At 40.7% G+C, this 288358-nt stretch overlaps 7 protein-coding genes across 12 annotated transcripts; 3 read left to right on the top strand and 4 right to left on the bottom strand.

Annotated features, from left to right (window-relative positions):
* Positions 1 to 4004: 4004 nt before the first annotated feature.
* Positions 4005 to 4961, bottom strand: LOC134573639 (olfactory receptor 6F1-like). The gene has a single exon (XM_063433425.1). It carries the CDS (start codon positions 4959 to 4961, stop codon positions 4005 to 4007), a length of 957 nt encoding a protein of 318 aa, XP_063289495.1.
* A 62360-nt stretch (positions 4962 to 67321) lies between these two features.
* On the bottom strand, positions 67322 to 75232 carry CETN2 (centrin 2). Its single transcript, XM_063431911.1, has 5 exons — positions 75165 to 75232; positions 73843 to 74001; positions 72833 to 72961; positions 71233 to 71370; positions 67322 to 67534 (listed from the first exon to the last, which is right to left on the bottom strand). The coding sequence occupies exons 1-5, from the start codon at positions 75165 to 75167 to the stop codon at positions 67445 to 67447; spliced, it is 519 nt and encodes a 172-aa protein (XP_063287981.1). The 5' UTR covers positions 75168 to 75232; the 3' UTR covers positions 67322 to 67444.
* A 167-nt stretch (positions 75233 to 75399) lies between these two features.
* Positions 75400 to 108723, top strand: NSDHL (NAD(P) dependent steroid dehydrogenase-like). The gene is made up of 8 exons (XM_063433350.1): positions 75400 to 75575; positions 80546 to 80592; positions 84913 to 85074; positions 86339 to 86485; positions 98143 to 98271; positions 99492 to 99634; positions 105998 to 106100; positions 107288 to 108723. The coding sequence occupies exons 2-8, from the start codon at positions 80572 to 80574 to the stop codon at positions 107618 to 107620; spliced, it is 1038 nt and encodes a 345-aa protein (XP_063289420.1). The 5' UTR covers positions 75400 to 75575; positions 80546 to 80571; the 3' UTR covers positions 107621 to 108723.
* LOC134573638 (tubulin polyglutamylase TTLL5-like) lies at positions 76354 to 78510 on the bottom strand. Its single transcript, XM_063433423.1, has one exon. It carries the CDS (start codon positions 78508 to 78510, stop codon positions 76354 to 76356), a length of 2157 nt encoding a protein of 718 aa, XP_063289493.1.
* Positions 108724 to 116093: 7370 nt separating the features above from the next.
* Positions 116094 to 224659, top strand: ZNF185 (zinc finger protein 185 with LIM domain). Of its 2 annotated transcripts, XM_063431909.1 has the most exons (40): positions 116104 to 116265; positions 138553 to 138627; positions 140528 to 140660; positions 141467 to 141538; positions 143690 to 143761; positions 144461 to 144547; positions 145995 to 146030; positions 146602 to 146667; positions 147993 to 148079; positions 149454 to 149534; positions 155655 to 155738; positions 157046 to 157093; positions 158137 to 158211; positions 159253 to 159360; positions 160491 to 160598; positions 161460 to 161537; positions 161947 to 162036; positions 162968 to 163072; positions 163709 to 163792; positions 165293 to 165361; positions 168132 to 168194; positions 168349 to 168393; positions 176924 to 177046; positions 177657 to 177737; positions 178024 to 178143; positions 178390 to 178452; positions 180054 to 180122; positions 200244 to 200345; positions 201124 to 201207; positions 201503 to 201589; positions 203559 to 203642; positions 203936 to 204022; positions 205682 to 205792; positions 206693 to 206797; positions 214554 to 214667; positions 217301 to 217369; positions 218486 to 218569; positions 221270 to 221372; positions 221580 to 221678; positions 223644 to 224659. In XM_063431909.1, exons 2-39 carry the CDS (start codon positions 138603 to 138605, stop codon positions 221676 to 221678), a joined length of 3201 nt encoding a protein of 1066 aa, XP_063287979.1. In that variant the 5' UTR covers positions 116104 to 116265; positions 138553 to 138602; the 3' UTR covers positions 223644 to 224659. The 2 variants fall into 2 exon arrangements, with proteins under 2 accessions (XP_063287980.1, XP_063287979.1); XM_063431910.1 differs by lacking the exons at positions 214554 to 214667; positions 217301 to 217369; positions 218486 to 218569; ... (1 more) ...; positions 221580 to 221678; positions 223644 to 224659 and adding an exon at positions 213863 to 214003 and having other exon boundaries at positions 116094 to 116265.
* A 2930-nt stretch (positions 224660 to 227589) lies between these two features.
* Positions 227590 to 254061, top strand: LOC134572747 (SLAIN motif-containing protein-like). 5 transcript variants are annotated; one of them, XM_063431906.1, is made up of 10 exons: positions 227630 to 227681; positions 229628 to 229874; positions 232259 to 232880; positions 236816 to 236955; positions 237269 to 237418; positions 240847 to 240987; positions 241431 to 241748; positions 242117 to 242254; positions 244058 to 244373; positions 253181 to 254061. In XM_063431906.1, exons 3-10 carry the CDS (start codon positions 232270 to 232272, stop codon positions 253248 to 253250), a joined length of 1884 nt encoding a protein of 627 aa, XP_063287976.1. In that variant the 5' UTR covers positions 227630 to 227681; positions 229628 to 229874; positions 232259 to 232269; the 3' UTR covers positions 253251 to 254061. The 5 variants fall into 5 exon arrangements, with proteins under 5 accessions (XP_063287975.1, XP_063287976.1, XP_063287978.1 ...); XM_063431904.1 differs by lacking the exon at positions 227630 to 227681 and adding an exon at positions 227776 to 227880; XM_063431905.1 differs by lacking the exon at positions 229628 to 229874 and having other exon boundaries at positions 227590 to 227681.
* A 9564-nt stretch (positions 254062 to 263625) lies between these two features.
* On the bottom strand, positions 263626 to 286923 carry VAMP7 (vesicle associated membrane protein 7). Its single transcript, XM_063433349.1, has 8 exons — positions 286784 to 286923; positions 277702 to 277855; positions 276013 to 276070; positions 273600 to 273737; positions 270246 to 270336; positions 267342 to 267409; positions 265125 to 265217; positions 263626 to 264027 (listed from the first exon to the last, which is right to left on the bottom strand). Exons 2-8 carry the CDS (start codon positions 277845 to 277847, stop codon positions 263959 to 263961), a joined length of 663 nt encoding a protein of 220 aa, XP_063289419.1. The 5' UTR covers positions 277848 to 277855; positions 286784 to 286923; the 3' UTR covers positions 263626 to 263958.
* Positions 286924 to 288358: the final 1435 nt, after the last annotated feature.

Genomic DNA, 288358 nt, shown 5'->3' with positions numbered 1-288358 from the left:
CATCAGCTATATTGTCGCAATTCTTTTTTTTTTACCTGGCAATTTATATTTCTCTCTGAAATATGTTTAAAGTAAGTTTGAGAGTGCTTAGTAGACTCATATAAGTTGTTTAATTAGCAAGTATACTTAAACTTAGAAATGAATGTGTTATGATAAAATAGGAAGTATTTTTACATGAGAAAACACGTAAGCATGTATTCAAATAGTCTGGTCAGGGTATATGGGAATTCAGGAATTGACTTTCGGTAATGTTTTTGTTTTGTTTTTCAAAAGAATTATCCAAATAATAATGCACTCAAAAATGTAAAGCAAAAGATTATTTAATGTTTGTTTGTATTAGTGAAAATCTGTATATGCTTTTGCACAGAAGAGGGTAGAAATGGGTATGACATATACATATGACAAAACATGTTTCATGTCACAATGTACATAGTCAAAAAAAGTTCCTACTGATATGTTGTATTACATATCAAGTATAGACACCTCCATCTCTTGTACATGCGTATAACATAATTCATAGGCAATATATATCAACAACATAAGATCAACAAAAAGAAAGAAAAAAAAAGGAGAAAAAGTGTATACCGCTTCATAGCAAACACAAATGAAACCATTGGTGTGTGAAAAAATAGACATGTATAAATGTTTTTTTAGAACAAAGTATCAAACTAGTTTACTAAAATATAAGGTAAAAATAAATCAAAACCAATAAATTAGGCATGAACCTTTATTGTAGCTCAGTCAAAAATGTAATGCAAGAGCGAATTAATACCTTTTTCATTTGTTAATTGTAACAGCAGCAAACTTCATAAAAATACAAACTAACGTTCTATACCACACTCAGGGGAAGAAGTCGCCATAAATACACAGCTGGAGCTCCGTCAAAGAAGCACAAGTCACCAAAGACACAAAAGTAGAGATTACTACCACAGCTAATCCAGTGTACCAGTTTTATCAAGAAGGCTAACAGTCGCCAAAATACAATGTCCACAAGTACTTAGTCATGTACTACTAACCAGTCAGCTCTGATTGTGCAAAATCACACCGACCAATAATGTAAATGTAATTTAGAATGTGTTTACACATTCTTAGCTACACAGACGAAGATGCATTTTGCCAGCCCCTCCCCCTCGCCAAAAAAATGCATCTTCACCTGTTTGTCTTGTAACTTCCCCTTTTGAATTTCTAACTCCTTTTGTTTCATATTCTCTCTTTTGAATGACTTACCCCTTTTACCCCCTTTAGTGCATTTTATTCCCCCTTTGTGTGTATTTTACAACCCCCCTTGTGTATCTCTTCCTTCTCCCAGCCCCTTTGTATGCCTCCTACTTCCCCCAGTTCCTTTGTGTCTCTCTCTTTCCCAAACCTCTTTATGTGTCTCTTTCTTACCCCCAGCCCCTTTGTAGGTCTCATTCTTACCCCATCCCCTTTCTGTGTCTCTTTCTCCGCCGCAGCCCCTTTGTATGGCTCTTTCTCCCCTCAGTCCATTTTGTGTGTTCCTCCCCTCCAGGTGCCTTTGTGTGTCTCTTTCCTCCCAAGCCATATAGACATAGCTTTGCAAGCAAATATACATACATGCACAAAGACACAAACATACAGACACACCACCATACAGGCACACAGGCATATTCATTCAGGCACAGAGTCACAAAGATATACAGACATATAAACATACATAGACATAGACGCAGTCCAGAGCCGGCTCTACCGTAAGGTAAATAATGCATTTGTCTGGGGCGCTAACCTGTTGGGGGCGCCACCAAGAGGTTTCCTGGTGGGCTGCCCTGCTGCTCTCTGTGGCCAGAGTGCTGGGTGAGTGGCTTAGCCACCCCCCAGTAAAACAAAATGATCTGCTGGGCTCACTCTGCTTCCGATTACCTGCTCAGGAAGCTGGGTTTGCTGCAACCCCTGCCCCCGAGCAGCACACACTGCATCCTGCAGGCAAGAGGAAGCCAGAACATGATCTGGTATAGTGTGGCACCTTTGTAATTCCTCAGATGTATATGCAAAAAAAGAAGACAGACAAAAAGAAGAAAAGAGCTGAAAGTGAAGTATATTTTTGTATTCTTTGAAGCGATGTAATCAGCAAGATGTACACTTACTCTTTTCTGGAGCTTCAATTCAGCTCCAACTTGAGCGCTTGGGCAGAATAGTCCCTGCCTAAGGATATGGTGTAATAGTGATACAACAAGTAGTCTTTCTGGTAGTAGATATATTCGTTGGACGTGTAAGGTAGAGCAGAGAAAATGTGTAGTATTTTAAACATAGTGTTGAAATCAATAAAAATCTAAAGTATTGCACTCACATTTTAAGGAGCCTCTTGTATTGGCTCCTATAGTAAAGCTTGAAGTGGTATAATCCCCACTATAGGATTTGTTGGCAGTGCAGGTCCTCCTCATATATATGGGGAAAATAAAACACAAAGATAATAGTGTACACAGTGACAGTAGGGCTAAAATATTATTTAAAAAATACACTCAATACACTAATTCAAAAGAATACACTTTTGATAAAGCCATATACTGGTGAAACATGTTAAGTGTTTTTTATATTACAATTTTTTATTTGTTTTCTTAGTTTTATAACTAAAGTACTTTTTATTGGACCTCTACACCCTGCTGCTGCTGCTGCTGCTTGATTCCTGCTTTACATATCCTTGGTGGGGATATATGCCAACAATGCTTTCAAGATTTAGCAAACCGGTATTTGCTCTACCCTATGTAAGTAGGTTTTTTAATAATATTTTAGCCCTACTGTCACAGTGTACACTATTATCTTTGTGTTTTATTTTTACCCCATATATATGAGGAGGACATGCACTGTCAACAAATCCTAGAGTGGGGATTATACCACTTCAAGCTGCACTAGAGGAGCCAATACAAGAGGCTCCTTAAATTGTGAGTGCAATGCTTAATATTTTTATTGATTTCAACACTACATTGATATACTATACGATAATATTTTCTCTGCTCTACCTTACATGCCCAACGATTATTAAACGAATATATATACTACAAGAAAGACTGCTTGCTGTATCACTATTACACAATAGTTTATTCTGCCCAAGCATTTAAGTTGGAGCTTACTTGAAGCTTCAGAAAAGTATAAGAGTACATCTTGCCGATTACATCTCTATAAAGAATACAAAAATATACTACACTATCAGCTCTTTTCTTCTTTTTGTCTGTCTTCTATTTTTTGCATATACATCTGAGGACTTACAAAGGTGCCACACCAACCCCTCTGCTATATTGGAAACTGAAAGCATAGCTGACTTAGAGAATGTTTACAGTTTGTCTATTTTGACCTTGTATTTGAAATTCACTTTACATTCATATAGTAGAACAATATTGAACAATATTGATATTTTAAAAAAGATTGATTAGTTCGATACTAGAACCGCCTTTATAAAAGATCATATAAGCCAAGTTCAATACAATGATCTTCAATGAGCAAATTAAATGTTAATTCTAGTATAATATGATAGTAACATTGTATATGTTTACTATGCAGTTGTTGTATAGCTATTATATTTGTATCTGTTTGTATGTTTCTTTAAATCTCCCTTTTCTGTATCTTTTATAAAAAATCTTTTATATTTTTTATTCTTGAATGAAAACTTTGATAAAGATGAAATTTAAAAAAAAAAAAGAAAGAAAATAACCTGATATTTTCATCTCTCCTCTGTTTTCTCTGTAGATCCAGGTACCAGTGATTGACAGGAAACCAAGATGGAGGCACTCAGTTTCAAAGTAAAGAGAATTTCTATATTCAATGTTTACTTTTTCATACCTCATAAATATGTATTTGTTAAATTTTGGACATAAGTAAACGTAATATTTCTAAACCTTTGAGGTGACAGTTCCACTTTAACCAATGATTTTCACACCATTTTTTTTCTTTTCCATTCAGACAGATATACTAAAAAAATAAGCAGTTTATACATTACTATCACAATTGTTAGTTTGTTTACAGTTAGAAGATGTATACTATAAAATTTCAAATTAAACACAGATGCTTGCACTCTCTAATTTCCACATATTCAACCTCTGAAATGTTTTTATTGCCGCCACTTTAACCTCTCGGTTTCGTAGCGTGTAAATGATTGGATTTAGAAGAGGAGTTACTACAGCTGGGAAGATAGAGACTATTTTATTCACGTGCAAAGAGTCACCTGCAGTCGGTCTTATAAACATGAAGATAATGGTAGTGTAAAAGATAAGAACAACAATTATATGAGATGCACAAGTGGAAAATGCTCTTCGTCTCCCAGAGCCAGTTGGAAATCTGATTATGGTTACAATAATAAATACATATGATACAATAATTGGCAAAAAACAACCCAAAATTATGAAACAACATATAGTAAAAAATACATATTCTACAGTCGATACATCCACACAGGATAACTTTAGCAATGGGGCAAAGTCACAGTAATAGTGATCAATCTCATTAACACAGAACGCAAGGTTTGAGATCTGTAAACATGGGATAACAATTATCATTAAACTAAAAATCCAGGACGACAATAATAAATGTACACAAAATGTGGGACTCATGATGACTGTGTATCTCAGTGGGTTGCAGATGGCCACATAGCGATCAAAAGCCATGATTGCCAGGAGGAAATTCTCTGTGGCTCCTAATGAAAAATGGAAATAATACTGACATAAACAGCCTGTTAAAGAAATTGTTCTTTTTGGAGCAAAAAGAACCAACAACAGTGTTGGAACTGTCACTGACGGATACCAGAGTTCTAAGAAGGAAAGTCCACCGATAAAGAAGTACATCGGCTTGTGAAGGCATCTTTGCTTGGTAAGAATGACAATAATCACAACGTTGGAAGTGATGGTGACAAAGTAAACAATGGCTATAAGAATAAATAGGCAAAACCTGATTTCACGTGAAAGTGAAAAACCCTTAAGAATAAATTCTGAAAAGATTGTTCCATTGTGCTTCATTTCCATCAAGGCAAGCTGCAAAAGAAAATAATATTTTAATCACAAAAATGAATAAAACATATTACTGTATTTCACATTTTTTTTCATCAAAACTTATATTTTTGTTATAATTTAAATACAGATATGCCTATACTATGTTGATCATTTTATCATAAATTGGTACTTAGATTTAACATTCTATATATTTGGCTATCCTCAATCTCAGTGAATCTTTAACTTGAAACATTAGTATGTCAGAAACAATGGCAAAACAAAGAATTTATAATCTATTTACCTACTTGTACTGTATTCCACAGTCACAAAGTTCCCAAGTGCTGGATATGTGATAAGTTCACTGTACCATTGTTTACATTTTGAGGCAATGCTTGTGATTACAATGATAGATACATACAATGCATTTTTTTTATGCATTCTGTGGAAAAATGTGGCTATATAATGGAAATCACTGTGTAGTCCTTACAATTCTATTTTTTTTTTCTTTTGTATTTTTGTATTTTTGCAGTGCATAAGAATGTTACAGACAGTCTTTAGGTGCCCGAATAGCAATCCTCAGGCATTCCAGCACGCATTACATGTGGGGTAAATGAAAAAAATGCACAATTTTTAAATATAAACAGGTATCTCATTATAGCATTATCATTAAGCAGGAAGGTAAACAGGTTATGCAAACTGACATTAGATTGAGATATAATAATATGAGTAAGCCTAGTAAGCCTAGTAAGCCATGTTGTATACCTACTCACATGTGGGTGTGGGTTGCAATATGTGGGAAGAACAGGAAGAAAAGCAAAGGTTAGGTTCCGGGAACATAGGAATAACATCAAAAATCATATGTTGACACATTCAGTACCAGTGCATTGTAATAAATGTCCATCTTTTAGTTTTAATGCCCTCAAATGTACCATCATTGAACAAGTAGCCTTAGATGAAAGAGGTGGAGATCTGATGCTACTACTGAGAAAAAGAGAGGGCTATTGAATACACACTTTACAAACAATGCAACCAAGGGGACTGAATGTCGATTTTGATTTAATTTGTTTTCTTTGATTGACACTTTCCTTTATGCACTTTTTGCACTTCTTTTTGTACATAGTTTCATTAATGATAAATAATTGTGGGAATCTTTCTGACAATGCTGTCTAATTAATTACATGTGATCTGTATTTTCTGGGAATGTGACACCTTATGTCACACTTTGTATAATATATCAATTAGGGGTTCTTGAGAAGAGTTATTAATTATTTATTTCTATAGACAATATTCTTATTTTTTTAAAATTATGATTGTAAACATAACTGATACTGTATACATATGTTGTCTAAATATTCTTATGTTTGTGGATGCTTTCCGCTTTTCAAATGAGCGGTGGAATGCATATTATGTTGAACGCAAAGATGTGGATTCGAAAGAGAGGCTTGAGCCACACTTCGGGATGCGTCATAGGGACGCACCCGGAAATATTACGGATGGGCGAACCCGGAAGTGAGCTGCCAATTGGAGGACAGTTTCTGCGCGACAAAACCGGACGAATTTAAAAGACATTAGAGTCGTATGGACGGTCATGCCTGCACATAGAAGGACTTTTTATGCCCCTGAGGAAGTTCAAGGACGTTTGAACGAAACGCGTAGGGCTGATATATAGTGTCTTAGAGCTTTTATTGTTTTTTATCATTTGTTGATATGGTTTTTTATTTTCTGGTTCGGTTGATCCTGTGATTGATCCTGTGATCTTGAGACCGGCTGATTTTATATGCCTGCTTGCCACTACAACATTGTAAGTGTGCTCTATCATTAAAGTGTTTATTTTACCAAGATACTCTGCACTATTATGCCTTTTTGTTCTCTTCTATGTATACCATGACGTTCCATCTATCCTGAGATATTCGCGTTTTAATGATATGCCTACATTCAATTTTGGTTTGTGAGTGTGAATAACTATTTACATTTCCAATTCCAGTTTTCATTTTAACAGTATCACGCTATGTTTTCTTCTGTTATTATTGTATTGTAGATTTATCTTTTTCATATCGTTTTGAGGACCTGGAGGAGTCCTTATCTACAATACATATAGCTCAAGGGTAATTGTTTAGATTTCTATCCATTACCCACTAAGAGTGAGTCCTATCCACCAGTGGGTGTATCTGTACCTTTCACATTTGGCTATGGGAGGAGATTAAGTTTTAGTCTAAAACAGGATTAGGGACATGAGGTGGCAGACTGGGGAAGGATTATGAGATGAGATGAGAAGGCAGTTTCTGAGAGTGTATGGGAAGGTTAGATGGCAATCTGGAAAAAGATTAGGGAAGTTGTGTGTCAGGCTTTGGGGGAATTAGGACGTTTAGATTGCAGTTTAGAGAGGGATTGGGGAGGGTAAGAGATAGTTTGGGGAGGTAGTAAGCCAAGCATACATGTCAGACTAGGGAGGAGTTACCCTTGTATCCGCGGCTCTGCTCCTCACGTCCCAACCGCTGCTGCTGACTCCTTTCTTCCGGCTCCTGTGCTTATACCTCATGCCAGCTCACAGCAACAGGCGCAGCCTTGCCGAAAAGTGAGCAGTGCACGTGCGAGCACCGGAACTTCACTGCGGAACATTTATATGACAGAATGCCGGCCGGCACAGGTCTGTCTCCATTTCCTGACATCTGATTTTAAATTTTAGATGACCTCACAGCTCGCCCCGGCAGAGTGGCTGATGGGGGGGGAGAGGGGGAAAGGCTTTCCCCTAATTGATATTATTATAGTAAATAATGACAGGGGCGTAAAAACGCATATCATTAAGGTGTGTCCAGGTGTGCATATCACCCAGTGCGCATGCCTAAGGGTAAGATCACTAAACAGGTTGCGAAGATATGCCGTCTGATCATACATTTACATTTGTTTCATCTAAAGCTTACAAAATTAATACATCTTACAGAACTAGTTTATGTAACTGACATGCGCATTTCATGCATGCGAGCATGCAGCTTCTCACGTATACAAGATGTTAGCACACTCTGGAAAGCTTGCCAGACGCCCCGAGTGCCCGAGTCCTGTAACATAAAACACATGCACTTGTCTGAAAAAGTTTTGGAATTCTGGGTAATATGCCCAGAATATTGCAACCTTATAGGATATTGTAGTTCATGACTTTAAAAAGAGATTATATATATATATATATATATATATATATATATATATATATATATATATATATAAATAAAATTATCAATATGTTGTAAAGGTGTTGGTTGTGCAAAGCATAATTGTTCTCACATACCATCCTGAATTTAATAACAATCAACATGAATATCTAATTCTAAAGTGATAAATATTTTACTTATCTTCTAAACTTCTAAACTGGTTCATGGATTGCAGGATAAAGCTTACCAGGAAAGGTTAAAGGATCTTAACATGTATAGCTTGGAGGAAAGACGAGACAGGGGGGATATGATAGAAACATTTAAATACATAAAGGGAATCAACACAGTAAAGGAGGAGACTATATTTAAAAGAAGAAAAACTACCACAACAAGAGGACATAGTCTTAAATTAGAGGGACAAAGGTTTAAAAATAATATCAGGAAGTACTACTTTACTGAGAGGGTAGTGGATGCATGGAATAGCCTTCCAGCTGAAGTGGTAGAGGTTAACACAATAAAGGAGTTTAAGCATGCGTCGGATAGGCATAAGGCTATCCTAACTATAAGATAAGGCCAGGGACTAATGAAAGTATTTAGAAAACTGGGCAGACTAGATCGGCCGAATGGTTCTTATCTGCCGTCACATTCTATGTTTCTATGTTTCTATGTGTATGGGGGCTGTGTGTTAGGGGGACAGTGTGTGTAGTGTGTGTATGGGGCAGTGTTTGTGGGGCAGTGTGTATAGTGTGTGTTTGGGGGGCAGTGTGTGTATGGGGGGCTGTGTGTGTAGTGTGTGTATGGGGGCCAGGGCCGCCATCAGGGCATGACAACCGCAACGGTTGTCATGGGCCCGACGGTCCTGGGGGGCCCGGACTGCTCAGGTCGTCCGGGCCCCACATTCAGTGGGTACATACCGGGTCGCAGGGGGCCCTGCGACCCGGTATGTTCCCACTGGGCCAGCCTCTTCTCCTGGGGGGCCCAGCAGCCGGTCACCTCAGGGCCCCCCAGAGGCTGGCCCTGCTGACACCCGGCGGGCGCGCGAGGGAGCACTCTCCTCTGAGTGCTCCCTCTTCAGCTCCCTCGCGCACCGTACTGATGCCGGAGCCGGAAGATGACGTCATCTTCCGGCTCCGGTATCAGTACGCGGCGCGCGAGGGAGCTGAAGAGGAAGCACTCAGAGGAGAGTGCTCCCTCGCGCGCCCGCCGGGTCACCAGGTGTCAGGAAATTTGAGTGGGTGGGGGGGTGGGGGAGGATTTGAATGAGTGGGGGGGAGAGGGAAGGCAGGAAATTTGAGGGGGGAGGGAGGAAATATGAATGAGTGTGGGGGGGAGAGGGAGGGAAGGGAGGAAATTTGAGGGAGTGGGGGGAGAGGGAGGAAATTTGAATGAGTGGGGGGAGGGGGAGGGAAGGGAGGAAATTTGAGGAGTGGGGGGAGAGGGAGGGAGGAAATTTGGGGGGAGAGGAAGGGAGGAAATTTGATGGGGGGAGAGGAAGGTAGGAAATTTGGGGGGGAGAGGAAGGAAATTTGAGGGAGGGGAGGGAGAGGTAGGAATTTGAGGGGGGAGAGGAAGGGAGGAAATTTGAGGGAGGGGGGAGAGGAAGGGAGGACATTTGAGGGAGGGGGGAGAGGAAGGGAGGAAATTTGAGGGAGGGGGAGGGAGGAAATATGAATGAGTGGGGGGAGAGGGAGGGAAGGGAGGAAATTTGAGGGAGTGGGGGGGAGAGGGAGGAAATTTGATTGAGTGGGGGGAGAGGGAGGAAATTTGGGGGGGAGAGGAAGGGAGGAAATTTGATGGGGGGAGAGGAAGGAAATTTGAGGGAGGGGAGGGAGAGGTAGGAATTTGAGGGGGGAGAGGAAGGGAGGAAATTTGAGGGAGGGGGGAGAGGAAGGGAGGAAATTTGAGGGAGGGGGGAGAGGAAGGGAGGAAATTTGAGGGAGGGGGGAGAGGAAGGGAGGAAATTTGAGGGAGGGGGAGGGAGGAAATATGAATGAGTGGGGGGGAGAGGGAGGGAAGGGAGGAAATTTGAGGGAGTGGGGGGAGAGGGAGGAAATTTGAATGAGTGGGGGGAGAGGGAGGGAGGAAATTTGGGGGGGAGAGGAAGGGAGGAAATTTGATGGGGGGAGAGGAAGGTAGGAAATTTGGGGGGGAGAGGAAGGAAATTTGAGGGAGGGGAGGGAGAGGTAGGAATTTGAGGGGGGAGAGGAAGGGAGGAAATTTGAGGGAGGGGGGAGAGGAAGGGAGGAAATTTGAGGGAGGGGGATAGGAAGGGGGGAAATTTGAGGGAGGGGGAGAGGAAGGGAGGAAATTTGAGGGAGGGGGAGAGGAAGGAAATTTGAGGGAGGGGGAGAGGAAGGAAATTTGAGGGAGGGGGAGAGGAAGGAAATTTGAGGGGGGAGGGAGGAAGGAAATTTGAGGGGGAGGGATGAAGGAAATTTGAGGGGGGAGGGAGGAAGGAAATTTGAGGGGGGAGGAAGGAAATTTGAGGGGGGAGGGAGGAAGGAAATTGGAGGGGGGAGAGGAAGGAAATTGGAGGGGGAGAAGGAAGGAAATTGGAGGGGGAGAAGGAAGGAAATTGGAGGGGGGAGAAGGAAGGAAATTGGAGGGGGAGAAGGCAATGAGAGGGAGGGGGAGAAGAAGGAAATTGGAGGGGGGGAGAAGAAGGAAATTGACGGGGGTAGGGGGAGAGATTGACATCCATCACACACACACACAATGCACCCCTTGCACACAGAAAAACACACAATGCATTACACACAGACACACATACACAAGCAATGCATCCCTTACACACAGCAACACACAATGCACCCCTTCCACACACTCAGTGCATCCCTTACAGACACACACACTGCATCCCATACATACACAAACTCACCTTGCAGCCCTTACACATACAAACACAGATTCACACAATGCATTCCTTACACACATCAGGACACCCCCCCCCCCCCCCCCCCCACACACACACACACACCCCTGTGAACAAACTCATTGGTGGAACATGAAGGTGGACCCTGGGACCCAGACCTTGAGCTGTGTAAAGGGCCCTCAAAAAATGGAGCTGCTTCTCGTTCTCCCAGAACATTGATTTTTGTGACCACAGTTACAAACCGCCTCCAGAGAGCCTGTTCTACACCAGACCAGTGGAGCCAGACGGCAGCTGAAGCCCATCATCATCCTCATCTGGTTGTAAGTAGGCAATCTAGTATATTATTCGTGGCACTAATCTTTAATTTACCTCACATTAAAGGGACACTATAGTCCCCAGAACCACTGCAGCTTAATGTAGTGGTTCTGGTGTCTATAGCCTGTCACTGCAGGCCTTTTATTGTAAACACGGCAGCACTGCAGCACTGTGTTAGTTAACATGGCAGATCATATGGGTGGGGCACTGTGATGTCACATGGGGGGGCGGCAAACTTTACTTTTGCCTAGGGCGGCAAAAATCCTTGCACCGGCCCTGCAGACACTGCATCCCTGTGGGCGGACTCGGGGGGGGGGGAGGGGGCTCGGGTGCAGACGCCGGGGGGCCCAGACCTTGAGCTGTGTCAGGGGCCCCAAAATTTCTGATGGCAGCCCTGATGGGGGCAGTGTTTGTGGGGCAGTGTGTGTAGTGTGTGCATGGGGGGCAGTGTTTGTATGGGGAAGTAGGGAGGCTTTTAATATTTAATTTTTTTGTTTTATTAAAATTAATAGATTTATGTCCCCCCTCCCTTCTTACCTTTACTGGGAGGAGGGGGAACATATTTTGTTTCCTGGTGGTCCGGTGGTGGTGAGGTGAACTCTAGCCCGCGCTCTTACCACGGCAACTCTCTAAATCTCGCAAGAGGAGAACCCGGAGGAGCTGCAGGCTGAGCTCCTGGGTCCTCTCTTCTCTCCCTCCCCTGCGGCTGTCAGCACAGTGCCTGTGGACCGGGGAGGGAGACTAATATATATATATATTTGTAGTCGGGGCAATATAGCCGTAATGAAAGTAACCTAGCATATTATAACCATTAAACATATTTAAATTTACACCAGTCAGTTGTGGTGTGCCAACACCGACAAAGCAGTAGGCCTGTAATAAAAGTGGGCAAAAATAAAAATACCATACAACATTATTCATGTAACAAAACTTTGTTTATTTAGACAAGTCACAAAAAGCTTGCCTTAACTTCTTTAACAGGATTTGGAATATAAAGAGTATAGGCAGAGGATTTCCAGCGTTCCATAGCCTTGATGATATGAGCGGGAATGTGATTGGCGGAAGCTGAAAATACTGCCCCTATGCGGAAAGAGTGTCCTGAGAAAAGGTTTGCATTAAGGCCGAGCCTATTTAACAGAAGGCGAACATAAAGCATGAATTTTGCTGTTGTAAGGATGGAGTCATGAAGTTCTAATAATGGTTGGTGTGGTTGTTTCTGGTCAGTAATGAGATAAGTGTCCAGGACTTTTACAGGGCACCATTTGTTTTGAGTAGAGTACAGGCTAATTTGACAGTATGTCCTATAAGGCTAGTGTTAGACTGATTTAAAGATAGAACATAATGATCTAAGGTTTTCTGGATATCAATAATTTCAGGTATTCAGTGGCAGTTATATTTCTAGCGGTAAATTCATTGGGACGTTAGAACCCATATAATGCTAGGTATATGGCAGTTTTGATTACCATATTGGTCATGTGTTCGAAAGGAGCGGATCTAATAAGTCGGCTAGCGAATGAAAATGTTGTTGTGGATGGGTAGCCTTTTAGATGGTACGTGTATATTAATCTTTTTAATTCCTTTCAGTAATGTCTTTATCTGATATGATAAAAGGAATCCTGTACTGGTGGGGTGTCGTAGAAGCCTGTGGTGTTGAAAGCCCATAAGGTACAGTTTAATTGTGTTAAATAATAATTTAAGTTAAGGTGGCAAAAAGAAGTGAACCCTAAAATAGATTCCAAAGCAAACATGTCAAGAACTTGAAACTCCGCTATAAACTTAGTGAAAATGTGAAACCCAATTGTTTGATTTCTAGTGTTGACAGAAAGTGCAAGGTGAGAAACGTGACATGCCTGGTTTAACAAAACATTTAATCCATGAGTATGTCTTGGAATGGCGGGGCAGGGGTAGCCAGTCTTTACTAGAGTGAAAATTGGACAGACTAGATGGGCCGAATGGTTCTTATCTGCCGTCACATTCTATGTTTCTATGTGTCTGGAAGAAAGCCTAAAAATTAAACCGAGACAAATGGTCAGCTGAGATGTTTGTGAAACCTGGAACGTGAATACATGTGGTCAATCTTAACCTGGGGAAGGCTAGCATGCATGTGGATAGAGTCCAATTGGCTCCCCAGAAATTGCATGCTGGTGTCAGGACCTAAGGTCTTGTGAGGGGAGACTGGGTTAGTCAGGGACTCAAAAAGAACCAGCATGTGTGTAAGGCTACTAGGTGGGAGTGCATTGTTTTCAATCGTGAGGAAATCGTCCAGGTAGTGAATAACAGATGGACATCTGCACATATTAAGCAATAACCAACACAAAGTTTCAGAAAATGTGTCAAAAATGTTGGGGCTGCTTTTGGAGCCAAAAGTGAGTCGTGAGAAAATATAAAAAAGCCCTTGCCACTTAAATGCCGAGTAGATGCCATAGTGAAGGGTGAATAGGAAGCAGTTTAAAAGCATTGACAATGTCCGTTTTACTGAGCCATGCGCCTGTACCAGCCACCAAATTGGCCCAAATGGCCTTGTCGATAGTGACATATTGTAGGGAAAATCCTTTGGAGGGGATGAGGGAATTAAGGCTGGGAATGGTGGAGGAATGCGGTGCTGATAAGTCTCTGATTAGTCTGGGTTTAAGTGAACAGTTCCCTGTGACAACCCCTGTGGGGTTGGTTTTACAAGATGTGAAAGGTGGGGAACCAAAAGGTCCCAACAAAACCCTTGATCTACTTCAGTCTTTATAAGTGTTCACATTAACTCTGGGTTTGTTAAAGCGGTTTGCAAATTATTGCATTCTAGTGTCTCAGTTGGCAAAATTGTACCAAACCCGTGTGGAACCCCCCGGATGGCCCTTCGATGATAAATTTAACCAAATGCTGTGAGGGATGGTGTTGTAAAAGTGCAGCCAAAATGTGACGTGATATAAGTTTGGTAAGGTTTAGGAAAACTTTATTCGGGCACATGGATTTTTGCATGCGGCCGGAAACAATGAGAACAAGCATGTAACAACCTACCTGAACTTAAACCACAATTGCCTCAGAAACTTGATACATAACAGAAAAAAAAAAATATATATATATATATGCTACTTAATTATTATAAGTGAGCTAAAGAGACCAGGTACTGGCAGGCTAACTAGAAGCCAAGTGGCGAAGAATTATGCTACCTTAATGTAATAGATGAGTCCCTACTAATTGCCAAGCAGTTTGAGAGGCGCTAACTATGCATTGGCCCGATAGGAGTTTGAGGCCACCGAAACCTTGTGGCAAAGTGTTGGCCTCTCGGTGGTAACTAAAGCATAAGAAAGAATGGGAGTGACATGGGAGGCCCTCTCTATGCGACAATGCGAGGCGGCTACCTATGATTTGGGCCGAGGGACGTATACCTCTGAGTATGCAGATGAATGTTGGCCATGCGGGACCACTAGCTTATGGATTAAGACCGGAAAACAGAAATCTAGTTGGATAACCTAAATCTCAAAAGCCAGTACCACTCTAAATAGAAAAGGTACAGGGTTGTGAAATCGTACCTGATAAAGTTTGAGTCAGGACGAGAGTCTATGCAGAAATATCGGAACGAGAGGGTAGTAGTAGATACGTGCTGCAACCCATGGATAAGATGTGATGAGTATATGTGCGCATAGATTTATGTGAGTGGGCCAGATCGTGGGCCCAAACAATAACAGGAAACCTACCAGAACCTATAGATGAGCAGTGAAAATATGACAGACGGAGATGACGGAATTGTAGTGCTTGTAAAGCAACCGTCCTGTATGACCAAGGCACCTAAAGGAATGCGAGATGTTAATGCCCATTATAAAATAAAACTTTCAATGAGTACAGCCTAAAACCACATTATCAACCTAATAAGGCCAGGTATTTGAGCAAAGTTGTCACAAAATCTTAAGCTTAATTTCCTGCAATGAAAACCTGTGGCAACATCATGACAAATGTCAGCTAAAAGATAATTTAATTAAACAGCAGAATTCAGTATATTTAAAATAGCCACAACAAATCCATTTAAATGTAAGCTGTAATAACCTTTCTAACCAATAGGGGCATATTAGATTTCATAGATTCATATTGTGTTCATACAGTGCAGCCCTTGCCCTTGCCAAACAGTCCTATTTTTCCACTCTCATTAGTTCATGTTCCCGCAACCCCAGGCGTCTCTTTCACACCTTTAATTCTCTTCTTCGCCCTGCTGTGGCCACCCCCAAAACTAACCTTACTGCTGATAACTTCGCATGTTACTTCACTGACAAGATTGAACAGCTAAGGAAAGAATTCTCCCCTCCTTGCCTTTCTGTTTCTCAATCACACATAGATCATGCCTTTCCTACCCTTCAGACATTCTCCCCAGCTACTGACCAAGAGGTGGCTGCTCTTCTTTGCTCCTCTCGCCCCACCACTTGCCCGCTCGATCCTGTCCCATCTCACCTTATTAGATCTCTCTCCACTTGTCTCGTGCCTTCTCTAACACACATCTTCAACTGCTCGCTCTCCTCTGGCATCGTCCCTGCTGACCTTAAACATGCCACTGTAGTACCTATACTAAAAAAACCATCCCTCGACCCATCCACCCCCTCTAACTACCGTCCCATATCCCTGCTCCCTTTTTCCTCAAAGCTTCTGGAAAGACTTGTCTTCACCCGTGTGTCTCATTTCCTCAATTCCAACTCTCTCCTTGACCCTCTTCAATCTGGCTTCCGCCCTCTCCACTCTACAGAGACTGCCCTTATCAAAGTTACTAACGACCTAATCGCAGCTAAATCCAAAGGCCACTACTCCATACTAATTCTTCTTGACCTCTCAGCGGCCTTTGACACCGTTGATCATGCTCTCCTTCTTCAAACTCTTCAATCGCTTGGTCTCTGTGACTCTGTCCTCTCATGGTTTTCCTCTTATCTCTCCCAACGCTCATTCAGTGTCTCCTTTTCTAATGATACCTCCTCCCCTTGCCCTGTCTCAGTTGGAGTTCCCCAAGGCTCCGTCCTTGGTCCCCTTCTATTTTCTCTTTATACTGCCTCTCTTGGCAAACTTATTACCTCTTTTGGATTTCACTACCACCTGTACGCTGATGACACCCAGCTATATCTCTCCTCCCCGGACCTCTCCCCTGCCGTCCTGCAACGTGTCACTGCTTGCCTTTCTTCCATCTCTGACTGGATGTCCTCCCGCTTTATGAAACTCAATCTCTCAAAAACTGAGCTCCTTGTCTTTCCTCCTCCTAATACTGATCCTCCTCTTTCGCTCTCCCTCCAAGTTTGTGGTACCAACATCAGTCCATCCTTGCAAGCGCGCTGTCTTGGCGTCATACTTGACTCTGGTCTCACCTTTGAGCCTCACATCCAGCATGTTGCCAAATCCTGTAGATTCCATCTTAAAAATATAGCCCGCATCCGCCCCTTTCTTGCACCAGATACTACCAAGGAGCTTGTCCATGCTCTAGTAATTTCCCGCATGGATTATTGTAACCCTCTCCTGATTGGTCTCCCCAATAGCCGTACTGCACCCTTACAGTCCGTAATGAATGCTGCTGCTAGATTGATTTTCCTCTCTAGTCGTTTCTCTCACACCTCACCCCTCTGCCAGTCCTTACATTGGCTTCCTGTATGCTATAGGAGTCAATTCAAGGTACTAACTCACACCTATAAAGCACTGAACAACTCTAGCCCCTCTTATATCTCCTCACAGATCCATAGGTATGTCCCTTCTCGGTCTCTCCGTTCTGCCCGTGACCACCTCCTGTCCGTTGTCCGCACTCGTACGGCCAACTCGCGCTTGCAGGACTTCTCGCGGGCGGCTCCCTTCCTATGGAATAGCCTGCCTACCGCCATCAGACTCTCCCCTAGTCTTGCATCTTTTAAGAAGTGCCTTAAAACCCATCTCTTTAGGAAAGCTTATGGCCTCCAAGACTAACCCTTACCTCACATACCTGTCTCTTGCCCTCTCCAAAAGGGCAGCCCACCTTATTTGATTGTAAATTCCTGTCCTAATGTGTTTTACACCCCACCTCCTATAGAATGTAAGCTCGTTTGAGCAGGGTCCTCTTCAACCTATTGTTCCTGTAAGTTTATTTGTAACTGTCCTATTTATAGTTAAATCCCCCTCTCATAATATTGTAAAGCGCTACGGAATCTGTTGGCGCTATATAAATGGCAATAATAAATAAATAAATAAATAAATATTACTTAAAACCAGGCCAATCGACTGAATTTGTGAACCAACATAAAATCCAGCAAATAACTGCCAAAAGGGGGGGAATCCTTTGTATAGAATAATGCTTTAACCATAATCGCTCGCCTGTTCCCTACTGATACGAATTGAAAGTTAGTATGAAAAAGGTGGCTTAATAAACATATAAATGCAATGTGAGGGGTCAGCTAAAATAAAACCAGTCTAATTCGTTATATGTGACAATGCCACAACTTAAAACCATATAATTGTAACTGTTATATCCTCTCTAACCAATAGCGGCATCTGACTTAACAATCAGGTCAATCGGCTGAATTCATGAACAATCTCATAATCAGCAATATGCTGCCCAACGGGGAGGGATCCCCTGTATCATTCATATGTTTAGCCAACTTGAAACAATTTGTATGCAAATTGGCTTAATGAAAACAAAGGAACGTACTGTGTGGTGAAAACGACAAATGGCTGCGTTCGGGTGGTTATTGTGTGGGTGAGTGTGCTTATAAGTTCAGGAAAATAATGAACCTAGTCAGAAGCAACAGAAAAGTGAAAAATACATGACCTCTTTGAAAATTTGCCGACACGGATTTAGGAGCTATTACAGACCCCTTGGGTTATATATTCCTGACTGAAGAAACCTTCAGTCAGCAATACTAGTTTAAACATAAGCACAGTATTTGACATGACATTACATAATCAGGCCACCAGGTGGTGATATAGCTTTAAACAACCTGAGATCGTTTAAACTAATGGCTGGAATTTAGCCGAACTAAGGGGAATGAAGGTGAAGCTATTAATAATGCTCTGGTAGAGCCGAACAGAAAGTGCCAAACGTGGCATGAATAGCGTGATTTATGCGAACTGCGTTTGTAAGTGACTAAGCTTGACGAACGCACCTATACAGTGTGACAAGCCGACATGTGGCAAGGTAAACAGACTTACACGTGGTGAATCTGGCGTGTATGGGGGGGCTTATGTGCGAGGGGTCTGTGCTTGCTGATTTGTGGTGCCGGGAGAGCCTGGTGAGAACGAGGGGGACTGAGCTACTGACCTGATGGATTGCTAAGAGGCACCCGTCGGGGAAACATACTGTTACCGATCTGTACTTAATATGAAAGAGGTAAATTATGGCTGAACAGAAGGATAGCGGAAATTCCAGGTTTGGTTTTGATTTTGTTTTGATCAGAATGTGTACAATTGCCTCCGTCCGTAAGGGGTTAATGTCAATAGGAATATAATATAGGTTGTTTAATTAAGTGTGAATTGTCAAAAATTTCAAACATTTGGCGAAAATAGGACAACTGCAAATATAAACTGAACAAAAGAAGAAATCCCAAGTATTAGGGTAGATGGAAGGGAGAGCAAGGGCCCTGCCTCCAAAGACCACTAATCGAGGGTGTGCCCATACAGGAGGGTACAAAATTAACTAAAGTCCCATGGCTGCATCATGCAAGTAAGCGTAAATAGGTACAAAAAAATAAAAAAGTCTTTAATAAGAAGTTAAGTTGCTAAAAACCAAAAATTGGTAAACCAAGGAGGTGCAGATAAACAGTGAAAAAAAGGGGAAAAGGGGGGGGAGGGGTAGAGGGGGTATATATGTGGAAACACGTGCAACACGCACTAGGTCTCAACCTTCTAAATAAAGTAAATTAAATTAAATTGGAGATCACGTAGGTATACCCCTGCGAAGTAATATACTATATGTGGAGTATATCGCAGGGGGACCATATAAAAGCGACAGGCTAGATAGGCCAAGTCAAACTCAGCGGTGGGTTAGTGGTAGTATAAACAGATGGAGGACTTAAAGGTACGTAAGTAAACCTCCACTGCATAAGCACAGTTTAAAGGCGTAGTGCGGTCACCTTTGTAGACCATAAAGTGAGTCAGCCCCTGGTATGAGCTGCCCACCTAGTACGACTAACAGTCAAGGTGGAGGTGTCACCTATATAATTGTCTGAGGGCAGCAAAAAAGCCAGCGGGTGACCTCTATAGTAAGTTATGTAGGTACAGGTAGAACTGAGAGTCAGTGCCACTGTGGAGACACCTCTAAACAGCCCCCAACTTACAGAACACTTAGGAAGGCAAGCTCCATATGTATAAAGTTAGAAAATAATAATATGAAACCCTCCTTGTAGTTTCGAGAAAGAGGGGTAGATAGCCTAAACTCCTAACTGCATATGGTACTACAAATGCTATTTAGCCCTATCCGAACAGGACAGAGTAATTGCGGGCTAACAGAAATAGGAGATATCAGCAGAGGAGTCCCTGAATATAACTCGAAATATAACTGCAGTGCCTGAGAGGCAAACCCTTAGGAGGTAGGTAAATAGATGCAAGCCTTCCTAAAGCCTTCCTAAAACTGTGCGGCAAAAACGCCAGGCAGGATACAACCCTAAATCTATTAACCGCTAAGAGACATATCGCTACCAGAGAGACCCAGACATGTTAAAATAAAAAAAGACCCCAACACCCCAGCGTCTAACTCGACGCGCGTTTCGGCGCTATGTGGCGCCTTTGTCAAGAGCAGTGAAAGCTACTCGTGCCCCCAGCATGGTTTAAATGAGGAAGAGCCCGCCCCTCATGCTACGTCACGCGGCCAATCGGATTCCGCCGCGTCACGGAGGGGGGGGGGGGGCCTCAGTATAGGACGGGCAGGGAGCATGATGCCGGCCGAGGGAGAAAAGGGGGCGGCTGCTCGTTACACTGCCACGTCATAGGGGGCGGAGGGACTACTGATGCCTGAAAAAATGTAACAAAAAGTTACAAAGTAAAACAGCATCAAGAGCCCAAAAGGACAAAATGTTGCCTAAAAAAAGATGCTTAATGTAATCACTAATTATGCCGATATAAACATAATCGGCAAGAGGGCAACATATGTGAACTAGAGTAGAGCAATCACGATACAGGTCCCAATAAGTAATTCTAGACACACATAAAGGAGCCCAACATATTCAAATAATAAATGGTAAAACAGGGAATGAAAGCCCCTGTATAAAGTTGGAGTCCTATAGTGTGCTAATATAAATACAGTGACAGTAAGACCTTCCTTGGAGGTAATAGTATTGAAAGCAATGGGAAAATATAAAAGTTAATAGAACATTACCAGAAAAGATGTATGATAGTACATAGTGATGATCGTAATCAGGAATAATAGGCACGTCTAAAGAGCAGGGGTTCAGAGAAAGGGGGAGAAGGAAAAACCTTCGTTCAGACCTCTAGGACTTAAGGTACTGAGCTGGTAGATCCAAAAACACTCCCTTTGTCTAAGGAATCTGTCGTAATCTCCCCGTCTTGGATTCTTTTTAACAAGTTCCAAACCGCAAAAACGTAGTTCCTTAGGATCGCTATTATGGTGTTCGCGGAGGTGTCTTGAAATGGGGTTGTCATTCAGGTTTTTACAGGATCTAATGTGTTCCTGTATCCGTTTCTTGAATGGACGGAATGTTTTGCCCACATATTTCTTATTACATCCGCAGGTCAAAAGGTACACAATGCCAGCAGTGTTACAGTTAAAAAATGAGGTTATTGCGAATTCTTTTGTCCCTGAGGTGTCTTTCACTTTTTTGGAATCCCTTTTTATGAATTTACACGAGATACATCTCCCGCACCCAAAGGTACCAACCAAGGGGGTCTGTAACCAAGTTGTAGGGGGAGGTCCTGTTTTTAGGTGGCTGGGGGCAAGTAGATCTCTGAGGTTTTTGCCCCTCCGGGCTGTGATAGTCACGTTTGGTGCTAGTACCTCTTGGAGGTGTGAGTCATTAGTCAGGAGCGGCCAGAACCGTCTGAGAGAGTTTTTGACACTCTCCCAGCCTGCATCATAAGTCGCAATGAGGCGTATAGTCCCTTTGGTGTCTTCTGAGTTTTTCCGTATATTGTCTGTAATCAGATCATTGCGGTCTGAGTTGAGGGCTCTCTTGTATGCCCTCTTGAGGCATCTATTTGGGTATCCCTTTGCTTTAAAGAAACTCCTGAGTTCACCTGCCTTGGCTCTGTATTCTGTGATAGAGCTGCAGTTACGTCTCATCCTGAGGTATTGCCCTGTTGGAATGCCTAGTTTGAGAGGCACCGGGTGAAAACTATCCCATCTAAGTAGGTTGTTAGACGCAGATGGCTTACGGTAGAGGGTAGTTTCTATTTTGTTGTTGTCTGTGATGGAGATTGTTAAATCCAAAAAATTTAATTTATGATCACCAAACTCACTTGTGAATTTTAAGTTTTCATCATTGATATTCAGGATTTGTACAAACTCCTTAAACTCCTCAGAAGTCCCTAGCCACACCATAAACACATCGTCGATGTAGCGACGCCATAAGTAGATGAGGGGGAGGTATTGTGCAACTCCTGTCTGGTTGGATAAGTTTTCCTCCCACCATCCTAGGTGGAGGTTTGCGTACGATGGGGCACAAGCTGTCCCCATCGCAGTCCCCCTAATTTGGTGGTAATACTTATTTTTAAAAATAAAATAGTTGTGTGTGAGGATGTATTCTAGGAGTTCCAAACAGAAAGTCGTATGTGCTGAGTCTATCTCCCCTCTTTGTTCTAAAAAATGGCGTATGTGTCTAATACCATTCGAATGCGGGATTGAAGAGTATAAAGCCTCGATGTCAAGGCTGCAAAGTTTTGCTGTGGGTGGTACTTCAAGGTTAGATAGAAGAGCCAAAGTCTGCTTTGTATCTTGCAGATAGGATGGAAGTTTCTCAACCAGAGGTCTTAAGATTTTATCTAGATACAAGCTCCCATTTTGAGTTAGATTCTCTATGCCCGAGACAATCGGGCGGCCCGGGGGTGATGTCAGACTTTTATGTACTTTGGGCAGGCAGTAGAAGGTTGCTATCTTAGGGTAACGGTTGAGGATGAACCCATATTCATCCTCTGATAGCAACCCTCTACTGCGGCCTTTGTCCAAGATTTCCTTATATTTGTTGAGGAAAGCATTGGTAGGGTCCGAGCCTAGGATTTTGTAAGTATTCCCATCCTCTAAGACATTGAGTACCATTTCCACATACTTTGCAAGGTCCAGGAGGACAATATTGCCGCCTTTGTCTGCGGGTTTCAAAATGATTTTGGTGTTATTTTTGAGGGACTTTAGTGCTGCTTGTTCGTTCCTCGACAAGTTCATGTTTGGATAGAAATCTAGAGATCTAGTGTCTAATTTGTCAATTTCATCTTTCATGGTTTCTAGGAATAAGTCAATGTTGCGGTAATTACCCAAGTATGGGGTGAATTTACTCTTTTGTTTCAGGTTAGTGTATTTTAGTTGCCTAGTCTCATTATTTTCTTCCCATAGATCCATGAGAGTCATAAGACATTCGTATTCCCTAGTTGACATGCCATGGGATTGGGCCTTTTTTTCTTTATTAATTACATGAAATTTGTGGAGGGCAAGTTTACGAGCGAACAAGTGGAGATCTTTGACCCACATAAATTTATTAAAAGGGGGTACTGGTACAAAAGATAAACCTTTCTCTAGTAGTGAGAGATGGTTTTTATTGAGGACCTGTGTAGATAGATTGACAACTCTCAGGTCCAGGTTTAAATCCTTACTGGGGGTCAGAATCTTCTCCTTCCATTTCCCCTTCCTCTGCTCCCTTCCCTGTTTCGTGTGGAATACCTGTTTCTGCGTGTTTGTATGCCATCTGCATGGCCCATCTCTAAAAAATTAACCCCTTTCTTAAGTATCCCTTTTGGGTTAGTGTAAGTGGGGGTGTTCTCGTTTTGTGGCTGGGAACCGGATGGGACACTACTAGTTAAATCGCTATCCGTGTCCGAGGACTCGTAATCTGATGTCAGATAGTTGTCAGAGTTAGTCCTAACCCTCCGGTTGAACTGACCATATACATTGTTGGTTTGGTAGTCTTTAGTGTCCCTAATGAATTTTTGATGTTTGCGGATTTTGATGTTGTTTTGAAACTTGTCTAGATTGTTTTTAAGTCTAGACTCGAACTGCGTAAATTCAGGATGAGATTGATATTGTCGAACCGTAGCAATCTCTTTCTCCAGATTGGAGTTAACTTCTAGTACTTTCTCTTTCTCGAATTTTATTAAGATTTCCATAAAATGTTTAGAGCATGTTCCTGCTGCCGCCTCCCACTCTTTCATCAACTCAACATTTTCTGTGTGAGATGATGGTACATTACGAACTCTCAAACCCCTGGGGATCATCTCCTTCTTGTTATAGTTCTCAAGGGAAGAGATCTCCCAGCTAGATTTGATTTGTTTTTTATAGAGATTCTGTAAGGTGTTGAAAGACTGGTTTATGTCAGGAGCAGAGGAGGAGTATTCTAGTTGTTCTACTGAAAACACATTCTCCGAATCCCTACACCATAGGTTACTGTCGGGTTTATTGGACAGGAATCCTGCCATAGTATATCTGATATGTATAGAAAGACGTGCTTGGTACAATTTAATTAACTGGTAATTTAGTTTAGTCCTGGTATTGAAACCACATGAATATAAGTAAATATAAGAAAAAGAATGACTACAGAGTTAGAAAAAAACAACTAGCTCTGGAGTCAAAGAGGACTAGATGGGCAACATACATGGGCATAACCCAGAATAATATTAACTGAACAAAAGAAGAAATCCCAAGTATTAGGGTAGATGGAAGGGAGAGCAAGGGCCCTGCCTCCAAAGACCACTAATCGAGGGTGTGCCCATACAGGAGGGTACAAAATTAACTAAAGTCCCATGGCTGCATCATGCAAGTAAGCGTAAATAGGTACAAAAAAATAAAAAAGTCTTTAATAAGAAGTTAAGTTGCTAAAAACCAAAAATTGGTAAACCAAGGAGGTGCAGATAAACAGTGAAAAAAAGGGAAAAAGGGGGGGGAGGGGTAGAGGGGGTATATATGTGGAAACACGTGCAACACGCACTAGGTCTCAACCTTCTAAATAAAGTAAATTAAATTAAATTGGAGATCACGTAGGTATACCCCTGCGAAGTAATATACTATATGTGGAGTATATCGCAGGGGGACCATATAAAAGCGACAGGCTAGATAGGCCAAGTCAAACTCAGCGGTGGGTTAGTGGTAGTATAAACAGATGGAGGACTTAAAGGTACGTAAGTAAACCTCCACTGCATAAGCACAGTTTAAAGGCGTAGTGCGGTCACCTTTGTAGACCATAAAGTGAGTCAGCCCCTGGTATGAGCTGCCCACCTAGTACGACTAACAGTCAAGGTGGAGGTGTCACCTATATAATTGTCTGAGGGCAGCAAAAAAGCCAGCGGGTGACCTCTATAGTAAGTTATGTAGGTACAGGTAGAACTGAGAGTCAGTGCCACTGTGGAGACACCTCTAAACAGCCCCCAACTTACAGAACACTTAGGAAGGCAAGCTCCATATGTATAAAGTTAGAAAATAATAATATGAAACCCTCCTTGTAGTTTCGAGAAAGAGGGGTAGATAGCCTAAACTCCTAACTGCATATGGTACTACAAATGCTATTTAGCCCTATCCGAACAGGACAGAGTAATTGCGGGCTAACAGAAATAGGAGATATCAGCAGAGGAGTCCCTGAATATAACTCGAAATATAACTGCAGTGCCTGAGAGGCAAACCCTTAGGAGGTAGGTAAATAGATGCAAGCCTTCCTAAAGCCTTCCTAAAACTGTGCGGCAAAAACGCCAGGCAGGATACAACCCTAAATCTATTAACCGCTAAGAGACATATCGCTACCAGAGAGACCCAGACATGTTAAAATAAAAAAAGACCCCAACACCCCAGCGTCTAACTCGACGCGCGTTTCGCCGCTATGTGGCGCCTTTGTCAAGAGCAGTGAAAGCTACTCGTGCCCCCAGCATGGTTTAAATGAGGAAGAGCCCGCCCCTCATGCTACGTCACGCGGCCAATCGGATTCCGCCGCGTCACGGAGGGGGGGGGGGGGGGCCTCAGTATAGGACGGGCAGGGAGCATGATGCCGGCCGAGGGAGAAAAGGGGGCGGCTGCTCGTTACACTGCCACGTCATAGGGGGCGGAGGGACTACTGATGCCTGAAAAAATGTAACAAAAAGTTACAAAGTAAAACAGCATCATCTACTTATGGCGTCGCTACATCGACGATGTGTTTATGGTGTGGCTAGGGACTTCTGAGGAGTTTAAGGAGTTTGTACAAATCCTGAATATCAATGATGAAAACTTAAAATTCACAAGTGAGTTTGGTGATCATAAATTAAATTTTTTGGATTTAACAATCTCCATCACAGACAACAACAAAATAGAAACTACCCTCTACCGTAAGCCATCTGCGTCTAACAACCTACTAAGATGGGATAGTTTTCACCCGGTGCCTCTCAAACTAGGCATTCCAACAGGGCAATACCTCAGGATGAGACGTAACTGCAGCTCTATCACAGAATACAGAGCCAAGGCAGGTGAACTCAGGAGTTTCTTTAAAGCAAAGGGATACCCAAATAGATGCCTCAAGAGGGCATACAAGAGAGCCCTCAACTCAGACCGCAATGATCTGATTACAGACAATATACGGAAAAACTCAGAACATACCAAAGGGACTATACGCCTCATTGCGACTTATGATGCAGGCTGGGAGAGTGTCAAAAACTCTCTCAGACGGTTCTGGCCGCTCCTGACTAATGACTCACACCTCCAAGAGGTACTAGCACCAAACGTGACTATCACAGCCCGGAGGGGCAAAAACCTCAGAGATCTACTTGCCCCCAGCCACCTAAAAACAGGACCTCCCCCTACAACTTGGTTACAGACCCCCTTGGTTGGTACCTTTGGGTGCGGGAGATGTATCTCGTGTAAATTCATAAAAAGGGATTCCAAAAAAGTGAAAGACACCTCAGGGACAAAAGAATTCGCAATAACCTCATTTTTTAACTGTAACACTGCTGGCATTGTGTACCTTTTGACCTGCGGATGTAATAAGAAATATGTGGGCAAAACATTCCGTCCATTCAAGAAACGGATACAGGAACACATTAGATCCTGTAAAAACCTGAATGACAACCCCATTTCAAGACACCTCCGCGAACACCATAATAGCGATCCTAAGGAACTACGTTTTTGCGGTTTGGAACTTGTTAAAAAGAATCCAAGACGGGGAGATTACGACAGATTCCTTAGACAAAGGGAGTGTTTTTGGATCTACCAGCTCAGTACCTTAAGTCCTAGAGGTCTGAACGAAGGTTTTTCCTTCTCCCCCTTTCTCTGAACCCCTGCTCTTTAGACGTGCCTATTATTCCTGATTACGATCATCACTATGTACTATCATACATCTTTTCTGGTAATGTTCTATTAACTTTTATATTTTCCCATTGCGTTCAATACTATTACCTCCAAGGAAGGTCTTACTGTCACTGTATTTATATTAGCACACTATAGGACTCCAACTTTATACAGGGGCTTTCATTCCCTGTTTTACCATTTATTATTTGAATATGTTGGGCTCCTTTATGTGTGTCTAGAATTACTTATTGGGACCTGTATCGTGATTGCTCTACTCTAGTTCACATATGTTGCCCTCTTGCCGATTATGTTTATATCGGCATAATTAGTGATTACATTAAGCATCTTTTTTTAGGCAACATTTTGTCCTTTTGGGCTCTTGATGCTGTTTTACTTTGTAACTTTTTGTTACATTTTTTCAGGCATCAGTAGTCCCTCCGCCCCCTATGACGTGGCAGTGTAACGAGCAGCCGCCCCCTTTTCTCCCTCGGCCGGCATCATGCTCCCTGCCCGTCCTATACTGAGGCCCCCCCCCCCCTCCGTGACGCGGCGGAATCCGATTGGCTGCGTGACGTAGCATGAGGGGCGGGCTCTTCCTCATTTAAACCATGCTGGGGGCACGAGTAGCTTTCACTGCTCTTGACAAAGGCGCCACATAGCGCCGAAACGCGCGTCGAGTTAGACGCTGGGGTGTTGGGGTCTTTTTTTATTTTAACATGTCTGGGTCTCTCTGGTAGCGATATGTCTCTTAGCGGTTAATAGATTTAGGGTTGTATCCTGCCTGGCGTTTTTGCCGCACAGTTTTAGGAAGGCTTTAGGAAGGCTTGCATCTATTTACCTACCTCCTAAGGGTTTGCCTCTCAGGCACTGCAGTTATATTTCGAGTTATATTCAGGGACTCCTCTGCTGATATCTCCTATTTCTGTTAGCCCGCAATTACTCTGTCCTGTTCGGATAGGGCTAAATAGCATTTGTAGTACCATATGCAGTTAGGAGTTTAGGCTATCTACCCCTCTTTCTCGAAACTACAAGGAGGGTTTCATATTATTATTTTCTAACTTTATACATATGGAGCTTGCCTTCCTAAGTGTTCTGTAAGTTGGGGGCTGTTTAGAGGTGTCTCCACAGTGGCACTGACTCTCAGTTCTACCTGTACCTACATAACTTACTATAGAGGTCACCCGCTGGCTTTTTTGCTGCCCTCAGACAATTATATAGGTGACACCTCCACCTTGACTGTTAGTCGTACTAGGTGGGCAGCTCATACCAGGGGCTGACTCACTTTATGGTCTACAAAGGTGACCGCACTACGCCTTTAAACTGTGCTTATGCAGTGGAGGTTTACTTACGTACCTTTAAGTCCTCCATCTGTTTATACTACCACTAACCCACCGCTGAGTTTGACTTGGCCTATCTAGCCTGTCGCTTTTATATGGTCCCCCTGCGATATACTCCACATATAGTATATTACTTCGCAGGGGTATACCTACGTGATCTCCAATTTAATTTAATTTACTTTATTTAGAAGGTTGAGACCTAGTGCGTGTTGCACGTGTTTCCACATATATACCCCCTCTACCCCTCCCCCCCCCTTTTTCCCTTTTTTTCACTGTTTATCTGCACCTCCTTGGTTTACCAATTTTTGGTTTTTAGCAACTTAACTTCTTATTAAAGACTTTTTTATTTTTTTGTACCTATTTACGCTTACTTGCATGATGCAGCCATGGGACTTTAGTTAATTTTGTACCCTCCTGTATGGGCACACCCTCGATTAGTGGTCTTTGGAGGCAGGGCCCTTGCTCTCCCTTCCATCTACCCTAATACTTGGGATTTCTTCTTTTGTTCAGTTAATATTATTCTGGGTTATGCCCATGTATGTTGCCCATCTAGTCCTCTTTGACTCCAGAGCTAGTTGTTTTTTTCTAACTCTGTAGTCATTCTTTTTCTTATATTTACAACTGCAAATATAGCTGACTTGGAGATATTTTATTATTCTGTAATTGTGGCCATAAATTTGAAATACACTTCAAAATCATTTTAGAATTCCCAGCAGTTTACACTTGACAGGGATATTTGCTAAAGGGAAAATTGTCAGGAATTCAAAGTGAATTCAAGTGGGTTTCACATGTAAAGATGATCTATAGTTTCAGGAATACAAACACTGTAGTTTCAGGAATACCATTTGCCCATGTGGACACCATGGAGATTCTCACATCATACGAGGTTTACTTAGGTGTAATTTTTCACCATTTTGATTCATAGTTTGCGGTATTCATTTGTAATTTATAATCCATGCGCATTGTACTTTTGCTGAATATTTTTTTAATTGCCATGTGTGCCACTGTAAAAAACTTCAATAAACATTAGCTACATCTCCTCAGTACAACAATACACCCTATGTATACCATTGCAAAGTTTATGCTAAGTTTATTCTAAGTGTTACCTGCAGATTGTAGGTTTTAAAAAAATAAAAGAAAAGTGAAGATGAGTCTATGTTGCGAACTCTGACTCTAACTTATTAGCATTGATATCATAACACTAACGTTAACGGAGTTATCCAAGAGGGATAAGCCAAATGTCAAATGTTTTAGGTAAATTATAAAAATGGTCAGATCTGTGGCTAGTGACATTTAATGTGGATAAGTGTAAGATAATGCATATTGGGCTAAAAACCCATGGGTAGAGTATAGAACGGGGATAGGCAAACTTCGGCACTCCAGGTGTTGTGGAATGTATCTCCCAGAATGCTCTTAGTGCCATAATGCTTGCAAAGCATCACGGGAGATGTAGTCCAAAACATCTGGAGTGCTGAAGGTTGCCTACGCCTGTTATAGAATATTTGATACAGTTCTCACCTTGAAACAGTCTAATCTGAGAAATGGGATTTAGAGGTTAATTATTTCAGATGACTTAAAGGTAGGCAGACAATGTAATAGAGTAGCAGGAAATGCTAGCAGAATGCTTGGTGGTATAGGGAGAGGTATTAGCAGTATAAAGAGGGAAGTGCTCATGCCATTGTATAGAACACTGGTGAGACCTCACTTGGAGTATTGTACGCAATACTGGAGACTGTATCTTCAGGAGGATATTAATACTTTAGAGAGAGTTCAGATAAGGCCTACTAAACTGAGTATGATGGGCTGAAAGGTTCTTATCTGCTGTCACATTCTATGTTTCTAAACCTGACTGTAACCCCATCCTTAAACACTAACTGAAACCTTAACTCTAAACATGAATACTAACTAACCCTAAACACTAAAACTAACCAATCCTAAGCGTAAATCCCAACTCCAACCCTTAACACTAACTGTAAACCTAACACTAAACTAAACTTGAATTCTAATTATCCCTAAATACTAAAATTAAACAACACTAACAGGAAAATCCCTACCATTGTAACACTGGCCCTAACCGTTAACAGTACACTAACTAACCCCAAATGAAAACAAAACAAGATGTAAAATGAAAAAAATAACACCTCATGTTTAATTTATTAGATTTCTACTGAATAACTACTTGAAGAGGAGCTGTTGCTTCTCTGGTATGTACACTATTGACTAAAACATTAATAATCACCTATAACTTGTCTGTTGTTTATGAGGTGTTGGTTTCTTATAACTTTACATGAAATATTTAGTAAATAATGTCATAGTTCCTATCAGACAAGACAAAGTCAGGGCAAACATTGCTAATGATGAGAAGTCGAAACATTGTTTAATCTCTCCTTTCTCTGTTTGTTTTCTCTACGCTTGCAGTTAAGATGCTGGTGCCCAGTTAAAGGATAAAGAAGTGTAGATTTTTACATTTACTTTTATTTTTCACACATACATATTTTTTTTTTAAATATAGGGATAAGTAAACAAAATGTTAGAATTCTCTCCCCGTTAATTGTTGTAACACATTGAATTCCATAAAAAAAAGTTGATGAGGAGATTAAACAAATAGATAAGCTTCATCTACGTATTGACAATTTCACATACACAAATCAAGCTATCCAGTATTACAAGTCAAGCTATGTATAAATCTACAACTTGACTGTGCTCAACAGCAGTTCTTGTGTCTTGATATTACCTGTGAACGCATGGCATGGATTTATGATGTTTGGTGTTTTATTTAAAAGTTATAATATTATTGCCGATTAAAAAATATAACATATTCTGTTAGTAAGATAAATATAGATTATAACACACACACAAACACACATATACATATATACATATATTACTATAAAATGTCGATATATTTGTCTTAGATAACAGAATGTAGAAAATGATCCTGATCTAATACTGCCCACTGACATGTGAAAAGAGGAAACACTGTTCGTACACATGTTCACAACCCAGAATTATAGGTGCTCCACCATTGGGGTTCAACCATTCACTATAGCACTCACCAACCCTACTAATACCCGCAAGGAAATCCCACACTAAGTTATCACTTAACGTAAGGATTTAGCTGCAGCGCACTTCTATATAAGGAGCCTGGGCAAAGCGTAAGGTCTAACCCTCATCACTCGCTTGCAAGGTGCAGGAGGGAGAGCCCCCTAGCTTCTCATTTTCTCTCACCTTAACCCTCTGTAATCTCCTCATACTTGCCTATTGCCGATAACAAAGCTTACATTATAACTATCTGACTAGCCTACCTTGTGGCACAGATGGCATAACACTACTAGCTGTCTCTCTTACGTGTTGCCCTTTACAATATTGCTGCGAAATACTCACTAGCACTACTCATCTCAAAATACTAAGAGGCTCACAGTCACTCAGAGATACCGTACTGTACATTGTATCTTACCTCCCTTATATGGAACTTTGTTGCCTCCCTATTCTCACTCTGTATCCCGCTTAACTTTATGCCTTAATGATTCAATATGTGATTAATCTGCTTTTTCAGATCCATAGTTTGTATTTTCGACTCAAGCTTACTGCCAAAAATTATCTTATTTCGCTCTTAAAACAAAAAATGAGGCATCGCAACTCTGGAAATGTAACCTACTCTTGTTGTTTGATGTATCACACCCATACTGTTACTCATTCGTACGTTTCCCCCCGATTTCTCTTCTGTACCCCATATTAAATGCCTTTAATAAAAGAAAGATTGACAAAAAGAAAAAGAAAAGAGGAAACACACATTTAAATGGTACCTACTGAATTGTCCAGGTTTTCGTTAGAAAGATATATAGGCTGCATCTTATGTTTTTGAATATGGTATGAAGAATGTGGATTCTTTGCTTTCCTATAAATAGGTAATGAATGAGTCCATCATTATTAGCAGTCAATTTAATTAGCTGCCACATCTCCTCCGAGTATTTCTTGAGACATTCTACAAAATGTAATGACCAGTGTTCTGATTTTCCCTAGTGTGTGCTCGTTATCACATTCGGATTAATGAGAAAACACAAATAAATATTTGCAACTTTTATTGAGAAAGATATGATATGAATTGTTGGTATTCATCCTTGTTATTTTAATTTGTAAATAAAACCTTTGGTTGATATTAAAATTATGGATTACCATATCTACTTGCTTGATGGGACAAGAGCAAATTATAATTTTTTTTAAATAGCTATTTTTTTTAGATGTTTTGATGGTTTATGTATGTTTTACATCTTTTATGATTTTTACTAATTTTTTTGTGCAGGAACATAACAGGAAGTAGGATAATAGCCATAACTGGGTCAGCAGCTCAATTCGACACTAGACCAGCCAAGCTTGAAAAAGACACTAGGGTCAAAACATTGGATACTGTAGTTCAATAAAATGCCTATCTAAGCCTTGGAGTGCCTGAACCTTTTTTTTTCTTCAATGATTTTCATGATTTTATAAAATACATGGAGGAGAGTATTGCTTTATCCTTCTTTACTGTCCACCAATAGCAGCAAAGAATACAAAAGTAGAAAAAAACATAATATACAGTGACCTCAACCAATCCCTATCTAGGCCCCAGTGTAACCATAAATATAATCAAAATCATGGCAATACCCAGAGGCTCATATTGCAAGTTCAAAGCAGTGTAATAACCACTGAAAAAGCATGCAACCAGACAAAAACAAAATTTACGAAATGTAGATTCCTGCAACTAGTTTGCAGTCCTCATCAACTCTTTATAACTCGACTTCCTTGATAATATTGAAGAGATGGACACACCCCTGGAAGAGTGAGCACCAAAGACAGACATGTCCACACTACCTGGGTGCATAACCCATTTGACCCAATGCACTAGGGTCATGCTCAAGACCAGAAAAAACAGAGGTCGAAGAGACAGGAAAAGATGCGGAACTGATACTGTACAATAGAAACCAGTGTGGTCTTTATACAAACAGGCAACCGGACACAAAGCCAGAGTGGAAAGAAACACCGGATAAGCCACAGAATGAATCACAGCTTTATTGCGTCTGGAAATGTTAAAGACCACCCCATCTGGAGTGAAAGACTGTGCATCAAAATCCAAACCATAAACGTCAGAACCCTCTTGCAAGAAATAAGGCAAAAGAGGGTGACCAGTTTGGCTGACAAATGATGCAATCTTGGTCAGGTTAGCCGACCAAGATTCAAACAGTGAAAGTACACAAGTGGGCATAAGTGGGCATTAGTGGGCATAAGAGCCAGGATCCTTTCAGCAAAAGACAAACAAGAGGGTGTTGACCGACAAAAATACATCAAAAATGATGAACCAAGGAAATGGTTGACCTGTACAAATTAATAATCCTGTACGCCCATCTGGCCTCCAAGAGGGAGATATGAAATTGAAGGACCACGGCCACAGGAGCCAAAATAGGATCCACAAAGCAAATACATAAGATTGTATAGTTCGTGCAGGCCGTGTATCTGGCAAGAGGCATTGAGTAGCCTCTTTGGACTTCCCAGGGTCCCCGGGAATCTGTCACACCAGAAGAGACAGAGACCAGTCCACAATTATCATATGACACCGACCATCCAGGTCGAAGAGGAGATTTAGAAACTAAGGCAGATGCTGGGGGCTGTCCACCACAAATTCCTATAGTTGCAGGAACCAGGACTGCATCCCCCAAAACAGTGTCAGAAGAACCAATTTGACCACCTGGTGCCCCGCCTGAAGAGGCACCCGTGAAAGCATGGTGAACGGAGGAAATACATACACCAGGAGCCAACTGATAAAATGCTGTAGTTGGGCATTGAGCCATGACGCCAATAGGTATACAGCAAATTGGCCCCACAGAGAAGAAATACCAAAGAACACCCCCTCATCCAATCACTCCAATCACTGCTGTCCGAGAGATAAAGAGAATTTAAATCTGTGTGAATGTTGTGGAGTCCTGGAAGGTATTCAGCCTGCACCATGATATTCCACTCCATATAAAACTGCCAAAATCCACCACCAAATATGCCAGGACCGTAGACTGGGTGACCCCATATGGTTGACATAACAAACCGCAGAAACATTACTTGTGCAAATACATATACATGTATTGGTAGTGCTATTTTAAAATTCCAAATCACAAATGATCCAGCCAGCAGCTTCAGAACATTGATGTGAAGATGCGCCTCGTCCATCGACTAACAACCGCCCTTCGAGACACCCTCACTTGTCCCAACCGTGAAGGCTGGCATCCGAGTCAATGTTGAAATCTGTCTGGGTACTGAAAATAGCCTTACCGTTCCAGGCAGATATGTTGTGGATCCACCAATGAAGCTCATCCTTCATCTTGTCATCCAGTGTGACGAAATTTTCATAAGGGGGGAAATATTGCAAAGTAAACACACCAGTTCTATTTTGAAACTTGAACCATGTCAATCACCCACATATCTAATGTTATGTTTGACCACGCCCAGACAAAAAATGGAGTCTGCCCATACAACATAAATGGGAAGAAACAAGAGGTAATTGGAGACTTACCAGAAGGGCGTCTTGGCGTAATTGCCTCTGAAACCTCTGGACTGCCAAGAGCTCCCTCCCCCCGTGGGAAGAAGAGGGACCTGACTCCCGTCTCCTGGTAGGAAAGATGCCAGGTGCAGGAGCTTCAGCCTGAACCATGCAAACCAGAATATCTGTAGCTGGTGAGATCCTTGGCCTCGATCTGCCAGTCGTGCTAAAGACCCAACCCTGGAAAATCCTACGCATGGAGGATTGTGCTTTATCCAGGGCAGTGAACGTTCTAATAAACCTAAACTACTCAGGTCCTTAATGAATAAGTCCCCAAACAATAGACCTTGGGCATCTCTCCCCGCCTCAGTGAGGGCAAGGTTGGCCAATTTAGGCTCAATTTTGAACAGAATCGACTTATGCTTTTACATAGAAAGGGGGGAGTTCCCGTTGCCAGCAATGCAAATTGCTCTCTGGACCCAGCCAAGGAGGTCCTTCAGATCTGGCCACCTCAACCAGCTTAAATAATTTGGCTGGCTGGCAAAAAAATATCAAGGGTTTTATCCTGGCATGATTTTAAAGCCAAATCCAGACCATACAGGGGATTCCAACCCAATTTAGCTAGAAACTTGGTCATCTTAGGATTCACCAAAAGGGTGTCACAAACCTTGTTTAAAACCGGTCTGGGGCACTCAGCCCTGAGCTTGTTCCGGGCAGCCTTACTCAGTGGACATCATACCCATGTCTCCAAATAGAGAGCGACATGGACCACCAGGAGATGGTGGACCACCGACATAGGATGATGAAGGACAAAGAGTTAATCCCCCAAAAGACACAGAAGGGTGTCCCCTGCCTCAGCAGGGAAAGTCCACCAAGTTATATCCACAGGAGCCCAGTAGAGATGGGCAAAGCCCATTTAGAGTCAGCCCCATTTAGTCACTGTCACATAGTCACTGTACAACTTGGTCCCAGCCTCTTCTCTAGACCCGATTTCTGAGTTGCTCTCAGTTTATGCGCTCATACATTTCCACTGCCGCACCCATTCTGCCTGGTGAGGAAAGGCTCTTTTGCATGATATCAGCATGCAACCTGGGGAAATGGAGACCGGAACCTCAACAGCAACCTAGCAAGAGCTGCGCGGTCAGCAAAAAAATGTCCGACTGATCAGCCGAAAATAGGCGCGAACATAGCCTCAAATGCATAAAAGGAAATTAAAGAAAAAGGCACAAGTGAGGAGGGACGGTAAACCAGGCCCAAATCACAGAACAAAATAGGGGAAACAGGAACAAAAACCCCACCACACAGTCCCAAAGGCACAGGGGACAAAGGGGGAACAGATGGAAACAAAACTAAGAAATGGCCAAGAAAAGGAAAAATAAAGTGCAAAAAATTAGCAAACCATTTCTGGGTCTGGGTACCCTTGGAGCCAAGCAAACACAGAACCAATACAATATAATATAAACACAAGAGAACCAAGGAAACAATATCAAAACAATAGAGACAATCTCAGAGGTACTTATCTGTCTGTGGAGCAGCAAAGAAAGAGGAAGGTTTGGGGGGGGGGTGCTAATTGTTATACTGGGGCCTGGATAGGAATTTTTTTTAGTTCACTCTATGTTATGTTTTTTTCTATTTTTTTTGTATTCTTTGCTTCTGTCTTGCCAAAAAAATCCATGTTCACTCCCATTAAACATGAAAAAATGACCATAAAATATCAGGTTAGAAAATCCCAAAGGTGAATTTATTTTTAAGACACATAATACTCTTAGACTTCAAATAATACTATAGAGATAATAGACACAGTACTGATACTGAATCCCAAAGTAAAGAAAAAGTGTAGTCCGCCATTAATAAAATGTGTGAATTTTATTTGATACAGGGGAAAAGGACTTTTTTTTTCATTTAGAGTTTTTATTGTGTTTTTCATCAACAATTCAGGTGGGGAGGGGTTATGGTACAAAAGGGAAGAAGGGGAGGGGGTTAGGAAGCATACAGCCTTTCGATTGCCATTTCAGTACACTACATTTCAATGCATCACAATCTTTTACATAAGTATACAGTTGTCATTTATATAGTGACCTGCTCTAGTTTGGTGTACATAATGGCCACCAAGGTGACACCTGGTTGGAATGTGGTTATTAGGTAATTGACATTGGCATTAGCACTATCCCCACTAAGTGGCGTTTTGCGAACCAGTAGTTCCCGTTCTCCAGGAGTCCCAGAGCCCCCAAGCCTCTGTTGCTGTCCTATATTTTTGTGTATCTACCTCTGCACACACCTCTGTGATCTGTGGGGGCCTCATGGATTTCCATAGGCGTGCCATCGCCCTCTGTGCTGTCAGAAGGATGTGAAAGGCTTGTAACGGATCGCCTGGCACCCCGACTGAGTACCTCCGTTAAAGGATGCTCCTAGCGTTTCCTGAGGACTCCAAGCACTCTGGCAGACACCACAATCACCGAATCTGAGAAGCATATGAATCCTCTCAAGCCTCTGAATGCTGTAGACAGTTGAATAGGAACCATACGAATAGGTTTGCACTCCTAGCAGTCAAACTGGAACAGCATACAATAAATCCTCCCCCCAATAATGAGACAACACTTCACTTTGAGGGTTAAACAGGAACTCTGGACTGGCTCATCCAGCCTGGCTTTTATTTCCATCTCACACATACAGGCCACACCCAGGGGGAGGCATAAAATGACCAATAGTATCACGGGTGCAACCCACACATCCCCTCCCCTTAGTGTGACACATAATCCCATTATGTATACGGTACTTTTTACACAATATTTATAACTTCAAAACCATACATCACATTCACATAAAAATACATAACCACAGGGGCGTGGTCTGACCGTCGATGAGACTAGACGTGTCTCACTAGAGCTCCCGGCGAAACGCGCCCAAAATAGCCAAAATCAGCGACTTTACCAGATTATTGGTTACCCCACGATACCTGTGGACATGGAGAAGAGGCCCCCCCAAAAAAGACAGCAAAGACGGGGCACGGAATCGGGCGGATCAGTCCTAGACCTCATGTCGGCACAAAAACAGAGCCGGCCGGGGCCCCAAGATGGCGCCGGAGCGACCCCTCAGGCATCACCTCGTGCGGACAGGGAGGCCTCCCCCGACGACCGGGACACTATACTGGCTACACTGGCCGAAGTAAAAACGTTCCTGGCAGGCGAAATAGCCAAATCCACAGCGGTCCTCCGGGCAGAGATCGGAGCCCTGGGAGAGCGTACCGCAAAACTGGAAGATCGCATGGAGGCCTCGACTCGGGCCCACAATGCAGTTGTCGACAGGCTCAACGGCATGGCGACCCAACTGGTGGCGATGGACCTTGCCTTTGAGGATCTAGCCAACCGGTCCAGGAGAAATAATGTCCGCCTGCGGGGCCTACCTGAGAGCGCTGGTGAGGATTTACAGGGGCTCCTGTTCACCGTCTTGCAACCGCTCCTTCCACAATTGCCAGACGATCAGTGGCACATGGAGAGGGCTCACAGGGCCTTTAGGGGCCAGAGGAACGACGCCAACTCCCCGAGGGATGTGGTCGTCCGCTTCCTGTACTACCGCACCAAGGAGGCGTTGATGAAAAAGAGCCGAGAGGGGCCCATTAGATATGCCGGTAACGAGATTACCCTCTTTCAAGATCTTGCTCCCTCCACGCTGCAACGGAGAAGAGATTGGCGGCCCATCACCGAGGCCTTACGGGCAGCCGGCATCAGGTATGCATGGGGGTTCCCCTTCAAGCTGATGGTGTTCCGGGGAGATCGAGTGCACGTACTCGCACCGGGAGGGGACCCCCGCCGCATGCTCAACGGCCTGGGCATACATCCGCCTGCTGACCTACCCGATTTGGCGATATACCCGGAGGATCTCCCTCGTTTGGAGCCGGAGTGGAAGGAGGCAGGATCGCGAGGTCGCAATTGAAGGTAGCCTGCATCGTTTTTTCCCTTCTAGCTGGTTTCCCTGGTCTCCCAGGCCTATGCTAGCCAGTGCCTTGCGGAAGGCTGGAGGTTTCTTCGTTAAGTTTAATTGGGGTGGGGTACGGGATGGAGCCCAAAGTTGTGGGTTTGTTTTTCTATTTTAAGGCCTGGACCCCCCCCCCCCCCCCCCCCTGTGGACGCTGCCCAGCTATGTCCTTTGGGCCTACGGACTTGCCTACATCGAGTTGCAGGAGTGTTGCGGACTGACCTTCTCCTCCTTTGTCACCGGGCTGTATTTTTTCTTTTTTTGCCCGATAGGGTCTGGGAGGGCTTGCCGTTGGTTTGGGAGGGGTTTCGGGCTAGGCTGCTTATACCTATAGCCCTTTCCTGCAACACGGGGTGTTACATACCTGGGGAAGAATCTTCCAACGAGAGAGGATCGGACTGGACTTCTCTGGGTTGGTGTTTGCTTGCTGGCCCTTTTCCCCTGCTCCTGTTCCCTAATAATGCTCCCTTGACCTCTCTGCTTGCTCCCCCCGGGGGGCGCCATTTTCCTGGTTGGGGCTGTAGGGGCTTCGGTCCTCTCCCCGACTATCAGGGCCTGGTCTCTGGCCTGGTCCTTTTTTCCTCTGCTGAGGCCCTGCGCCCCCGGGGGGGAGTGGAGGGGGTCGGGGTTCAGTGGGAGATGGTGGCTGCACCCTTGCTGAGTCTGAGGTGTGACGGCTATGCATTTAGCGAAATTGTTTAAAATTAAAAGGTTAATTTGTATTTGTTAAAATGGTATGGTAAACGCCAGAGCGGAGAGAATACAGAGCGGAACACTTCGATAGCCTAAGGTGCCCGGTTTACCAGGCTCTGTATTGCTCACCGTTACCTAAATCTTAAAAAAAAAAAAAAAAAAAAAAATAAGTTAAAATTTAAAAAACAGAAAAAAGGAGGAAAAAAAAAAAAAATAAAAAAAATAAAAAAATAAAAATGATGAAAAATTGATAACAAAATATGTAAAATGTATACCTGTTTAGGGCGGAATTGTTTGACGAAACTAGAGCAAAGATGACGAGGGGCACAGCGGTTTGATAGCCCGGTCTGTACGACTAGTCTAGTTACACTTCGCTTCTCCATTTAAACACCGGAGCATGGGAGACAGGGACCGGGTCAGTATTTAGAACCTGAAGTAAACTGTTAGCTTAGTGCTATATTGCTTATCCCCATAATATTAAAAACAAAACGACAAAAAAAAAAAATAAAAAATAAAAAACAACAATACATAAAAATTTATAATTGTATATATGTTAAATGTTCAATTCATACGGTAAAATTAGAGCAGAGGGGACGGAATGCTAAGTAGTCTCAATAGCGTGATGTATACCACTCGCCAAGTTACATTGCACTTTCTGTCACTACCTGTGTATACGCTTATGGTTAAATTGGGGGATGCAGCTGGGGCACAGAAGACATGGAGCTATGTAGGTTGATAGCCTGCTACGTGCTCTTGGCCTAGCTGCATTTTACTGCACTACAGAAAATATAAAAATAACGAAAAATAGCAAAATAATTAAAAACCAACAATGAATGTATATATGTTCAGGGTAAAATTGTAAGATGACGTGGGGGCAAGGGGGACAAAGAGCACCCTTTGCCCTTCCTCAGATATGGAACATCTCCAAGCTTGTGTATCTCTACTAACCTACGTTTTCTTGCGTGTTATACATGTTTAAAAATTGATTATCGCTACATATAGTTGTTTGAGGGCCTGATGCATGCTGGTAGCCGAGTCGCATTTATCCTATCGAATTCCAAAACAAACAGGGGGAGAGAATATGATCAGCCAATGTGTAAAAACCTAATGTAGATACTGTAAACGCGATATGTGTTGGAATGGTAGTGGTGGCTTAACCGGAGGCAGGGTGCAGCGGCCCCTCATTAGCTGAGGGGTATTTTCAGGGGTGAGAGACTAACTGGCGGTTGGGGACAGTTCAGTAAAGGGGTTACCGTAATTTATGCTCATCGGGTGGGATCCGGGATGGTAGGGGGCGGGATACCACTATGCTGGTAAGGTCTCTATAGCATGTTTAGGGCGCGGGTAGGCGGGGCTTTAGGGATCCTCAGTGTCCTCCACGCGTTGATCGTGCAGGGAACGAGGGCCCTCGCTACCCAAAATGTTCTGGCGAGTTGTAAGACCAGAATCTTCACCGCATCGGACTTTGTCCGGATGCCTTTCTTCTTTCTTTCTCTTTTCTTTTCCCATCCTGACCCTTCCCACCCTTTCTCGCTCCTGGGGGGGGGGCGGACGAGTGGACCGTCCCGACGCGGATCCCGGCTGCTAGGGAGATCCTCCCTAATACAAACAGTGGCAGCAGAGCGTTAGCGGTGAGTAATCTATCACAAGATGGCGATTAAGATTACCACTCTAAATGTTAAGGGTCTGAACGCTCCCAAAAAAAGACGACTAATGTTTAGGGCCCTAAAAAGGATGAACTCCGACGTTGTATACCTGCAGGAAACTCACCTACCTAAACAGGCTACTTTTCAATTACGAGACCATGTCTACACGGGCTCCTTTGAAGCCAGGTCGCATCGCAAACGGAACGGTGTCGCTATAGTTATTAAACGCTCTTGCCCCTTCCAGCTGTCTGCCCAGGATGCGGATCCGGAGGGACGATACATTATAGTCACCGGGACTCTCCACTCACACGTTGTACACCTGATCAACATTTACGCCCCGAATCAGCCTGATGCTGGGTTTTGGTCTACACTGCGTGATAAGGTTGCCGCATTGCCACACGGCATGGTCCTTATGGGGGGAGATTTTAATGCTACACCCTGTCCGGCGATGGATAGGAGCTCCAGGGCTGGAGGACCGAGATCGCAGGGACGCGGGGGACAGGACCGCCAGCTTAAGACCTTTATTGCGGAAACAGGACTAGTGGATGCTTGGAGGGCGCAACACCCTATGGACAGAGATTATACTTTTTACTCTGCTCCCCATGGCACCTATTCTAGAATAGACCTATTTTTAATAAATGCAGCTAGCCTTTCCAGGCTCTCGAGCTCAGAGGTGGGAAGTATATCCTGGTCTGACCACGCTGACGCATCTATAGTCTTAGGTAATCTTTGCACGGCGAGCCCATGGTCCTGGAGACTGAATTCATCGCTGCTGAGAGATGAGTCGATTCTAGACAGCATTCGGAAGGCTATTACGGATTACTTTCAGGTCAACACCACACCTGACGTAAGCAACAGCACGATTTGGGCTGCACACAAGGCGGTCATAAGAGGGGAATTGATTAAACTGGCCACAAGAAAGAAACGACAAAAACACCTCCATCTGGAAACTCTGCTTAAACGGCTGAGGAACCTTGAGCAGCAACACCAGGCTACCCCAGACGCTGAAATACACGGTAGACTGGAGACAGTCAGACGGGACATACGCACACTTCTGCTAGATGACACGGCTAAGGCCATGACATGGTCCAGACGGACCTATTTCGATAAAGCCAATAAAATGGATACGCTATTGGCCAGGACGCTTAGGCCCAGGCAACAACGACCCCACATCACGGCCATCAGACACCCAGACGGCACGACGAAAACAAAACCGACAGACATCGCAAAGGTATTTGAAGAATATTATAAACAATTGTATAATCACTCCCCGAACGGTCACTTGAGGGGAGGCCAAGAGGACCGAAGCATAAAACGATTTCTCGAGGGACTAGACTTGCCCAAATTGTCAGGGGACGCTGCCGAGAACCTGGCGGCGGAGATCAGTGCTGAGGAGGTAGACAAGGCCATATCGAGCCTTAAAGGGAACAAGGCACCTGGCCCTGATGGATATGATGGCTCATACTACAAGGCCTTCAGGGAGGAGCTAGCACCTCACCTGGCCACGCTGTTTAACTCCTTAAGACAGGGAGGAAGACTGGGCCCTGACATGTCATTGGCTACGATCATATTACTACCCAAACCGGATAAGGATGCACACCTACCTGAAAACTACAGGCCTATATCATTGATTAACCATGATGTGAAGATCTTGGCCAAAATACAGGCAGACAGGCTGAACCCACTTCTGACTACTCTTATACATGCCGATCAAGTGGGGTTCATACAAGGCCGACAATTGTTCGAAAATACAAGGCGAACGGTTGATCTGATCTGGAAACAGGTGGCGACGAATACGCCCTCCCTGGTAATATCTATCGATGCCGAGAAGGCCTTCGACAGGGTCAAATGGAATTTCTTATTCGCTGTATTGTCACACCTGGGATTTCCGGAAGAGTTCGTGCACATCACGAGGGCAATGTACCATGATGTAAGGGCTCAGATACAGATCTCAGGGGCCCCGCTTACTCCTTTCCACCTACATAATGGAACCAGGCAGGGGTGCCCTCTCTCTCCCCTCCTCTTTGTGCTGGCCCTCGAGCCTCTTCTACAGGCGATTCGCAGGCATCCGAACATCCATGGAGTAGAAGTCGGAGGGGTAGAATTCACCGTATCTGCCTACGCAGATGATGTTCTCCTCACCGTTACGAACCCGCTCGAGTCGATGGCCGCATTACAGAGAGTTATAGGAGAGTACGGGGACCTATCTGGATACAAAGCAAACATTCCAAAATCCAGCGCGATGCCAATCGGCATGACAGCTGAAGATGTGGCTCAGATACAGACCGCTTACCACATGCGAATGGAACCACACTCCCTCAAATACCTGGGAGTTCATTTGACGGCAGACCCGAACCGACTGTACTCTAGTAATTATGAACCCATGCTACGGGCTTTAATGAATGACATGGACAAATGGACCGATAAATCTATCTCCTGGCTGGGTCGTATTCACTCCGCCAAGATGAACATCCTCCCTCGTATTCTATTCCTGTTTCAAGCCCTCCCCGTCCGCGTCACGAAATCTCAATTACAACCGCTACAAAGGGCGATATGTAATTTCGTATGGCGGAATAAGCGGCATAGAATAGCCAGACAAGTTTTGTATAGGCGTAAAGATAGAGGGGGATTGGGGCTTCCGAACCTGTACTATTACTATTTGGCGGCCCAGCTGTCCCAGGTGATTATGTGGCATTCCCCTGTGGGTGACAGGAGATGGGTGGAACTAGAATCTTTGATGGTCGGTCTTGATGTTCCCCAATTCACTATGTGGGTCCCGAGAGAACATAGGCCCATGGTCAGGGTAACCTGCCCGGCCATCCTTAATTCTCTACGATTATGGGATGTGAACAGCACCAAATTCGGACTCACCTCATCCCCCTCCCCCATGACTCCGCTACTTAGGAATCGAGCATTTCCACCTGGTATGGCCCCGAGGAATTTTCGTAATATAGAAAAAACCGGGGTTCAACGGTATTACCAACTCTACCGAGGGGGGACCGTGATCCCTTTCCAAGACCTCCAACAAATCACCCACCTGACTCCCACAGATTATTTTCGGTACCTCCAGGTGAGGGACTTTGCTAGGAAACCAGATATTATAGCTGCGGCCAAGGGGCAGTTTACCTTCTACGAGAAACTTTGTAGAGATGCATCTGCCCCCAAGGGGATGATCACCCTCATATACGCTCACCTTAGTACAGAAACTAGAGAATGGGGTAGACTGGCGTACATTGACAAATGGGAACAGGACTTAGGGGAAGTACTCGAAGGTATCGAATGGCAGGAAATCTGGGAAGCCACCAAGAGCGCCTCCATATGCGTCACACAACAAGAACAGGCATGGAAAACCATGCTCAGATGGTATACTACCCCGGTCATTTTACACAAAATGCACAAACTAGACTCCGACGACTGTTGGAGGAGCTGCGGTTTCCAGGGTACGTATCTCCATATGTGGTGGGAATGCCCGGCGCTCCAGGGTTTCTGGAAGGCTGTTGAAAACCTATTGAGACAGACATTTGGCAGACCCCTCCCCCTAGACCCGTGGATCTATCTTTTAAATAGAACTATAGAGGGATGGTCCAGGAAAGAACAGAGATTGGTGAGAACAATCACCTTAAGTGCGCGTAGAACTATAGCAGCGGCTTGGTTAACACCTGGAGGACCGGAGTTCGGGGGGGTGATCTCTAGAATAAGGGACAGCAGGATCATGGAGGATCTTACTGCCAGGATGCGAGGGACTGTGGCGGCCTTCCAAAAAGTTTGGGAACCGTGGGACACTAGCGCCCCGGGCACTGGGGATACTTAATGGGATGGGACCACGCACACTACTTCGGGGGGTCCCTAGCTCGTCAGCTCCCCCCCCCCCCCCCCCCCCCCTCTTTATTCCTTAATCCTTGTTACTATTTCTTTCTTCTCTCTTCTTCTCTTCTTTTTATACTTCCATAAAACCCTTGCTATGATAGGGGTTTTCTCCTCTATTATTCTTTCATTTGTGTTGTCTCAGTTCAATTGGAAGTGGTTCCTTCCTAGCACAGACATGGGACAGGTTGGAGAGACGGGGATCCCTGGGGCTCATCCTACTTTGGGTGGCCTCTGGGCTATTGATTAAGGTACAAGACCTGTCTGGTAGTACAATATACTTGCAGAGAGGCGGATAGCCTGGAATGCCGGAGGTGGATTATCTGTAGAACTGGCATTTGGTACGATAAGAGCTCTGGTAGGGGTTATCTAACATTGTAAACTATTGCACAGGATTTGTCTTACCGCTATTTCTCGCTATGCCTCTCCTGTGTAACAGTAAGGAACTTAATTGATGTTACACACAAAAAAAAAAAAAATCCCTCGATAGGGGGCAGGTATTACAGACTGCATACAGTGAATTGTTGTGAGTGCCAAAGGTGTTATGTATTTGTCTTTGATTATATGTTCCTGTATAAGTTGGCTTCTGTGCAAGCCTACATGTCGTATTGCTTCTGCCTTTCCTGTCGAGTGCAAAAATAAAGAATTAAAAAAAAAAAAAATACATATCCACAATCAATCCATTAAGGGGAACAACATATTCAAAATTGGCATGAATCAGACCAGGGGTTCAAAAGTTAGTAAAGTATCTTTTGTCCCTTACTAGCCGCATGGCAAACTGGTTTAGACAGGTTTTACATAGGCCTCTATCCTGGAGACAAAGAGGAAAGTAATCCAATTATCCAGGGCTAGAAACAGACTCCATTAACCACATGGTTACAGAAAGACATAAAACACTTTAAAATACAGAAAGTCACCTTTTACACATAACACACAGACATTTCACATATCCCCAGATAGCTGGGATCTGAGCGCACAAAACTACCGAATAGCGCGCAGATCCTATTCACACAGTTCACTTGCCATGGAGCCGAAGTCTTTAACTACACAAATGGGCTCCATGGCATAGCTATCTGGGTTAACACATTCACATAAAGTCTGGTCCATAGTCCAAAGGCAAGAGGCGGGCAAGCAGCCCCCTCCAAGGACACGTGGCGAGGTCGGTTTCGCCACAAGGCTACTTTTTGTATTGCTGCTGGTATGCCAGGAGGCATGTGCAGCAGGAGGCACGTCATTGGTGTCAGGGGCATTTATGTGTGGGTAATGTCCTGTATTAGTTTAATTATTGCTTCCCAGAGTCCAGAGACGAGAGCGTAGTTCCACCACACGTAGCACTGTGCCCGACTGCTGCCCACATCTCCAAAACATCGGGGACTAGTTCGGATAGATCTTGTGGATTCGTGTGGGGACCATATACCATCTATACACTGTTTTTCTATGTTGCTCTAGCAATGTTTCTGATTTAATCACTTTTCTGGGTGCCCCTACTATGGCTTCCCATTGCTCTCTCGTTATAGTGCACTGTGTATCTTGGGCCCACTGTGCCGCCTGTCTGGAGTTCGCAAAGTGTGTGGAGGATTGGAGGATTCAATAACACCAGGATAGAGGTCTGCATCCCCTTGGTAGCGAGCCTCTAATCGCTATCTGTTCCCACTCTGTCATCCCGAGATCGGAGTCGGTTGCCTCTGGGGGGGGGGGGGGGCTGGTTGTCCCATTTAGTCATAAAGGAGCTTAACTGTATATGCGATCTCAGTTTGTGGCATATGGTCATTTGGGAGAAATGTGTGACCCCCTTACCCCTTATCTATCCACGGTTTGGCGTTGAACGTTGGTAAGCAAGTTATGACCTGGAGTGGGGTAGCCATTGATAGTGGGGTAGGGCTTTCTAGGGTACATCTCGTCGCGTCCCATACACGTAGAGCGAGTTTAATTTGCTCCGGCAGTAGGGGCATGGGTGGTCGAAACCATCTGGGGAGCCATAGCATGGTGGGTAGGTCGAATGGCTTCAGTGACTTTTTGTCTAACTTTTACCCACTGTGGTGGGTGTGAGTCAAGAAGGTGGGGCAAGATAGTCATCAACACCGCCGCCTGAAAGTAGGCTTTGATGTCTGGGAGGGCTAAGCCCCCCTGTTTTGTCGGTGCTCTTTAGCTCTTTAGCTTAGCAGGGGTATATATTGGTTTTACAATCGTTTGTCTAGTATATCAACATCTTACATATACCGCTGCCCTTCTCTCATCTCCTGCTCCGTCAGTGGGATACCCCAGTCCTTGAGCATGCATATGCCTTGTGTTGGTGTCACTATGGAGTGAAGAGAGTCTTGGTGGTACACCAACAGATTAGCCGGGTACCCCCATCTGTAGTTTAAACCATGCGCACATAGAGCTGTGGTGATTTGGGTCAGTGATTTGCGGAATTGCAGGGTCTCCGCTGACAGATCTGAGAAAATCTTGATGTCACAGAACTTTTCTGGCATCTCTGCATTCCTATAGAAGGGTGTAGGTGAAGCGCTAGTCATATATAACTTGTGATATACAGTGCGGAATATATAGCAATACCTCTACCTTGGAGTATTTTAATACAGGAGTCCTAATGGAGGTATGCTGTACCTTAAAAACAAAAGGCAAAATAACCACACATAGTGTATACTGTAATATGAATAAGTGGTATATAAAAAAATAGGGGAAATATGCCCACTCACACTTTCAGGAGCTAACAATATATAGCTCACTGTGATCGCCTGTAGGGTCCGTGAAGGCGACCCTATCCCTTCTTGGGTAGTTGTTCTTTTATCACTGGTTTTCTAGATTAAAACACAGACATCTATGGTGCAATATTGTGGGTTCCAGTGGTGATATTAAAACAAGTAAAATTTTGTACTTACAAACCCAGAGCCATCCACATCGGCTCTGGTCTGAGGGTGTATGTAGTTAAGGACTACAAGCCTTCTTTGTGAAAATAGCAGGAGATGCCACAAGTGGTATAAAAAATAATAAGCAATTTATTGTATCATATATAAAAAGTAATAATAATATAAGATATATTCTATACATAAAATACCACTAAAATGGCTAAAAAAGTCCAATGTAAGAGTCTCTTTCCTCACAAGGTCCCCAGGACGCGTTTCGCCGATCTGGCTTCTTCAACTGGTGTTTGCCTCACTATACTGAGGGGTTACAGGACCTTTACTTTGCTTGTCCCAAATGGCACTTAACCACTAGTTCCACCAACTGCTCTAGGCTGTGCCTTTTATTCACACATTTATTGCTGTAATATTGAGTAACAACAACACCTATGACTTTATACTAACACTCTGCCTTGCTCAATTTAAACTATAATTTTGGTTGCTAAATCTCTCCTATTAATATTATTATGTTATTGGCCATAATTAGTTTATCCCTGCAGAATTTTATCTGTAGCTTGACTCCTTCACAGACAATACACAATATTGGTACATTGTGTCAATCGACTGATTCTCATCAGCAGCTCTCCCCCACACAGCACACAGCATCGGGACTTGGATTTCCCTTGTGTGAAAGATTTCTGCAGATGGGGTCGGTTATATATCTTCTACAAACAGCTGGGAACGCCTGAGCCTCACAATGCTTTTTGTTGATTTTTAAGATATATTTCTATTTTTTGTTTATATATTTTTTTCTTTCTTTCCTCATGTTAAGATTATCAAGGCTTGTTAAAGTTATCCAGCCTTTCTAAATGTTCCTGATTATTACTTCCTTAGCGCCCTAATTTTAGTTCCCTTATGGGGGATACTGCGTGGTGCCACCCAGTATCTGTCGTAGTTTCTTACCTAGCATATTGTATTATACTATCGTATGCTACTATCGCTTTATCTTGTCAATGTATTCTGTCCATGTGGATTGAGCAATTGATAAATAATTTAAGGAAAAATGAAGAAAGAAGGAAGAAAAGAGAACATTTTGATTTAGTCAGACAGATTTGAATCTTAAAGGAACGCTCAAGCACCATAATCTTGAGCAATCTTGCTAGTAGGTAGGGAGTGATGCCCAGGGAATGTTCTAAAATGGTTTGGCTACTCACAATTTGGGTGGTGCCAGTAATTCCTCAAACCATAACTATTACAGCAGGCTGTAACGGTTATGGTGCCAGGTGTGGTCCTTTAAATGTTGGCTTACTCCTATACAGGCAATATTTGGGATTTTGCAAGAAGAAACACATAAAATATTTAGTAGAGAAGGAAGAGTGCTGCTTTCTAGACTGTCAGCAACTTAAATTGGCTTTTCTGCATATATAAAAGGTTCTGCTCTAATTTCATAACACCTGGGTGGAGGCTACTACAATAAGAATAAAGCTGGTCTCCCCGAATCCCACATTTATCAGGTGTCCATTTTTAAGAGCAAAAGTTCAGTTTGTTGACCCAACAGTATGTTTCTTCCAAATATAAATCCACACAAAGATATCAACAGGTTATTCTACAATTTAAAATAAGTCTATTGAGTAGAACGTAAAATAAGTTCACAATACTTTTTTTATTATATAAATTAAATATTATATTACTTTTTATTTTTACTTGGATATTAAAATTGTGAATATTACCGCTTGATAGACAAATATTTTGACAGGCTTACATATATATGAAATGATAGCGTTATTAAATGATCTCCAATACATAATGATTTCACTGTTCTGATTCCCAAAAATGAAGTCTCGTGCACGCTTTTTTCACAGCCTCTTTAAACTCTTTGTTTCTAAGAGTATAAATAACTGGATTTAGAAGAGGGGTCACTACAGATGGGAAGATAGAGATTATTTTATTTACGTGCAAAACGTTACCTGAGGTCGGTATAATAAACATGAAAATGGTGGTGCTATAAAATATAAAGACAACAATTAGATGAGACACACAAGTGGAAAAGGCTTTGTATCGTCCAGACGAAGATGAAAAACTGATTATGGTGTGAATAATTAGTGTATAAGACACAGTGACTGGCATAAAGCACCCCAAAATTACAAAACAACATATTGCAAAAAACACATTTTCTACAGATGAAACATCATAACAGGATAGCTTTAGCAATGGAGCAAAGTCACAGTAATAGTGGTCAATTTCATTAGCACAAAACACTAGGTTTGAGATCTGTAAACATGGGATAACAATTATGATGAAACTAAAAATCCAGGAGGCGAAAAATAAATTCATACAAAACTTGGGAGTCATGATGACTATGTATCTCAATGGCTTGCAGATGGCCACATAGCGATCGAAGGCCATGATGGCCAGGAGGAAATTTTCTGTGGCTCCACATGCAAAATGGAAATAATATTGAGACCAACAACCTGCAGGAGTTATAGATTTTTTGTGTGTGAAAAGAGCCCCTAACAGTCTCGGAACTGTCACTGTCGGATACCAGAGTTCCAGGAAAGAAAGTCCACCAATAAAGAAGTACATTGGTTTGTGAAGCCTTTGTTCCATAGTAACAATGACAATAATCACAACATTGGAAGTGATTGTGACAACATAAACAATAGATATAAGAATAAAAAGGCAAAAACTGGTTTCATTTGAAAGTGAAAACCCAAGGAGAATAAAGTCTGTAAAGGCAGTTTTATTGAGTTTCATTAAAAATGTTCAGCCTGTAGAAATAAAAATATGTTTAATAAACTGTTGTGATTTTATATATTTTTAATTATTGTTACATTATGTAATTTTGTTTTATTTTAAATGTAGATTGTTTTGTAAATTAAATAGACTTTGCTTTGTTTCCAGTTCAGCAATTTTGCTTCTAAATTTCAAATTACCTGGTCAGTTCCCCAAAACTGGAGGCTTGATTACTAAACTCCAAAACTGCACCAAATTAAAACCTGAAAGAGAAAATTGAGGCTAATATAAATAATCTGGAAAAATCTTCAACTCAGCTATTAGAAGAAATAAAAAAACGTTAGATACATTTTAAATTTAAAAAGAAAAAGCTGAAACTCGGATCGTCTCCATACAGAAGAATAAAAAAGCCTCAATACAAAGATTCAGATAAATGACCTTTATTATAATGAAAAAGACATGTTGATGGGACATACAGGTGGGAGCTAAAGGTCCACCACTGACGCATTTCATGCCTATCAGCACTTTAACAAATATTTTTAATTCAGTATATTTTTGTTAGTTTAATAATTAACACTGTTAGCAAATAACCATGTAAGAGATATATTCGAAGAACGGTGATTTCAAAATATTATCAGCAAATTACAAAATATTTGAACAAAGCTGTGGGAGGCTAATTAGTTTTTTTACCATTTTACACTATATTCTCACTAAATTTGCAATTAGGTTGCAAACTATCAGGATTTATTTGTACTACATTGATAATTCAAAGTGAATTTCAAATTTAAGGCCAGAGTACTTCAACTGAAAACATAGCTGACTTCGATAATTTTTCAGTTTTATCTCTTTTGACGTAATGTTGAAATTCACTTTGAATGCCCGGTGAAAATATCCCATCTGGAATAATTTTTTGTAATAATCTATATTTTCATTTTGGCTGTTGTTGTGTAAATATTACATTTTTAATTGTACACACCACTCAACACAATGATCAAAGGTTGATTGTATCAGAAATGCTTAAGTAAGCATTGCAATGTAAAATGTTACATCATGTACACCTAATATAAAAAATGTATAAAGCTCTTTAACAATTCACATGTTTCCACAGACTTATTTATCATCATATTCAGTATTTACGCTAACAAGAATAATTCATGTTTGTATGATGGTAACAGAATATGTACGCAAACAATTCCATATATTGCATTGCATACATTTAGCATGAGCTTTTTAAAATGTATTTATTTATAACATATTTTCATATTGTACATACACAACATGATCTCGGATTGTTTACACTATGGCTGTATTCAATGGCATCTCTTATTTGGGAATTGGTTATATTGTCTGTAATATACATGGATTAAATCAGAGGTAGCAGATTAATTCATTGATACATTTATTTATTTTTAAAGTAAGAGAATTATAGGAAAGTATTAAAACAAGTGATATTACCTACTCGATGTTTCAGGTTGACATTAGACATAAGTGAAAGTTCCATCTTATGGACACAGAATCTGTAGAATGTAGTACAATGTAGAACCTTCCTTTACCTGTGTCAGTTAAATAGCCTGGCTTAATTGTTTGGTATTTTAATGAACGCCCCCTCCCCCCTTGCAAAGTGTGTTCCTTGACTAGTTCTTATAGGTTAATGCCCAGAGCATTATGACTTCCCTGGGATCCTGTTATTAATACATTTATAGAATAAGAGTACAGATCAAGCTTTTTTTTTATTGATCAAAAAATGTATCAAACAGACTTATACAGACTGGAATGGACACTGTTGGTCATCATTACACATCTTGTTATTTTTAAACAAACACTTCAAATACCATAACCACTACAGCCCACTAAAGTAGTAATGTTGCCAAAAATGCCCCAACTCCATCCCATGGTAAGTAGGCAAATCATTTTAGAATGGTTTGTCAACTTTCCTGGGTCCCCTTGGTACTTGCACAGTATGCAATCCTTAACTGCCGGAGAAGTCGAACATCAGTGAAAGCACAGTGGAATATAGGGCCGCAGTTTTTGGTTGAGAGCTCTCAACTTTGCTCTGTAGCGATAACTGGATTCTCTTAAAGGAGACGTTCTTACACAAGGTCTGTGGCCGCAAGCACCCAGCATATTCCAGTGAACTTGTTGAGCCATACTAACATGGTTTGACTATTTACAAAAGGACAACATCAGGGCACCTCTGGTCACCATAACCACTACATCCTGATGTAGTGGTTATGATGCTTGGCATGTTCCTTTAAATATAAATGTGTATTAGGAACAAATAGGGGAAAATGTTGACCAAACTCAACAGTAATCTGATCAACATATTTAAAAAACTAATGATAGATAGAGAGACAGACAAATAGATAGACAGACAGAGGGACTGACAGATAGATAGACAGACAGACAGTTTACTTGTAATCCTGATTGCTTTCAGAGTCACATAGCAAAGCTAAAACTAATTTGGAGATACTCAGGGTTACTCACTAAAGTCCAACTTTTCGCAAATTAAATCAGAATAGCAAAAGTGAGACAAAAGTAGACATGTTGTGATTATGGTTGCCATTGATAATTTCTTCAGTTCAACTATTTTTGTTTCATTTTTTACATTCATAATTTATTTATGGAAATTCAGAGTTATTTTATGAAACAATGAATGTAGTTATGACTTTTAAGGAATTGGAGAAACCTCATATATGAGTAATCACAGAGTACGTCTATTTTGGGCAGTGATTACTATAGAGTGGAACCGGCTGGAAAAAGAATGGAGGTTCTTGTGTAAAGAGACTGTCCCTGCGCTCTCAAGAATGCAAACCCTACCTTTTCTGAGAAAAAGCAGTGTTTATATTGCCTTCTATAATGACCTGTAGTGACTGTCACTCAGAAAGTCACTAGAGGTGATTTTTGTTGCGGTCCTGCAATCTTTGCAAGACATTCAGCATCTTTGATCAACCGATCAGTGCGTTGCGTGTGTCGAAATGATCACTGGAGGATACCTACACTGATAGCATGGTGGATGCAGCTCACACACGGAGCACGTCTTTAAAGAGAAACAAGTCACACTGCCTCACTTCCGGTCCGCCATAATCCCGCACATTTTGTGGTCGCAGTCGTGTCATGAACCAATCAGTAAGCACCTAGTAATATTCAAAGTATTTTGGACCCAACTACTGTGCCATATTGTGGTTTCTGTTTTCAGTACCCATTCTTATATCTTGTCTGTATTTTCTAATATTGACTTTGGCTTATTTCTGGATATTAGTACTTCTGTAACCCTGACCTGGCACTGTGGTGGACTCTGTACTATTCCCTTTGGTTGCCTGTACCTGTCTCCATATTTCCCGAATTGATCTGTACCCCCTTGTTTGTGGAACGAATGGAGCATGTGTGGTCCCCCCTTTTATACCCTTCGAACACCGACTACCCCTGGCTCGTTAACCTCAAAGGAACAATTAAGTCAAGTGCTTTCCCTAGGTGGCCACCATTCGTATAACCGAACATGTGCTCTGGTGAATGGCGGCCATTTTTTCTGCCAAACGCAGGCAGCAGTACATGGTTGTCGAGTGTCTGGAACGGCTACGCAAGCCCGGGTACTCCGGGGAAAAACTTGTACCACTGCTTTAGGAACTACCGAACAGATAGGACATTGGAACTACCGAACAGGGGGAACATTCACTCCCTAAAAGCCAGGGGGAGCGTTCGTAGGTGTTCGTGCAGGAACCCCCGAAAATAGACCAGCCGCCGACCCTTTTTGTAGAACTATTCTGCGCTGTCGCCTCGTGGCCTGCCGTTCAAAACTTTACCCGAATGGTTATTTCTTTCTACCGAATGGATCTGAGCGCTATTTGGACAACTTGGGCGCTCAGATCCAGGCAAATCAGGGATGTAAGATTTGTGGATTTCCTGTAATATTTTGATATGTATTTGGGGTATTTTTGTATGTTTTGTATTAGCTCCTGTAACTGAGAGATAATTGAGTTAGCTTTGTTTTGACTCTTGACACAGGGGCATCTAGGAGGGGTTTGTGCTATTACCAATGGAGACCCCATGCTGGGGGTCTGTGCATAAAAAGTCGGTTGTGGCTCAATAAACCTAACTTGACTCCCAGAACTGTGTGTGTTGTCCAGTTACTGGGGGAATGGCCTATAAGCACTGAACAGCGCTTTCTTCCAGCTCGAGAGGACTTCAGCAGGGATATTCGGTCTTAGGATTGCAGTTCCTCTACAGGCTAGTCTATACATTTCCTGATTTTCTGTATTCCTGAACATGGCTAGTATCTATGTTTATTCTATCTCTCAATTACTCTGATCTTGCTAGTAGTTGACTACGATTTCTCTATTTTGCACATTAAACCTGTCCATTCTAAATAAATTGTCTGTATTGGTTGTCCTAAATTCTGTGTTTCAAGGCACACTAAATATGACAGCATCTTCGTTCTCTGCAAGAAGACCCGGAACGCTCCCCCTAGGAGATGATGTACCAATCAAATGTGATCGGATGTTTCCTCATCAATGAGATCATCACCACCACTGATGATCTTAGCTGGGGCAGAGTGGTTGCCACAGCGGAACCTGTGAGACAAGGGATGTAATTTCTACTTTTCGCGCATGGGTGGGGAATGATCTAAATAGGCAGGGAAAATAAATTGCATTTCTAACATTATAGTGCAGTGATTTCATTTGTGGATTTTATTTAAGCTAACTACTGCCCAGTGCTGAACTGTATGTTTTGTAAACCCTGCAGATATGTCGGAAATGTGCAAAATGTAGAGGTGCTAACTAATATGTTTTAAAATTGACTATTACTAGTAATAGTCTCATTATTTTATGAATTCCTCTATAATGCATTATATACATAAATCATTAAAAATGGAGGTCTTCTCCTACCGTCCTACATCATCACAAGCTCTCCTTCGCATCGCCCCTCAATTCTAAACGCTCTAGATCTTTGGGATAGACTTAAAACTAAATATGACTTGGCTAGTACCCTGTCTCTGATGACCACAGCTCTGTGCAATAAACAGTTCGTTCCAGGCATGAGACCGCACGATTTCAGGAATCTGGAAATTGTACGTTTTGAAAAACGTAAAGAAACGTAATTGACCGACTGACTCTTTTCGCTATCTCCAAATACAAAAGTTTGCTTAATTAACAGGCATTAAGGAGACGGCAATGTCCTAGCCCACTACATTTGAGCATCTCTGCATTGAAGGTATTTAAAAAAAAAAAGGCCTTATTTCCCTTCATTCAGGGACACCATCAGGGGGTGACAACCACAGTGTCACGGTTCCCACTGTGCCATCCAGACCGCGAGGTGTGGTCACTCCACAGGTTTCCCTTTATTCAGGGCCACCATCAGGGGGTGACAACCCACTGTGCCATCAAGACCGCGAGGCGTGGTCACCCCACAGGGGAATTGAACCTGGATTCTTCTGTGTCCAGGGCCGGTTGTCTTGCCTCTAATGTGTTCACTTTTATTTACTGAGTGTCAGGAAGCAGAGAGTACAGCTGGGTAGGGGTGTCGCTGATTGGCTAGAGTGGTCAGCTGGCACTCTAAGCCAATCAGTAGCTCCCCATTCATAAAAAAGTAAAACATTTTTATGAACCGGGAACTAGCGGTTGGCTTAGAGCGTCAACTGACCACTCTAGCCAATCAGAGGCACCCATGCCTGACGTCAATCTGCACTTCCTGACACTCTGTTTCAGAAGCCGAATACCACTGAGCGACCTGGAGACCTAGAGCTGGAGGAAGCCTTTGGGGTTAAACCATTTGAGAGTGGTTTAACATCTTAAAGGAAAGAGAGCACCCAGGGGCTTTCTGGCATCATAGCATTTTCATTTAGATGAAGTTGTTATGGTGACCAGAATGTTCCTTTAATTTGCTTAAAGGAACACTATAGTGTCAGGAATACAAACATGTATTCCTGACACCATAGTTGTGAAAACGCTATTCACCCTAGCTTTATGTGATGACTATGCTCCTCCCCTTCATGAGACTGTCAAATAGGGGCCAAGCATGGATGTCATTACAATTATGCACCCCCCCTGGAAAAATTCCTGCGGACGCCCATGCTGATGGGCCCTATATCTTCAGGGGCCCGGTCAGAGCTGCCGCCGTGTAATAGCACGACTGGGCCCCTTTGAAAAAACATGCAGCCGCAAGTACAGCTGGGAGGAAGGGACGGCTGGTCGCTTCCTCCCAGCTCCCTCCGCGAGGGAGGCGAGAGAGACAGGCCACGAGGATGGGAGAGACAGTTGACTACCATAAGCCCCAGCCACCCTCCTGCAAAGAAAAGCTATTGGGAGGCTGCATCTAAAAATTCAGTATGTGTTCGCTCCCAAGAATATGTTTAAAATCTTGTTTCGATGGCATGTTACACCAGTTTTCTTACATGGGATTGGAAAGAATCGGACAGACCTCTGTTGGTGCTTATGTGGCTATAAGGGGACTTACCTACATATGTGGTGGGACTGTCCCAATTGCATGGGTTTTGTAAGGGGATTTAGCAGCAAGGGTCTCTCAGAGGCCTGTTAAACTTTCTAATGCTCAGATGACGGAATGCCAAAACACACTCAAACTATTAAACCTGAGTTCTATAGTGGCTAGAAGGGTTTTGGCAGCAGGTTGGTTAAAAATGGAGGCCACATGCCCTGCAAGAAGTTTCACTCAAAATTGAGGAAAAGAGCATTATGGATGAGCTAACCTGCCAAAAAAAATACATCTGAGTCATGAGGCCATGGTGTAGTTTTGGGTGGGGTCACACTATCTTCCCTCTTCCTCTCTTCTCTTTCTGTTTCTATTTTTCTTTAAATAGTTCTCCCTTCATTATAAAAATTTTAGAGGTCAAATGGTAAATCTGTTCTGATTACGGAACAGCTTCCTCTTATACAATCTATGGAAAATAAATTAAACAATACATAGGGAAGTCTGTACAATAAATGGTATGAATAAGAAAATATAGAGTATCACTCACAAGCATTGAGAAGTGCCAGGCTCTATATAATCAGCATGGGGGTGTCAATATCTGGCATCGAAGGAATTCCAGGCTGGATCCACAGTAGGTTCAAAATTATTTATTAATATAAATGTATCAAATAAAAAGGACATATATATGCAGCGTGCATATATATATAAAATACTATAATAAAAAGGACATATATATATATGCACGTTCAAAATTATTTAATATAAATGTATAAAATACTATAATACAAAGGACATATATATATGCAGCGTGCAGAAAATACATACACTGCCGCAGAGTATGTATTTTCCAAATAAAACAAACAATATGCAAATGCATTTCGACTTTAAGCAAGTCTTCCTCAGCACTGTACAGACTTCCCTATGTATTGTTTAATTTATTTTCCATAGATTGTATAATAGGAAGCTGTTCCTAACTTGAAGACACATTTGTTGGGAAGTATTATTACCCTTAGAAGTGTCACATCGGGTGGTGTAGACATGTGGTAGTATTATTACTACTGGTATTGTCCTATATATTCTTATGGTGATTGGGAACACCTATTGGTATACACACCCTATTTAGAATTGTGAAGCGCCTAAGCACTTGCAAACTCTTCGAGTTTTTTTTTTCTGCCTGTTCTGATTACGACCTTGTGCACGTTTGATACTGTTTTTTGTCATACCTCACTTGATATTTCATGACTGTAATTTCTCCTCTGCATGACTAGTATGCTTACCATTGGCCTCTTTCTATAAATAAAGAATTTTAAAAAAAGGTTATCTTTAGCTGAGATGTCCCTTTAACCCCTTAAGGACACATGACATGTGTGACATGTCATGATTCCCTTTTATTCCAGAAGTTTGGTCCTTAAGGGGTTAATGTTAAGATGATACATACATTTCTTTCAGAGAATTTTACACAGATCAGATTCACAATGTAAATAATTTTCTCTGAATTAATGAGGCAGATTGTTGCATCAGAATATTAATTCCTCGGGGCACTAATATACGTATATATAATTGCAATGTGGGACTCTGCAGTGCCAAGCGTTCTAAGCCCTGGAGAGTCTTGATGCCTTTGATAAGTCCTATGCGTCGATAATTAAAAGTAATCTGACAATATCTCTAGAGCCTTCAACTTGAAAGTTGAATCTTAGTATGTTATAGATATTAGATCAGTGAATGAAATTGTGAACATGGTGACCGACCGGTGTGTGTTGTAGTGAAAGACAATGTGAATTAAAATTGGAAATTAAAAAAAAATAATAAATAGAAAAACTAGACTTGTGCATGGTGGGACATGTGGTTCAACCAAGCCAGTTTTCCCAAAAATGAAATTTAGTTTGGGACTATCTTGTTCATTTGAAGGTTTGACTTTTCCGAATATTGTCCATGGAAAATATTTGAGGAAATAATTTGGACAAACCCAAAAGGGCGTCACAATAAAATAAATATGTATACATTTTATAGTCCAATGATAGGCACATTCCCCACCATTTGGTTTACAGATCAAGTGAGAAAAAGTAACTAGTATGTATAATATATTGGTGTACATTTATTTTTCTGTTTGCTTATCATCCTTTCTTCCTTCTGTTGGTCACTTCTAGTTTTTTTTTTAAAATTCTTTATTTTCTGTTGTGCATGATATAACAGTAGGCTTACTCAGCCACGATAGCAGTCGTAAGCGGTAACAAGTATAACAATTCAACCATGGCATATGAATATACGGCACATTTTTACATTTTGTTGAGAGGAACATAGACCGTGGGTATACACAGCATTTAACATGTGAGCTTTCCTGTCTGACCTGCCCATTTTTGAGGAGTAAATATAACAAGGGTTAACTATCGCTAGAGTGTGGTTAAGTAGGTACTAGCTCGGGAATCTATACATTTTAAGCTCTGATACTGCTATATCTAGAAGTACGGTTTGCGGTAGCTTATAGAAAAGTATGTTTGCTGTTTAGTTAGACTAATGGTACTTTTAGAAAATAGGTAGACTTAGTTAGTTGTCGTTGAAGCTTTAAGAGTAGGGTACGTCTAAAAAACTTAGATTACAGTTAATCTCTCTATAGGCTTAGCGAGGCAAAGTTATTAAGCAATATAATACAATAACTGTAGCATAACCATCATATATATTAAGCAAAATAATTGGTAATATCCAGCAAGCAGGATTAGTTTGTCCATGAGCTAGGTTTATAACTAAAGAATAATACGAGAATCGCAGTTTGCTTAAAATGCTAGATACAACTCTTAGCCAATGCCTAGGTGCCTAAGATATGCTTAACAGTTTGCCTATGCAGAATAACCTGCGTAGGTAAAGTCGCTTATAGGTATGCTGGAAGCGCTTAAGGTTGTGGTTGCTTGTCTTGCTAGCGATATAGCTGAAATGCCTCGAGAGCTTAAAATCGTGATTGACGGTTTGGTATTCTGGAAGAGGCACCATTATACGATGTTCAGCTAGCTACCATGTAAGGCATATGCCTGTTTCGCATCCTAAACAAAAATAGATAAATAAACAACTAGATTGCAAAGAGCATGCAACATCTGATAGAAAGGACACAAGAACATTTCGTACATTCCCCGTCTGTTATAACTGAGCTAAGCTAGTGGCACAACATTTGCAGCGATGCCTATAGTGCGTCCTGCGCGCTTCGAGCTATGTATGCATATATACATTCATAGACCTTTGTTGATTGGTATCGTGTGGATGTCTCAGCGGAGTAGCTTATCGCTTATTAAGGTGAGCTGATGTGTGTGTCGCTTAGACATGTTCTGGATTCCTGTGGGTACTACAGGTCGTGCCACGATGTGGTCACTTCTAGTTTGATTTACAAATAAAATAAAAAAATTCAAAGGAATTTGGTTTGTTTATACCAGCTGAAAAGCATCAATGCAAGATAAATTAAATATAATGGGAATTTCTAAGCACCAGAACCATTACAGCTTAATGTAGTGGTTATGGGCCTCCATCAAACATTCTTTCAGGATTTTTCAATAAAGTGTGAAATGTTGGGAATTTTAATGCAAATTTCACGTTTTACTCCCAAACAGATGAATTGAATACACATTGTATTGAATTTTTTTCTTCTCATGTATTTTTTGCTTAAAATATTAAATTCACGAGGGGGCGGGGCCTGACAGCCAAGATGGCCGGCCGCATAATCTCGGAGCTCCTGCTACACCGGATCAAAGAGCGGAGATAATGAGCGATCCGACAGCGCTACCGACTCGCGGTGACCAGCAAAGTGCACGGGACGACATAAGCTCTATAACGATACCAACCCGGCACTGGAGCGTCGAAGAAAGGCTGAAACCGGCCATGCGGCCTGTGCCGGAGCGGGACCTGTGGTCCGGGGGGAGCGGCCAATCCCACGGCCCGGGACACGCTCACCAGCGAGAAAGAATAGTAGCCCCACCACCCCCCCCCCCTATGGACTATCAGTTAAAGAAAAAAGATTTCAAATGAGATAGATTTTTATTTTCATTTTCATTTTTATTTATTTTTATTTTCATATTTTTATTCATTTTTTTAATATATATTTTTACCTTTTTTAATTTTTTTCATTTCATTTTTTATTATTTTTTTCATTTGCTTTTATAATTTATCTCCAATTACATTTTTTAGATTATTAGAATGTAAAAAGCAAAGAGATAGAAGAAAAGTTACAGTATTGATTGGGGGTTTTCACATAGTCATGTATTTTAAAGAGGATGTTTAAGATATTTCGCTGTCTGTATATATTTTATTCTCTGTTTTGTATATATATTTTTTGTATCATTCTAAAAATATGGATTGTAAAAAATAGAAAATTTAAACTTTAAGACGGAAATTAATATTAATATATATATCCATTGTGTAAACATTTTTTATATTCTATATATATATATATTTTTTTCTTTATATATGTATTTCTTATTATTTTTATTTTTTATTTTATTTTTTATTTATTATATTCATTTTTAATTTTTTTCATTTTATTTCATTCATTATTTTTTATTTTTAACTTTTTTGTATGCATCTTATTTATTATGTATTACTTATTTTTTCATTTACATTTTTTTATCAATTTTTATTTATTTATTTTTTCATTGATTATTTTTTCATTTCATTTTATTTAGTATTTAATAATATTTTTTATATATATTTTTATATTTTTTATTTATTATTATTTTTCATTATTTATTTTTTCATTTCCTCATTGATTATTATTTAATTTATATTATCTATTTTTATTTATATCTTTGGAGTTTTTTCACTAATAGAATGAAGAGCAAGTTACCAATGGATATATTTCCATATTTTGTGATTTCTATTCTAAATACATTTATGTCGTGCCATCCAGAGTGTTTTTTCAATTGCTCCCCTATTCTTTTATTAACTCATATACCCTGGGAGTAATTGAAACTTTATGAAACGAACAATCGTTTTTCACTTCCGGGTTCCTGGAACGCAAGATGGAACGCATGCGGCGCACGTGATGTCACGTTGTTCGAACAAGCAGGAAGTGCCGCCCAGATAGAAACGGAACACCGGCCGGGAATTATTGAATAATAGACGCTACAGGGGATATAAAAGAACTGTGGGAGGGAAATTAATTTTATTTTTTTGCTGTCATTGATCTACCAAGTCCCTGAGGAAGTCCGGTTTTAGGACGAAACGCGTAGGATGCCCAGTGGTGATTTGTTTTATACTTATATGTAAGTTATTAAATTATTTTTGTACTACATTCTGGGAGTGCACTACATTTTTGTATATTTCCCCTTTTGAGCTATATATTCCAACCCTATGATGGGAGTGTGAAGATGAGAAAGTACAGTGACCATTGAAGAAAAGATTTCATTTAAGGCTGTTTTCCATCTGAAAATTTGTGAGTGGCCAATTGTAATTCACTTAGTGTCACTCACTCTCACACAGTTAAACGCTATGTTTTTCCATTTTATCTGTATTTAGCAGATTATCCCCTATTCTATCTATATACATTTGCTGAAGACAGGAGGAAGTCTTTGGGGACCTATCTGGATACTTCACCGATTATAGGGAAGTTCCGGTTTGTTTTAAATCATACACTTTTTTTTCACTGGGGTTTGTGTTCACACATTCTGTTTTGTATACCTCCCAATCCCACCCAGGCACAGCAAGAGTATATCACTCCTGATCTGTCTTCATTATTAGTGTCTGGAAGAATCCTGCTTAGACATTAGATTACTTTATTGCTCCTGCCTTTTTCCTTTCTATGGTTACTCAATCTGTGAAAAAATAAATATTTACTGGCTGTCCCCTAAAAATCAATCTTGTTTTTCCACCTCTGAATTGGACTGGAGATCGGGGGACCTATTGCTCATGGCAAACTAAGGTGATATTTTTCACTTTAAGAGCCCCCATACATGTTATATATTGTTTTTTTATAAAGGGTAGAAAGATTTATTTTAATCTATATGCATACCAAAGTAAATGTAAAAAAAAAAAAAAAAATAAGAGGGGATCGTGGGGGGATGATTTTTTCCATATATATATATATATTTTTTTTTTTACACGTTAAAAAAATGATAAAACACATAGCCCCGCTGTCACCTATGCAAATGCATGTCAGGGTGCCCGAAAAAGTACCATACCTACTTGCTGAACTTACTCTCTACTAGGGCAGCATTTCTCACATAAGCACCTGTCATGTGGCTACACCTGAGGGCCTTTTTGCAATATACACAGAATTGGTAAATGGCTTGAAAGGTTCTGAACAAGACCTTTTAGCATCATAAGGCAGGCGGCTGAGTTGCATGAGAGCTACCCACACTGTATATAGTTATTTACCTAATATCCTTCATGTTCCTTAAAAAAAAAAAAAGGAAAATAGTAGGTTTACAACACTTCACTTACCTACACAAAAACCGAATACACAGAGACCAACCTACCATAAGGTACAGTTACCGCAATCACATAGCAGGACCGGCAGGGACAGAAGACAGACCCATGGGTATACAATGTAATCACTCGACCAGAAGGGACGCCAGCCTTCGCCACACAGCAACCGTGAATCACCGCTTCTACCCTACATACCCCAAAAGTCCTCAACACAATCTAAAATACCAGATACACGTAATGCGATGGACTTCTAAAGGGTAAAAGTGAGGAAAGGAGGCCACTCCCTAGTAAGGAGGGGAGGGGGGGGGGGGAGAAGACTACAAAAAAAAAACTAAATGATGAGAAAAGACTTCTATAATATAGGAGAATGCGTAATCTTGACTGAGTTGAACAATTGCATGTGTTACTGCCTTGTTAATATTCTTTGGAATGCTGTTAATGAGTAAATATGTTGACCCTACATTTCCTGTCTTATTGACACCAAAACCTGTTGTAACCGGTGTAGTATCAGTCCTGATTGTTAAATGCCTCATATGTCCAAGTTCTAAATTAGATTTTAACACTAAGCATATACCAAACCTTCTCCTATTCATACTCTAAAACTTATCATATACCTACTCTAATCTTAATCCTACACTATCGCTGAGCATAAAACAGCATTAATGCTTATCCTACTGCTTTCTCTGAGTAATTCCCTATGCTCAAATCAGAAGAGGATTTTTTTTGCTGAGACAGAGAATCGCATGTGGGGAGACCCTGACAGTCTTTTCATAGTCTGATGTGTCCCCTTCAGACTGTGGGCAGCCAGAAATTGACACTAAGTCAGGGGCCACTAAATATACCCAACCTGACAAAAGGGAGCACCAGGAATTGATTGATACCTGGTTAACTGTGGTGTGAGCACAAATTTAATCCTGCTCTTACCAAAACGGAAGTACGTTCCACGCCATCCGAACGTTAATTCCCACTTTGCAGAGGACAACATGGAACATCCTAACGAGTTAATTGGGACAATAATCTTACGGTTTCTTTTTATTTTCCCCAATCATCATTGCACCTGTGCTGAGCCCCGCATTTTTGATACATTCTGTATGATGTCAAATACAGAAAACATAAGGGGCTTAAGAACGGATTTTTGAGCACTCACCATGTACCATAATTAGTTCGAGGATGGCCTTCGTTTGAATACACAGCACATGGCTAACAGGTGGAACTCATTGGTAGGAGGTGTGATTTCTCTAGCACGGTGTGATTATCTAACTTTGCAAACCATAAACATTGCTATGGCAATCTAGGAAAAAAGTTATCAACATAGTTTTGATCACTGGGGTGAGGGAAGTGTAGAAATACCTTTACCTACAGTGGCCAACAGTGAGTTTTTAAATAGAACCTAGGATGGAAAATATAGCATTCCCAACTCGGTCTAAGATCTGCATCAACAGACCAGTGTTCAAGTACACCCTCTGCATTTTTGTAAACTGAGAGAACAAACATCTCTGTTATACACACAAAATAAAAGAAACTACGAGTAAGTACTAATGAAAGGAAAACAGATATATTTAACAGAAAACAGCAAATTTAAGTACACATTTTGGCATTTTCTCAGCTTTCATAAAACAAATATAGTTTGTTTCTTAATGCAACATTTTCGAATATGTAAAAAACAAAAGGTAATCTGTGAACACAAAACATCCATAAAGATTGTGGTGCAAAATTAACACAAATAAGGCAAAAATACATTAATATATACATATATCTACTTCTTTAAAGACTTTAAGACACCGGTATGAATTCTATAGAGATGTCAAAAATAATATTTTATGCATATTTTACAAAAGCATCAAAATGTAATACAAATATAGGATAATGCAATAGCAGTTTGTATCTACAATGTAGATCTACAATGTGGCTTATGTAACCAAACATATCACTTGCAGATACTGACAGACTCACAGCAACATGTGCACAGAGCAATCCCACAGCGCCCACCAGCAAAAGAAAATACTTTAAACACTTTATATAAATATATGGAAAGATGAGAAATACTAGATCAACAACAGATAACATATTTTTTAATGTAATAGATATATCCGTTTCTTTAAATCTGCCGCTCAGCAACCTTCCAAATATGGTCAAAAAGTATGCGGAAGGAGAGCGTGGCTGACTGAGCAGCAGCACAGACGTGTCTCAGAGGAGCTCCGACTGAGTACAGGCATACCCCGCTTTACATACACTCGCGATAACAGACATTGCCGCGCCTCTTCTGTTTGCGAGTGAACAGGAAATGGAAGGTTCTATTCTCGCCCGGAGCAGCTCAGTTCAGGGTCTTTGGGGCAAGAACTTTTCACACCTTCTGACATGGCACAGGTTAATCATCTCAAATGTATAATGTCTACTCCTAGCTGAACATATCTATATATTTTTTCTGTCCATACATTGTCCATATTCTGCAATCGGCGCCATCCAGTGAAAGGGTTTACCCTGCCATTTTCTATAACTATGACTTAGCAGCTTAGCTGCATTAGCCACAATTCTGAGGTTTCAAAGTTAAACCATAAATGCTTAAAGTGTGCAACTAAGCTGCTAATAAATACAAATTGGCAGTGTATTGGCAGAAAATGGCCCAGTGGGCAGGTTTATTTTACTTTTTCTCCCAGTTTAAGGTTGTCAGATGAGTACAACTTTAAAGATAAATGGTACAATCTGGAATGAGATTATTATTTTTTTTAAAAGTGGGGTATGCCTGTACAGGCTTTTTAATCTAAAATAGACCTAAAAGCTCAGCAGACACCCCGACCAAAACTACCAGATATTAGGCTGTCCTTTGAGCGGCCTGCTCCAAACAGCGTAACCAAGATATCACCCACAGCGCGAGCGCAGGTGGAGGATGATGACTCTTCCCCGGCAACGAAAGGGGACATAAAGAGCCTCCTACAAGAGGTGAGGAGAGTGTGGAAGGCTGACCTCTTAGAGGCACAAACCGAAAATTATTAAACAGCGACTGGAAGCAGTGGAGTCTAAAGAAAAGGTCAGAGTGCACAGATCAGCACACCCAACACCAAGTGGACAGTCTCCACCAACAGGTCCAGATGCTAACCAGGTCAGTCACCTCGCTGGAAACCAGGCACAGGAGATGTAATTTACGTCTAAGAGGCATCCCGGAACAGATCGGAGGGGAGGCACTGCTCCCATTCACCCAGAGATTATCCAAAGACATCTGCTTTCAGGGTTCGGAGGCAGCGTCCGCCCCTCCTAGAGACACTATCGCCGTACCAACTGATATCGCAGCTCACACTGCCATCATGAGCAGCTCCAGAGAGCTCAGCACCATTTCCTTTGAAGGCTGCACGGTGGCGATATATGGGGACCTCCCATTCCCAGTCCTATCAGAACTAGCACCGATAGCAGCATAACTGCGGTACGCCGCGATCAAGTACCGATGGGGAGCGGATGGTTCCCTGGCAGTGACCCAAGGAGACACAGCACTCACCTTGACATCGCAGGGGGACTCTAACGCATTCCCGCAGAGACTGCATTTAGTCGAGACCCAAACTGGGGGAACCCCTATTTCAGGAGCCCCGACCTGAAACGCATACAACACTATTGACCGCGGAGTGCAGTCCCAAATGCACAAAACAACTGTTTTATGTTGGTTTATTTGTTTTAGTTATATTACCTTGTAGCATACAACTTTGGCTTTCTACTACAGAAATGATGTCGCTTGACTTACTCAATGACACCTTCCCGGGCATGCCCACGAGCTGTAACCTGTGACACAAGATACAGATGTTTGTCCGCACAGCTTGCAACTGACTACAAAACAGACACACCACAAGCCACCTTAGAGACAACACCTTCAGAGGCATACTACCAACCACCAGCTAACGACAGAGACCATTAGGCATCGACTATGCCACACTAGGTACAAACCACAACATAGGCAAACTATAGCTATCTTTTACTTAAAACCATGATGTTATAAAATGTGGTCAGATGTTATCTACCTGTAAATGTAACCTTATATAATGATACAGTCTCTTTTTTTGGAGTATGTGAAATGTTTGAATTTAAAAAAATCTAAATAAACATAAAAAATTAAAACATTTAAATAAAAAACCTCTGGGCTGTTGCAAAAATGTATCATAGAAGGAGGAGACCTACAATAGCTGGAAAGCGGTCTGATGGGTGAAATACACATCGGTTTACAAGGAGATTCCTAAAAGAATGGAAGTTGATAAAATACACGTAAAATAAGTTCTGAATCTGTATTTTAATATGAAATGAACAATAGAATCCTGAGGCACTCCGTTCTAGAAAAACGAATAAGAGAGGTAAATGCTCCCAGAGATAAACACACGTCGAACCCATTGGAGATCAGTATAAGCTGGTTTTCTTCATTATTCGAAGAAATTCTTGTTCGTTCACTTCCCCATCACCATCCCGGTCAGCTTCATCAATCATCTCCTATTTTTGTTTAGAAGGTGGGGATAAAAAAAATAAATAAATAATATTCATTAATAAATAAATTACATTTACAAGTCACTTACAAAATGTCATTGTCAAAAATGTGCACATGATATGATTCTTTGCTTTCTTACAAGTCTTATAAATTAAAAAATTAATGAAAACATTTGAGAAAATATAATTTTCAGATTTCTTTTATATCTTTTCTTTACAACTCTCACTAAAGTAAGAGTGAATTCCCTTTCAAATTTAAGACAGTAATGGCAAAACGGTAAAAATTCTCCAAGTTAGAAATACTTACAATTTGGCTCTCGTGGCCTTCACTTTCAACTCACTTTGAAATTCTGACAATGCTCATTTTAGCGAATAACCATTTATAAAAAAATGTTAACAATAAATATGCAAATATTGTTAGCAGAATGAAAACAAAATAAGCAAGTTCCTCAGCTCTGAAGAAAAAAAAGAAAAAAAAAGTGAATTTAAATTTTTTTTAATTTAAATTCTAAACATTAACCCCTTAAGGACACATGACGGAAATTTTCCATAATGCTGGCCTTTTACTACTGAAGGGAAACTATAATGCTAGGAAAACAGAGTTGTTTTCCTAGCACTATAGTGGTATGTAATGCCCCCCTGCATGACGCAAGATGTCCTCACGCACATCTAGCGTCATTTAGCAGACCAAAAGTATGTTAAAGTGTGGGGTTTGGGAAAAGTAGAGACTTTTATTGTTTAGTTGAATATACTTATTATTTAAAAATTAGCACCTTTTAATTCACAGAGAATAATTTTTGTATTATATGTATTATTAATATTATAGTGCTGGAGTACCATTTTAGGTACCCGGCTCCCCTCAGTAATAAGTTAAAAAGCGATTTTATTTACCATAGGAAAGCATTGGGGGATTTATGCTCATGCACGGCAGAACACTGCCCCAATCAGAATTTAATCAATGCATCTCTATGGGGAGAATTCAGCGTCTCCATGCAGAGCTCCCTTTTAGGTGGTTAGTGGTGCAGCTCACAAGCCCTTGACTTGTATCCGAGCTCCTGTCCTGCACTCGGTTTACTTTTTTTCTCCATTTTAAGTAATTTTATTGTGTATTCACTATCTGGTGCAATAATTATAGTTTTAATGCGGTATAGCAATGTGAACAATGCCTTTTTTCTAAAAAGGCAGAATATCCATTGCCGAGCCTGCAGTGACATGCTATACACACCAGAACCACTACATTAAAGGGATTCTTTAGTGCCAGGAAAACAAAGCAGTTTCCCTGGCACTATAGGCTCTTACAGTGCTCCCCTCCCTCGTGCCCCCCCTCCAGCAGAGCTGAAGGGGCAAAAACAAAAAACAAACCTTAAAGTAAGTAAGTCACTTACCTGAATCCAGCGCTGATGTCCCTCGGCGCTGGGTCAGGCTTCGCCCACGCTCCAAGGGCTGCACTCGCAGTATGATTTCCCCATAGGAAAGCATTAATCAATGCTTTCCTTTGCGGAAAAATCTTACGATGGAGGTCCTCATGCAGAGCGTGACGACGTCCAGCGTTAGATACCGGACCAAAGGTCCATTTTAAACCAGGAAGCCCTCTAGTGTTCTCAGAAACTGCAATAATTACCACTGTAAGGTTAAGGGACATGGGACAGTGCACCCAGACCACTTCAATAAGCTGAAGTGGTCTGGGTGCCTATAGTGTCCCTTTAAAGGACCACCCTAGGCACCCAGACCACTTCAGCTTAATGAAGTGGTATGGGTGCTAGGTCCAGCTAGGGTTAACTATTTTTTTTATAAACATAGCAGCTTCAGAGAAACTGCTATGTTTATCAATTAGTTAAGCCTTCCCCTTTTTCCTCTAGTGGCTGTCTCACTGACAGCCGCTAGAGGCGCTTGCGTGATTCTCACTGTGAAAATCACAGTGAAAGCACGCAAGCGTCCATAGGAAAGCATTATGAATGCTTTCCTATGCGACCGGCTGAATGCGCGCGCAGCTCTTGCCGCGCGTGCGCATTCAGCCGACGGGGAGGAACGGAGGCGGAGAGGAGGAGGAGAGCTCCCCGCCCAGCGCTGGAAAAAGGTAAGTTTTAACCCTTTTCCCCTTTCCAGAGCCGGGCGGGAGGGGGTCCCTGAGGGTGGGGGCACCCTCAGGGCACTCTAGTGCCAGGAAAACGAGTATGCTTTCCTGGCACTAGAGTGGTCCTTTAAGCTGTAGTGGTTCTGGCAACTATATTGTCCTTTTAATTTTAAAATCCCTTCCTAAGACGCATGAATGATACATTTTTCAATGCTGCCAAACGTTATTTAATTTACGACATTTATTACGAGAACAAGTGGATTTATCAAGATCATCTTCTGTGATAAACTTATACAAATCACTCAAACCAGATGGACAGGTCCATAGATTTTGTTCCTCATTCTGTATAAAATAATTTAATTCCACCACATTAAAAAAAAAAATTGCTATTGATTGGTGTTTCTGGTTATTACTTGTTACTATAGGGGTCTTTCAGAATGACAAGGTATACAAAAGTTGGAGAAGGGGAGGTTCTTAACAAATTTTAAATCAAAGCGGTCTGTCCCCATCTGAGATTATTTGGTAGTTTTTGTCTTGGTCTTTGTTCCAAGCACGTAATATTTCCCGTTACAATAGCCTTAGTCTGAGTTTTCCTCCCTGTACTTCAAAGTTGCCTGTCCATCCCGCTTGCAGGACAAGTAAGAACTAGGATCTTACAGGATGACAATGTATGACAATGTATTTAAAATGTGTTGATGGGGAGGTTCTTAACAAATCTATATATTTTAGATCAAAGTGACCTGTCAACATGAGGAAAAACATGCCTAATGTACTGCTGCAATATGTCTGAGGAAAAAATGCTCTCTGAACATAACAAATGTTCTATCTTTACCTCAACAAAATACTATTGCATGGTATACTAGGGTGATCAGTGCAACAAAAAGCAAATTTAAAATACACTCCAGACCTCTAAAGCAGTTTAGCTTGCTGAAACTATTCATGTGCAGAGAATGTGTTCGATAATTTTCATTTAAAATAAAAGTGCAGGTTTCAAAAGAATAATAAAATATTATTATTTATAAAGCACCAACAAGTTCCATAGTGCTGTACAACAGGTGGACTAACAGACAAGTATTTATAACCAAACGAGTTGGACACACAGGAACAGAGGGGTTGAGGGCCCTGCTCAATGAGCTTGCATGCTAGTGGGAGTGGGGTATAGTGACACAAAAGGTAATGGTAGGGTAGAAAGGTAGGTTGCTAGGAAGGTGTTCATTGAGGGCTCAGTGTTTTGTTTTGATGACAGTTTCAGGAGAGGATTAACCTGGTTCCACACGTATTCTTTCAAGCAGACAGCAGGTCCTGTTACTCTCTGTTTAGCTCAGTGAAGCTGAACTCAATAGGCAGCAATTGCACAGAGCACCTGCCTTGCAAAGACTTCTCATCAAACTGCATTGGGAAGTATGTGATTGGGCAGACACAGAAAGTCTGGGCTGGCAAATGCCAAAGACAAGAGGACTGCATGTTTTTGATATGCCTCCAATGGTAAAATGCATAACTAAAAAGTTTTCATTTGGGGTGTATCTACAAAACTGTAAATTTTAATTTTGCATTTTTCCAGTGGAGTGTTTTCATAAAAACAATAAATAAAAAATACAAGTTATAAATTATTCAAAAGCATATCCCAAACCTGGAGTTCTTCATCAGTGAGATTTTCACCAAGTTCTTTGGCAACACGTTTTAGATTTTTAAAAGATATCTTTCCTGTTTCATCATCATCAAAAAGTCTAAAAGCTTTCATTATTTCCTCTTTGGAGTCTTTCTCTGCCTGAGGAGGAAAAAACAAGACACAAACAAACACAATTTAAGAAAACAAATAGAGTTTCAAAACACAAGACAATAGTGGGAAAAAATCTCACATCTAAATCTTTTCTAATTTTGTGCTACAGTGTCTTTTATTTTGACTGTTAAGTCACACTATATGCTAACCAATTGAAAAAGCCTTTTAGCAATGGTTTCATTACAGGTTTATAGCAGGTATATAGCTCAATGTTATTTTCTGGGACTCCCACATCCAGTTAGGCAAGTCAGGTAGATTGTAATTATAATAATAAAATTAAAAATGAAAAATTAGATTTTAGACTTTTTTTTTTTAGACTCTTATTTTCATTTTTCTAATATTATATTTTGGGTACCCTTCATTTGGTGGATCTGAAACCACCATTCTTACCTTTGTGTGTTCCATTCTCACATCCCGTGAGATTTGGACACATATCTATCTTTTTGTATTTAAGTCAGGTAGATTCAGTGTTATTGAAACATGCTTTACACACCATAACACAGAAGACTGGAATCTGTTGCAGAACCCTTTGTGAATAACAGGAGAAAAGTCTCACTGCATGTATCAACAAGAGACTGCATGCTTCCCGCAGAGGGTATTTGTGTTTTATGTGCTTGAGATACACATGAGACACAGAATCTTTCGTAGACTATCTTTGCCTCCAGGAGAGCTTATCATTGTTGTGCCATGGATCAGAAGATATATTCATTATTACATACATTACATGTATTCGTATTATGTGCTCTTCCCCCTTAGCACAGCTTGAAAAGGATATACAGATAATAAGAAAGTGATAGGTTATGGGGTATTATCAGATCAGCAGCTCAGCTCACCTCACACTACTCTCTCAATGGCTGTATTACATACATACTTTACCTTCCAATCAGGAGGACACTTTGTGAAAAAGGTAGGCGTGGCTAAAAGAATGGCATCATGCAGCAAAAAGCTGTAAAAAACACTTTTAAATGTACTTAAGTTGTGCGATACTCTTCTAAGTTACTCAGAAAGTGTATGGAGGCTGTGAAGCTCTGGTATCTACAGGATTCGTAACACATGCATTAAAAGGTGAGAGGACCAAGATTAGGATTGCTTTTAAGAAAATGCAGTTACTTCGGGCTACACAGCAAACAATAGGCATTCAAGGTATTTCTGTGCAGGATGTTTTTCTACATCATCTCTGTACAGTAAAATAATAGATCAACAACTGTCTGGCAATTTTCTTTTCTCTTTACTGTACACAGTGTTCAGTATGTGGTATTTTCTTATGTCAAAGTAAGTTTACAAATACATGAGATTATATTTGATAAATGCCTACTATAGCAGTTGGAGGATGCCAGGCCATCTAGTGGTATAAACTGATATTACCATGCGCTTGGTTTTACTAACAGCCCTAGAAGCTGACATGAAAGTGATCAAACAGAAATAACAAAGCAAATAAATCCATTCTTACCATCTTCTGTGTCATGGCAGACATAAAATCACTAAAAGTGATTTTTCCAGTGCCCTCTTTATCAATATCAGCAATCATCTTCTTGATTTCTTCTTTCTTGGGTTCAAACCCCAGAGCACGCATGGCAACCTGCACACAATAAAGAAGAGATACACCATGCATATACACACGTAAAGCCTAAAATGAATATATTAATGCTATACAGATACAAGTAAAGCAATCTTTTGAAAACAAACTGTTTCCAAAGAAGTAGTAAAAGATACAGAATGGTAAATTATATTACGTTTACAGAATTTGAACATGTTTCAACACAGAAATCTACATATACAAATTTTACACTCAGAGTCTTGTCTCTGAATTGCAAGATGTCACATATTGAGCACTATTTATCACAACAGCAATATGGCTTCATTGTAAACAGGATTAATTTGGAAAAGATTAATACAGAGTTCGTGTTATCTAATTTCTACCATTTAATGTTCCTTCAAATGCAAGAAAATTAGCAAAAGGTTGGAAGTGACAGAGAAGACGATTTGGTGGCCATCTAGATAGAATTAGAAGAGAAGATGACTTGGTTGCCATCTGGAAACAAATGTTGACTGATTTTATGAGAGATCATGTTGCCCAAAGGGCAGGTATAGAAGGGTACACCAACAGGAAGAGGAATGAGGTGGCGTGAATAAAAAGTTAAAAGAAACTGTAGTTAAAAAAAGAAAGGAGTGACAGTAAACATTAACTTAAATAACAGATAAAAGGTGTCCATGGTTCTCTATTATTAGACAACTCAATATGATACAATGTGGATTGAGAAAGACAATAACCTAAAACCAAAGTCAAGTATACATGCAACATACAAGTACACTCATAGGCAGGGGGAAAAATGCTTTTCACAGAACATCATCAAGCAAGGAGGTTTACAGTAATTTGTGATATGTTACAAGTTTCTGATTACAATTTCTACTTTTGTGAATGTATAACTTTTTTTTTTTTTTAAATTGGTTTTATTTTACCTTCAGCTCTTTTACATCTATATTCCCAGTACCATCAGTATCAAAGAGGTCAAAAGCCTCTCTGATCTCCTGTCTCTGTTCCTCTGTGAGTTCAGGCTTTGGGCCAGTTTTTTTTCTCTGAACAGACACTCCCAGTGCTGGTTTCTTGTAGTTAGTTGCCTAAAATAGTGTGAGAATAATATATATATATATATGTCATTGATTTTAGATATGTAATGAGCATCACAGAAGATTGACATTCAGAAGGTTTGATAGAATCTGTGAACAATGGAGGAGGACATAGGAAAAATATACGCCTACAATTTCCTAGAGAAACAAACTCCAGAACTGAATATTCACATCAAACAAAGAAATCACTGTCACGATCATTTACTTCAACTTGAAAGTTTCATTTTAATATGTTATAGAGGTAATATCATTTTAATATATTGTGGATATGATGCCTCGTGTGTAATACAGTGATAGACTGTGTGAATTAAAGAGAGTAATTAAAACAAAACAAAAAACACACACAGGGTTATTTGCTAAAGTGAGATTGTGCGTGCACCATGTGTAAGGCGATGCATGGGTTAATCTAATTTAAATGCGGTTATTGGTGCACCTTGCGTGACCTGCTGAGTAAATAAACAGTGACCCATAGGTAACTTTTAGTTAGCTATTCAGTTGTGCACACTCTATATGATGCACATTTGATGTTTCTGCTTTAAGCACTACACTTTTAAAGTGCTGTCAATTAACATGAATATGCTATGTGTCCATTTGTTAGGTTTGTGGATCTGGCAAACCTAACTGACGATCCTGTTCTTTGCATTGCACTTGGCACTGCAAATGGTTAGAACATTTAACTGCTAACTGCCACTGACTATGCTTCCCATGATGCTCTGCCAGGGCAATCTGCACTTATTATTATTTTATTATTTATATAGCGCCATCAGATTCTGTAGCGCGGCACAATGGGTACAGTAGTGTGAAATGGGCAGCCTAACCCAGTGTGAGTGCCTGGCCTAGTGCAGGCTGTAGATCCACCCAGGGGGTCTCCATACTGTTGGGCAGTGCAGGAAAGGTGCTCCCCCTGTAACATGTACAATTCCCATGCTGCAGGAGAGAGAGCAATTCATGAATCAGGGTGAAATCCCAATAGAACTGCCTGGTTAATTAGGGGATTTTGCTGCTGCAGTATATGAATGCTACATACCCCCCAGGGCAGCACTATTCCTGTATACCATGGTGAATGTGGCCACCCTGCCCTCATTAATGAATGATAAGATAAGGCTGTCCCAGTCCATGCACAGCACACACAGCCCCAGTCACAGGGCACTCACCATACTGGAAACACTCAGCTCTCTCTGGCACACACACTGAAACACTACACACTTCAGTAGGCCTCTGCCTCTCGTCCAATCAGATCACACCAGAAAAAAAACCTCTCCAGCCTATTGGCGAGCTGTCAGAGAGCTCAGCCAATCATGGGTTAGGCCTGGAAGGAGGCTTGGAACGCACACAATTTCCTGTTGATAGTGGCGCAACGCAGTGACGCTCCCGCCCGGTTACTACGGACAACAGCCTCCTCTGCTCTGATTGGCCAGCGTAGGATAATGGCAACCAATGGGGTGCGGTCGAACGGGCTCTGCTGATTCTCAGCTCATGCTGGTGATACGATGTGAGTGACTGATAAGGGCTGCATAGCACTGTGTGAGGAGTGTCACTCGGGGCCGCAGGACACACCGTGACAGGTAGGTGCTGAGCTGAGCTCGGGCATGTCTGGGGGCAAGTTAAACGGGCATGTCTATGGGGCCGGGGTTATCACAGCTCATAACAAAGGACTAAAACGTAATATTGCAACCTGTGCCCCCAGACTACAACTCCCAGCAGTCTTTGCATGCAATAGATGACAGGAGACTCATGGGAGTTGTAGTTCTGTTGAGCATTCTCCACCCCAGAGCCCCTGCTTGGCAGCTAGTTATGGGCTATGCTGTGCTCCCTCTCCAGAGAGTATGAAAACCCAGCATTGCTCCAGCAGAGCAATGTGTTGTAGTGGTTATGGTGCTTGGGGGGGTCCCATGGAGTGTTTTCACTTTAGTAGAATTCTGTGTTTAGTGAATAACCCCCCCTCCCCATGAGTGTTTCCCAATGAGGAAATTCATTCCCCAGAGATCACATTATGGGTGCACATACACATAAAGGGTTATTCACTAGAGCAGAGAATCATGGGAGTTGTAGTTCAGCAACATTTGAGGAGTTTGAGGACCCCTGCACTAGAGTGAGAATTGTCTGCAATTCAAAATTGAAGGCCAAACTATCAGAGCTGGATAAATTCCACGCTCCACTATGCTAGCCGTTCAGCTACTTTTGCCTTCAATTTTAATTTTCACTTTGAATTCCCACTTTCACAACTTTAGTGAACAACTCTGCAAATTGTAGGGGAAAACATAACTTATACACACACATACCGTGATGGTGTACTTATCTGCTTCTGAAGCGCAAGTAAAAGTTCCTGCATCCCATGGTCCTCTATATACATTTTAGTTCTGTGAAGGTGTGTGTGGGATTCGATGAGAGGCCTGCAAGTTTGTCAACCTCTCTGGAACGTCTTCTTATTAGCAGCGCGTTCTGTTGCCTCGGAGGTTCTCTCCCAACATTCTCCATCTTTGCTAGGTCTTGCACAACTGAGACAAGGCTTGGCTCCAAAACATTCGTCCTCCAGCCAACTTTTGTTCTGCTCTTTAGGAGCCGGCCGGCTTCCCTTGTTTTGTGGTGACCATTTTCGGCAAGATATTCAGGTTTAATGCTTCCTACTTTAGGGTTTCTACACACCACCTCTAGGACAGTTTTCCCAGTACTCTTGTCAGCTTGCCTTCCACTGAAGTGACATTTGGAAGCCACACATTCAGGTTTCCTGCTCCCCAATTCAGGGAGAGCTATTCCAACACTCTTGCCAGCTTCCCTTTGTCTGAGGTGACATTTTTCAACAATACTTTTAGGTTTCCTGCTCGTCACTTCAGGGAGAGCTTTTACAGCACTCTGGACAGCTTCCCTTCTGATGTGGTGACATTTTGCAGCAATACTTTCAGGTTTTCTGCTCCCCACTTCAGGGAGAGCTTGTCCAGCACCCTGGTGGCTTGTCTTTAAGTTATCCGCAAACATGCATATCTGGTCCTGGCATTGTTTCAATGAAGTTTGCTTCTGCTCATACGACTCTCTGCTCGGTTGGAGTCCACATCTGCTGTTTGCATGCACTGCTGGCTTCTGTGCATAAAGATGAAATGCCATGGCTTTATTTGTGACTTTAAATTTCAGTAAATGTCCGTATTTTTTCCAAGTGTTACGCCTGGGGAAGATTCGTGTAAATCCTCCTCTCCTTTCTGCATCTTCCTCCTTGACCCACTGAAAGATCTCCGCCTCCTCTTCGAGCAGGTTGGTTCTGGTCTTACTTGCTATATTTTGAGATGTTGTGCTTCCTGCTTTCCTCATCTGCTGGGGATCCTTGCATTCTATTCCAACTAAGGTAAGCGTGTCAGATATTAAATTAGCCTTGATTTTTAAGTTAAGTGGATCCTCACAAGCGAGAGAGGGAGACACATTAACCTCCAGCAGCCAGGGATTGAGGTGCTCGTCAATGAGGACGTCAAAACCATAGACCCCAAAGCAGGTTCTTTTATGAACAAAGTTCAATCTACACGCAGAGGCAATCGAGTCTTCGGCTGATATTATTGCCTTGATGACAAGGTCCTCTATTTTAGACATGAGTGTCACTGTGTCTTTACCTTTGTTCTTTAAATAGCGGAACAGAGCACTCATGCTCCACTGGCTACCAAAGTCGTCCACATCCGGAATTTGGCACCTCACAAAATTCGGACTCTCTTTGTTTATGCTGTAATTTGTCAAGTGCATGAACCTGTTGCCCAGGGTGTTATCTGACAGTTCATATTTTGCAGTTGCAAACCTGGTGATTCCTTCATCGTATAGATATATGATTAAGGGATTGTAACAAGTGACCAGCACATAGAGGCGAAGGTCAACCTTAAAGCCATCAATGAGTAGGGGGTTGCTGATATATCTTGAGACCAGAACATTCGATTTTCTATTTATCTGAGATGGTGAGTTAATGAGCTTTATTCCTTGGCCTTTAGTGGAAGACACTGGTTTCATTATCCAAGGACCTTGATCTTTCAAACTTGCTCTGCAGAAGTCCTTGTACTGGTTGGGAAGCACATAGCTTTTCGGAAGGAAGTCAAAACTCTGCTCCTTGTGTTTCTGCTGCAGATTTATAATATTTTGGTACAGTAAATCTTTTCGGGCCAGCGCTGCAGATTTGGGGAAGTGGTTTATTCGCTGAAACCTTGAAATGTTCGGCAAGATCTCTTGACTTTGAAGGAAACCTGTCCACGCCACGTTGAAATCTGTACTGGAGGATTGAACTTCCTGGAACCCATGGGCATAGAGTATATTGCGAACCACGTTACTTCCTGCACCACCCATTTTAAAGGAAAGGTGGTATTGTTCCCCCACCGAGCACAGAGATGGCTCTCCAGTAATAGCTTCTGCTTTAAATCGAACGATTGGTGTTTCGTTAGATATCCCAGTCCATAGGATGCAGGACTGATCCTTCTTGTGCTTCATATCTTGGCACTTAGAAGGCTTTCTGTTTTTATTCTGCTGCCTATCCATCTTATGTTCGGCAGGTATCAGAATCCACGTAATGTGGTATAAGGAAATTAGATGCTGCTCTACAAGACTACTGCTATACAGTGCAATCACCAAGTGACGGTACAATTTACCAGTATCAACACTTTAACTGAGATGCTGATTGTGATGTCAGTGCTCCATCGCTGAAGTGGGAGGAGCTTATGCAGAGATATTTGCCCAGTTTTCCCAACTGATTTTTTTTTTTTTTTCAACTCATTTTAATGAACAGACAATGCTAACTAAAGTATCTGCTGACTACTGCTACACAGCACATTACATCATATACCAGGGAAAAAGTCCAGAGCCATTGTAACCTTTTTTGGAGATAGTAAATTGTTATATAATTAGTACGGGGATAGCTGGAAATCACATTTCCGTTTGTAAGAGTGCTTGTTTGTTATTTTTCTCAATACACATATACTTTTATTTTTAGCATTGTCTTATTTATCCTACAGTAGTTATGCAATGCACTTTGGGTCTCTGGACATTGAATTATTTTACAGATAATTAAAGGTCATTGGCTATAGAAATTAAAAGAAAAGACTGGTAATAAAAAAGAAAGCCAAAACAAAAAACACAACTACGAAAGACAATGTTGATATCTAAAAGCCCATAAAGGATCAAAGAGGCTTATAAGTAAGAAGTAAACGGAAGCACTGCTTAATGGTTAGGTAGCATTTTAGCATTTGAATGTGAAAGAAACCATTAGGGTAGGGAAGACTTTGAAATACTGTAATAACACATGATCTCAACATTAAAAAAAAGTGTGAATTTAAAAAGCATAGAAACTTATTCCTAGGTAAGTATGTCACCACATTTCATTGACTCTGTAATCCAGGATATCCCAAGCATGAAGAGTTCAGAGACCCAACCACCAGAATATTTGTTGAAAAAGGTCACCACAACACAAGGGAGGCTGACCAGTTCCTAAAAAGCAGAAGACTAGTTATTATTGCTGGTTTCTCGTCTTATCACATGCAGTCCTTCACAGAACTGAAACGTTTAAAGTAGACCTGGGGCGCAGGCAGTTCTATGCCAGCATAAGACGAGGTTATACACTATGTCAAAGTTGTGTTTGAACAGAAAAATTACCGTATAAGAAAAAAAAAACTAAAAATAAAATAGTATGTAAACAATATGTATTTCTTTATTTAATGGTAAAAACGGATCACTTGAGTTAATTTACTGCAATGTAAAGATTTGCATAGGTTTTTCTCCTATGAATTGCAAAGCTATTGACTAAAGTGCTTGGAATTTCAAAGTGAAATTCAAATTTAAGGGCAAAGAAACATGGTTAACGTGGATAATTTTTCAGTTGGGCTATTTAGGCCTTCAATTTAAAATTTGAGTTTCATTTTGTGAATAATCCAGGGGTTGCCCACCTACGTATCTGGGGCCTCACCAGTTCCACCCCTTCAAAATGCTGTCCCCAGGGAAAATAATACCTAAAATGGAATAGAACTCTGAGGGAGCATTGCAGAGTCGGTTTCTGATAATGCTCCTTCGCTTTGCAGCACATAATACATTCAATCAGAGAGGTCTGGCGGCCTCCATCAATCTTTGTTTTACACACACAACCTCCACCCCCCCTTGTGGTCCAGTGTGTGTCCTAGCACAATAGACAGTCAGTCTGTTCCTCTTTCTCCCAGGTCCAGTGAGTGATGTTGTTTTACCATCACTACCCCCCTCCCCACTGTAATGCTGAAGGGGTCCTCCTCGGACAATGTCAGTGGCGGGGGGGGGGGGCTAATGCACGTGCACGCATTTTTGTACTTTTGATGTTTTTTAGATATGCCTAATAAAATAATTCTTAATGTAGTGTGATCTGTTCACATAGTGCTGTATATCATACTTGAATGCAGGATAGTAATATCTGATAATAGTGCTACCTTTGTAAACTTTGTTCAGAGACCTCTCTGTACCCTTGAATGTATGAACTTTACATTTCATCCTGTGGAAAGCAATGCCTCTGGGTGTCACTGTAATTCTTAATGATTATCTTTTGTTTTTTTGACAGATCGTTTTATCTCAGACCTTATCATCATGACCACAAGATTACGACCTGTGAGTTCTTTTTTAATGCATAACTTAAATTGTTTCATAAATGTAGCCAATCATTAATTTATATGTCGGTGCTTTTAAATTTCACAAGCCATTCTGGCATTACATAGTACACAAATCACTATATCTATTCAAACATCTCCTGGAGGTTCAGACCAGATAGCGGCCCACTGGACCACCAAGGTTAGCAAGAAGGAGGGGGAGATAAACATTTTTTTTCTTTAATATATATATTTATCCATTACAAACATACAAAATGAAGCCCTGTGCTCAGACTCGTACTACTCCTGGGCTGCAGCAATGACTCTAGTACTCAACCTCAATATATACAATAAAAAAACAAAGAAAAGGTTACTTACACACTATCCCAAATCTCTCTGCACATTTAAATAACTGGAGGTTTTCTTGTGTCACTCCAATGGCCATTTAGGTATAAGCTCACCTGCTATGCTACCTCAAGGCAAAACCTCTTAGGTGAGTCCTACACTAATAGTTCACATATTTTTTTTTCAATGCCTAGCCTAAAGTCTTTATCTGCCCAGCGAACTTCCCTGCCCCCCCCCCCGCCACACACGCCACAGCACCTATCCCTGCTCCACACCACTACCCCTCTTTCCGCTTCACATACTACAGTCCATTAATCCTACCTCCCACACACTATAGCCCATATTCCCCACACACAATACAGGCCCTGTCCTCCACACAAACATTACAGGCCCTATCTACCATACACACACACACTACAGCCCATCTCCACACACAAAAACATATATACTGTCTCACATGCAACCTTCCCACAAACACAACACCTCCTTCTCCACAAGTGGTATCTCTACAAACATCAGGTACACTGGAAGGGTAGATGAAGAGCCTTAGATGTCTTTAGTAATATTATGAAACATGCAATACCACAAGCAATCTCCACCCACGCAACACTCAGACAGCCTACCCCCACACACAGCACTATATGTGTATACATCCACACAGCCTCCACATACACAACACCATCTCCACTGCTGTCTCTCATTTGTAATCCACAGAAATACACCCCCATGTTGACACACTGCCTCCACATAAATATGCCGCCATGTTTGCACACTGATACTATATAGACATATATTCTTACGTTCACACAGTGATGCTCTACAGAAACACACACCCATGTACACAGTAATTTCACAGTCATACACCACTGTTGAGAGCTCTTAGAGACACGGGTATTGTGGGTGATAAGAGAGGGTGGCCATCAGGGGGTGATGGTCAGTGCTGTCTGGTCGTGCAGTGGGGCCCATATAGACCGGACTGCATTATGGATCCCTGGTGGACTTTTTTTTTTTTTCATTCTTTATTTTGGTTCACGCTACATGGAGAATGTACATATTATCTCGATAAAGGCAATATCAACATTTAACAATACCCCTTAGGGTCGCCTATAATCAAAGTGTCATGAACATGCAGCGTGAGTGTTTTGTATGGAAGAAAGGTTGGCATAACATACATGTTGCGAAAATAATATACAATAAACAATAAAAAGTTAGGTAGTAGGTAAATCCAGAGTAACTTGGTGAGCTAGGTAGGTCCGCCATGCGGTCTTGTGTGTAGTCATCTGGTTAGGTGTCACTGGGTCCTCATGTCGTGTTTTGGTATCTTAAGGTTTTGTGTGGTCGTATCATAGTTGGTAGTCAGCGTGGGCATGATGTGCTATTTGCTGGCGGCTTACTGTAAGTCGGTTACTGAGCAGGTACGCCGTGTATGTGTCTGGGGTGACGAATTAGTCTAGGCTGGGAGAGATTGTCCGGCCTTTCTCCGGAGTAATATATATTGTGCTGCGTGGGTCGTGTGTGGGTGTGGTGTTACAGCATTCCTTGTTTGGGCATCGTAGTGACCCGCCTTGGATGATGTGGGATGTGTTGTCAAGGTAAGGGACATCTGCAGCTGGGGTATAGCTGGTCCGAAGTAACCAGGGGAAGTGCATTGGGTAATAGACTGTGGTCCCGTTGCTAGCTATGTGAGTAAGGTTTATTGGGGTTGTCTCTTGGAGGCGTTGGCGTCTAGCCGCCTTTGTGTCCCCCCTGCTGGCCAGAGTAAGATATTTGGTGTTTGGGCAGCTAGGGTTTATTTATCCTGCTAGGGTCAGCGTCAGTAGGGTGATGTACGGAATGTTGCAAGTTTTCTGCAATTAGGTCAGTGGGTGGGTAGTGCCCTCGTCTGGGGTAATAAGTCTGTCTGGGCAGTGGTGTGGTTGTAGGCCTAAGCCTGGTACTGGGCAGTGGGGTATGCTCTTTGGAGGTTGTCACTATGTTACAGCACTATGCGTCTCTTGTCCCCCCCGTTGTCCAGGGCCGGAAGCATGCTTACAAATTAAAAACAAAAAAAGGTAGAATGATAAACAAACAGTTGCATTGTAATAAGACTTTTTTAAGGCCTAGATGGGGTGCCTCTATGGCTAGATTGTCTCGTTTGTAGGCATACATTACTCATAGCAGATAATTCAGCCTGAGATGGGAACTGAGGCTGCACGAGTCCCATTCAAACAGATAGCAGGGCAGAGTCCATAATTCCCCCACAGTCCATGCAGTAGCTTGTTGGTGTGCAGGGCTACACATGTGTCATCGTGGGCTGTTCGACTCTCGGGTATACCAGTCTATGGAGGGTCTCGGGCCAGCTCTCCCGGTCCCAGGGACCTGTCATGCTCTGCCTCAGTTGTTCTTCGTGCTTGCGGTGTTGCGTGAGGTAGCCGCAGCGCGCTGAGGAGTTTCGTTGGATCTTCTCCCGCGGACAGGATCAGCACCGACTCGCCGTGGGGTACTACCAAGGTTCCGGATGCTCCCCATTTGTATTTGATGCTGTGGTCTCGCAGTATCCTGGTAACCAGGTGGAACCGTCTCCGCTCCGCTAACACTGCAAATGGTAGGGCTTCAAAGATTTTTATTTGGCAGTTTTCCACCATCACTGAGGTCAGGTTTCTGGAGCGGGTTAGGATAGTTGTCTTGACCGCGATGTCCCGTGTCACCAAAATGGTATCTCGCGGTGCATCCACAGGGGCAGTGGGGGCTTTCCGAACCCTGAATGCCGATATCAGTGGCGGTGCTCCGTTGTCTCCCCGTACTCCCAGAGTCCCGGCCACCTTGGTGGCAAAGTCCATCAGGGCTTCTGGGGTCACAGTCTCTGGCACCCCCCGCAGCCGCACGTTTCTCTTGCGGTGCCTGGTTTCTAGTGTTGTGACCGTTCTAGTCAGGCTCTGGATCTGCAGGGACATGGTTTGTATCTGGGCTTGGGTCTCTGTTAGCTGGTTGTCTCGCTCCCCCTCTCGGGTTTCCGTCAAAGGACCTGCGGATGTCGGGCTGGTAAAGGTCCTCGATTTTTGCATCCCATCTCATTAATGGAGGTATTGAGTGTAAGCTTCTCCTTTTTGGGCCGTTTTCTTGGATTTTTCGTCTATGTATATTGTCTAGGTAGCAGGAGCTCTGCTTAAACGTGCCTGGTCGGTTGCTCTGCTGGCCACGCCCCCCAGGAACCCTGGTGAACTTTGAAGGATTGTACTAGCTGCGCCCTAATAATTCTGCTGCGGCAGCACTGGTAGGAGGTGATGGCAAATAATTTCCTGCCAGCACTCACAGAAGCCTTACATGAGGAGAGGAGCCTGCAGCCCACAGCTCTGTCCCAGCTTGATCCCCATGCTCTAGCTGCAAAATTGTAACTAAAATGAGTGGCTAAATAAAAGTAGATGTCGAGGCAACCTCCTCTATTTTAATTAATTTTTTCGAGTCATAAAAATAATTGTTTAATTATATATTATAAAAACAATTCAGTTGCAGCCCTACTAGTTTTTATATTTAATATTACTAAAGTTACTAACGTTCCATAAAGGAACTCATTTTAAAATGGAATTGTTACATCTCAAGAAGTGACAGTACCTCTGTTGCATGTGTGTGTGTTCTGAGTAACCATGCCTCTCCATGATTTCACTTTCAAACAGAAATCACTTATTTGGACTTTGCTTTTTCTTCAAAAGTGTCATAGGCACGCATGCATAACTGCACTAATTTGCATGTTTTGCCCAGCGAACTAACATAAAAAGAATTACAAAGATCTGTCTTGTTGCAAGCTATCGGGTTATGCTAAAATTGCAGAACTGATAGTTCCTCTTTAACATTAAAGAGGTGAGCCATGCCAGTTTATGTTGGCTGACGAAATTATACTTGGCCAGTACAAATAGTTTGGCATCCAGACACATTCTCTTGTTAAGTGTATTCTTTAGATATCCTTCCCATCTTTCATTCACTTCTGCTAATATCATTGTGTTATTTTGTTGTGTTGCAGGCGAGCAAGAAATGTACAGTAATTGGAGGCAGTGGCTTCCTTGGACACTACATGGTAGAGCGTCTATTAGACAGAGGATACTCTGTCAATGTTTTTGATATCCGGCAAGGGTTTGAAAATGACCGGGTGCAGTTTTTTATTGGAGATCTATGTAGCAAAAAGGTAAGAAGAAGAGCCAAGCTCTTGTCAATTGGTTAAATATTTTATTATAACCTCCATATATTTGATTTGCCGATCATAGTTGCATACCTTGTATTTCTGAAATGTTTCATAAGGGTTTTATAAATCCTTTAAAAAAAAAATCTGCATCATCTTAAGCTGAAAAAATAAACCATCCAATTCAAACACTGTTGAAAGTTGTTATAACCTGGGACAGGGGTGTGTACAAGGGATTAAAGTGGTAGCCCAATGTACTTGTCCTGACACAAAATAATTTCAGTTGAAATGATTGGGGTCCCTGCCAAGAGCTGTGAGCATTGACAGGGATATTTGCTGAACTCTACATTATTATTATTTTTTACAGAATAATTCTGAAAGGAATAATGGAGGCAAAAAAAGCTGATGTGGGTAAATTCTGTACCTCTGCTTCAGTTACAACATAGCTATTTTGCCTCCGTTTTGCCATTTGAATTTATTTTGCAAAAATTATTGTGAATTACCCTGAGTGTCTCACCCTCTGCCCTCCCATAGTTTCCCCTTTTTAATAGTGTGTGCTTTTGATTTATGTCATCTATGTGCGTTGTGCTCGCTGTGTGTCACGTGCTGGCTGTGTCATGTGCATATGGTTAGGACTGACTGTGCTTGGTGCAAATATGGCTGCTGGCTGCATGTGATGTGTGGTGTGTGCTGACTGCGTGATGTGTGTGTGTGTGTGATGGCTGCATGTGGCTGTGATACACTGTAACACAAAGCACACAGATGTGCGAACAAACACACACAAACTACACGCACCACTGAATACCAGCAGGAGCCTGTCCCATGCTCTCTCTGCTCAGTAATAGTGTGTTGGACGCCTGTGTGTGTCACACTGAATTTGTGTGTATTGTTGCTGCCACACTTTCTCTTTAGTGGCCAAATTAGAAATTCCGCTCAAAATTAGAAGGAAGTTTTGTTTTCTAAGTGTAATAGAGATAAGGTTAATGGCTGCTTTAAATCACAGCTGAAAGCATTGACTTAGGACAGGGGTAGGCAACCTTTGGCACTCCAGAGGTTGTGAACTAAACCTCCCCTGGTGCTTTGCCCGTATTATAGCTTCAAGAACATTATTGGAAATGTAAATATCCAAAAGCCAAGGGCAGGCTTTATATATCCAATTAGTGCGGTCCAGACATGTCTGGTGGGTTGTGAGGTATTATTCTGTTATTTGTAAATTCAAAATGTTATTCTGGTGAGGATTTCATGCTGCTTTGTTTGTTCTGTGTGCTAGGATTTATTGCCAGCGTTACAGGGAGTGAATGTTGTGTTCCACTGTGCATCACCCGCACCTTCCAGCGACAACAGGGAACTATTTTACCGAGTCAATTATATGGGAACAAAGACCATTATTGAAGCCTGCAAAGAAGTTGGGGTTCAGGTAATAACAAATATATATGCTAATCTGTGTCCATAAGAAAAAATAAAACCAAAGCTGTAACATACAAATGCATAAACCTCATCTATATGTAAACACTGTAAAAACGTGTGTGTGTGTGTGTGTGTTCAAGAAAAGTTGAATAGTTAAACGAATATATATAAATATAAAAAAATATTTTGTGTTTCTATTTCTTTTTGCCTCAACTCCATCTGTTGTTGTTTTAGTGTGTTACTGTAATCTTAGAACTGAGCATCCTTCACATCTTCATCTTCCTTCTACTCCACACGAGTTGCCCCACCATGACTTGCATATTCTTTCAATGGCTTCCTTTGGGCTAAAAAATAAAGTTTTTTTTTTTTTTTTTTTTTTTTTTTTTTTGGTTTGTTATTTTTGCAGTGCAAATGAATATTACAAACATGCTTGAGGTGCCACAAAATCAGTCCTCAGGCTTTTGTTCCCGTTTAACATGTAGGGCATTAAATTCACTAGCACAATTTTATAATGTGTTCAGGCTTGGTTCAGTAAAGCATCAGCAGTAAGAGTAAAATAAGTATGCAAACAAGCGGAATCATATATGATAGTAACTTCCAACATTGCTAGTGAATTTCTAGTTTACACAGGCTTATGTGGTTGTGTCATGATATTGTTACTGAGGACATTAGGAGTTAGCTCTGTCATGTCAGGTAAGTGATGAGTGAGGTTTGGGGTTAGAGCTGTAGCCTATGTCAGGATGTTATAACCACTGGGTGTGTTGAAAGAGTGTTGGCAGAGGTTAGTGTGGGTTGTCAGGGTGGTCACAGCGACCTAATGTGTAGGAGAGTTATTTGATAACATTCTAGGAACCATGGAGACAGAACGAAAGTCACATTGATTTTTGTGCGCTATTGGTTCTGCCGTGTTACTGTGGAAGTTCGTGGGTCCCTCAGCCAATTCCCGTTATGGGATAGTTCTGTGCGTGGGCTTTCTCCCGCGCTAAGCCTATGTTTCTCCCAGCTCCCCTTCAGGGCTTCAAGTTGCGCCTTGGTCTGGATTTAGCTCCGACGCTTAACTGTGGGGTGGACCTCCATGTTATGCCACTGTTTGTCGCAGGGGCTGTAGAGTGTGGAGGTACGCTTGCCGGTCCCAGGTTCTGGTGTCATGTGAGGTACATGTTTGTTGGGCTAGTCTGACGCTCCAGCTCCTGTAATTGTGGGAGCGAGTGTCGGCACCCATGCCATGCGGCTCCCCCGCCCGCCTCGTTGGTCGCTGGCGTCTGCATTGCTGGGAGGCAGTTTTGGGGGTTCGAGGTAGGGGCCCATTGTAGTGGCGCCGGGTTACCGGGCAGCTCCATGGGGCCACCACTTTCATCGCTTGTCTGCGGGTCAGGCCCTGGTTGCAGAGTATCGTCCAGAAGCTCTTGCAGTGCTGATCAAAAGCCTCCGTTGCTGTGGTTTGCTGCTGGGCCGCCATCTTGGACACGGCTCCTCCGCGTGCGGCGACTCTGTTCCCAGAGAGACTCCGGGTTGCCGGCCAGCGGGAACCGGGATGACCCCCACAAGTCCGGGGAGAGGTAGGAGCAGAGTGGGTCTGCTGGACGTACCAGTCGGCAGGGAAGTCGGCCGCCTTTCCCCCTCCTAGCTGCCTGCAGGCCTCAACGTGCAGCCGCGGTTTACGGTACCGTGTGCCTTTGGGAAAGGTATCTGCCGTGTCGTCGCTGTATCCCCGGTTGATTTAGCCTAGTGTGGTGTCAGTCGCTGTGAGATTTCCGGGGTTTTTCCCCAAAAGGCCAGTCCATCGAGCGGGAGCTCATACAGCACACGTCCGCTCAGCTCAGAGTTAAAACTCCGCCCACAAGCTTTTTGTTTTTTAACGCCATACCCTTAATAGATTATCCCTTAAAATGTATCAGCATCTAATACATCCCTACATGGCATTTTCATTTTGTTGGGCATTAATTCCTTTAAACTATTTCTCAGACCTATAACCAAAACTTTTCTTACAACTTCTAATCTATACAATTCCTAATCTCAATACATGATTAAATATAAATGTACTACTTATCTTGCAAAGCTGAAGAAATTGCATGTTTTTTTTTTTTTTTCAATGTTAGTGTAGAGTACAAAAATAGCATGTATTCTTCGCTCAGTTAACATCATTAACACCTGGGATACACTATTTTCTGATAATACCCAAGAATGTTGTCAGTCAGAAAGCAGTTTTTGTTGAAGTATGCTGTACTTGTTTTTTTCCAATTACCACAAAAAGGCATACTATTTCAAATGGCAAATTTTGAACCTTAGCGTGGGATAATTTTGCCGTTAGCTTGTATCAAGTGCAGTGGTAAAAAGCATTTTTTTTCTGCCTTTTTGAAAAACAGTGAGTTTGTACTGTATATTTTGCAAACCTTATGTGTGCTACGGCTTTATAATACTTTATATGTTGCTCAGCTATGTTGTCTGAGTACAGCAATACCCCCGTATGTACCTTTGCCAGTTATATGGGGACGTTGAAGGGGCACATTTCAGACACAGTCATTGCAGGTTTTGTCAAACTTTGAATTTTTACGCTGTGTTGTTACCCCACTTTGAAGTTTTTTAGCAGGCTATATATTCCAACTATCCCATAAAAGCATACTATTTCTTAAAGAAGACATCCCAGGGTATTTCAAAAGGCATATTTTGAACCTTAGTGGGGGATAATTTTTCAGCTAGCTTGTACCAAGAGTAGTGGTAATAAGCATTTTTTTACTGCCTTTTTTACACACACAATGAGTTTGTACTGTATATTTTGCAAACCTTATGTGTGCTATGGCTATATAATACTTCCTATCTTGCTCAGCTATGTCGTCTGAGCACAGCAATACCCCCATACGTACCTTTGCCAGGTATATGCGGACATTGAAGGGGCACATTTGAGACACAGCCATTTAAGTTTTTTCAAACTTTACATTTTTACGCTGTGTCCATACCCCACTTTGGAGGTTTGTTTGTAGGTTAATTATTCCAGCTACCCCATAAATGCATACCATTTCTTAAAGAAGACACCCTAGGGTATTTCAAAAGATGTATTTTAACCCTTAGCGTGAAATAATTTTTCCGCTAGCTTATACCAAGTGTAGTGGTAATACGCTTTTTATATGCCTTTTTGACATACTCAATGAGTTTGTAAAATATATTTTGCAAACCTTATATGTGTTACAGCAGTATAATACATCATATGTTGCTCCGCTATGTCATCTGAGTACAGCAATACCCCCGTATGTACCTTTACCAGGTATATGACAACGTTGAAGGGGCACATTTGAGACACAGCCATTCAAGGTAGAATTTTTACGCTGGGTCCATGCCCCACTTTGGAATTTTTTTAATAGGTTGTGTTTTCCATTTACTTCACAAAGGCATACCATTTCCTAAAGAAGACACCCCAGGGCGTTTTCAAAAGGCATATTTGAAACCTTACCGTGGTATAATTTTTTCACTAGCCTGTACAAAGTGTAGCAGTAATACGCATTTTCCCCCTTTTTTTTTAAACATTTTTTTTTTACTTTTTTAAAAAGTTTTATTTAGCTTTTAACAACTTATTTTACGATTTTAAAACTTTGTTTAAACTTTTGTTTTGTTTTTTTTTACTTTTAACCCCTAACTAGCCTAACCGTAAATCCCCCAATTTCCCCACTAACTTCTACCCACCTTAGCTAAATAAATAAATATTTTAAAATATTTAAATGAATTAATTAAATACATTTAACCCCTGAGGATTAAAAAAAATAAAAGTTAACCCTCAGGGGTTAAAAGAAAAAAATCAGATCACAGTGAAATACTGTGATCTGTATTTTGATCACTGCAGGCAGTGATCAAAGGGCAGGGAAGGGGTTAAATTTTATTTGAAAGAGGTGAGGGGGGGGGATTTTATTGCCAACACTTTTTTTTTCTTGCAGAGAGAAAGATCAGCACCGATCTGTCTCTCTGCTGTTCACAGCTCACACGGAGCTGCAGGGATACAGATCAGGTTTTACTGCAGCACGTATGATCACTCTGACTCCCGGTCAGAGCGATCACATGGGCTGATTCAGTGAAACTGCCTGTGGTAGTGTGCCTCCGATAGGGAGACACACTACAGGAAGATTAACCCCACGATTGCCGCGATTGTGGCAATCAGGGGTTCATTTTCATTTATGACGGAAATTTTCCGTCATGCGTCCTTAAGGGGAGTGCTGCAATGACGGAAAATTTCCGTCATGCGTCCTTAAGGGGTTAACAGACTGGCCGAACTGTGACTGTAAACCACAAGTTAAATGTGAAAGTCTGTGCAGGTTTTTAAGACCTGTTTCTGCAAAATGTATGTTCTATACATTCATTTTCAGGGCTCTTCACTTAAGTGAAGGTTTAAAGTGAATTTCAAAGTTAGTGATCCCTTCGTCACCAAAACAAACTAGTTTTCCTGGCACTATAGACCTCTGGATTGCCCCCACTCCCTCGCACCCCCTTTTCTGCAAGGCTGAAGGTGTCAAAACGCCTTCAGTCCCTTACCTGAATCCAGCGCCGCTATCCCTCAGCGCTGGGTCAGGCTCCTCCCCCCCGCCGATGTCAGCTGGCGGGGAGACCTAATTCACATTATTTAATGCTTTCCTATGGGGAAAATCTGAAGCTGGAGGTCCGTGAGGACGTCCAGCGTCAGATAACGGACCAAAATTCTGTTTGGATTCTGGAAGCCCTCTAGTGGCTGTCTGCCATTTAGGAGTTAAATCCCGTTGTTTATGTAGCCCTAGTCGCACCTCCCTGCATGTGACTAACACAGTCTTCCTAAACACTTCCTGTAAAGAGTCACTAAAGTTTAGACTTCTTTTATTGCAAAGTCTGTTTAGTTTAGAATTTCCTATCTCCTGCTCTAATAGCTTGCTAGATCCAGCAGTAGCCTGTCCAAATAAATATATATATATATATATATGTAATTTTTTATTTTATTTTTTATTATTTTTTCTTCATTTTGGTTACTCTTACCTAAATTAGAAAATCGCTTTGAGTTCTCACTTTGGAATAAGCCTATTTTTTTATGTATGCAGTTTGATAAGCAGACACTAGAGGGATTAATCAGACTGTATATATGTTTCGGTGATTCCTCACTTGCCCTTAGTAGCTTGAGTTGGAAACCTCTCTGTGTACTCACTTTCACTGTGTGTGGGAACAGATTGCAAATGGGTAGAGAAATAGAAACAATATTTAATTTCTCCTATTCTCTGTAATCTGGATCTGAAGCCACTCTTTAGGTACCCAGCTGCAGGATTCAGAGGTCTGGATTTGGTTTCTGCATGTAATTTTTTTTGTTAACCTCTCACAAATGCTTATTAATTACTTGGGATAAATAGGCATCATGTATTTTTTTTTTTTTTTTTTTTTTTTTTTTTTAAGCATAATAATTTTTTTATTTTTTTTATGTGGTTTACATAATTGCATAATCACCACAATCGTATTATCTCATATTTCACAATTTATAAAATGCATTTTCATGTTTGGTGTGTGTGTGTGTGTGTGTGTGTGTGTGTGTGTATGTGTGTGCACTTTTATATGTAAAATTTTAAAAAGGCAGTATGTATTCTCATTTAAATAAAATCCATTTTAGATAATTGTGTGTTTGGTTACCCAATCTCATGTTTGGGTGGAGGGAGGAGGGTGTTTCCTTTTAAAGTCACAGTTAAAGGTGTGGAGTTGACTGAATGAAAAGGCAGGGCGGTATATTGTAAGCACCTAATGCATGAGTGAATCTTCCCTTAGGGAGTTTCTATACCTGCTGTGGTGGTATATGGGGGGGGGAAACATATACTATTAGAAGGACAGATTTTGAGGGTATTTATCCTCCAAGGAAATGTCCAAATCGAGTAAAAAGAAAAACTCCCTAAAAATTGGTTATTTCGTGTATTGGTTTTAATACAATGGAAATTAACAAAGTCTTTTTAAAATAAATCAAAGCTTTTTTACGAATTTGAAATAAAAGGTGAAGTCAAATGATTGCTCCAAGCGCTGTAGTGGTTATGATGCCATTTTCAGGTAATGGAGCAGACTATTTTGCAACGGTGTGCCCTCTTACATGCATCCCAAATACTGAAGTGGTCATGGTGCTTCAAATAAGAAAAATAGTGGTAAACCGCGCCCAAACAGTACAAGTAATAATAAAATCGTATACATACAAATAGTCCTATAACAAGGAATGTATGGAACCTTCAATAAAAAATACAAAATAATAATAGTGCAGTATATCAGGCAAGTAAAAGTGGTTAAAACTTTATAAAAGACTAACTCACACTTTGCAGAGCTACTCAGAGCTCTGCCGTATAGCGCCTAGACGGTACAATCCCCGTCTCGGGATGTCAAGTGATGGTGCAGTGCGCGGTCCAATCCTCCACAGTAGTATATGGAAAAAAATATAGAGATAGGATCCAATAGTATAGCATGTATTGCAAACAGTGTTGAAAAAAAGGAAAAATATCCTACTTACAAATTTTGGAGCAAATATCTTGCTCTGGTATGTACAGCATACGGTGGTATGATCCCCACCAACGGATATAAATCAGGATTCAGGAAAATCAGGAACAGCAGATAAAATAGTAAAAACTATAGCTTTATTAGAGTATAAAATATAACAAATATATATAAAATCAACTACTTAACGTGTTTCGCCCAGTCTAGGGCTTCTTCAGAAGTATCAAGTCCAAGTTTGGATAAAATCCGCTTATATAGGGGTTCCTGATTGATGGAATTAAGTCCTGATGTGGTTTTGCTTCCTACTTCCGGGTCGCGCACGTCGCCCGGAAGTGACGTCATCATATCGTTCCGTGGCATGCTGGGACATGTAGTCTCCCGCCGTTTGTGTTGTATGTAACACAGGAAGTGATGTTAGTGTGGCTCCTGGTGCCTTATGGGGCATGTAGTTCATAGTGTCCTCTTTCTCATAAATATAATTTCGTCACCCGGAAGTGACGTATCGCAGTGCACAGTAACATGGAATTTGTAGTTCGGCAAAATGCCGATATTGAATATGAGATACACGTAAGGGAAAGAATAATAAGTAAATAAATAAGCAGAATAATGTCTCAAAAAACACCTTAGTTTGTATTAGAGAGATAAACAAACATAATTATGAATATAAAACATAGGAAAATATGCACAAACAAAAAAAGGTAATTATAGTAAAAGAGACAGCAAGGGCATATTCCTACACAAGGGGCAATGGTGTTTTTACATAAAGTATTTTTTCATATTTTTACTTTATGTAAAAACACCATTGCCCCTCGTGTAGGAATATGCCCTTGCTGTCTCTTTTTCTATAATTACCTTTTTTTTATTTTAAAAAGACTTTGTTAATTTCCATTGTATTAAAACCAATACACGAAATAACCAATTTTTAGGGAGTTTTTCTTTTTACTCGATTTGGACATTTCCTTGGAGGATAAATACCCTCAAAATCTGTCCTTCTAATAGTATATGTTTCCCCCCCCCCCATATACCACCACAGCAGGTATAGAAACTCCCTAAGGGAAGATTCACTCATGCATTAGGTGCTTACAATATACCTTAGTTTGTATTAGAGAGATAAACAAACATAATTATGAATATAAAACATAGGAAAATATGCACAAACAAAAAAAGGTAATTATAGTAAAAGAGACAGCAAGGGCATATTCCTACACGAGGGGCAATGGTGTTTTTACATAAAGTATTTTTTCATATTTTTACTTTATGTAAAAACACCATTGCCCCTCGTGTAGGAATATGCCCTTGCTGTCTCTTTTACTATAATTACCTTTTTTTGTTTGTGCATATTTTCCTATGTTTTATATTCATAATTATGTTTGTTTATCTCTCTAATACAAACTAAGGTGTTTTTTGAGACATTATTCTGCTTATTTATTTACTTATTATTCTTTCCCTTACGTGTATCTCATATTCAATATCGGCATTTTGCCGAACTACAAATTCCATGTTACTGTGCACTGCGATACGTCACTTCCGGGTGACGAAATTATATTTATGAGAAAGAGGACACTATGAACTACATGCCCCATAAGGCACCAGGAGCCACACTAACATCACTTCCTGTGTTACATACAACACAAACGGCGGGAGACTACATGTCCCAGCATGCCACGGAACGATATGATGACGTCACTTCCGGGCGACGTGCGCGACCCGGAAGTAGGAAGCAAAACCACATCAGGACTTAATTCCATCAATCAGGAACCCCTATATAAGCGGATTTTATCCAAACTTGGACTTGATACTTCTGAAGAAGCCCTAGACTGGGCGAAACGCGTTAAGTAGTTGATTTTATATATATTTGTTATATTTTATACTCTAATAAAGCTATAGTTTTTACTATTTTATCTGCTGTTCCTGATTTTCCTGAATCCTGATTTATATCCGTTGGTGGGGATCATACCACCGTATGCTGTACATACCAGAGCAAGATATTTGCTCCAAAATTTGTAAGTAGGATATTTTTCCTTTTTTTCAACACTGTTTGCAATACATGCTATACTATTGGATCCTATCTCTATATTTTTTTCCATATACTACTGTGGAGGATTGGACCGCGCACTGCACCATCACTTGACATCCCGAGACGGGGATTGTACCGTCTAGGCGCTATACGGCAGAGCTCTGAGTAGCTCTGCAAAGTGTGAGTTAGTCTTTTATAAAGTTTTAACCACTTTTACTTGCCTGATATACTGCACTATTATTATTTTTTATTTTTTATTGAAGGTTCCATACATTCCTTGTTATAGGACTATTTGTATGTATACGATTTTATTATTACTTGTACTGTTTGGGCGCGGTTTACCACTATTTTTCTTGTTTGTTTCACTATTCTGAGTAGGCATTGGGAATTCCTGCTCGGTTCACTGCTGCCCACCTTTAGTTTATTTAGTGAGCGCCTATTCCTCTTGTTTTTTACATGGTGCTTCAAATAACCCTTTTAAGAACAAGAATCTGATTGGGCGACCATCAAACATGGGCTCTCAAATAAATGGCTTTAATATTAATTGTACAAAGTGCCCTAAGACACTTGCACATCCATAAATACTTAATGAATCCAAAGTAGTAAGACATCTCATATATTCCTTAAGTTTAGCATTGTCATAGTAATCATATATTCCATTTATTTGTGTGTGTGTGTGTGTGTATATATATATATATATATATATATATATATATAATATTTATTACGTTTACCACCTGGCTTTGTGTATCTACTCATGGTAACTTTTGTTGTTTTTTTTGGGGGGGGGGGGGGGGGGTTTAAACAGACTTACTTAACTTCTTTTATCCAGTAATGTTTTACACTGTGCAGAAAAGCACATTTCCCTCCCAGGGTTCTCTTGTGTCCCCCATATTCCTGCAGATTTATTGTAAATGTCAGTCTCCCTCCCTCTCCCCACACTGTATAGCAATCTTAGTGTCTAGTGTATGTGACTCATGGTTTGTCTGCTTTGTAAATATATCCCTTCCTATCTGAAGTATTGCAAGATCAGAGATGCACTATGGTGTCTATTTCATCCCAACAATATTTTTGTAAAGAATAAATGAAATTTTGTAATTGTGCATATTTAGTATAATTTAATTGTTTTGGTGTCCTCAAAAAGCAAACTATATGTGAAATGGCTGTTTTATCATACAAATATGGACTACTTTAAAAGAATGCTACAGTTTCAGGAATACAAACACTACAATGTTAAAAACACTATTTAGGATGTTGGACCCTCTCCCTCCCTTGCCTCTGTTAAAACGATAAAGCTTACCTTTATTTTAGCAACGCACAGGTACGCCCCTGCTCCGCCTTTTCAAATGATATCAAAATTGATAGGAAAGCATTGATATACTTTTTTTGCTCATGCGCGGCAAAACGTGGCGCTGCGCCAGTCGGCATCTCCTTATAGAGATGCATTGAATCAATGCATTTCTATGAGGAACGTTCAGTGCCTCCATGCAGAGTGACCAAGGGAGCACCTCTAGTGGCCGTCTGAGTCACTGTCACTAGAGGTGTTTCTGGCAACAATGTAAACACTTTTTTTTTTTTTTTTTTTTCTGAAGGTGCCTGCACAGTGTCCCTTTAGTGAGCTTTTTATTTTTTTTTAATGCACTCTGTCACAGCTGCCACATCTGAGTGTCGTAAGGGGCGGTGTTGTGACAGTTTATTGTGGGGCCTGTTCCTACCAGTGGTGACCCAATAAAAACAGCATGGTAACTCCATTTAAGGTCTCAACACAAGGATAACCGCTGCTACGGGTGAAAAAAGGATACAGGTCATGTCTCTTTGCATATCTCTGGTGGTTTGAACCTTACTAGGAACTCACCAGACTGAAACCAATACAGAAGGAATCGGTTGATGGTGTGTTAAGAGGCTTTTAATTTCAGTAATTAGCCTTTGTTTCGGTGACAACAAAATCCATCTCGTCTTTGTAAGGGCCAGTTCATGAACATTTCTCATCTCCGTTCTGACATCTCCAGCATAACGCCTTGCACTTCCTCTTTGCCGTTTCTGACAAGTCTTCACAGAGCAGTTCTAAGCAAGAGCATCAGTTAAGAAATGCAGTGCTTTTACTGGATATTTCTTACAAAGACTAAAATAAAGGCTGTCTCAAATTTTACTTTCATCAAAAGCCCATTGTCTCATTTATGTCAGTTTGTAAGTGGAATTAGAGGACATGAGGATATCAAGGTTTAGTATTTTATATGCTGCAATTTATCCTGTATTCTGAATTCCTCCAGTAATGCTCCCATACTCACATGAACATACTTTTTATCCCCGTCCTCTAGTAGTGCTTTTTATCCCCCTTTCAACTCTGTCAGAGGCAGCCTTAATTTTGTGATCTCTATGGACAATTTGGCCACTAGATATATTTAAATAACATAAAACATAGCTTTGATCTGATTCCAGTTACATCATACAAATGTTAAAGCAAGTAAAACAGTCAGTAAAAACAAATATATTGCATAGTAAAATGAAAATGAAGCAAGATACTGTAACTATAACAACAAAAAAACCTAACCGAGATTTCAGCTGAAATGTTATCAGGAAAAATATGTTTTCAATATCCTAGAAAAAGGGCTTGGAGGTATTAACTGACAATACAATACATATACAAAAAGATAAGTCCTGTACTCACTCCCATCGCTCCTGGACGGCAGCAATGACCACAGTACACATCAGCCCCAATATATTGTTACCTGTGCTCTCTCCTTAATCCCTATGTATATTTAGACAAATGGAGGTCATTTAGTTACTCCAATGGCCATTGGAGAGAGAGCCTGCCTGCCAACGTCAGACCCTCCTAAGCGGGTCCTACACTGACCCTTCACCTTGCTTCCTACAATACATAGCCTACAGAGTGTCAGGAAATAATGTAACTGTTATACAGAACTTTATTACAAAGCTCGTCTTCTTGTTTCATTAAAGGCTAAAATGGAAGATTACAGTTGATTTGAAGTCTACTGTAAATAACTATTCTGGCATAAGTGAGAATTGAATGTTTCTAATTAATGTGTCTGCCCCGTTGTCATCACTTGGACTATGTTTTGTTAATTTAACTTATTAACACATTGATACAACTAGTATTTAAAAATGTTAGACACAGATTGGAGAACGTGTTTAGTCAATTTGTATTGTATTTCACATTCTTACAGAAACTAGTACTTACCAGCAGTGCGAGCGTCATCTTTGAAGGCACAGATATTAAGAACGGGACAGAGGACCATCCCTACGCCAAGAAACCTATTGATTATTATACAGAAACCAAGATCCTTCAAGAGAAGGTGAGGCTGACTGAGGCTTAAATAATTTTGTTAACATTAGTTTATTGTTAAAGGGACACTCCAGGCACCCAGACCACTTCTGCCCATTGGAGTGGTCTGGGTGCCAACTCCCACTACTCTTAACCCTGCAAGTGTAATTATTGCAGTTTTTTTTATAAACTGCAATAATTACCTTGCAGGGTTAACTCCACCTCTAGTGGCTGTCTTCTAGACAGCCACTAGAGGTCACTTCCTGACTCATAGCACAGATTATGCTAGAGCGTGTGAGGACCTCCAGCGTCGCTCATTTCCTCATAGGAAAGCATTGAAAATCTTTTTCAATGCTTTCCTATGGGGAGAGCTAATGCGCATGCGCGCATTAGGTCTCCTCGGCCGGTGGGCGGGATCAGTCTCGCCCACCGGCCGACGGAGTCAGTAGGAGGAGCGGCGGCGGAGGAGGAGGCAGCAACGAGGGACATCGTCGCTGCCTCAGGTAAGTGACTGAAGGGGTTTTCACCCCTTCAGCAGCTGGGCATTGGGGGGGTGGGAGGGAGAGGGAACCTGCAGTGCCAGGAAAACGGATTGTTTTCCTGGCACTGGAGTTTTCCTTTAGCAATTCAGCCTTCAATTCTTTGTGTAATAAGGCACAGGAGGTAGATAGTTGTTTTCCTGTTTGCAATATCTACCTGGACCAGAAAATCATTTTAGTTTATCTATATGAACAATGAGCCACATTATCTTTATCTTTATTTTTAACACATTCTAAATCTCCCTAATGCTATGTAACTTTTTAATTCCACTGCATGGAATATTGTGGGGTCATCTTCTTGCCAAGAAGTGAAGCTATTATATTATGTAATTTCCAGTCCAGATAATGTTTGCACTGAAGGGCAATTTTGAAAGTGTAAACCATTAGTGTTTCAAAATGAAATTCAAGGTTTTGGTTGAAGTAGCCATACTGCAAAAAAATTTAAATTTGGCTAGTTTGGTTGACAATTTTAAATTTGTTTTGAGTTCACAAGTCATGCATGAGTGAGTTCTAGTATTCGGAGTAGAAATTGGTTAAATATTTAATCTCTGCTTTCATGGCTTTTTGCATTTTGATTGCATTCTCACAAATCTATATTTTTTTTGTGTTTTTAAATGTCTTGACATTTATTTATTTTTCTTATGCTACAGGTAAACTGCAACTAAGATGATCTATTTTACTTTTAACCAGCTTATTTGTATGTCTTTTGTAGGAGGTTTTAAGTGCTAATGACCCAGCCAATAACTTTCTAACTGTTGCAATCCGGCCTCATGGGATATTTGGCCCAAGAGACCCACAGCTCGTTCCTATACTTATTGAAACTGCCAAAAGTGGGAAGATGAAATTCATGATTGGGTAAGAGATTACCTTGTCTTTATTCTCAAGAATAAATTATTTGTGTATATATTTTTAGTGACGCTATCATATATAACATAAACACTTATTTTAATCTTCTAACAATTGTGTATATACATTGTGCCCGCTAAATGATGCGGAAATTCCTATGTTAAAAAGACAATCACGGGGGCGGAGCCTGGCAGCCATCCTGTACAGACTCCATCTAAACTTGCTCTCCCATAACCAGGAACAATCCGTTGACTATCCCCAACACCAAGCACCATCCAGCAGAGAAAAATAGCCAGTGTTGATCAGCGCTCCCTACCGCATCGATTGATGCCTTTTTTCCAACCACCCAAGCAGCATAGGCAACGGCGCAAATCCGCGGCCTACCGCGCATCGCCAATCCAGGGCCTGGAGGCCTATCTTGACGGAAGCCTACTCGGGAACCAAGCACCCAACTTGAACCCAGATTCCACGAGTATGGGCCGCCGATCAAACAAACCCACGGCAAGCGCGACCACACAAGCCAGGGACATTGGCGAGATGTGGCTCCGACCGGCACAAACCGAAATGGCGCGCACCACACACCGCTCACCTATCAGGCAAACATCCGGACCTGACCGCGAGGAGCCGACTACTAATATGACTCCCCCGGCAGACTGCATACTGCCACACGAGGCCCAGGATGACTTGGCCCCCACGACTAAAGGCGACCTGAAAACACTCTGGACCAACATACAACAACTGTTGGCGGCTGATGTCGCTATGGTCAAAAAGGACATACAATCAGTCACGGAGAGAGTGGGTACAGTGGAAGCTGATCTCACCACCATCCATGACACAGTGTCCACCCTCCAGGAATCGATGCAACGCCTACAGGCAGAACAGCATGTACTCGCCAGCCAAATTATGTCGTTGGAAGACAAACAGCGCCGGAATCACATCAAAATCCGGGGCATCCCAAACACACAAACACAGTCACAACTGAGGAACTGCCGCAGTATGTAAGGCGACTACTCACAACACTGCTAGCCACAAAAAAAATAACCCCGGACGGGATCTACAGAGTGACCAGCTCTACCCGCATACCACCCACCATGCCTAGAGATGTTATCCTGCGCCTGGCGACAACATCTGACAAAATTCAAACAATGAACGCAATAAAAGGCAAAACTCCTCTGGCCTTTGAGGGCTCTCAGCTCTCCTTTTTCCAGGATGTCACCAGAGCCACACTATTAAGGCGAAAGACATTCGACCCTGTGACAACGACCCTGCGGAAGGCCGGCATCACTTACAGGTGGGGAAACGCGGGCGCTCTACTTGTCCACCATAACGGGACAGCTCACCACCTCACAACCCCAACCGGAGCGCCCACCTTCCTGCGGGCACTGGGACTACAACCCCCACAACTCACCCCCATGACAGCGAGCCAACCAGACAGCTGGGAGCAGGACGACGGCTCCATCCACGACCAGCAAACAACCAAGTCACCGACGCCTACCACCTGACCCCGTACAGGGACTGAAACCAGGGGCACTATTTACTGCAGTGCGGGGACTGCACATGTGGAGACCTGATACCCGTGAGAGAGAAGGGGCAATCCCCAATAACCACTCACACCCGAGACTAAGTCCCCATATCAATGACACCTCTGCGTCCCCCTGGGTTTCCTCACATTATTTTCTCTAGTTCATTCCTTTTTTTTTCTTTTTTTCATGTTCTTCATGTTTTGTTGTACTGTATATGAGCCTCAGCACTACCATGCTTTTATTCTTTCGTTATCTAAAATGTTAACTCATATGTAAAGGTTGGGTGCGACAGTATCCTCTCCGCACATGTCACTGAGACACACTTATACTACAACCACACACCATAGAAAGATTGCAGGCGCTTAATGTTTAACCTCGCCACTCCGCCCACCCCCCGTCATCCCCAGGGTTACAGGGGACACACAAGATGCCGCACAAGGTACTTAGCATTCCGGAACCACTACCACACCAGGCAGACCACAAGAATCCACTGAGTTCCACTAGCGAGTACACACAGGCATCCAAACCCACATACCTGCACTAACCTGAAATACAGTCACATCACTCACATACCTGGAGTATCCCAAGGGGAGCACAAATGCACACTACGAGACCAACCACAATCCTATCCACCCTGGGCATGTCAATAAACCTTTTTGCAAAAAGAAAATGTGCTAAAAAATTGAAATGTAATCGTTAATACATGTACCTGCTTGCTCCTATCTTACAATTGATTTACAACTTTGCTCTGAAATGTATCCTGTAAACATGCAATACCGAGCACAAAAAATAAAGAATTAAAAAAAAAAAAAAAAGACATTCAGGGGCGGGGCCGGGCCGCCGAGCGGAGCGGCAGCCATCTTCTTCAGCTCCGATCTTTGCTCTCTAAAGATAGTGATTTACTGCCAAAAGTGCCCAGCAGACCACTAACTATTACTACATATGCCTGTCGGAACCCACCAGGGATCAGGGGATCCTGGCTGGTGCCCTGCAACACAGAAATAGCAAGCCTGCCGACGTCTAAGGCCTACCTCCAAGCTCCACTCCGACGCCCCGATAAACATCAATGGTGGAACATGCCGGCCTGCCCCTAAAGGTGCCTGTGGCTGCTCCCTATGTGGGACATGATGCTGAAGGCGGGTGGCGGCCCGGTCCCGCTTCCCCCCCCACCTAAATGGGGGATTGTCCCGCAACTTAAATTACAGCCAAGAATGGCGATCCCCCACCCCTCCACCAGACCTATGGGGCGCGAACAACCATCACGTTGTGCCCGGGAAGGCCGGTACAAGAAGACACTCACGTGCCGTAGGGGGCTGCAACATGTCGCACATAAGCCCTGGAGACTGCGGACCTGTGGAAAGAGCCACCCGAAACTTCCACCCATCGGAGGCATGTTGTCCCCAACCTATGGGTTTGTGGAGGGCCTAGAGAGACTTGTCCCCAGCACTGCGAGCCCTGTGGAACCGGATAGTGTGTAGCAGCGGTGTACCGGTGGCCGCGAGCGAAACTTGACGGAATCAAGAGTGTGGCCGGAGCTGGGAGAGACATCTCAGGGGACGACGTCTCACAGAGTCCCTGAAGGTGTAGGGGAGGTGCAGGAGATGAGCGGCCTGTGGACCCTGGGGTGGAGGGGGCCCGCGGACTGTTTCACTCTCCGAGTGCCCACTTTGCCACAGAGCACTCTGCCTGAGGGATGGAACGGAGGGGGGATCAGGAAAGAGGCCAAAGACCCTCTGGGAGCCAAAGCTACCATGTTTTAGGCAGCCTACCAAGGCCTACCTTTCCCAGATTATGGGCTGCCAAAACTAAACGAGAGGGACGGGGACGGGGGGGGGGGGGGGTGGAGCCTGTGTACTGTCTGTATTCCACTTGTGTTCTTCTTAATTGTATTTAAATTGTTTCTTATCTCCCTTTATTATTTTAAATCAGGGTGTTCTGATATGCCCGGCTGCGCGTGCATGGCACAAGGCCCCTTGAGGCACAGGGAAAATATTCCACTGGCGCTTAACAGGCGACCTCACGTAGGCCCTTTTTCCTAACCCATGTTTCCGCTTCCTAGAAGACTGAAACAACATTTTTTTTTTGTTTGTTTTTGTTTTTTTTCTGTTTTCATATATACACATACATGTATATAATCTGACGCAACTCACAATTAGTTCCGCTAAATATCGCACCAGTGTGCAAGTAGTGTCGTACCCAACAGTTCAACTAACACTGGCAACCTGTATACGCTCCCAGGGACCGTTCTCTGCTATGACTTCCATTTTACTTATCTTCTCATTTTTAGCAGACACAGGATTTAAGTCAAAACGCCTAAATATGAAGTTTTATCAACCTGTGCTACTACCCGCCTTAAGGAATACATAGCCACACTATCACTTTACTAGTTTGGGCACGCATGGCTAACATCACTTACATACAGTCTCATTATCATCAGGGCATTTATATACAGTTAGGCTACAGCTCAGGAAGATTGCTTATACTACCCCTTTTTATTCATTTATTTTATTTATTTATTTATTTTTCTTTTCAACATATGCAGAAACTAGACAGACACAGTGGCGCTTACTTACATCGCTTTCTCACCGTAATCACCACCGTAGTCCCGCATACATGCATCTCCTATGTGATTACCATGTATGCTGTTATCTATACCTTACATTTAACCAGTTTTGACATGCCAACTGCAAGTAATTATTACTGTCCATTTCTTGTTGTCTATGCGTATATATTAATAATAGGATGTTAGGAACTATGACATTATAATTGAACATTTATTGTAAGCATAAATTTTGTTTTACTTTAGGCACCAACTTATGCCATGTTACACGTTATCTGCTACTCAGCTCTGGAGCGGTGTTTCCCGGCCCGGTCCTCGGGGCGCGCCTGCCGGTCCGGGATTTGGGGATTGCCCGGTTTTGTCTAGGGTGTTTTTTTTCTTTTTTTTTTTTGTAGGGGCACCTTGGGCGGGGCTGGGTGGTCCTTGGGTCCTGGGCTGGTGGGTGTGCCTTGGGGGCTGGGTTGGGGGACACTGCTCTAGAAGCAGCATGCACTCTTCGAATATGTAAAAAATTGTGCAGTAAGCTTTGACATGTATGGAGAAATGTTGACACTTTTTGATGCTATTCCTGATGTGCCTTCTCTTCACTGTTGTCCTTGCACTGCACAACAAAAATAAAGAATTACAACAAAAAAAAGACATTCAAAATAAAGTCACTCCTGGTGGGATTCTAGTGTATGGCTTCCTAAAATTAACTTTTGCAGTTGATTCTTACACAGTATGTCCTATGAGTGTGAGTAGACCGATAATAGTTTGGCCGATATGATCGGACGATATTTTGGTATGGGCCACTATTGATACCGATAATGTGAGAGGCAGCAGTGGCCGAGCGCACAAAGGGCCGGTGCATTCATCAGGCAGCCGTCTTAGAGCGCACTGGCTCTGGGGTTGCAAGAACCAAGTGACCGTCAGGAAGCGCACAGCGTTCCCCCCTACCAGTCACTCCGTGTAGCGTGGTTGAGCGGAGAAGTGCGGACCGCTGTACAGGAGCTTCAGTTTCCTGTACCCAGCCGGACTGACAGGAAGTGCTCAATAAAAGAGAACTTCCTGTCAGTCCAGCTGGGTACAGGAAACTGAAACTCCTGCACGGCGCTCTTCCATGCTACAAGAGAGATAATGAGGCACACCAGGGGGGTGGCACACACACTAAAGGAGAGGACCACACAGGGAAGGGAGAGGAACACTAAATATTCTTGAAAACATTAAAAATATTCTGACTGGCATGTATATTTTGTACATTTACCACTTAATAAAAAAAAGAAAAAATTTGCTAAAAAAAATATTAAATAAACATGTTCAGTAAACCGTAGATTTGTGTAGAAATAGTTTCTTTTTTTCAAAATGGTAAATGTACAGAATACGGTAAGCTATCGGCCTAAAAGTTCACAGATTATCAGTATCGACTCTAAAAATCAATATCGATCGATCCCTAGTGAGTAGACTTGCTTATAACCATATAAACCATTTAAAGGGACACCCTACACACCTAAAGCACTTAAGCTTGCTGAGGTGCTTTGAGTGAAGAGTGTATACCGTTTTTTTTTGTTTTTTTTGTTTTAATAAAAAGTGCAGTATTTAATAGAAATTGGGACATTACTGAGGACGTCCAGCGTCCGTTAGGCGACCAAAAGTCACCTAACAGCCGAAAGTCCCTCTAGTAGCTGTCTAGTTGACAATGAGTTGAAGTGGTCTGGGTGACTATATAGCCGAAGTCACCTAACAGCCGAAAGTCCCTCTAGTAGCTGTCTAGTTGACAATGAGTTGAAGTGGTCTGGGTGACTATAGCCGAAGTCACCTAACAGCCGAAAGTCCCTCTAGTAGCTGTCTAGTTGACAATGAGTTGAAGTGGTCTGGGTGACTATAGTTTCCCTTTTAAGGAACAGGAAAATTAACAAACCTTTGAAAAGTATGCGAAGGATGGACATTTGGAGGCAATGATTGTATTCAGTTATGTAATGCATGTTTTTTTTGTGCACACTCTTTGTAATCCACATGTTACTGAGTGTCGACCATGGTGTACCACATGATGTGCATAGAGACAAGAGGTCTTATGGTTATCGGTAGGTCCAATTACTTGTGTAAACTCGAGGAGAAGTGATGAGATAAGATGTCTTCCTATCAGGGCCGCATAAAAGATCAGAGTTGAATATGAAACCTTTAAGACTGAATTGTAACAAATTGCTTCATTTATACCTTGCATTTGATGGAGACACATTTTAGTCCATTGTAAACATTGTCTTTTGTTTTTGTCATTTTTCATTTTTTTTTTATTTTTTTTTTTTATTTCAGAAATGGGCAGAATTTAGTGGACTTTACTTATGTGGAAAATGTGGTTCATGGACATATTTTGGCAGCTGAGCATCTACAGAAAGACTCTCCTTTGTGTGGAAAGGTAGTTTTTTATATTCATAGAAATTTTTATATTCTGATTTTATTTTTGTATTCTGTTAAATGGCTCCATATAGCAATACATATAATTGTTTAGGTATCTTGCCGTTTCCAACAATGCCTTCTTTAACCTCTTAAAGGAAAACTCCAAGCAGAATAGCCACTATAGAGTGCTCTAGTGGTTATGGTGCCAGGCATGCTCTGGTGTTCCCCACAGCGTAAGTAGTCAAACATTTTCTGGGGTCTGCCTGTTCCCAGTATCTTCCTCTCTGTAGAGCCGGAAACTCTTACTAGTAGCTTCCGTTACCTCTCCTGAGCTAAGCTCTACAGTGCTTGACCAGCTTATGGCTGAGACATCTTTTCCAGATTTAGCTCAGCGTTAAGAACTGCCAGCTCCCATAGAAGCGATGAGCAGTGTCCGGAGAACAACAGGTAAGAAGTTAAACAGCACATTGTTTGACTGCGTACATTGGGGAGGTGCCAAGGCACTCCACCATGTTTGCAGGCTAATTAAAGAACGCTGTAATGTTGATTTGCTTAGTGAATATTGGAAGTTTGAAACTGCAGAAGAAAGAGGTACTTTCCCGTTTAAACTTCTTGTTTGTTCAAATTCTTGGCATCATAACCACTACGACTGCATTCCTTTAAGAATCAGTGACAAAATTATTAAGTTGTAAACCAGCCTTTAAAGATCCTCTATCAAAATGCCTAGCTCACTTCACTGTGCCATGGCTTAATATAGCTGCAAATTCTAAATAAGCAGGACATTCCATAATACTGATGGTCTTGAAGGACCAAATTGTGATGTTGGGATGAAATCTCATTGGTCTTCAAGTACCTACCATTTATTTCCTTATTCTGTCGACTTACTTACGATTTACTCCTAGTCAAACTTAATGGAGAGGGAATAACTCTATTCAGCAGCTGACAAAACCTGTCCCTATCACAAAGTAAACTGATTCATAATAGCTCATTTTGAAACTGATTTTAGGAGAAAGCTATAGTAAGTGAAGCAGTTCATAGGTTCTAAATGCTCTCGTAATTTCTAAATTCTGCAGAATTGTTGCTTGGTCTTAAATGATTTGTTTAGTTTTTTCCCCACAAGGTTTTCTGTAGAATTTTAGCTTAGTTTAAGTCTTGTTTTTCTTTCCTTTTCTTCATATCTAATTGCTTGCTTTTATGTATTTCCAGGCTTATCACATTACAAATGACGAACCAATTCCATTTTGGACATTCCTATCCCGTATCCTGGTTGGTCTGAACTATGATGCACCCAAGTATCACATTCCTTACTGGTTGGCTTACTACCTTGCTTTCTTCGTGTCTCTCCTGGTGTTACTTATAAGCCCTATTGTTAAGATCAAACCAACATTCACTCCAATGAGGGTGGCACTGGCTGGAACTTACCATTACTACAGCTGTGATCGAGCTAAAAGAGACATGGGCTATAAGCCAATAGTCAGCTTGGACCAAGCAGTGGAAAGAACTGTTCAAGGTTATTCACACCTGAAAAAGACTTGCTGATTTATACACCATCTTGTAATTTTAGTCTACTATAATGTGAAGTAGCCGTGGTGAAGGACCACTTTTGACACACATAATTGTTGTTAATTTAGCTTTTATTCTTCCTTCTAACATTAAAGTGAAACTGTCACCGCTTACCTCACCCTCTGCTACCTGGCCATTAACTCATTAAAGAGCATGTTACACTTCTGTAACAACCACCCCAGGTCTGCCCTCTCTTCTCCTCTAGTCTTCGTTGATTTGTCCTGCTTGGGGACACTTCCCTCCCCACATGACACCTTCACACTGACATCATTACCAGCATGCATCTAAACGGAGTGACATCGCTTTCTTCCTATAGTCCCTAGCTAGCGATAGCGGCGCAGGCTAGAGAGTTACCATAGGAACAACCGTGCATGCTATAGGTGGAGAGCAGAGGGACCTCTCAATTCCTTGGCATTGAGTGACAAACCTTTTGTTCTCCCAATCTATACATTCGCTAGCACACTGTATAGATCAACTTTCAAGGGCTTTTTAGCACGACAGTTTAACTTTAAAGAGAGACCATTCAGCTGACCATATTTATGCCTTATGGGAAGAGTGCATAAGACAATTCCAAAAAAGATAAATTTAAAAAGAAAAAAAATACTCCTCTCTGATTGCAGAATCGAATTATATTTCTTGGTCAATCCCAGTCGCCCACTTAGTTTTTTATAAGCATGCTATGCATATTATGTATGCCCAGGACAACAGCAATGTAGGTCAGCAAGGCTAGAACCTTATGTGGGGAAAAAATTAGCAAAGCTACTCTGCATGTTAATTGTTAAATTTTGATGTGATTTAGGAGATTGCAATGCAAGCATTGCATGATCCTGGACAGATCACAGAAAAGATCTGTCTCCTACCTGTGAGTAGGGGTGGCCATATAACTACAGCAGACATAAATCAGATAAAGGATAGACCTGGAGCTCGTAAAAAGAGCATAAATGGTGATAGTGCCTAGATTCCAATAATGATGATAAAAGGAACTGCCTGTCCTTGCTCTCGAACACATCCTAGACCTCAATGTAAATATTGTTGGAAACCTTAATCTATCTACAATAAAGGCGTAATGATTTACTTAACTATAGATGCTTCAAGTAATTATTTTAATTTAGTATTTTTCGTTCACGTTTATTCAATACTGGATTGCACATCTTATTGTTTAGATTAAAAGTTACTTAATTTTTTATTTTTTTTTAGGTGACATGCAATATAATGCAGGAGAGCAAAAAGTGAATATTAGTGTAAATCCTGTTTATAAAAATGTCCAGCTTAAATTGCAATTGACATCTTGATTATAAGCAATGGAAATATGTGCCTTTGCGCAAATTTTGCTCTATCTTTATTTTACACCTTTGACTTTTAGCATTTTTTTTTTTTCTTTATCTCTTTAATTCAGTGAATTACAGTAGTGAAGCCTCTGCTTTAAAAAGGTGTGCATCATTATATTTACGCAATAGTAGTGATGCCTACATAGTACATTAACCCTTTAAGATCACATGGTGGAAAGTTTCTGTCATGCTGACCTTTTACTTCTGAAACCGTGTCCTTAAGGGGTTAATGATGATGGTTACAGGAATGTATCCCCCACTAAAGGTTTTGGTGTAAAGAGATGACTGCAAGATGCTGTTTGTTGTTGCAACACTTCTCACTCTCAGCCAGGCAAAGCCTAGATGAAAATTATGGAAGTCACTAGCCACTATGCCAATGAAAAAGAGAGTCACATCTTCCACATGCTAAAGGAATACAGAAAAAGGGATAAATAGGTGACCTCTGTGTGTACCTCCTGCTTTGGAGGACCTAGAGAGCTTGCCTTTACCTGACCTGCTAGAGGAACAAGCACAGGCAGGGCAGACTAAGGGCAGTTAGAGGAAGGGTTGAGTCCCCAGGAAAGGGAACAGATCAGACGGCTCTTAGAGTTCAAGCAAGTGACATTCTCCAAGGAGCCAGAGAACACCACATTGACTGTACACAAGGTAAAGAATCCTGGGTAGACCACCCTGAGACAGCCCCCGTATCACATCCCCAAGGCAGTCCTGGAAGGGATGCGCAAGGAGATACAAGAGATGCTCTGCTTCAGTCCTGGTACCAAAGTGGGAAGAAACAACCTGCTTCCGTGTTAACTTCTGGCGACTAAATGATAAGTTAGGAACCGATACACCGAGTTGCTAGATCGTATTGACAGGGGACAATATCTGACCACTATCGACCTATGTAAGGATTACTGGCAGATTCCTCTGGCCGAGGAGGCTGCTCAAAAATTGACCTTTGTCACCCTACTTGACCTCTACCTGTTTCGGGTCATTCCATTTGGAATGAAGAACCACCTGGCTACGTTCCAGTTCATGGTGGACCGACTCCTGGACGACATAGCAGTCTTTAGCAATATTTGGGAGGACCACCTGAAAATCTTGGAATGGTATTGGACAGGATTAGGGATTAACCTTAAAGTCAGACAAGCGCCATGTTGGTATGGTTGAGGTACAATACTTTGGGCACCAGGTAGAGTGTGGAAAGCAGTGACTGGAGCCAGCCTTTTGGCCCATTCCCTATACCAAGACACAAGTCATGGAAATAGCCAGCTACTAGCGACGCTCTTTCCCTCGACCATAGCGCCATCACTAAACCCCTTACGAATCTCCCTAGGCAGGTACTGTAGTCTCCTGAATGCGAGAGAGCTTTTACCCTCATAATCAACCACAATGGCAAAAACTAATTTGAGAAGACTGTATTTGATGGATGCATGTCTCTTTTCAGCTGTGTAAATATGTAACACAACCCATTGGTCTGGCTAAACTGTGTCGCAGGGGACAATGCATGCTTGCTGCGGTGAAGCTTGACAACCATATGACTTTACCATTGACTGTTGACCTGGTAAGCAAAATGGGAACGCCGACAGGTTGTCCCGCAGACCAAGCTTGTTCCTTAAGACTTTAAACCTGGACATCTCCAAGTTGACCTGACAGGGTCAAGCCGTGAATGCTGGAGACGGATACAAGTGGGGAGCACTGTGACAGACCACCCGGTCTCCCAGGTCTTGTACATGGCTCCCAACCACCACATCCTCCTAAAAGAACTAAAATTACCACTTGACCCCCCATCCAGACAGTGTCTCCAAGCTCAGCATCACAGACCACATCAGAGACCAGTGGGGGAACTCGCAGAGACACGGTGTGCCTGACCAGGAGCAACCCACAAACCGCTTGGAACTCCAAATTGGAGCGCAGTGTTGCCGCAATCAAGTACATAGCTGAAAAGAGACTTGCGTCCATCAAGTTCAGCCTTCCTCACATATGTTTTTTTGCTGTTGATCCAAAAGAAGGCAAATAAAAAACAGTTTGAAGCACTTCCAATTTTGCAACAAGCTAGGAAAAAATTATTCTTGACCCCAGAATGGCAGTCAGATTTATCCTTGGATCAAGCAGTTATTACCCTACATTGAAAGATTATATCCTTGAATATTCTGTTTTTGCAAGTATGCATCTAGTAGCTGTTTGAACATCTGTATGGACTCTGATAAAACCACTTCTTCAGGCAGAGAATTCCACATCCTGATTGTTCTTACAGTAAAAAACCTTTCCTTTGCCTTAGACGAAATCTTCTTTCTTCTAGTCTAAACGCATGACCTCGTGTCCTATGTAAAGTCCGGTTTGTGAATAGATTTCCACACAATGGTTTGTATTGGCCTCGAATATATTTGTATAATGTTATCATATCCCCTCTCAGGCGACGTTTTTCTAAACTAAATAGGTTTAAATTTGTTAACCTTTCTTCATAGCTGATATGTTCCATTCCTTTTATTAATTTTGTAGCCCACCTCTGCACTTTTTCTAGTGCCATAATATCCTTCTTTAGAACAGGTGCCCAAAATTGCACAGCATATTCAATGTGTGGTCTTACCAGTGATTTATAAAGAGGCAAAATGATATTCTCGTCCCGAGAATAAATGCCCTTTTTCGTGCATGACAGTACCCTACTGGCCTTGGCCACTGCTGATTGACATTGCACATTGTTGCATAGTTTGTGGTCTATAACAATTCCCAAGTCCTTTTCGTGTGTTGTTATCCCTAATTCGCTTCCATTAAGGGTATACGTTGCTTGTGTATTCTTTACGCCGAAGTGCATAACTTTGCATTTTTCAACATTAAATTTCATCTGCAATTTGAATGCCCAGTCCTCCAGTCTATCTAAATCCCTCTGCAGCAAAGTAATATCTTGCTCACATTGTATTATTTTACAAAGTTTTGTGTCATCTGCAAACACTGAAACATGACTTTCAATGCTGTCTTCAAGATCATTTATAAACATGTTAAATAGAAGGGGTCCCAGAACAGACCCCTGAGGGACACCACTTGCCACCTCTGTCCAGCTTGAAAATTTACCATTAACGACAACTCTTTGTACTCTGTTTTTAAGCCAATGTTCTACCCAAGAACAAGCATTTTCATCTAGACCGATTTCCTTGAGTTTGAACACTAATCTTCTGTGTGGAACTTTATCAAATGCTTTGGCAAAATCCAAATAGATCACATCCACTGCAACACCCTGATCAATACTTCTACTTACTTCTTCATAGAATGCAATCAAGTTAGTTTGACACGACCTGTGCTTCATAAAACCGTGCTGATTTTTGCTGATAACCATGTTCTTCTCAAGGAATTCTTGAATATTATCCCTTAATAACCTTTTAAATATTTTACCAGCCACAGAAGTTAAGCTCACAGGTCTATAATTTCCAGGTCTATAATTTTTGAACCCTTTTTGAATATAGGAACCACATCTGCCTTCCTCCAATCCTCGAACACTTCCTGAAAGAAAAGAATCTTGAAAAATTCAAAACAGCGGTTCACTTATTTCTACACTTAGTTCCTTAAGTACACGTGGATGGATGCCGTCAGGCCCTGGAGCTTTGTTTATATTAACTTTCTTTAGTTGCTGCAGCACCTTGTCTTGAGTTAACCAATTACAATTATTCTGCAAGTTTTTAGTAGCAATCATTTGCACATCTATTGCCATGGGTTCTTCCTTAATATATACAGAGGAGAAATAGTTATTTAAAATTCCTGCCTTTTCCTGGTCTTCATTGACTAACACCCCCGTTTCAGTTTTTAGTGTACCTACACTTTCATTTTTGGGTTTTTTAGAATTTATGTACTTAAAAAATGCTTTGGGGTTGGTTTTGCTCTCTGTAGCTATCATTTTTTCATTTTGAAGTTTAGCAAGTCTAATTGCCTTTTTGCATTATTTGCTTCCTTATATCTTTTATAAGATGCATCTGATTTGTCCGATTTAAATGCTTTAAATGCCCTTTTCTTATTTTTAATCTCTTGTTTTACTTTTCTACTAAGCCACATTGGTTTTAATTTGTTTCTTTTATATTTATTTCCCAATGGTACATACTGAGAAATGTACCTTTCTAATATTTGTTGGAAGATGATCCATTTATCCTCAGTGTTCTTTTCACTAAAGAGTTTATGCCAGTCAATATATTGTAAAGCTTCCCTTAACTTATTGAAATTGGCCTTTTTAAAATTATATGTTTTAGTATACCCCATGTGCTTTTGTTTTTTTGAGTTTATTTCAAAGGACACTATATTGTGATCACTATTTCCCAAGTGCTCACCTACTTGAATGTTGGTCAAAAGATCAACGTTGTTTGTTAATACCAGGTCCCGACAATCGTCCATTCTAGTTGGTGCTTGTACTAGTTGTGACATGAAGGTGTCATTTAACAAGTTTAAAAACCTTATTCCCTTTGCTGAGCTATTAGTCCCTCTGTCCCAATTTATGTCCGGGTATTTAAAATCTCCAATAATTAAAGTGTTACCCAGATTTGCAGCTTTCTCAATTTGCTCAAACAGCTGTTGTTCCTCGTCAATATTAACATTAGGTGGTTTATAACATATCCCAACCAATAGTTGGTTTCCCTTCTTTTCCCCCAAGCAGATATTTACCCATAAAGCCTCCACATTTTCCTCATCGCATTCCATTTGCTTAAGATTTGGCTTTAAATCATGGTTGACATACAAACATACCCCACCACCCTTCTTGTTTTTCCTATCCTTCCTAAATAACATGTACCCATTTAAGTTAACTCTTCAAATTAATTCTCGGTCCCATGGCCACCACACAGGGTGCTATATGGAGGGATGACAGAGGAGGTGGTGGGGCATCAAGCAATACCAAAGACTTTAAGGGAACTCCATGCACCAACGAAAGTCCATTGCAGTCATTGAAAGTGACCGTGACTTTTCACCCAGAGCTATGGAACTATGCGCCAGATTGGATGATGCTCGCAGCCTGGTTAAAACTCTACATCCAGACTATTCAGAGTTGACTCCTCTGATTCAAGCACTCTTTGGACTGAACATCAGGCTCTAGGTGAGATAAAGTTATATTTTCAGGCACAGACACCAAGGTGGCTAGGTGTTGCAAAATATTGCTTTCCTGAGGACAATAAAACAGAGTTGTTCACCGTGACATTAAGCCTCAGCTAATGATCAGTGTTGGAATATAATCACTCCAGAGCTAATCACTGGAAAGGGAGCCTTGGTGGAGACATCCAGGTCACCTGCGGAAAGGCCTCCACAACTAGCTCAATGCAAGTCCGATTGTTATTGACTATTTGGTGCTTTATGAAAAAAGGAGAAAAAAAAAAAACAAATGAAGGAGAATTTTTTTTTATTATTTTGTAGTAAATCAGAAAAAAATTCCCCACAATATTTTTGGAATGTGTGCATCAGAATGACTTGTGACTGTGTTGCATTCAGAAAAGAAAGCTCCAGGCTCGTGGATTACTGACTGTTATTAGTACAGTAGGTTCTTGATGTATTACAGTCACTAGACACTGTGCGCACTGCTAACAGCATTTTTGTCACCTAGACAGAGTTTTTCATATTTGAGAACTTCATCTGATTAAAACAATATCCACCTCAAGCTGACAACCTTACAAGACACATATCAACTCAATGGAAGAGAAAGGTTAAGATGCATTCAAATAATTGAAATAAATATATATATATCTATAAAATGTGTGTTGTTTGGTATTTTCAGCCTCTAAAAGTGTAGTGAAAAGATTTGTGCCCAGATGTGATTTTCCATTCCATCTCCCATTGCAGTCCCACTCACCTCAGCACAGTCTACTAGTAGTTGACTTCACTTGACTTGGTGTCAAACAATTATTTCCTTATTTTCTTTATGAAGTATATAGCCTGCAATGCAATGCTTGGTCAAATAGGGCCCCGTAGAAGTATAAAAAAAGGTGAGATGATCTTGTGAATTTAAATATGTATTTAATGAGCTACAGCCTACATACCTTGGATTCGATGTAGTGCCTTTAAGTGATCATACTAGAGTAGAAACCTGTAAAATGAAAGGATGAAGCTACTTAAATGCTAGTGAACCCTTTGGGTTTACCCTTATAGTTTTATCTTACTGTTGCTAAGGTTTCTGTGATTTTTGCATCAGTACTATTAGCATCAAATGTTCCTTGCCAAGTCGTGTTAGGTCCAGCCATATTCAGGTGAATATTTATATGCTTTTTCTGTTGAAGTTCAAATGTGTATGTGCTGTGTGAGGATGCTATTCTTCTGCCTAACACCACTGTGAAAGTCCAGTTCACCCATTACTCCAGTTCCCTGTCTCGTTCTGTACCTACATGTGTCCAACCTGGGCCTGCCTTGCTTCCTAGCTTTGGAAATCACTAGGGAGCTTTCAGACTGTAATATTTCAAGGACTGAATCTGAGGTGTGACAGCACCTACACAAAAAAAAAACTGGATTTCCCTGTATAATCCAATGATCATCTACTACAAGAAAATGCCAAAAGTAAGACAGAATGTCCACACCCTTCCCAGTTAGGACAGTTACCCAAACAGAAACAAGCTAGACCACTTTGGAAGCCAGATTAAACAGATATAGTGCAACATGCTGGGTAAGCTATGTGAATCAAGGCACATGCTCTTTGTGATTAGTAAGAATCTGAAAGTATAGCAGAGAGATGTCCATTCAATATGACCTTACTGTGTGTGTACAATGACAGAACAAGAAAGACACACATCCAGGATTAGCTGTCTGAATATTAACTGCAAGTACTGGCAACCCCCACGTTTATGGGTGTCATTGAGTTAAAAGTTGTAAAACAGGTCTGAATAGAGTAAGAAAAAAAATAAATTTAAATGACAATGGAAACAACCAGCAATGCAGAAATGCTCAACCTGACCGTAGAACAAATAAAAAGTAAAAAAAAAAAAAAATTCTAAAGAAGGTGTTTGTTTCCAGGATACCAACTAAAATGACGCCTGTATTGAGAATTTGAAGAATGTGGCAGCAATGCCCACTTGCTGTAGTAGGAGAGGAAGCAAGGGACAGAGGAATTTATCAGAGAAACCGGTTTGGTCCCCTGAAGGGCACAGCACTGTACCTCCTCCCTGTCTTCAAACCTGGGTTTGGTTTGTGAGTGTTAACACATCCTCCCCTTTGTTGCAACAGGTAAACGTCAGTCTTACCTGACAGATAAGGAGAGTGAGGATTCGCACACATCTGTCTGTAGGATCTCTGCATAGGACCAACACTCCTATAGTGAATTTTCCCTGCACAATTCTTGTCCCAGAAACTGCATTTAAGGTATTAATTTTTATAAATGCGCTATATAATTTTCCAAATGTTATCGCTTGTTCTAACTTGCTGCAGTGGTGGTTTGGAGTCTGATCGTTACCTGAAACCAAATATTATTGTAGGTTGGCTTCAGTACTTGGGTAATTAAAACCTACAGTGTCAGTTTGTTTCTGTCTGTTAAATTATGTTTTGTTCTGTTTACTCAAGGGGGGTTATTTACCAAACTGCATGTTGTAGTACATTGAAACCAAAATTTGCCAAATCTAGGCTAAAATAGCCACGTTGTGACCTGGTGAGTTGAAGAATGTTCTAAAATAATTCTACTAAAATAATTGATATTACTCCGAATTTTGCAATAATAATTTTCAAAGCACTCTGTTTTGTTGGTTTGTGAATAAAGTATCTAACACTGTTGATACTGTATAAATAAATATTACCATTTCATATTTAATGTGCATTAATTCCATTAAACATTTCAGTTACCCAAATAAATGAGACAATACAAGGTTAGTAATACATACGCGAACAAGGCTCAGCATAATAAATTTAGGGCTAACTAAGCTGTGGACTAAAATGCTGATCCTTATTTTAGCCACTAAATTGACCACATAGAGTGAAAGAACACATTTTTTTTATATCCACTATTAAATCCTAGTGTAATATATAACTCTGTTTAACAATAGCTTTGAAAGAATCACTTTGTAGCTAATGCCATAATGAGTCAAGTTCTATTGTTTATTGATGTAAGTTGGTCTTCATGTGTCATTTTATAATAAGCTCCCTATATTGTATTTGAATCTTAATTATATTGTAAAGGCACTGAAGAATAAGCTGACGCTATATAAATGCCAATAATAATGATAGCCTGTTGTACTTTTTTGTTTCATGATGAGAAATTGGGATTTACTAAGAATGCTGACAGGTTGTGCAATGCATTATACTTTGCACATGATCCAATGGGTTTGCGTACTGTGTGTATATTGCATTTGTTTTGTTTTATCATGTTTACTTAATAATCGGTGGTTGTTTAAAGATCTAATGATTAGGGGTAGATTCCAGGGTAGCATTCAAGCCCTACCTTAATGTTTTATACTGTTGTAAGTGTCCCGTAATTGCTGTTTTCACTAGAATTAGTAGCAGTATATTATTAACTCCGAGGGGCTTATTCTGTAAACACCACATTGAATTGAAAACCTAAATGCAATATGTAGTTGAGCAAAGTGCTGATTTGGAAAATAATTTACATCTCTGTATATAGACTAAATCTGTATTTTGGCCTAAATTCTGCAATTCGTGAATACATTCCTGGGATTTTACTGTACTCCGAGGTTGATTGAGATTTTTTTACATCTATATATTGGCTAAGCATTGAGACCATTTTTTTTTTTTATTTTTTATTTTTTTTTGCAAATCCATTGTTCACTTACATCAGCCCTTTATTTAATGACTAGATACAGAGTCCGCATTTTTTATAAAAAAAAAAAAAAAAATTAAAAAAAGTTATCCACTGTTCCCTCAATTATTGCATTAACAGTTTTGTTTGGTAAACAAAAAAACTAAAGTATCTGAAATATCCTGAAAAATGTGTAATTGTAACTGGGATATCCTACCAAACATACAGAGAAAAATCTGCTTAAAATAGGATTATATATAAATATATTTTTTTCTTATTTATTTATTAGATTGGCTTTGTGGGAGGGGTTTGCCAACCTATTTATATTTACCTGTGCTGGTAGACACTACAACATGGAGTGGGACACTGGCCCCTCCCACCACTCTCTTTTAATTAATGTATCTTATATGGACTCTACCCTAGACAAGCCTCTAATCCACATGTCCGTTTAGGCAAACCTCTGCTGATTTTCCCTGTACTACACTGTATTTTGTAATCCTAGACTATTCTGTACTGTTCTATATTATACTATTGTTTTAAGTACGGTACTGTAACATTTCTTGTTATACTGTGCTATACTGTATATAATTAATGCACCGTCGGCCCCCTGTCGCTGCTGTGTGTGTGTGTGTATATATAGAATAAGGGGGCATTGACGTTGTGGCAGGCTTATGCAATACATGATCATATAATGTAACTAAACCCCCGTTATTATTTTGCCTAGATGAGGTGTTTTTAAATAAAACTATTACAATCGCTAAGATTTGAAATCATTGTTTAGTGAATAAGCGAGTGCGCTGGATTCTGTATTTTGTATATTTTGGCCCCAGCAGCGCCCTATAATGTAAGCATGTTCAGGTGAGTGCAGCCCTCTTGGTCATATATATATAATTAAGAAAATATTTTTTAATGCATAGATAGACCTCCCAAGTATTGCTTGTTTCAGTTTGCCTTATCTTAAATATCCGGAGTATATTGCTCAGAAACAGCTACTTACTTATAAAAGCGAGAGAGTGGAAAAAAGTGATATGTTGGGAGTATGGGTGCAGTGCAGCAGTATGACTTGCATTCCATGCTCTTTTTCATCTTGCATGCAAAATGTGGAGAATCCCTGCAGGTATGGAAGCTTGGTTTGTCGTTTATGAGTAAGTAGTTAAAAACAGAAGACATGTTTTTTTTTTTTCTCTCTCTCCAAACGTTACTCCTCCCTGCCCATCTCTGATGACACACCCAAATGTCTTATGTCTGGTGAGACAGACCTGTTCTGGGACCCGTGTTCTGCTGTATTGGGCTATTTCTTTATTTTTGGGATCAGCAGATATAACTTAACTGCACTGCGAGAGCATATGTATCATGTACTTCAAGTAAATAAACGTCCACTGCATGCAGAGCCTCCAGTCCACTTAATAATGATATAAATCATTTTTATTCAGCCCTATAAGATTATTTAAAAGCTTAAACCACAATGAAATTGTATACAGCTATAAAAAAAAAGCTGCCCACACGACTTCAGATGTTGCTGAACTTCGTCTCCCATGATTCTCTGTCCTTCTATTGAATTGAAAGAATTTTGGTATTTGTGGCCATCAACATGTGAGAGGCCAGAGTTTGAGATTATTTTATGTATTCACACTTTATCAAGAGCATGCATAGATTCTTCTTAATATCTCTGGATTAATCTGGTTGGCTATGGCAGACGCATCCAATTGATAGCTATGCCCTTGTCAATGCTCTTGCTTGAGTGCATCATCAGATATTGCGTATCACTTGGACTTGTAGTGAGCGTACATCCTCTTAATACATTTTGCTGCCCGTATTTCAATTTGCTACAGTCCTAAATTTAGCAAACAAGCCCCCATAGGGAATTTTACTTAATAGTGAATTACAGAAAATTGATAAAGGAATTGCAGCTTGATTTACCATTGTTATCCACTCCTCTTGATTTTTTATCATTTTTGTCTTTTTTTTTATTTTTTTATTATCTTGATTTTATTCTGCCCCTTAACTTCTAGATGTTGCCAGATTAAAGTCCAAAAGTCACATCAGCAGATTCCTTAATGTGTGACTGTGTTCTCTTGGATTATAGGGATCACTACACTGTTGCAAAGCAAGTAAATTCTAACAAATCTGAAGTATGTATCTCCTGTTTATACAAACCTGTTTGTTTAGCATTCTATATAGTACCAACAAATAGCTTTTCACATCTAAGAAGTGAAGTACTTGTAAACACGGTCAATGCTTGGGGTCAAGGCCGACCTCAGCAGTTGGTTTGGTTAGTGCTGTTTTGTTTCAACAATAGGCCCACGTTGTAAGTAATTTAGCAAACTAATTTGTGTCTTACGTCATATAGGTGACTCATGGATGACTGATGAATGCAGTATTTTATGTATGTATACTATGGGGGAACCTAATGGAGCTTATTCACTAATATGAGAATTGTTGAGAATGCAACGTTTAGGTAAAAATAATGCAGCTGCAAAATATATTGACTTGTGGATTTTTTCAGTTAAGCTATTTTGTTGAGTGACTATAACCATTATGTGTGTTGTGCCAGACTTGGTTGCCATGGGGGTATGATGTATTTCCTCTAATTTGTTGTTTACTTTTTCTTTATATATATATATATATATATATATATAATTAATTTACTGGTATCCGTTTTACAAAGGTATGCCTGAGCAGTGTTGATAGTGGTATGGTTGCTATGCAGTTTTAAATTGTTTTCTTAAAAGCAGCATGAGGTTGTGAAACACAGGGTAATGTCACCGCTAATTTGAACGAGTTGAGCCAGTTTTGTTTTTTACATGACAAATGTGACACAATAAATGGTTGCTAATTGATTGATATTGCATGTGTGGGAAAACCAGATTTTACCAAGATAAAGAGCTTTGTATTTCAAGTAAATGCCTCCCTGCATCAACAGCAATTCATAATGATGATTATGGTGCAATGGCCTCCCCCCCACCCTCCCTGCCAAAGGGAACCAGGTCTGCAGGACAGGACACCAAATTTAGTACTGTCCTGCCAGATTCGGGACAGTTGGAAGGCCTGCCTTAATCTCAAAGTCATTTGTGGATATCTTTATACAGAGCATCAAATCTGTGGGTGACTTATCTTGACCTATACTTTAATGCTACACTCGAGCACAATTAACTAGATCAATAATCCTTTTTACTACTTGATTAATAAAATCCTAAGTGATGAACATTTTACATTGTAAAAAGGCATGAATAGATTGCTATTTATAGATTCATAATTAAGTTGGATTATCTAAATGCAGGATTATCTATTGCAGTAATCCTGGGTGGGTTATGAAAGTATTCGTCATTACATTGTATCTTTTAGCAATTTAATATTAATAGTGGAGGCAAAGCGAACATTAATACGCATGTGTCACATATCCTGCTGATTTTTATTTGTAAGGAATGCAGAGTTCTCAAAGCCCATTCTATGATTACACCTGAGCATTATGATCACATACAGTAAATACAGTTGCTTGGATAAAAGTAGAAATCTGTATTTCAAATAACAGCTTGAAACTATGCCTTGATATGAGTCAAGAGCTTTTCTAAACTCCCCTTTCCCAGGCTGATATGTAACAGCACCGTACATATTGTTCTGCTGTGATATTCATCTAGAATAAGGTCCTTTTTTTTCTATACAGACACTCCTCACTCACCAACTGGGTTCCGTTCCTACGACCGGGTCGTAGAACAAATTGGTCGGTAAGTGAGGAGTAAAGGGATTCCCTGCTCTGCTGCGTTCTTCTGTGTTCAGGGATATTTCCCCGAACATAGATGAACGCAACAGAGCAGGGAATCCCTCTAATCTGTGTTCGGGGAAATTTTTCCCCGAACATAGAATTAAGGGATTCCCTGCTCTGGTGCGCATGTCTGTGTTCAGGGACATTTCCCCGAACATAGACAAACGCACAAGAGCAGGAAATCCCTCTAGTCTATGCTTCGGGAAATTTCACCAAACATAGATTAGAGGGATCCCTGCTCTGTTGCGTTCATCTATGTTCAGGGAAATATCCCTGAACACAGAAGAACGCAGCAGAGCAGGGAATCCCTCTAATTCCCATGACAGCTCGCACTTACCACCCCGCGAGAGAACTGGTCGTAAGTGCGAGCCGTCGCAAAGTAGGTACGACCTACCTGCTTTACAACGGCTCGCACTTACGACCAGCTCTCTCGCGGGGTGGTAAGTGTGAGCTGTCATACCACCTGTTCTTTGTATATTTAAATACACTCCAACCCTATAAAGAACTTCAGCATGTTGAATTACTTTAGGGGTAACAGAGTGTCTCCTCTGTCCTTTAATCAGACAGGTTTGTGGTGCTTTGAGCATTCTCTGAAAGCATCATGCAGTCATAGAACACTCCAACATTATTAATAAATGTATTTATTTCTAAAGTGTTCCTTGTATTAATATATCTTTGTAGTATTAAGAGAAACATATTTCATCCAGATTTAAATTATTTTGGCATTGATATGCTGGTTTCCTCCCTTAACTTTGTTCTAATTTCTAAACACCCACTGATGAAATCCCATATTAAAAGTTCCATTAACATATCTGACTTGTCTTACCAAGAAAGGCAGTTTAGAAATAAAATATAAGGTAAGGCTTCCCTGCAAATTACATGATAATTTTTTTTCCACTTGCTTTGCCTAGACATGAAAATTGGATGACGTCCCATCACAATGCGCAGTAAATCTTTATTCTTGAATTCACATGCTCCTTAAAAAAAGTTATTAAGTCCTTATCTTTTGTTAATTGCTTTATTTAACTAAATTGCCATGCTCCATAATTCATTAGGTAATTAGTATTTTTATGTACAGGATAATACAGTATATTTAGTAAGGTTTACGGAAAGGGCCCAAGTGGACTGGAGAGCCATAACTACCAAGTTTCTGTCCCTTTCCATACATTGCTCTCCTTTCGTCTATTATAAGAGTTATGACTTTCTAAATTGGTGTGACACATTATTCCAACTCAATAAAACTTGCCATACATGCGTTTAACAAAAGGGCATGTAATTATCTAACAGAAAAAAAAAAAATCAGGACAGCAATAGGGCGTCCCAAGCCGTGTTAATTTTGGCGGCACATTTCAATTTAGTTTTAGGCATAGTCTTTTGACTAAACAGCTGTTTTTATTCGTCTTTTGGTCATCTGAATTGTTTTAGTCTTAGTCTAGTTTTAGTCGACTAAATCTCAAAAATTTAGTCGACAAAATTAACACTGGTCCCAAGATGGTAGGACACAGGTTTAAAACCACTGCATTTCGGAAATGTCACTTGAAATTACAATAAATTGGCACTGCAGGCTTTATATAACAACCATTTTTAGTTCCTAATTGAAACGATAGACTGTAAATACATGCAAATCCCAGGAGTCTCATTTCTCCTCAACAAAATCTGCTTAAACCAGGAACTGACCGGGATATCCCAGCCAATGGGGAGTCTCCAATGGCAGAATTATTAAGTGTGTAAGGTAATATGATGTCACGTGTACACCGTGCTCACAAACTCTTAGCACGAATTGTATTCATTTTTCTCAATGAAATGGAACGGCGAGCAGCAGTGAACAAAACAATGAGAATTATTTGCACCAGTGAAAAGAAGCCGCTGCTGCTCATTTCAGCAAGTTAACTTTTCCTTTTTTTTTCAGGTGAAATGAGTACCAGTGACTTCTTCTCACTGGTGCAACTGCATTGCACATGTGAGGCTCATTTATAGGAAACACACATCTGATCTAAACTCGTCAATCTCTTAAAAATTAATAAAGTAAAAAAAGAAAAAAAAATCATGAATCAATACCTTTTTTTTATTATCTATACCTTAAAGGAAAACGCCAAACACCATAACCACTACACACTGTACTGTTTATGGTGCTTGGAGGGTACCTTTAAACTATAGATAATAATGTGCTATTGCTCTTAAAGGACCACTATAGGCACCCAGACCACTTCAGCTTAATGAAGTGGTCTGGGTGCCAGGTCCATCTAGGGTTAACCCTTTTTTCAGGGAAACTGCTATGTTTACATTTGGGTTAATCCAACCTCTAGTGGCTGTCTCATTGATTTTCACAGTGAGAAGACGCCAGCGTCCATAGGAAAGCATTGTAAATGCTTTCCTATGAGACTGGCTGAATGCGCGCGCGGCTCTTGCCACGCATGCGCATTCAGCCGAAGAGGAGGAGAGGAGGAGGAGAGCTCCCCGCCCGGCACTGGAGAAAGAGGTAAGTTTAACACCTTCCTCTCCATCCAGCCCGGCGGGAGGGGGACCCTGAGGGTGGGGGCACCCTCAGGGCACTATAGTGCCAGGAAAACGAGTATGGTTTCCTGGCACTATAGTGGTCCTTTAAACCAGTCTGCAAATTTTCATGCATTCCTCTGGATCCTAGTAAAGCTACTAGCCTTTTTTTTTTTTTTTTTTTACATATATATATATATATATATGGGAACCTTTGCCTCAATACTATTATTATTATTTATTATTATTATTATTATGTTATTATTTATATAGCGCAAACAAATTCGTATTGAAGCCAAGGTGCACACACTGTTTTGTATCGGGCTGCAGATTCTGGTAACACCTATGGTGTGGAGCAGGATGATACATGTAATGCGTATTTCAATAGGAATGCTTGGAACAAACCCAAAAGCTGTCAGAAACTCTGTGTAAATGTCATATAATAAAACCAGGGTAGAACCTGAAGACCTTTCTTTTTTCGATGAGCAAACATCTTCCATGCTGGTAGATGTTTATTGATTGTTTGAAGGGTAATAGGTTACCTACGAGACAGTAAAAATAAAATGGAATACATAAAACACAGCAAGTAGTGAAATCCAATATAAAAATCTTTAATGCGGATTTAAAGGTAATATACAAGCATAAAATTCTCTTGTAACGTCTCACCTGTGACGTCTCACCAATGTCCCTTGGCTCTGGTTTGGCGTTCCGCTTCCTCTGTCGTCATCCAACTGGGAAGTTTGCAAGCGTTGCAAAACTGATGCTGGTTGTCCCTATTCAGAGCATGAGGACGTCCAGCGTCATTTAGGGGACCAAGAGTCCATTAGCAACCAGGAAGTGCCACTGGTGGCTGTCTAATTGACAGCCACTCGATACAGTCGTATTCCGACAAGGTAATCATTGCAGTTTCTCTAAAACTGCAATGATTTACATAGCAGGAATAAGTGTGACAGATTACGCCATGAAGGCATTACTGCATTATTTTGTACATTATGTTTCTTGATTGTGTTTCTTGATTGTCACTTATTTCCCACTACTAAACCTATTAGCATTTACAATTATTATTGTATAATTTATAGCTGACCTTTACATTGTATAATTCAGTAAATATTATACATGCATAACATTTTTAGATTCGGTCACTACTGTACCATTGCTCATGCAAGACAGCATTTCTCATAAATGTTATATGAAAAATAAAATGGGATACATACATTTGCTGTTAAGCTGGTTGGAACGATATATGGATGAAATGCTATACAGTATATAGTGCCCCCACTTTTACCATATATAAATCACTTTTTCTTCTATTGCACATGAACAGCATTTGGCCTGTCACCAATATAAGGTGGTCTGGGTGACTATAGTGTTCCTTTAATTCTAGTGGTTTCGAAAATTATTCTGAGATTGACAGGTCTCAATGTGGTGAAAAGTAACAAACATTAAGACAAGTTTTTTTATTTTTTTATTTAACTTGTCACTTCAGGCAGTGAGTGCTACTTATTCCTTCCCCTCTAAGGGATTTATTGGATTAAGAGTGCAGTGAAGGTTAGTCTAAACCACACTTCCAGAGCTTGTAGGTGTCAAGGGCAGTGACGTTCTGTTTATGCATACTCACGAGAATTCGTTAGATTCAACTTAATTCATCTAACCATTCACAGTGCTCCAATGGTACCTTCTATTAGTTATGTGTTACACTAGAAAAAGAGTCTGCAATCTGGCATGGAATCAATAGGAATGTCAAAGTATCTGCTTGCTCGTGCCTTTTGTGCCCACTAACGCTTCAAATTGTTGTCCTGTCCCGTCTCCCATGTCAATTTGAAACTTTCACCCAGTCCCATGCTGTTCGGGCATCAGTTGTGATACTGGACGTGGTGTCCCCATGTCAATTTAGGACGCAGCATACGTGCATCATTTTGTTCTGTTTTGGGCATGCAACAATGAAGCATATGGAGTAAGTCTCATTTTATCTATATAAGTTTGTTGTGACAAATTGACTTTGAACTGTTGTGGTTTCTGTTGTACCCTATAGCGCTTTCCTTACTCATAGTGACTTTTGGTATTTTGACTTTTGTCCTGTCTTGTTTTGCATTAAGCCCAACTACCTTAAGGACTCTAATAAATAATAATACAAGGTAGATGTTGGTTCAAGTACTTCTTGTTTGAGTCATCTCTACATTGTGACAAGGAGAGATTGATATATTGGTGATACCATCCCATTCATTCACTTCAATGTGAAATAGAAAATAATTATTTTAAGACATGATGTAACATTTAGGTTCACGCTATATTTACCCCCAAAACAACCACAACAACGCACAAAAAATTGGCAATTTTTTATGATTATTCTACAGTAATAAGTATAATAAAATAATGCACTGGGAGTGGAATAGGTGGATAATATGTAGTTATATTTCTAACCAGATGGTGAAGGTATGTGAGTGTCAATGGGCATCGTATCAATGAGTTTATGTTCACCCACTTGTTTCCTTCGAAACACCTCCACAATAGCACTATTGGCATAAACAAGACTCATAACCAGTTTAAGTGTTTTTTTTCATAGTTCTCAACTGCCAAATTGTAATACTTCTCTTCATACCTGAAATATTTTATCTGTTTAATTACAGGTGTTTTCTGAACATTTTCCAGTTCCTCAGTATATTTTTCTGCCCAACATTGTAGTTTATGTTCAAGGTGACATGCAACCAAGATTCTAAAGAATGTTAAAGTAAATACTTATACAGCCTTTTCAAATCATGTTGAAAAACATGGAATTTCAATTTTTGGAGTTTTGCAATGACAAATACGACGCCTCATGTTTTAATTATCATCCTTTATTTGCTGGTGTCTCTGTACATAGATCATTTACATAGAGCACACTGAAATAACTAGTTTTCAAAAAAGCACAATTGACCTCCTACAGTACCAAAGGTCTCCTGCAATCCCTGGTGGTCCTAATGGTGAGAGTGAATTCTAGCCTGCAGCTCAGGCTAGAGTTCACTCACGTGAGAACCGGAATGTTGCCGTGGTAACCGCGGCAACATTCTGTGCTCGTGAAAGGAGGACCCGGCAGAGCTGCAGGCTGATCTCCTGGGTCCTTTCTCCCTCCCCTGCTGAATGCCGGCAAAAATCACTGATCTCCCCTCTGGTCTTCGAAGGCACCCAGCAGGGCTGGCAGGGAAGAGCAAGGCACTCTTGTTTCTCAAGGGGGGGCAATTGCCCTGTTGCCCCCTCCCTGGATCCGCCAGTGTTCATACCGCCAAACATTGGGGTCGGCCCCCAGCCTACAGGACCACACAGAGAGCACTACTAAAGCATTCCGTTACTGGTCCTAGTGCCCATAAAACACCAGGGGTCATGCTTTTCTATGGGGTTTTGCTTGATAGTCTCTCTAAAACTACAATGTTGTGCAGAAAGGGCAGGGTTAAGGGGAGTGGAATGGTGCACCCAGACCACTTCAATGAGGTGAAGTGTTGTGGGTGCCTCTAGTGTTCCTTTAAGACTGTGTGCCAAACCATCCAACGTTGGACAGCTGAGAGCATTGGCCTAGTCCATCCCATGCTAATGAAGTAGGGGGAAGCAAGCCAAAGGCTGTTTGCTCTTTAATCATTACAATCAGCCTTACTGGTTGTGGTGCTTAGTGAATTCCTGTAAAGAACATTTCCAAGATGAGTGGTGATAACTCATGTGTGTCATCTTTTGTCTATTCTTCACACAAACAACGCATGCAGGCATTTCAATATGTCACACCCTAGTTATAACGGTCTCATATCTGAATCATAGGCTTACATTTTTCACATTTTTATTTCATGAAACAAAAGCCATCTTTAGTTCTTCGGGCGAGGAGGAAGAACGCATGTAGTGTTACATAATTTAAAAACAAATTTAGCAGAGTTGGTAAAAAAAATAATAAAATCAAATAAATAATGTTGGACTCGCTCTACTTAGACATTGGCCATTTCAGTATAAATTTTGCAAATAGGGTTTTGCTTTCACCACAATTAAGAAATTTTACCCTGAGTTTTGCAAGTAACATTTTACATGGCTGAAAAGAGACATGGGTCTATCAAGTTCAGCCTTTCTCGTGTAGTCTTCTCTTTGGAATGATGAGTCTGATTCTTAGTAGTTGGGCTGGGGAAAAATTATCCCATAATGACCGTGGACAAAAGTGCCCAAATTAAATCTTTTAAAGGAGAATCATCACATCCTTGGAAATTAAACCATTGAAAAAAAAAAAAGTTAGAAATCACCTATAATTTACATCAATTTTTTTCATATGACGTTCTATTTTCCTCTAAATGTGTATTAAATATTTTGCAACCTCCAGTTCACACACAACGAGGAGCACATGTTGCAAATGTGTAGGAGAAATTCTGTATGTAAACTCTTTGCTGACTGCCAAGTGGGAAGGACAGAGCTCATAATGATTCACTGGGAGCTACAAGAATAAGCAAAATAAAGGTGTGGATTTCTTAATTTAATTGTATTTTCTTCCAATATATATATATATATATATATATATATATATATATATATATATATATATATATATATGTATATGTAATTATTATTATTTTTTTATTTTTTTTAATATAGGGATAATTAAACATAATATTGAAACCTTGGCAAGTGAAAGTTCCACATTAATTGGCACCGAGGTGTTTAACCCCTTAAGGACACATGACATGTGTGACATGTCATGATTCCCTTGTATTCCAGAAGTTTGGTCCTTAAGGGGTTAAGCAATATATTTATGGTGATGATATATTTAAAAAAAAAATTAAAAAGGAATGCAGTCTGTGACTTAACATTTAACATGCAATATCCTTAAACCATGCAATATCCACAGAAACAGAGTTAAAGAAGCATTGGCAGTTTCATTTCATTCATAAATGGGGTAGAAGAGGTGTTAGGTCGTCACTGTCTAAATATGATTTTAAGTTAATCAATTTCAATGTCATTTTGTTGAAATGTTTTGCATATTTTTTTATTTTATTTTTTTAACCCCTTAAGGACACATGACGTGTGTGACACGTCATGATTCCATTTTATTCCAGAAGTTTGGTCCTTAAGGGGTTAAACAAACTATTCACATGATGAGTGTGCCTGCATGAGATATTTTCTATATTACGTTTATTGACCCTACAGTTTTGTCATGTTCCAAATTTAACCATAACTGGTTTCCTATATTGACAAAGCGGAGAATATCATCACGCCGTTCTCGTCTACAACCTTGATGTACAAGGGCGAGTATCACTCTCTATATGTGTGCGCAATACACCTTGTCAGCCAGTTAGAATGTTGTCAGGCAGGTTTAGCTGAGCTTTGGGTTGGCGATGGTCTGACAACAAACTATGTTGATACAGACACACCCCCGGAGGAATCAACAAGTAGCCAGACACACCCTCATTAAAACAGGCTTTGGTTAGTTTTAGAGCAGCCCAAAATGGAAACTGTTACAATGGATAAAAAAAAAAAAAAATGTTTTATTTTTTTATATCTAAGCTGGAAGTTGCTTGGGCTAGTACTTCATAGTACTGCTAGACATTTAAAAAAAAAAAAAAAAAAAAACTTTAGCTCAATTTGTACCTGCTAATTTTTGCAAAGCTCCCAGGATGACATATGTATTTTCTTAAGATGCATGTTGTTTTTCTCACATGCTACAACTAGTCTATATTGAAATAATGGCTGGAAGATTGTTTCTTGTCGTTACGTGTTTCAGCATAGAGAAGCACTTGTTGAAATTAACAACCACTAACAACCCAGACCACTACAGCTCATTGAAGTGGTCTGGGTGCAGTGTCCCATGTCCCTTAACCCTACAGTGGTAATTATTGCAGTTTCTGGGAAACTGCAATAATTACCTCTCAGGGTCAACTCCACCTCTAGTGGCTGTGTACCAGACAGCCACTAGAGGGACTTCTGATCGTCTAAATGACACTGTACAACCTCACACTTTGCATGATGACTTCCAGCGCCATTTATTAATGGTTTCCTATTTGGAATTCCTAATGTGAATGCATGCATATTAGGTCTCCCCCGCTGGCTGACGACAGGAGCAGGGGCGGAACCTGACCCCTTCAGCGCTGCTGGAGGTTGCGAGGAGGGGGCCCTGTAGGAACCTATAGTGCCAGGAAAGTTGCTTTGTTTTCCTGGTACTATAGAACCCCCATCCCCACTATCCACAACCACACACAATCTTAAACTTAGTACAGGGGCAAGGAGAAAAATATACATAGAATTAGTTAATATACATTGGTTCCTCTTGTTTGGGTTATCAAAAGTTTAAACTTAATATGAATGGAACCAATAAAGAACAAGACAATGCTTCATCTTTCAGGCTGTATTTCAGACAATTTGTTTAAGTGACTCACAAGGTAAAGATCATTTTAACACACGGCTCAGCCACGTTTCTCAAAGGACATTTTATCATTTTATTTAAATGTATAACTAAATCTAGTTGGATAACTACAACAACTATGATACTGGCAAAGCATTTTAGGAGTTCTGTTTCTGCAAATGCTGGGATGCTAGTATGGACCAGTCCCAATCGATGGTATACTTTGATATTACATTTAAATTTTACTATTCAAATATAATAAAATAATTATGAATCATTTTAAAGAAAACTAAAAATGTTACAGCAGAATAACTGATCTAGACTAACCACAGCATTGAAATTATTTTTTTTTTCTACTTTGGGTTATTTTGACATCAAAAATGTGCATTTTTCCATGATTTTAATTTAGTGTATATTTTTATGCTTATGGGGATAGAGATAAATTTAAGTATGCATTTTATTATTTTATATTTAAATTGAAGTCTCCCAGTCATCTCTCAATTACTTATATTTGACATTATTATTCTATTTTGTCACTTAAATTACAGACTGTATTCGCCCAACAGCTATTCAATATATTCAACTCAACTTACTCATTGATTCTTATTGTATACAAGAATAATAGAATTGTAAAACTTCCCTTTGTTTGGAGGGCATATCATGATCACTAGACAAGCAGTGTTTATTCCAGATGCCTTAATAAGATCAGCTGGATGTGCACACTGACATGATCAGACTTCTGATGAGAGAATGCTGACAATGCATTATCTTGTGTCAATATCCCTGCATTATGGTGACCGCATTGTCACTGTGTCCATTAAGGCTGGAATCTGTAAAATGTAGACAGTAATTTGCAGTCTTCACATTCAAGATAACAGTTTTACCCCTGGTAACAGAATATGAGAAGTATGGCAGCCAGAGGAGAAATTAAGAGCAACATGCTAAATAACACAGAGGGCGTTACATACGAATGAAGTGTTATATCAGACCATTAGTGGGCTTTTAAAGGGACACCCCACAAAACAATACCCGCTATAGTTTGTTGGAGTGGTTATGGTGCTAGGAGTTTTTGGTTAAAGTCGCTCAGATTTTTCAAACCATTTTCAAGTGTATGCAAGCGCTTAGGGATAGGAGGATTCACCAATCAATTAGTGTCACCAAGAAGGTGACTAACAATGGCACATCAAATCCTCTTATCCGTTAACACCCGTGGCCTATCTTGCAATGAGTGCTCAAGCCCCACCAATATTTTAGACAGCAAGGAAGGGAACTGCCTTATTATGATGTCTCTGGGAAATGGGGTGAGCTTAAAGAGACGTCACCCATAGTCTTGTAGCACCATAACCACTACAATAACCTGTAGTTATGGACATAGGAATGTTCTGTTAACATATCCCACTGGTGTGATGGAAGGAAGGTTGATACTCTGGGCAATTACAGAAAACTGTGAGCAAACAGCGTCAGACGTTTGTAGACTGCAAGTCCTTCACTGACCAAAGACAGTCCCTGCAATAAGATTCAGCCAGACCTTTTGTCCAGCATTTCCACAATTGCTGAATTCTCTCTGTCCTCTTTTTATTAAATGCATGCAGTGAGTTTGTTCAGATGTATGTGGGTAGGTCATCTACTTACCTGTTCACATTGAAATCTCCCAGCTTCTCTATGAATAGAATGCTTTCATAAAATGCATTCACAAGATTACTTTGTAATAAAATGTTAAACTTAAAAGAAATTTTTTTGATGGCGCTTTTGTTTAAAAGACTCCAAACACTTGTATCCAGTTAAACAGCTTTTAAGCGCTGATCAATGCAGTGGTGTACGTTTAATGATTTATAAATAAAACAGCAATAATTGTTCTAGCTAATATAAATAGTAATGTGAGACAAAGTAACAATTGTCAACGTACATTATATAACTTTGTAATAATGGTATAAATGTTTAACACACAACTGGTTAGCAAATTCTACAAATGTCACTCTTTCTTTCATTAGAAGAAATTAGGAAACGATGTATGCAATTAAGAAAGACTTCAGAAAGTCGTAATCTAGGCCGAAAGGTTGTTGGTTCACTTTCTGATAAGTAAATAAACCGTCCTTTCTACTTGATAGCATTGCAGAGCAATTTACTTCACTATCTGAACTTTAAATTCATAAATCCAGAGGGTTTTTGTGTAATCACCAAGTTAGAAAACAAAATTAGGCCAAAACACTAGATTTTAATCATTTCCCCCCAAGACTATATTTGGCTATCGTTAAACATATTTGTCAATTCTCCTCAATTCGTTGATGGTGGATAAATTGTCCGTTGTGTTTATAGACTTGGACTGCATGTAGAATGTTTTTACTTTCTGTGTTTAAGTCCTTGTGTCATGTTACGTCACTAGCAGACAAGTTATATTCGGGGACCCACCCACCTATGTAAACAGACAACTTTGAAAATAACTCGCCCACCCATCCGTGGTTCCTCTGCTGTCACACAGTGATTACTACTCGGAGTGTGACCAAAATATAAAAGCATTTGTACTGTCTCTTAATCTGTCTCTTTTATGTAACTTAAATTTAAAAAAATCTTTTAAAAGACATTAGTTCTAAAGAGTTGAGTTAAGGAACTATATTGCTTACACATTGTTGTGTTCCTTTATATTGTGCCTTCATTGGAATAGTGCGATTTATTTGCTTTTTCAGAAATCTGCTGGTATGCATAGTTACATGTTCCGTAGTATATCGAAGGTCTAGTCATGGGGTTCTAAGCTTGTGTAGCAATATAGCTGAAAAATAGACCATTTCTTTTTAATTCTGAAGATTGTCTTACCATATTTTGTGTATAACTTATGGTTTCCTATGAAATATTATCTCAAGTAGTCAGCATTGTTGGTCTACTCTGAAATCACCTGCGCACTCAATAATCTGGCCTTCCGATTTTGTTTTTCTATCCTCACTGGTGTTCTATATTCTAAAGCTGCCGGTGCATTCACTGTAGGGCTGATTCTATGCAGTTATTTATCCATTCTTTCAACATAATGGTGCTCTGTCACCTTCTGGGGACTTTGCCAGTTGGTGTGCGGTGGTGCAGGTGAAGGTAGGTTTTACTTAACTGAAGCTGTCCCTTTGAGGCTTCTGCTTTGTGCAACTTGGAGATCCTCTTCGGCTCTTCGCGCTTCATGTTAGGAGTCATCGTCAGCGCTGATGCCTGTGGAAGAGACCACAGGAACCTTCATAGACAATGCCTTTTCCCTCAAAGCTGTCACTTGGTGATGTCTGGTGGCATTAACAAAATATGACGGTCAATTTATCAACAGGAGGGGAATTACATAAGACAAGGAAGCGACCTTCAGCACTCCAAATGTTATGAACTACATCTCCCATAATGCTCTTACAGCCATGATGCTTGCAAGGCATCAGGGGAGATATTGTCCACAACATCTGGAGTGTTACAGGTTGCATTCCCCTGCCATAGAGAGTGCCACTGCTAACCCATAAATTGATTAAACCTATGGTAATGTAAACTTTAACTGTCTGCCTATTGAAAATAACGAAATCTATAGTCTAACAAAGGCATGCCTTGTGTCTTTATAACCATTGATCCTCCTGAACATGAAGGGCATGAAATGGAATGATCCAAATTTAGATATTCCAAGTATGTCTAGCCTAGCAGTAAAATAGAAGTTCAAAGAATCTGTTCTCTTGATCTGTTTGGACATGCAGCTTCTTGTTTTGCTATCTCCAAACGTTCAAGAGCTAAGGAACATTGTGACAATCCCACCTGCATCTGAAAAATGCTGGAGGGACTTTACTTCACTCAGTGGGACAGGTTAGTTATTTGGTGTATAATTTAGTTTATTGCTTAAGACAGTGAAAGGTAAAGGCAATAGGCACATATTTTCATGTTCTTCAGCTGTAGGACTCCTGGCTAGATACCGCCCTTAAGAATTTTTATCTGCTCCCCTGCCCCCATTCTTCCTGAGGAACCCCTGTCTTCTTTTGTATGACATCATTTATTTTTGTATCTGCAATCTGCACCTATGCTTGTTAAAGATGGTGAGAATAATTTAAAGGACTGGCCGAGACTCATTTACTAGGAGGTGTCAGTTGGCCTTAGTCCAACACAGAGACCAATTATTTCTATTACATGCACCATTAATCTTGTTGTATGCATAATTAAGTCCCATTTAAAAAAAAAAAGGAAAAGTAATTGTTTATAAAACAGTTGTGATTTGTCTTTTGAAGAAAGACATCTCGCATACCGTGTGTTGATTTAAGCTACAAAATGTCAAGAATATTCAGTGAAAAAGGAATTATGTAAACTGAAGAAACAGTAAACATTTCTCCCAAATTACCAAATTCTCCAACTCCATTGTCTACTTAGTTTGGCTATATTGGCAAAATTTCAAATTTCCATGTCTGATTTATTGGAGAAACATCTTGGTTTTATGAAATAAATGGAATACTGAGAGCAACAACAGGATACATAAATGTTCAGCTAAGACCTGCAGTCAGATGAGACCACTTGCTCATGATGTCAAAAGATCTCTGTATAGAACACTCGAGGAAAGGATGAATATTTTATACCAATGTGCATAGCGCAGCTTTACTACATCATTGGTCAAATATTGATTACATTTGCTGAGAATGGAGCGTTCACTTTGGCTCTATGAACAATCAACTAACTCAGATTTCACTGTGCCCATGATGTGTTTAACCCCTTAAGGACCAAACTTCTGGAATAAAAGGGAATCATGACGTGTCACACACGTCATGTGTCCTTAAGGGGTTAAAGTAACAGTACACACGGGAACTGATTCTTTATCTGTGTTTTTCTTTTTAATGCATAGTGTTGATAATGCATTAACTTAGGGATACTCACTTTTAAAATCCCTTCTTTTTATGAAGATCCGCACACATTATATTGTCCGCTTTGGACTTTGCCCTCTCCAGTTGGCCTGATTGGCCAAGCACCTTGATGTTGCTGACTAGCTGATTTTAAAACATTTTGGGAACAGCCTCAGTTCTGCTCAGATCTGTTTTTAAGAGGTCTTTGTATTTCCATTATCTTTGTACTTATGAAAACACAACTCCCAGAACGATTTGCTCTGGTTCCTGATCACATGTCCAACTGTGTTATTGGGCTCTACAGGTTAGAAGGTAAGGAGAAAAAGCAAGACGTACACAGGCACAGGAAGTGGGCAGAAGTAGATTGTATTGCAAAACATGTATTGATCATAAATTATTGTATCATTTGGGGCTAATTCAGTTCATTTCAAGTTTGGTTTCAATTTGTTTTTCCATTATTTAGTTCAACCAATGGTAAGCGTAATAAATGTCAGACAAATTGAATCATCCCCAATTTTTCGACAAATTTGTTTTTGTACTTTAGTTAGTACACCATAAAAGAGTATATTGTGTTGCAAATAGTATAGTTGTGTGCTATAAAACACAAATGTATAAATAGCAAGCTGTTTTGTTTACGTCATATATGATAAAATTTGTCTAAATTATGTAATTCTATTATTCTACACAACAGATTCATCAAATATACCCAACAAAGCCTTGCCACTTGAATGTTTTATATCATTTAATATCCCAAGAGCATGCCATTCCTTGAGGAATATGACCTATGGCCTTCTGCTGAAGAAATCTGATAGAATATATTTGCTTTGTCGATTCCAAATCTGAAGTCAGCGTTTGGCAGCTTAATTTCTATAGCTATAATAACACTTACCAAGTGGCAATTATCAAATGTGAAGCTGTTCAGTTGTGTCACATTAAACGTTGTCAATTCATGTCAACCGACATGGACAAGTAGATTCCAGACCTTTTGACCCCCAGAAGGGGTTGTGTGACAGCCAATTGGTTTAACAGTTATGACTTGAAGTGTTCTAATGGGATTTGGTTACGGGATTAGTGGATATAGAAAGAAAATGAGAGAAAAGCAAGTGGCTGAATAAACATATTTATGATTGGGTTGGTTTGTGATTTGTATTTCACTATAGTTTTTTTTTTTTATATATTTTTTTTTTTTGCCGATAGTTGTATTTTTTTATTTGAATGGCTATATGTATGCTCTTGATTTAGATATAGATGCATTTATTACAATTGTTTTAGGTGTTTGTTTACGGATTGTACTAACAAATATTTCCATTGGTGTTTGGAGAGGATACTAGTGATATAATGGTTAATAAATATTAATAAAATCCGTAACACTGCTGAGGTTGGTGATCTGACATTTAGTGCGATTACCCAAAAAAGGTGGATTTTTGGTAATAGCTAGTCAAATTAACCTGTTAACTTTTTTTTTTTTTTTTATCTATATATATTTTTTATTATAATTTTACAAGTATTAAACATATGAGTTTAACAACATTTTTTTTCATGTTATAACAAGCCAATGTAATAAATTAAATTATTCCATTACATTTCCGTCTAGATCTGTTCTAAAATGAATAGTCGCTGAGTACAAGTATCTGGAAATTTAATACAATCTTGAGTTTTACTATTTATCCAAAATAAACTCAACAGAAGATTATGTAGTACACAAAATATAATAAATAACGCATACAACATAAAACATATGGGCGCATCCACGGAGAACAAAGAGAATGGACATCTTAACTTTTTTTTTATTATTATTTTTTATTTATAGATCTTTAATAAACAATATTTTACTTTTACATGTTAGATTGTCACGGATGTATAATAAATCAACATTAGAAAAGGAACTCTCATTAGTCTTTTTCCAAACAAGTAGTTTAAATGTTAGCATCATCTGTGCCGTGTAAGTTAGAATATTAATAATGATTAAAGAAATAGGGAAAAAAAAAAAAAAAAACGTGCAAACTACATTCATACACACATACATCTGGGGTCATCGGACAAGAGGAAGCGAAAAAAAATAATAATATAATATAAAACCAATAGATAGCTGAGAATACATAAGGATATAGGGATGGTCATTAAGTTATTGTTAATTAATAACAATTAACATATTTTTTCCAAAGACGCCAATAGGATTTATATTTTCCCTATATACTTTGTTTGATACATTTTATATTGATATGAGATTTGGTTAGAAACTGTTAACCAGCTTATATCTTCTGCAGATTTCCAAAATGATCTCTGTTGCAAATAGAATCTGCACTATTAAATATTCTTGGACTTTCATACATATCGAATAGTCCGTATTCCATAAAAAACATATACGGAGTTAGTATATTAGTGAAAATGTTTTGTACAGACATAATTTGAGTTTAAATTTAAGAGAATTAAGTCTGGAACATTCCCACCATATGTGGAGTAGGCCATCCTTTCTTGAATGACATAAGTTTTACTGAAAATAATATAATAGATCTATGGAGTTTAAAGGGACAGTGAAGGCTTTGTAACTGCTTTATCTCATAGAAGTGGTTATAGTGTTTATTGTCCGCTAATGTCATCCATCTGCTCAGTATAAAAACATTTTGAATGGTTTAATAATAAATGAGAGTCCCCAGCAACCCATTCACTCTGCACTGATAGGGCTAATGAGGAAGCATTAGCTGGAGCAGCAAAGAGTGTCAGCTGACCACTTTCAGCCTATTACAGCCGCCATTGCTGGTATGATTTGGTTTGCCGAAGAATACCCAGAACAAATTGTAGTGTTGACCTACTCGAGAATGGTTTAACACTGAATGTAGGGACAGCGCCAGAGAACCCCAAGAACTATAACCAATTCAATGAGATGAAATGGTTAATGGGACTAGAATGTCCCTTTAATAGCAGTAAAAATTGCATTGGCATTACATAATATACATGTGGATATTTTCGCTACTTACATTTTAATTTGTTTTTCTTTCCATCACGGTGATTTATACATCTCCCTCGTACTCTTGTTGGGCAAATGACCAACACCTACAATAAAATTATTTGGAATGTAGCCCAACAAAAGTGTGATGGTTCATACAAGTTCTAACACACTAAAATGCACAGTGTGTGAACATGGCCTTTGTGAACAGAGCAGCCATAGATATACACATGTTATTTAAATATTGTTCCCATAATTCTAAGGATCTGGTATACGTGGTTTACCCAATCTGAGAGCTCAGTTGGACACTCGTGCTCTATGGCAAAAATCAAGTGCCTGTTGCATGAGCAATTCAGTTAAAAAGATATATGGGTGACACATTCTTGACCGCAATGCACCTGTTTTATCTGAATAGAATTCATAGTGTCTGTGTCTGTTTCTTCAACTAAATAGAAAAAAAAATGGATTTTCACAGAAACATAGATCTTTATTGTAAGTGGTAATGGTGCAGAGTTCTCTTTTGTTTTTCAGATTCCTGATCTAAAAGCAGCAGATCAAGCAAATCGAAAGTTGTTTAAACAATGACTTCTGTTCAAGCGAAAAAAGGTAAATAGGCGATGTAGCTGGTCCACAAAAAGTGGAATTCTAGATATGCGATTATAGGATAACGGTAGGTAAAGGTCAACGACACGGCTGTATTCACTTTTACTTCTCATAGAGGGCAAATAATAAATAGTAAAAAAAAAAAAAAAAAAAAAGCCAAATGTGTCAGTTTGGAACTATCTGGATTACCTAGGATTCTATTCACTAAATGTTGCACTTCAATCATCGATTGTAAACACCTAATATTTTCCCTGATCTCCGAGGTAAGAACATGTGAAATTATCTGAGACACTGGTTTCTTCTTCTCCTGCTATTTAATTATTGTTGGGAACTTTAGGCACTTATATGTGTTATACATGCTGTGTTTTTTTTCACATTCAAATCTAATGAATTTGTTAAGCAAAACTCTGCTTTCTACAGGAAAATCCGCCATTTGATTGGAAGGTACTCAGTGTAGCTCAGCCAATGAGAGATCAGTGTGAGATGTGCTGCTGACTTCACTCCGCCCTACAGCCATTTATTGACTTCTTATTATTTGTATAATATTTCAAGGGGGAAAATGGACAAATATTCTAATAACGATTGGCTCTGGGACAGAGGCAACAACTCGGATGAAACCGATATTTTACTAAAGTATATACTCAAAGAGGTTATAGTAAGGAAGTTGCTTTGTAAAAAGTAGAAGCGTGGCTAAGGGGGGTGAGGTTATTCTGCAGAAATCTGGGGGGAAAAATGTAGTAACACAAAACGAGATTTGAATGTGAAGTTGTGGTCTTTGTCATGCTATTAAGTAAAGTTTTTACGAGTACAGGCAATGGAGCAACTTGTACTTGATTCACAAAAACGAAATTGCAAAGTGGAAATTTGGCCCTGCGTTTGGGTGTACATGTTGAACGCCTGGCACACCCCATGCACACACCTGTTAATCTGATATATTTGCAATTCAACATTGCCATCATTGCCACATTTTGCAAATCAGATGTTGGTTTACTACAAATCAATGTCTAGTGAATTGACCCCAGCAGAGCCAGATTAAGATTGGCCAGAGCCCTGGGCAGGATGCCAGATTGGGCTCTCATCCGTGGCCTCTCTTTTATTTTATTTTATTTTAGAGAGGCCAGGGTTATAATATTACTAAACTTCTCTGAGTCATCTCATTTAGAAAGTGAATAGCTGTGTAGCAATGAGTTCAAACAATGCATTTATGGTGAGAGTGGTTCATTTGATGTACAGCAGCTTTAGCTCTTAAAAAGGAAAAATTATTTACAGGATCAAAGTCAGATAATGCCACAAATTGTTTTAAGAGTTTGCATCAGAGTGAAAGATAATACCGGTAATACCGCTTATTCTTAAAGGGTCTTAAAAAGGCAGTGATGTTGTTAATTTACTAAACAGCGAGCTAAAGCGACTTGAGAACCACCAAGCAAAATTTTATTTAAAGTTTATTAAAATCACGATTTCAATAGTGGTTTTCAAACTCTGTTTTGTTCTGTTTTTTTTTTTTTTTTTTCAAATTACCACAATTGTTTTTTGTTGTTGATGACATCTACATTTTATATGTGTGCATTCTGCAACGGGATGTTGCAATACAATTTCCATCAGCCCCTGCAAAATGTTACTTAGAAATGAAGGGAGATCAAGTTTAATATATCGGAATCAGTTAGACAGAGAGATTGCGGTAGAGAAGACAGATGCAGTAACATTCAGAAGGTGATGTAGTCGTTTTGATCATTCAGGCTAGGTACACGAAGGTGGCGGGGGTCGAATTTCAGTACATTGTTACAGAATATAAACTTAATCCCTTTTATCTGGAATGTTTTTAATTTATTGAAATGAAAACACTGCATGTAGATTAAGAGGATCTACCGAGAGTACGGATGGTCTAACTTTTTTCTCGTCCCAGCAGGAGTGTCTGTAGAAGCAGACAGACAGAATGTCATTACACAGATGAAAGTGAGGACCAAATTGAAAACAGATAAAAGTTGGATAAATCGGCAGAGCTCCGAGGATGAGAAGGATGAAGGCTCCACCCCAGTGTAAGCAACGGACGGTAGTTTGACAAATGAAGTTGTTTAACTACCACCTATATTACATGGTTTAATTAATTAACACGGCGCCATTAAAGATGGATTATGAAGGACCTTGGAAAATACAGACACATACACATTATCCCAACATTACCTGACTAGCTCAATGGATAAGGGCTTATAGCACTAATTTAACATCCCCGGATTTATCATGTTTACTTATCCCCTATTATTAAAAATATGATTGTGATGTACGAACCATAAAATTAAATGTAGAAAACCAGCTTTGTCTTGAACTGAGCTCCTCCATCTTGACTCCCTGTCCATCAATGCTATAAACACAGCATTTTCAGTAATTGATTAAAGAACGTGAATGAGGAGAAGCAGAAATTTTAAAGAAATGTATCACAGTGTTCTGTTCTAACAAGTGGTCTAAAATAATAAAATCTGCAATCACCATGGAAACCATTAGAACCAGCCCCAGCTCCAGGCTATGGTGATGTCTCCAGTAAAGCTAGCAGTAAGAGACTTATACCAGCAGTGGGCAGTAGAGACTTACTCAAAAACTTATTTTTAATAATTGGCATCAATCCAGAGATGATAAAGTCCATACTGGCAAATAAACTCTTCTAAGACCACGATAAGTCAGTGATAAGAGGCATTTGAAGCTCGAAATACAAATAATTTAATTAGCTAAAAACGAAGTTATCAACGTTTTAGTCAACTAACTGGCCTTTTATATAATTAATTATATAGAATTACATTTGGTGAATAGGATTATAAAGTTAATTACTTGATTTGATTTTGTTTTGTAGGTCTCCCCAGTTAAAGTCCCTCGAGGGCCGGAAGTTCCTGTGGTCACCACACCAAGAATCAAGCACTGATAGGTAACTTTTTATTATTTCTTTGTTTTTAGTTATTTTTGTATTATGATCTGAATTCCAGGAAATTATATATATATATATACACATACATACATAGACACAGTATTTTACAGAAGCTCTGGTGAACTCCATGCCCATACGGGTTAAGGCAGTGCTGGAAAATAATGGTGGCCACACAAAATATTCACACTTTGGCCCCAATTTGGACATTTTTACTTAGGGGTGTACTCACTTTTATTGCCAATGGTTTAGACATTAATGACTGTGTGTTGAGTTATTTTGAGAGGACAGCACATTTACACTGTTATACAGGCTGTACACTTAATACTTTACATTGTAGCAGAGTATCATGTCTTCAATGTTGTCACATGAAAAGATATCTTAAAATATTGACAAAAATGTGAGGGGTGTACTCACTTTTGTGAGATAATATATATTATATATATATATATATGTGTGTATAAAAGAAAATCCTAAATACATACGTCAAACCCTTAAGCTCCATATGTGAAGAGGTATGTACTAATAACTAAAAGTTTCATTAATCTCCAACCCCTCATTAAATGCAACAATGAAAGTAGCTGAAATAACATAATTTGCAAGTATCCCTGTTTAGGAGAGACCGTTCCTATATTTTCTTTTTTTCCGTAAATACATCTGCCTTTCTTTTATATCCTAAAGCCCCTCTTTTCTAGTGTCTCCAAATTGCTGGCGTGTATGATTGGAGAAGAGTTTCACAGCAACAAAACTCACAATAATCCATCTTAAAATTACAATAAATATGTTCAAACCTTTTTTTTTTCTTTTTTGCATGAATTGGATACTATAATATTCCTTTAAATTATATTTTCAGTTATAAAAAATTATTCTTGTAGAACATGTAGTCACCTAGAATGTCCTTCTCACCCCTTCTCTCTAGTTTCCGATCCAACCATACCCTCTAAAATGAGAATATCTCCATTTGGCAAATTGATATGTTGTGCAGTATCAATAATGAATAAACTATACATAGAAAATATCACTTGAAAGAAATAGCGTGAAATGAGAACACGTTAGCATTTGTTTCTAGCGTGTGATCGGCCAAGAAACATATGCAGTTTTAAATATTGTCTTGATAATTGTTTTACAGCGTTTTCACATCAATAATATATATTGCAAAGGACATGTGGCTTATGTATAATAGATGTAGTTATATTGATATTGTTCCTGCACAGTTTTCATGAAGGTGTTTCTCTGCGATAATGCTACAAATTGAATAGGTCTTGTATTATAAGTATACTAGTTGCAAAGAGCACATTTTCTTCAAATAGGGAGAGAGAGAGAGAGAGAGAGAGAGAGAGAGAGAGAGAGAGAGTGCGTTGTTTGTTTTCTAGGTGACTTTAGTACTCAGTTAATTAGACCACAACATTACCTTTAGTATTGAGTTTTATTTATAAGAAAACAAACACTAGTAGTATTTATTTAAAGCATGCAGTTTATAGCTAGCACATACATCTAATGCAAACCAACAACTTTGTGCAAGTTACTGTTCATTCAAAGCGAAAAAAAAAAATTACATAATTTACACAATTTAATTTTTTTTATTTATTTGTTCATCCATTACAGACATTTCAGAGAGGTTATAGTTTGGAAATTATAAGGTATCACTTATTTTGCAAAATTTGAAACCAGGTCTGAAATATTAGCTTAGCATCTTTTAAAGAAAAAGGAGAGCGTCCCTTTAAATATCATGCTACCATAAATAATGTCTTATATGACTTTATTATCTAATGCAGGGGTGGGGAACCTTTGGCCTTCCAGATGTTGTGGACTACATCTCCCATAATGCTGGCAAAGCATCAAGGGAGATGTAGTCCAAAACATCTGGAGGGCGGAAGGTTCCCCACCCCTGATCTAAAGCATTACTAGCATGTAGCAATATAAAACCTTTAACCCCTTAAGGGCACATGACATGTGTGACATGTCATGATTCACTTTTATTCCAGAAGTTTGGTCCTTAAGGGGTTAAATTGGTTAATGTTTTCTAATCACAAAAAAAAAAAAACATAATTAAAATATTTACACAGCATAATATCATTTTGTTTCATTATTTTACTGGATAAACACACTTTAAATGTTAAGTAAAAAACGAAACCTTTTCCCCCCGCTTCTTAGAGATTCACCAACGTTTGGTGCTAAGGAGCCCATTACAAGAACGTCTTCATTTCCGATCCAGTCAAGTGACAAGTAAGTATTGCATATGTTCGTTGCATTTTGAAATACATCTTTACAGGGCTTTTTACGGAAGGCCAGTGTAGCCAAAATGAAAGCATTGGCGGACTTAGAGATTTGTTTCCATTTTAGCTTTTTTAATCTTAAATTTGAAATTCACTTTGAACTCTCACTTTACAAAATAACCCTGTAATAACAAAAAAATAAATAGCAGAGGTAAAATATGTGTTAAAAACAGGGGGGAAGAGTCAGCGCTGAGTAACCAAATAAGGGGCAGCAACCCTAAAAAGGGAATCCCTCAAAACCCTAATGAGAACAAGGTAAAAGATGTGAAGTGGATGTGAACACAGTGGTTGTGGCACAAGGAGTATGCTGGTGCTCATACGTAGGAGCTTCCATTAGCTCTTCTCATTGTCTGAGAGTGTCAGCCAAAGATGCACACGTGGGCTTAGTTCAATGTGAAGAGAGCTTCCGGAAGAGAGTAGGTGTGGAACATCTACTGGAGGACCCCAGATTAGAAGTCAAACTGTACTGTAGTGATTATGGTACTTGATGTGTTCGTTTAACAGACCGTTAGAAAATTGGACTTGATTGACTATCCAAAACGTATTGTTTCTTTCAGAAACCTCTAGTTACATTGGTTATAAAGAGTATATGATGATGTATGCTATACTACGTGGTTTTCTCACTAGTTATAAATTGTATTTCCTCTAGGCCCCCCACATATAGTGCTAATAATGCAACAAATAATTCACCTTCACCGGCTCAACCATCCCCACCACCATCAACAGCCTCCGACAAGTAAGTAAAATGTTTATTACACCTATAAAATAAATAAAGAATGTTTTCTATCTTTCTGCTTAGACAATGATATTTGACGTATTTTTTTTATTTTAGATAGCCCATTCTGTTCTATTTGTATTTCTGTTGGGATGTTTATTTCTGTTTCTTTCACTTGTCAATAGAGAATTGCTTTTGGGCTATAATCCAACCTTTGTGAAAATTATAACATAACACATGCATGAATAGATGTTAAATTGAAAGTAAAATAGCAAAAAAAGTGTCTTAGCATCCTTTTCTTTATGTGTTTTGTCAATTTTTTTTTGTTTTTATATTTTCATATTTTAGTATGAGATCACTTTTATAATAGTTATATTGATTGACTTATTCAGTTTTTTATACGTTCCTTAATTTAATAAAATTACGTTTTAGGATCAGTGCAGCTTTCTGAATTATTATGGTATTTCATTCACATGAACTCAACTTTCCCATGATCTTCTGGCACAATATATCTGTGACAGCTTGCATCTTTTGCTTATTTGCCAATAATATTCCCACCTGATTTCTTGACTATCAAGTCATGTACACATACTCTTGGAAATATGGGGAAAGGCTTTCAGGGCTGGTAAATTCAAGAAATTGGATAGTTTGAAAGCACCTAAAGATCATGGTATAAGTAAGTTTAATATGCATTAAAAAGGCTCAGTGTTTAGGCCTAGTGTAACCATTAAGTATATCGAAATTGAATTGTCAGGTTTACTATGTTGTTCTAATACTGAGCTCAATGAGTCTGAACGGTCTTTCATTCTAAATGCACATTTCCGATGACTATACTAAGGATTGCCCTTGAGACAACATTGATGTACTTGAGATCCAATGATGGCGATGATTTTAAACCTCTAGTACCCCAGTAGTTAAACATCATGGTATCTGAATTAGATGGTGTAGTATTAGAAACATGACTGAATGGCGTACAAGCTATTTGTAAAGAAAAATGCAATTTACAGGCAAGAGGGAGATATGAGCAAATCCACAAGACCAGATATGGCCATCTTTTTGCTGTACTTGACTAGAAGAAGATTGGTTATATCCTTGTTCCATGCTAAAAAGAATGGTTCCCTTACTTCATCCAAATGCATGTCTTGGTACACAGAAATGTGAATTCTTATCTGCCTGCTGTACTAAAGCAAAGTGCTCAAAGGAGAAACTAATGAATATTTAGCTACTATGTCCTCTAAGCATAGCTTCCACCAAGGTCCTAAGACCTCGGTAGTCCATATGGACCTGTCTGTGCATCCTCCCCATGCACTTTATGGCATGGATTGTTCTGGGAGATATAGTGCAATACAATAAAATAAAAAGCTAGGCATAATTTACATGAAGGGTGGTATTAAGCCACAATGTATATTAATATTATATTAATATTCATGAAATGTTTATTTTGCTTCTACTTCTTCTTCCTGTTTAGCTCAAGTGCTAGAACATCATCTGGTTACATAATAAGGTAAGAGAACAAATCGCACAGGAGCGACTATTATAATCTCATGTGGCAGCATGCTAAGGTTCTAGTACTGTGACAACTGCACCAAAAAAAAAAGCTGTAGCACTGGGAACAGCAATAGGAAATCACATGAAATAGCATTTCATGAGACCAATAATGACGTTTCTTTTTGTGTGAGTTAGCCAGAGTGGTGACATTTTTCAATTTAATATCTGAGAGTGATCAGCTCAGGTGGTCGCCAAAATTATTCAGGTCCAACTTCTCCAAGGTTAACAGCTAAATACAGCAAAGTCCTGTGTCACGAAGCCCCCAAAAATGCAGGAAAAATACTACGATTGGAAAAAAATCCTCAGCAACCCAGTTCGTCCAACTTTCCTTTCTGAGTGAAGTCCCCATATAGGATATCTATGGTCTTAGTGGCTCTGGCTAACGCATTACCAAACTCTTGAAGAGATGCATGATAGAACTAGTAATGGATAGATGATAGCCCAATATTAAAAGAGTCAGAAAACGTGCCAACTGTATTGTTCTTACAAAGAATCCAGCCTCATATAATTTTTATATTCACTTCCAGGGGACAGCCAATGAATGCATCTCAACAAGCAAAGAGCAATGCCCCATATAATGGATTCCAAAAAAGGTAAAGGTTCTTGTCTTTAGGTCTTTTCAATGCCATGGGAGTAATTATCCAAAAAAGTCATTAAAGGACCACTCTAGGCACCCAGGCCACTTCAGCTTAATGAAGTGGTCTGGGTGCCAGGTCCAGCTAGGGTTAACCCATTTTTTTTAAAAAGAGAAACTGCTATGCTATGTAGAGAAACTGCTATGTTTATAAATGGGTTAAGCCTTCCCCCTAATCCTCTAGTGTCTGTCTCATTGACAGCCGCTAGAGGCGCTTGCGTGATTCTCACTGTGAAAATCACAGTGAGAGCACGCAAGCGTCCATAGGAAAGCATTGTAAATGCTTTCCTATGCGACCGGCTGAATGCGCGCGCAGCTCTTGCCGCGCGTGCGCATTCAGCCGACGGGGCGGAACGGAGAGGAGGAGGAGAGCTCCCCGCCCAGCGCTGGAAAAAGGTAAGTTTTACCCCTTTTCCCCTTTCCAGAGCCGGGCGGGAGGGGGACCCTGAGGGTGGGGGCACCCTCAGGGCACTCTAGTGCCAGGAAAACGAGTATGTTTTCCTGGCACTAGAGTGGTCCTTTAAATGGTAAATTACTTCCATATGTAATTTACAGTATTAAAAAAAAGCTGTCAGTAGGTAAAAACATTTCAGATCTATTGCTCTCTAAATTTGAGAGGATAAAGTAAAAGAAGGAAGTACCGTATGTTGGAATGGATGTCAGCAGCAGTCATTATTGACCATGCCCGGTTTTTGTCCAACACCAACTCAAGGACAAGTGATCTCCAGTCCTGATTTAACATATATAAATACAAACTTATTTGCATGTGACTTTATACTCCCTTTCAATATAAGTAACAGAGTGACCTAGTTGTAAAAATGACCCATGAATTTTCTAAATCGAATATATATTTCATAACTTTAGCTACAAATTGCAAAGTCCTACACTATCTTCCTCTTTTTAATTTCGATAAATTGCAGAATTCCCATATGAAGCATTTAAGGTAGAATTATGAATATACAAATTAGGATAATGTTTTTTTTTTTTTTTTTTTTAAATTTAATAACACTTTTATTTAGTACGTAATAAAATTCAATGAATGGTGGTGGATATTAGATTGTAACATATTTTTCATATCATAAGGACAAAAGACTGCCAATAATAAAAATTAAGTAAAAAGGTCTAAGTATTCTATTGATCATAAATAACAGAAGAGATCTTGCACAACTATTCCAGAGCTTTAGGACGTAAAACTGTAGTGGCACTGTATTCTGTACTATCAAAGTCAAACACATGCTACATAAAAAATACAAATTGTGCTAATGATTTGTTTTATATTTACAGTTATTCAGTGCAACAGAAGAGTGCAAGTCTCCCCCGTGTCCCCAGCGCTACTGGCTATAAGATGACCACGGAAGAATACAAGAAACTGTAAGGAGATTCTTGTTTTGTTATAGCCTTGTAATTGTTGCAATTGTCGCTGAAACTCTCCTGTCTTGGAACACGTACACTCCTATCCTTGCCTCTGATTTAGATTTTACAGACTGACATTGATTGATGTATTACAACACAGGTAGTGACATGGTTGCTATGAGGCTCCTGCTTTAAACATTAGAACACACAAGACAAATGTAGGAGCGTAATCCCGAAAGAGAATTAGGGGGCACTCCACGCTGGTATAGATAGTATTGAAACACAAAGATAATTTTCACCCTATTATACCAAATAAACTTGCTTGGGGAAGCAGGTGTAAATCAGAGGGCTAAAGATTCTCCACGACTAAATGCCGGAGCTGACTTAGGTATCCAGCAAAAAATAAATCTTTAATAATCTGTTATTAAGAAGGATACAATAATTGCAACAGTTGCAAGACAGGGATAAACAGAAGGAAGCCTATATTTAACTTCCCCCAGGTGGTGGTGATCTAACTTGCATACAATGACAACTAGTATCAATTGCCAAGTATCACAACACAGGGGGTTATTGACTAAGTGTATTATTCCGAGATAGCCCTCTAATAGCTGACAGCAAAAATAGAAGGTATCCTAAGGACATCTAAAGTGCTGATGTCTTGTAATTATTTCAAGGGTTCAAGCCCACTAGGTGGAGCTGGTACCACCATCCTGACCATAATCTCTGGTTTCCAGACTCTGTTTCAAATTATATTGGACAGAAAAAGGGAATCAACTTGCTGTTCTACATTTCCTGCTTTGAACATCCTGTTTCTAGACGTTGGCAAATCCAAAACTGATAATAGCATCCACTCAGGGCAGGAGCTTTACTAATAAAGTCTACTAGTAAGTCACATTTACACCATGTGCTCATCAAGACACTAGTTATGCATTACTTATTTAGTATCCCACGTGCTATTAGAACATTAATAGGGAAAAAAAAGTAATGAATATTTTTTCTATACAATCCAGAACTCTATATATTTAAAGGTTCGAGGGTCCAGTCAAGTACATAGAATTGAATTAAAAGAATTTAATTGGGCATGATTGGTGACAGCTAAACTGAGTTTAAAATGTTGCCATTGCCTCTGTCATTAAATAGAGTAGATTTAGAGGCAGTAGGGCACGTTTGCTTTGTTACCCCTTCTTTCATTCATATGGCAACCAATTTTAAGCCATCCTATCCTTAATGTGCGTAATCATATTTAAAACACATATGACAATAGCCCGGTTCTTTCGAGATAAAGAACATACTATTTTAAAGTGTGAATTGTTGAAAATTAGATTTTCTTGTCTACTTATCTATATTTTTTTTCTTGTCTTTTTGTTTTGTTTGCAATTTACCCTAATTTAGGGCTCCATATAACACAAGGAATAAATCTGCAGACTTATCAGATGAGGAGACAACATTTACACCAACAGAACAAGCAAAAAGGTAAAAATATATTTGTAGTCGGGAACATAAGCCGTAATAACGAATACAATAATATATCATTAGAAGTAAGCAAGAGGGGGGGCGTGTCCTGGAAGCCGAGCGCACCGGTCGCATGTGCTGAGAGCTCCGCTCGAATCTGCTTCCTAAGAGCAATTAACCCGACAAACCCAGAGAAAAATGCTGTCCGATACCGACATGTCACAGCCCAAAAGCAAGCGGACAACCGAAAAACACGAAAAAATCTAATTTCTTTAGCGAGAGCTGCTCACGGCAAACACTAGCCGCCAGACCAGGCCCAAGATGGCGCCGAAAGCGACCACGAGGCTACTACACAGTCCCTGGAAGGGGAACCTCCACTCACCCACAGCATGATGAAATATCTGCTGAAAGAAATGTCAGATAAGCTTCTCCAGAAACTGGATACTGCGCTGAAAGACCTCAGAAAAGATGTACAAGACTTGGGACACAGAACATCCCATATAGAAAATAAAATGGAGGAAATCTCAGAAGACCACAATGCTCTGGTGGACACACTGGAGGGGCTGACAGCAAGAGTACTGGCACAAGACATCAAGATAGCAGATATGGAGGACCGCGCCCCGCAGGAACAACCTGCGAATCAGGGTCATACCTGAGACGGTGGGCACAGCAGACCTTACTGCGCATGCCACAGGTTTGCTAAGACACCTAGCTCCTGACCTGCCCACGGATACGCTCCTCCTGGACAGGATCCACCGCATGGCGAGGCCCACATTTTTGCCCCCAGAGACCCCCCCGAGATGTACTCCTGAGACTACATTACTTCCATGCCAAGGGAGGCTATTCTGGCGGCAAACAGAGCAGGTAAAGCGCTACCAGCCGAATACAAGAACCACACAATTTATGCAGATATATCAGCATACACCCTAAAGCGGAGGAGAGATTTTAGACCCATCACGACGGCGCTGCGGGACCACAGACTGCCGAATAGATGGGGATACCCCACCAAACTGTTAGTAACGAGAGGGGGGGGGGGAGACAACGGCAATCGCCACACCAGAAGAAGGGGAACAGGTTTTGAAGACCTGGGACATTGTTCCGACAATAGACCTAAATGCCACCAAAGGCATGCCCAGAATCGCCCCGGAATGGAGGAAAACCAAGAAAAGATAGAAAACAGAAAAAAAAGGGACACTGATGGACATTGGTCACCACAGTAGCACACTTTAAAACAACAGTTTCACGAATGGACTATGAAACACCGTTTGGGTAATGTACCATTTTGGTAACGGGAGGGAATGTGAAAATGTTTAGAAGGTTGTTGGGAGACTAAGGGACCTAGGCGAGAATAGACAACCTTGGGAGGGACCCCCTCCCTAACTGGCCCTACCCAAACATGAGACATACTGTATTAATTAATGCATTACCAGGCTCAACGATAGACAGTCAAATGACCGGTAACAAAGGGCCCTGAGGGGAGGGACAAGGGGTCATAATAGAAGGACTCATATGAGCTGAGGGCAAATAAAAAAAACACTTTGCCTACAAGGCCTGCCATAGTGTCAGGCACAATGAATGACATAGAGTACACGATTGCAAACATATACTCGCCCAATACTAACCAAAGGAATTTTCTACACAAAATTCTCCACAAATTAGCGAACATACAATATGGCATCACAATACTCTGCGGGGACCTTAACCACATTCCAGACCCAAAACTAGACACCACCCTACCCCTACACAGCCACAGACACCGCCCTCTGAAAAGGCAATGCAGGGCCATACAACGACTCCTACACATGCACCACTTCTATAACACCTGGAGAATCACACACCCCACCGAAAAAGCATACACACAGTATTCCCCATTTCATAACTCATATTCCAGGATAGATAACATCCTAATATCGGGCTCCCATTTGAACCAACTGCAATCCTGTGACATAGGCCAAATAAAGTGGTCTGATCACGCACCAGTAACACTGGAGCTTAAAGATAGTTACGACTTCAAGCACCGTAGCCCCTGGAAAATAAACGACTCACTACTGCTTGACAAAAGCTTTACGGAGGAACTTACAGAAGAGCTGGGGGCTTACTTCAAGAATAATGACACTGGGGAAATAGCAGCCACAATGGTGTGGCAAGCCCATAAGGCAGTCATGAGAGGCCTACTGATCAGGAGAGCAGCGTTCATAAAAAAGACCACACAAACACAACTTAAGGAATGGCAAAAGGAACTGTATGACCTAAACACGCTAAACCAAATTTCGCCGACCACTACAGCGAAACAACGCATAATCCACATAACGAGACTCATACACCAACAAGCTACGTGATTGAATTTGAGTTGAACAGTTGACAGTAAGAGATACATCTGTGTTCATGGAAGATGGCGATGGAAGTTCTAGATGACTTTAATTATTCATAAAAATGTGTTCATGCACACCTACTTTTAGGATATGTATAAAAGTGCCATTACTATGTGAGACACAAAACATCCATAAGGGCAAATAATGTCTCCATCATACGCTCTCGAAGTCCATCAAAAACCGCAGCTCTCGACCATTTTCCATCACTAACTGGTATTTTATTTTAATCAAGTAAACTTAAAAACTGACATTTTTTTAAAAAACAATTACCGTATGTAAATCTTGTTATATTTTATGTGACGCACGGGATTGTATGTGTATATAAAATAACTATGGTAAGCCATTTTGCCAGACGAAAGAAGCATATATACATATTTTACAATTACGTTTGAAAATAAAATAAGGAATTTGGGTTTTGTTTTGGGTACCTAACTTTTATATGACACCTTTCAGTTTATTTAATGTGTATACTTGAAGTATGCAATAGCATCTGACATAACATTTCAAATAATCTTCAGTATTCGTGTTCCGTAAGTATTGACTAGAACACGATTACACAAGAGAGATGCAAATAATCATGCCCATTACATTGTGTGCATTCCTCAGTGGAAACTGAAAACATGCATATTTACTAAAAAGCCAGTAGATTTTTATGCTGAAATAATGCCTGATATGTACTTTTTATAAAGTGAGGCACATGGAATTTAATAAATCAAGTGTACACAAGCTTAATAGATAGACAGACACACAGACAGACATGCATTCAGATGCAAGTTAAATTTGATTAAAAAAATATTAGTAGGGAAATTAATGCAGAGCATTGAAGGCAAGCATGAGATCAGTACAGGACAACAAACTTTAAAAGAATCAGAGAATGATAGAGGGAACAAGAAAGCAAGAATAACTGTATGCATCTGCATGTGCTGCACAAGTCCTCCTATCAGCCCATTCTCTGGGACTTTCCTCCTCCTCCTCCTCCACCAGTGAAGGCGAGTGATGCTACCAGAGGATGGTCGGGCTGAAGGGAGAACTTGTCCTTGGTGTAGGATTGCAGGTTAGGTTTGCTTTATTTCTTTTTTTAATGGGTGGGGTGTGGGAACATGCCATCATTGGTTACTCCAACCAAAATCCATTTTATCAACTGTTTTCAAACCATTTAACCCCGAAGCTAGTTCCCTGGCGTAGTCCGCTCTGCCGCCTCTGTTCCTTCTGCCACTGCCTTCCAAGATAGGAAGGTTTTCTTGGCTGGTGTGGTGGGACTTACCTGATTCCTGAGTCAAGAACTCCAAGCAGGCTGCTAGCATCGTTTGTACAGATCTGACACACAGCCCACTTCCATACAGTAAAATGGATGTGATGCAGCCCACTCTCAGGGTGTGTCCTTAAATAAATTCGCCATGCGCAACTTCTCTTCTGGTCCACAATTAGTCACGACACCCAGGAGAACTTGATCCGACACGTTTTGGGGTCGCCGGGGTGATGTAGTCCAATCAAAACCTTTCTAACCCTATTTACACCTTGTTTTGCCCCTCGCTCTTTGCCCTAGTATGATTTCTGTTATAGTTCTCGATTAGCATGTTGGTTATTAGTTCTTAGTATTCTCTGGTTTGCCCATGGTACGTTTATTGGATTATGAGTACCTATATCCCTGACCTTGCTAGTTTTATGTTTTCCTGCTATTCTGACCTGGCTAGCACCTCCGATTACCCGTGTATCTGTTATCCTGACCATGCTTTCTTCTATTTTATACGGTAAGCCTGGCCACTCCAAGGTTTGATAATATGTCTATACTGTCTCTTCCACTGATGTACCCATGTTCTGCGTATAAGTGTGAATCCCCGTGACAGCTGGCTTTTGATAGGCTGAGAGCATTAGCTGACCCTCTCAGCCAATCACTGGCTGCCCAATGAAAGAAATAGTTTGTGCAAGTTTTGTAAGGTTGAGCTGTTTGTTACATATGGTCACATAATGTATTTGAGTAGTTCTTATTACAAGAAAGAGGCATCACAGAATATTTACAAAACAGTATCCAACTGTCTAAGTTTCTTCTTATGTGAACTATAGCACACCCTAAAAATTGCTTACTGGTGTTTTCATTGCCAAAGATGATCTGTAAATCTGTACACTGACAGGTCCGACCCATTGCACATTCTGTTCAGCTGCACCTAAGACACAGATATTTATAGTGTAAGCTCAGTGACTCATAAAGTTTGTACTGTAGCACATCTTCACTTTGATTTCACTATTTGAATGTTTGCTTGTAATGTGATCAAAGAACACGGTACATTCTTAATCAAGGTCAGCTGGAAGTATACAACTTGTTTACCCATTGTCTGTTGCATATTTAAGGACTAAATGTATTGATTAAATGTTGTTTATCCCACAAACTAATGTTACTAATGCTATAGCCTCCCTGTCCCCATAAGTTCCACTTCATTTGCCTACCACAACATCACTGAAGAGGCATGGCCTCCTCCGCGATGGTCCAATCCAATGCTCCTCATAGAGGGAATTGGAGACCTAAAGCACTTCGGTGGCAAGCTTTCAATGCACGTTAAGCTTCCTCGTGGAAAATAATTTGTGTTCAATGCTTTCCTATGGGCTCTCTCGTCACGTGACAAACTTGTACTTGGTCAGTATAGCTGAAGCGTCTCTATTGGCTATCAGGAAGACAATCACTAGAGGATAATTTTTCTAAAAAAAAAAGAAAAATGCAATATTTTACATTTCAGGGTTAAAAGGACAGGAACACTGCACCACTTCAATGAGAGAATGTGGTCTGGGTGACTAATGTGTCCCTTTAATTCCTATTGTGAATTTTGTTTATTACCGTCCTCCTGCTCTGTAACGATCTTACCTTACATAGTAACCATATAAAGCTATATATATATATATATATATATATATATGATACTCTCTTGCTCTCTGACTGAACATTCACTGATCTATTATGAAGTTGTGCAACATTTCCTATGTTGAAATGTCTCACACATTGATTATGCATTGCCAATTAAAAGATCATGCAAGCTGGGATACACATATGAATCACAATACAAAACATCACCTAAGCCTTTATCATTGCTTTGTTCTGTGGATCTATACTTTATTTATTTTTTTATTCCCAGTATTTGTCTCAAAGATTTCTTGAATTTTATACCCATAGTAGCACATTATTGTGTGTTGGTTGGACCCCCCCTCCCACCAAGTATTTATTGAATGATTTAAAACAGATTCATAAACTGAGACTATTACGAGAGAACAAGCATAGGTGGTGGCACAAGGCACCTATTGACAAATCTTTGGAATATTTAAGTCAGGGCTGGGTTTCCGGTGGTTGTTGTTGACTCCAGCTGAGCTAGATCACAGATGCAAATAGTGGCAGAGATTGCCCAATTCAGCTTGCATTCTATATCGTATCTCTAATACGTTCACTGACTTTAATTCTTCTCACAAAAAACACTAGTTTATATAGATAATACTTACATGTAAATCATGTGAATTATGGATTCTAGGTTGTTGTTATATATAACTGATCAATGCACGGTTTCTAATACAACCTTATAAACCTCAGAACTTGTGTTTAGTATCTAGTTCATGAAGTGATTTAACAAACACTTGTTTACTTCACTATTGCGATGATATCCATGGATACCATTCATAAGAAATGTGATATATTTGGGTGTGTGATATATTTTGTTACGTGTGTATCTCAGTGTAATGTTTTGAAATGTACACTTTGACAGTAATCTCCTTATTTTGACTTTGCTAGGACGGAGGTAGCTAGTAGCATTTTAAAGAATTCGGCTTCAAAGGACCGCTCATATGTCTTCTCAGCAGCAAAGAGATACAGTGGGTAAGTTTAAACTATTAGGGTTTGAAACAAACATAAATATATTTTAAGATAATTTACATGTATTGTGGCGCAATTCACATGGCCCATTAAATTGATGTGCACTCGAAACATCTCAATTAAAACAGAGGGGTTATCCAACCAATGTCCAATTTTAGTGAATTGAAATCAGGATACGGGGACTCTGGTGTAATTTATAATTTTATCACCACAATATGGTGAATTGGAAATGGAACTCTGTTAACTCCTTCAGCACATACTGCTGTTAACCATTTGTGTGCATTGACTGAAAGGGTATTCCTCCATATATTTTTCCTTTTGCTGTCCTTTTTAACTTAATAGGACCTGGAACTAGCACTAGATTAACCGCTCTGTGTTAAATGACTTTGCCAGGATGTATGAGAGAATTTTGAAGATCCCTGATATTAATACAATTTGGAACCTGTCTGTAACCCATTTATGTCCTTAAAAACCAAAGAAAAAAAAGTTACTCGCGTACTATCCCAAATCCCTATGCACATTTATATAACTGAAGGTTTTTAGTATCACTCCAATGACCATTTAAGTGTCAGCTCACCTGCCACCTCAAGGCAAAACTTTCTAGGTGAGTCCTCCACTAACAATTCATCTCTAATATCTATTTATTTATCTAAACCCCTACATACTTATTAACCCTTAATGTCCTTGTTTCTTATGTAGGACTTGCCTATAGTCATCATGGCAATCTTGATGTAAGCTAATCAGTATTATTGCCAGCTATAGCCTCTATTTACATAATGACTATGCAGACTATGTAGAACCTCAATGGTTAATGGTTACTGTTGTACTTCCTCATCTTCTTAAATACTGGTACAATGGGAGTGTAGGTAGATCCTAGTCCCGGAGAGTAATGCAACCTCTTTTTCCCAATATAAAGTAATGGATGAGATGCTAGCACAAGTAAAAAATAAATCACTTATGAAATTAGATAGCAGTAACTGTCGGGGCAGGAGGAGAAATGCCAACTGAAAATACAGGGTATTTGGCAGGTACTTAGGAATTAAGATATGTATAGGGTACCCACGTTTATATCATTTATCTGATTAAACTGTGTGCATCACAAACATGTGGAACAGGGCACTCGCCAACTGAAGAGTGAATTGCATGAAATGTAAATGTTTTATTCTGAAAATGGCTAAATCATAGAAATTCTGCAGTCAGGCAGGGCTTGTTTATTTCATCTTTTAAATAGTATTTTTCGATTGATTTCTTTTGAAGCCTATTTTCATATCTTCATAAAAAAAAAACAAATATATTTTTTTCTCTCCCAGGGTTTCTTCACCAACCGAAAATAATAATAACCCATTTGTGGCTAAAAAGTAAGTCTTGCAAGTTTCATATTATTGAAGTGATTGAGGATATGACGTAATATGTACATTTTGACACAGATTCTGTTATCCCTTTATCAACCCTCCACCACGACTCTTTTAATGAGTGATGCCTATGTATGGTGCTTTGGGGTTCCAAAGAACACCACACTAACATATTTTGCTTTTAGTCAAACATTATATATATATTTATATTTATTTGATATTTTTCCAAAAATCTTATAGGCTTATATAATAAAGTCAATGATGTACATATACTTTAAACTTTTACAGAAAAATCTGTATATTTTAGCGCCTAACTGACTGATACTGCCAACTGGCTTGATCAAATTAACTATACCTATGCTTTGAGAGTCTTTTTGATGAGTACCACTCTCTGATTTTCAAAGTATGGATGATATGTTTACATTCAGGTAACGATTTGTTTATTATAATTAAACTTTAAAATGCATATACAATATGTAACATGAACAGATTAACTTATCTTAAGACAACTTCCTTATGTGAAGACACTTGTGGACAACATGTTTGGTTTTTCCTAGACAAAATGATCATAATGATATAATTATAATTTATGCAATGCTATCAGTGCTGGCAAAATGTATAAATGAAATATTTTCCCCATTTTTTTTTAAATGAAGCTTTCTCAGCATTAATCACTAAATTAAGAATTGCCAGTATTTCAAAGTAAATTTAAAGTTAAATTTATGACCAAATAACCAAACCGCAGACAGAATTATTTTTTTCTTAATTTGACTATTTTGGGCTATAGTTTGATATTCACTTTCAATTCGCTTAGAATTTTAGCGATTAACACCTTCTATAAAGTGTGTAATAATAAAAAAATTAAAAATTGTAAATAGTACACCATAGAGTTATCACATACTTGAAATAATTGCCAAATCATATTACTTTAGAATTTAAGAATTTTAATCGTACAGTCTAAATAGACGCACACTTTGTACGGTTCCAAAATACACAGTACCTCTCACTAGGTGTTTGATAATCATTGTAAAATGTGTGTTTCATCCCAGGGTGCAGGTACAGGAGGAAAATGAAAGTGTGAAAAAGAGGAGTGAAACGCTTCCCAAATCCGAAGATACCAGCAGGTAATGCGATACGCTGGCACAATGCTGTGATATAGTAATAGAACTGCCAATCACTGCTTACCCACGCTAGTGCACACGTGGGTAAATATTTAAATTAAAGAAAAGAATATGGGTGCATTGTTCCTGATGCACAATGCCACATATAAATAGTAACTGGAGTGGTGTGTAAATGCCAAATTAAAATAACAGATTAGTACAACAGCCCTGCCAGAGATCAACTAATATATTATTATATACAAAGTTCTGATTAGATAACTCTATATTCTATATGAATCTATATTCTGGTGTCTATAGCCTGTCCCGGCAGGCTTTTCAACATAAACGCTGCCTTTTCAGATAAAAGTCAGTGTTTGCATTGGTTCCTACCTTCCTAGTAACACCTCTACTGGCAGTCACTCAGATGGCCAATAGAGGTGTTTCCTGTGCCATATAGCTAAAGTCTCGTGACTTTTTGCCGCATTACCATACCCTTGAAAATCTCTGTTAAAGGAACACTATAGGCACTTTAACAACTTAATTTTACTGAAGTCCTGCACCCCTTTCTTACCCCCAAAAGCCTTTTAGCTCGCTCATTACAGGGCTTGGAAACGTGGCATCAACCCACACCTTCAAGCCCTCTGTGTATGAGACCCGGGAATCTTTCTTCCCGCCTCTCATATCCTAACATAACATGACAAGCGCATGCACAGTGCCATCAAGGTCAGTCTGTATTCAATGATTTTCTATGGCGGAATCTTAGGCGCATTGTGGCAAGCACCACACAGGTACCTAAGCTTCCGAATGATCCTCTTTAAGTTACCTAAAGTTCTTAAGAACAGCCCTGCACCTGGCCACACCTTTACTCACACTCCTAAAATTAAATTGTCCCTCTTTGTCAAATTGAAATGTTGGTAGGTGGGCTTTCTGCTTTTATTTACATAGGGTGTAGCGGGCATCAGACAAAGAACCACATGGGACTGTACGGAGTATGTGAGGAGAGGCTGAATGTATATTTGCGAAATATTGTTCTGTTTGATCGGTGCATTATTTCCTGTTTTTCAGTGGACAAAACACAAGCTCCCCTAAACTAACCACTAGAACCATTACAGAGGCAAGCAGCCCACCTGTCAAAGCACAGCCTGGGAAGATCTCACCCCAAAAGGATGACATGTACCAGTAATGGCTAGTGTTATCGTTTTCCACTATTACATCCTCTATAAAAGGGATCCTTAAATTCTGACATCACTGCAATGTGAGTAGAAAGAAGAAAAGATCACAGGCACTCCAAATATTAAGCCGTATGCAGCTTTAATGTAACAAAATGCAACGCAACGTTTCGACCAACAAAGGTCTTTTTCAAGCTTGAAAAAGACCTTTGTTGGTCGAAACGTTGCGTTGCATTTTGTTACATTAAAGCTGCATACGGCTTAATATTTGGAGTGCCTGTGATCTTTTCTTCTTTGTATATTGTCCTGGGATTGCTGGTCCTGACCTGGAGCACCCTTGGCCGTTTGGATTGAGTGCGGTTCCCACCATCTACTCTGCTCAATGCAATGTGAGTAGAGTGACAAATGACACTTCCTAACTCTGAAGATGCCAGCAGGTAGCGCAATACACTGACACAATGCCGTAATATGTATTGAGCTGGCAGTCACTGCTTACCCACACTAGCGCACACATGGGTAAGTATTTAAATTAAAGAAAAGAAAAAGGGCTCATTGTTCCTGATGGACAATGCCGCATTTTAATAGTAACTGGAGTGGTGGAAATGCCAAATTAAAAGAACAGATTAGTACAACTGTCCTGCCAGAAATAAACTATTATATTTATATACACAAAGTTATCTGTATTAGATCATCATTAATAGATAATCAGCTGTCTTGAAATAAGTATCTCCGCCTTCTCCGGTGTAATATGCAGACACATAGTAATGTACACTGCTTCAAAACAAGATTCATTCTGACCCCAGGAACTGCATGATTTGGCCTTTGTTCCAGGGTATATGATCACAAGAGAGTGCCCCAAAAATATGCTTCTGGTTGTCAAAACCTTAATTTGCACCACAGTAAAGAGGATTTAACCCATCCGATTGATAATGTTAATTTATTGATTTGCTAAAATAAAGGTCTAGAAAACAATTCAAAATAAATATTTGCAACATGGAATTGTGGGGATTGTGTTCCTTCACAATGAACCATGGGGGGCTTTTATTGATGTATACAGAGTATGTGAGGGTAGGCTGAATGTATATTTGCAGAATATTATTCTGGTTGATCAGTGCATTATATCCTGTTTTTCAGTAGACCAAACGCGAGCTCCCCAAAACTAACCACTAGAACCATTACGGAGACAAGCAGCCCACCTATTAAACCACAGCCTGGGAAGATCTCACCCCTAAAGGATGACAGGTACCAGTAATGGCTAGTGTTATTGTTTTCCTCTTTTAAATCCTATATTAACCAAAAATATAATAATTTATCTGTACCTTTAGTTGCGGCATAGTATTGTGTTATGTTATCTAGCGTTAAAAAAAATATGGTAAACAAAAATGGTGTGATCTTAGAAAATACAATATAAAGAATGTTAAGTGACAAATAAAAACAAGAGAATACAATACAAATACATTTTTTATTTTAGTTTTTACACCTAAAAGGGACACTATAGTCACCAGAACAACTACAGCTTATTGTATTTGTTCTGGTGAGTAGAATCAAAGCAATAAATATGCAATACACTTCTCATTGGGAGACAGCAATAATAACTTCCTCTTTTGAAGAGCCGTGATAGTGTCCATGATGCAGTCTTTGCGGGTCTTACACTAGGTGTAAGCTTCTCCTCTCTCTTTCCTCATACAAAATTGGACCTGTGAAGGCAGGGCTCACGTCCCCCGTCATCCTAAAATTCTGACATCATTGCCACGAGAGTAGAGTGACAAATGGCACTATATTCTGCAGGCAAAGACTGAGCTCTAGCCAAAGGAATAAGCACAGCAACTACAGTGCCTTTACCGTAGTGGCTGTGAATCTAATCTGCAGAGGCACTGTAGGTGTGTTCTTCCTTTTTAGCCTGGTAAATAATTCTCAACATACAGGTATATTCCATAGACATGGCAGTGTATGCCAATCCATTGACTGAAATATGGGGTACGTGACAAGTTTTATTTAGATATTTATTAAATTTATACATTTCCTAGTTATGTTTATAGATGAAGTTCCACACCTTTTCGTTTTCAACTGATACAACTGATCATTTATTTCATTGATTTTTAGGGATGATAACAAAGTTCCCCAAAACTCAACAGAGTATCGATCCACTACGACTCGGACTGTTACCACAAGAAATGACGGGTAAGATTTTTACAAGTCAAGTTCATTGAGCCACAGAAAGGAAATTTATCAGGATGATATAAATACAGAGTGGCCACTTTAACAGGCTTTTATGTAATATTGATGATTTTCTAAACTAAGTCCCCCAACCAGGGATGTTCTGTAACATTTAGAACAATCAATTACTTTTTTGAGCGTTCGAGAGGCAGATAACTAAATCTAATATTTAACTCGGGTTTAGCACTCAGAATTGTTTTTTTTTTTCTTTTTGCAGTATTCCCCATTTGCCACAGGGAGTGAATCTATGCATATTATAATGAATAAGCAATGTGGCTGACAGGCTTCAGAATTATGTTGAAATAAGTGTGTGTTTTTTTATATTGCATTTACAATAATAAGATCGTAATATTACAATTGATGCTCTTCTTAGGACGCCAGCAAAACAATCAGAAGATTTAATATTGAAAAGCGGATCACTGCCAAAATCTCTCGCCTCCTACTTGTATGATGACAACTACAGGTAATTTGTCATAACGAAACATTGAAACCATCACTTCTTAAGTACTGTTAACAGAGCAGGATTTAAAGGGGCTCTGTCAATAGGTTTTTCCATGTATAATGCTACATTGTATCTCCCTCGACAGCCCAGGGAAGGATTAAATTAAGGGTTAGGAAAGAGGGGTGTTTAGAGCAGGTGAAGTTTGAATGGCTATTTGCAAAGTACTCACTATCCTATGTGTTCTGTAGTCCAGTCACCCTCTTATGATTGATATTAGAGTTGCAGGAACTGTTACACAATGTGCATCACTCAGCGCTGTACCTGTTCCTCCTGCAATTCATTTCCTACCAGAGAGGCGGTCAACGGGCAGATGGAAAGCGATCCATTCCACATACTGTCCAGCCTCACACATCAGACACTGGATACTGGGACAGCAGTGAGATTTACACCTTCTAGAACTGTTCCTGCAGCTCTGCTATCAAGCATTGGAGACTGACTGGACTACAGAGGACATTGGGCAAGGCTCCCGCTGCTTATCTTTCCCCTTCAGTCCACTTGTGCTCCAAAAAGGCAGTATAGGCGCCTGTATCCAGGTGCCCACTCTGCCCAATAGGAAATCTCTCCCTGAACAGAGTTTAACTTTATATCGATTTCAAGAGACATTGGCACCTTTATAAAGTCAGCTGGGAGAATGCTCTTCCTGGCTAGCTTGTTGCCCAAGCACAAAGAAGTATTGGATTGTGCAGGAGATTAGCAGTACTGATGATTACCTGGCGGGTGTAGTGAAGTGGAGTGGAGCTCATCTCACCACTGAGTTAGAGGTAAATGGGGAAAAAAGAGACCCAATAATGTGAATTGTATCTAAATCTAAAATGTATTTTATGTAACTCTGCAGTATTCCTTTAATCTTTTTCACTGGCGTAGATAATATATTTTGTATTCTTTCATTCAGAGAAAAACATACAACTTCCCCAAAATCGGTGTCCACTGTTACAGATGGAAGTAGCTCAGCAGTCAAACCACAGCCTGGAAAAATCACCGTCATCAAGGACGAAAGGTACTGCAGCCATTAATAAACTAATCTTACAATAGGTTTAATTACCATCGTTACTTCTTCCTTATACCTAATAAATGATTCTTTGTTGAAAATTAAAAAGTAGAAATACAGACAGATGCATTTACCTCTATCCTGGGATTGATTACAGTTATATTGGCTCCCTGTCAATCACGAATGTAAGCCCTTGCCGTTGTCAGAGAGAGCAATGACCGAGAACCATAAACAGGAACAATGTCTGTATTCCTCCTGTAAAGCAATGTGTCCTCTGGCATGTTATTCTCAGTTAATATTATATTATTTTGATCATTATATTAAATTTAAAAAATACAAATATATTAAATAAAAACATAATTTATGTATACCTTTAGAAATAAGACTGTGCTCTCTAAACAAGCTTTAGAATACATATGACTATTATCATATAATAGTGTAACCATAATAATAATGTGTTATTATTATCATATATTTATGTATAAAGCACCTATGTCTTTTACCGAATTTGTCCCCCCCCCCCCACAGTATTACTTTTTTTAGTTTTTCGATGACCTTAAGTCTTGCTCATGTCACCTAACTCATTAAATTCCCACAACAAATGGCCATTTATCATATTCTACATTTCATCTTTTTTTTTTCCAGTACTGATAACCATGTGACACCTAGAACCTCAACAGAAAACAGAACCACTGCTACTACTAGAACAGTTACCACCAGTACAGAACGGTAACAATCTTTACCATTATATATTATGTTACACATATAGTATCGTAGATGATCAATCAATAGAAAGAAGAAAAAAAAGCATTTCTTTTTATTCTGTTTTATTTATTTTAATCTGAATTTATGGCAATTCTGGAGTTTGAGTCACAGGACAAGTGGATATTAATTCACAGATTACTTAAATACTTGCGACATCCCAATTAGTTATGCCATCAAGTAAACATAGTTTAAACGTTCATAAATATATATATTTGAATAAATACATACCAAATGCACTTTTTGCTAAGATTAGGTATAGTGGAAACCTCAACAGAAGTCAAAACACAATCAAAGTAAGTGATTAGGAATTAAAATTGGTATAGAGAAATGTTTTGGGCATCTCTACAAAAAGAGTGTGCCTCAAAGTCTTCAAATAATGTGCATTTCAATAATAAACATTTCTCATGTGCTTTAAGACAATCTTTGAAAAAAAAAAAATCATCTGAATCACATGCAAATTACATGAGAAAATATTTGTTAAAAACACAAATAATATTTTTTTTTTAAAGTATGTGACAAATCAGATGTTAACATATAATGATTCAAGTTCTAAAACCACGTCATTAATTAAGTGCAAGAAAAGCACAAACATGCAAATTAAAGGGACACACCACTGCCCAAATAAAATAAATATACTAAAATAAATAAATCATTGTTTAGTAAATATATTCCCAGTGAAAACATGAATGCCTTAGAAATGCATTATTATTATTCATTTGGCACATATCTAATAACAGCTTGCAAAGCTGCAGTTCTATTGTCCACAGCTTTTGCCAAAATATCGCTACCCCCTCTTCCCCCATCCAGATTTTTTGTGGCTGTCCAATCACAGACTTACCAATGCAGCTCAATGAGAAGTATTTTCAAGGCAGGTGCTCTGGTCAATTGCTGACTCTTGGGTTTAGCTCCACTGAGCTAACCAAACCAGGAAGTAAAATGACTGGTTGTCTGATTGACAGCCAAGGGTGTGTAACCAGGTGTGTAAGCAGACACACTCTTCACACATAATGTATTTCAGCAAATTGAAGTGCTTTAAGGGTCTGGAGAGTCCTAATAATCCTGGATATTTATGTTTTCTCCATCAAAGTACCAGCCTTTACAATATGCACAATTAGTACAGGAAATGGGTATATATCACATAGGTTTTAGAATAAATATTAACTTATTGGGTATCAAAAAAATTAACAAAGCTATTTTTTTTTTAACTATCTTTTTGATTTTCTGAGTTTATTGCACTTGGTCCTGAAAATAAACCCATTGAAAAACAAAAACATTTTGAAACAACCAAACGATGAACAAAAAATACACAAATTAACACAGAAAAAAAAAAATATTGAACTTTTATAGAGTATTGTATTACCCACATCATTCCTGATCATGTGTTTGGATGGTTTCCTGTAATGTAATGTTGTTACTTTATAACGTACTGAGAATTTAGATGCATTTAATGTATTTTATTTTTAGGGCCCCAGTGAAAGAAGATGATTCACTTTCAGATTCTCTCCATACATACCTGTCTGAGGATGCCAGCAGGTAATATGTCATAATTAATTGACAGGGGACTAGACCAGAGGTAGCTTACAGATATAATACTGTAGCCAGAAAGTGACACTGGCATGGAATGTTGTTTCTCAAAATCTCTATAACTCAAAACTTTCAAAGGGAACTGTTCAGGATTGGTGGCGACACTATGGGCAGACACTTATAGGGTATTTTCTAAACTGAGCATTGTTGATCATTTCAAATTGAATTTCAAAGGGCCAAAGTAGCCAAACCTCAAAGTATAACTGACTTGGGGAGAGTGTTTCCAGTTCGGCTACCATGTGTCACGGGTGGCGGTCCTGAGACATGGTGATGGTAGGAGTGACAGCGTGGAAATTAACTATTAGAGTCTCGTGCAGGGTAACCACATGCCCCCTGATGTTGAGCACCAGGGTTTTGTACGGCCACATACCAGGACTGTGATGCAGCTTCTGCGGATCCCAGGAGCATGCAGATATGTATTCAGTACTAGAAACAAGGCAAGACTAGAATAGGCACCAAACAAGATAACAAGACAAGACTAGAAGAACCCAAAACCGGAGCAGGACAGAAAGCAGAACCCAGAACATGTACACAAGACGTGAGGGAAACAAGAACAGGACAGGACTGTACATGGACTGGGAATAAAAGGCAAAATAAAACAAGACGGGATGCAAGGCAAAACAAGAAGAGTAATAACTAAGTACTATACATTAGAGATTTAGACATACATAAATGGCCAAGATGTATGCAGCCCACCACTGCGCCAAAGTACTCAAATTACGGTGGGTCCTAGTTGCCTAGATATGCATGACTAAAAGTACAACAATAAAACACACACACTTACCTGCAAGGAAAGGAGCAGAGGAATGAGACTACTGCTAGTAGGGACACACTAAAACAAAAAGGATAAATGGCAAACGAATGGGTGTGGCAACAAAAAACAAACATTTAAAGGAATCCAGGAGACTGGAATTCAAGGAACTGAATAAAGGAATGAACCCAGAAAACCCAGCATAAAGAAAACCAGACATAGAATAGAAAACCAGAAAAACAAAATAAGAATTGTGAAAAGGGTACTGGATAACAGAAGCCATGTCCAGAAATGATCCGCAACAGGAACAGGATGTGACACCATGGCCTTAAATGTGAAATTCACTTTAAATTCTCCTGAATTTCTGATTATCTTCGCTTTAGTGACTAACCCTGGGAGGGCCACTTTAGCACTGTGCTGTAGGCTTGCTCTAAGGCATGAAAGACTTTTCATGTTAAATTGTTTCCATTCTAGACAAAAATAATTAACTTACGTTATGGTTGACACTGCTTAGCCTTGTCTATACACTAATCCTTTAAGACCTATGTAGCTATTCATTTTCCTTAAAGAATTCGGTGAAATATTCTAAAAACAAGTTAGTTTGGAAACAGAATCCTACTACAATAGGCAATCTGTTTTTATGGCGCTTTACGAAAGGACATAACTGCTTTAGAAGTAATAGTTACAGCAAGATTATACCGATAACAGCAAGGTGCCTGACAACCTTTATACTCAGGGGCGTATTAGCCACGAGGCAAACAAGGCATTTGCCTTGGGCGGCATTTTCCAGGGGGCGGCAAAAAAAGCCGCCCCCAAACGCCCAGGGCAAATGCCTTGTTAGCCTTGCGGCTAACTGACATGCCGTCTGGGCGGTCTGCTGGGCAGTGCTGGCGGGCGGGCGGGCGGCCGGCGAGGGAGCACTTCCTCTGAGCTGTCTGCTCAGCTCCCTCGCGCGCCGCAGAGTGAGGCTGGGAGCTGGAATATGATGTCATATTCCGGCTCCGCCTCCCAGCCTCACTGTGCGGCGCGCGAGGGAGCTGAGCAGACAGCTCAGAGGAAGTGCTCCCTCGCCGGCTGCCCGCCCGCCAGCACTGCCCAGCAGCCACTGGACCACCAGGGAGAAATAGGATCCCCCCCCCCCCAGCATTCCCAAAGGTAAGGAGGCTGGGGGGGGGTAAATTAAAAAAAAAAAAATGTGTTAAATATGTGTGTGTGTGTGCGAATGTCTGTTAGTGTGTGTGTGTGAATGTCTGTTAGTGTGTCTGTTAGTGTGTATGTCAGTGGGTGTGTCTGTTAGTGTGTGTGTGTGTGTGTGTGTGTGTGTGTGTGTGTGTCTGTTAGTGTGTGTGTGCGAATGTCTGTTAGTGTGTCTGTGTATGTCTGTTAGTGTGTGTGTGAATGTCTGTTAGTGTGTGTGTGAATGTCTGTTAGTGTGTCTGTGTATGTCTGTTAGTGTGTCTGTGAATGTCTGTTAGTGTGTCTGTGAATGTCTGTTAGTGTCTGTGTATGTCTGTTAGTGTGTCTGTTAGTGTGTGTGTGTATGTATGTCTGTTAGTGTGTGTGTGTATATATGTATGTCTGTTAGTGTGTGTCTGTTAGTGCGTGTGTGTCTGTTAGTGCGTGTGTGTCTGTTAGTGTGAGTGTGTGTGTGTATCTGCTAGTGAGTGTGTGTCTGTTAGTGAGTGTGTCTGTAAGCGAGTGTGTGTTTCTGTTAGCGAGTGTGTGTTTCTGTTAGCTAGTGTATGCGTATCTGTAAGTGAGTGTGTGTGTGTGTATTTAGAAGGCGGGGGAAGGGTGGGGGTGGTGCGGGCGGGCGGGGGGAAGGGTTGGATTGGGGTGGCGCGGGCGGGAGGGGGCGCCTGAGTTTTGTCCTGCCTAGGGCAGCACAAAACCAGGATACACCACTGTTTATACTATTTATACTGTTTGTGTTCCTTGTTAAAAGAAAGGTATTCTTGGTATTTACAGGTTTGAAAAAAATTGGAAAGCAGCACAGTCTAACCCATCGATCTCTCATACATCCCCACCCAGGTTAGTATGGCAGTCAAAAGTTTTTAAACACTACTTTTATTCTTCGCTCGATATAAAATTTAAAAAGAAGAAAAGATTAGGCCAATATTAAGCCACAGATTATCTCAATATTTAATAAACCTTCTAAAATTAAACTGAGCTTCTTTCCCAATAGATCAACAACCACCAGGAATGTTACGACTGTCACAACAAACGAAAGGTAAAAACCATTGTATTTAGAATTGATTTGCATTAGATTGCCATTTTCAAGTGAATCTATGGTTACTTTACAGCTTACTTTACACACCCCTTCCTCATCCTACCATACTTCAAATAAAATGTATTCATGCTACCAAAATCTTCTATGAAGTTGCTTTTTCTAAACTAAATCCATGATATGTATGCAGAGTTATTTACTAAACCGTGAATTTTTAGGTGTACGATAAGAAACTGCAAATTTTAACTCAATTATACTTGAAGCTCAGCTTTTTTTTTTTTGGCATTCAATTTTCAATCTCCTGGTGAATCTCCAGTATTTCACAGTTTAGTAAATAACCCTATATGGTACAGCCATGCAGCATCTCGAAAAAAAAAAAAATATTTCTCAATGCTTTCCTATAGACGTTCTGCACGTTGGATGCGAATTTCGCATCCAACGTCGCAGATGCGCCTCTAGCGGCTGTCAGGAATACAGCCACTAGAGGCTGGATTAACCCTGCAGTGTAAACATAGCAGTTTCTCTGAAACTATGTTTACATGTGAAGGGTTAAAACCTGAGGGCCCTGGCACCCAGACCACTTCATTAAGCTGAAGTGGTCTGGGTGACTATAGTTTCCCTTTAATGAGTGACCGTGGGGAGTATGGATGGAGGGTCATGTCTAAACTGTGTGTCTGGGGCGTGGCTTGGCAGCCGAAGAACATGGCCGCTTAAACTTTCCCGCCGCCCGGGTCCCGCCGCCAAAACCGCAACCTACCCGCTACACTGCCGACATGGGGAGACCAAATAGGACCCCACAGACCGGGAAGACCCCAGAGCCCAAAAAGGGACAGCTTACCTCGTCCCTGCGCCAGTTCCTGGTGACCCCTGCAGACCTCGCGACACAGCCGCATGGCGCCGACGGATCAATGGCGTCGGAGGAGTCCGCGCCGTCATCACCGGCATCAGACATGCTTACGGGCGGCACAGAACGGCCCCCGTGGTTAGACCTCCTGAGAGCACTGCCCACCAAAGAAGATCTCCGCTCGGCCACCTCAGAAATGGGAGCTACAATCCGGCAGGACATCCAGGCACTGAGAGCTGACATGCAGGGCCTGTCAGACCGCGTGAGCCACATAGAGGCAGCCTGTGACAGCCTGAGGGAAACACAGAATACACTAGCAGAGGCTGCAGACACCACCTCAGAACAGGTACGTGGCATGGCCCTACATATTGAGGATCTGGACAACAGGGGGCGACGCAATAACTTAAGACTGCGCGGCCTCCCTGAAACTGAGGATTCCCCCCAGCAGCTACAAGAAATCCTCCTGGAAATATTAAATGGGATCCTGGGCCGCGACCGCCTGACACCCATAGAATTTGTAAGAGCTCATAGAGCCCTCCGTCCTAAGGGCACGCCAGATAGCCCACCCAGGGATGTCATATGCTGCCTGGCGAATTTTGCCTTAAAGGAGACTATCCTTAAACAAGCACGAGGCCGGCAATCGCTCACCTACCGGAACCAAGACCTGCAACTCTTTCCAGATTTATCACCGGCTACCCTGACCTACCGACGCGCTCTGAAACCACTCACGAGGGTACTGGTGGCCCAACAGATCCGGTACAGATGGCAGATGCCCACGGGACTGCTCGTCCACACGCCGAGAGGTCCGTTCCTGGTCCGCACACACAGCGACTACATAGCACTGGGCACGGAGCTCCAACTGCCTGCCATCAACATGAGATGGCCTGACCCATTGGACATCTATACCACCGCAAGAAACCCCTACCCGAGACCGGCACTGCCGCAACGCACTAGAGGGGGACGCCAGGAGGCCACTAGGCCCACAGGTACCGCCCGTTAGAGGGCATGACTTTCCCCCCTCCCCCCCCACAATGCGCCCAACACCAGCCTGACCCCCTCCAGGGCACTAATAGCCCCGTTCCAGGACATAGACACTGTCCCCAGATACGAACTTAGCCAACCTACCAATTGGACATCCCACATTGGCACCCTGTCTCTCTGCCCCACAGAACTGATCCTTATGCCGGGCGGACAGTTGCTGAGCCACACATCACCTACAGCCAGGCCGCACAGAAGCGCCACCATGGACACGAGGGCCCTGTCTACCCCGATGGCGTTAGGTGTGGCGGTGGATATGGCCCAGTGGACCGTGGTACCTGACAATGTCCGCCAAGGTTGACACTGGCCCGCTGGGTGCACCTACTGCCCTATGTCTCTGTGACACACGCGCCCACGCATGCTGCAACTGCCCACCGCTTATGTGCCAGCGCATGCTATAACTATCCACGGCGCTGCATATCACCCGCACGCACAGGTCACAACTACCCCCCCCCACGCTGCACACCACTGTTTCTGCGCCCGCCATCACTAAAACGGCTCACCGCAGTGCAGGCACCACGGCATAAACGCCCACACCCGCCACAATTGTCTACTGCATTACATTGACCGCTGTAAACGTGCCGGCTGGTGTATAGCCCCATATGCATGCTCGCGCATGCTCAAATTGCCCATTGCATTGTATAGCACATGAGATGTTTTTTCCTAGGAGCTGTTCGCAGGTCCCCCTACTTGTGGGGCTCCCTTTTTGACATGCCCCCCTAGTACCCTGCATTGCTTTATATCTGTACAATATGGCGTTCGCGCCTGCTACTGTTAGACTTGTATACTGCACTACATGAACCAATGTGTATATATTGTGTATATATGTGAATGTGTATATATATGTGTAGACCTGCCAGGCAGGCTAACGGTACTCCTTGGTGCACATGCCACACTGCGTACACACCCGTACACGCTACTAGCACCATGGGACTGGGTACAACACAAGATATGCCCCTGCATGTCCCACACCTGGCTACTACTTATACCTCGGCGCACGTGCAAGTCCCCAGGGTATAGGGGTTCGCATGCAACATTGGGATAGGTGCCAGACCCCACTACACCAGGGTACAGTTCTATATGTAATATAGTATGAGCATCCGCGTACACTACCCAGAGACCTGCTGCAACCAGAGCGATGCAACCCACCACCACACAGAAGGGGGAACCCACAAGGGGGTCTGTTAACCGGGATACCCTTCGGGGACACACAGGCTTCCCATACCACTTCCAGGGACGGAGGAATGGCACCACGGGACTACGCTGATGCTCAGAGGGGGAATGGGTTGGGGGAGGGGGGATCCACCAATATCCTAACCACCCGCACTGTAGAAAGGAGGTTACACCCTGGGTAGGCTAGTGCATCTTCCCTTCAGATAGGACAACGTCGGGACCCGGGGGCGAGTCCCTGCAGACACACAACAGGTTACAGTTACAGCCGGAACCCGGCCATACCCTGGGAAACTCGCCCCGGGGGCGCGACAGCAATTTTCACAGGTTTAAGTTACACCCGTTGGTGTTTGTTTTGATACACAACCGCCGCTGTTGGCGAGTTGACAAGGCGCCTTCCACTCCCCGTGAGGTCGGTGTCTACTGTATAGGGGGGCCATCCCCCACTCCGGTCTCCGGGCCGGGGGATCTCTACCCCCCTGACACCGGTGCCTCTGCTCCACTGCGCGGAGATATCCGCTCCCCTGCTCTGCCCTGCGTGCCCCGGACCGGGCTCTACCTACCTAGGCCATCACCCGCCCTCACTGACCGGGGCGACTTAGACACCCGTGGGACTTGACATTATGGCGACACCCGCACCCAAATACGCACCGTCCCCACTCACCTTCCTATCCCTAAACGCAAAGGGCTTAAACTCCCCCGAAAAGAGGTCACATGCTCTACGCCTCTGTCGGAAAACCAGAGCCCATGTGGTCTACCTCCAAGAAACCCACTTTAAAACCAACGCCGCCCCGAAACTCTGCAACCATATATACACCCAAGGCTTCTACAGCAATAACCCGGAGGGGAAATCTAGGGGGACGGCAATACTCCTACACAAATCCATACCCTTCGTAGCTGACTCGACCATGACTGATAACTGGGGCAGATACGTATTCGTTAGGGGCAAAATCCTGGACGAAACCTACACCTTTGCCAACATCTACGCCCCAAACACTCGACAGGACAGATTCCTCCGGGACGCACTCCGGGCCCTTCACGACTTCACGACGGGCTGTCTGGTCCTGGGTGGGGACTTCAACATTGCTCTACACCCGATGATGGACGCATCCAGGGGCCACTCATCGACACCCCCCCCCCACACTGCTTAAAATACGTAAACTTCTCCACCAGTACAGGCTTAGAGATTGTTGGAGGGCGACACACCCGACAGCCAGGGACTACACCTTCTATTCGACCCCGAATGACTGCTACACACGCATCGACTACTTCTTTCTGCCATACTACTATCTACCCAGACTGCGGGACGCTGTCATAGGGGGGACAATGTGGTCCGACCACGCACCACTCACGATCCAACTCACATCGCCACTACACAAACCCAAAACCACGACATGGCGGCTCCACGAAAACCTCCTATCCAACCCACAGGTGGCCCAAGACGTACAACAAGCCCTGACAAACTACTTCGCCGAGAACTTACCACAGGACACATCCCCCCTCTTGACTTGGGAGGCCCACAAGTGTGTGATGAGATGAATTCTCATCTCACACTCCTCTGCCCTGAAGAAGGCATGGGACCACACGATCCAAGAACTAACTGCCAGGATAGGGACCCTAACACAGGCCCACAAGCAAACACTAGACGACACACTTCTCGGGGAACTTACAGCAGCCCGTGAAGAACTAGCACGGACCCTGCGGCAATCGTACACTAGGGCTCTCCAGCGCACTAAATCGTTCTTCTACACAGAGGGAGATAAGTGCGGCAGGTTGTTGGCCAGAATGATTAACAAAAAACGCTCCATGACATATATTGCACGCATGCGCGACGCCGCAGGCCAACTACACCACATGCCAGATCAAATCGCTATAGCCGTAACCCGCTTCTACACGGAACTTTACGCGATCCCCCCCCACACCCCTCGGGCGGACCCTAACGTGGGAACGACCCGCATGAACGCATACCTCTCTAAATACACTAAATCTAAACTCTCCACAGACGCAGCGGAGGCTCTGGAAGCGCCCCTGACAGAAGGGGAACTGGCCCTAGCCATTAAATCCTCAAAGACCGGCACAAGCCCAGGCCCTGACGGCCTCCCCCTCAAATACTATAAAACCTTCCTGGCCACATTATCCCCCCAATTTATCTTGGCCTTCAACTCTATAACAGAGGGAAATACTATCCCCCAGCAAACACTAGCGGCCAATATTGTCCTGCTGCCAAAGGAGGGGGGAGATACCGAACGGTGCACGGGCTACCGACCGATATCGTTACTTAACTGCGACCTACGCCTATTCGCCAAAATACTAGCTACAAGGTTGAACCCACACATACCAGACTTAATCTCACCTGACCAAGTGAGATTCGTCCCCCACAGGGAAGCCCGGGACAACACTGTCCGGGCCCTCTCCCTGATCCACCACGCACAGCGCACCTCGGAGAGCCTTCTCCTCCTCTCTACGGACGCGGAGAAGGCCTTTGACAGGGTGGCGTGGGACTACCTGTTCTCGGTACTGGAGCATGTTGGCATGGGGACCCACATGCGCCAGTGGATAGAGGCCCTCTACTCGTCCCCCACGGCCAGGGTGTGCATAAATGGGGTCTATACAGACGCATTCCCGGTCAGGAATGGCACCAGGCAGGGCTGCCCTCTGTCGCCGCTTTTGTTCATCCTGGCCTTGGAGCCCTTCCTACAAGCGGTAAGGGACAACCCAGATATCTCGGGGGTGGCGGTGGAGGCAGACCACCACAAAATCGCAGCATATGCTATTTTTTATAACAAACCCAGAAATCTCCCTCCCAAACCTCATGGCAGAGTTTAAGACATACGGCCACATCGCCAACCTCAAGATCAATTACGCTAAATCCTCTATTCTTAACATTGGCTTCCCCCAGAAGAGGGCAGACCAAATCCGACGAAATTTCCCCTTCCAATGGCAGGACACCGCTATTAAATACCTGGGGGTGAAGCTCACGGACGACCTATCCAAACTCTACCATATGAACTTCACCCCACTGATGGCAACATTACGGAAGAACCTGACAGAATGGGCCACACCTCACTTCTCCTGGCTCGGCAGGGTGGCCATTACCAAAATGAACATCCTCCCACGGGTACTTTACCTATTCCAGACCCTGCCACTCCAACTCCCTACCACCTTCTTCTCCGCACTCCGCACCCTCCTCATTAAATTTATCTGGAAGGGTACTAAACCCAGACTCAAGTATACACAACTCACACTCCCCAAAACAGCAGGAGGCCTGGCCGTTCCTGATTTTAAACTATATTACCAAGCATGCCACATGCAACGGGCCCTGGAATGGGCAAAAGAGGGGATTAGCAAACCCTGGAAGGCCATCGAAACACACCACGCAGGCAGGCCCCTTTCAGCCCTCCTGTGGCTGGACCCATCGATTGGTAGGCGGCTAGTTCGCCAACAGCCCTTCACCACCGCCACCCTAACCGTATGGCACTCACAAGCGAGGAAACTACGCCTCTCCTCCTTCCCGTCCCCGCTACTACCTCTGGCGTACAATCCGGAGTTTGAACCGGGGGTAAGACCGGGGAGCCTCCGCTGCGTCCTCCCTCAAACCATACCCAGACTCCGAGACATGACCGCCAATGGGAAAATTGTGTCCCTACAGACGCTCACGGGCACACCCACCCAGCCTTTCATGACAACATTTAGATACACCCAAATTAGGAACTACATCACCGCTATACCACAACATCCCGACATATATAGGGACCTTACGCCATTCGAACAGCTATGCCAAGACCCGGAGCCCATGCCCCATAGTATTTCATACCTCTACTCCATGCTACAACGGCAACAGGGACACCCCCCACCTCCCTTCATGTCCAAATGGGAGACTGCGTAGGGGAAACACTTACCGAGACCCAGTGGCACAAGATCTGCGACCTAGTGCACCATTGCGCAATCGCTAGCAAAACCCAGGAAACGGCCTATAAGGTTCTCACACAATGGTACCTGACCCCAGAACGCTTACAGAGAATGCATTTGGACGCGGACGGCCTCTGCTGGAGGTGCAAGAGAGGGGAAGGATCCTTTCTTCACATATGGTGGGAATGCCCACTCATAGTACCGTTCTGGGAGAAAATAGCTGCCATGGTGGCCATGTTCACGGACAAGGTCCCACCCTTCCAGCCCGCCCCATACCTCCTACACCACACGACAACCCCCACATCACGTTACAAACGCTCCCTGACCATCCGAATTCTTAATGTCGCAAAACACCTAATATCTTTGTACTGGAAAAAAGACACAACCCCAACACTCTCCCTGTGGTTTACCAGAATGGAGGAGTCACGAGTCACAGAGGAGATCTGGTATTCAGCCCAAGACCGAACGCAGACATACTTAGACACATGGACACCCTGGTTGGCACGGGTGGGTACAGAGGCATTCCGGACTATGCACTTGACCATGGGGGGAGGAACAGACAATCCCCAGGAGAGGACGCTGGGAGACTAGCGGGACGACCCACACCTGGCCCAAAACGTGATGCCTCACTCCCGCCCCACGTCAAAAGGGGGTGGGGCGCGGTCCGGGGGACCCGGGGGGCAGTGCCTGGGCCGACCCCGCGGGGGTGTGCGGGGAAGGCTACGGCGCCTGCTGGGGTGCGACCACATGCGGAGCCCGGGGCGGCCTGCAGCCCCGCTAGCGAGGGGGGTGGAAGTGCGCCAGTTTTGTGAGCTATAGAGCTAATGAGTTTGGAAGGAGTCGTAGGATACCCCTTAGGTTATCCCCATCAGCACAACCTACACCGCTGGGCAGAACCGAACCATACTAAGGTAGGGGGCCAACACCCCACAACACTGCCATCCAGGACCATAGACACAGGGTCACTGGAGGGTTGCACGTCCTGAAGGGACCCTATACAACAGATGGCCACATGCCTCACTACTGCCTAGAGGCTACAGGGTGGGTAGGGGGAATAGACAAACAAAACACAACAGTGGGGCATGCAAAACCACCCAACGTAGAAATGGTGCATATTGAATATAACAGAGTACGAAACACCACCGGGTAACACCGGACCTGTGAGTCCATAATACACATGCTATTTACTCAAGAAAGCGACCTGCGAGTCGCCCAGACACGTACGACATCATATGCCTTCCGATGTATAAGCTTTTGTGAATGACCAGAGGGACCTGCGAGTCCACGTAACTCTCTTACATGTTGCAAGTTCAACAAAAACGAAAGGTTTAATAAAAAGATATTTACAAAAAAAATAAAAATAAACTGTGTGTCTTTTAGTGCACCCTCCTTAACATACATCATGTTTTGCCAGACAGCCTCTATTTAGGTATTGAGTGTCTAGAATTGAAAAATGCTAAAAGAATAGCAGAGCCAGAGCAGCGATCTTATAATTCTATAAATACAAAAGGTATCCTATATTGAGAATAAAAAACAGAGTGTTAACAGTGATCATCTATTTCATTTTTTTAGTGGCACTGATAATGCAGAAGTTCCCAGACTGAAATCCTACACAAACATCAGCATCATTGAAACAACAACAAGCAACAATTTCCAGCCTGCACCAGGAAAAATCACAATCATCAGAGACGAAAGGTAACAGCGTATTTACATAACATGTGCAATAAACAGGGGTTCCAAATGTTTGGCATGGGGTGCCACTGCAAATGAGTGTCTCACAGAGCACAGTATGGATGGTACTATTCACTTCAGCACACAATATACAAATCTGACTAATGGAAGGTGTGACCTCATATATCCCTGCATCCTTCACCAGTATAGCATGTGCAGCATGACTTTCATTTGTAAACACCTCTTAGTCAGGCAGTCTGATCAGCCCCAGATTCCCAGTGTTCCAATGCAGGCCTGCACAGCATAGTGACTGTAGGCCACCAGACCATGCACAAACCTACATGATACCAGAATAGCAAAGATGACTACTGCACAATTCTTTTTGCCCCACTCCTGTAGTTCTGTGCTAAAAGATAGCACCCCTTGCTATTTTAATCCTCAGAAGAATGGCATGAGGCTGTAGCCCACATCTAATTGCCAGTCTTCCCATGCTAGTGGTTTTGGGGGCAATTTCCCCCGCTCCCCACCACCCTCCCTTCCACATACTGCAAGTCCTCCCATGCATGGATGATGGATAGATTGATGGATAGATCCCCTCCAGTGAATAACACTATTTTCTACTCATTTCTTTTAGCGATTTGGTTGAAAGAGAAATTCCAAAGACTTCAAATGAAAGCAGATCTGTAGTAAGAACTTCTGAAACAAGAAGTGAAAGGTAACAAACTGATTAAAATATTAAAAGTAAACATTTTATTACCTTACACAACTCGGACTTTCTATGCATCAAGGAATGGCAAGTTAGACATGACTATTACAAGAATGGTGTAAATATTATCCGATATGGGTCCATTGCACGTCCTTCTAAACACTGTTACAGGCAGTTGGTTGTAATTGGTTGAGTGTACACCGATTCAGTTAGAATTGTCCAAGTAGAACAGGAGAATAAGTCCTGATCCTGGTCATTCAAAATTCATACATTGTAAATACAAAATTGGTTTTAGCAGCAAGAACAATGACGACATCCCAAAACTCACATCTTGGACTTCTACAAATGTTTCCGAGACTACCAAGCCGGGCACTCAAGTTGGACCTGGCAAGATCTCTGTTGTCAGAGATGAAAGGTAATTTTTCTGAAATGTGGGAAACGTTATGGGAAAAAAAATGCAAACTTTTAATATATTTGGAGAACAAACAGTGATTTAATTGATCACATTGTCTGCATATTTGCATATACAATATTACATTAAGATAAAGCCTTTTCATTTTTGTCATTTAAAGGAAGCTCAGCATTGTGTCACTACCAAACGTTTATAAGTAGAATTTCTGCTTTGCTTTACCTATTTATATTCCAATTTTCTTGTTCCCAGTTTGCCTCCAAAGCCAGCTCCCCGGATAGAAACCAAACCAAAGGTGACCGCTGTGGAATCAAGGTGAGGTTTACAATGTATTTAATTAAAAATATATACACCTAACCAAGCTGTGAAGGACAAGTGAGTATCTCTACTGCTGGAATTTCTATGAGCCTATACTAAATACAACAAGCAGTTAAACAGTTAAAGGGACATGCATCACTTTGAGACAACTGTCTCATTCAAAGGGAATATGTGATATGTGATAATATTAGTGATATTGCAGAAGGTCTTGATGGTAAGGTGTGTCTTTTTGCTGATGATACTAAAATATGTAACAGGGTTGCTGTTCCAGGAGGGATAAGCCAAATGGCTAATGATTTAGGTAAACTAGAAAAATGTTCAGAGTTGTGGCAACTGACATTTAATGTGGATAAGTGCAAGATAATGCATCTTGGACGTAAAAACCCAAGGGCAGAGTACAGAATATTTGATAGAGTCCTAACCTCAACATCTGAGGAAAGGGATTTAGGGGTGATTATTTCTGATGACTTAAAGGTAGGCAGACAATGTAATAGAGCAGCAGGAAATGCTAGCAGAATGTGTGGTTGTATAGGGAGAGGTATTAGCAGTAGAAAGAGGGAAGTGCTCATGCCATTGTACAGAACACTGGTGAGACCTCACTTGGAGTATTGTACGCAGTACTGGAGACCGTATCTTCAGAAGGATATTGATACTTTGGAGAGAGTTCAGAGAAGGGCTACTAAACTGGTTCATGGATTGCAGGATAAAACTTACCAGGAAAGGTTAAAGAATCTTAACATGTATAGCTTGGAGGAAAGACGGGGCAGGGGGGATATGATAGAAACATTTAAATACATAAAGGGAATCAACACAGTAAAGGAGGAGACTATATTTAGAAGAAGAAAAACTACCACAACAAGAGGACATAGTCTAAAATTAGAAGGACAAAGGTTTAAAAATAATATCAGGAAGTATTACTTTACTGAGAGGGTAGTGGATGCATGAAATAGCCTTCCAGCTGAAGTGGTAGGTGTTAACACAGTGAAGGAGTTTAAGCATGTGTGGGATAGGCATAAGGCTATCCTAGCTATAAGATAAGGCCAGGGACTAATGACAGTTTTTAGAAAATGGGGCCGAATGGTTCTTATCTGCCGTCACATTCTATGTTTCTATAAAAAGCATTGAATTGGCTGAAATCGGCTAGGGGGCGGGGCCAAATGCTGTTTTGGCCAATCAGCAGCACCTCATAAAGACTCATTTAATCAATGCATCTCTATGAGGAAAATTTACGCTCTGCATGGAGACGCTGAATGGCAGTGCAGCACTGCCCCTGGAAGCACCTCCAGTGACCATCTGAGGAGTGGCCACAGGAGGTGTGTGTCCCTAGGGGGCAAAGTGAACACTGCTTTGAAAAGGTGGTGTTTGTATGAAAATGCCTTCAGGTAATGATTATAGTCACCAGAACAACTACAATAAGGATTTTCGCCCTCAAGCAAGCCTATGCATTGAAAGTAGATATTTACTCATGTGTATATTAGAAAATTTTACATGTAATAATCTTTTTTAAATAATAATAATAAAAGACAACAACCAGAGTTACTTAAACAGAAGGTAGTTGTAATAAAGTGGATTTGTATTTTTTTTTTTTTTGTGTGTAGTAATGCAAATGCCAATAAACCACAGGATCTTATCTCGTGGGATGACTTGGACACTAAACCAGAGAATAGGTAAGCAGTCAATCTTGATTAGTAATATATGGGGGGGGGGGGGGGGGGGGGGGGCTTTCTAAATTGTGCTACATGTTTCACAAAAGAAGAAACAGTCCATTCCTTTATTTTATTTAAAGAAATAATCAAATGGTGTATTTTACAAGTCATGACGTGAGAAAGCCTGAAAATACACACGCACCACAGCAATTACACACCAATTTATTAACTGCTCCTTCCCCACAATCATGCAAAAGTATATATATGTACATACCTTACAACTGTCTCAAGTTTCATGTGCTAGTCCTGATTTTAGCTTCTAGTTCTTATGTCCAGACATCCACACATACATAATTAATTAGATATATAAATTAATTATCTCTCTCTCTCTCTCTCACACACACACACAGAGAAACTTAATTTTCTTGTTACTCTCCTCCCCTTGCTTAAAAAAGGACTTGCTGGAGGTGAATCTGCAACCAGGTCCTGTAGTCCCAGGAGGCCCTTATGGTACACATCTCTCCTTCTCCCCTGCTAGACATCACATCAGAAAATGAAGCCTCCAGAGATATAGGAGGGTTATTTAACTGTAACAGAGAGCAGGTGTTGAAATATCATTGTGATCAATTAACCCTCTCCCCAAATAAGGTAAATGCTTAAACATAAACAAATAAATACTTAATTAGCCACACATTTATAAACACCTAATTAACCCACCTGTTGCTCTGATGCTTCATTCTTTGTTACCTAGCAGAGAAGCAGAAGAGCTGTGCACTGGGTAACAAATATCAAGGCCCACTTTGAATACGAGGCCAAGTTATAAGTGCACCCTCTTCAAAACCATATCCACATTTTAAGTTATTAAGAGGTGTAAGTCAATGGATAACTTGGTATGTGACATAATTAAAGGGACACTATAGTCACCAAAAAAACTTGTGCAGTCTCACTGCTCAATTTTCTTCCATTCAGGAGTTAAATCACTTTTGTGTCTGTCTGTGCAGCCTTAGCCACACCTCTGTCTGACACAGCCTGCATGAAAAAAAAGGTTTCATTTTCATTCAGATGTTAACTTGCTTTAGAAGTTTTATTTCCTGCTCTGTAAAATGAACTTCAATCACACACAGAAGGCTTCTACAAGGTCTAGCAAGCTATTAATAGTACGTGAGTGACAAAATTCTAAATTAAACAGACTGTGCAATAAAGGAAGTGCAAAGATTAAAGGTCATTTTACATGAAGTGTTTAGGAAGGCTTTGTAAGTCACATGCAGGGAGGTGCGACTAGGGCTGCATAAACAAAGTGATTTAACTTTTAAATGTCACAGAATTGAATGGAGAGACTGCAAGGGTATGATCTATTCACCAAAATCACTTCATTCAAGCAAAACTTGTTTTGGTTACCATAGTGTCCCTTTAAGCATGAATGTGCATATGTGCAGCTAAGGTCACTGTGGTGAAGAGGAAGATAATTGGCAACAATTCCATTACATCCTGACTCCTGGTATATATAGCACAGTGGCATGTCACACTAAGAGTGGGCAGAAATGAGGATTCTATTGTCCTGCTATGTTTCCCCATAATATGAAGAAAATCAAAGTTGTTCAGATGGTTGAGACCTGGAAAGTACCAATAGTACTTGACTAAAGTTACAAAACTGTGTGTGTGTATATGTATATTATTATTATTTTATTATTATTTTATTATTTATATAGCGGCAACAAATTCCGTATATAATTTACTCTCATACAAATACATTACACATTAAAAAAAATATATATACTTCTAATATGACTTATGTGTGGCTTATTAGTTATTCAATGACTGAGAACATTAATGTGTAATGTATATTTAGGAGAGTAACAGAGACATAAAGCAGATGGTGCAGTTATTATATCGACATGCAGAATTCACATTCTGTAGATATTACAATCTAACTGGTCAGTTTGAGACATGAACAGCACTGATCTACATATGGTTTAAGTGGAACACGAACTGTTCATTTTTGTAGAACTGTGCTAGAAACTGTAAAATCGATTATATGGGGATCAGCGCATTACATACAACACATTATCTCGGATGACAATGTGCAATTTAGTAAATAGATTTAACATGTTTAGAGTACCATTATATCGGAGTATGTCAGTGTTTTGGCAGGTTGTCACCTAATCTAACTTGTAGTGCCTACGGTGTTTAGTATGTCACTGTGAAAATGATTGCCAGTCCCAAATGTCTGGTCAAAGCGATGTTTATCCATCAGCACACAGGCTGCAGGATTAGAGCCTGTCCTCCCATCCTACGATGCAAAAGAACCAGTCAACTGATAAAGGATTAATCTTCAGTTTACAGAACCAGTAATACATGATAGGGAAACTGCATGCTTAGAATTATTGAATAATCATACACAAATATTTCACATATAGTAACTATGTGTGTGCAAACAGTCATTATGTAATCTACATGTCAACTCACTTACTGCCTTAAACTTGATAGAGAGTATTAGGTCATAATCTTCTTACCCGGGCATCACACTTGCAATACAGTTATATTCTTTACCCCAATGTTTGATTCATATGAATGATGTACTCTACACATATCGTGATCCTTTATTTTGTAATAATCGATAATACTATTAATTAAAATACTGCTACGTTTATAAACTAATCTGAAACAGAATGGGCAATCATGGGAATTAAAATAAATTGTGCAGAGGTTAGTGTGGATATTTTTGTCTTATTGAATTTAACTTTGGAATGTTGTAATATTCCCTAAAATTCCAAATAGTGGAATAGATTTCGAAATGTTTGTCATTGTGTGTTAGAGACACAGTTTTCTAAAGCACAATTTCTTGTTTTATATTTTTTTTGTGCCTTTTTCTTCCACTTGTTGATTAAGAATTCACTCACCTGCCCTAAGTTTATCTCCTCCCTTCTCATCCCACCTTTTGACGCTATCATCATAAAATATGTTTCCAAGAAGGGATGTAGTAATTAATGTGGAATAATAGCTGTGCATATTAGTTATGTAAGCACATAGGAATGTGACATTCATTTATAGTTCTGGCTGGCGTACTGATGAATTAATGCCACTAGGTGGCACTAGTGAGTTAAAAACAAACCTTAATGGGGCGGGGCCGGGCCGCCATGCTGAACGGCCGCACACAAGAACAGCTCCGGCAAATAAACATAATATCAGCACATAATCCCTGACTAAGCACCCACTAGATGAATGGAAGCTGTGGCCCATTGTAAGAAGGCAACCTGGTACCGAAGAGGAGAGGCTTGCCAAAGTGTTCTAGTCCCTTGGAGGGGAGTTCCTTATCGCACAAGATGGGGATTACTCGGGCGGAGAGTGGGACAGACGGCCGCTGCCCCGCTGTTCTGCCTGCCAGGTACTAACCAGAAACACGAGGCTGGATGGTACTGGCCCCGTTTCCCCCCCCCCCTCTGGACCGGGGGGGTGATCCCGGTCCCCACCCCATGGCACCTGCGAGCACGAAAACACCAGCAATCCAGGCTGCAGCGATGTGGACCAAAAGCTCAGAGGCCGCACTTAAAATGGCGGAGACGAAGCGATACATGTGCTGAGAGGAGATCTGCCTCAACAGGCAGACCAGAAATATGAGAATTTCTGCCCAGAAACAGCCAGCCCTGTATTTACTTAATACATGCACTCCACCTCGAAAACAGGGTTCCAGATACAAATCAAGCCGACACATGTACACTGACAGGGTTCACAGAGAGCGCTATATACAATAATTACCTGAGAACCAGGTCTGGGACCTGCTTCAGACACAGCTTTGCCCGCAATATCATCTTTAAAGCGAGGAGACTGCACTGCTTCAGTCGGATGCCTGCGGAGAGGAGGCTGAGGATCACCAGAGGAACACCAAGACCACTCTTTGCTGCGACCTATCCGCGGTGGGCACCGGCTGAACCGCAAGTTGAACACAGCCACTCCGATGCCTGCCTGGCACGCCACCACTGCCTTCACCTTAATCAACAGCTCCCAAGCTTCTGCCCCTCCGAAAAGCAGGCCTGGAGCCGCTGGGACACTGACTGTCAGCCTGTTGACGTGGGGGGACCATGTGTTGGTAAACTTTAGGACCAAACACCTACCTGTCTATATTCTATAGGGTAGCCAGCCTTATATCGTTGTTTTTATTTACGTAGATAACTCGTATTGCCAGTACAGCAAACAGCAACAAGCCACATATATTACTATACTTATGCATGGTTACCTTATTAAGCATTAATCGATAATACTTTTGTAAACACCTACCTGTCTATAATCTATGGGGGAGCATACTAGCGTCTGCATACCTTACTACTTTGAAATGCATAGCGTAACTCATGTATTGCACCTATGTGACATAACATTTAATATACGGTAATCTTAAACGTCATTAAACTAGACACTCATCGACTTGTATAGCTTAGTATGTCTAAATATATCTACTATTATTATAAAGCCAGATGTTCACGTTTGTTTCACCAAAAAAAAAAAAAAAAGTGCTGTCTAATCTGCCACAATATAACTTGTAAAAATGCTATGAAAAGCCTGCAGCTGCTATTGTGGCTCTGCACGCCTGTTGTTATCACATGCACAATGAAAATAAAGAATTAAAAAAAAAAAAAAAAAAAAAAAAACCTTAATGAAGCTCTAAAACTCAGTACACAGTCTAATAGAAAGACACTTTCTTTGGCGTCAGAGCTGGACTAACCATAACGCCACCCTGGTACACCAGAAATAAGCTTCAGTCTTACTGTGTTTTCCAGATTATTTTAATTCTGGCTCATTGTCTATATTTGTGTGTGTGTACCCTTCAGAAAGTATATGATGAAATTAAATTAAATTAATTCTCTGACCCTTGGTGCAGGAATGTGAAACTTTTGTCCATGGGAGATTTAAAGATTCACAATAAGTACCAAAGCAACTTTTGCTTAATGAAGCAGTTGTTTTGCATAGATTATGTCCCTGCAGTATCACTGCTTCATTCATTAGGAGTTATATCAATTTGTTTATGAAGCCCTCACCACATCTGCCCTCTTTGTGACTCACACAGAATTCATGACAAAAATAAATTCATTTTTTTACAGCACAGTGAGTTTGTTATAGAAGGTTATATATCCAGCTGTTAATTGAACTTTAATCACATACAGGAAACTGCTACAGGCTCTAGCAGGCAATTAACAAAGCAGGAGACAAGAAAATATAAACTAGACACACTGCACAACAAAGGGAGGTAGATAAGGGACTCCATATGGTCAATAAGATAAAATTAATGGTGATGCCACTCACACTGGGTTTGCAATATTCCCATGCCCATGTCTGGGCACACTCAGAGTTTCTTCAATACAGACTTTATTTAGACATTGTAGTTGGCTCCTTTCGACTTTGTTAAAGAGCCTTTCTCGAGAATGTCTGTTACAAGAAAAGACACACTAGACATATTTCAGAAATCTATATTGTTAGATGTTTTAATTAACTGATAGCGCTTAAAAAACAGTGGTGTGAGATACAAAGTGTCCTTGATTGTGTTTTCTTTCTGTGGTTGATCTCTGATGTGGTTGGTATTCATTTCTTTCTCACACATTCATTCATTCATTGAGGTCAGCTCTGTGAAACACAATCGCTCCAGAGTCAATATGGTAACAATAAGAAACACCCTGAAATGTTGTGTCTTAACTTCAAAGCCTTTTCCTTCCTGTTTGTAACAAAGGGCCTATATATGTTTATATGACGCAATGATTTAAGAACACAGATACTGTATTTGCTTAAGCAAAGTTTGTATATAAACAAACCGTATTGATAGAACAGTTAGGTTTAAAATGTGTTTATATTAATGTTTTACACTTTGGAAAAACCTTGAGCTACATAATATATTATGTACTCAGTGCTTCAACACTGATTGGATTGTCAAAATAACTTAAAAGTTGACCTTTTGAAATATTTTTTTAAAGGTTGAAATATTAAATACACAACACACATGTTGTTCAATTCTTTATACATCAAATTTAACCATTTCTTTATTTGTAGGCTTGTTTCCACGCTTGTCTTTAAAAATCAACTATTAAATATTGTTAATACGAACACCCAGTAAATGTTTGTGGCAAAAAAACTCCCAGCATGTTTCCTTGGCCCACCTCTGCTCTTAACAACTTCACATGAGCCTTATTTGCCTCCAGTGATACCGATCACATGTTAGTGTTTACCATTTTGCAAAAATACATATTTTCCAATTAACTGCTTTAGCAACTCTACCAGGCATTATAACAGGTTTGTGCATTTCACCTTCGGAAGACTGATCAAACTGCCCTTAGTGTTTGCATACACCGGACTTGCCAGAACCATTCTTCAATATAGGCTTCATTCAGTGCTTAAATGCACTTTAATACTGAGTACATACATTTGTATAAATACGGAATGTATGGAGAGTTTGCATACATTAACTTGTCCTTTACTGTTTACATCTAGATGAATAAGGTACGATAGTGACAGGTGGTCATTTTTACCATCTTATGTTGAAATCGGGTACTACTTAGCATTTCTCATCTAAAATGAATCTCTGCTGGAGACGTTAAAGGGACACTATAGTCACCCAGACCACTTCAGCACAATGAAGTGGTCTGGGTGCCAGGTCCATCATGTTTTAACCCTTCAGATGCAAACATAGCAGTTTCAGAGAAACGATGTTTACATTTGGGGTTAATCCAGCCTTTAGTGGCTGTCTGTCAGGATCGGGACAGGGATCCAACACGCAGAGTACAAACAGTAGCCAGATACGTATACCGGACCTTAGAATGGCCGGACTAACGTAAGTAGTACAGTATAGAATGGTCAAAGACAAGCCGAGGTCGAGGGTAACAGAAGACAGGTAAGCGAGAGACAAGCCGAATCAAGGGTAACAGAGATAAGCAGAGTAAGGTAAACAAGCCGGGTCAAAACCAAAAGGGATAATAGAATACACAAGCACTGAGTGACTAGAACAAGCTAGAACCACGACAGGGCAATGAGCTAATGAAAGAAGCTCTGTTAAATACCCTGTTCAGAGCAGTAACCACGCCCCCAAGACGTCCTGATTGGTCCTGCAGCCATTGACTGACAGGTTGTTCCGGGGGAGTGTCCTGATGACTACTTCCTGCCTAGATGCTGTAAAAGGCAGTCACTCCCTCGCGGCCGGCCTAGCATGACCGGATAGACCGCGGGGAAGGGAGCCATCAGACCGTCTGGATGGAGGAACAGCTAAGTCTCTACCTCTTTCGGAGGTAGAGACCACAGGTACCCTGACAGTACCCCCCCTCTCAGATACGCCCACCGGGCGGAATGAACCGGGACGAGATGGGAAGCGAGAGTGATACGCCCTGCGGAGACGGGGAGCATGAACATCCTCCTGAGGTACCCAACTCCTCTCCTCAGGACCATATCCCTTCCAATCAACCAGATATTGTACTCTCCCCCGGGAGATTCGAGAATCAATAATAGAGTTAACCTCATACTCCTCCTGACCCTCCACCTGAACGGGGCGAGGAGGGGCTATTGTGGAGGAAAATCTGTTACATATGAGTGGTTTCAGCAATGAAACGTGAAACGAGTTCGGGATGCGTAAGGTATTAGGAAGAGCTAAACGATATGCAACTGGATTGATACGGGTCAGCACCCTGTAGGGTCCAATATAACGAGGAGCGAACTTCATGGAGGGCACTTTTAAACGGATGTTCCTCGTGCTCAGCCATACCCTATCACCTGGAACAAAGACCGGAGCCGCCCTTCTACGTTTATCAGCGTGTTTCTTGACCAACATAGAGTTGTGCACAAGGATTTGTCGAGTTTGATCCCACAACTTCCTCAAATTGGCAACATGAACATCAACCGACGGCACCCCCTGGGAAGGGGAATCCGAAGGAAGAATAGACGGATGAAAACCATAATTCATGAAGAAGGGGCTTGAATGAGTAGAATCGCAAACGAGATTGTTGTGTGCAAACTCCGCCCAAGGAATCAAACCGACCCAATCATCCTGGTGTTCAGAAACAAAGCATCGTAAATATTGTTCAATTTTCTGGTTGGTACGTTCAGCAGCTCCGTTAGACTGAGGATGATAGGCAGAAGAAAAGTTTAATTTAATACCAAGTTGAGAGCAGAAGGACCTCCAAAAGCGGGAAACAAATTGGGAGCCTCTGTCCGATACAATTTGAGAGGGTATCCCATGTAGGCGAAAAATCTCCTTAGCGAATATCTCTGCCAATTCGGGAGAAGACGGGAGTTTAGGCAGGGGAATGAAGTGTGCCATCTTAGTAAACCTGTCAACCACGGTGAGGATAACAGTCTGTCTTTTAGAGATAGGTAGATCGACAATAAAGTCCATGGCCAAACAGGACCATGGTTTTTCTGGAACCTCCAAGGGTTGCAGGAATCCACATGGAAGCGTATGGGGTTGTTTGGTTTTAGTACAAACTTCACATGCAGCGATGAACTCCTCAATGTCCCTCCGTAAAGCAGGCCACCAGAAGTCCTTAGAGATCAACGCGTAAGTTTTGCGGATACCAGGATGTCCCGCCATCTTGCTATTATGTAAACACTGTAAAAGTTCCAGTTGAAGAGCAGGAGGAACGAAATGACGGCCCGCAGGAGTCTGTTTAGGTGCTAGATGTTGCAACTTAATGATCTCGGCCAGTAATGGAGAATGAATCCTGAGATTCGTATTAGCAATGATATTGCATTTCGGAACTATAGAAGAAAGAACTGGTTCAGGTACAGTAGAAGGTTCATATTGGCGAGATAATGCATCGGCTTTAGAGTTTTTAGAACCAGGTCTGTAAGTCAGTACATAATTGAAGTGAGTCAGGAATAAGGACCAACGAGCTTGTCTAGAGGATAAGCGCTTAGCCTCCCCAATATAGGACAAGTTTTTGTGGTCCGTCAAAATCGTAATAGGGTGTAGGGTCCCCTCCAACAAATGTCTCCACTCCTTTAAGGCTTTAATGACTGCTAACAGTTCCCTTTCCCCGATGTCATATCTGCTCTCAGGCCCAGAAAATTTCTTAGAGAAGAAACCACAAGGGTGTAACGGTTTATCCACCCCTAACCTTTGAGACAGAACAGCCCCAACTGCTGTCTCAGAGGCATCGACCTCGAGCAAGAAAGGCAGAGTCGTATCAGGATGGACTAGAATGGGAGCCGAGGCAAAAAGTTCCTTGAGAGTCTTGAAAGCACCCAGAGCTTCCTTAGACCAGAACTTAGTATCAGCCCCTTGTTTGGTCATATTGGTAATAGGCGCAATGATAGAGGAGTATCCTTTAATGAAGCGCCTATAGTAGTTGGAAAAACCAATAAACCTTTGGATAGCCTTGAGTCCTTTGGGCAAGGGCCAGTCTAAAATAGATTGAAGTTTTACAGGATCCATTTTAAAACCCTCCCCAGAAATCACGTATCCAAGAAAGTCTACCTGAGACTGATCAAAACTGCACTTCTCCAATTTGCAATATAGACCATGTTGCAGCAGCTTGTGTAATACCTTTCTGACCTGTCTATGGTGAGTCTCAATCTCCTTAGAGTGTATTAGTATGTCGTCCAGGTAAACAATAACACAATCATGCTGAAACTCCCTAAGTACCTCATTAATCAAATCTTGAAATACTGCAGGAGCATTGCATAGTCCAAATGGCATAACAGTGTATTCGTAATGGCCATACCGGGTATTGAATGCCGTCATCCACTCGTGACCTTGCTGGATTCTCACCAAATTGTAAGCCCCTCTGAGATCTAACTTGGTGAAGATTTTGGAGCCCTTAAGACGATCAAATAACTCGGTAATCAGTGGGATAGGATAGGCATTTCTGACAGTTATTTTATTCAAGCCTCGGTAATCGATACAAGGTCTCAGCGTGCCATCCTTCTTCTTAATGAAAAAGAACCCAGCCCCGGCCGGAGAAGAAGACCTCCTGATGAATCCCTTTTCTAAATTCTCCCGAATATACTCCTCTAGAACCGAGTTTTCCTGAACAGACAAAGGATATACATGGCCCCTCGGAGGCATAGTGCCGGGTAGAAGCTTAATCTTACAGTCAAATGACCTGTGTGGAGGCAAAGAATCGGCATTCTTCTTGTCAAACACTGCCCTTAAGTCTAGGTAAAGGTCTGGTATTTGTCTTTCTGTGGACTGAGTAGGATTCTCCGGTATGTTAATATTAGCTAATGGAGAAACCTTGCACAAACACCGATCCTGGCAGCCCTGGCCCCACGAGAGTATCTCTCCTAACTCCCAATCGATAATAGGGTTATGTTTTTTCAACCATGGGTACCCCAGAACTATGGGAACGGAAGGAGACGAAATGAGCAGAAGAGATAAATTCTCCACGTGTAGGATACCCACATTTAAATTAATGGGTATGGTCTCACAAAAGATAACAGGGTCTAGTAGTGGTCTACCATCTATGGCCTCAACGGCCAAAGGTGTCTCCCTTAGCTGGGATGGGAAATTGTTCTTACTAGCAAAGGCTTGGTCGATAAAATTCTCAGCAGCACCGGAATCTATCAATGCCATAGCCCTTACTACTTCCTTCCCCCAAGTTAAGGAAACTGGTAGCAGAAGCCTGTGATCTTTATAATCAGGAGTAGAGGACAAAATAGAAACACCCAAGGCCTGTCCTCTAGAGAGACTTAGGTGCGAGCGTTTCCCGGGCGGTTAGAACAGTTCGAGAGTAAATGACCCTTGGCTCCACAATACATACACAAACCCTCTCTTCTCCTGTGCTGTCTTTCCTCCTCAGAGAGGCGGGTATACCCTATCTGCATAGGTTCAGTAAGCAAAGATATCGTGGAGTCAGGACTTGGAACAGCGGGAGCTAACCTAAAAGAAGGTCTCTGGTTCCCCTCTCGAGTGTTCTGTCTCTCTCTTAGACGTTCATCTATACGAGAGATGAACGAAATTAAATCCTCTAAATTCTCAGGGAGTTCTCTGGTAGCAACCTCATCAAGGATTACATCAGATAGGCCATTCAAAAATACATCCATATACGCCTGCTCATTCCACTTGATTTCTGCCGCCAGAGACCTGAACTCTAGTGCATAATCCACCAGTGTTCGGTTCTCCTGTCTCAGGCGCAACAGTAATCTGGCTGCATTAACCTTTCTACCTGGAGGGTCAAATGTTCTTCTAAAAGCAGCTACAAATGCGTTATAGTTATAAACTAATGGATTATCGTTCTCCCATAGTGGGTTGGCCCATCTCAGAGCTTTCTCAATGAGTAGGGTGATAATAAATCCTACTTTTGCCCTATCTGTAGGATAAGAGCGAGGTTGCAATTCAAAGTGGATACTAATTTGGTTTAAAAAACCACGACACTTCTCAGGAGCCCCACCATAGCGTACTGGGGGGGTAATGTGAGAAGAAGCACCCACTGTGGCTACCTCTAGACCTGAACCGACAGGAGAAACAGGGGTATTACGTATCTCCTCTGGTGGTTTATTGGTACAAGCTAATAGAGCCTGTAGCGCAAGCGCCATCTGATCCATTCTGTGATCCATGGCCTCAAACCTAGGATCAGGAGCAGCCAGCTGACTGTTTGTACTTGCAGGATCCATTGGCCCTGTCGTAATGTCAGGATCGGGACAGGGATCCAACACGCAGAGTACAAACAGTAGCCAGATACGTATACCGGACCTTAGAATGGCCGGACTAACGTAAGTAGTACAGTATAGAATGGTCAAAGACAAGCCGAGGTCGAGGGTAACAGAAGACAGGTAAGCGAGAGACAAGCCGAATCAAGGGTAACAGAGATAAGCAGAGTAAGGTAAACAAGCCGGGTCAAAACCAAAAGGGATAATAGAATACACAAGCACTGAGTGACTAGAACAAGCTAGAACCACGACAGGGCAATGAGCTAATGAAAGAAGCTCTGTTAAATACCCTGTTCAGAGCAGTAACCACGCCCCCAAGACGTCCTGATTGGTCCTGCAGCCATTGACTGACAGGTTGTTCCGGGGGAGTGTCCTGATGACTACTTCCTGCCTAGATGCTGTAAAAGGCAGTCACTCCCTCGCGGCCGGCCTAGCATGACCGGATAGACCGCGGGGAAGGGAGCCATCAGACCGTCTGGATGGAGGAACAGCTAAGTCTCTACCTCTTTCGGAGGTAGAGACCACAGGTACCCTGACACTGTCTTCCGGACAGCCACTAGATGCGCATCTGTGACTCTGGATGAGAATTCCGCATCCATCGTGCAGAGCATCCATAGGAAATCATTGAGAAATGCTTTCCGATGGACACTTTGAATGCACACTTGCCGCACATGCGCATTCGGCTCCACTGAGAGGAGAGGTCACCAGCGCCAAGGGAGCCTGGCGCCTTAATAAGGTAAACTGCTGAAGGGGTCTTAACCCCTTCAGTGCCACGGGAGGGGGACACTGAGGGTGGGGGCACCCTCAGGGCACTATAGTGTCAGGACACTATAGTGATCCTTCTAAAAAAATTTAGTTTGTTTACTACCAGTTTTTAATCATTATGTTTTGTAGTACTGTACAACCAGTAGTGACAGCCATTTTCGAGATTAAGGACTGGTCAGTAAATTATTTTGATAAAAATAGGAACAAGCCCTGTGTTGGCTTAATGAAGATAACATTTTAGTTTCTAGGGTTAGGAGTTAGCTGGTTTTGTTGCTTACACATTTGATCTATAAGATCTGAGCCCAAAATGTTGCCAAAAAAAGTTACCATTAAAATAATTTAGCTTTCCCGTCATTGCTGTTTTTTTTAAACATGTTACAATTCTCTGACATGGCAATAAATGCCAACTCTTCTTTGGTTACTAGACTTTCTGAATAATGAACTTTTTACGAACTGCAATTCATCCAAATTTGGGTCGATTGGGTAAACTACTAAATTCCAGATTTCGGAACTGCCTTATAGTCTAATTACGAAACAAACATCTCTCGCAATGGAGGATCGCTGTTTGTTTGACTTGTAATTTGGAGTTACGCCACTGGTGCAAAAATAAAAACAAAAAAAGAGATGATTGATAACTAGGGGACAGCCGCTGAATCTTGATTTTATTCACAGACCAAATTAGAAATGACCAGTAAAGCGAAAACAAATGAGAAACAGTAATAAATATATATATTGATATAGTCTGTATTTAATACATTTATATAAATATAAATTTATTTATTTTTACAGCTCCTTCTCTTTTTCCCTCTATTAATTACTTTTTCTGACTTGATCTTGATAATATTTATATTATGTATATATTTAGCAGTACATTGATTGGCCCAGTTTTACTTACTTTTGTTCACTTCGTCTGTTTCAATTTCCCAAATCTTTGATGAAACTCTGCCAAGTCGAACTGCCAAATGTAAGAAATTATGTCGTCACTTTTTTTTACTTTTAGATGAAGTGGTGCAGCCAAAATAATATTTTTCCACAGTGCACAAGGCACTGAATAACTCAATTTTTTTTGTCATAATTGAATGAATGGGGATAAGAGGGGACTTTATACGTACCCCTGGCTGGCTTATGATGGGGTATTTTCATTACCCCTGTATTACACTTTATATTTACAGTGTGTTTAATAATTAAATTAACATAATGTTTGTTTTGATTTGATCTTATATAATATTCTTCTTTTTGGAAAACTTTAAAGTTCCATGTTTCATTAAACTGGATTGGCATTAGATTGGCATTAGCTACCATATAAGGTGGAAGGATCTTTCATGCATGTATCTATGTAATCTATATTTGCACATTTTAACAGCCTTTGTAGGTAGTGGCTGATACACAACTAAAATATTTCCAACGTTAAACAAAGACCAATTCATGGTATTTCTCCTAGTGGTGGGAGGGGTACAGCCAATTGGTCACACCCTGAATTTGTTACTCAACTTAAAGTATAACTGTGAACAAGTTTAGTGAGAATCAGATGAGGTTGCACTGGGTAGGATCGCAGGTTGCCAAAAAAGGTGAACAAACAAGTAAGTAGGTAATATCTCGAGGGTTACGATCTGGGGCTGGGTGGTCCAACTGAAGTTGTCACCCAAAAAATAATGAACTGACTGGAGGTTGAAGGGAACTTTAAATTAACTTAACAAAATGCAACTTTTTTTAAATCAATATGCTTATTGTAATAACTTCTAGAAATTGTAATTACTTTTTACCCCTTAAGGACACATGATATGTTTGACATGTCATGATTCCCTTTTATTCCAGAAGTTTGGTCCTTAAGGGGTTAAATATCGGCTTTAAATATTTGATTTTTGTAAAGATTTCATTGAATATCTTTGGGAAAAGAATATTAAATAATGTAAAAACTGAAACAATATTATACAGAGCCACTCTATGATGTGAAGTTGACTTATTATTCTATATTGAATTGCAATCATTAGCCTTGTCTCCATTCTTCAGTATTGTCCTAAAATAGAATAAAAATGAAAATAGTTATGCCAGGAGGAATGCATATAATACACATTCTGGTAATAGTTTTTACTTAATAATGCTTCTCCTATAAACTCTGTAAAGATGAAATTCTTAGTTGACTGTCAGGAATACAAATTACAACCCTAACGTTTTGATAATGGTTTCTCAGACACTTCTCCAAATATTCTTTTTTCCTAATTATTCTTATTTTTTAAAAAAATTTTGCCTCCTTGGTTCAAGCTGGATAGATATAGATGTAAAAAAAAAAAAAAAAATGAAAAAATAATCATGCAGAGTATATAGAGCTGGGGTGCCCAAAAGGTAGAAACCTAGATGTTGTGGAACTACAACTCCCATGATTCTTTGCTTTAGAATGACAAAGCATCATGGAAGCTGAAGTTTAAAAACATCTGGGGATCTATCCATTGGGCGCCCCTGATATTGAGTGACTTCAAAGCTCTCACTCTGGACATGTGTTACGTAGTGTAGTTTTATATTTCAGAAAAATAGTTGACATGGATATGTATATTTGGGATCCCTGTATGCTAAAATACATATCTTCACATGTTGAAGTTTGCACTTGTTATTACAGTAGAATGTAATTGTATGTTTTATTGCGAACATTGGAACCATGATGTTGTAAGTATCTGATAAGATACACATACATAAATTTTCTATAGAATTGTTAAGAAACCTAGTTTTTCTTGATCTGTATGGTATGTGCTTAGCTACGCGGCACAGTTTTGTCCCTGACAACTTGGTTGACCCACTTAAAACCTAGGTTACCTAGGAAACCAGACTGTCCCTTGTGCCAGCGATGACTAAGACGTAGGAAAACGAAGATGAATGATACACTGTGACTAGTTTAACCCATCCCTAATCAGCTGCAGCTCTGCTATCACATAGCAGCTACACCCGTGTACAATGAGAGGCTGCAGGAGAACATCACATCCACTGGCACATCTTCCTTTCATCCACTTTAACCAATGTATCGTGGTGGGAACTATACTAACTCAACAGAAATAAACCAAAATAATTACGGGATGCCAAAGAATGCTGAGAATGGACAACAGTTCAAATAGCCTGCTGTTCTGTGGGTCCCCACTCAGATCTCAAGGTGGTTTTAGCTCATCTTGTATCATTACAAAAAGAACAAGTCCATTTGCCCATCAGACTGATCCCACCCACATGGGCAGAACAGATCCAAAATGCAGGCCGGCTCTCTCTGCACGAGAGATACCGCTACCCCGGACGATCGTTCCCAGTACTACTTCTATACAGTAAATGGTAGCTGATATTCAAAGCTCAATGACAAAGGTCAGCTGGGATAAGTAAAATATAATAAACATAAATGTTGAAATAATGAGCTAAATAGACATTCTGTAAATTCTTCATACTATTAAATTGCCAAGTTACCGTATATTTTGCTGACAACAACCTTATATTAAAAAAAAAAAACAACACAACTTTGCTATTTAAGGTTTGCATTGCTGCAAAATAACCATGAATTAAACATTAGTAGAGCAAATCCACTTGTCATAGGCAGGGAATAGTAATCGGTTTTATTTCTCTTCTAATTGGGGCTTATTTTTACCCCTCCTAAGCTATCCCCATGTGTACCCAGGGCATTGGGTTGACGGAGTTAATGTGCCACGTATTGTTAATTGTTTTCATAAATTACAAATTAAAGACAAAAAATAACAAAAAGTTACAAATATGAACGTCCAAAACAAATATTACTGTTTCACCAGTCAGTTGTGTGATGTTGTTTGCGTTATTGCAGTGTGCAGGAACATGCCATTGGTTTCCATGGTGATTGCTCCATGTTTTGCATGTTGCAGTGTAGGTAAGGACGAGATAAGGCAACAACCTGCGTTGCTGTATAATATTGTACATTAGCATTGCTATGTGTATTGTTAAGCATTGTATGGTAATGAGATGTCCCTCCCATCATAATTATATCTATTCCGGGAGTAATGTGGGTGTAAGGATGTTAGAACACCTTGTGGGATTCATGGAGAGGACACAAAGTTTCTTTTCAGAAAAGATTTCACAACATTTACAATCCCAAAAAACAAAAACAAAAAACACATTTAGATGTGAGAAATTACTCAAGTCCATATGAGTCTATGAATGACTATAAACAAAAATATAACCTAGAAAAAAAACCCATAAAATACCTTAGATTCATTTTTTTTTGTCAGCCATTATACTGAGACTTTAACCTCGTGTATTTTTTTTAACAATTAAACAAATTTTTGTATCGCCTAAATATAGGTATGACAGGAATATTATTACACTGAATTCATGGTCCAGATCAGGGGTAGGAAACCTTTGGCGTTACAGATGGTGTGGACTGCATCTCCCCTGAAGCTTTGTCAGCATTATGGCTATAATGGCATTATGGGAGATGTAGTCCACAAGATCAAAGTTGTCAAAGTTGCCTAACCCTGGTCTAATGACATGCATGTAATGTTGTAGTCTGTCATTCCCCTGCTCCCATCTCCTGCTGTAATAGAATAGTGATGGTCGGTACACTTGATTTTATATCATCCTTAAACTTTAATTCCTCACCGTTCAGAGCCACAGAAGTGAAGAGCCACACAATGCCTGTGCTTTACAGTCACACTTCACATGTTTTACTTCATTTTACATGAGTTTCTCCTGCCAGAAATAAAACGAAAACCTTTTGAGGGAAAACCACATTAAATCAGCACAAATTGGGAAATGCTCAGAGGACATTTTGTTGTTTAAAAATATGATAAAATATGATAAAATATATGCATTTTGAGCTTACGGATGCAATTAAAGCGGCAATGTCACTGTCTGTGGACTGTGCATAATTTCGAAAGACCCCGATAGTGAGGCCGAGGGTCCAGGAGGGGGCAGGCAAAGGTGAGTTTTACTTACCTGAACCTGTCCCTAGTGGCTGCTGCCATCCTCTTCCAGTTGGTCATCTAATGCTTCTTGCGCTTCAACATCAAAAGCAGACCCTACTTTGTCTCAGTATATCTTTTAACTGGGTTGGAATTTCAGTGAAATCACAACACAGTCAATATGAGTATTTTATAAAGATTACTATAGCACAGGGGTTCCCAATTAATTTTTCCAGTGGAACCATTTGACATAGTATACCAACATTGTGGAACCCCTGAAAAAAATTTGCGCCGTAGCTCAAACCTTTTCTTAAGTGGCTTTTTTATTACTATTTTCAAATAATTTTCTCATAAACTGTTTAGTCTTATGATACTCCTGAAGCTTTTGCTTAAAAAAAGCCAATGTCTTTATCTTTGTACTCCGCGTGGTTTTGCTCAACATGACGACATAATTTAGCAGGTGCTAATGAACTGTTTGGCAATATGTTCTTGCAAACTAAGCATTGTGCATGAGGTATATTTTTATTTCTGGCACTTGTGAATCCAAATGACAAGTAGCTATCATCATATTTTCTTTTCTTTGTTTGAGAAGAAGATTAACCAGCAATGTGTGCTTTTTTTTTGACTTGTCACTTGTCTCTGCTATTTTAGGAACAGTAGATACAACTATTTCGGGCATGTCTTCTGGATTTTTTGTTGTATCTTTTTTCTCAGTTTCTATAAGTGCCAAACAGGTAGAAGTAGTAATCATTTTTCTCTGAAAAGTTCTATGCTTTAATCAGCTTTCCAAATTCTTTATTGGTAAGTTCTTTATTGGTAAAAAAAAAAAAAAAAAATTAAAAAAACACTTTGAAAAATACAGATCTCACAACCTGACTGAAAAGGATGCTGATTTTGATAACACTCTTAGAAAGAACTGAACTTAAGCAAGATTTTTGAGTTAGATGTGGAGCAAAAAGATTTGAACACTTTGAAAAATACAGTTGCTAGTTTCTTGCCCCTCACCGAGTCTTTTAATGGCCCTGACCGAGCCTTTTAATGTCTCTTACAGAGAATTTCAATGCTCCTGTCAGAGTCTTTCAATGCCCTTTAAAGAGTCTTTCAATGCCTCTGACAGTCTTTCAATGCCCCTGACAGAGCCTTTTAATGTCAATAACAGATAATTTCAATGCCCCTCAAAGAGTCTTTCAATGCCCCTGACAGTCTTTCAATGCCCTTGACAGTCTTTCAATGCCTCTGACAGGGCCTTTTAATGTCCCTTACAAAGCCTTTTAATGCCCCTGACAGAGCCATTGAATGCCCCTGACAGAGCCTTTTAATGTCCCTGACAGAGCATTTCAATGCCCCTCAAAGAGTCTTTCAATGCCCCTGACAGTCTTTTCAATGCCCCTGACAGTCTTTCAATGCCCCTGACAGAGCCTTTCAGTGTCCCTACCTAACAGAGCTTCCTATTGCCCTACCTAACAGAGCTTTTTATGTCCCTACCTAACAGAGCTTTTTATGTCCCTACCTAACAGAGATTTCTATGTCCCTACCTAACAGAGCTTTTGATGTCCCTACTTAGCAGAGCTCTCTATGACAAAGAGCTTTAACTATCAGCTCCACTCTCTATCACTCCTCTACCACGAGTGATAGAAAATGGCGGACGGCAGGGCTGGCTAGCTGACTGCTGGGTGGATGGGCTCTCTCACGGCCGAGCTAAGTGGCTGGCTGATGGCAGGGCGGGCTCTGGCGGCAAGATGTGCTGACGGCAAGGCGGGCTGACAGCAGGGCGGGCTTAAGATCGTGCTCCCGCGATCTCTGCTGTTTCCGAACTTCCAGGAACAGCAGGTAGCAAAATGCCGCAGAACCCAAGAACAAAATTGGGAAACACTGGGATTGGGATCCTTGCGAGGACATTGGGATCCTTGCGAGGACCTCACAATCACATGGCCGGGTTAGCTGGCTCAGGCATTGCCAGCCAGCAAACACTGGCCAAAATTGGCGTTTTTTGCATTTCTCACACACAAACAAATACTAACGCTAACTTTGGCCAGTGTTTGTGACCAAATGGCTACTAAAAAAGACTGGACATACCCCATTTGCAATACCTTGGGTTGTCTACTATTGCAAATGGTATGCCATTATGGGTGTAAATTTTATTCCTGGGCTACTATACAGTCCCAAAGGCAACTTAACCAATCTGGCGAATTTCAATTTCAAATGTAATGTGCTATATTTGATCCTGTAACTTCCCAAAACACCATAAAACCTGTACATAGGGGGTACTGTTTTACACGTGAGACATCACTGAATACAAATATGTGTATTTTATTGCAGTAAAAGCAAACAGTATTATGACATTGACAGTTAAAATTTCATGTAGAACTAAAAAAATAACAAAATTTCTTATTTTCGCCCAGTGTTTTCATGTTAAATTATGTTTCATAGCTAAATATTTGATATTAAATGAAAGCCCTGTTTCCTCTGAATAAAATGATATAGAATAAGGGGGGGGGGGTGCATTTAATAGGAAAGAGGTGAATTACGGTTGGACAGACATATAGCGCAAATGCCAGGTTTTGTTTACGTTTTGTTTTGTTCACAACGTGTACATTTGGCTCAGTCCTTAAGGGGTTAATCAAACATATGCAAATATATTGTAAATAGTATATTGCATAGTATTCAGTGACAATGTGAATATATAACTAATTTTAATCTGAAAGTCTAAAAATCAAGGAAATATGATATAATGAGAGTTTACCATTTCATACTACTTGACTTGTTAAAAAGATCCCCCTTGTTATCCACAATCTACATTTTCTTCAATCATTAAATAGGTTTGATAGCCTACTTAATACTATGTATTTTTCTAATCCAACAGACCAAAGGAATCTACAAAGCCATCTACAGTTAGTACAATAAGGGAAGCCAGATACCTGGTTCCAGAGCTCTTAGAAGAACCAGGACTTACTAACAGCAGTCGGTAAGTCTTTCTTCTTTTATTTTATAATATATTTATATAATCAAAAACGTATGGTCTAGTATAGGGCCACCACTGGGAGCAGACCAGGGTTTCTAGGGGGATGCGATTGCATTTTGGCTACCAAATACATACTTGTCTTGAAAGCTTTGCATCCTGGAGATCTAGAGGGAGAAGTAAGAGATTATTACTTCCAGTACTATACATTGGGTATATACATGCATATTCTAAGGGCACCAAAATATGACAGTATTACCTTGTGCACATAATCTAGGCAACAGTAGAACCAAAGGAAAAAGAAGAAGAGAAAGTTATGGTTATGAGAGAATAGATCTATTGTTCCCTCGTTGATTTCACAAGGGATTAGCCACATGGATTTGCCTACAAGTAGAAGATTTGTAACAAGAGTTACAAGTATTTATGCGAGAAGCCCACGCCATCTTATCGTGACGGAATATGGGCTTCTGTAGGGGATGAACATGGAGGTACTTTCCCATTTTGTCAATAAAATTTAGTGCTGCTTCATAATTGCCTGAAGCATGTGGAATCTAGCCAATGTGAACATTCATTGAAATTGTATTGAATACACACAAAAATAGCTAACGCCTACGGACAACCCACTATTAATTACCACCTGACTCTATTAGCCACCCATTATGTAATATTTATATACGTTTTGTATTATTGAATTGTTGTAATAATGAACACGTGTTTTTCTACAACTACATCCCATTCAGTCTGTAGTTATTCTACTCTATAATTTTATATTCCTTTTTACCAGTCCAACTTCAGAATCAGGAAACAGAACTACGACCAGAGAGACGTACTACGAAAGTCCAAAATCCGAGAGGAGCAGTTCACCCAGGTAAGGAGTCAGTGCATCTTCTATAGACATGTCTGTAAAACTTTTTAAGCCATTAAATAATAAAACAAAATAACAAATTAAAGTGAAAAGCAGGATGAGAGAGGAAACAAAAAAGAGAATTAAGAAAGAAAGTAGGAAAGGGTAAAAAAAGTGAGGTCTTTCTACTGGTTCTCAGTACTCTAGGGTAGGATGAATGAGAATGCATCTAGAAAGTGACTGGCAAATAATTAATGGACTATTGTTATATATGTTTGATTTGCTATTTCACTGCATATATATATTTCTAATCCAACAGACCTACTGTAAGTAGTACAATCAGCGAAGCAAGATACCGAGTTCCAGAGATTCTAGAAGACCCAAAACCTAATACAAGTGCTACACGGTAAATTGTTTCATCGTTATATGCATGGTTGACTCTCAGGGTTATTTACTAGGGTTAGAATTGTTGGGAATTCATAAATTTACAAATCCTCAAATGTAAATGTAAACCATTTTTTATTCTGAAAGTATTATATAGTGTAATTTACATGAATGTGAATACTAATTAAATTGAAGAAGATAGGTTCTAAGCTGTGATTTAAAGATAAAATAATATAGGTTTATAATACAGGTAAACCTTCATTGCATACAAATAATATGCAGTGAATATTGGAACATAATAAAGCCAATGTTCAAATGAGTCTGGTGATTATAAATCCGTGTGACTACAGCTCATGGCAGTACAATGAGAGGCTGCAGGAGAACGTCACATCCACTGGCACATCTTCCTTTCATTCACTTTAACCAATGTATCTTGGTGGGAACTATACTAACTCAATAGAAATTAACCAAAATAATAACAGGATGCCAAAGAATGCTGAGAATGGACAACAGTTCAAATAGCCTGCTGTTCTGTGGGTCCCCACTCAGATCTCAAGGTGGTTTTAGCTCATCTTGTATCATTACAAAAAGAACAAGCCCATTTGCCCATCAGACTGATCCCACCCAAATGGGCAGAACAGATCCAAAATGCAGGCCGGCTCTCTCTGCACGAGAGATACCGCTACCCCGGACGATCGTTCCCAGTACTACTACTATACAGTAAATGGTAGCTGATATTCAAAGCTCAATGACAAAGGTCAGCTGGGATAAGTAAAATATAATAAACATAAATGTTGAAATAATGAGCTAAGTAGACATTCTGTAAATTCTTCATACTATTAACTTGCCAAGTTATATTTTGCTGACAACGACCTTATATTAAAAAAAACAACAACACAACTTTGCTATTTAAGGTTTGCATTGCTGCAAAATAACCATGAATTAAACATTAGTAGAGCAAATCCACTTGTCATAGGCAGGGAATAGTAATCTGTTCCAGAAGAGCCACACAATGCCTGTGCTTTACAGTCACACTTCACATGTTTTACTTCATTCTACATGAGTTTCTCCTGCCAGAACTAAAACGGAAACCTTTTGAGGGAAAACCACATTAAATCAGCACAAAATGAGGACATTTTTGTTTAAAAATATGATAAAATATATGCGTTTTGAGCTTACGGATGCAATTAAAGCGGCACTGTCACTGTCTGTGGACTGTGCATAATTTGCAAAGACCCTGATGGTGACATCGCCGCCGAGGGTCCAGGAGGGGGCAGGCAAAGGTGAGTTTTACGTACATGAACCTGTCCCTAGTGGCTGCTGCCATCCTCTTCCAGTCGGTCATCTAATGCTTCTTGCGCTTCAACACCAAAAGCAGACCCTACTTTGTCTTAGTGAAAACACAACGCAGTAAATATGAGTATTTTATAAAGATTATTATAGCAGGTGTAGGGTGGGAGATTGGCAGTGTCGCTTTAACTACAGAATGTGCATATGCATTGTCTTCAAAGTTTATTCTAGTTTATTTTAATCAAACATATGCAAATGTATTGTAAATAGTATATTGCATAGCATTCAGTGACAATGTGAATATTTAACTCATGTTAATCTGAAAGTCTAAAAAGCAAGGAAATAATGATATAATGAGAGTATCGTGACAGAATATGGGCTTCTGTAGGGGATGAACACGGAGGTACTTTCTCCCATTTTGTCAAAAAGATTTAGTGCTGCTTCACAATTGCCTAAAGCATGTGGAATTTAGCCAATGTGAATATTCATTGAAATGGTATTGAATACACACAAAAATAGCTAACGCCTACGGACAACCCACTATTAATTACCACCTGACCCTATTAGCCACCCATTATGTAATATTTATATACGTTTTGTATTGTTGAATTGTTGTAATAATGAACAAGTGTTTTTCTACAACTACATCCCATTCAGTATGTAGTTATTCTACTCTATAATTTTATATTCCTTTTTACCAGTCCAACTTCAGAATCAGGAAACAGAACCACGACCAGAGAGACGTACTACGAAAGTCCAAAATCCGAGAGGAGCAGTTCACCCAGGTAAGGAGTCAGTGCATCTTCTATAGACATGTCTGTAAAACTTTTTAAGCCTTTAAATAAAAAAATAAAAAATAACAAATTAAAGTGAAAACAGGATGAGAGAGGAAACAAAAAAGAGAATTAAGAAAGAAGTAGGAAAGGGTAAAAAGTGAGGTCTTTCTTCTGGTTCACGGTACTCTAGGGTAGGATGAATGAGAAGGCATCTAGAAAGTGACTGGCAAATAATTAATGGACTATTTTTTTATATGTTTGATTTGCTATTTCACTGCATATATATATTTCTAATCCAACAGACCTACTGTAAGTAGTACAATCAGCGAAGCAAGATACCGAGTTCCAGAGATTCTAGAAGACCCAAAACCTAATACAAGTGCTACACGGTAAATTGTTTCATCGTTATATGCATGGTTGACTCTCAGGGTTATTTACTAGGGTTAGAATTGTTGGGAATTCATAAATTCACAAAATGTCAAATTTGAAACCAAAATAGCCAAACCTGAAGCTGATTCTGAGCATTTTTTTTGCAATTCAACTGTTTTAGCCTTGCATTTGAAATTCACATTTGATTCCTGACAATGCTAACTTTGGTAAATAACCCGGTCTGAATTCTTGGGTGGAGAGAAAATAATGTAAAAACAAAGAGATGCTCATGAGAAACACAAAAAACAAAATGGGTTGAAATGAGAGTGACAGTGAGATGATGAAGGGAGAACATCTGGAAATTTAGATAGAGGGGGTTAGAAAGAAAAGAACAAAGCGAAATAGATAACAGTAATCTGGACTTTAAAGAGGTAACAATATAGAAATATAATATATAACCAAAAAACAGAAATAAGACCCCAAACACGTGAAAAATATAAGCGGTAAAATTACCCTTCTATAGCTTTTTAGATTGTAAGAAGATTCCTCGTACCTTCTTCACTTTAAGAAAGAATTGGTTTTGAGGAAAGATAAAGGAAGATGCAGAAGCATTGTGGTGGATTGTGAAACTGACTCTATGGAGAAAAAGGAGAGTACATTATACGGGGAACATAAGTTAGAGAGAGAGGAAATCCTCAGAAAGAAATAAAAAGATCTGAAGCAAAGAGAAGATGTTTGCAGCAGAATATATGGGAGCAGAGGCTTTACTAGGGAGGAATTTCGGGGTTCACCCTAGACATGGGGTTCTTTACTCCCGGATCTCCATAGGTGGTGGAGAGGCATCAGGATACCTTTGTTGTTTTGTTTTGTTTTATCTTTACACATCAGGGAGCTGATTCTTAATGAAAGATCACTGGTATAGTGCTCATTCAGGCAACTAAAGGGGAAGGGGTGGTCCATTCCTAGGTGACAGTCTGGAGAGGGATGCTGTGAAGCGCTGTACTGGAAAGCTTCTATATTGTTTACATAGTGTGGCTAGGCATTGATTACCTGGCAATGCGACATCTGCTTGTCTCCATGTTGTTTTTATTGAAATCCCAGCTTCCATAGATGGCATGATTTGCCGCAGCGATATAGCTCCTGGGTTGCAGCTTTGTGGTAGGAGTTTATCAGGATTTGCTTTGATCTCAAGCCCCAGATGTTTCTGGAATCTACGAATGCCTCTGTATGACAGAACAAGAAATCTCTAAAAGGGCAGGAGCAGTGGGGAACATGTTTATTAGGGGGTAAATTAGTTATTCGTCTTTTCATTTTGTACTGCCATTGTCACCATTATTTGCTATCTCTTACCTCCAAATTCTATCGCGATTTGTTTTGCTATGAGCAAATACACACATTCTATGTATAAATGCCCAGCACACACATCCTTGCGGTCCTGCATACTTACAGTGGAATGTTACTAAAATGTTGCAGCTCATGTATATGGTGCCTCTAACCATAAAGGTATTTATATGGATCCCAGCAAACCATAAGTATTGCTGTGGATCCCAGCAAGCCAATCTACTCACATTATGCAATCCTTCTATACATGCTTATGGTGAATGTGTTTCCAATGTAATTACATCCAGTTCCATCTGTACTCGGTAAATCCATGATAATATTGTGTTTCTTTTCAACAGGCCCATCTCAGATTCAGCCAACACAAGTGTAACAACCACAACCAGAGAGACTCGTTATGAAAGTTCCAGACCATCAGTGGATGTGAAGTCAGAAAGAAGCAGCTCTCCAAGGTAAATATCCAACACATATCCTACAGAGGAAATGACACAATCGAACAAAGCACTAAAAATCCCCAATAACTTGCGTTAGTTGTTTTCTTTCTTTTTAATATAATGCTTTGCTTTTTTTTAAAGGAGCACCAATGCCTTTTTCTAATACTATAGTGCCCTGGAGGCCATTTAGTTTACCATCCCCCACCTGCAGGAAAGCCAAAAGTACTTTGACTTACCTTTACTCCCTCATAGCACCCGTCTCTGCGGCTGACCTCGCCTCCCTGGCTGAGATCATCGATTAGAGGATTGATAGGAAAGCATTGGGAGGCTAGTGTTCATGCGTGGCAAAACACAGCATTGCACCAATCAGATGGTCTCTATGGGTCTTACTCTGCTATTTCAGCGGAGGTGCCTCTAGTGGTTGTCACAGTGACAGCTGGAGGCATTTTAGCCCTGCAATAAAAGCATTGCTATTCTGAAGGACAGCAATGTTTTCAACTGCAGGGTTAAAATGGTGGTTTTGTGGCACCCAGACCTTTTATTTGAGATAAAGTGGTCTGGGTGCCTACAGTGTCCCTTTAAATGTATATTAATACAATTAGCAATTGATATCACAATTCAGTTTGTGGTCTTTGTTTCTCCTCCTCCTATATTCAATGACAGAAATGGGCAGAGCGTAGAACAATAATTGTCAATGAGCCACAAAGTGACAGATCCCGTTTAACCTCATATTATATTTTAAATTCCACACAATGTGCCTATTGCAAAATATAATGGACTGTAGAAGTAACTACATTGCTGAATATTTTGAAATGGCAGTGATCAGAACTTTAGTAGAGAGAAAGTATAATATATTTTATATATTTGGGGATATTTTATACATTTTTAATACAAAGTGAACAATAACTCTAATTTTAGGCCTGCACCTCGTTCAAGAGACAGTGCGAAAACTACAGTGACAGAGTCGAGTTATAAAGTACCGGAAAATCTAGATAATACCATGCTGGAATCAAGCCCTGCCAGGTAAATTTGTTTTGTTCTGCCAAAAACATTATCATTCATTTATCAATGTAAGAAAATAGAATTTGTCCTATTACAAATAATTCCAGGTTACATAAATGTGTAAAGCGTAAATGATCATATGATTTCGTTGAAGTGAGCCCCCGATAGAGCTGATTCTTAAAGGGACTCTCCAGTGCCAGGAAAACAAACCGTTTTCCTGGCACTGCAGGTCCCCTCTCCCTCCCACCCCCATCCCATGTTGCTGAAGGGGTTAAAACCCCTTCAGTGACTTACCTGCATCCAGCGCCGATGTCCCGCGGCACTGGGTCAGGGTTCGTCCACGCACCTCCTCCGCCGACGTCATCCGGTGGGGGAGGCCTATTGAGAATGCGCGGCCGCCGGCGGGGGAGACCTACACGCGACCTACATTAAAAATGCTTTCAATGCTTTCTCATGAGGATTTCAGCGACGCTGGAGGACCTCACATAGCGTGAGGACGTCCAGCGACGTTATAGCACACTTTTTATGTGCTATAAACATGGAAGTGCCCTGTAGTGGATGTCTAGTAGACAGCCACTAGAGGAGGGGTTAACCCTGCAATGTATATATTGCAGTTTATGAAAACTGCAATATTTACAGTTGCAGGGTTAAGGGTAGTGGGAGTTGGCACCCAGACCACTCCAATGGGCAGAAGTGGTCTGGGTGCCTGGAGTGTCCCTTTAAGTCATTGGGCATTGCTACCAGACAAACACAGAGTTATTTACTAACTTGAGAATTCATAGTGAATTAAAAGTGAATTTCAAATTTGAGAATTTTTCAAGTTTGGCTATTTTGAGCTTACTTTTAAAATTCACTTGATTTCCCACTTTAGTAAATCACCCTGTTACTTTATTTTAACAAGGACAGGATATGAACAAGGTTACAAGTCCCAGTTAAATTCGGTGCAGCAGTGATAAATGTGCTAATCATTTCTATCTGCTTCCTATATGGATTAGATGTAATTAAACATTGCACTCCAGTAATAATTTGGATTAGCACCTTCTGTTCTCTGGCGCGTTTTTTATTTCTCCTGTAAGAACTTGCATTCACTAATATATACTACGTTTGGCTACAGAGTAACTAAGGAATCCTTGTCTAAGCGTTCCAATGAGCTATATTGTAACGGACCGTTTCACTTACAAGAGGATAAAACCCAGTTTAGGTGATAATCCCCTTTCCAGATGCACAGGCAGCTACGGCAAACACCATTCTCCCGACTGGAACCACACGAACACTGGGACAGCTGAACAAGAAAAGCAGACATCGGCTTACACTCCTGGCAGTCAGCAAACAATCCCATTCCCCCAAAGAACGAGACGACACATCGCTTTGAGGGTTAAGCAAGAACTCTAGACTGGGACACCCAGTCTGGCTTTTATTTCCAACTCACACATACAGGCCACACCCAGGGGGAGGCATAAAAGAACCAATGACATAGATGTTACCTCCCACACATCCCCTCCCCTTAGTGTGACACATAATCCCATTATGCATACAGAGTAAAATATACTTTTACACAACTTTCATAACTTTAAAACCATACATCACATTCACATAAAAATACATATCCACAATCAATCCATTCAGGGGAACAACATATTAAAAAATGGCATGAATCCGACCAGGGGTTTAAAAGTTACTAAAAGTATATTTTGGGCCCTGGCTTGCAGCATGGCACAATCTGGCTCAAACAGAAGTAAAACATCCCCCACAATGCATCCCGGCTTCCTCCCTTCTGCCCTGGAGTTAATTGGAGAAGTAATCCAATTATATAGGACTAGAGTCAGACTCCATTAACCACATGGTTGCAAAAAGACAGTAAAAGACATAAAATTACATACTGATACATTTAACACATAAAACACACATTTCTACATATCCCCAGTTTAACTGAACACATAAATACCTACATAATATTTAAGACAGTATTACTGTGATATGTTACAAAGTCTTAAAGGGACATTAGTCCCAAAAGTCCCAATATGTCCATCGCTGATTTTAAAGGGCCAGTAGCAGCAATATAAATTATTACATGCCCAAATATAGTGTTTATAGAGCAATATGTCCATGGGCCGTAGTCGCAGGGCAGGAGGCTAGCAGCCAGGCCTCTCCAGTTCACAGTGGCGAAGCTGGTTTCGCCACATTTCTCCCCTTTGCCAATTAGACTAATAGGGTACCTGACTTTCTGCCGGTCAGTGCCCTGGTTAGTCCAGCAACCCACCCACGAAACAGAAATAACAGAGCAGCCCACCCACACTAACCGGTTACTACATCTGGGTGAGGAAGGATTTTGTCCAAGTTCTGGTGTTTCACCACTGCTGGGTGGGAGACGGGTAGGCTGCCTTGGTGGGTTGCTGAGGGGGCAGAGACCAGCGGTACTCTGTCCTGTTGCCAGCACTACCACGGGAGTAGTCTGGTGGGCGCCTGGTTGCTGGAGACTGGCTGTCTCCCCTTTAGGTGCACAGCTCGACTGCCGGAGGGGGAGACCGACTGTCTCCCCTTTGGATCCATCACACTGAGGCTGGGGAACAGGACCGACCGTCCCTATCCCTTGTGCTGTAAGTGCAGAGACTACGGTCCCATCTGCACAGTTGTGGGGCTTAACATCTCCCCTTGGTGGGTTAGGTTGCCGTGGGAGAGAGGGTGTAACAAGTTCCTCTCTCTGGATGGCAAACTGCCGCTGGGGAGAAAGGATGGCACCTTCTGCTCCCTGGGGTACACACTGCCGCTGGGGGGGAAGGATTGCACCTTCTGCTCCCTGAGGTACACACTGCCGCTGGGGAGGGAGGACGCTGCTCTCCTCTCCCTTCACCTCACCCTGCCTTCCTGGCACATCACTTTGTTGCTGGGGGGCAGGAACAACAACCTCTGCCCCCTGTAACTCAGCCTGCCGCTGGGGAGGATGGATGACACCATCAGCTCCCGGAGACACACACTGCCGCTGGGGAGGAAGGACTGCACCTTCTGCTCCCTGGGGCACACACTGCCGCTGGGGAGGGAGGACGCTGCTCTCCTCTCCCTTCCCTTCACACTGCCTTCTTGGCATATCACTTTGCTGCTGGGGGGCAGGAACAACAACCTCTGCCCCCTGTAACTCAGCCTGCCGCTGGGGAGGATGGACGACACCATCAGCTCCCGGAGACACACACTGCCGCTGGGGAGGGAGGACGCTGCTCTCCTCTCCCTTTACTTCACACTGCCTTCCTGGCATATCACTTTTCTGCTGGGGGGCAGGAACAACAACCTCTGCCCCCTGTAACTCAGCCTGCCGCTGGGGAGGAAGGACAACACCTTCATCCCCCTGGGACACACACTGCCGCTGGGGAGGAAGGACGGCACCTTCAGCTCCCTGAGATACAATCTGCCGCTGGGGAGGAAGGACGACACCTTTAGCTCCCTGGGACTTACTCTGCCGCTGGGGAGGATGGACGACACCATCAGCTCCCTGGGTTACACACTGCCGCTGGGGATCTGGGCCGACTGCCCAGCATCCCTGTAGGGCCGGTAGAGAGACCTCGGTCCCATCTCCACCTGCCTGTTGTGGTTCCTCACAGGACCAATCTATGAGGACCCCTACTTCGGGTTCTTCCTGCCGCCTCGGGGGGGGGCGGCTAACCTCCTCGGATGCAGCCTCTACTCTGCTGCTGTACCACTCTTCCTGCTCATCATACTCTTCGTCCATCTTTGAGTTTTGCTCAGCCATGACCTGGTTCCAGATCCCCTGGAATGTGTCCATGGATATATAACCCCCATACTGGGCCACTTGCTGCCTCACCTTGGCCATAAAATCATCTTCAGCGTCAGAGCCTTCCATACTTGTCTGCTCCAAGTCGTTGGATACCTCTGCTGCCAGGGGCGCTGCACGAATGCTAACGTTGCCCTCAATTTGTAACTCCAAGGAATTGGTGTTCTGTAGCTGTCCTTCTGGCTGTGGGAACAATCCCGCAGCTTGTTGGTTCCTCTGCGTCGTTCGCAGCATGAGGTACGCCTGTACATCGTTGTAGACCCGGTCTGCCATCCGCTCCGCTCGGGCCGGTGAGAATAGAGCCATCCTGCTCCTATATTCCCTGGCAAACTCGGATTCCTCCTCCTCCCTCGGAGGTGCTGCAGCAGCTGCGACTCTGTCTCCTTCCATTTTCCTGATTTCCTTTGTAGATAGGGTCGCTGTACGGATACTAGCGTTGCCCTCAATTTGTAATCCAGAAATGGTGTTGTCTGTAGCTGTCCCTCTGGTTGTAGGAACGATCCCACCGCTGCCACCAATTGTAACGGACCGTTTCACTTACAAGAGGATAAAACCCAGTTTAGGTGATAATCCCCTTTCCAGATGCACAGGCAGCTACGGCAAACACCATTCTCCCGACTGGAACCACACGAACACTGGGACAGCTGAACAAGAAAAGCAGACATCGGCTTACACTCCTGGCAGTCAGCAAACAATCCCATTCCCCCAAAGAACGAGACGACACATCGCTTTGAGGGTTAAGCAAGAACTCTAGACTGGGACACCCAGTCTGGCTTTTATTTCCAACTCACACATACAGGCCACACCCAGGGGGAGGCATAAAAGAACCAATGACATAGATGTTACCTCCCACACATCCCCTCCCCTTAGTGTGACACATAATCCCATTATGCATACAGAGTAAAATATACTTTTACACAACTTTCATAACTTTAAAACCATACATCACATTCACATAAAAATACATATCCACAATCAATCCATTCAGGGGAACAACATATTAAAAAATGGCATGAATCCGACCAGGGGTTTAAAAGTTACTAAAAGTATATTTTGGGCCCTGGCTTGCAGCATGGCACAATCTGGCTCAAACAGAAGTAAAACATCCCCCACAATGCATCCCGGCTTCCTCCCTTCTGCCCTGGAGTTAATTGGAGAAGTAATCCAATTATATAGGACTAGAGTCAGACTCCATTAACCACATGGTTGCAAAAAGACAGTAAAAGACATAAAATTACATACTGATACATTTAACACATAAAACACACATTTCTACATATCCCCAGTTTAACTGAACACATAAATACCTACATAATATTTAAGACAGTATTACTGTGATATGTTACAAAGTCTTAAAGGGACATTAGTCCCAAAAGTCCCAATATATCCATCGCTGATTTTAAAGGGCCAGTAGCAGCAATATAAATTATTACATGCCCAAATATAGTGTTTATAGAGCAATATGTCCATGGGCCGTAGTCGCAGGGCAGGAGGCTAGCAGCCAGGCCTCTCCAGTTCACAGTGGCGAAGCTGGTTTCGCCACATATATCAAACCTGGAAAATGTCTTCCCTTATTACAAATTAGTCTGTGTATTTCAGTTAGTTACATTTAACCAGTTAAATGGTTATTTTTGAGAAGTTTTATATCAAATGACCAAGATTGACGATTAATTATATTTTAAGGTATTGGCTATTTTGGGGGGTTTTGTCACTTAATAGAGGGTTACATTGTACTGCAACATTCAATATCAGATGCTTGGCCTACGTTCTACAAATTATACATATATTGAGGTTTAAGAAATTTAGACGTTATACACTCTATCGCGTTACTGTTTATCTTTACCCCAGTAACCTCTGGTTACTGTGTCTCTGCAAACATTTATGATAAAAAAACTCCAGAGTATTCAGCTTCTCACACTGAGCGACGTCTACGTCACACATTTGTTCAAAATATCAATTTTAGTGCATTACTTAAATATGTACTAACTCACAATTAATTAGAATTATAGTCCACATTGTTTGGTGACTAAGTCATTGTATACATGAAAGCATTAAAACAATAAATCAATGAGTAATGTGGCCTGTTTCTATTATCTTTAAATAGTTTTTAAGAATGTTTTCGCAGTTTGTTTGTCAACGCGTTTCGGATGCCATATTCACAGCGCATGTTTTTATTGGATACTGGGGATTTTATTAGAATTCTTCAGTTCCTTTTTTATCTATCAAATATTGAATACGGTTATTTCTTTGTCCTATTACTAACACTTTTGGTAAAGATAAGTATTCATTTGCAGTTTGGTTCACATCATATTAAACGGTTATCTGAAATATTTACTGATAGTGAATCGCAGAGGCCAACAATTTCTTCATAGTCTGATGGAAACTCCTATTAACCTGTTTCTGTTTATGGATATAACTCCTATTAACCTTACTGGGAGTTGTTCTTTACATAGACACCACACAATCAGTTTTGACATGGGTGTTTGTTTTTGGCCTCAGGACAAATATCTAACCCTGTTAGAAGATGGATGGCTTGTCCTCTATGTTGGGCATGACTTGTGCATATTATTGGATGGTTTTTAACATTCTCGCCATACTTCATTTTGGTGTGGTTCACTGATAGGAGTTGTTTATCAAAACCGGTTGCTCCAGGACATTCCAGTTTGTCACATCAAGTAAAAGGCATTTGGTCGCTTATAATTATTGTGTTTACTGTTGCACATTGTACATTCCTTTTTTTTTATTTTTATTTTTTTATTTATTTTTATTAAAGGAACACTATAGTTATTAGATCCACTACAGTTTAATGTAGTGTGTCTGGGGCATGTAGCCTGTCTCTGCAGTGCACTGTCCTTTTTGAGAAATTCATGTGCAAAGTACATTTTAGGCAATGACTTCCCTGGTAGAATATTAACCAGTTCATAACCCAAATTAAACTGCAGTGAGGATAATAAAGCTATTGAGAAGATCCCATAATTCCTCAGAGGTACCACAGAAACATGCTTTGTATATGGTGCCATGAGATGGCCTTGACTGACTTATTCCATGTATTACCTTGGACCCTGTATTGCAGCTGACTTCACATTTTTCTATTAGAGCATGATCCATGGTAGCACAATTACTTCAATGCCAAACATTGCACAGACATAATTATACTTCCAAAGACATTGCAAGAATTACTATTAAGTTCGGTAATGGTAACCTGTATGTATCAACCGTTGATTAGAACTATATATATATACAATTAACTTTCCTTTGAATTGTACAATAACTTAGTACTATCCTGGTTTTGTTTTCAATAGTGGGAGCACACGGACCACTATAACCACTACTAGATCCACAGATCCAAATTACACAGAGTTCCTGGACAATAATAGCTCCAGATCACTAAGGCAAGTATTGCAAGAGATCTTCATTTTGTTTTAAAGCTTCACTGCTTTATTCGTCAATCGTGCTCTAAAACAACAGAGCGCAGTTTTACATTTTTAGGAAGCAGTTTGTAGTTGTGTTGTGTTGAGGTCTCTGCAATCTCAGTTAACTCTGGTACACATTTCAGCTTATATAAACACACTATAACACGCCATGTTTAGACCTGGTATGTTGGTAAGACATCAGACCTAAGTATTCCACTCACTCCTACAATTAAAAGGGACACTGTAGGTGGCACCCAGATCACTTCATCTCATGGTGTAGTGTCCCTGTCACCCTTAGTCCTGCAATGTAAAACACTGCCGTTTTAGAGAAACTGCAATGATTACATTGCAGGACTAAGACTGCCTCTATGGACACTTCCTGGTTGCTAACTGACTTTTGGTCGCATAGCTGATGCTGAATGTCCTCATGCTCTGCGTGAGGATGTCCAGCATCAGTAAAATCCCCATAGAAAAGCATTGAAGCAAATGCGCTTGCCGCACGTTCACATAAGCTCCCCACCTCCCTTGGCACCGCCTCAATTGGCAATTTAATAAATTATAATTCTCTTTTTCTTTTCAGGTCTGTGTCTAGTTCCAGTGAGAGAACTACCACTACTACTACTACTAGAGTGGAAACCCGTAATAAAACTCCTTCAACAGAGGACCTCAGCCACAATGATTCTCAGTCATCCAAGTAAGATTCTATTGTGTGTCGCAATGTCATGCTGGGTCTTGGTACCCTGATGCTGTTCGATTTAAAGCAGTGATATGTGCAGGACAAAGACCAAGTTCAGCTCTGGGCTTAAAGGACCACTCTAGGCACCCAGACCACTTCAGCTTAATGAACTGGTCTGGGTGCCAGGTCCAGCTAGGGTTAACCCATTTTTTTTATAAACATAGCAGTTTCAGAGAAACTGCTATGTTTATAAATGGGTTAAGCCTTCCCCCTAATCCTCTAGTGGCTGTCTCATTGACAGCCGCTAGAGGCGCTTGCGTGATTCTCACCGTGAAAATCACAGTGAGAGCACGCAAGCGTCCATAGGAAAGCATTGTAAATGCTTTCCTATGCAACCGGCTGAATGCGCGCGCAGCTCTTGCCGTGCGTGCGCATTCAGCCAACGGTGCGGAGAGGAGGCGGAGAGGAGGAGAGCTCCCCGCCCAGCGCTGGAAAAAGGTAAGTTTTACCCCTTTTCCCCTTTCCAGAGCCGGGCGGGAGGGGGTCCCTGAAGGTGGGGGCACCCTCAGGGCACTCTAGTGCCAGGAAAACGAGTATGTTTTCCTGGCACTAGAGTGGTCCTTTAATAGACCGTACACAGAATTGGTTAGCATACATGTTGAACTAGGTGAAGTTGGGGTAACTGCGGGGAATGTGACTAAAAAAAGTATAGTCCCCAATTCACTTCAGAATGGTTGTCCTAATTATTTACAATTTAATTACTGAAACATTTAATAGAAAATAAAGAAGGCTTTAAGGAATTAAGAAGTATGTATTGAAGTATACATTCCTAGTACCACAATAAGCTGTAGTGTTTGAGTATCTCAATGCTCCTTTAGTTTTCTCCTACTATTGTTTCCCAGACTTTTCTGCCACCTAGAGGATTGTGTTAATATTGCACAAACAGAGATGTAAATAATGTTTGAACTACTTAATATACCATTTTATATAATTACATTAAGCGTTCCACACTGTCTTAAATATAATTTATACCTCATATAGGTATCAATTTTAATTGAATGATTACCATTTTATAACTTTGTTTTTTAAATAAATCATATTGAGTTTACAATTCTTATTTGAATAGAATCTGTACTCAAAAGAAATCATTTAAATGTGACTTTTATTGTAAATAGAACTATTTTGTATATATTTTTTTGTATATATTTTTTTCCCCCAAAGTATTTGCAATAGTGCGAAATACCAATGTTGGTGAATAATATGCAAAATAGCAAAAAAAATATACATAGACACGATTAGATGCAGAGCTGACTTGCAGCTCAAAAACAAAAAGGGAGAGAGCATTATTACCATGCAAGCGTTCACTAGCGGTAAACTTATCTCATAGGCTTAAGTGGGGATAAACAGCAAGCTCATTTTCCACATACTGTTTTAATCATGTATCTTTTATCCCATTGTACAGCGCTATGGAATTTGCTGGCGCTATATAAATAATAAAATACTACTACTACTAATAATAATATACCATAGAAACACCCACATACAAGGCAATTAAATCTAAGCATAGGTGAAGCAAAACATTCATTAGTGTCTGTTCAGTACAATATTAGTAGAAACAAATCTCTTTTTTTTTTTTAAATAAAAAATTAAAATAGAAATGAAAAAAAAGGAAAAATATACACAAAGACAAAAATAAAGTCCTCTACAATAATGTGATGCCTGTAGCCAATAATAAAAAACAAAAAAACAAAACAAAGGGAAGAGATCTTTCACCTCGTTCCTAAGAATGCGTAGAAGAAGATGTGTACCAGTTTACTTAATTCTTCTAATGTGTAGCAAGAGTCCATGTGCCATATCAGAGATCCAATTTGGTAGTTTACTTGGATAAAGCAATGGCGTCAGAATGGTAAATATATTTCAACCAGCCCACTGTGAATGTAGAACACACAGGGCGAAGCTTCTTAGCAGCAATTTAGGAATGACCCAGGTGGCTACACGTCCAGACCTGAACGGTCCTTTAGGAGCCTTTGAAAAAACTCTCTCGTGCCAATGTGTAGTCGGCTGGGTCTATAATTATTATATAATTATATCTAAAAACAGCTTGCAAAAGCCTAAATGTTCTTGTCTACTGCCTTTGTTAGCCCTCCCCATCTTCTGTGGCTGTCCAATCACAGACTTCCCAATAAGAAGTATTCCCAAGGTAGGTGCTTTGGGCAATTGCCTGCCTCTTAAGTTTAGCTCCGCTGAGCTAAACAAACCAGGAAGTAACAGGACCTGCTGATTGATTCACAGTCAGGGGTGTAATAAGGTTAATTTATAAAAGTGGTAATTTCTACTGAAATCTGCGCTTTTTGTAAAATGAAAAAAAAAGAGGACACACTCTTCACACATAAAGCACTTCAGCAAACTACAGTGCTTGTGGAGGTCCGGAGTGTCCCTTTAAGTAGGGGGAAAACAGAATTTTATCAAACACAGTTTTTTGGTTGAAGTAACTCTTCAAGTATTAATCAGTGATTGTCAATAATATAACGGGTTGCAATTTAGGAATTCCTCTATGTTGGCTCTTTTTTATTTTTCATTTTATTTTTTTCTCGTATTTTATTTTGTAATTAAAATTTACTTAAGATGTTATGTTTATGTTTCATGAACAGCAAGGGAATTCTCTTTGTAAAGGAATATGTTAACACAAGAGAGAGTCTGAAATCTCCCACATACTCTGGGTAAGTTGTATTTACATATACCGTAGAATTAATATATACCAATAACCGTCTAAAGATGTACATGCTGAATGTATTGTTGATTATTATGGAATTATGTATATCCTTGAGATTTAGTAAATACATTGTTGGCGGAGTTTAGCCATTTCCAGTTAATATTTCAAAGGCAGGTTTAATTATCGCAATGAACAGGTCTGCGTTAAGAGAAGTAAAAAAAGAAAAACCTATTCAGTGCCAAATAAAAGCACAATGCTTTTAGAAAAGGAATGTATTATTATATTAGATATTCCAGCACTGCCACCATGTCTGATTGAAGTATCGAGGAGTAAAAATCAAGAATAGGATAAGGCCCTGGGGAGATAGCGCAGCTAAGCGGACAAGGGCACATGTAGGAGTGTGGGGATAGATGCATGGGATTGGTTGGGAAGAGTCTGTGGGTGTGATTATGTTCTGTGTAAGACAGTGTGGGGGAGGTCTTACCTCAGTGCCACTTGGGATTCGGGCCAGCAAACAGCTTCCCTCCCGCCCACCCTATACTATATTTTGTCGCAGCTAGCCGGGGGTATGTCCTTGCCAATTGAGTTTGAGGTTACGTTTAAGTAGATGGAATGAGATGAACAAGTTTTTTAAGGTCTCAAACCTCCCCTGCTCTAAAGGTTTAACTTTAGGTTGCCTGAGGTCTCGTGCCCATCGAGCGTGGATAAGGTCGGCTGATGGCAGGCATTGGAAGGATTTTTTATGACGAGGGGGGGAGGTGAGAGGGAGTGGTGATTAGGAACCACTCCATGTTTTTATTGGCAAGGACGGTTGGGTCACTGTATAACACTATGGGTGGAGTTATATATGTATATATGTTAATTTATGCTTATTTATGTCTAATGTTTTGGTTACAGAAAAGAAGAGATTTAATAAATAAAGTTATGGATGTGTTATGCAGTAATTTAGTTGTGATAATAAATGCTGTGGCCTGTTTCATCCATACTAAGTGGTCTGTCGTTATTGGGGGGTTTTAATGGGGTAGATTTTGTTCTAGGCTGCATCGCGATTCCCCACTACGTACATACATGGCTTCCACAGAGGAAGATTAAATATTTTAAATTTATATTTCTCTTTTTCCAGCAATAGCCTACCAGACTTTTCTGATGACTCAGAAAGGATATCTTACAGCAGCACTAATTACAATTACAGCAGTCCCCCAACAAGGTAGGTTACTTTAACATCACTGAACAGCCTATTCAGTAAACATTCCATCCCACCGTAGTACTTTGCCTTTCTTGTAGCTTTAGTGGGACAAGTAATATGCATATTCTAAAGTAAAGTGAATTTATCAACTTTTGAATAATTATAATTACGTACTACCTACTTACCACGAGAAGGTGCCAAGAGACACGTGACACCATAACCATTTAAAGGACAATTGTCACCTCCAGTCTATTTTTTCATATAATAATACCTTCATTAAGTTTTTAAACAAAATAGATTTTTTTTAAATGAAGTATATGAAAAAAGAAAAATTAGAAAAAACTACCTGTGGCGGAACCCACCTCGCCACTGGACATTGGAGGGGCCTGGCTGCCTGCCTCTTACCCGCTGACTATGGCCCCTGGAAAACTGGTACATTTAAAGATTTATATTTGGGCTTGTTATACTGTATATTGCTGCTACTGGCCCTTTTAACAGCATCTATGGACACATTGGGACTTTTGGGACTACTGTCCCTTTAAGACTGTGAAGCATATTCGAGTGTACTGCCTGTAATATTATATATGTATTTATAGATGTGTTAAGTGTATCCTGGGTGATTTGTATGCAGCATTCGTCTGATTGTTCGGTAGAATCACTCCATTCAGTATATTGAGTGAAACTACCGAACAACCAGACCACCCAGGAATGAGTGTGCCTCCAATTACCGTTTGCAACAATGTTGCAAACAGGTAATTGGCAATCAGTGCAGTGTGGTCTGTGTCCTCTGGGTGGCCGCCATGCGGGAGCCGAACACGTGGCGGCGGCCATCTTAAACTACCGAACAGCGGTGTTTTGCCGTCGAGCGTCTGGAACTAAAATCGGACACTCGACTAGGCAAACACCGCTGAGACCTCCAGACTTCCAGGATTTCGTATAGAAACTACCGAATGGCCCGCCGTTCGGTAGAAAGAACCCCTCAAACAAGGGAATTCATTCAAACCCTCTCCAGGCTCTATAACACAGGCAATTCGCCTGTTTTCATTCCCTTGTTTGTGACCGACCGCAGGGCCAAAATGCATGGAACTGTTTTCGGATACTTTACCCATGCGGTCGGTCAAAACTTTGCCTGCTCATAACTCCCGAACCCCTGGTCCGATCTGGGTGATTTTTGAGTATGTTGCTCACCCAGATCAGGGCTATCAGGGGATACCTGTTTTCAGGGGTGTATCATATGTATTTGGGGTACATCCAGGAATTGGGGAAAAATGTGTACTATATAATTGGATTAAGTGTTAATCTAAGGGGAGGAAAGGTGTGGGAGGTACATCCATGTGATTGGTCAATTTCATCCTCCCCCTGGGAGTGTCCTGTATGTACCTGTTTGTGAATAAAAGCCGGGCTGGATGAGCCAGTCCAGAGTTCCTGTTTTAACCTCAAAGTGATGTGTCGTCTCATTATTGGGGGAAGGATTTATTGTATGCTGTTCCAGTTGACTGCTAGGAGTACAAGCCTATTCGTATGGTTCCTATTCAATGGTCTACAGCATTCATACGCTTGGGAGAATTTAAAGGTTTCTCGGATTCGGTGATTATGGTGTCTGCCAGAGTGCTTGGAGTCCTCAGGAAGCACTAGGAGCATCCATTAACGGAGGTACCAAGTCGGGGTGCCAGGTGATCCGTTACACTACCTTTTAGTGTATGACAGGATCCTTTAGCCATACACTAGCACCTCAGGTTAGACAATGATTGAAAACCAACAGTTAGTCTCTATGGTCTAACTTGTTTCAATGCAAGGAAGATCATAGAGATTAACTGTCTATTTTTAAACACCGTCTGACCCAAGGTGTGTGTGTATGGCTGAAGGGTCCTGACCTATACTAAAGGTAGGGATGAGTTTCTCTCTTCATTATTATATATTATATTGCAAAATAGTTTTGAAGTGGCAATTGTCCTTTAAGTGGGCTGTATGGGTTATGGCATCTAGACTAACTCTTTAGCTAGATACTTGCATATTATGCATGAAAAAATATCATATGGCCTCAATTCCACGAGAATCATACAAGACAAATACAAGATGCCTGATTTACACCAAGGTACACATGTAAATGCACATTGCTCAACATCTGTTGAATCGATCACATTATGGATTAACTTTTAGTCCCTGATGGAATGTTGTCATAGTTAAAAAAAAAAAAAATACTAATTCTGTTACCTCCATATCACTGCTTTTCCTAATACTACAATGCATTTAAAAAGTACAAAACATGAAAATTATTGGGTGTTCTTTATAAAAGGACAACATTCTAAATGTGAAGGAGTCACCATGGAATGGAATGTTATTTGAATTTCCCTAATGCCCATCCGCCGTGATTGTTCCATTTTATTCCATTTTATTACGTTGCTTTCCTTTTTAATTTGTAGAATTCTCATAAATGGACGCATGAGAGACTTAGTAAAGACCGCGTTCCACTCTAAACTATTCTTTGGCAAAAATACTGTTCTACCCTCTGTAGCGATTGAATTCTTTTTATATTATTTATGCTCAATTCACATACAATATATACCACCATACAATATGAAGAAATAAAGAGACAGCAGCATTATAAAAACTTACTGATTTTCAGGTTGTAATCATTTAAAAATGTGACTAGGGAATTGAGGTAGTGATAATTTTTTTTCTGCCTGATCTAAATAAAATTTTTAACGTTTGAATTTCTAGGGGTGATGAAGGTAGCTGCACTTACTGTGGACGCGAAATCAAAGACTGTGCAAAGATCATGCTTGATCACCTTAATATCTATTGTCATGAATACTGCTTTAAGGTAAATATTATACATACTGAGACGCATCTCAATCATAGAAATAAATATACAGTATATGAGTGAGGATGGTCCAGCCATGATTATGGCATTATTATTATAAAGCAGCATTAATAACAGCATGTGAAGGGTGACACTCATTACATACGTAATCAATATACAATTCTATCACATCAGTTTTCTAATAATTCTAATTGTATCCCTCTGCAGTGTGGCATTTGCAACAAACCGATGGGAGATTTGATTGACAGTCTTTTTATTCACCGGAATGTGGTTCACTGTGAGAGCTGCTATGAAAAGCTGTTCTAGGTAAGTAAGAGCAGAGGGACCGATCTTCTCTTTTAGTTAATGAGCGACACTTCTGAGACTGTGTTTATCAGAGTTTGTCATATATGTTGGTAATCTTCCTTCTTTGTATTATAATTGGATTATTTTTGCAATTTGATATTTCCATGCACCCATGCATAAAATTTTCAATGTCAAGGTTAATGTTCAATTAATAAGCCTTCCATGCATTTTTTATATTTTAATTTCTTAGCTAACTTGGAACTTTTTGAGTTTGGCTGCCCACCCGGTGTTTTGTACCGTCTACTATTTGGCTTATTTTTCACTGCAATAGTAAAAAAGATATATCAGGTTTATTCACTACAAACTGAGAACTGTCGGGAATGCAAAGTGGACTTCACATTTAAGGCAAAAATAGCCAAACTCAAAAAGTTCCAAGTTAGCTTTGGTATTAGACCATGTACACTTCCCATCAATTCTCACTTTGGTGAATAAACCTTGAATCTGATGTTGATATTATTTTTATTCATATTCTGCCATTTATATAGCACCATCTTATTCTACAGCACTTTACAATATTATAAAAGGTGGGAATTGAACAATAAATGAGACAATTGCAAAATGTTACAGGAACAATAGGTTGATGAGGACGCTGCTCAAACGAGCTTACAGTCTAAAGCAGTGGTTCTCAAACCAGTCCTCAAGGCACCCCTACCAGTCCAGGATTTAGGGACTACCCAGGTGTGTCTAAGGTGTTTTTTTCTTTTTCTTTTTCTAAAAAGGCCTTAGATACAACTGGGTAATCCCTAAATCCTGGATTGGTATGGGTGCCTGAGGACTGGTTTGGGAACCACTGGTCTACAGGATATCTGTATTATACTGAATGTCTGTGTTGACTCTCATAGTTTGAGAGAGCTAATATACCCACAGGATCCATGTGGAAATAGACACAGCCATGCTCAAATGGCTTCAGTCATGATTTTCATGAATATAACTAACTGCATTTGATGCTGCCTTCTGGTAAGCAGCCTTAAGTCATAAAATAATATTCATATTCAGCTATCTGCATCTAATATGTAATGTTTTTGCAAAAGTTGCAAATTACCTGCTGTGCAGCATTTAGTAGAGAACCGACAACTGTACTACAGCTGTCCAGCACCTTTAAGGCCCACACACCCAGTGGTGGCTCTAGACTTTGTGAGGCCTTAGGTGAAACTCAAACATGAGGCCACCACTAACAACCAAAGTGAAAATAAATAGGGGTTGCACTGTGTGTATAAGGTGGGTAGTCAAACATACTTTTTATCCCGGAATCATTTCTCTGGTGATCCTGTGGATTCCTGTCTGGTTTGCAGCTCAATTTGGTACAGAGCTGCAGATCACGTGGTATGTATCTTGCGATCTCCAGAAGTATCAGAGCGTTCTGTGGTAACCTGCGGCAACGCTCTGATTTGCTGGAGATTGCGAAACACCTTAGTCTGCACCCGGAGGAGCTGCAGACCGGAGGCTGTACAGGGTGCAGACTGAATGGAGGGGCCTTCCACCTGGCTGCATAATGGGCAAGCCGCTGGGCCCCCTCCTGAGTTGGGTCCTCGGTCACAAACTGAGGACCCGACATGTCAGTCTGCCCTAAGGCAATTTAGGCAGCGGCCTAAATCACCTAATTAGAGCCGCCTCTGCACACACCCACTTCCTGTGTTACATACCTGCCTATATTGAGACGTAATGTAATTGGCCAGGAGCTATCTCAGATACTTCCTGGACTGGTGAAAGCTTACTGCAGAAGCTACAGAGTCTAGAGATGTGCAGCAGACAGCAATAACTTGATGGTGCCAGGAATGCCCATGAGGTGCCCTCCAATTTAAGAAGTCAAACAATTATATATATTATTATATATACACTTCTACACTACTTCAATGCATGTCAGTTGTGCTTATTATTAATACCCATATAAACATGTAAATAATATCTCTCAATTTTCTTTTGCAGGACCAGTGAACAGTGATTTGTGGTGTTTGGAACTCTCCAGAATTTTACATACAGTATTCTCATCGTTTTATGAGTTTTCATTCTGCGATACATTGATAAATGAAAGCTGAAAGTTTAATGAACATTGTCCATTTTTAAAACTCATCTGCAAAGCCAACCAAAAACACATTTTCCCCCAATTTATTCTCATTAGTTTATCCAGGAACTATACTGTTTCCTTACTTTGTGCTATATATATACACTACACATTAAACAAGATCATGTAATATGCTTGTGAAGGGGGACAAGTGTAAAGCTAGCAGCTATTGGTTAATGCTAACGGTTATAAATTCATTCTTATCAGAAATAAAAAATATAAAAGAAAAAAAATAAATGTATTGTTTTCATATTTAACTCTGTATTACTGAATTCTGAAATTAATCAACATAGCATATATGAAAAAAATTGTACATATTACAGATCCTTTTTCCCCCTCAAAATAATTGCCTTAAAACTTGGCATATAATAGTTACTTTGCATATAGTTTTATATTCGCTTACAAATGCCATCACTTTATAATTTTTCTAAGCTTAAATTTACATAGATTCGATTATCTTAAATTGATGTCAAGTCAACCGATGATTAAATGTTAGATGATGAATCTTTGACACAAATTGACAGGCATGGCCTATTAATACTTTTTCATTGCAAGTGTTTAGTAAGTAAATGTAATGAGAAAATATATTGTACCAAAAGCAAAATAGAAGCCAACAATACAACAATAAAATAATATGGAATCTCTCTGCTGGGCAAAGATAAAAGGCGCATTATAAGAAATGCTTTCATTTAAAATACTAGTTCCATTGTTCTATGAAATCATGCTAGATATAACTGGAGTTTGGTTTTCACGACAGGAGTTATCAAAGTACTATTGTATGCTATGTTATATAACGTAATCATTCATAAAGTATATCTTTTTTCCTTTATGTATCACATGACCGGTATTTCATTAATAAATAAACTATTGTTTTAAGGGATATTTTCTGTTGTCAATTTTTATTCAACACAGGACAAATCTAAAGGAATGCAAAACATCCCTGCTTTTCAATGTGTTTAAGACTGAATTATATTATAGACTTGATTATATTGCTCTGTTGAGTATAGTGTCCCTTTAAGTAGCCCACAATTTAGGAAAATATCTGTTAGCAAAATTACTATTAAATAGGGTCTCTTCAGGTTTGTGAATCTAGATACTAGAGCCCAAATACAGAATTAGATTACTATTTTAATAACAAAAAGACAAAAAAAAAGTTTGACAGTCCCAAATATTACATGAAGTAAAACGACATGCAAAACCAAATGAACAAATGCAAAAACTGGTTCATAAAATAAAATATGATCTATACCTTTTAGGTCCTCTATCTACAGGTCCAGTACCATTTAAATAGTAGATACTCAGTTGTTTTTTTTTTTATTGAAAAGCTTTGTTAATTTATTATGCTATGGGACGATCACTGTCGTCTGATAATGAAAACGAGTTTGACAGGAGAGATACCATACATAAATATAAATGACAATACATGCAATTCACTGTGGTTTGTGGTTCTTCCGGGCGTCGTCTTTTTCTTCTGTCCTTTAAGCTGTATAGTGAATAAAGAGCAGACATCAAAAAAAGGTAAAATCTTTTTTTAACACCAGGATGATAGGAGTAGTAGATCTTCTCAGCTGCAGCCTTAAATAGGTGGGGAAAACCTTCAGGACATTCCACACAAGAACAATGGGACAAGTCAATTAGAAAAAGAGATGCTGCCATCTCACGATATTTACAGGCATATCACGGAGGCTCTTTGAGAGATCTCAGGTATCAGGTATTAAGAACGTCAAATTGGAACAAAGGATGGGAGATATTGATTGTGCTTTTAAGATTGAAAAGGGACATTTCTTTCCAAGCTAGTTTAGTGAATGGGAAGTCAGTGATTGGCTGAGAGTGTGCTTCCTGAATCTGAAAATTCAGGGCCGCCTTGGGTGGAGTGGACATTGCAGCTGGAGGCAACTTAGAGGTTAAACCATTCGAGAACAGTTTAACCCTTTGAGGTAAGAGTGCCTCATAGGGCCTGCTGGCACCATAACTTCTTAGTTTAGATGAAGTTGTTTTTGGTGCTTTGATAATCCCTTTAAGGGTTATGCAGTATGCCAGTTCTAGTACTGGCAGGAAGCCTGTGAACTAGCTCAGAGTAGAATCACCTGATAAAAAACAGAACTTACACAAAGACTCTTTAGTAGGCCAGTGGAAGCTCTTAAGTCTGGCCCAATGTTGATCACATAAAATCCTTCCAGCCCACACGACAACGGATTCACTTAGACGGCTGATGTGAATTCAAATCTTTATTGCAAAGGTCTTGATTCTTATTTGTTTATTACCAAGTTCTGGCTGCAAGCACAACAGGGGTTCTTTGTTAAGGTGTTAAGACACAGCCCCGGCAATGCTATTCTGATCAAAGGTGTCTACCTTCCTGCTGGTAAAAATGCTAAACACACACATACACACACAAAAAAATAATTCAGGAAGCCCCTGGATGCAGAGCTGGATTAAGGTTGCCCAGGGCCTAGGGCAGGGTGCCAGATTGGGGCCTCCTCCAAGAGCTCATGGCTGTTTCTGTGAGTCATGAGTGTATGGTGCCTCAGTGAGTGTAGGTGTGTGTGGACAAGGGTGGGAGAGGCTGAATGTGTCTGTGTGGTGGCTGAGAGATGTATGTGTGTTAGGTGAATTGTGTGTGTATGTTCTACCCACCCCCCTCCAGTTTGTCCTCCCTAGTGGCCCGGTGAGGGAGTTTTCTGATCTGCATCAATATTGGGTGCACAGTGCAGATATTTTAAGAGTGCATTTGCGGTTCTTGCGATCTGAGTTATCAAGAAGCACTGGGGGACTGCCAACCCAGGGCATCTTTAAAGTAGCTTGTACCTAATATTGGTACAGACCACACAATGTTACCTCTGTGAAGTGAGGGAGAGCTAGACTGTGCAGGGAGACCTTTTGATCTTCTTTGTCATCTTGAAAAGGGATCGCTCAAAGGGCCCCAGTTTGAGCCCGGCTCTAAATGGCCACCTTGAAGGACTAATGGGTAATCTGTCTCTGTCAATTGCTAAAGCCATACCTTACAACATTGGTAGGTATGAAATCAGGACAATAGGTGAACGTGTCTTTGGAGACATGCCAGTGATGCTGCTTCTGTTAACGGTGACATTGAAGTGGTCTGGGTGTCGTGAGCCTTTTGCACTTAGTGCTGCAATGTAACATTGCAGTTTCTCGACTGCTGGGAGATATGTAAATCTTTAAAATACATTTAAAAGAAAACAATGAATCACATAAAAAAATAAAATTAAACACTATTTAAAGGTTATTTAAAATCAGGGGATACCCAATAATAGATCCCCAAATGTTGTAGAACTGCAACACCCATGGTGCTTTGCATGCCTTAGAATGACAGAGATGACATCATGGAAGCTATTGTTTTAAAACATCTGGGGAGCTACCTTTTGGGCACCCCTGTTTAAAATGCTTTATTAAATGGGGGAATTAATTTTCTTAGAAATGACAGTTGTCCTTTAATACCAGGCTTGCAAAGAATCACGGGAATTGTAGTTTTAGACAGCTTTACAATGTGGGCCATCATTGTAAGCCTTTGGTCACGAAATGGTTAAAAACAAGAGACTAGTGGGTGGAGTTACCACCAATAACAACTACAGCGCGTCACACCGCGTCGGTAGACCCCGCCTCCTGATTCTAGTAGCCAATCCCTGACATCATTTATTATCTTGAATTCAGAGGCCACGCCCTCTATCGATTAGAACCTCTTCCACCAACCAGGCCCACCCACTCTGCCTCTACGACGCTGTGATACGCTCCGCCCTCTCCCCCACCCTCGATAAGCAGAGCCCAGTGAACCGTTAGCCCCGCCCTCTTCTTTATGAAGGTGTAAGCACGCGCGCCCCGCCCCCTCCGGCTGGCGAAGCAGTGCGCGCGCTCCCGCGAGATGCTGCAGCTGTGCAGGTGGTGAGGTGAGACGAGGCGGGATGGATGGGGGTGGGGGGCAGTGGTGATGGTGGATGTGTGGCTCGGTAACGCTGGCAAGCTCGGTCATTGTCTCGCTGTGAGAGAGCGGCGGGTGATGCTGGCTGTGTCCGGGGCTCGGCCTCGCTGATTCTTATTGTCTCCTCCCTGTACCGGGGTGTGCGGCCTGGCAGCGATCCGGTAATGGTAAGGCCTGACACAAGCTGTAATAACATTGTGTAATTACCTGCAGGACCATCATCATCGACCGCACAACAGGATTTAAATAACCATCACCACCATCTACACCATCTTCAGCATCACCATCTTCTTCATCACCTTCATCACCATCTTGAACACCTTCATCACCTCCATTACCATCATCTTCATCACCACCCTCACCATCACTAATAGGTAAATGGACATTATTACCTACCGCTTCCATCACTTCCCTCATTCACTCTCCCCACGACGCCATCCCATGTTTTACCTTATCCATTCACAGACCACGTTCCCTGAGTCCCTCACTCACCTCATTCCCTGGGACTCCTTCCATCACTTCATTCATTCACTCACCCCTTCCTCAAGAACCTCTTATATCCCTGCCAACAGTCATTCACTAACCCTGTCCCCTACCATCCCTTATATCACTTCCTCCATTCATTCACGCTGTCCCTTACATCTCTTCCCCCATTCATTCGCTCACCCTGTCCTCTACCATCCCTTGCATCACTTCCCTCATTCACTCACCATGTCCCCTAGGACCATTTTCATCACTTCCTCCATTTATTCGCTCACCCTGTCCCCTTGGGCCCCTTTCATTACTTCATTCACTCACCCTGTACCCCAGGACTCCTTCCAATTCTTATATTCACTCACTCACTTACATTGACACACTATTCCCAGCCACCCCTTCCATCACCTAGGACCCCTTCCATTGCTTACATTCACTCACTCCATTCCATGGGATCGCATATATTGACTCCCTCTATTCCCTGTCACCAACTATATAACCTCATTAATTTGGACTTATTATATCAGGCATTCACTCGCTTCATTCCCTGAGACTCACTTCCATCCCTTATCTCACACACTTGTTCCATTCCAGAGATCATTTCCATTGTTTACCCCATTTGGTGATCCCTTTCTTTCACACACTCCATCCTGTGATCACCTATCATCCTTCATTTTATCGTGAGAGCCCTTTCCATCTATCTCTACATCTCAATAACAATATCGATCATTCATTCACACATCCATTCATTCACTTACCTCCTCCATCGCGCAATCCTGGGAACTGCATTCATTCACACCTTTCATCCTGGGGATGACATTCACTCACACTATCCCAAGATTGCCATTTCTTCTATAACTCTATCCCTGGAATCCCATTCATGTATTTGCCGCGTAGATTTTAACATTTCATCAGTCACCATCATTAGGGCCACTTAGTCACTCTCTCTATTGTCAGTGGTTACTCCTACATCCTGTCTTTTCTTGGGAACCATCGATCATTCTACGTTAAATCTTAATGTTCCTGGGAACGGCATCTCTAGAATGTGTTCATTGACCTTTCCTTCAATCTGAGACTTTATCATGCTGTGATATTTTATCAGTATATCACCAGTACTTTATATCTCTACATCTTTTCCATCACTGATACCCCTATCTTTGCTTTCTAAGAAGACCTCACTAGGACCCACATCATGGACGCTAATTACCATTAGTAAAAATCTGTAGGATACATCCCAGCTTTGTTAGGACAAGTGAAAGTCACCACATACCTTTCCCTCTGTTTGACATTGTGATATAATGCAAAAACTACCCTTATGCCAATGAATTGTCATTTATTCATGTTCCATAACCAGTAATACATTCTTGGGCAGTGTCGTTAACATTTGCCACAATACCATCCAGTAGTATAACATGGTGATATACCATCTTTAACTTTTAGGCATGATTGGACTTCACTGGATGCCAGTTGCCGGAGTTCCATAATGGACTGCATTTGATGAGCATTTGACAAAGACTTTCATAAACGTTTGATAACACAAATACATGTGTCTCTCAAATGTTCATGGATGTCTGATATTTGTCATCTTCTATTGGCCAGTATTTTGAAGTCCAGTAAAACTGTTTGATAGTCCTCAAGTTCTTGGAAGAGTTAAGATGCATTTCAAATCCAGATGCTGTCCAAATAGGTGTGTTTTATGTTATTATTTTAGCCGTGAAAGTCTACCAGATAACTAAACCTTTCTATAAGAGATTTCTAAAAAAGTGTTTTTTGCCTTCTTTTTTCCAATACAGCTAGTGTTCATTAAATAATATTTTGAGTTCTTATATTGACTAAATTATAATATGCTAACAATGGCTTTGCAGAATTTCAGATGTACAGTCATGACCTAATGATATGAGAATTTCATGTGGAATAGAGGAGTGGAATTTATTTTTTATTATCGTTAAATGTGCAAATAATTTGGAATTCCATTAAAAATTAATTTATAGATGGTACCTAACCCCTTCCAAACTTTTTAACATGCATCTTAGCGAAAATTATAAATGCTGGAGAGACTGCGGTCAAATTGGTAAATAATTCTACCTCTTCTATTCGTGTCCCAAAATTAAAACGTATTGGCCGAAAATTCCTGAATTAATGAATTGCATATTAGAATTCAATATTATAATATCCCCGTGTCTTTGTCTCTTTTAGAAAATTCCATCTCACCTGCCGAGATACAAAAAAATTGTACTAGGCCATCTTCTCATATCAGCTAATTCCATCATCTTTTGTCATTGGAAGTCACCCACTGTACCAACTGTGGGTGAGGTCTTACCTCTCATTTTTGAAAATAAAAGGTGTGAATTGGCTTTTCGTGATCCATCTTTCACATCTATATTGCAGCATGAATGGTCAATGTGGGAAGATGATGTGAAAGATAAATTCAGAATTTAACCATGTTTCCACCTGACTGAATACATATTTTGCTTTCAGGTTTTCGTTTTTGATATTTTTTTTTTTGTTTTAGTACCATGTTGCAATTAATTACTTGACACTTTATTATATTTCTGTACATAGTTTACTTATTTCATATACAAATATTTACAATATTTGTGTATTTTATTAGATTGCATGTTTAATTTTGACAGTGGTTTATAAGTGTGTGTGTGTGTGTGTGTGTGTGTGTGTGTATGTATATAGATAGATAGATAGATAGATATCTAATTTTATTTTTTCACGTATCCTGCACTCACTGCTCCTGGTCTTGTTGTTGCCTGGGTGCTAACTCCGACCTTGGGATTTATAATATCTTGTTGAAGTGCACTCACAGGACTCAGCAATGTTTCAAATCACGTTTTTTTATTGTAACATCAAGTTTTCAGTAAAAAAGTGTTGACGTTTCAGTCCCACCGGACTTTTTTCAAGATATATATGCCAATATGTATGATATATATTATTTTAAAACATTAATAACAAATATTTTACGTAGATGCAACATTTTTTGTTATAAATTATTTATGTAATGTATAGAGCTTGCCCATTGTGAAGATATTGGAAAAATGTCACCTTTCTTGATCTATTAATGTCTTTTTGATGAAGCTCTTACACACTGACAAATATTGTAATACTTAGTTGTGTTTAAACAAAGCACACTATTTCAGTTTACTTTGCACATGTGTTTACTTAAACAACGCACAAGGCGTTTCTTTGTTAATTTTGACGGAGGCTGTTCTATGCACACCCATACATTTTGCAAAGAAAGATTTGGGTACGTGGCAGGATCTAGGTATAATCTTACACTTAATTGGACTTCTGGGGATTTTCCATATTCGATTAACTTATCCTATTATGGTATTTTATTGCTACCTGTAAGTAACATATATGAACAGTTGTATTTGTACTACTACTTATATAAATATACCACATAGGCAAATATAATACAATACAGGTTAGGCATTACTCAATGTTTTTCATATAACCTAATCTTGCAATCGAGTGATATTAAGGAGTGTAAGCATCAAAGATTTTGCTTGTATAAAATGCTTATTCAATGTCAAGCCATATGTAAATGTATATATGTATACATGTAAATGCATGAGGACATCCAGCGTAAGATTTTTACCCATAGGAAAACATTGATTCATTGCTTTTGTATGGGGAGGTCTAATGCACATGTAGCATTGCTGCGCATGCGCATTAGAGCCCGCTCGTCATGGGGCGGAAGAGGGGGCGGAGCTTCGACCCAGCGCTGAGGGGCATTGGTGCTGGGATAAGGTAAGTAAATAAAGGGTTTTTAACCCTTTATTTACTGGGTAGGAGGAGGTGGGAGGGAGAGGGATTGGTAGTGCCAGGAATACAGCTTTGTATTCCTGGCCCTACAGTATCTTTAAGCTAAATCTTAATACTCACTTAGAAAGCTATAGATGAACTATTGTTATCATTTTTTTTATGCAATTTAAGTGCATGATGTGTACACAATCCTGTCATGTACAACATTGATGAGGGCATATTTGGTTCGTGTGTACCAACATCCTGGAGGCTGCTGTTCTTACTTTGAATAACACCCTTATTTTTCCTATTTTACAGTGATCATTTTGATGATGGTGGTTCCTGGGACTTTGCCTGGTGTTCAGCATGATAATGAGATAAATGCTTGTGAAAGAGTTATGGAGAACGATATCGAGAATGATTGCAGCTCAGATCTAAAAGAAGTACGAAAGCTGCAGGAACTAGTACGACGGTTGGAAATTCAAAATCAGCAGTTAAGGGGGAAGAGGAGCTCTCAAAGTTTTCAGAACGACACAGAGGTTGACCATCACCTCTCCGCTTTACAATGTACGGGAGTTATGAATAGCATGAATATCCAGACTGAGAAAGGAGATCGAGAGATTATGCCAAACGTACAGACTAAGCACGATCAAATAAGCTCAGAGAAAGAAAACATCCCAAGTTTGAGGGTGGATACACATATGCCGTATGAGAAGGTGTGTTCTGACCCCAAGCCTGAATGTGAGGCAGACATTCACTGTGATAATGATGACAGCTGTTTCTTCAACCTCAGTAGCAGAGCAGAGCTGGAAGAAGCTTTGGAGAAAATGTCTGAACTAAATTCACCTGGAGATCTTGTAGATGTATTGGATGAAACTGCCCTTGACGAAGTGGAAGTTCTGGAACTTGGCTCGTGCAGTGAGGACGAGGAGGACTGTTGGTATGAATTGTACAGCTTACCCTTCAAATGTCTGTCTAAAATCAAGCTGTAATGTCCTGAAATAATCTACAGAGCCTTTCTAGTAAAATGTTTATCTTGGTCTTATCCTGTCTGTGTGTAATGAAAATCATTGTTTTCATTACGAGATTTATTTTAATGTGTTTCTGAAACACATAGATGTTGTTTTACTAAGCAGTGAATTTACTACTAGTTCGCAAAAGTTAGATAAAAAATCCAGTATGAGTAACGTCTCAAACTTCGTTTTAGAACATGCCTTTTTGATCCTGAATTTTGTAGGCTGATTTATTTCACCAAAATTCACAGTTCAGAGTAAATCTTAATGCAATATTTAAATTGTGACTGTAAATCTTTAACTCAATATTTGCCATCATAACTACCCCTTCTTACCCTGACATCACAGGAGAAGTTTACGTACTCCTACTTTCCCTCTTTAGCTCTCTGAGAGTGCCTTTGTCACAGCTGTGCACATGTGTTTTTGAAGGCTTGGAAGAACCCTGTGTATAGCCGAGACTGAGAGCAGCCTGCTTATTCAACAGTAAAGCTGCTGCTTTTGGTCTGAACACATGTTGGACAGGGCTTTATGGGACTGTAATCAAAACGCACAAGCCAAAATAATTGGCTTCTGATGGGTAGAGCCTTAGTCTGGTCTCATCAGTTGTCTGTTTCTTCAGTTTTTAAATGCAGCAGCTGCAGGAATGTTTAAGGTGAGTATTTTGGAGATCACTTGAAGTCTCTTAATTTTTTTTTTAAATCTATTTGTGGCCCTCAAAGCATGAAATTCAACATTACTGAAAATAATTGTTGGCTTATATACAAGGACAAAATCATATCCAGGAATTAAAGCAAGTTCTGCCATTAAATATCAGGATGTTTCCTCCTCTTGGCTATTTCTGTGCACAATGTACTTTGTTATAGTTACCATTATTGCAGTTCCTTCCCAAGTCTTTTAGTCATTGAAACAATTACACCTTTTACCTTATTCATACACCGCATTTATTCTAAACAGCACTGCGGCTTTCTGCTGTATCCAGTTACGCGGAAACAATTCAAAATCTTGAAACATTTATTATGTACGCAGTAGATGGAAAAGAAGGGAAAACTTTGACCTAGATTTTCTGCTACCACTTGCTGGCGTGCCTCGTTTAGTCAGTGTACAGCTCGGTGAAAAGCCTTTGATAGCAGTTGCAAGTTGATCGTTTCTGCTTCACAGTTGCCAGAACGCTTTTGTGCATGGGGAATTCCAATGCATTTGGGATACTGGTTGATTAAAGGATAATTTTTCTGTAAATAACTTTTATGATGCATGAGGATATGTACGCTGCTTGGTTTCTCCACTGATTTAAAGAGGAATAGAGTTATTATCCTCAGGGCCACAGTTATTTTCCAGCTTTGCATTTTAAAACCTTCTGCACCTAATAAAAGAAGTACAACTTCCCAGGATTTTTTTAATCTAAACATCTTTTAATATTTTGTCATTTAACAAGTGTGTTTGAGATCTAAAAATGTCATGTAGAAACCCTATTGCTTTATTCTGTGTTTATACTGAGTGTCTCCCCGTCATGCTTTGCCCTTTACATCCGACTCTGTGCACAGAGAGAGGTGAAGAAACAATGTTTCTCCTACAGTGCTGTGTTCACAGGATTGAGCTGAATTGTCAAGGCTAGTGTTAAACCTTTATTATTTAAAGGGGACATTTTCTGCTCAATAATAAATAGCCGAACCGTTTTTGAGAGCAGAATTTCTTTTCCTGAATTAGCAATATCAATTCTGTCCTTCTTTATGGAATTAATTGGCTGAGAGTGTTATCCGACCCTCATTAGCCACTGACTTTACCTTACTTTGGAAAAACTAGTATTGCTAAAGCAGAAAGGGGACATCCTCTTTAGGGATTTTTTTCAAGAGAGGCTTGACTTCGTGTCTGAGTTAAGTGATTTACGGTTTTAAAATGGTCTCACTTTAAACCCAGGGACAGTGTCGGGGGACTCTTAACATCACCACTGCTACAGAATCCTCTATATAATAATGTAGAGGTTTTTGTACACCAAACACATTTGACAGTTGTAAATCGTATAAATGTATAGATTATTCTATTTGCAATTAAATTATTTCAGTATTGTAAAGATGAGAATGTTCTTTTTACGTATAGTTCTTTTTGTTTTACATTTGTATGTCTCTGTAGAAATGATTGTGTATGTAATGTCCTATCTCATTGGGCTACGACTCATTTCTGCATAACCAAAGCAATCAAATGTCTACCTGTAATGCTTTTAGCAGTCAAACAAAAGGTCAGCTTGCAAGCATGCAGAAATGTGTTGTATATAAGTATGCAATCTAGAATAGCATTAGGAATACAAATGTGTATTCCTGATGCTATACTGCCTGTTAGTGACGTTTAGGTGACCTGGTCCCCGCTGCCACGGATAAAAGGGTAGTTTTGCTTACCTTTTCTCCCTTGCATTGGTTGCTTCTTGCGTGAAGCTCGATCTTGGCCAATGCAATGTTTCCCATAGGAAAGCATTGCGAGACGTGTGCAGGCACAGCAAAACACAGGGCTGTGCCAATAGGATGGTGTCTATGAGATCATGTGATAGAAATATTTTGCATTAGTGCCTCTAGTGGCGGTCAGTATGGCAATGTTTTCAGCTGCTGGGTTAAAACGGGGGCACCTGTGGCCCAGACCACCCTATTTGGATGAAGTGGTCTCTACAGGATTTCTTTAATCTCTGTACTAACCCATGCTACTTAGCAAATATACATACAAACCTTTTGATCGTAGTTATCCTTTAAAGAAGCACACCAGTGGGACAGTTTATATTTATTTTTATTGTTTTAAAACCATTTAATAGCTATACCTCCAAAGAAAGCATGTCTGTTTTTCCAATGCAGGTGTTCTGGGCAAGTGTCTGCCTCCATTTAAATTCACAGATGACCAGGGAGAAGTAACAGGATTCATTTATGAAAATGCTGTTTTCTATTAAATTCCCTTGTAGTCTGCTGAAATATAAATTGCTCACATTATTACAGCCCTATAGCAAAAATGCTTGGAGGTGGTGTGTTCCCCACAGTTTATGCAGATGGATCACCAAGATGCTAAAATGAAAGCAAAACAGAAGATTAACCAATCAGAATCAAAATAAATATGTGATGAGAAACATGTCATGTAGAGCAAGGGTTCCCAACCCAGTCCTCAAGTACCCCCTACCAGTCCAGGTTTTTGACATAACCCTGTTGTGTCTAGAATGTTTTTTTCCTTTCTTTCGAAAAACACCTTCGATACAACTGGGTAATCCTTAAATCCTAGACTGTAAGGGGGAGTTGAGGACTGGGTTGGGAACCGCTGATGGAGGGACCAGGTCGAGAACAAACATGGGAGAGAGAGACAGTTGTAGTTTTGAATGTATCAAGAAAGGGGACTTTGGATTATTTTAATGTAAGATATTTTATTAATATTAAAGTGAAATTGTATTGTTTATCAATATTTTCCATTTTTGCATTTGTTTTGGCAACCTAGTGATCCATACATCTCAGCTAAAAGGCTGCATAAAATAATTGAGCGGAGTTTAAAGGCTCACTATTTATCTAGTAAGTATAAATTTATAGTCCTATGCTAGTAGCCAGGCCTTAAGTTACTAACCATTGCAAGTTATAGTATACCCTCCATGGGTGAATTTCTACTCGCCAATGGCTAGTGACAGGTGGAAAGTTTGAGCTCTGCTTTTAAGGTTCTTATTCCTATGCAGTTTGTACTATGTTAAATTTTTATCTCTACATTAATTTTTTTTTGTCTTTAAAACCAATCGTAAAAAAGTCCCCTTCTGTCCATTGCCTACATTATTTATTTATGGAAGTGTGCTGGTTTTCAACATATTTAAATTGTGTGGTTTTTATTTTTTTTCCTTTCCTCTTCCCATCAGGCTCTATGCATCACCAAACAAAAATGCAGCTGCGGAACAGAAACCAGATTCTCCCTTAAAATGGTGCAGGCAGGTACTGGACCATCACAGTCCAGAGACAGAAGCTGCTTGCCGCACACTGATTGGCAAGCTTGATCAAGGTATGTGCAGTGACTAGAGTTCCATGCTGTAATACTACATACATTCAATGAGATTTTATAAGGTAAACTTATAGATCCAAAACCGCCTTAGTGCTTTGCTGTGGGTTACACGGTCTATTGTCACATAAAAACTAGTATCGCAATCTTTGCTATGAAGCTGTGCATAGTAAGGTGGCTCATTGTTCTCATTCAAATCTATTTCCATGGATATTTTCATAACCCTCATCTCTTGGAATCTTGCAGTTAATTTGCATCATTTATTCATCCTGGTTTCAGATAACCTGGTTATGTTTTAAATTTCTTTTCATTTTAGCAAGTAGATGGAAAAGCCTGTACTGCAGCCCGATGGCTTCGCCAAGTGCATTTAACCCCAGCAGTGATGGCAGCTACTGTAACAATTCATTAAACTCACCGGGGTGCCTCAAATCCACTAACAAACCACTACTAACATGTGGCAGCTCAGGTACGGCATGTTCTGTGATTCATGGAGTGCGAATTGCATGTTTTCTAACCGAATGTTCCTGATTGCCCATTTCCTTAACAAGCACTTTACATTTTCTACATCTTACCATGGAGTCCTAATTTGCACTCCTCGTTCCGTTTCACTTATTTAATATACTAAATAGAGGCTTGTAGTGAGTTAAGAACTAGCTCGCTAGGTTTAGTCCAAAATAGTGGTGTTTGAGAACATTTCCAGCTTGGTTGATGGCTAAATTCTTAGGTTCCTCTGAGAACTGCATTTTTTTCACAGAAATTAATGTAATTCATGTTGATCTCCCAGTCATTTATGGCAGAGGATACTATAATACACTTGGCACAGATAAACACAGGGCCGTCTTTAACGCGGGGCAAACAGAGCAGCTGCTCCCGGGGAGCCCAAGAGCAGCTGCCCCATGGGCCCCGCTGCCCGCAATGTCTTTGAGCCCCATGGACCCGGCGGTGCGGCTGTACACAAAGGAAGGAGGCCCACCGGGCACTTTGCTGCTTAAACAGCGTGACCCGGCCCATTTATGTTCGGCAGCCGCCTGAGTGGAAGTGACTGCCGCGAGTCACTTCCTCCCACAGAGAAATTAGAGCGTGCGGGAGGGGGGAGGCAGTATGGAGGGGACCAGGCCAGGAGTTCAAGAGCCTAACACCCAACTACCTCAGCCTGCCACTGGACCCTCCAGAAAAAGGTAAGAACCTGGAGGGTGGCCAACTGTAAATATAGCATGTCTGTGTCAGTGTATCTGCGTGTGTATGTGGGGCAGTGTATAATACAAGCACATTCCTTCATTGAAAATACAACAATACATACAAAAAGACCTCTGTCTTAAGCTCAAAAATTACATATAAACACACCCTTGCATTCAAAAATCAAAACTACTCATAAATGCATGCTTGCATTCAAACACCAATAGCACATACAAACATACTCCTACATTCACACAAACATACTCCATACAAAAACATGCTTACATTCAATCACACAAACCCTGCTCAGTGCTACATACAACCCTGCAAGCATGGAAAAATGTAGAGCCCCAGCTGTCAAAGCGTTGTTGGAGCTGCACGGCAGATGGCGATCTACCTTTTGGGCCACCCTTGCGACAAGAGGCACAAACAATTCTTGCACCTCTTCTTTAGTGCCATCACTGCAATGGGGTGTAGGGTGTGATTGCATGCCAGTAAGCGGGAAATGGGGGGCAGGGTCCAGGGGGCCCAAGCTAAAGCTTGCCCAGGGTCTATTTAATATTAGACGGACCTGGATAATCATTCTCTTCTTTTCTTCGTGGCACCACATCACCTTTTGGGGTCTTTTGCAAAAAGATTATTAGTGATTATGATGCATGGAAAGTATGGGTGCAAATCTGATTTCTCAGCACCCAAAGTCCAACCTCTCTGTCTATAGGGTAATGATAAATTTTACTGCCTCGCTGTCTGTTCAGGCCTACAGATAGTTCTGATCCAACGAATTGCTATTCACTCTTTGTGCTACTTTAATTTGAGCTGAATGAAAACGTGCTTTAGCGATTTGACTTGGCTGAATAATATTATAACCCAACAATGAACGCCTGTCTTTGCAAAGGGTGTGAAAAATGTGTGTATGGTTAGTGAGATCCTTTATGACAAAGGCAAAGGGAGACTGAATTCTTGATATTGTGAAGTTTGATTTCCATTTTTTGTTTGACAAAACAAGTAAATACACAATCACTACTAAAATAGATTTTGTATATTTTGGACATTTCATATTTTTAAATGGTCACTGTGCTAGGTAGAGTTAACTGATGTGCGTTATACAGCATAGCGCACTGCACTTTGCGTAACATGTTTTCCTAATGAAATGAGGCATAGCCTTCCAGGATCTAGAGTGGCTTCCTAAATGTGTTTTGGAGCTTACATGAACAAACATTAGCATATAAATATATGCAATGGTGATGTTTCCATATACCACCTGTTGTCAGTGTATGCAAGTATGTGAATATAATGTACGCATGTGTGAAGATATATAGATATATACACACACACACACTTATTACACAGGGAAACACAGGTTTTAGAGAGGTGTATGAGAATGGAAAAAGTACCCAATTATCTAAGTTGGTAATCCCCGTTGCTTTCAAAAAAAGCATTACATACTCAAACCATAAATCCATAGGTCACCTAGGTGAAATTAGTTATGTACAAGTAGATCTCTATGAAGCATCACCAATAGTCATTTTGCAATCTAAAAATAAAAATGTATGTAATTGTGTGTGAGAATTGCGTCTCTGACTGCTGAATGCAAATCTTCTGGAGAAAACATCTGATTTTATTCAGTCACATGCTTTTAAATCCTCTGAAAGAGGAGGTGCCACTTCCTAGGATTTTTTGACCTTATGTTTACCTATCCCCCCGGTATTTATGTGGCAAAAATAAAATGGCACCTCAATCTCCGCTCTCTGTTAGTAATTGCTAGAAACTTTGTCCTTTGTACCTGGCAGTCGGCATTGAGAAAGTATATAGAGAAGATGAGAAATTAAACAGAGGGGGTTATGTATGAAAAGGTTGGGTTCTGAAAAATACCAAGTGGTGCAGTCACCATGGAAACCAATAAAACCAGCAGGCACATTTTCATGTTTTTATGCACCATGATTTAGAACAGGCACTTTTTATAGATTCCAAAAATTTATAATTTGCCTTTTTATTTGCAGTGTTTGCCCTGTTGTGCCTGAACTGAAATGGATTGAGACACCATTTTCCAAATCTGTAATATTAATTTAAAATAAAATGAAGAGGTTAACATAAGACACAGGTGATTTTCCGTGTTTTATTCAGCTTTGTAATTTCCAGACAAGAAATGGTTCCTTTTTAAAGGGACACTATAGTTACCAGAACTGCAACCTAATATAGTTGTTCTGGTGGGTATAGTCAGTCCCTGTGGGCTTTTTGCTGTAAACACTGCCTTTTCAGAGACAAGGCAGTGTTTACATTAGTGCCTAGGAACACCTCTAGTGGCCACTCCTCAGAAGTGCTAGAGGTGCTTCCTGGGGGCCAGCACTGCCGTTCAGCATAGAACGCGTCTTCCTTTAAAAATTAGTTTAACAATTCCTGCAAGAGCACAATTATGCTATTAACACCTACATTTGAAATTTTCACTTCAATGACAATCATCTCTATGATACGATGAATTCAGCAAAATCTAAAGAAAAGGTATAATTAAATATAAACCGTTACATGTAAAGTGATTATACAATGTACTCTTATACCATTAATGTAATGTTAATTAAGGTACTTTACGTGGTATAAAAAGTGACAAAAGAACAAATTAAATGTAAGTTATTTTATTTTAATTTTCTTCCGTGTATAAAAGTTTAAAAATTTCTTGTTGTACTGCTTGTTAATTATTTGATCTATACTTGATTCTTTAAGGCTATTTGAGTATCCATTCCGCTCTCAGCTCTCAGTCCTCGGTAGACAGTGAGTTGAGTACATCTGATGATTCAATATCTATGGGATACAAGTTACAAGATTTGACTGACGTTCAGGTTATGGCTCGTCTTCAAGAAGAAAGTAAGACATAATGATTGTATTCACATTGAATATAGCACTCTTACTTGTTTTCCTTAATCCTTGTATATTAATCCCCTGCCAATGTGAATTCTCTTAGCACCATATAATTGTGTGAGTTTAAGCTCTGGCAGCAATGGTAAATGTATTTTGTCACGTGGCTTTGAAAAAACACTTTTTCTATTACTGGAACAGGTCACTTGACTTTCTGGTTTGCACTGATGCCTCTTTAAAGAACTCTAGAGTAAAAATTATAAATGTGTCTAAACTTTAATGACCTTGAACTCTTTCAACACTTAGAAAGGTTCCACTTTTCAAATACCCTTTCACTGCTTAGTATTTTGCTTAGTATTTGGCCTTCTGTGTTAATGGCTCTGCTCCAAAAAATGTTTACTTAATTTGCATTGCTTATTTATATAATTCCTAACCAATGTTTAAATTTACAGGTCTCCGGCAGGATTATGCCTCTAGCTCTGCATCTGTTTCACGGCGCAGTTCTAGTGCCTCCCTACATTCTCTCAGAAGAGGCACCTTCAGTGATCAGGAGTTTGACACATATAGTCTGGAGGACGAGGATGACTGTGATTGTTCTTTGTCCTTTCGCAGCACTCATAGGTATTCCCCATCACCTCTAAGTTCACCTCGATGTCAATCACCTTCAACAACTGGGGACAGCACCAGAGCTTCAACCTCTCGCATTAGACCTCCAAGAAGATCCATTCAGAACCACATGCAAGACCGGATGAAATATACCAGCTGTGAAGGTTAATCTAGATGCAAGGATTATTAAGAATGTTATGTATTTTCTGTGTGATCTTTGCTAAAGTTGCTGTGAAGGGAATCGTAAAAGATTGGTTACATTTTAATTTATAGCATCAATGTACTCCACAGTGCTTTACAGTTATACAATGGGGAAATGCAACTGCAAGAAATTAACAGAAAGTAATGTTAATAGATGCAAATGGCAGATGCAAATGATTATTTATACTGAGTAATCATAATTTTAATGGTTTTCTTTAATGTAAATGTTATTTTATGTTGGCAATAATCAATATGCTATTTTAATTATTGAACAGTTGTGGTGCAGCTTTCTTAATTGTTAAACTACACCGTTTTGTCTGCTGTATTTCAGATGACTTGCGTCACAGTATGCCTAATTTGGCAAAAACAAGTTTACGTTCCCTTGAAGCAGTAAGAAGCAGTCGTAGTCTGGAGTCGGATCTCCAGGGATCAAGTAGTCGATTAACCAGGATTCAACATCCCACAACCAGTATGTATCTTTTAGAAAGCGGCATGGCTCGATTTCTGTTTATACCGTGACATTTTCAGTGCATTTATACTATGGTTAATTAAAAAATTACAGGGTTATTTACTAAAATGCGAATCTCACATTTTATGGCAAAATACTTGAAGATACAAATTCTAATTTTTTTTTTCAGTTAATGGTTTTGGCTTAAAACATTACATTTACTTTGAATCCCAGTCAATTAACACTTTAGTGGATAACCATGCAGAGTTGTTCTGTGTAGGGTAGGGCAGTGATAGCATTTCGCAAAGACATCTGGTTGTTGTAGGAAGAAAGAAGTTTGTAATCTCATGAACAGATGTCAGCTGAGGGTGGTAGATGCAATCTTTCAGAGTCTATAATAAAACTGGATAAATAAGTTATCTGATTCCAAATGATAGTGAACTGCAAACAGAGGTGACTTAACATATGTTGATGGTGTGCAAATGTTTCTGGGTTTAGATAACACATTTTATGTAACATGTAATGATTTTAAGACACATTTTAAATCGAATACTTCACATAATCAAGTAGTAATAATTTTTAAACTTCCTGATTGTGTAATATGTATCTCTAAACGTGTTGGCTTAAGTTTTGTAAATCTTATTGATCCATAATTATTGTATACTCCTTTCTAATTATGTGCATTAGGCATTTACATATCATATTTTGTTCTTCTTTCCTGACCCAATTGAGCTAATTATTCTCAAGTTCCTAAGATGTGATCATTTTTTAAATTTGTCCTGTTAACTCTTTCTTTCCCTTAGCAATATGCCAGGAGGTGCTCTGGGAAGTAAAAATTAAGTGTTTCTTTCCCCAGCCCCTCTGAATAACTGTATAAACTGTATAGGGACGTAATTACTGATGGCAGTCATTAATTACAACTGATAATGTGACTCCATCAGTTTTGGTAAGCCTGGGTCACGTCTCAGTGCAGCACTAAATTTGAGGTACCAGACGATTCAGTGTTGTATCACATAAGACATTATGGAAATTACATTGTTTAGTTCTTATGTATGTTGAGGTGTTGTGCTTCAGTTGATAAGACGATATTGGCCTGTTCTAAACCATTGAACAAACGGACTAATTTGTGAGTGTTAGAATGGGTATTTGTCATGTTTGTGTCCTAAGGCGTGGAACAAGCAGTCTACAGGGAATAGGCCTACAGTAGGTTTTTCACTGTATTAAAACTGATGGGGGGGGTGAAAGTCTTATATCTCAGAACCTGAAAAGGTTTGTCATATGACTGGAAAGGATACAAACTGGTATACATTGAAAGAACTAATGACTGTACATTTTATTTAAAGGGACATTGCAGGCACTGTAACTGGTTCATCTAATTGAAATGTTGATTTTGTCAACTGTATTTTCCCCAGGAACATCATGTGTGCTACCTGGGCTAATGTTGAAAGCATTGGCATGAGCTGCAATAGGTACCTGTGATTGGCTGAGAGTGTGAGCTTAATGCTTTAAGCTTGTCCCAGCATCCATTACTAGTATTAATTAGTATGGCTATAAGGAAGTGTGTAATCTCTGCATTAGCTATAGGTCTGGTGGGGACTGGGCTGTGGGTGATAAAGGACCCTTCATTAGTATTAAACTGTTCTGAATTGGTTTGGCGCTGTCCAGTCTTTCAGTGTAGAGGACTCCAGGCACTATAACCAATTCAATGAGATGAAATGGTTATAGTGCCTACAATGACCCTTTTAATAACCGCGAATGAGATCTAAAGTAACATTGAGCACATCAAGAAAAATAATTTTGACTAATATTAATTTTGTTTTGTAGGTACTCCACCAAGCAAATTACGTTTTGCTTCCAGCTCAGGCCAGCCTTCAATGACAGGCAGACAGCCTATAAAAGCAGGTGTAAGCACAGGTTCACTCCTTACCTCAAGGCAACCAATCAAATCATCAGGTTATGGTAACAATTCTTCAACGGGTGTCCGTAAAATGCAATCTTCGTCTGGTTTGAACGCATCCATGTCAGGTGCTATTTCCAGAACTGGAAATGTGTCTCCTTCCGTTAAACAAGCTGGGGTGAAATCTCAGCAACCTGCAGGATACATGGCTTCTAAAAGTAAAATGGTTCAACCATCCAGGAGGTAAGTACTCTCATTTGGCACTGATTGTGGTCTTTCTTTTAAACATTGTTGAATTGAATCCTTTGAATGGAGATTAGTTTGGAAACCACTACTTTGATGCTGTGGAAATTAATCTACAACCCTACTGCTGCTGATGAAGTTTGCAGTGAATTAAGGGAGATATGGTGTAAAGAAGAACTAGTTAAAAGTAAATTTTTATGCCCAACAAAAAATTTTATGCCCAACAAAATTTTTTATGTCCAACAAAAAAAAAAGTTTGAGGCCTCAATCTATAGAAAAACAATCAAATCAATGGCGGAACTAAAATAAAGAGAACCCTGGGGCAAGATATTTTATGGGCCACCCTATAGCGCAAGAGATGGCCAAAAGGTAAATCCTTAACTGTCGTGCAACTACCACAATGTTTTGCAAACTTATGTTCTACCATTTACCATATGCCCGTCCTTGCAGTGTTTGTGTATGTGTATTTGAATGTGAGCACAGTGTATGTGTATTTGAATGTGAGCACATTTTTGTATCAAGTATGTGAATGTACAAGTGTATTTGTATTCACTGTTGCCATTTAAATGTAGTGGTGTGATTGAATGTAATATTGGCGTTCAAATGCAGGTGTGCATTTGTATGTAATATTGGTATGTGAAAGTAGTTTGTGTGCGGGTGTGGTGTTGGCGTTTAAATGCAGGGGTGTGTCTGTGCATAGTGTTTGCCTTTGTAGGATTGTGTTTGTTTGCAATGCTAACATTTGATTACATGTGTGCATATGATTGCAGACGTGTGTTGTGTAGTGCTGGCATTTGAAGGCAAGTGTGCATTTGTGTGTAGTGTTAACGTTTGAATGCAGGGGTGTACTTGTGTATAGTTTAGTTTGAATGCTGGAATGCATAGACATACTTACTGAAATACAGATACACCGCCGTGCACACCTACTGACCGATATTTCCAGACACACACCCCAGTCATAACTTACATGTTTTAGCCACCCTTTTATTTCCATATGTTTTGGGTACAAGAGTGTGGCTTCCTGGCCGTACAGGTGATCTGGTGGTCTAGTTTATGCTTTCTGTCTGTATTGAAAGTAGCACCAGGTTAAAAATAAAACATTGTGTGGGTCATGTAATTCCATATATAATCATAAAGAGTGGGCTGCTTCACACTAGAAATGAGCGTCTACAAAGTGGTAAATCAAAGAATATAATAAAGTGTAAGCGCTCCAATTGTAAATCCAGAAATAGTCAGTAAAAGAAATATCTAGTTGTCAAACACAGCGCAACATCCAAGGCAGTAATGCTGTATAAATAACTACAACCTGAATGTTGCAATGTAAGAAATGTGTCAAAAGTTTAAATAGATACAGAACTTACAATAATAGAGCATGTAACCCAAGCCAGTGTCCCATACCCGAAACTAAACTGTTGACTGGCAAATATTTAGTCACCTAAAAAAAGTGACACCTTAAAAGATAGGGAATAAAAAGTAAAACACCACAGCAATAAATATGGTAAATAACCCTGTACATATATGAATAAAAAAAAAGGCATCAGAGTATCTATCCATGGAGGGCCCCTCCACAAATCCGGATGATGTTGAAGTTTTGAAGACTCAAGATCGAAAAGAGATCCTATGATCAGGGCCGGCCCTAGGCCCTAAGGCGCCCTGTGCAAAAAATCTTCACAGCGCCCTCCCCCCATCATACCCCTTTATCCATGTACTGTGTGTGTCAATAGGTGTGTAGTGTAGTGGTAGCTGGGGGAGCAGGGGCAGTGTAGTGGTAGGTAGGGGATCAGGGGGCACAGTCGTGGTAGGTGGGGGATCAGGGGGCACAATGGTGGTAGGTGGGGGACCAGGTGGCAAAGTGGTGGTAGCTGTGGGAGCAAGGGTAATGTATTGGTAGGTGGGGGAGCAGAGGTAAAGTAGTGGTGGGTGGGGGAACATGGGGCACAATGGGGGAGAAGGGGTATTGTAGTGATAGGTAGGAGAGCAGGGGCACAGTGGGTAACTGGGGGGAGGCACAGTGGGAAGGTGGAGGAGCAGGGGCACAGAGGGTAGCTGGGGGAGAGGGGGCACAGTGGTAGTAGCTGGGGGAGAAAGGGCACAGTGGTAGTAGCTGGGGGAGAGGGGGCACAGTGGTGGTAGCTGGGGGAGCAAGGGGCACTGATAGGCTAGGTGGGGGGGCAGGGGGCACAGTTAGGCTAGGTGAGGAGGAGGGGCACTGTGTGGAGCGGGGGGAGCAGGGGCACAGTTAGGCTAGGTGGGGAAGCAGGGGGCACAGTGGGTAGCTGGCGGAGCAGGGGGCACAGTGGGTAGGTAGGGAGCAGGGGCACAGATAGGCTAGGTGGGGGGCAGGGGGCACAGTTAGGCTAGGTGGGGAGCAGGGGCACTGTGGGTAGCTGGGGAGCAGGGGCACAGTTAGGCTAGGTGGGGAAGCAGGGGGCACAGTGGGTAGCTGGGGGAGCAGGGGCACAGTTAAGCTAGCTGGGGGTGAGAAGGCACAGCGGTGGTAGCTGGGAGAGTGGGGGCACAGTGGTGGTAGCTGGAGCACAGTGGTGGTAGCTGAGGAGCAAGGGGCACAGCGGGTAGGTGGGGGAGCAAGGGGCACAGTGAGTAGATGGGCGAGTGAGGGGCACAGTGGGTAGGTGGGGCATAGTGGGTAGGTGGGGGAGCATGGGGGCACAGTTAGGCTAGGTGGGCAGCAGGGGCACAGTGGGTAGCTGGGGGAGCAAGAGCATAGTTAGGCTAGGTGGGGAAGCAGGGGGGCACAGTGGGTAGCTGGGGCGCAGTGCACAGATAAGCTTGCTGGGGGCGAGGGGGCACAGCGGTGGTAGCTGGGGTAGAGGGGGCACAGCGGTGGTAGCTGGGGTAGAGGGGGCACAGTGGTGGTAGCTGGGGAGAGAGGGCACAATGGTGGTAGCTGGGAAGCAAGGGGCACAGCGGGTAGGTGGGGAAGCAAGGGGCACAGTGGGTAGGTGGGAGAGCAAGGGGCACAGTTATGGTAGCTAGGGCACAGTGGATAGGTGGGGGAGCAATGGGCACAGTTAGGGTAGGTGGGGAAGCAGGGGGCACAGTTAGGGTAGGTGGGGAGCAGGAGGCACAGTTAGGGTAGGTGGTGGGCAGGGGGCACAGTTAGGGTAGGTGGGGAGCAGGGGGCACAGTTAGAGTAGGTGGGGGCAGGGGGCACAGTTAGGGTAGGAGGGAGCAGGGGGCACAGTTAGAGTAGGTGGGGAGCAGGGGGCACAGTTAGGGTAGGGGGAGCAGGGGGCACAGTTAGAGTAGGTGGGGAGCAGGGGGCACAGTTAGGGTAGAGGGGAGCAGGGAGCTCTGTTAGGGTAGGGGGAGCAGGGGGCACAGTTAGAGTAGGTGGGGAGCAGGGGGCACAGTTAGAGTAGGTGGGGAGCAGGGGGCACAGTTAGGGTAGGTGGGGAGCAGGGGGCACAGTTTGAGTAGGTGGGGAGCAGGGGGCACAGTTTGAGTAGGTGGGGAGCAGGGGGCACAGTTTGAGTAGGTGGGGAGCAGGGGGCACAGTTAGGGTAGGTGGTGGGCAGGGGGCACAGTTGGGGTAGGTGGGGAGCAGGGGGCACAGTTAGAGTAGGTGGGGACCAGGGGGCACAGTTAGGGTAGGGGGGAGCAGGGGGCACAGTTAGAGTAGGTGGGGACCAGGGGGCACAGTTAGGGTAGGGGGGAGCAGGGGGCACGGTTAGGGTGGATGGGTGAGAAGGGGGCAGTGTGGTGGTAGATGGAGGAACAGGAACTCCTTCCTGCTTCCCCTAACTTACCAGAGGGTTCGCCTGCCTGTAGCTCCGCCCCGCTTCTCATGTAGCTCCGCCTCCGATCGGCGTTTAACCCCGCCCCCTTTCTCTCACTGAGATCCGAGTGGGGAGTCTGGGGACTATCAGTGAGGGCAGCATTAAGAGGCAGGGGGCGGAGCGCGGCCATGCAACACAGTGCAGCCTGTATTAGGGGAGAGCTCTGAGCTCTCCTTCACAGGCTGTCACTAGGAGACAGTGCGAGCTGTGTCAGCCACAGGGCGCCCCCTGGTCCATGGCGCCCTGTGCGGCCGCACAGCTCGCACACCCCTAAGGCCGGCCCTGCCTATGATGCCCAGCGAGCTCAACCCAAAGATGTCTCCGTCGAAAGCCATGGATGCTCTGCTTTCACTTATACATTGAACCGTGCTGTTTGTGATAAACCCACAGAGTTCAGGCCCCGTACCGCAATCCGGGAGCACACCAAACTGGGATCGCGTCATAAGCCGCGGTCGGTAACTTCGGAAAAGGAGGCAGCTGCCTTAAAGGATTAACGATTTCTTATCTTTATGTAAAATAGTCTGGCAGTGTTCCCTAAACCTTACTTTCAAGGGTCTTGTAGTGTGGCCCACGTATTGTAAGCCGTATGGACAACAAAGGAAGTTACAATGAATCCCATCAAATGAATAGATCCCCTCCCGCTGCAGGCCCAAACTGGAAAGCTTTGTGGCACATATAATTGCATGTAAGGCATCTGTCTGCCACATCGAAAATTCCCTAGTGCGTGATGGTTGCTGGCATGGGTAACCTCCTCAGGCTTATATTTCGAAAGAGCCAAGGATGTTCTTTAGGTCTTTACTTTTCCTAAAAGTTACTCTTGGTTTATCAGGGATGCTTAATTTGAGCCAGGGATCCACCTTCAAAATGGACCAGTGTTTGTGTAAGATTCCAATAATCTTATCAAACGCACTATTAAAAACAGTGGAAAATGTCAGACCCTTATTCTGTGAAACATCCTTAGTGCTAATATTATATCTATGGTTCGGGATCTTCATATTCTTGGTCTACCTCAAGCAAATGTATTATCTCGATGTTCAATCGACTCCTGATCAGGGTCGGTAGCTGCCAGAGAAACTTTTGCTCGATTTTGTTTGAGGTATTTGATTAGTTGGGATCTCTTCATGCTCCTAACTTTGTTATAGGCTGAAGAAATGGGTTCATATCCCCAATCATTGGTATTTAAATAGGAGACAAACTCATCTATTAAAAGGTCGTCCCTCAAACGACTGTAAAGTGCAAGGTGTTTCATCCATCGTGGGTTGTTCAAAATAAACCACTCTTCTTTTTAAAAATAAATTATTTCTTTTACGGACTTTATTTCTGGATTTACAATAGGAGCGCTCACACTTCATTATATATTCTTAAAGCAGCACCAACAAAATTTCCCCACAGGCTTATGCACCCCACTCCTGAGCAGCTAGTGCAAAGTTCAATGTTTTTTTTTTTTTAAATGTAGTGACACTACCATCTAAACAAAGCAACACATGTATTGTGCTCACTCTAAAGACTCAAAAGGACAGTCACTCCCAGAATAATTCCATTGAAGACCTTAGCAGATGGTCCAACAGCCTTTTGTTAAAAATCTAAATCTTTAAACTTTATTTACCCCCATAGGTCCTTTAAAATTTCAAAAATACTAATATGTGTGTATTCAAGATAACTATCTCAAAGTAGATGCAGTCTGCGGACAGCATAAGTTGAGTTTCGTATTAAAACCATCTCTCTGTCTGCTCCTTACTCTTGCCTGTTTCTTTCTGTGGACACTTCTCAGCCTCCCCGTGCGGTGCTCTGTTAGCTGGGAGGAAGTTACCTGAACTAAATTCCTCTCTGCACTGTTACACCAGTACTTATGCTAGTGCATGAAATGTATTTTGTCCATAAAAAGGCAATCAAGAAAATTTTAGGGGGACATCCGGAAAGGAGAACCAGTAACACTAGGTCTCTGGCTTTTGTGGAGCTATGATACCTATATAGCTATCACTAGATAGTACAGAGACATGGAAGGTATAGTTTTAACATCTTGAGGGGGCTCCTATACTATGGCTGGCAAAAAGCATAGCATATGGCAGGAATGCTTTCTGTTTATTTTAGGGATCGACCGATATTGATTTTTTAGAGCCGATACCGATATTCTGTGAACTTTTAGGCCGATAGCCGATATAATTTGCCGATATTCTGTACATTTACCATTTTGGAAAATAAAAACTATTTCTAAAGGTAAATGCACAAAATATACATGCCACGTGTAGTGGATGCAGTGTGTTTAGACAGGGGAGCTGTGTATGTTTGTGTAGTGTGTGTGTAGTGGATGCAGTGTGTGTTTGTGTAGTGGATACAGTGTGTATTTGTCTAGTCTGTGTAGTGGATGCAGTGTGTATTGTGTATTTGTCTAGTGTGTATATAATGAAAGCAGAGTGTTTGTGTAGTGTGTAGGTAGTGTGCGTAAAGTGAATGCAGTGTGTGTGTAAAGTGAATGCTGTATATACTAAATGCAAAGTGTGCGTGTTTGTGTAGTGTGTATATAAGGAATGCAGAGTGTGTGTATTTGTGTAGTGTGTATATAAGGAATGCAGTGTGTGTATTTGTGTAGTGTGTGTGTATAGTGAATGTAGTGTGTTTATATAATGCAGTGTGTGTTTGTATAGTGTATGTATATAATGCAGAGTGTGTGTGTAGTGTGCATTATATAAACACTACACAAACACACTGAATTATATAAACACACTACACAAAGACACTGAATTATATAAACACACTACACAAAGACACTGAATTATACAAACACACTGTGTATATAATGCAGTGTTTATATAATGCAGTGTTTGTATAGTGTGTGTGTATAATGCAGTGTTTGTATAGTGTGTGTATAATGCAGTGTGTTTGTAGTGTGTGTGTATATAATGCAGTGTGTTTGTAGTGTGTGTGTATATAATGCAGTGTGTTTGTAGTGTGTGTATATAATGCAGTGTGTTTGTAGTGTGTGTGTATATAATGCAGTGTGTTTGTAGTGTGTGTGTATATAATGCAGTGTGTTTGTAGTGTGTGTGTATATAATGCAGTGTGTTTGTAGTGTGTGTGTATATAATGCAGTGTGTTTGTAGTGTGTGTGTATATAATAATGCAGTGTGTTTGTAGTGTGTGTGTATATAATAATGCAGTGTGTTTGTAGTGTGTGTGTATATAATAATGCAGTGTGTTTGTAGTGTGTGTGTATATAATAATGCAGTGTGTTTGTAGTGTGTGTGTATATAATGCAGTGTGTTTGTAGTGTGTGTGTATATAATGCAGTGTGTTTGTAGTGTGTGTGTATATAATGCAGTGTGTTTGTAGTGTGTGTGTATATAATGCAGTGTGTTTGTAGTGTGTGTATATAATGCAGTGTGTTTGTAGTGTGTGTATATAATGCAGTGTGTTTGTAGTGTGTGTGTATATAATGCAGTGTGTTTGTAGTGTGTGTGTGTATAATGCAGTGTGTGTGTGTATAGTGTGTGCGTGTATATAATGCAGCGTGTGTTTGTATAGTGTGTGCGTGTATATAATGCAGCGTGTGTTTGTATAGTGTGTGCGTGTATATAATGCAGCGTGTGTTTGTATAGTGTGTGCGTGTATATAATGCAGTGTGTTTGTATAGTGTGTGCGTGTATGTAATGCAGTGTTTGTATAGTGTGTGCGTGTATATAATGCAGTGTGTTTGTATAGTGTGTGCGTGTATATAATGCAGTGTGTTTGTATAGTGTGTGCGTGTATATAATGCAGTGTGTTTGTATAGTGTGTGCGTGTATATAATGCAGTGTGTTTGTATAGTGTGTGTGTGTATCTAATGCAGTGTGTTTGTATAGTGTGTGTGTATCTAATGCAGTGTGTTTGTATAGTGTGCATTATACACACACACTATACAAACACACACTGCATTATTATACACACACACACTATACAAACACACTGAATTATATACACAGTGTGTTTGTGTAGTGCATGTGTATAATAAGAGTGTATGTGTGAGGGGGCATTTTTTATTAAATAATTTTTTTTATTTTTATATTAATTTTTTTTATATATATATTTAAGTATTATTAGTTTTTTGTTGTCCCCCTCCCTCCTTGTTGCCTTGCCAGGGAGGGGGGATATGTTAATCCCTGGTGGTCCAGTGGCATTGGCTTAGCTGTGGGAGGGGGGGCAGCAAGCGTTTACTCACCTCCCAGCAGCTCCTCCAGCTCCCCAGTGTAAATCTCGCGAGACCCACGGCCGTCAGAGCTGGCCGCGGGTCTCGCGAGATTTACACTGGGGAGCTGGAGGAGCTGCTGGGAGGTGAGTAAACGCTTGCTGCCCGCTCTCCCCAGGACCGCCGGGCTTGTAATGAGCCTGGCGGTCCTGGGAGGTATTATCGGCAATATCGGTATCCCTATTGGCCGATACCGATATTGCCGAAAATACCGAATATCGGCCGATTATATCGGTAAAACCGATAATCGGTCGATCCCTAGTTTATTTTAACGTTCGTGTTGCAGAACCAAAATGTAAATATGATTTACAACTATCCACAGTGCTTAACTCCATTTAGCAAAACAGATGACTACAAGTCAAAAATTGTGTACTGTAAAATGTGCAAATATATTTTTGAATATATTGTAACAGAATGTCACAAGACTCAATGTAGAACAGTTTTCTATTTTTATTTGATTCAGTCAACTATCAAATGACTTGATACAATTGTATGTGACTTAGATTAACAAATATATAGATGTATATTTCAACGTTTACTAAACAAAATGTCTAAAGAGGCTCAATATGTTATACCAGCAACAAATCAGAACCGGAGTTCCTCACATTTTTTTGAGGATTCCCCCGTCTTACTGCACAGTGGAAGGCTGATAGCTAAAATCCTGTATGAATTTTAGAAAGGTTGTTTGTGTTTTGATTATTTTCTCTTATTCACTCAAATTCTTTATTTTTTGTATCTGTTCCAATTTCATAATGTTTTTTTTGTTTTGTTTTTCCCCCATATAGATCTCTTCATTCCTCAAAGACAAATAGTACACTGGACAGTGATGACTCATGGAAAGAAGGGTGCTATTAGACTTCTCCAAACAGGAGTTTTACGCTATCTCTTTTCTAGTCCAGCGGGCTGGACTTTCGAACATTTCAGAGGAAGAAGAAAAACCAAATTGCTAGCTTTTCTTATCTAGTTGTCAAACTCAGACATTATGTGTCTCTTTAACTGTCAATTCTATTACAAGTTTGGCATTCTTCATACTTTGATTCGGTATGTGTTTTGTGTTGTTGCTTGTTGTAGCCGAAGTTTCAGTTTAATGATGGAACCTGTTCTCCCCTAAACACTGAGCCATTTATTTAGTAGAAATGTGTGTACTTTGATATGCCACTTACAAATTGACCATTTGCACTGCTGTGAATGTTGCATTCATTTCTGAGGGTTATATAAAATCAGTTGTTAGAAACCACCTTTAGATGTCCCTAAGAGAGCTTGTGTGTTTTATATACATATTGTTTCTATTTACCTCTTTGATTTGCCATTTCAAAGGCTCCCCCCCAAATTTTTTTTTTTTAATTTACTTTTCTATTCCGCAGCAGATTTTTTCCATCTGCAGGTTTTTAACATCCATGATCAATTTATTTCTTGGAAAAAGTGTGAATATAATATACATATAGATATATGGTTATGATATTTAGGATCCATTTCGAGGACTAGAAAATAATTCCTGTGCCGGTATAAATGGTTTAGATGAAATCACAAACGATGGTGCACAATATTTGTGTGGTTATATGGAGTTAATTTGTTGCAATGTGTAGAAGAGACATTAATGTTTTGTGAAGTCTCCTATGGTTATTTTGCTTGACTCACCCTCAGTAAATAAATACATCTCTATCGATTTTTTTTTTCTCTCATTTATTTTCTGGTCTGTTCAGTGGAGTTTGAGAGCTTGCAGAGAAAATTTATTTACATTAGTTATCATCTGGAAAAACATTAAATTAATCCCAATGTCTAGAAATGTAGCTCATCATGATATCTGTACATGCTTTCATATAAGCAAATGTAGAAATTAGTACTTTTTTCTTTTCTACGGAAGAAGTAAGGTTGTTTAAAAAAAAAAAAAAAAAAATTCTGTCCGTATTCATGGCAACACTCAAGTAGGTTTAAATCCTCCCCTAAAACCACATTGGACTGTTTAATCCCCCCTCCCCCTCCATATTAATAAAAGACCTTCCCTTTCCTTCTCAAACATTTCTGTCCAACACTCAATTTGGACAACTTCATTACTTTTGGCCTAATATTTTTTCTGTTGTGATTGGGTGGGGGTGCAGTGGAGCGATGCCGGCGTATGTGTGGTGGAGTTACATGAGACACTGCTTCTATTGCGCATGCGCTGTTTAGCTGCTACCAGAAGTGACGTTCCATGCTGTTTTCTAGCTCTTATAGGCTCCGGGGGACAGGTGGGAGGTTTAAAAGTCTTATCTGAGGTCTGGTAAGTAGTCCTTTCATTGCCTTTTACTGCTCTGTAGATCTGGCTAACCGGTTTTCCTCCAGCTGGATTTTTAAAGAGTGCATTGTATAATGTAAATTCGCATCACCAACGTCAAACAGGAATTCTACATAGAACAAGGATAAAGGCTGTATGGAGCCAGCAATGTGTGATAAGAGACTTTGAAAAAATTTTGCACGATGAATCCATGCATATCTATGGGAAACGTTCAGCGTCTCCACCCAGAGCGTGGATATGTTAAACATAGGTGCAGCACTGAACTAGAAAGCACCTCTAGCGGACATCTGATTGACTGCCACTAGAGGTTTTACTAGCCAGCAATGTAGACACAGCTTTTTCTCTAAAAATGCAATGTTTAAAGTGATAACACTGCAGGGATATGCTATAACCTCCAGAACGCATTCATTAAACAATTTTGCTTCTGGAGGCTAGTGTGTTCCCATAGTGGCACTGTTGCCATCTGGGGACTTTTCAGAATTTCTAAAGAACCCTGACTGAAAAAGCTGCTGGGTTCCGGTGTCCAGAGGGGAGGCGACTGGCAAAGGTGAGTTCTGCTTGCCTGTACAAGGCGCCGCCGTCTTCTTCTGCTGGGTCCTCTTCAGCTTCTGGCACTTCAGCACCAAGAGCTGCCATCACTGCTGAATGTTAGTGCATGTACAGCATTGAGGTATGCCTAGATTATGCGAATTCCCTGCAGCTATCACTGGTGACGACTGGTGGTTGCATACTTTGACGGGGGTTGCTCCACCCAGTGTGCAGTGACAGGTGTAGGAAATATACAGAGACAAAATACTCCCTACTTTGTCTCCGTATCTCTCAACTGTTGAAATGTCCAACACAGTCAATGTGAGTATTTCATATAAAAAAAAAAATCTAACTATCTATTGCTTTAACTCCTTAAGGACAGTGGGCGTTCTATGCCGTCCTTTTTTAGGTGGTCCTAAACGCCAACGGCAGTCGCGATCCAGGGGTCTGGATCCCCTCTGGCAGATTCCCCTCTCCCCTTCCCTCCCCCCCCATGTGATCGCGGGTTCCTTGCAGTCACATGGCCGGAATAGCCGGCTTATGCAGTGGGGGAGGGTAAGGGGGAAAGGACCACTGAGGAGGTGGGGAAGAAGGGGAAAATGACCACTAATTGGGGGTGAGAAAAAAAAAATCAGCAAATTCTGTCTAATGCAAAAGTCTGTAATGTGATTAACTCCCATTAGTCATGGGATAATCTGAAGCTTTGCATTTTAAAAAAAAATATATTTTTTTTAAATTCTTTATTTTTGACGTGCAGGTGATTGCAAAGCATAGACAGATGCCACAACAGTGTGCTCTTATATTTAGACATAGGCTAAACAGTGGCATGAAGGGTTTGCACATTTTTGTTTTAAAAGAAACATAGTAAGCTAGGCACATGTGTCTAATCAATTATAAACTATTTACATTAACTGTAATGGGTTATAGACAGTGTAGTAAGCTAGTCAGCTTTGTCTAAACAGTTATGCATTGATTACATTGGGTTGTCTACAACATAGAAAACTGGGCAGTTATGTCTAAACGATTTAATACGGTTTGCATAAACTACATTGAGTTATCAACAGGCTGTAAATAGAAAGTCGTTGGTACAGTGAGCATCACACATTATGATAAAGCCCCCCAATGGGCCCCCGGGTATGTCATAAATGTACCCTTCAAGGGAGAATATAACCACGGAGAACATCAGAAATATACACAAGTAACGGTAGGAGTAGTGGTATGATGCCAGTCAATTTGCAATGCTCTGCCCCCTGGTCAGCCAATTCCCCGCTGGGGTGCTTCTGAGTCCAGCTTTGAGAGACTTGTTGTCCGAAGGCAGCCAGGCATGCGGGGTGCACACTGCTGGTTTGGTGGTTTCTGTGAGGCTATTCCCTGGGACCTCTGAACCCAGAGTGTGTTGGCTCGTTGGATGCCTTGATGCTGCTCGTGTTACTGTGTCGGGCGGGAGTGCGCTCCGGGAGAAGCTTGAGATCCTTCCTGCGGGTTCTTTTGCCTGGCGCGCCTCGTGGCACTGTTGCGGTCTGCCCAAACTCTGGGAGGGCCTGCCGTGTTCTGCCGCACGTTTGTGCCTTGCGCTTGTCCGCCCCTCCGGCCGACTCGGGTCAGCCTCACTCTGCCGGGGCTCCTGCTGTTCCCAGGCTCGGGGATGAGGAGGTCTGCGGCGCTTTTTGTTAGTCCGGTTCCGGGAGCGTGCTCCAGAGGTGGCCCTTTGTCTGCCGTGATGGTGTTATTAAGGTGGGTCATGGTGTCCCGCCGCTTGTCCCTTCGGGGCAAGTAGTGTGGCAGGTTCGTGGACAAAGTCTCTGGCGGAAAGGGGTTCATGCGGGCCTCTAGTTTCTGCCAAAAGGCTTGGAATATTTTGTTTAGCCGGAGCTCCGTCTCATGCTCTGCCTTGCTTGTGTCATCGGTGGGGCAGCCGTCGGCCATTTTGTGAGCCACATGGAGAGTTTGTTTGGGGTTTTGCTGTGTTGTTGCTTGATCATAGCTGTACAGGGAGGACTTATGGGGGTAGACCGGGATAACCCCCACCGATCCGGGGGGGGGGGGGGGGGAAAGGGGCTCTCGTGCTGGTTTTCGGTGAGTTGCAGCAGTGTGAGGGTGGGCGGCCGTCCCTCCTGCGCCTATACTGGTGGTAGGCCTCACCATGGGTCCAGGTGTTTGCTGCTTTGGCTGTCGCTTGTGTGGCATCATTCTGTGCCACTGGATGTCACCTTTCCCTTGGTGGCCTGTTTGCGTCGAGTAATCGCCGTTTTAGTTGTGAAATTCAACTTTTTCTGTCTCAGATAGCTGGAGCTGTTAAGGCTTGCTTGCTTGCTTCCTTCCAGCTCTGCAGTCAGGCCCCGCCCCCCAAGCTTTTGATACAAGTAGCTGCTGCATTTCCCACCCTAGGCTTATACTTGAGGGCAATACGTTTTCCAAGATTTTTGAGGTAAAATTAGGTGCCTTGGCTTATATTTGGGTCAGCTTATACTAGAGTATATACGGTAATTATATATATATATATATATATATATATATATATATATAATTAAATAAATTAATATACTAAATTTTAATTTGTTCTAACTGTATTTTGATAAAACATTTTGAAAATTAGCATTCAATTTAGTTTTTTGCATTTTTCTCACACAAACAAATATTAAAGCTAATTTTGGCCAGTGTTTGTGACTTAGTGGCTACTAGAAAAGACTGAACATACATTTGTAATACCTTGGGTTGTCTACTTTTGAAAATGGTATGCCATCATGGTGGTAATTTCCATTCCTGGGCTACCATTTGGTCTCAAAGGCAACATAACCAATCTGGCAAATTTCAATGTGTATAAACTGAAAAATTTAATGTGCTATATTTGATCCTGTAAACACTGTAAACCCCGTTTCTCCTGAACAAAATGATCTCTAATAAGTGTGGGTGTATTTAATATGAAAGTGCTGAATTACGCCTGAACCGACAGCGCAAATTCAAAGTTTTGTTTACATCACAACTTGTACAATTGGCTCAGGGGTTAAGGTGATTATTCTTTGATAAGGGATTGCCTCAGGCAAAATTCAACAGCATAATATTCTAATTGTAGATCTGATTTTAATAGCTTTAAATGATTTTAGTGGGTCACAAAATCTACTGTAACACCAATAGCGGAACAAACAGAGCTTGCAAACATGTTTAGCTATGAGAGTTTTATTTGCCCATAGGGATTGCACTATCCTACCCAATGGTTTGCTGTTTGGAGCTTGCAACCCACAAAAAGAGACAGGAAGATATGGTATAACAATATACATAAACATATTAAACGGTAAGTACTTCCCCAACTGGCTGGAGTATGTTTCTCCAAGATGTGCATTTCAGGCCGTAGCATTTACCCTCACTTTTTTTTTTGTACTTCTGTGTACGCTCTTCGCATACAGCGTTTGGTTTGGCAATATTGATCACCTTTTCCACAGCAACTGATGTCTATAGCAGTGGTTCCCAAATCCGTTCAAAGCACCTTATCAGTCCAGGATTTAGGGATTACCCAGTTGTGCCCAAGGTGTTTTTAGTAGAAGGGGAGGGCAAAACCTAAGACAAGTGGGTAATCCCGAAGTCCTGGACTGGTAGCTGGGGGGGAGGGGAGGGCCTTGATGACTAGTTTGGAAACCACTGGTATACATGGGTGTAGGAACCGGGGGGATGAGAGGGAAGCTTCCCACCCAGCAAATCATGCGGGGGGGGGACAGATTAAGGGGAAATCCCCCCCCCAGCTACGCTGGCCCCCCTCATGCTGCAGCCGCCCGAGTGCTCTGCCGAGAGCCTCAGGCGGCTGCAGCTTTACCCAGGCTGGTGTGTCCATGAGGGCGCACCACCCAGGCGCAGCATGAGGAGAGGGGCTGACAGGGTGAGTGTGCACTTCCTGTTAGTCCGGCCGGGTACAGGAAACAAAATCTCCCTGTACCCGCGGATCATACAGGGCTCGGCCACGCTACAATAGAGGTAGGGGAGGGAGGGGGAGAAAAGAGTGACGAGGGAGGGAGGGGGAGAAATTGACATCCATCACACACACAACCCTTACACACACAGAAACACACAATGCATTCCGTACACACACTCAATGCACCCCTTACAGACGCACACACTGCATCCCGTACATACACAGAAACACACCTTGTAGCCCTTACACATACAAACACAGATTCACACAATGCATTCCTAACAAACATATCAGGACATCCCCTACACACTCCACCCCTTGTGAACAAACTCATTGGTGGAACATGAAAGTGGACCCTGGGACCCAGACCTTGAGCTGTGTAAAGGGCCCCCAAAAAATGGAGCTGCTTCCCATTCTCCGAGAACATTGATTTTTGTGACCACAGTTACAAACAGCCTCCAGAGATCCTGTTCTACACCAGACCAGTGGAGCCAGACTGCAGCTAGAGCCCATCATCATCCTCATCTGGTTGTAAGTAGGCAATCTAGCATATTATTCGTGGCACTAATCTCTAATTTACCTCACATTAAAGAAACACTATAGTCCCCAGAACCACTGCAGCTTAATGTGTCCCTGCAGGCCTTTTAATGTAAACACGGCGTCACTCCAGCACTGGCGTTAGTTAACATAGCAGAAAAATAATTGTAAGGGTTTAGGGGGGCTACTAATATGGATGGGAGGAGGGGGGAGGTAGAAAAATTATCGGAAGGGGTTAGGGGAGTACTAATATGAATGGAAGGGGTAGGGTGGGTTCTAATATGCATGGAAGAGGTTAGGGGGGTACTAATATGCGTGGAAGGGGTACTTTTGTGCATGGGAGGGGTAGGGGTGGTTCTAATATTCATGGGAGGGGTAGGGGTGGTTCTAATATTCATGGGAGGGGTAGTTCTAATCAGGAGTATCCGGGTAAGTAAAACCCCTTCCCTGTAGTGACCCTTTAATGTTATTATTTAATCATTTATTTAGCGACTGCAAATTCCGTAGTGCTGTACAATGGGATAAACAACTCCTAGTTTACGGAATAAGAATATACCCGGCGAGTAAAAATGCTATCCCCCGCCCCAGATTTTTTTGGGTTCCTACGCCCATGCTGGTATATATATAAAAAAAGAAAACCGATGTTATTCTTCAAGCTTTAATTGTACAGCTTATCAGTCAGCTGATCTGTAATACAGGGCTCAAAATTTCCATTAGCCATGGGCAAGTCAAAAACATAGCCCTGGTGAACATGCAATGGCCTCCCCAGATTTGTGACTAACTTAAAGGACCACTCTAGGCACCCAGACCACTTCAGCTTAATGAAGTGGTATGGGTGCCAGGTCCAGCTAGGGTTAACTAATTTTTTTATAAACATAGCAGTTTCAGAGAAACTGCTATGTTTATCAATTAGTTAAGCCTTCCCCTTTTTCCTCTAGTGGCTGTCTCACTGACAGCCGCTAGAGGCGCTTGCGTGATTCTCACTGTGAAAATCACAGTGAGAGCACGCAAGCGTCCATAGGAAAGCATTATGAATGCTTTCCTATGCGACCGGCTGAATGCGCGCGCAGCTCTTGCCGCGCGTGCGCATTCAGCCGACGGGGAGGAACGGAGGCGGAGAGCTCTCCGCCCAGCGCTGGAAAAAGGTAAGTTTTAACCCTTTTCCCCTTTCCAGAGCCGGGCGGGAGGGGGTCCCTTAGGGTGGGGGCACCCTCAGGGCACTCTAGTGCCAGGAAAACGAGTATGCTTTCCTGGCACTAGAGTGGTCCTTTAAGGTCTGGCTAGTAGCATAGGACTTGACTTTGTAAGACCCAAGTCATATTCTGGATCTAATGCTTTGTAGATGGGCTCTCTACCACGAGTTAGCACCACACAGGTTATTTTAACCACAGCCAGGTCGGAAGGGAGGTGAGAAGTAAGAAAGTTTCACCTTTTATATGATATGAACAAAAAACACCCAGCGCCAAAATATTTCTCTTTGATCCACAAATTTGCACCCTCCCCCATCCTATTAAACAGCATACAATATACAAAACAGAGTGGTGAAACTGAGAAAGTGGGTGCTAGTTTAAATTTGGGGATCAGTTGTACAGCTTTAGATAAAAAAACAAAAACTATAAATCATATAAAAAAAAAAAAAAAACCACAAACAAACATGCGTTCAATATATTTTATGCGATTTCATATATAACTATGTAAATCAGCATAAAAATATAGAACGTTTTGTTTTTGGTATATAATTCACACATAGAAAAGTTATCTAGAGATGTAGGACCCACTTTCTTAATTGCATCACTTTTTCTGCTTTATTGATGTGTTTGGAGGATAAAAGGTTTCACTTTTATGTGTGTAAATGGTAAGAGTATCTCTGTGTTTGCAAGTATCCTTAAAGGTTAAAGGGACACTATAATCACCAGAACAGCTACAGCTCCATGTAGTTCTGGTGAGTATAATCATTGCCTTCAGGCATTTTTATGCAAACACTTTTTCAGAGAAAAGGCAGTGTTTAAATTGCCCCTATGGACACCTCCAAGTGGCCACTTGAGGCGCTTCCTGGCTCCGTGCTGCACAGTAGGCAGGACTGCCGTTCAGAGTCTCCACGCTCTGCATGGGGACACTGAATTTTCCCTCAGAGATGCATTGATATCTCTAGGAGGAGGTGCTAATTGGCCAAAATGGTGTTTGGCCTCGCCCCTTGACGATTTCAGCCAATCCAATGCTTTCCCCAAAAGAAAAACTGACAATTCTGATAGTGTCACCAAGGGGGCAGAGCTAGAACCAAGGTGACTTCATTTCTTTTAAGCGTACTAAGGTGGGAGAGGGAGGGGGGTTGCAAGCCACCTAAATGTTGGGTTAGACACCTAGGGTCAGGAATACATGTTTGTGTTCCCGACCCTATAGTGATCTTTTAATAATAATTTGTAGCTTTTAGTGTTTATATTTGTATTGCACTCTGAATTACTAATATACCAACCACACTGATGCAACTTTAAAAACAACGTCACAAGGAATAGTTTGCTTTATAAGAAACAAGGATCATTTTTACATGTTTAACATACATTAATTTTGCATTGAAAGACAGCATTCACCAGTAAAAAGGCTCTTGGCATTCAAGTTACTGCCTACATGTGTTATTTCCAATAAATAGACACTGATGTGATAAAAGATAAGAGCATTTTAACACAAATGGACGGACATTCCTGCAGTTCAATTTAAATTCACTAATATCCAATTATCCAGCACACTGGTTTCAAACCAGGCCATGTGAACATATCTAAAAAAAAAAAACAAAGCTCAATTTTATTTCTATGGGTTGGTGGATACATCCTGGACCAATGGTGTTTCTTTAAGACTGGGAAAAACCAAAACAAAACTTAATTGTATTGAAGACCATGATTTCTATTACTGAGTGCAAACAGGAGTACTGGCACTCACTTAACTGTTAAATGCTGTGTATTATAAGCACTATGACTAAACAGAACTCGAAGGACAAAGTACATTGAAAATCATAGCCTGTACGTTAAAACTTCTTGTACATTCTCTGAAAGTGCAACTGTGCGATTTATTAAATGGCTTAGCAGCCAATATAACAATCTCCTCTAACCCCTCTTCCCCTCTTAAAAAACAAACAAACAAACAAAAAAAAAAACTTCCTCATCTCAAAACATCTAACAAAGCATCATGTTAACTTAAATTGTAAGTTGTTTATTGACAGAATACACGGGTGAAAGGTGTTTAGTAGATTTCATATATGGGAAAAAACAAACAAATTTATTAGGTATTGCACTTTCATATGGAACAGTATGCTGTGGAAGGAGATGGGCGACTGGTGGCTAGTGTAATCAAATCTAACAAGACTGTGTGTTAACATACTGCAGATCCAAGGTGATGCCCAAATAATAACATAAGTTTGCTAAGAAAGTAAGACAATGTGTGTAAGATTTTTGTTAGTTCATGAATTTTCTTTCCTTAGAAATACACTCAAGATTTCTGAATTATTCGATACACTAACCGATTATATTAACACAAGAGGCTTCAGGTGTGCTCCAATTAAGTCGCAAAATAATATGCATAAAAGCAGTCAAGCAATATACTCCACTGATCATTTTTAATAATTATTTAACATCTAGAGTGTTGACTGTAATTTGTTCTACCCAATTTAATTTGTGATAAAACCTAAAAGTTGATTTTCTACTGTATGAGTGCATATGTCAAGTGGCCACCAAAGCAGAAAATCCTGCAACATCAGGCCGGACAGCAATAATTGTATGTGTGCCTGTAGAAATAACACAAAACAAACCACCCAAAATAGAATCCGGAACATTTCTTTTTCAAGAGAGGTTAAAAAACATAACCTAGCTAAAACAAACAAACTGTAGCAGGGGTACACAGAAAAAGTATTATACAATGCAAATATTTTAGTGATGGAAAAACAGAAATTTAAAAAAAAAAAATATATATATATATATATATATATATATATATATGTATATATATCTCAAAACAAAAACATCCGTAGCATCCAAAAACAAACAACATTTAGATCTTCATTTTACCATTCTTCAATGCACCCCAATTTGGTTGCACAAAACTGTGGGCTCTCTGGGTGAGGTTTCCTTGTGTATGTTATAAGGCAAAGAGATAATATGCAAGTCCAGAAGGATGCGTGAGTTAGGGGACATAATGAGACGCCTTAATGGGGTCCAGAAGGAAAAGGCTTTTCTATCAAGTCTCTTTTCTCTAGGATGCTTCACATGAGTAGGTAGTACTTTCACGTTCTGTTCCTTGGGAGCTCTTTCATGCATCGGAAAAAGAGGAGATTACTTGCTCACGCAGCTGGGCCATGACAATCCTCCACATGCTGCTGACACAATGATGTAGATGATGACCTTTAGCAGGTAAAAGGGAAAGCATGTTAGTAAACAGCAAAAAAAAAAAAAAAAAAATATGGGTTGAGAAAAGGTTAAATGCAGTATGAAAATAAATAGCAGGCCCAATACGTACACAAGGGAAGTGGGTAGGGTACCCATAACTTTCAAAGCATTTATTAACTACAATCATCGGTGCCGGTGTTTGTAAACACAGCTCAACAGGTTGAGAGCGAGAAGTTAAAACTAGAGTTCTTTGCACAAAATTATGGTTATGCAAAAGCTTTTGGGTTGTCTTTTGTTTTAAATTCTCAACCATTTTTTTTATTTTATCATCATTTTGCATAGCCAGCCGAGCTGGTTTTGCCAGAGCATGCCATGCAAATTAATTGAACCACTCTCACAGTGCCCATGCAAGTGAAGAGCACTACGGAAGGAATGGACAAGTACACGTGTGCTTCTAAAGCATTGCCTGCAGATGTCCCAGGAGCTGCATCAATAGGGCACTAAAGTGACTTTGAACATGGATGTGCTGCAGAGGTAGGACTGTTATTTCCCTTCGTTGGAGTTCTCCAACCTTAATAAATTCTATGAAAAATGATTGAGATTTGTACAATTTAAAACTTTGGTTGTGGCTTAAAAATCTTTTTACAACCAGTTATGCTTTGACGACACTAAATCAAGGGTGTCAAACTGCACTTCTCAGGAAGTGACAGTTCTTTCTTTGACAACCCATCTCCCCTTTCCTGGCTTCCCTGGATTGCTACAACCGTTCCCACCTAATTCTGTGAGCTGAAATGTTACATGTACAAGGTGTTTCAAAAACTGGTTTGTGACCTGAACCAGCAGGGTCTGGCAATTGTAAACGTGTGCCAAGCAGATAACACTAAAAGCCTGGCAGAAGACACATTCTATTTAACCACCAAAATATTGTGTAATATCCAGCAGGTCACTTACGTTGGTTCTAAAAAAAATAAATAGTTTTTATTAATACTCTGCTCCATCAGTAATACAAGTATCACGAACATTACATGTCATTAGAATGGCTACACTACAGCTACATTCCCAGGGTAAATCTGTCCACCAATGGTAAACCAAGCAATATGATAAATACTTACTATTGCAACAACGACAATAATGATGGTCAACTTCAAGTTTTTCATGCACATTGCTCGAGCCAGGTTTCTGCTTGTGGTCTTAAACGTTACAGACTAGTGGAGGAAAACATAAATGTTCAAACATATAAAGACATGATTTACGTTTTCTTTGCAAAACCAAAACAATACTATTATTTTTTCATTCATGAAATTCAACTTTGTTTTGAAATAGACCCATTATCCCCATGCCTCAATGGCTTGCTGTGAGCAGAGATGGCACCAGGATATCATATGATAGATTGGTTTCCCAGTCTGGAACAGAGCATTGACCAACAGCAGTAAGAACACCCTAATCTCATCATCATCACCTAATCAACAACAAGAGGACATAGTATTAAATTAGAGGGGCAAAGGTTATTACTTTAGAGAGGGTAGTGGATGCATGGAATAGCCTTCCAGCTGAAGTGGTAGAGGTTAACACAGTGAGGAAGTTTAAGCATGCGTGGGATAGGCATAAGGCTATCCTAGATATAAGATAAGGCCGGGGACCAATGGACGTATTTAGAAAATTGGGCCGAAAGGTTCTTATCTGCAATCACATTCTATGTTTCTATGTGTGAAGTATGTAGTGGAATCTGCAGTGGGCAATGTCACAATTATGAGCTCGCTAGCATCTGGAGAGAAATGCTGTACTACAGCATTTTTTCAAAAAGTCTGTATACACCATTCCCATTGCTAAAGTATATTATAAAATATAAACAGAATTTTATAGCACAACCCATAGCAATGTTCAGTTAGAGATCAAGTTGTGCAAGAACCCACGTGACAGTTCCACTTTAAGATAACAGAATTGTGTTTTTTGGCAATCTATGAGACTGTAAGAGAAATCAGGATTGCCTGTTTCAGTTTTACTTGCACTCTAAAAAATTACCTCCACAAAAGTGTCGCAAGGTCCTATTTATACGAGACATGCCCTTTAACCCCTTAAGGACCAAACTTCTGGAATAAAAGGGAATCATGACATGTCACACATGTCATGCGTCCTTAAGGGGTTAAGCAGCACTGAAATTCCAACCCAGTCAAACTATATACTGAGACAAAGTAGGGTCTACTTTATTTCAGCATTTTTCCTAAACCTGACACTGCTATAGACTGGGCGGAACTACTGCAGTCTAGAAGTGTCAATTCCCCTGGATGGCTGCAGGGAATTGCTGGATCCTCCATAGACCTCAAAGCTCAAACCTCAGAACTAGGCTTTAGGTGCTGGCAGAGCACATTTTGTTGTCAAACAGTAACTGGTCTTACAATATGAGGGAGGCATTCAAAAAAACCTTGCACCATAACAACAACAATAAACTAAAGTGGTCATGGTGCTATGGTTTAGGAGAAATAATTTACTCTTTTGACAAATTATTCTTAAAGGGAAAGGGATACAAAGCGGTATTCCTGGTACATTAGCTCCCTCTGCCTCCCCTCTCCCCAGTGAATAAAGGATTAAAATCCCTTTACTTACCTGATCTCAACACCGATGTCCAAGCTCCTTCTCCATCCCGCGACAAGAGGGCTTTAATGTGCATGCGCGGAAAATTCCGCATTCATTAGACCTCCCCATAGAAAAGCCATTGAATCAATGCTTTCCTATGGGGAAAACAAATAAAATAAATCAGAAGCTGGAGGCACTCATGCAGAGCGTGAGGACGTCCAGCGTCAGATACCGGACCAAAGGTCCACTTGGATTTAGGAAGCCCTCTAGTGGCTATCTGGTAGATGGCTGTCTGGTAGACAGCCACTGTGGGTAGACTTAGAGATGAAATGTAAACATTGCAGTTTCTAAGGGCAACAGGGACACTGCACCCAGACCACTTCAATTAGCTGAAGTGGTCTGGGTGCCTACAGTGTCCCTTTAACCCCTTAAGGACACATGACATGTGTGACATGTCATGATTCCCTTTTATTCAAGAAGTTTGGTCCTTAAGGGGTTAAAGCCGTTTTCATGCATACTGAATCGTTTAGAGTTTAGGGATTTGACAATTTTGTTCCAGTTTGATCATCAATAAGATCTTGACTATAGGGATTCCGGTTGACAGGTTTAAAGATACAATTTTAGATGGCCCTGTATGTCTACACTTTATTTGTAGCCATATACATACATTTTTTCATTGATGCATTCAGCAGTGAAAATTAGATTAGTAGAGGTAGCTCCTATACGTAAAAACATGGGATTTTAACCATACTTACAGAGTCAACGAGATTTTCCGTTTTATCTATTAACAGTTCTAGCCGCTCTCCTCTTTGGGCAACAAGATCTGTAAAGTAAGAAAATAAATCGTAATGAAGACACAAAATAAAATTCTAAAAATGGACAAGACAGTTTTGGATCAGTAGTACACACACTGGGATTTTAAATCACACCAAAATTACACGCTGGTCAATAAGACAACAACCAAATAGAGACATAGGTCAGTGTGTAAGGACACTTACAATTTCAATAATAGTGCCAAGACATGGCAGGGATATCCATTATCACAGAGGATGTTGCATAAAAACACATTAAAAGGAAAGATCAGCCTGGTAATCTCCTAACAGCTCCTACACTTTATGTGGGGAATGTGTTATAAAGAGAACAGCAAACCAATATCCAGACAAAACACATTTGATATTTCTAGTCACAAAGAACAGAGCGACTTAGGCAGCTACTCATGTCGCCTGCCCCACAAATGAAACACATTAGGGATAAGTACATATAACTAGAGGGTTAATAATCCCCTCGCCCAATCATGATGAAATCAAATGATGGTATTTACTAGAGTGATTGGAGGTTTGGACTTCCATCTAAGTGCTCTCTATGGTATCAGTGGGTCAATGAACTAAGTGCCAGGAATACTCATGAACAAACAAGTACATTCCTAATGGGCACAACTAGGATTTTGCCGAAGCTGTTGACATGGAAGACCATTCACCTCCAGTGTAAAGTCACAGAGCTTCCTTGGGACTTTATTTTTTTCCACTCTGAAATGCCATTTAGTAACCTGAAAATATGGAAGTTAATATTATATTTTGCTACATGCACCATTTTTCTTGTATTCTGAATAGACCTTGACGGTTTCTTTACAGGGAAGCTATAAATATTCTTGTGAAGTAATAGTTCACATTGCACAAGATGATATTTCTAAAGGTCTTCTTCCTTCTCAAGGAGTGACAGAGCAATCTCTATTATACAGTTGCAAGAAAAAGTATGTGAACCCTTTGGAATGATATGGATTTCTGCACAAATTGGTCATAAAATGTGATCTGATCGTCATCTAAGTCACAACAATAGACAATCACAGTCTGCTTAAACTAATAAACACACAAAGAATGAAATGTTGTCATGTTTTTATTGAACACACCATGTAAACATTCACAGTGCAGGTGGAAAAAGTATGTGAACCCTTGGATTTAATAACTGGTTGAACCTCCTTTGGCAGCAATAACTTCAACCAAACGTTTCACAATGATCAGACGTGCACAATGGTCAGGAGTAATTCTTGACCATTCCTCTTTACAGAACTGTTTCAGTTCAGCAATATTCTTGGGATGTCTGGTGTGAATCGCTTTCTTGAGGTCATGCCACAGCATCTCAAATCGGGTTGAGGTCAGGACTCTGACTGAGCCACTTCAGAAGGCGTATTTTCTTCTGTTTAAGCCATTCTGTTGTTGCTTTACTTCTATGCTTTGGGTCATTGTCCTGTTGCAACACCCATCTTCTGTTGAGCTTCAGCTGGTAGACAGATGGCCTTAAGTTCTCCTGCAAAATGTCTTGATAAACTTGGGAATTAATTTTTCCTTCGATGATAGCAATCCGTCCAGGCCCTGAAGCAGCAAAGCAGCCCTAAACCATGATTCCCGCACCATACTTCACAGTTGGGATGAGGTTTTAATGTTGGTGTGCTGTGCCTCTTTTTCGCCACACATAGTGTTGTGTGTTTCTTCCAAACAACTCAACTTTGGTTTCATCTGTCCACAGATTATTTTGACAGTACTGCTGTGGAACATCCAGGTGCTCTTGTGCAAACTGTAAACGTGCAGCAATGTTTTGTTTGGACAGCAGTGGCTTCCTCTGTGGTATCCTCCCATGAAATCCATTCTTGTTTAGTGTTTTAAGTATTGTAGATTCGCTAACAGGGATGTTAGCATTTGCCAGTGACTTTTGTAAGTCTTTAGCTGACACTCTAGGATTCTTCTTCACCTCATTGAGCAGTCTGCGCTGTGCTCTTGCAGTCATCTTTACAGGACGGTCACTCCTAGGGAGAGTAGCAGCAGTGCTGAACTTTCTCCATTTATAGACAATTTGTCTTGACCATTCCTTGATGAACAGCAAGGCTTTTGGAGATACTTTTATAACCCTTTCCAGCTTTATGCAAGTCAACAATTCTTAATCATAGGTCTCCTGAGAGCTCTTTTGTGCAAGGCATCATTTACATCAGGCAATGCTTCTTGGAAAAGCAAACCCAGAACTGGTGTGTGTTTTTTATAGGGCAGGGCAGCTGTAACCAACACCTCCAATCTCATCTCATTGATTGGACTCCAGTTGGCTGACATCTCACTCCAATTAGCTATTGGAGATGTCATTAGTCTAGGGGTTCACATACTTTTTCCACCCGCACTGTGAATGTTTACATGGTGTGTTCAATAAAAACATGGCAACATTTCATTCTTTGTGTGTTATTAGTTTAAGAAGACTGATTGTCTATTGTTGTGACTTAGATGATGATCAGATCACATTTTATGACCAATGTGCAGAAATCCATATCATTCCAAAGAGTTCACCTACTTTTTCTTGCAACTGTAAAAGGTCCAGACCGCAAAGTGTGGAAGAATGGACTTGTACCAGCACTGCTGGAGGCAAGGAATAAACATATATGTACCCTTGGGGCAATATGTAATTTAATGTGAACCTTGCAACTATAAATGTGTGCATGATAAGATCCACATAAAGGAAGGAAGCGAAACACACACAACTCTATTCTTTTAAGCTAAAAACGTTTGTTCTATATATTTTCTAGCACAACATATAAATGTCAGTTTAGCATGTTATATAGGTAGGGCAGAGGTAACTTTAATGCTTCACTGTATACATTATAGATCTAGTTGTTCATGTACCTATATTTCGAACCATAATCCCTTTCAGCTCATCCACCTGGGCTTGTGTCTCTGCAACACGGTCCACGGGTTTGTTCTCCGAGTGGTGTTTCTAAAATAAAATACATTAAAAAAAAAAAAAAAGTTTCAAAACAATACAACAATTACATGACATTATTTAAAATATATAACATTTAATTCTGGGATTTCTTATTCCTTCGGTTATTCTAAAATAATAGCATTGGCTTCTTAATTTTCCCATTCAGAATAGAAATAAGTTGCCACAAAATATAGAAAAGGAAGAAATATCAGGTACATGTTCTGTTGGTGACGTTTAACCAAAACTTCTGTACAATAATTATCTGTATATAAAAAAAATAAAAAATAATAATAATAATAAAGTTAAATTGAGACAAAAAATAAATATAATATACGGTAATATAATATATGGCAAGGTGTTCCGTTTCCCCATCTCTGTATCACATGATGTAGAAAACAAAACTAGACAGCATGTCTGCCTACCAGTGGCCTATAAAACAGCAAGTGCCTCCAGATGTTGCTATCTCTCCCATGACACCTAGCCAATGCAAGCACAGCTGAAAAGCTGCATCTAGCCCAGGCACTGTCTACGACAACAACAAACACAAATAAAGAGCAAAAACTCCCTCTCCATCATCAAAATTGACATAGCTGACCTCACACTAACTGTATATCCTATGCAACACAAATTTTTAACTCTTCTGCGGCTATTAAGTCAGATAACATTACTGCATATTGGGTTATAATTATCAAGGCAAACCAGGTGTCATTCTGAGATGACATTTCCTTATTTGCCCAAAAACATTACATATACACATATATATTATTTAAATGCCTATATAGATTGTCAATCCTGATTATCTCAGCCAAGTAAGTGGGCCAGGGGCGAAGCCAAGCACCACCTTGGCCAATCATCATCTCCTCATAGAGAAGAATTGAATCAATGCATCTGTACGAGGAAAGTTTAGTGTCAGTGCCTCTCCATGCAGAGGGTGGAGACACAGAATGTCATTCACTCTGTGCAGTACAGCCACAGGAAGCAGCTCTAGTAGCCATCTGAGGAGTGTCCAGTAGAAGTGTCCCTAGGCTGTAATGTAAACACTGCCTTTTCTCTGAAAAAAGCCTGAAGGGAACGATTATAATCACCAGAACAAATACATTAAGTTGTAGTTCTTCTGGTGACTATTGTGTCCCTTTAAAAAGGTACACAGATGACATATTTGAATGATAATGAAAGGATCACCTATAGCTTATGTGTCACTTGTGGGGTCTCAGCATTTTTTTTGCAAAGACATTGGGATGGATACGATGTTCTGATTGTGGAAACTTGAGGAAGAAGAGAAGAGAAGATCTATTCATCTCTTAAGTTCTGCCTTCCTCAAAGCAAAGGGATCAATGAGATGTCTAGCAAGATCCATCAAAGATCATCTTGCACACGTTAAAAGAGATACTATATGATCTATTATGAAAGAAAATTATTCCGATTAGCGGACATTTGCCAGAGGTGATGGAAAATGGTAAGACAATGGATATAAACCAATATTCCGGCATTGTCATTCCAATAGGCGGATATTAAATAAAGCACTTTCTTGTTTGTCTTATGGATGTATTTTGATTGAGCAGCAATTTTAATGAGAACACAATGGACCGCTTTTCATAAAAATGACCAGGGTTATTTTTTTTAAACAATGAATTGTCATGGACCTGGCAGAAAATGTAAGATTTTTTAGACAATATTAACAGAACTGCAAACATAAATTGTAGATTTTTTCCAATCAGACAAGGTTTTCAAGACAAGTCAGAGTTCTTAAGAATCGAACACTTTAATCCAAGAAAATGATATCACTCAGCAAGTTTTTACATTTCTATACTCTCTCTTTGATGTAGAACCTTATAATCTGTCATAGAGCAATTTGCAATACATCAACAACATAAGACGAGAGCTGCTGGAAGATTAGGAATACGTGATTATAAAGGTTTTGCATAATCATTCAGATTAATATTGAGGTCAAGTGGCCTGCTACTTGCTTTTTTTTTTTTTTTTTTTTTTTAAGTCTACTGCCTCCTTGAGATACAGTGTGCAGGTGTCTAACAATGTTGCGTTCACATGCTGCTAGATGTAAAAGTGCAATTAGACAAAAGGAGTTTTCTTCTGGTGAGATGGCTTAGTGGATAGGATTCCAGCTGCATTATTTCAGAGTCCTGTCAATTCATCATTCTAAAAGGTCAATCAAATTACCCATAAATCGGTGTAATGATAGATTCTATCTACATATGGAATGTACCTGAAACTAGCAAATGTTAAACATGCCTTTTCAGGTATCTGTCCCTTTAACCCTGCAATGCAATACATTTCAGTTCCAGAGATCTCTGTGCTGAAAACAAGCACACGTTTAAAGGGGTATTTAACCCTTTGACTGCCACCTTGAGGTGGGGGTGGGACACACACAGTAGTGTTAGCAATCCTAACACTATAGTGTTTCTTTAAATACTTTGATGTAATCAAACACAAGTGTACAACTGCTTCAATAATATAATGTAAAAAACACACACAAAAAAAAAACCCTATAAAAACAAAAACACACAAGCAATATGGGCAGTGAGCTACAGGCAATTGGAGAGGAAGGAAATCCCACTGGTATCTGGTCTCATGATGTTTCAGCCTAACCACTCCTTTCAGTCCACTGCAATGCACATAGATCACAAGTGTCCATGTGACTGGCTTAGAAATAGCTCACTAGCTGCTCACATGACAAAAAGCACTGATCATGTCTTGGACAGAGGGAAAGAAGTTAGACCATGTAGTGTAGCTGTGTATCTGAGAGAAATTAATCAATACCATGCAGCTTAGAGGCATCGATTGCACTGTACATGTTCTATAAATCAGGGATTAGCGAATCTAACTTAGGCTGACACTGCATTCAAATTTAATCAATTAACTGCTGTAACACTATTCCATGAGCTAGGGAAGGTACCTTGACATCTAAACAGGACACACAGCATAGATGTAGTGCATAAAAGGAGAATTACACACAGTCTTAGCAGAAGTGCAAAAATCTGCAGAGAATAAACTAAAGCAGACATTTTTGTTTAGTAAGCTTTAGCCTAAAGTGCAGCATGAGGCGCCATCACAAACACAGCGAGTAAAAGATTCACTTTATATGCTTCCTATTTACCGTATAAAAAACACTTTGGGAACAAAATCCCTTCAACAAATTACAGACATTTATCAGGTTTTAAACCTGATCTCCCAAGACAACAGGATCTCTTGTTTCTATCCAAAAATGAACCAACACCTCCCAAAGTATTAGATACAAGGATTTTTTCAAGTCATACCAGCTGAGCTGAGAGGACACTGGAAAACTCGCTGTTCATGGCGTAGGGCAGTGCTGTCTGCGCCCTTGATCCATATGTTGTCTGGAACCGTTTCTTTATTTCATTCAGGAAGTTGAATGCCCTGGAACGCTCGAAATCCTGGAGGAAAGAAAAAAAAAAAAAGTATGGCATATCTAAAGATTTAGAATGTAGTAATAATACTAAATGAGAGAGAGAACCAACACCCCTAGAGGGGACTAGCTTAATGTGTGTCAGGGACGACGTAAAAGGGGTGAACCTTCACTTAACGTGCTATTGCAGAATAAAGGATCCCCGGGGGAAACAACACCCCTGGAGTCACAAGGTAGGAAGTCCCTCAAAAGTCCACATGTGTGTAGTTAAAACATAACCTTTATTGACCGCTGTAAATAAAATTATAAATAATAAAAAAAAATAGCGCTAAAAGGAATGCAGACAGGAAAAAGAATAATGAAAAAAAATCACTTATACATAGGAGAGTTACCCTAAAACTGTAGTCACTAAGGGAACCAATACCATCATGGGAAATAACCCATATCCTATATACTGGTACCATAATGAGATATGGTAGGACAAGCTAACGTGCATTGGGGGTACGTAACCTATATGAATAACGCATGTAGATGATATCTACAGCTACCCAAATGCCTCCACTAGGATCCTATATCCTTAGATTATCAGAGGTCGTTTTATCCTACTAAATGCGGTTGAGGGGATTGCTAAAAGTCACCAAATAAAAGTAGCAACCGATAGATACAAATAGCAAAACATCTCATAATAAACAGGAGACCCTTATGTCCTTGTTACATTTTGTAATAATATTAGTATAATCTTACCACTTCTCTGAGTCACATCAATAGTACAACCCTGCACTGTCTAAAGAGAAGAACACCTAATACTACCTAGAGAGAAAATAAGAGTCTGAGGGGATAACGGTACTGTTTTACCGTAATTTAGTTGCGATTAACAGTTGGTTTCACAGGGATGTTGGATAGAGGGAGGGAGTGAGTAGATACAGGGTCAGGAGATATCACGGATCCTTTGTAGAATCAGAACTCCCCCCTACAGTTATCCCCTCAGACTCTTATTTCCTCTCTAGGTAGTATTAGGTGTTCTTCTCTTTAGACAGTGCAGGATTGTACTATTGATGTGACTCAGAGAAGTGGTAAGATTATACTAATATTATTACAAAATGTAACAAGGACATAAGGGTCTCCTGTTTATTATGAGATGTTTTGCTATTTGTATCTATCGGTTGCTACTTTTATTTGGTGACTTTTAGCAATTCACTTAAACCGCATTTAGTAGGATACAACGACCTCTGATAATCTAAGGATATAGGATCCTAGTGGAGGCATTTGGGTAGCTGTAGATCTCATCTACATGCGTTATTCATATAGGTTACGTACCCCCAATGCACGTTAGCTTGTCCTACCATATCTCATTACGGTACCAGTATATAGGATATGGGTTATTTCCCATGATGGTATTGGTTCCCTTAGTGACTACAGTTTTAGAGTAACTCTCCTATGTATAAGTGATTTTTTTCATTATTCTTTTTCCTGTCTGCATTCCTTTTAGCGCTTTTTTAAAATTATTATTTATAATTTTATTTACAGCGGTCAATAAAAGTTATGTTTTTACTACACACATATGGACTTTTGAGGGACTTCCTACCTTGTGACTCCAGGGGTGTTGTTTCCCCCTGGGATAATACTAAATGGCAAATGTGTGCAAAAACAAACACTTTAAGAAAGACACTATTAGCATTTATCCATCCCAAGAGGACCAAGACTAAAAAGAGCAAAGTCTTGATCTACTGTGTGCCGTCTTTATGATAATGCTTTCTATAAGGATGATATTAATTTTTTATGCAAATTTCAAGTATTTGGAGTGAATTAAAAATGTGTTTGTGGATTATGTTATCAGCTGGTAATTACTGGAAACAAAGAGCACAAGTTGTAATTTGTACACATTCCAGCCTGTTGTCAAACACTGAACAGGACTCACCAATGGCTCTCTGGTGAGTGCAGTTCCATACTGAGGCCTCTAGTTAAGCCTCCATGTGTTTTTTTGATAATGCCGACAGGAGAAAGTGAAAGAGAGAGAATAAGAAGAAACAATGCCCCAAAACAACGGCCCCCAAAAAATTCTTATGGGAGGCCCATTAAGACATCGGGCTATGGATTTTTCGGTACGGTAACCCAAATATAAATTTGTCCCTTGAGGTCGCTTTGGCAACAAGGAACAGCTCTTGGGTACCAGAAAATACTTTACCGAACATTCTGACATCTATTGAGGTGGTGCTGTACTTTGTAGGAGCAGCAAATAAAGAACATAAAAGCAAACTGCAAGTAAATTTTGCTGGGGAGGGGAGGACACTGTTGGTACTCACATCATCTGTAATGCACAGGTATATAATCCTGTCCTGGCAGATATAATGGAATAAATAACTGTTGGAGGAAGAAAAACAAAAAAAAAAAACACAAATTAAAATGTGACACAACAAAGTTTAACAATAAAGCAAAGAAGAGGCTACAGAGCAGGGCAAACCAACACTGATGTCTCACAGTAGGTTACAGAGGTACAAGAGGGTGTGAACCCTATGTATTTTTGAAAATTGTTATGCCGATGCAACTACTCTGGTCTGGGTTAATACGGCTATTTACCGCTACTTTGTACTTACTGTTGACATTGAGAAGGGACGGATTAGCTAGGCTGCCTTGAAGCAGCAGTGGGTTGATCACTATATAGACTAAATAATCGCTGTTGTACTGGATAGATCAAGTGGAGATTTGTCAGCAAGCTGCCTTAGAACAAAATGTATACAGCTATCCTCTTAGTTTGCAACAATAATATATGGCAGGATAAGCAATTACCCCAGCTTCAGATTCTATCAGCAGACACTCGCTTTGCACATCTTAAGAGGGGCTGTGCGCTTAACCCCTTAAGGACCAAACTTCTGGAATAAAAGGGAATCATTACATGTCAGACATGTCATGTGTCCTTAAGGGGTTAAACTGCATATATAGGCTTTTGGTTCATTATCCCAGTCTATATTACCACACAACAACGCCTTGGGTTAAGCTAAACTATTTAGATAAACCTCTTTAGTACTGTGTATGTGTTTTACACTGTATACATTTTACCATTGGAGACAGGGTAGCACTAGAAATAAATACTGTTTATATCTTCTTATAGCAAAAAACTAGTGACTTTAATTTGTTTCTACCTCTCCCTTCAAAGTACAACTCTGTCCAAATTTGATATATTGTTTAGTACACCATCTATATAGGAGATGATACAAATTGAGAGAGAGTTAGCAACTATCTTTGATTTTCTCGTTCACCTCTCTATACAGTTTTTTTTCCCCCCAAGTTCCCAGATCTGACCAGGCATTACACGTGTATTCTAGAGACATTAACATAGATACCGATCCTGTTTAGGATACAGATTCTGTCTACACTTACGTCTCCTGTACACACTTTTAGAGTGTATGGATAAACTCCCCAAGCCTTTTAAAGGTGTATCATGGTTGTTTATTTAATTTTTTGGTGTTTTACACATTTTTGTATTTATCTATTCGGCTTTATATGTCAATAAAGGTTTGTACCACTAGGACGATATTTTAACTTTTGGACGTATATTCGGGTGGAGTGGGTTCCACCTACTTTTAGTGGGCAGTTTCCCCACTCCACTTTATAACTGTTCTTTTTTTTTAACAATATTTAATACAGCACGAGAAGGAATTACGGGCACTGTAATCTACCAAAATGGCGATTGTTGCAATTTGACACACCAGGTGTATGTATAGTATAATATTTCAGTACTTTTGGAGGCACAGACTTAATTCATCACTACACAACATTTAGAGCATGTATCTCAGTCACTAAATGCACCTGGCAGCCGCTGGGCAACAGAGCCATACTGCCAGATGCATGCACACATGCAGAGATCCATACTCCATAAATAAACACAGGTACACACATTATATACCTTCCAGAGCTCAGTAAAATTCATTTCCAGCGCTACACGGCAATCTACTCACAAGAAAATATAAACATACATGCATGCCTTAGCTTACCTGCCATGAGAGTAAGTAAGCTTGTTATTCTCCGACGGGATCTTTGCCAGGATCTGCTGTGTTACCTCCAAAAAATTCCCACCACACCAGGCATGATTGGCAAGTATAGTGGTTCCTCTGGCAACGACGGCAAATAGGATAGCCATGTCTCCCCCTGTACACAACACAAAAAGATTAGACATTAGCAGACTGTCAGGAAAAAAGTTGCAGCACCAAAGAACATCAGAAATGCATGAAAATTAAAGTAATGTTCATTTATGGGTCCTACTTAATAGTGGCCAACAGATGGACTACCAGTTGCCATTTTTAAAAGAAGATTCTCAACGTCAATCATTTAATTGAAATGTTTTCACTAAAGTCAAAGAATGCATTGAACCACTAGCTCATCAGGATTATTCTGCTCTCCTTCTCAGAGAGCAAATTCCCAAACATTCCTAATAATACTAGACACAATACCAACTGATTGGTCTGAAGGGGGAGGGGGGCGGGTGATTTTAGCTTTAATAGGGTTTGTTAGACTAGTAATTACCAGATCTGCTAATTACACAGTTCAGTATACCAATTGTCAGCTTTGAGAAGATAAAGAAAAAAAGAAAGAGTTTCAAAGCTAGCCGGCATCTTCAATAAAATGACTAGTTTGCTTCTGACTCTTGCTGTTCAATTAACACCCACTGTCTACACAGTGCTCATAAGAACAATAAAACCATTGAACTCATTATACTGCCAAACTGTAGCACTGTTCACGCTAATAAAATGTACATATATTTTGCAAGGCATTTCTTTGTGTATCCAGTCATTTAAATTATTTTGTGGATGAGAGGAGAATGGTGCATCATATTAAGCTGCCAGAACAGAACTAGGGCTGAGTCCTGGCACACTTAACTAGTTAGCATAATTGATAGAGGTCTTTAAAGGAATGATATGGACCATACATTCCTAACTGAAGAGGTTATGTTGCAATGACTATGGATAAAACTACCTATCGATTCCCCAGCACCCAAAGCCCACCTTTGCAGCATGGGACATCATATAGGAAAGGTTCACCTTTGTCACCAAGGCATTCAAAATAATTGTGTGGGTAAGTGTGATTGCGGTGTACTTAGTATGTACACAATATTACAGATAACCCTTTCAGCGCTGCCAAAATTCACACAGTGCTGGAGTGGTTAAAGTTCATAGAAAGGGTTCCTTTAATGACTTATTTTCTGCACACTCTATTTATCCATATTAAATATATATTTTTTTTTACTTTGCATAGTGCATTCTGCTAGGGATTTGGGGAAAAGCAGTGCAATTAATGCAGTGATCAGAAGTAAAAAAAAATAAAATAAAGTTAACACAGCCTTTTACATCAGAATAAATGTATATCTCAAACTACACTGGGATTCAAAGAATGGCCTCCTTCTTGACATTTCAAATGAATGTTTGGTAAATAACCCTGACAATATGCACACTGCTTGTATTCTGTTAAACATGTCCTGCAGGTACCCATGCCGTGAGTGGCAGTCAAGGTTTGTGTTTAAAATAATGAAGTGCCTACTAAATCTTTGTGTGTCTCTGTAACTTATGGGAGAGCACATTCTAATAAAGTCTAAATTGTTCTGCTGAATGTGGCAAAATGATAAGAATCAGGAAGTAGACATCAGTAATATGCAGTGAACTCCCTACCTTCCCTTCTACAACATCACTGCAGATTTGGTCTTTACTGACAGTGCATCTCCGATAGTGTCTGCGCCAGGGAGAGGGACAAAATACTAGAGGGTATTTTACCGCCCTTCAAATTTAAGGCCAAAATAGCTGAATATCCAATTCCATTATAAATTACCTGAAAGTCCTGTACAGTGGGTACAAAATAAAGAATAATATTTCACTTTGTAAGTACAGAATATTATCTGGAAGTTTGAAAAAGCACTTTTACAGGGTTATTCACGTTGAATCCCCAACCAATCATTCTCAAATTTCAGACCAAAATAGTCAAATTGGAAGCATAGCTGACTTAGAGCATTTCTTTTCCATTTCAACAAGTTTGGCGTTAAAATGTGAAATTTACTTTCAATTCCTGGCAATTTTCACTTTAGACTCGGCTGGGAGGGGGAGGGAAGGGGGCTGGCCAGTGAAGCAACTGGCTAGTCTGCTGAGGGCACGACATGCATGGAGCACGGTTTTACTGCTCTCTGCAGGGCACCCTGAATGCAATGCTCGCACTACACTTTTTGTGGATAGTGACCTGGTGTTCCCAAAAGAGGGACACCAGGGAACAAAGTCAGGATGGCAAAAAAAAGACCCAAAAATCGGGTGTGTTGGGAGGCATGCTGTTAATTTGGTGACGCTCGCTGGTTCTTAAGTGGAACAAAGGAGACATTACATGGTAGTAGACTAAAATAACTTTTATGGCCATTGGTTAGCAATCTGAATGCTTGCGTTATCAATGTGATTGTTATTGTGAAACATTAGCTCAGATCCAACTCAACAAATACTGTTGGGTATATTTACTAACCCTTGAATTGCCAGGAATTAACCAGGGGGATTGAAGATTTAACAACCATGTACCTGGGCTGGAAACATAGCTCTTTGATTATTCTAGTATAAATTAATTCCTAGCAAATTCTTGAAAATGCCTCATATATAGTAAAGAATGGGCTATTCACTAAACACTGAATTGCAGGGAATTGAAACTGTAAAATTCAAACCAAAGTAGCTTATCTGAAGAAGAAAAAAATAATTGTAATTATATATATATATACACACACACACACATTAATATTACTCTGCTATAGTCACATATTGAACTACTTTGGTTTGAATGCTTCTTTAAATTGACACTTTAGTAAAGAGGTTAAGTTACATAACTTGCACAAAAACACAAATATCATACAGAGAACTAGGATGCATTGCCAGGAGACAACTCACAAGGACAAACCAATATTTGCACACCCTCAGGCCAATGACGTAAGATGCATCATAGCTGGAGATTATTATTATTAGCGTGAAGGCCTTTTTAACCTACACAGTCAGCATATTCTGTTACTGGAAATAGGAAATTCAAACGGTATGAACGTGCAAACATTTACTCTCTAGAGTGCTGTAACCTGGTAAATCTATTTAAGGCCAAAATAAACCTGTACAGACAGGTCCAGCTACATACATCAGTCACCCCCTTTTTAAAGTTGAATAAGTTACATAAAGTTAAAAACATTTGAGTTTGTTTTCGAGCCTCCTATACCCAAACAGTATATAAAAATGGGTGACTTGGCACAATATATGGGTTGGATCACACATGCAGCTACAATGAAGTCTATAAGAAGAGAGAAGGAACTCCTTCAACCTTAAACTAGGCCTGGAATGTCTCTTTAATGCCTGTCCTGCATATCGTTCTATTCCACAATCAGCATTGCCCAATCTGCCAGCAGGTTTGCATTTTTCTCTCTCGCTTGCATACTTCTGCTTTTTCTAGATTTCATCAGCACCTCCAAAGAATGCAGCTAAAACATGCAGACTTAAAAAATAAATAAAAACAGAGCCCACCAGCAAGCACATTAACTAAAACACGCTAAAAAAAAAAAAAAAGGAAATAAATCATGAATAAATTTTTTTTTAATAAAAACAATATTCAATAAGTGCTAGATTACGAAGGCCCACATTCAGATGAAAGCACCTTCCAACATCTAGGATCAGGGGGGATTTCCAAGACTACATTCAGAGAACCTACCCTTAGTCTGCAATCCAGCTCTCTCTTGCTCCTACTTTTATGTCCACAGATTCTCTGCCATTTAGGAGTTAAATCCATTTGTTTATACAGCCCTAGTCAGAGCTCTGCATGTGACTGGCACAGTCTTCCTCAACACGTCATGTAGAGGGAAATCTAAAGTTTACACTTCCTTTATTGCACATTCTGTTTCATGTCTTGCCTCCTGCTCTGTTAATAACCTTCAAGAGCCTGCAGGAGCCTCGTGTGTGATTCAAATTCAATTTGGAGAGCAAGAGATAAAAATGTCTAAAGGTAATGAATATGCAAGTGAAAATTAAACAATTTTTTTTTCATGCAGGCTGGGTCAGTCACAGCCAGGGGAGGTGTAGCTAGGGCTGCGTAAACAGAAACAAAAGTGATTTGACTCCTAAATGGCACAGGATTAAGCATTGAGACTGTATGGGCATGATCTACACACCCATGTTGCTTCATTAAGCCAACATTGTTTTGATGCCTTAGTGGGCTTTGGTGTATAGATCATGCCCCCTGGAGTCTCACCGCTCACTTCTCCCCATTTAGGAGTTAATCATTTTTGTTGCTGTTTATGCAGGCATATGCACACCCCCACTGACTATGACTCACATAGCCTGCATGAAAAGATGTAATCAGATGTAACTTACTTTAAAAGTTTGTATTTACTTCTGTAAATTGAACTTTAATTGCATACAAGAGGCTCCTGCAGGGTCTAGAAAGCTATTAACAGAGCAGGAGATATGGAATTCTAAATCAAACATTATTTTCAATACAGGAAGTGTAAACATTAGATGACTCTTTGCAGGAAGTTTTGCAAGGCTATGTAAATCAAATGAAGGGGGTGTGACTAGGGCTGCATAAACAAAGTGATTTAACTCCCCAAATGGCAGAGAATTGAGCAGTGAGACTGCAGCGGCATGATCTACACACCAAAACAGCTTTATTGAGCTAAAGTTGTTTTGGTGACTATAGTGTCACATTAATTATAGTGAGTGCTTTGTTTTTTCCAACTTTCTTAAGTGATAAATAGTTTTGCTGTATGAGACCACTCTTTTCACCCCTCAATTCCAACCCCCAGTGTTCCCTTTCTGATTCAACAATACAATTTATGAGATATCTTCACTCTTCCTTTGGATCTCTGCTGTCTAGAGATATACAGGAAAAGCTCAGCCTTGCCATAGAAATGTAAAATGGCACCCTAACCGGCGGCATCGCCTCCAGATATGGGTAGCGCTTAATGCAAGGGCTGCAAACAGGAGGATTAACAGCAAATGATGGAACATGAACTCAGTGTATCTTTTATTTTCTCGGTTATCTATATAGCGCATTAAAAATTCTAAATGTGTCAGTTCCAGCTTAGAAAGTAACTTTAACCTGGCTACTTATGATTTTGTCCATACACACTTGCAGACGGTCTCTAACTCTTCAACATGATGTATGCAAGAGTTATTGCGGTCTGAATATATGGATGCGATTAACCTTTTGGTCCCAGTATTTTAGTCCTAACTGCTTTCACCTCGAGCTAAATATTTAAAGGAACACTATAGTCACCCAAATTACTTTAGCTAAATAAAGCAGTTTTAGTGTATAGATCATTCCCCTGCAATTTCACTGCTCAATTCACTGTCATTTAGGAGTTAAATCACTTTGTTTCTGTTTATGCAGCCCTAGCCACACCTCCCCTGGCTATGACGGACAGAGCCTGCATGAAAAAAAAAACAAAAAAACTGGTTTCACTTTCAAACAGATGTAATTTACCTTAAATAATTGTATCTCAATCTCTAAATTGAACTTTAATCACATACAGGAGGCTCTTGCAGGGTCTAGCAAGCTATTAACATAGCAGGGGATAAGAAAATCTTAATTAAACAGACCTTGCAATAAAGAAAGCCTAAATAGGGCTCTCTTTACAGGAAGTGTTTATGGAAGGCTGTGCAAGTCACATGCAGGGAGGTGTGACTAGGGTTCATAAACAAAGGGCTTTAACTCCTAAATGGCAGAGGATTGAGCAGTGAGGCTGCAGGGGCATGTTCTATACACCAAAACTGCTTCATTAAGCTAAAGTTGTTCAGGTGACTATAGTGTCCCTTTAACTGCTCTACAATCTCATCATGTTGTCCTTGTCTGTTATGCAATAAGCATTTCAAGTAAAAAGACCATGCATCTGACAACTGCTTCTCTGCCAAAACAGATACAAAATTATTTACTAAAGTGGGAATTAAAAGTGTATTTTAAATTTAAGGCCAGAGTAGTTTAACTGAAAGAATAGCTGACTTGGATTTTTTTTTTTAGTTCAGCTATTGTGACATTAAATTTGAAATTCACTCTGAATTCATCTTTAAATTCTCTTTAGTGAATAGCCCTGTGAGCTATTTGAAATTTGAGTGAACACTTTGTAAATGATGTATCATTTCCCTAGAAGATTCTCTATATTTCCATTCTTCCCACATTTATCTCTCTCTACTTTTCTCTCCTTCCTCGAACTTTCGAGGAAGCTTCCTTCTTACTTTTTTCTGAATTTCCTTTTTTCTTCTTTTTTTTTGAACTATCATTTAATTCCATTGTAATGGAACGATCGTAAATACTGGGATTATAAGGGGTCTGCGGTACAGCTGGAGAAGCGAATGTGATTATCCATGAAACCCTTAATTGATATAAGTACAAGTCAACTCATGATAGTTCTCTGTTTTATTTACTTGCATGAAAACAGTATGTGGGATGTATTGTGATACTTAAAACGTTTCAGCACACTTGGAAATTACAGGCGTCATCGTATTGTATGATTGCGGATTCTGTAGTGTGTTATATTTGGAACGTGCGTATGTACGGTTACCGTTTTAACAGAGCGCTCCGATATCTTACTGGATGCTAAAAAAAATAAATAAATGTAAAAAAAAAAAAAAAAGGCAGATGTATAGCGAGTTTGTTATGGTTGTCTGATTCAAAAGCAGACTGTCACTGGTATTACAGCAGCACTATATGGCCTACTGAAACCCAGATCCGTTGTCCATTATTTTAAAGGAACAGTCCAAGTACTATAACCATTACAGCACACTGTAGGTGTGCCCTTGAAACCCTATATTACCAAAAATGTTTTACTTCTTACCTGTATAAGTAAGAGCTGCCCGAGCTCATTGGCTGAGAGCAACAACTAAGCGCTGCATTGCCAGGCTTAGTTCAGAAAAAGGGCCTCCGGCTGCAGAGAGTGCACCTGACGTAGCCTAGGTAAGTAGTCAAACTACTAGCCAAGAGTTTGAATAGTTACATATATAATATTTACGCAATCACCAACATATTCCACAGCACTATATAACAACAGGTAAAACAAATCTAACAAAACACATTTGACAAACAACAGTAGGTGAAGACATGCAACTGTAGGTGAAGGGGACCTTGCCCAAATGAGCTTACAATCTAAAACTGTAAATTGGAAAGGGAAATAAATATATAACCTGACACCTTACCAAATAAATTCAAATTACTGTCAGTCTGTCTCATTCCAAAGACTGAGTGTCTGCATTTTAAAAGTAAATCAGCTTCCACTTTCACATATGTATTTTCATAAACATCTCAAGTGCCCTCCAGTGATACTGACACCCTTGGTAAATGAGCAAAGACGGTTGTGAAAAATGTTCTATATTGCTTAAACTTTCAATCTTTAAAAAACAAACAAAAAAAAAAACACACAAAAACACTGACCTCATGGATATCAAACACTTGCAAAACACAATGTGTTAAATATGTGTGGCACACTTACTGACACCCCTATGAATTCATATGAGAAATATCCAATTGATATTTTACATCTTTTAGTTCACCTGGGCGACTATGTCTTCTGTTTCACATGGGGTCTAAATATTAGGTAATACATAGGCCAAATTGCCTTAGTCATTCACCCCAAGGTGTAAGATGAAGGAATAGAGCCGTGATATGTGGCAAAAGGTTGTCGACCTTCACAAAATGGGAAGTGGTTATAAGAAAATAGCAAGGGCACTGAAAATGCCACTTTCCCCCATCAGGGCAATAATTAAGTCGCAGCCAACTGGAAATTTTATGAATCAACCCGAAAGAGGAAGTGTGTCTTATATTGTCTCAATGCACAGTGAAGAGGATGGTTCGAGTGGCCAAAAACACTCAATGGACCACAGCTGGAGAATTGCAGAAATGAGTTGCGTCTTGGGGTCAAAAAGTCTCCAGAACAACAAACCGATGTCACCAACCGTTGTTTGGAAAGGTTTCAAGAAAAAAAGCCTCTACTCTCATCCAAAAACAAACTCAAGCGTCTTTAGTTTGCCAGACACTACAGGAACTTCAAATAGGGTCGGGTTCTATGGGCACATGAAACCAAAATAGAGTTTCTTGGCAATAAACACCAGAGGTGGGTTTGGCTCACACACAGAGAAAGCCGTATGGAAAAGTACCTTGTGCCAACGGTTAAATGTGTTGGGGCTACATGGCATCATGAATTGCCTCTGCCAGAAAGCTAATAAATGGGCCGTAGTTGGATTTTCCATCAGGATAATGATCCAAAACATACATCAAAATATACAAAAAAATTTACTGACCACAAAATGGTTTATGTTATGTTATATATAGAAGTTTGCAAAAAGTAACCTCCTCAGTACATACTTGGAAACCAGAGTAATCTGAATGTATCTTTCCTTGTTAAACACACACACACACACATATATATATATATATATATATATATATATATATATATATATATATATATATATCATACGAAAAAAGCCAGCACTCGAGGACTTCAATAGATAAAAGTAAAAAACCTTTTATTCCAATGTGTCAAAAGGGTCGAGGTTTCAGTCCACTGTTGTGAACTTTCTTCAGGACATGTCCTGAACACACACACACACCCACCCCCCTTACTGTGTAACAAACCATGACACCACACACACACACACACCTTACTGTGTAATACAGCACACACACACACCTTACTGTGTAATACAGCGCACACACTACCCCTTGGCCACAAACACAACTTACTGTGCACTACCCCCCTGCCATGTAAGGTGAATATGCACATTTTGGCCAGTCTGGTGAGATGTCCAACAACCATTTACCCACCAACCAAACAGCAGGTTGGGCATACGATGTATACAATGGATCTCCTTGGTAATGCATGGCTGATCTGACCTTTCCTGTATTTTCAAAACTCAATCATTTTGTTTGGCTAAAGCCCTATATAGGCTCAGTAAACTAAGCCCCACTTTATACCCTCTGTACTTATATTCAACACCTCCTCCTGCCATGCCCAACACACCCCAGCTCCCCCTCCCAGACCCCCTGCCCTGCACACCCCAGGGTCCCCTGCTGATACCGGCCGGCTCCTCTTACCTCCCCTGGAGCTGGCTCAGGCTGTACAGTAATAATCCAGGGAAAAGGCTTTATCACATCCCAGGGATTCTCTGCTGGGCCCTCCCTTCTCTAACACTGATCACGCTGACTTCCGCAGTTGACCCTTTGTCAGCGCGGTGCATCACGGGAGTTGTAGTATGGAAACATGTGATTGAAGGCTCAAGGTAGCCAGAGGCAGTTTAATGTCAGAACAGATCCTGTAGGCAGGGCGATGGTGGATAATAGCTAGTCACCTCCTCCCATACCAACCGTTGTAGAACTACAGATCCTGTGATTGAAGGCAGCAAGGCATTGAGGGTGTTGTAGCTCTACATAAGCTGGGGATCTGCTTTGAGAGGGAGCAACAGTTGGGGAAATGTGGGTGTTCTGCTACAACTCTCAACGTTAACTCTTTACTGCGGAAAGACTACACATTGCATCACACTTGGCTAAAGCATTTTATTGTAGGGGGAGCTACAACTCCTATCACCCTCAACTACAACACTTTACTGCATGAGTGCTACAACTCCTATCACCCTGAACTATAACACTTTACTGAAAGGGTGCTACAACTCCTATCACCCTCAGCTACAACACTTTACTACAGGGGTGCTAGAACTCCTATCACCCTCAACTACAACACTTTACTGCATGAGTGCTACAACTCCTATCACCCTCAACTATAACACTTTACTGAAAGGGTGCTACAACTCCTGTCACCCTCAGCTACAATACTTTACTACAGGGGTGCTAGAACTCCCATCACCCTCAACTATAATACGTTACTGAGCAGGAGTGCTACAACTCCTATCACCCTCAACTACAACACTTAACTGAAGGGGTGCTACAACTCCCATTACCCTCAACTAAAACATTTTACTGCAGGAGTACTACAACTCCTATCACTCTCAACTATAACACTTCACTGCAGGAGTGCTACAACGCCCATCACCCTCAACTACAAACCTTTACTGCAGGAGTGCTACAACGCACATCACCCTCAACTATAACACTTTAATGCAGGGGTGCTACAACTCCAATCACCCTCAGGTATAACACATTACTGCAGGGGTGCTACAACGTCTATCACCCTCAATTATAACATTTCACTGTAGTGGGTGCTACAACTACTATCACCCTCAGCTATAACACTTTACATAAGGGGTGCTACAATTCCTATCACCCTCAGCTATATCACTTTACTGCACGGATGCTACAACTCCTATCACCCTCAACTATAACACTTTTCTGCAGGAGTGCTACAGCTCTTATCACCCTCAACTATAACAATTTACTGAAGGGCTGTTAAGCTCCTATCACCCTCAGCTAATACACTTTACTGCAGGGGTGTTACAACGTGTATCACCCTCAATTAAGACACTTTACTACAGGGGGTGCTGCAACTCCTATTACCCTCAGCTAACGCAGTTTACTAAGTGGGTATTACTTACAACACCTATCACCCTCAGCTTAGACGTTTCACTGCAGGGGGGGCTACAATTCCTATAATCATCAACTAAGATCCCTTACTGCAAGAGTGTCCCAGTGATGCAAGACTATAAGCACCATAACCAA

Source organism: Pelobates fuscus, chromosome 9 (genome assembly GCF_036172605.1).
Source record: "Pelobates fuscus isolate aPelFus1 chromosome 9, aPelFus1.pri, whole genome shotgun sequence".
NCBI classification, from domain to species: Eukaryota; Metazoa; Chordata; class Amphibia; order Anura; family Pelobatidae; genus Pelobates; species Pelobates fuscus.
The sequence above is the reverse complement of the archived record's forward strand: the minus strand, read 5'-3'. Positions and strand labels throughout refer to the sequence as shown.

Coding starts and splice junctions, on each gene's coding strand:
- LOC134573639 (XM_063433425.1), bottom strand. CDS start 4,961: ATGAAGCACAATGGAACAATCTTTTCAGAATTTATTCTTAAGGGTTTT.
- CETN2 (XM_063431911.1), bottom strand. Junction 72,962..73,842: donor TAGATGTAAAAGAGCTGAAG/GTAAAATAAAAC, acceptor TATTGTGTGCAG/GTTGCCATGCGTGCTCTGGG. Junction 67,535..71,232: donor TCACTGATGAAGAACTCCAG/GTTTGGGATATG, acceptor AAACAAAAATAG/GAGATGATTGATGAAGCTGA.
- LOC134573638 (XM_063433423.1), bottom strand. CDS start 78,510: ATGGATAGGCAGCAGAATAAAAACAGAAAGCCTTCTAAGTGCCAAGAT.
- NSDHL (XM_063433350.1), top strand. CDS start 80,572: ATGACCACAAGATTACGACCT. Junction 80,593..84,912: donor TGACCACAAGATTACGACCT/GTGAGTTCTTTT, acceptor GTTGTGTTGCAG/GCGAGCAAGAAATGTACAGT. Junction 106,101..107,287: donor ACTCTCCTTTGTGTGGAAAG/GTAGTTTTTTAT, acceptor ATGTATTTCCAG/GCTTATCACATTACAAATGA.
- ZNF185 (XM_063431909.1), top strand. CDS start 138,603: ATGACTTCTGTTCAAGCGAAAAAAG. Junction 155,739..157,045: donor GCAGCAAAGAGATACAGTGG/GTAAGTTTAAAC, acceptor TTTCTCTCCCAG/GGTTTCTTCACCAACCGAAA. Junction 168,394..176,923: donor ACTGTCACAACAAACGAAAG/GTAAAAACCATT, acceptor TCATTTTTTTAG/TGGCACTGATAATGCAGAAG.
- LOC134572747 (XM_063431905.1), top strand. CDS start 232,270: ATGATGGTGGTTCCTGGGACTTTGCCTGGTGTTCAGCATGATAATGAG. Junction 236,956..237,268: donor GATTGGCAAGCTTGATCAAG/GTATGTGCAGTG, acceptor TTTTCATTTTAG/CAAGTAGATGGAAAAGCCTG. Junction 241,749..242,116: donor GAAATATACCAGCTGTGAAG/GTTAATCTAGAT, acceptor GCTGTATTTCAG/ATGACTTGCGTCACAGTATG.
- VAMP7 (XM_063433349.1), bottom strand. CDS start 277,847: ATGGCTATCCTATTTGCCGTCGTTGCCAGAGGAACCACTATACTTGCC. Junction 273,738..276,012: donor ACCTGTGCATTACAGATGAT/GTGAGTACCAAC, acceptor TCTTTCCTCCAG/GATTTCGAGCGTTCCAGGGC. Junction 267,410..270,245: donor GATTATGGTTCGAAATATAG/GTACATGAACAA, acceptor CTTACTTTACAG/ATCTTGTTGCCCAAAGAGGA.